Here is a 258,183-nt window from a genome sequence, read left to right as displayed (position 1 = left end):
CGTTTATTTCGAAATACCAATTATTTCCACAGATCAATGATACCATGTTCAGGCTCGTGACAATTGCTCATCTCTAAAGATTCAAGAGATGATTTTGTTGAGGGATGAGTCTGAACATCCGCTCATTCAAAATGCGGCTCGTTCTGTTAAAACGTTCATCCCATTGTCTAGCCACCATTAAATCATATACAATGGAATAGAGGATTACTCCTATTCAAAATTCACTCCTCTAGCAGATCTTCATAGATGAAAGGAATATTCACCCCCTTTTGAGGACAATCCTTTGTCTCTGTTTCAAAGCAGTGAATGTAGAGTTAATCACTATGTACCCGGTGTAACTAAGTTGAAAGTTTTTTCCATCTCGAGATACAAAATTCAGTCACCTTTAAGTGACAATGAAGAGCTTTACCAATTACAATACAAATCTAAGAAATTTTGCATAATAGTTCTACTCTTCTTCTTCAATGTCGGATTCAAACGTGATAATAGTGAAAAAGTGTACAGGAGACATGAACAAGTTCTGTGGTATATCTTTCTCCTGGGGCCATGGATTCCAGCTTCCTTCTTCTTTGAGCTTCTAAATAAATTAAGCAAGTGGGATGTCGAACTCATTGATATCTTTCATAGAGATTTAACCATACTTGAGATCTTTCTTTTCCAGCACACCTCTGCCTTCCTGTAAGATTTTGAAGAAAGCTCTCTCCTTCAACTTGAAGGTAGCAGCCACGTGGATAAAAACATCAACCTTTATGAGTCTCCTCATAAACTAAGTAAGAAGGATCCTAGCTCTACCTTGGAAAACATTATTATTCTTTATTCCTGCATTTCCAAATATAACAGAGGAGGATAAGAGATGAAAGAGTGGACCAAAACATATTGCGCCACTTGTTGCTATAAACAATCTTTCCAGAAATGATATTAACCACACAAAAATTAAAATCAAAGATTATCCCAAACATACAACAAATCTCCCTAGCAAAAGGACAGTGAAAAACATGAGAAACAGTTTCAGCTTGCTGACAAATTGAGCAAGAAATTAATTCATCCAATGGCTTCTTGAATGGCGATTTTTTTGCAATATCAATCTCTAAAGGAAACAATTATATTGGGTACAATTGGTCTAGACTAAAGATTAAGAAAGTGTTCCTTCTAGATAGCAGGTTATATCTTTATTTTATATTTAGTGTCATAATTTTGAAATATTTTTTATCATAATTTTTAAATAACATCTTTATTTTTTATAAAACTTGAACTTCCTCACCTTTGGGATAGTCTTATTTTCTATGAAGGTTTGGTATCCTTCCTTTACTTTCTATCTCTTATTTTCATTTTTCATCCAAAACAGTTTGTCTTGATTAACATTTAAGCATATTATCTTTTTATCTAACTCCTTAATCACTTCATACTTGACATCTGAAAGAAAAGACATGTTTTAAAAATGCTTCCATTTTACATCAATAATCCTAGGTAAAGGCTCCAAGTCATTTTCCTCTTTAAAACCCCCACATCTTCTCAAGTTCTTTTTACCTCATTAAGTTCACCATTTGCATTTATAGGTGGAAAAGCATTCCAAGAGTCTGACTAGAACAATGTTTTCTTACTAGAATGCACTTGACATGACAAACTTGGGAGAAGAAGCACCGAATAGTTATTCATAAAATTCTACATAGATGAACCCCTTGGCAGATCTCTCACGGTTATAAGATCCAATCTAGTTCTTTTGAGTCTAGGTATTTGGCTCATAAGACCTTGGTCATTATCCAAAAGTATTTGAATAAAATTTCTATACCAACTTTACACCTAGATTGATGTTCCTAGTCAAAGGACTATGAATACTACTCATGCATTCTCTTTAAGTGAGCACATGTTATTCCAAGAAACCAAAACAACATTATTTCCATCTATATTTCCCCACCAAATGAAATATCTTAAATACTTCTTAAATGATAGTAGAAAACTCTATGGAGGTAAAAGGGATAAAAGGAATGACATTACATAATTGGGAATAGAGCCAAGAATATTTTTTACCAAAAGAATCCTCTGAGTCAAGGAAAGCCACCTAGATTTCCATGTAGCAATTCTATACATAATTGAATTAAGAATCCTCAACCAATAAGTATCCCTAATCCGCTCTTTAAAAAATGGAACTTCTTAAGACTTACAAGCGATATCAACCATAGAAAAGCATAGATAACACCAAATGGCTCTATTTCCCTCATCTTTTGGCTTAGATTCAATTTATTCATAGATTCTTCATAGTATTCTTGAAGAGATTCCTTGATAACCATATCTTCCTTTAACTATTCCTTTCCAAACATAAGTGAATCATCAACCAAAAAGTTATGAGTTAGGGAAAGTGTTGAGATAATGGGTGTTGCACACATTGCATAATATTGTTATATTTTATTATTTTATTTTATCATGTAATGTTCCACCTAGATGGATGTGCAACATGTAAAGATTTCCATAGAATATTCTTGATGAGTTGTATTGTAACATTGTGAAAATATTTCATGTAATTATTTAATATTGAGAAAAAGAATTAAATGCCCAATATTAAATGTGGGGTCAATAGGTTAGGTAGCACATGGTTTTTAGCACATGATTTATGTAATACCACTTAGTGGTTTTGTGGGACTTGCTACTATATAAGTAGCCACAAGGGTAGTTGTTGGTGTGACAAGAAGAAGAAAAAAAAAAAGGCAAGAGTTGAGCAGGACAAGGCTTGATAGGTTAGCCTAGGGAGCATTTGTGAAGGTTGAAAGCGTGGCATGGGATGTGTGGATTCATGCTCGTTCACATAGTTTGCTCGGTTGTGGCTATGGCCATGAAGGCTTCCATGGTTGTATTGCAATGGCATTTTTGTTGAATAATACATGGTGATGGATGCTTTTGGAGGCTAGGTTTTTTCCTCAATGAGGGTTTCCCAGGGTATATCTTGTGTCACAATTTTTTGGGTATGTTGTCTATTCTCTTGCATGTGGATTTTAATTCCGTATTTATTTCAGATCTATTATGAGTTATGTGGAAACGATTATATTCTTTATTGCCAAGTTTCCTTACAAGTGGTATCAGAGCTATGGTTTTATTGTTTGTAACCCTAGATTGAATCCATGGGAATGCATGAGAGGATGAAAGAAAAGGGAAAGATATATGAATGATTTATTATATATCTAAGGGTTTTGGATTTTCTATTATGATGGGATGTTAAAATATTTGGGCATGTGAAATTGTTGGACAAAAGAGTTTTTTGGATGTTTCATTTAAATGAGGGTTTTGGGGGGTAGCATGCAGAAATGACCTCCTGGGTAAAAATAGACCTCACCATTGGATCCGGGTCGACATTTCCATAAATTTTGATATATAATATGCTCTAGTTTGGCCATGTTCAGAGGAAATGAAAGAGTTTTTTGGTTTCAGCCGATGATGGCTGTCAAATTTAATCTTGTCGAAATTTTTGTCACAAAAAAAAAAAAAATGAAAAATCATAGTGAAAATGGTAAAAAGGCTGTCTTAGTAAAATGACCATAACTTTCTCTTAGAATATCGGATTTCAGAGTTCTTATAGGCATTGAAAAGCTAATTTAGAGCACTACAACATGGTATAGGTTTGGTTCTATGCTTTTGATATTTTGTTAAGTTTTAAGAGACCTAAAGGGAAATGTTATTTATTTTGAGCACAGATTAGGGCATAACTTGGGCATATGGAGTTAGATTTTGGACTTCAAGTAGTCAACAGAAAGCTCTTGGAGAGCTCTATACATTGGTTCAAATTTGGTGCAGGTTTTTCATGATTTATTTGGTGATATATTGATTTTAATAGTTTATAGATATATTTTGACTATGGTAACATTGAGAGTTTATGGCATTGGAGATTTAAGATTTGATGTCATTGTATACTCAAATTTGGTCTCATGATGATATGGTTATCAATGTTTGGTTTTGGATATGTATGATGACTTGTTGGATCTACAAGTTGTGTAGTGTTGTAAGCAATCTATACTTACAGGTTGCATTTATAGCTTGGTTATGGGTTGTCTTTGCCCATTGATCTTTCATTATAGATGTATATTCAAATTGGTGGCTTGGATTTGGGTTGTCTATGCCCTAAGTCACATGATTTGCTGATTTCTTCTTCATGTAGAAGAGATGAGATGTTGTTACCAAGTATAGTCATGGTGGAGGATTGTGGTTGACTATTTTATGTTGATAGGTTGGACACTTTGAGAGCCAAATGCTTAGTTCATGGATGTGATCATGGTGCCATAGATTTTGACATGACATGATTAGTTATACAAGTACATCCTTCATGTTTATTAGCTTGAATTTTCTAATTTAGTTATGGTGGTATATCTTCTTGGTTGAGGATCATGGTTATTTGATTTCTTTTGAGGAGCTCATGATGTGCACTTTGAGTTCTTTGATAGTTTAATGCCTTGGTTGATGCTCATGGTTAGAGGATGGTTTGTTCATCAAACATCATGGATAGCTTAGATACATGGTTTTGTGGGAGCTTGTGACAGTGATGAGATGATAGTGCAAGATTAGTTCCTAGTTTGGTTTGGATCTTCATGTAGGAGATGGATTTTATGATGCCATAGGTGACTTGATACAATAGTTGAGTGAGATTTTTTTGGCATTGATATATTTATTGAGTGTTTGCAGATGCTGGAGGTTTCGTCTTAGATCTTGTTGCTGCAGAAGCATCTTTGACATTTGCATGGTGCACTTGTTATCTTCATGGTGTGTGAAGATGGTTAGATCTCGAGGACTCATGGAGTTCTTGGTTATATTAATGGTGTGTGGAGATGGTTCTTCATGGTATGTGGAGATAGTTTTCTTCGTGGTGTATGGAGATGGTTGCATCTTGAGGACTCACAGGGTTCTTGGTAAAGGTGTGGTTTATGCTTTCATTTGGCATGTCATCCTTGGTATGAGGATGGCTTTCATTATTATGTCGTGGTATACTCTTGATACATTTTTAGAGTTGTGACATGTTATAGTATGTTCATGCGGAGCATGTTATCTCTTTGGTTGAGATGGTTTAGATCGTGTTTTCATGTTTATGCTCTTGAGGCCATGGTTGGAATTGACATTGATCTTGATTTAGTTTCTTGGTATTGAGTACACTGATCATAAGCTGGATACTTCATGATATTTCTATATTGCATTTGGAGTTGGCATGGATTGATTGGTTATAGGTGCTCATGGGTACTTAGAGATGGTGATGATGCTGATTTCTCTTAGATTAGAGAAGTATTTGTTGAAACAGTTGATGGTTTCAGTAGGAAGTCCGAGGGGCAGTCACCTGATATGGACTTGAGAGGAGATTGTTCTTAGATGAGTCTTAGTTGGAGACTTGGGTATCTTAATGAGCATTCTCATTCCTCACTCTTGGTCTACTCGACAATTTGCTACTTGAGAGGTATAGCCCATTGTTTCTCTCAGTTGCATTATATTTATGCTTGTCTTTCATGGATATGGATCTTGAGCTATGGTACATGAGTTAGTTCTAGAGGGTTCTTTTGAGAGATGGTTTAGCATTGGTTATTTTCATTTGCATATGTTATTATGTTGGTTAAGTTTAGGAGATGATTTTATATTGGGCATATTCGTTGGTTTAGGAATGGTTTTATGAGTTTGATCTTCTTGTGAGAAGCTTACACCCATGATTAGTTATATGGTATGGTTTGGGTGTTGTTAAGGCTTCTTGTTGGGGTTTTATAGAGGATATCATACTTGCACAATTTACATCTAGAGGTGTGTGTATAAGGACATGATACAGGTTATGATTTTCATCGTTTCTCTAGTCTTGGTTATCTTTCTAGATGTTCAGTTTTGCTTACATTGGATTTGAGATTGGTTAGATATTGTGATCACTAGTTTATGTTCATGTATGTCATGTGAAAGATGACATGGTTATTACTTTATCTCTTTCCCCTATTGGTTGTGGAGAGCTTGGGAGACTATTTGACACTAGTTATGAGAGTTGTTCTTGTAAAATATTAGTTTATGTATTGTGGATGTCCTTGATACTACATGGATTCACTTCTTTGAGATGTTGTGAGTGGATTGGTTATAGATTTGACATTATCTTTTGCAGTGGGAGCTTCTTGGTATATATGTGATAGGTATTTCTCTTGATGCTTGTGATTGCAGGTTATATATTGGATATGTCAGTGATATGAGATTCACTTGTTATACCTTTGAGGTATGGATAGTTGGATGGGTTTGACACTTGTTGTGGGTGCTATTTCAGCTATGGATATTTTGACAACTACGGATACATGTGATTACCTTTGGATTAGGTTATTTGTGCTTGGAATTTTAGTTGGTATAGAATTTTATGATCTTCTAATTCAACAGGTTAGGCAGCTTTCTCTTTGGATATGTCTAGTGGCAGTGGTATAATAGGAGGTGGCATCATTTATGTTTTAGATGCTGGATACTTTGATTTTATTGCAAGTACCAAGATGGAGCACTTGATGTACTTTGATCCATGATGATGGATGTGCTGGGAGGGATTGTTCCCTTGTTCATTCATGTGGCTATGGGTTGACCCTATGCAATGTATACAACAAGTGGGAGATTGTTGAGATAATGAGTGTTGCATACATTGCATAATATTGTTATATTTTATTATTTTATTTTACCATGTAATCTTCCACCTAGATGGACATGCAACATGTAAAGATTCTCATGGAATATTCTTGATGAGTTGTATTGTAACATTGTGAAAATATTTTATATAATTATTTAATATTGGGAAAAAGAATTAAATGTCCAATATTAAATGTGGGGTCAGTGGGTTAGGTAGCACATAGTTTTTAGCACATGGTTTATGTAATACCACACAGTGGTTAGCACATGGTTTATCTAATACCACATAGTGGTTTTGTGGGACTTTCTACAATATACGTAGCCACAAGAGTAGTTTTTGGTGTGACAAGAAGAAGAAAAAAAAAGGCAAGAGTCGAGCAGGACAAGGCTTGATAGGTTAGCCAAGGGAGCATTTGTGAAGGTTGAAAGCATGACATGGGATGTGTGGATTCATGCTTATTCACATAGTTTGCTCAGTTCTGGCTATGGCCATGAAGGCTTCCATGGTTGTATTGCAATGGTATTTTTGCTGAATAATACATGGTGATGGATGCTTTTGGAGGCTAGGTTTTTCCCTCAATGAGGGTTTCCCAGGGTATATCTTGTGTCACAATTTTGTGGGTATGTTGTCTATTCTCTTGCATGTGGATTTTAATTCCGTGTTTATTTCAGATATATTATGGATCATGTGGAAATGGTTATATTCTTTATTGCCAAGTTTCCTTACAGAAAGGCTAGAGTGTTGAAAAGTAAACCCAACTGAATAAACATAAAAGGAGAGAAGGATTCCCCTTGCCTAACTCCTTGTGAGGAAGAAGAAAATATCAGTTGGGGAGACATTTATGAGGGCTAAGAAATTTCCCCAAATATTGGTGACATAACCCACTTGATCCACTTTTTATGAAAACCAAACCATTCAATAACTGATCTTAAGAATTGTGAGCTCACTCTATCGAAGGAGAGAACCTTGATGGAGTGGAGGACTTACAGGCCACAACAACTCCCTCCATTATTTCTCTACCTAGGAAAAAACCCCTTGTTGCTCCAAAATTATTAGAGGAATAACCTCAAACAATCTAATTGGAATTTCCTTCGTAAAGATTCATTAATTTGTGTTGAAACCACTCTATCAAGGGAGAGCACCTTGATGGAGTAGAGGATTTATGGGCCACAAAAACTCCCTCCATTATTTTCCTACCTAGAAAAAAATCCCCCTTGTTGCTCTGAAATGATTAGAGGAATAACCTCAACCAATCTAATTGGAATTGCCTACATAAAGATTCAATAATTTGTATTAAAATCTTAAAATTACACACACACACACACACACACACACACACACACACACACACACACACACACACACACACACACACACACATGTATGTATATATATGCATATATACATATACATATATAGAAACACACATGCACACACACACACACAAAGTATTTTATTACTTTGAGATAAATATAATTTGATGGAACTAATGAATTTTTAATGAAATGGGAGAAACATTAAATTTTGAACAATTAATAATGAGTTTGTAGTTGTATTGCAATTGATATATGCATATGTGTGTGTACACACACATACAACTCTACAAACATTAAATTCTACATTTCTAGATTGTTTTTTATTGATCTCTAAATACATTTTTATAATTATTAAGACACAATTCTAAATCTAATATATTTAAAAAATATATAGAATTATACGTAGTTCTCAAGTTGTATATCTTAGCTACAACTAAAGTTTTCTTTTCTATCAACATGCTCTTTTGAAATATGACATAATTTTTTTATTAATATTATAAATAAAAAATTATACTCATTTATCTTGTCCTTTTTATTTAGTAAATAAAAAATGATATATTTTAAATTTGAAACGTAAAGAAGACTAATTTCAATATTTTTGTGCTCAAACTATATTTAATTTAATTTTTATATTTATAAATTTAGTTTATAGTTTGATATTGGATAAATTAATTTTAATTTACTTTCTATCATTCGGGGTTAGGGTGATTTTTGAAGAAGGGAATTTTGTTGCATTTCTAGCTCAAAGACTAGGGCTAGTAACAAATAATAAGGCTGAAATGAAAGTACTTCTTTTGGTTTTCCAATGTGCTAGAGTTTGAGGAGTGCATAAGAGGATTTTAAGTTTAGTCACATTAAAGGGGAGACAATAGAGATGCAAACACTTTATTAAAATGGGCAACAAAATTTGTAAATTGTAGTCGGTTGGAATTTGAAACATTTGACTATTGGGATGGCATCTTGAATTTTTATTTTTATTTTGTTTTTTTAATTTATTGTGGCCCTATTTCTAAATCAATTTAATTTATTAAAAGGTTGTGGTGGAGTAGAGGATTGATTTTTACTAAAAAGAATGGTTTAATGATGAAGAATGTCAACATAGATTTGGTAAAAATAAAGGACATTAATTAGATGGAGTTAGGTTGGAAAGGCCAAACGTGTGAGATGGATTTAAACTCTTGCTCAAATGCCCCTCAACTAGTGTCATTTTAGAGATCCATTGGACTCTTGGGAATTTATTCTAGGAAATACATCACCAGAAAGTGAATGCAAACATTGTAACTATGATAATGGTTTTGGTTTGTAATTGAAGGAGTAAAAAAAATGGTGATGTGGGTTATTGAATCCCTTTTTCCAAAGTGTTTAATTGTGGTACTAGATTATCTTTTGGAATGGGTATCTCTAGGGACTAGGTTTGATTACACTAAGCTCTTCATAGACATTGAAGAAGGGCTTGAGGTGAGTTGCAACTCTTTCTTTTTGTGGCTAGCACATTAGAATCAAGAGGCCTATAAGGCTCAAATTGTTGTTGAGTGGGAGAAGCTAAAGAGTGAGATGTTGGAAATTTGGATAGGCTACATAGTATGTAGTTATCATTTATGGTCACATATTATTAGGATTGAGTGACTAGATCTTAAGGATAAAGTTTTGGGTTGAAGACTTAGAAAATTTTCTAAGTATCACATAGTATACTTGTTAGCACATGGATTATTTTGATTGGCATAGTTCACAAAGGACTTTTGGCATGCACACCCTTAGGTCTAGTGAGTACAATATGTTAGAATACTACATGCATATGTGTGAGGTTGTACCATCAATGAAAATATAGATATTCTAATTTTACAATAACAATGTTGACTTGGAAGAACAAGGTAAAGACATGGAATCGAGTATTTTATATTAAGGAAATATTTTGTTTATCAAAAATAATTACTTGATTAATTAGGGATGACATCTTAGATGTTAACTCTAAGGTCAAAATAATTAATTTTGTATTTTTTTGATTTTATAAAGACATGAAGGCTGACAATGTAGATTATTATGTAGTAATAGAGGCATAACGGAAGCATTTTGAATGTGAAGTTAAGTATGTTATTGTGTGATAAGTATGTGATAGTTTGATATGAAAATTCACATATTTTGATAAGATTAGTATGAATATATGATCATTTTTCTGAAGAGAAGAAAAGGAAAAGTTATATATTGAAGATATCAGTAGCAATAAGACGATTTTGTATTGATCTCTTGTATTGAAAAACATTATTAGATATTGCATGTTTTAGTAGTGAGCTCATCTTGCATACATTCTTTTAATGTGATATCAACTCCTAACATGGTTAAGGCTTCTAGAAAGGCCTAGTCCTTGAACAAAGACCAAGATACTATACATATGTAATAGACTCCTAATAGTGCCAATATCTTTCACAAGATACTATTGATTAGTGGATCATTTTGTGGGTATCATCCCCATAAGGGTTCTCCCTTGGCTATGGTTTCTTTAATTAACAAAATATGGCATTATGTGTTGCATTATTTTATGGTTATGTTTACTATTCAAAATAATAAGTTTACTTTCATATGCAAGTTATAAGTTTGTTAATTATATACATATTTGGGAAAAAGTTTGTGAAATACCGATTCACCCCCTACCCTCTAGGTATTTCCTATTTCTAACAAATGGTATCAAATAACAGTTCTTTAGAGATAGCCTAACAACTTGAGCAATCTCTCTATGAATATATAAAACATGTGATAAACTTAAACATAAACCATAAGAAGATAATAATATACAATAACATGTTTTATGTCAACTAGGGAAAAGATTGATTAGAGGGAAATCCCTGGTGGGGATGGTACCCACAAAATGATGTACTAATATATAATTTCTTTATAAGAGGATGGAATTTTTTATGAGTGAATGAAATACATTTTTTATGAGAATTTGAATCCTTATGAGGAGATTTCAACCCTATTAGGAGTTGTGCCAACCTTGTTAGGAGTTGTAGAAAGCATAAAGACCCATTGTCCAAAAAAATTCAGTGGAAAGATTGCTGAACTCACTTTCCAATTGATCTTTATATCATCCTTTATAGAATGATATGAATACAAATGATCTTGGAAACTTACACTCTTTCTTTCTCCTCTTACCATTCCTCTTCTATACCAAATACTTCTCAAATCTCAATACTAGACCTTCTTACTCACATCATATAGCAAATCCGTTAGGTCGCTTACTTGCATTATACTTCACAAAGCATTTCACACAAATCAAATCTTAAAAATAATGAAAAAATCATTCCTTTATAAGAAGTCTTAGATTAAATCATTGAGTTGACCTTTATTCTCTCTTAATTTATAATTACAATAGGACCACATTAAGATAAAACAATACACGTTACATTACATATTTTTATAACTATATAACATTGTCAACTCATAGTCTTCACAAATATTTTATACATGTAACCTATGACTTTGTGCACTAACTAATATCATTGAGAAGATGTCTTCTACCTCTGTCTAACTTTTCTCAACCAGATTCTATCCCTATTAGGAGATATAATCCGAACATCACAAACTTATTCTCAAGATCTCTATTAGTAAATTGTCTTCTATAAATCTTGAATAGCTATTACTAGTCTTTGACTTTCTACATGAACTCTTAACCATAACATTTAGAAAAACTTATAAAATATGACCTTTACTATGTGTGAGTTCATCTTCAATACTTGAATTGTATGGTCTTAATCTCCATCTGCTACTTTATTAGTCTTTAGTATGCTGACATCAATGAAAAATACTTACATGAATGTAACATATGATCACAGAAATAATCTCACAAATACTTCCAACAGTTGTAGGATGATCCCCTATAGAAATATCATCAATATTTATGCTAATAATCTTGCCATTTAGAATTGATGGCAACATAGATGAAAAATATCTATGTTCCAAGAACACCAAGTATATCACTCTATTGTAACTTCTCCACTATTTTAGTCATCTTCTTTTCAAATCCTCTTTATCAATCAAATCAATTACTTACAAAAAAATTCTCCTCCATTTTAATATACTTCCATAAATATTCATCAAACAACTTCTTCCCCAAAATTGGAATATGTTTTGAAAGTACTTCTTCTCCCCCATTGACATCAATGAAAAATACATCAATATGTCAATTTGCTACAAATATATCTCCATCAAGATCAAGTATCCACATATACTATTTGATACCAACTACCAAGAGTCCTTCATGACTTTTCTCAAATAAAGATACTCCCCCATAGAGGAAGCATCAACCATTCGACCTAGATAATTAATTAAGTGCTCTATACAAATGGATTGATGCAATCTATACATCATCTACCCTAAAGTTGGAATGGGTTGAATCAGGATCTTAAACTTACTACTATACATCCAAATTACTAAGTTTACAAGTAAAAAAATCTCATATATTTAACTAAAAAACATAAAATGGTAAACCTAAAACATTATCATCCATGAAAACTTCAACACATAACACAATGATTTGATAAACCATAAACACTTCAATCCAAAGGTAAAAGTGGGGTGGGAATGAAATTGATAAATCTTCACCATAGCAACAAGAAAGTTAACCTGTTAGGGTTACAATGTCTGATAAAATATAAAATATGATCTACCCTATGAGAGGTCTTCCCTATTAAAATATTTAGAGACTATTAGGTCTCATCTTGTTAAAGGATTTCACACTTGCAATGAAGTAAGGACTTTGTTAGAAGGTTTGTAGAGATCTATTAAGTCCACTTTGTTAAGAGATTTACCATGACTCAATAAACACCATAACTAATTTAGTACCTAACCCTTGGTTTTGTCTATAAGCTAGTCTTGGGTGTCTTCTTTTAAATTTCTTTGATATGATCTCCTAATATGATATCTTGATTTAGTCCTTCATTGCCTTGATTTTTTTATGTTTAATCTTCTTTCTAACTTAGTCTTTCCCTTCACATGCACATACACATACTCACACTCATTCATTCATTCATATTAATTCTAGGGTTAGAATTCTCCTTAAGTAGATGTTCTTTGAAAATTCTAGATCTTGATCAATGGTTTATAATTCATCATTGTTTGTCATTTCTATCTAATTTTTGGATTGGTTGAATTCCATACCTAAGGATCACTACCTTCTATAATGACATGTGATCATCTCCTTAGCTAGCTTCACAAATATTAAATGTCATATAGATGTCAGAAAAAATGGTTTACACATGTGTTTGTGTTATTACAAAATCATATGATAGAACTGAATTGCTCAATGCTTGAATGTTCTAACACTCGGTCATGTTGACTCATTTATACTATCACTCAGTTTTTATATACCTTCTTACTTGAAAATCATTAACTTGTCAATGTGCTCAGTTTGAACTATATTGATTGGTGCATACATGTGCTTGGTCTCAGGTCAATGCTCAAAAACCACTATCCTTCTTAGTATGAGCTTTGTATACTCACCCTTTACTAGATGACTTGATCACAATGACGACCATGTAATCTTGCCTAGTAAATGACTAAGTGCTTGGACATTAATAAACAACATAGGCTTAGAGATCAACAATCTCCCTCTTTGACATTAGTAGCAAAAATGCTTTGTCATGAATAATCATTTCCTTCAAAATGAATACTCCCACCAAGACCATAGCTTGGATGCTCATATGATTATATGATATCTTCTAATGCTACTCTCTTCTAGTCTAGTGTCTTTATTAACACTTCAAAAATGGTTCTCTCATGTTTTATTTCACTTCCCCTTTTGATTATTTATTACACAATATATATTCCCCCCTTGTTAGTTTCAGGAATGTCTTCAAGTTGCTAGGGCTAATTTGTGCCTATCAAAGTATTGTTGATGACTTGCCACAATATGGACATAGTCTTTATTCTATCTATCATAAACTTGTTCTAGAATTTAAAATTGAATTTCTAGCTTGACATTTAGATCAATAAAACATGTAATATGTGAAAAATGTGTATCTTTCTTCAAAATTTTCTTGGCAAAAGATACCTCCTACTAAATGATTTCCAAATAATTTAGTAGCTAAAGTTGAATCTGTGTCAACTTATTCCTAATTTCTATGTCTTTATTCATGACCTCAGCTAACCTTTTTCGACCAAATGTCAATTCATTATATGAGGATGAGCTTGAACTTGCATGCTTACCCAATGTAATTACACTTGCTCTTATGTCTGCATGTAGCATTTCTAATGAGCATCTAGAATCAAGTGTAAAGGAATCTGTATCACACAATTCAATATACAATAAAAGAATGGTTTGCAAAATTGTTTCAAGTTGTGTGACCAATGTAGAAAGATCAACTTGTCTATATAAAATTTCCCATGAGACTTTCTCTAACACTTTATGCTTAACTCTTCTTTCAAACCATTATAACAAATTGTTATTGGTCTTGATATCTTCCATCTAAATCTTATCAGCTAAATACACTAGATGATCCAAAATTGGATCCTGATTATTCAAATGTGTAATCTAAAATGAATCTACAAAAATGTCTTTGAAAGTGTGTAATACCTACTTCCTCTTCTTCTCTTTTCTCATCTATTTTTACTTTTCCTTGCAGCTCAAAAAAGTTTGTTGCTCTTGCATTTTCTCAAGTGTCAAGTTATTCAAATCATACATAGGTAATGTTATTACATCATGAAGACTCATTGACTCATCTAACTCTCCTGAATGAGTTACATATTGAGACTATGGGGGTGTATCACTTGGTAGTGATAGTTGCATCTATTTTCCATTGTCACATGATCTTAGTCTTTGATGCTACACTGTTTAGGAATCACCTATTGTATAGGTATCTTAGTTGTGGCATCTATACCCTTTGCACTTGGTAATTGAATAAGAGCTTTAGTGGCCTACTTCTCTTTCTGTGTTGCTTCTTCTACCAAAACTATGTGTGTATCGCTTGCAACATTTTCCTTTGCTTGCAAAGTAGGCATAAAAGTAAGTTGTGTAAACAAAATTAAAGCCTTATTGATGTTATTGACACTTGTATCCTTTGTAACTAATGTCACATCAAAATCATTATTTTTCTTATTGTCAAGCTTTGGATAATCTATAATTTCTAACAAAATTGGGTTAGTTCTAAGCATGATTGGATCTAACATTAAATTTTGAATATCCTCTTCTATTAGTGTATTAAGATTTGATGGAGGGAGTGTTAGTATCATCTTCAATGATGAAAAAATCTCTCTATTCACATTGACTAATTAGTTACTAAATTTTCTTTGTCAGGTTGGCAACTTCTTTCTTGTAGGCATCTTCAAATTCTACTACATCTCTGCCTTCCCTCACTTCCATGGATGGAGAAAGCAATCCAAGTTCTTCTTTCCATATCCAAATTTTATCTTTCCCAACCTCATGAGCTTTATTCTTCAAAATATTTTATGCCATTTCTCTCAACATAAAATTCTTTACAAAATCCTTAAGGGCTATAGACATATGAATCTTCCCTAAATTTGGCATAGCTTGTCCCAATGTTGTCTCACTTATTTATTTCTTGGTGGTCAGTGCCCACTTCCATTTTGCATCAACTCTTTTACACAAACCCATTGGTAATCCATCTCCCAATTCCAAGGGTGTATGTCTAAACTTGATCATCATGTCAGTCATGGCTTCTTGAAGTGTACATTGGTCAACATTATTCAAAGAATCATAATTAATATCTTTGAATCCTATAAAATTCTCTGATTCTCTTAACCTTTTACATACATGATGTACAATCATTGGAGGGAGTGTCTCCACTAATTGAAGTTTTTGAGATTCATTAGACTTGGTCTTTTCATCATCTTCCTCCTCTTTTTTTATGATCATCTTTCTCCTTAGCTTCTCTTGTGTTACCTTCTTTGCTATTCTAGCCACTTTCCTCTTCTTTGATGGACTTCCTTTGACATTCTCAGTAAGGGGGCTGAAATGTCTTCAACATGGTGATATTAACCTTTCCCTTCAACTTCTGAGGTGTCACTACCCCTTGCACATCCTTCTTCAGGTCAACCTTTACCTTATGCTCAATAATAAAAGACATTTTCTTCTTTGTTGATTTAGGCTTTGTAACAACAAGTTCCATTCCTTTGCCTTCCTTGGCCTCCATAGGTTGTCCAAACCTTCTCCTTCATCTTTATTACCACCCTCGACACTCTTCCCTATTCTTTTCTTTTTCTTCTTTGGGTGTGTCAGATTAAGTAGACAACTTAGAAATTACTATTTCATATGTGTCAAATTGCTCGTCACCTGCATCTATCTCTTCAACCAAAAGTGTGTTCACTTCTACAGTGATCTCATTTACATTTTCTTCATAAGGCATCAACCTTACCCATGCTACCCTCGAGAAAGCTACTTGTGCATGAACAAAATCAATATCTACATAAAAACATATTTCATCATAATACTTATCTACTATAAACTTGGGTATCCTCATACTATTTCTCATCTTCATTTTGAACTCTTCAAAATAATTATCCATTATTGCTTCAAAATTTTCTCCCAATCTACTAATTAAATCACTTATCTACTCCATGGCAAGTTACCTCCTATCCAAAGCAATTGTTTCAATAGTAGGAAAATAATTTTGAATGTAGAAAAATATATAAACTAATAAAAATACAAACTTACAAGAGGTATTCTTTTCTTTCCTTATTGCCTCTAAATTCTCTATAGATTGGTGAAGTTGCAACTCGGCAAGGTCATAGGTACAATCTTTCTTCACAATCTTATAGCCCAAATCCAATCCTACACATGGTACACTATTTAACCTACTGGATTGATAAAAATTGTGTGCAATCACATGAAAACAAATTCAACTAACATTTCCTCAATTCCATTAATTGACATTCCTCAACCATTCCACTTTTCTTTGGTCATAATTTCAATTTTTTTCTTTACTGCACACCTTATTCTTTTTTATCAATCCAAGGTAGGGTACCCAATTACCCTACAAATAATGGCCTTGTTTATCTTGATCGACCCACCTTCTAACTATATTTTCATGTCTTGAATGTGGCTAATCACAATATTTATCCATTCAACCTTTAAAAACTTTGGAAAACCTAGGGCATGTGTAAGCCATTTCTTGGCAATGATCTAATGTTCATCCTTCAAGACTCCATCAAAACACATCTTCTCATTAGCTGCCATGATCTCAAAGTCTCCAATTTCTCCTACTTTGTATAGATGATAGGATCTTATATCCTAAATAGTCAATACTTTGGGTGGAATTGACAATAAAGATCCAATATTATCAACAATCTTTTTGAAGTTTATAGAATTTCTAAAATTAGGTTTAGGACTTTGATCATTTCTTACAATTTGTGCATTGCTATCTTTCAAAATTTTGCTTCCAGATGCCAATATGAACTAGGTATTTTTCGTAACAACTCTTTTTGATAATATCATCACTGAATAAACAAGTCAGTGTTGGGAGTAATACTCACTTGTTTGAAAAAATCACTAGCATTTTGCTATGATTCTCTCATACTAGCCACTGAAATAACCTTGATCACCTTAAAATCTCTTGTGAGCTCTTTTGTTGCCTGGTGAATGAAAATGATTGCCTTAATTTGATATATAACTTCAAATTTTCATTTTAGGTCTATAATTAATGCCTTCATATTTGTTTGGTGTATGATAACTAGCTCGGTCTCCATACTTTCTTGATCAAGGTTACCTCACTCAGGCAACACTGATTCATTCGATCAATACATCAACTTCCTTGATCAATTGGTCTATACTACAAATCTTGGTCAATATAGACTATATCATTAATTCCTGGCACTCTATATAGTAAATGATTCTCTTTTTCTTTCCCTTCTTTGAATGCATCTTTACTCATGAAGATATGAACCTTTTATACATCTATGTTAGGAACTAATGTAAAATATGTCATTGAATATAGAGTTCCTACATACCTTCTTTATTTAATAAGAGGTGGTGTGATCACCTGATCCATTAGATTGGGTGATCTTAGCTTTGCCTGCTCCACTACTTCCTATTCTCACTATCTCTATCCATGTCTTCTTTCCCTCAATTTTTTTATTTCCATTACTTGGTGTTGGTGCTTTGGTTTTGCAGTTTCCATTGATATGTCCAACTCCGAGACAACTAAAAGATACTATTTCTCCATTTATTCACTTCTTGCAATTTCCTCTAAAATATGTTCATATTCTCCACAATAGTGATAATTGTGCCACCTATTGTAATTCCAATTATAGGAATTTCCTTTATTGTAATTCCAATTATACGAATTGCCTTTTCTTGATGCATGTGTTTACTTCTTAGGTATCTAGTTTGACTTCTTCTTGAATCTACACTGATGAGCTCTACATCCATATTTCTAATAGTTATAGAAGTTTCCTTTAAATTTGGTGAATGTATCATTTTTCTTTGATCTCCATTAATGTGCATGATGTCCTACCTTCTCTCATTTAGAACAATTACCAGTAGACTTAGGTTTAGAAGTTTGCATACCATTCTTGCCTCTACAAATTTTTCTGTGTGTCCAAGTTTACCACATTGATGACATGTAGTTTTAGCTTTGGATTTAGCATTCCTTATTTCTCCACTCTTTGATGATTCTCCTAATTGAATAGACAAAAGTTCTTGTATCCAAGTCTAGAGGTGCCATTTGTTCTAGGTGATCTCAACAATTATTCAAAATTTTGACATCTTCACTTGCTTTGTTCATTCTTTCCATAAGTTCCTTTTTATTCCTTAAATCACTTTTCAATTTTTCATTCCATGACCTTAGGTTTGTGATCTCCAAGTCCTTTATATTTTCTTCCTGAATGAAAACTATTAGTTAATTTATCATGTACAACTAATTGTTTGTGAGCTTCTGTACTTAAAATGATCTCTCTTCAAGTCTAGTAGTCATATATCTTTTGTCTTCTTCATCCATGAGCTTGTCTTCCATTACTTTTTTCTTTGGATCCATTACTTCACATAGTGTGACTGATTGGATTTTGTGTTCTCTCTTGAGATCTTTTTTTTCTTTGGTTAGGGCACTATTCTTCTCATGTACTTTTACCTTTGCATTTAGAATTTCTTATTTCTCCACTCTTTAATGATTCTCCTACTTGAGTAGATTAAAAGTTCTTATTGTATCCAATTCCAAAGGTCTCATTTGTTCTAGGTGACCTCAATAGTTCTTCAAAGTGTTTAAAAAGTTCACTTGGTTTGTTCATTCTTTCCATAAGTTCATTTGCATGCCTTAACTCACTTCTCAATTTCTCATTTCTTGACCTTAGGTTTGTGATCTCCAAGTTCTTTCTATTTGCTTCCTGATTAGAAACTATCAATTGATTTATCATGTGCAATTAATTGTTTGTGAGCTTCTATACTTCAAATGATCTCTCTTCAAGTCTAATAGCCATATGTCTTTTGTCTTCTTTAGCCATGAGCTTGTCTTCCATTACTTTCTTCTTTTGCTCCATTGCTTCACAAAGTGTGATTGATTGGATTTCTTGTTCTCTCTTAAGATTTTTTGCTTCTTCGATCAAGGTTTTATTCTTCTCCAGTAGCTCTCTCAATGGTTCATTTTCACTACCAATCTTTCCACTATTAAGCAATCCTTCTATGTCAACTTCTTTGTATTATGTGTCATTTTTATGAATAGCTATGTGTTTCCTTCTTTTCAAGGATTTCTTTAACTCTTCTTTTGCTACTTTTGATTGTTGCAATATGAATTGGATTTCAATCATTTGGTTCTCAAAGAATTTTCCCATTTTATACACTTTCATCTCCATTATATGATCATCTCAAGTTCTTAGGCTTTCTAAAAAGAGACCTAAGCTCTGATACCAATTGTTGGAAGGATTAATGGGAAATGAGATATTGAGAGGCAGATGGGGGTGAATCAAGATCTTAAACTTATTACTATAAATATAAATTACTAACTTTATACCTAAAAAATCTCATATCTTTAACTAAAAAGCATAAAATAGTAAGGCCAAAACATAATCATCCATAAAAACTTCAACATATAACATAATAATTTGGTAACCTAGAAACACTTCAATGTGAAGGTAAAACTAGGGTGGGGATGAAATCCACAAATCTTCACTATTGCAATAATAAAGTTAGCCTATTATGGTTACAATGTTTGATCATAAAATATGATCTACCGTATGAGAGGCATGCCTTCTTAAAAAGATTTAGATATTGTTAGGTCTCACCTTGTTAAAGGATTTTACACTTACAATGAAGTAAGGGCTATTTTATGAGGTTTACATAGATCTGTTAAGATCACTCTTTTAAGAGATTTTCCCTAACTCAATTAAATATAATTGACGTAGTACCAGACCCTCATATTTCTCTATAATATTGTCTTAGGTCTCATCTTTCCAATGTCTCTGATCTAATCTTCTTATCTAATATCTTTGTTTAGTCCTTCACTATTTTGATTACCCTCTCTCTAATCTCCTTTATGACTCATTCTTTCTCTCCACATGCACATATAGACATCACACTCATTCATTCACTCATATTGATTCTATGGTTAAAATCCTCCTTAAATAGATGTTCTATGAAAGTTCTAGATCTTGATCGATAATTTACAATTCATCATCTATTGCCATTTCTATCTAATTTTTTGATTGGTTGAATTCCATACCTTGGAATCACTACCTTATGTAATGACATGTGATCATCTCCTTATCTAGCTCTATAAATATTAAATGTCATATAGAAGCAATCTAAAATGGTTTGCATATGTGTTTGTGCCATTACAAACTCATATGACAAAACTGAACTACTTGGCACTTGAATTTTTTGACACTTGGTCATGTTGACTCATTCATACTGTCACTCAACATTTATATACCTTCTTACTTTAAAATCATTAACTTGTCAATGTTATTGGTTCCAACTATGTTTCTTGGTGCATACATGTGCCTAGTCTCAATTGAATACTCAATAATCACTATCCTACTCAATATGGGTTTTGTGTACTTGACCTTTAATAGATGACTCGATCATTGTCTGGATAATAATAGATAACATAGGTTTAGAGATCACCAAAAACTTGTAAATAATCATGTATATGCAAAGCTCTATAGTTGATGAGAAAGTCTTTGGTAATTGAGTATTTTTAGTATAAGATGAGTATAATGAATGCTGAGGAGACAAAGGACATTGATACTGAGTTATTCAAAAGGAGCTCAGTAGAGTTAAGGCAAAGCAATAGAATGAGGTATAGTTATGAATGAGAATCAGAGATAGTGTGTGTTGAGCAACATTGAGTGAGCATAAAAGTCAAGAATGATACAAACTTTAAGGTAAACCATTTTAGAATCAACATGGGCATAACATTTATTAATTGTATCTTTTTTGAAGGAAGTTGTTCTACATTTATAACATGAATCTCCAATCCCTATGAAGCATGGACAACCAATCAGATGAAGAGACAAAAAGGGAAGCATCTAGAAGACTCTTTAGATGTCTTTAAATAGGCAGATCCAAACCATATTTTTAACATAGAAGAGTAATTATCACAAATTGTGGGAAGTGTGCAAAGGAGGCAAAGTATCATGCAAAGGAGTTATGTTTTGGATGTTGCATTCAAGAGAGAGTTATGAAGAATACAGTTAGAGACCTTATAGAGAAATGAAGGATAGAGAAAAGACATATTATATTGGATATTAGATCAAAGATTAAAGAGAGGATATTCATAATAAATAACTATAGTCCATACGGAAGGATCAATTACAGAATCAAGGAAAATCTATTAATAGAGTGGTTTTAACAAACCTTTCTAAATATCCTAATAGACTTCTTACTTAATTGTAAGTGTAAAATCCTTTAACAAGATAAGACCTAACAATCTTAAAAGTCTTTAGCAGGGTAGATCCCTCATAGAGTAGATCATTAGAAGTGATCAAAATTGTAGGCATAACATGTTAATTTTTTTATTATAGTAGTGAATATTTGAGGGTGTCATCCCTACCCTTGTTTTACCTTCACCTTGGAGGGTTCCTAGGTAAACAATTTTTTTTATGGGTTTATGTTATGTGGATGTGATGCTTATTTCAACATTTTATTTTAAGTTATGCACAAACTAGATATGATATGGTTAATATGGCGAATGTAGTAAAGAGATTTGAAGGGTTTTATAGATCCTGATTCTCAACCCACCTTGACTATCTTAGTTTCACAATTTAACTTCTAAAAATTTGTATCAAAGTATTTGGTTCTCTCAAAAGAAGTCTAACAACTTGTGAGTTCAGATCTTGGAGATAGAGGCTTAAAATTTGGGAAAGTTTATTGACAATAAAGTGATTGATATCCAACTCATACTGCAACAACTTGAAGCAGCAAAAGAGGAACTAAGGAAATCCCTAAGAAATTGAAAGGGAATTCCCATTCAATGGAATGACACACTTTATAAATAAGTTGATACACAAGGATTATTTGAAACTAGAAACTCCAATGAAAGTAATGCAACCATTGTAAATCTATTAGAGAAAAATAGTATCTTGAATGAAGAAGTCAGAGGAATGAAAAGAGAACATGAAATCCAGTTAGCAAGGCTATGTGAAGTGACCAAAAAAAGAAGAAAAAGATAAATGGCTATCAAACTTGAAGAAAGGTCATCTAATGTGCATAATCTTAGAAACACTCAGTTAGACATGATAAATCAACTAATGCTTACGAATGGGGATTTGAATAGGAAAGGATGAACAATGAGTTAAGATCTAAGAAAGAGGTTGTGGAGAGGATGAACAAGCCCAATGAAGCATTGAGATACCTTAAGAATTGATAAGATCACCTAGATCATCTGACAACACATTTCAGCTAGGACATACAAAGTAACATTCATCTACCAAAGAAGGAGAATCATCCAAGAGTGAAGAGATAAGGAATTTAAAATTGATAGGAAAACCTAGATGCTATCACTATGGTAAACTTGGACATATAACAAATATTTGCAGAAGAAAGAATGGAATGCAACACTATAAATCTAAGTTTAGTGGTTTTTTTTTAATTGCAAGAAGAAAGGACATGAAATACATTAGTGTAGATTCAACATATGACCCCCTTTGACCCATAAGAATGATTTTAATATGTCCCTAGGGGTCCTAGGACCCCTAGGGACACATGTCTTCATTTAATGGGTCGAAGGGGGTCATAGGTCAACCTATGACCCCCGTTGACTCATATAAATGATTCTAATATGTCCCTATGGGTCCTAGGACCAATAGGGACATATGTCATCATGTAATGGGTTGAAGGGGGTCATAGGTTGGCCTAGGACCCCCTTCGACCCATAAGATTATAATAATATTATATATATATATATATATATATAATATTTATAGATTATAATACTAATAGGATAATATATAATTATATGTTAATAACATAGCTCATAATAATAATGTTAATATGTTATCTTAGTATTATAATTTGTAATATATATATTAATATATTATAATACTAATAAGATTATATATATATATATATATATATATAACATAGATTAATATATTAATATATAGCATATATTAATATTTATTTATATATATATATATATATTATAATACTAATAAGATAATATATTATTACATATTAATAACATATTTATATATATTATATTAATAGATCATAATACTTATATATATATTATATTTATAGATTATAATAAGAATAACATAATATATTATTATATATTAATAGATTATATGTTATATCTTTACATTACGTTATTTTATATATATAATATATTATAATATATTTTTAAATTGTAATATAACTCAAATAATTGATAAGCTATAATGTATAACTCACAAACTCGTTTTTCCTCTAAAATGTATGCAGATTTCAAATTTCCCTCCAAACATGGCTTGGTGGGTCACCAAGCCATATCAGATATCTGATTAGGCTTGGTATTTACCAAACCTACCCAGTCAACCCAAAAGACATGTTTGAGGAGGGTTTTAGTGATACTCAGACTTTGGGTAGCCGTCTGACATTGTTATTTTGATCGAAATTGAATGAAACGATAAGGGTTTTTCAATATCTCTCTTGAGATTCCATCGATATAATTTCTATCAAATTCTGAGTTCGATAAGTATTTATTAGTTAGTTATCAATGAAGATTATTGTAAAGTGTTGATTGACATATTGATTGAAAAATTGGTATAAGTTTCAAACAGTATAACATTTTTAAAATCTAAAAGTTGCATCACATTCTATGCTTTTCCTAGTATAAGGAAAAAAAAAAAATTTGGTCAAATTTTCTATTAGTTAAGGTGGTCAGACATGAGACTCTTTTTTTTCTGAATTTTTTTTGGTAGAAAATTCATATTTAATTATTTATTTGGAATAAAAATACCAAAAAATATGCCTCACATCCGGGCATGAGTCTACTTTTCATATCTATAATTATATTAAAAAAATATTATCATTTTATTTTGATTAAGGTGGTTAGACATACACCTACTTTTTATTTTCGCCCTCAAATTTTCGTAGTACTGCATTAAAATCCAAACTTTTGACCAATCAATTATTTTTTTCTCCTAATAAGGCCTAGTAGTTTAGAAACTAAATTCAATTTCCTACAGATTATTTTTTTACAAATTTTTGATATAAAGTCCATAACCACTTTAAAATTATGTGTCAAGTTGACATAACCCCGATTTGCTGATTTTTCACTACCACTTAAAGCCATAGTTTGGTACACCATGATCTTGCACATACCCTATAGTGCATGCTGTAAAGAATGCTACAAACACTTGGAAGAACATTTATCATCTTCATAAACTAGGTTAATTTTCAATTGAAGTAAAGGATGTTGATGAAGAAGAAGATAAGGAGAAAGATGAGGAGGAAAATGTTGAGGAAGTGACTCATTTTGATAATGAAGAAGATGAAGAGGATCAAGGTGAAGAAGCTACCGAGGAAGATAAGCAAGATGATGAGGAGACTGACCTAGTCAAGAGAGCTATTGTAGTCATTGCCTCACTTCCTCACTCCCTAAGCAAACCATTGACTACATCAAGTATGGAGACAACCTCAACAAGTTTGGTTGTGACTACTACCGATATATCAAATCTCCAATCACTCTTTGCACCAACTTACCTCAGCATATCATTGACAAAAGTGACTTCCACTTCATCAACCAGGTTGTAAACTCCTTCTTCATCTACCATGTTGAGTTCTTCAGTCATCTCCTCTCCAATTTTTACTTCTTCAATTTTGAGTACATCCATGGTAAGCTCTCCAATTTTGTCTACTTTAGTTTTGGATTCTACAACTTTAACTTCATCAATTTTGGATTCTTCAAGAATTTTTGTAAGTATTCCATTAGTTAGTATTATGTCACTTTTTACTGCAAGCTTGAGTATGTCCACTATTTTTTCCATTATGGGTACAAAGGTAATAAGTACAAGGATAGTTGAACCTAAGGTTCAACCAAGTACAAATTTTTTGAAAGGAAACAAGATAGAGGAAGATATAGATTTGGATGAGGAAATAGAAATTCCCAAATGGGATGTCTACAATCTTTCTGCTGACCAAATGCACATATTCGGTGAACTCCTCTAGACAAAGGCCAAATAGTAAAGATTGAGAGAGGAAAGAGATAGAGAATATAAGATATTAGATGATGCCAAGAATATCTTGACCAAGGCAATTGGAATTAGGGTTAATTCTTTCCAACCTATTTTGTTTCAGCTTGGAGAAGCAGTCCACAACTTCAATAAGGACATTGAAGGTCAAGAAAATTTGGTTGAAAAGGATAAAAATGAATTCAATAATAAAGTGCTAGAGCACATTTCTCAACACATAGCCATTCATCAAGTTGAGCTTTCAACAATTTTAGTCAATCTTGAGGCATCCTATTCAAATGTGTCATCACTTTTTGCAAAACTATGTGATGTCATTGAGTATACTAAGGAAGTAAAGGAAAAATTGTCCAAAATTGATATAGATCTTAAAGTAAGTGCTCAAGAACTGCAACTTGACCCTAGTTCAAGCTCTACACATTTCAAGAAGATTAGATTTTTGTCAGACTTACAAGCTGAATTGTTAAGAGAAGAAGCAAGGATTTGTTCAACATTGGTTGATATACAAAATATGATCCTTCTAGTCATGGATGCTATGTAGAAACACATTGTATATCAAAAAACCCTAATCAATGATAATAAATTCTCCATTTCTGATCACATGATTGAACTATTAGGTAAAGTGCAAATTACAATTTAGACATGAAAGGTTTTGCAAGATAACTGGGATAAAACCTAGGCAATCACCCTCAAGGTACACTTTGAATTCTTATCTCATTTTGGTGTCTCTATGTAAATATGTTAGAATAAATCTTTGGCATTACTTTCAAAAAGGGGGAGATGAGAAATGTTACATGTGTATAAGAGAAAAGTTATAGGGAGAGATATGTTATGATATGGGAGAAAAGTTACATTGAAGAAATATCATATCTATATAAGAGAAAAAGTTATATGTACATAATGGATCACATAGTGTGGGGGAGAAATATGCTATGGTGGAGAACTACTCTGTATATACCTTACAAAGATCAATTTTGAAAAATCTCAAAAGTATACTAAGCTAGTATCAGATGGTGATGAATACAAGGTATTCAATTTTGGGCTAATAAGTGTTTTTGTCACTAATGCCAAAGGGGAGATTGTTGACATATCAGTCAAGTTTTTTATTAGTGACACACACTTATTCAAATTCTATACAACTACTGAGCTCATTGAACAATCTACAGTATTTTCCATGTAATTTAATAGCCACAAAGCTCTATAGTTTCCATTGAGTCTTTTGGACTAATTCTAGTGGTTAGTGAGAAAATTTAGTTAGTGTGAAATTCAATAGTTCAAACTGAGCATTTAAATAAATACTAAGTTTATCAGTGGTTACTGAGTTCACAGTTCATGTGATGTTGAGCCTACATTTACCAAGCATTTTAGTATCTACCAAGCTAGCAGTTCAAGTGACACAAAGACAATGTTAACTGAGCTACTTCATAGTAACCAAGTGATTCAGTATTTTCTGAGTTGTAAAATGTCTACCAAGTCACCAATGTAGACTGAGTTCAAGACTAATTGAAAGTGATCAGTATGGACCGAGCTTCTATGTCTACCAAGAGCATGCAGATGCCACATAGTAAAAGTGGATACCATGTATTAGAACCTCACCGAGTCAATCTTTAGAACTTGAGTATATTAATGTGGGCTGACTTTGTAATATTTGTGTTAACTTGTGTCATGGCTAACTCTGTAATTTTGTAAATTGGATTGGTATATATATGTGATGTATTATATCATATCCAAAAAGTATGAAAAAGTAAGTAAGAGCAAGAAAGTGCAAGAATGTGAATGTGTAAGCATATGTATTGTGAATGCAGTAGATAAAGAATTATAAAGGTCATATCAGTACAAGGAGTAGTAGTGAAAAATCTATCACAGAAAGGTGATTAGTACACTAAGGAATCTCTATTAGAAAACTCAGTTGCAAATAAAATATCTACTACTTCATCCTAATAGGTGAACCAATCAAAATCTTCTAACAAGGTAGACCTAATAGTCATTTCTAAATCTCTTTGCCGAGTGCATACTTCATTGTATGTTTGTAAATCCTCTCATAAGGTGGATCTAGCAGTCCTATTTTCTCCTAATAGGGCAGATCATCAAAAGTGACCAATGTAAGCCTTAATAGGACAACTTTATGCTATTGTGCTAAAGTTTGTGGATATCATCCCCACCCTAGTTTTACTTTCTCTTTGGAAGGTTTTTGTGTCACCAAATCTTTGTGTTCAAGTGTTATGAATGGTTTCATGTTTTTAGTTTCTCATGCATGCAATTGGATTAGATGTGATGATTAAATGTTAATTAATTTATTGATTAAGAATTGAAATTGGTAGAAGTTTTAGAAGTTAATGACTCACCCCTCCCCTCTTAGTAACTTAGCATAGTCTTGAATATTTTCAATAGTTAGAACCCCCACGCCGAGGAGTACCAAAACCATAGCAATCAAGGAGTAAATACTCAAAAGCATAAGAAATATCAATAAATCCAACATATAAATTGCAACATCTAATGTAATCATGTAGAAAGAAACATCACGATGAACATACATGTGCATAAATTAACTATCTCAAAAAATAGAAATAACAAAATCAGAAATGAGCATACTACAGATTGGTACATAGAACCATGTGAACATCCTACTCTAGAACTAAACATGGATGAAGGCCAACTCTATACATCAGTACCTTTTAGTAGTATTGATAGCTATGCCTCCCAACCATGTGGAACCCATAGGCCCACTCCTACCATGTTGATGGAGAGAGTGATCCAATCACACAAACAATACAATCATCTATGGCTAACACTCATGCCAAATAGTACAAAGGACTGAAACCAAGATAATGAGATAATGTAATACAATAGGTCCTATTTAGATGATCTATAGGTCTAATATCTAGGGACTCTAGTGGAGATGAGATCACTTGGCCTCATGGAGCCAAAGCTAAACATCGTGTAAAAACTCTCCCTTAGGAGGCCATCACACTATGTCAATGGGAAACCCATATAAACACTCAACCTTAGAAAACTTGTGTAGGAACATACCTTTAGATTAACTTGTATAGGTATTCATTTTTATTATCTTAGTTACATTACACATTAATTCATGTATTTATCACTTATTAGAAATTTATTCACACCAACCTTCTTAAGAACATAACCTAGGGTTATGAAAGAATCCCCTCCACTATTCTACCCTACATACCCATACTCATCACATGATGAGTGCCTATAGGCAATACATCTTCCCAAACCAACCCCAATAAACATAACTCAATTGAAAGTAACCAAGAGTTTGGGTCTCACAAAAACTTGAAAAATGTACACTCACATGCTTATCTGTGGGAACACCAACTACACAAAGATCATAAACAACAAAGGTTGCATGAGAAATAGTAAAATAATCAAGTATAAAATCACTCCACCAAGCACATAGATGAGAGTAGGGATTTGACATGAATCCCAATGCAAGAAGAATTCATCTATGGTTGAATTTGATTCCTTATAGATAATCTGAGTCCATGACCAAAATTAGTGCCAGGAAACACCCAAGAAAATTAGTTCACATGTAAATCATGGCAAAGTAAAAATACCCCAAAATGAACATTGATGAATATAAACAAAACTAAAACCCTAGATATCAAATAAAATTTGGGTTCAAAGTCTGAATGCAAAAATGGTGAACATAAGGGTCCAAAACCCCAATTCCCACACCAAAATGCAATAAATGCTCATACCCACCCAATTGGGTAGAGGTAGTATACAAGAATAAAGGGGAACACTAGTTCTCTAGCTCCTAACATATCAAAACCAAAAATAGACTTTAAAACATAACTAAACACAAAAGTGGAAGAGCCCTACCTCACAGCCAAAAGGGCAAAATAAAAATAAAAATGGTTGTGATAAATTAATTACTCTCCAAAAACTGCCAAAAGTATAAGCAAACTAAGGTATCCCTGAGATGGATCCAATGAGATCAGTCTCATGATTATCCAAAACCAGTAACACTTGCAACGAGAAAAACAAAAAAACCTTCTTAAGAGGATTTTTATATTTTTGCTCTCCATTTTCTAACTTAAAAATGAAAAGTGAGGAATAACTCCCTTGTTTGGATATATATTCACTTTAAAAGTGAAATATCAAAATAGGAAAATAATTGGCTTACTTAAATATATCCTCTTCGACCTAGACAAAATTGGGTAATTTCAACTAAATGAAATTCAGCTATGGTAGAGCTGTGAGTAATTAAAATAACATATCAAATAGAAAAATACCCTCAAAACATTAAATTAAAATATTCCTTAATAATTTCCATGACAAATGTGGATATCTAAATGAGACATAATACTAGTCTCCTATAAAATGCAAATGAATCCAAATTTACTATATCACAAGATGGATTAATTGATAATTAAACAAGATAGGTTACTTAGATAGGGAAGACATTTTCTAGGCATAAATAGTTGAATCACTAACTCCATGTGCTACTATTGAGGATTTAAATCCTACTCACTAAACCACATGATCAAGTGTTATTGCATATAATAATATAGCCAAATCAATAAATGAATTCAATCATGTAATTAACCATTTATTTAATTACATTAAAATAATCTATTTACATCACTCACTCCATCATAAAACATCTCAAAGAAAGAATGAGGTAAATATACAATGCATTGAATCATAGTATCCTAAATCCAATAAGTCCACCATATGATCATAAACATAGTCTATGCTTAAATACAAAATAACTAGATATCATCATAAAGCATCATGTCACATCAATACACATTATCATCTAGATATGATCAAACTAAAAAACATAGTATCAAACATCTATGATACTAGTAATCAAAATATAGTATCTAACCATTAGGTCATCTCGAATGTCATCCAATATGAGTATCAAAATATCTCTCAAATCAAAATATAAGCAAGGTAAAACATGAAAACACAGGAGGCACAACATCATCCCCCACTAGGCATAGGATTACTCCTAGAAGCCTACAAAAAGATAAGGGTGTAAATCTCTCAAGTATGAAGCATCCTCCTAAGTAGTAGAAGTCTCATCATTTGGGTCCTATTTGACCCTTTCCTTCTCTAGATCTTGTCCTCTAAGAGTTAGTCTCTAATATTGAAGGATATGAATAGGATCTAAAGAAAGCTTTCCATTCTCCACCTAAAAATAATCCTAGTCAAGCACATGGGTCATATTAGGAATATACTACCTCAAAACATAAACATGAAAAACATCATGGATGCATGATAGGCTAGTTGACAACACTATTCGATAAGAAACAAAACTGATCCTCTCAAGGATATCAAATGGTATGAAAAAACATGGCCCAAACTTAGAGCCTTTCCCATAATGGATGGGGCTCTTCCATAGATGCACTCTCAAAAAACACTAGGTCACCAACTAAAAAGTGATGATCTAAGCTATCAACATCTACATACTTTTTCTTCCTATCCTAAGAAGTAACCAAATTCTCTCTAATACAAACTTGTTGTTTCATATCCATCTTTGGACCTAAAATTATTGTGTCCTCTAAACAATCCCAACTCAAAGGGGTATGACATGGTCTACCATAAAAGTCCTAAAAATGTGACATGATAAGATAACTATGTTAGCCATTGTTATAAGAAAACTCAAAAAGGTACAAATAGTGCATTGACTTTACTTGCATGTCCATCACATACATGCGAAGCATGTCTTCCATAACCTATTTCACTCTCATTATCTAACCATCGATCTCTCAATGGTATGCTAAACTAAAATTGAGCTACACACCCAAAGCATGCTAGAGAGATGTCTACAGTGATGAAGTATGTTGGAATACTTTAGAATAACTAAGAGGGGGCTGAATTAGTTATCCAAGGTCTAGATGTATAAATAAAACTTTTCATGGCTTAGTGAACCCATAATACATTATTCATCAAGCATGCATCCGTAAGATTATTCAATCACTTAAAACCTTGTAGGTTACTATCAAATCAACTTGTAGAAATGTAAACATGAAACATATAGATTCATCAACACACTTGAGACAATGATTTATGTGGAAACCCAATTTTGGAAAAACCACTAGTAACATGCTACTCTTTTCAGTCTTTTGAAGTGATGTCCTGTGAAAGGTCAGCCCTATTAAAGGTTATAATACACACTAATAAATGTGACCCTATTAAAGGATTTCAATCACCCTATTAGCAATGAGCCTTATTAGAGGACTTTCGACCAATCACTTAGAATGTCACTTGGTTAAAGGAATTACAAATGACTATTAGGTCAACCTTAACCCTAGACTGATACAATTGCTAGAGAGTAATAATAAGGCTTGATCTAATAATAACTTACAACTTCATTTGTAGATTATAGATCACTATTTAGTCCTCTATTCTACTTGGCCTTTATTCATTGCAGGTTTGATAGCTTGTTCACCCTTTAAGTGTTCATACCCTTAACCCTTCTTGCTTAACATGCTAATGCAGTCTCTTCTCTTAGGTCAATTGATGAAGAAAAACCCTTTATTCCTTGTCTTCCTTAGGTTCTCACAAATGAAAACCTTTTCTTCTAAATAGCCATTCCTATAAATAGAAAATTAAGATCTTTTTCCGCTCATTCTCCATTGTCCAATTTAGGGTTAGGATGGATTAGGTACGATACAATGAAACTATCCCACAATCCATATCTTTTCTAGAAACTTCTCCTCAAATCCTCTTTGAATTCACCTAAAAATACTTCACCTTGAATTTTGTGCCACCAGCTCATCAACCTTATCTTCCACCTAGCTCACATAATCCAAGAAAAAAAACTTGTCAGCTCATATCCATCAAATTCATAATCTTTCAAATAATATATTAGCTTAGCATTATCATACTTTTGATACTCGACACACACTGTATTGCTCAGCATCCTCTGTGAAATTACTCAACATGAACTAAAGTTTACTAATGCTTGGCATCAACTAAACTTTACTTAGCCTCCACTATTCTTCTTGAGATACACTAGAATGAACTTTTACTCAGCTCCAATTTTTTTTTTGGTTAGCTTGCACTAATTACGTGTGGCACCTATTATCCACTCAAGCAAGCTTGGAAAACAAACTTTGTGTAACTTGTTCTTCTATACTTTCTTAGTGTAATAAATCTTTGTAATTTTAAGTAGATTATCAGCAAATCATGTCATCATTATCTTAACTAATTGTTGTACTCCTTTACATAATCATAACTCAACCTGTCCTCTAGGTTCTATTGTTACATATTTTGATCAAATCCTCTTCATCAATCAACTAAGTGATAGTACTTAAATCATATAAGTAGTTTTCTTACCAACAAATCACATGTTTGACATCAGTGACAAAATAATGATTAAAACAAACAATCTCCCTCTTAAATAATCTTCTTCTACAACAATCTCTTTTCAATCTATTATCAACAATCTCCCTCTTTGGCATTGATGGCAAACAAAATTGATCAACCAAATGGAAAACACCTTATTCAACCAAACTGACTAGGTTAAAATAGTAAAATAAAAAAAATACCAAAAATAAGATAATTCCTTGTATTGAAATCTCTCCCTTTATCAATAACTTCCATCTTTTGAATAGGTTACAAAACTCTTTCTTATAACTCCCTCTAAGTTCCTTCTTAATCTCCCTTTTCTAATTGTATCTCAATAACTATTGCCACTCCAAGATTCATTTTATATTTCTCCTTCTGATTAGTAAATCTCTCCCTTTTATATTTTCTCCCTCTAGGATCAGTTATATTCATCCTTGATCAGTAAATTTTTTGCTCTTTGACAACAATGCCAAAGACATGTCATCTCTAACATGCAATTTTTTTTTTCAGTTTCTTTATTTTCTCCCTTTGTCACCTTGCTTGTGACTAATTTGAAGTTTCAGTTCTTTGATTACTTTAGGCTACTCCTAAAGTAAGATCAGTTGCATCAATTTGTAACATATGAACATCATCTTGTTTGATGTAGGGCACTCCTCTTGTTACTTAGATAGATTTTGATAGGGGTATCACCCCTAGTTTACCTCTTAGATACTTATGAGCATCCTTAGGTAATGCTTTTGTGAAGATATCAACAATTTTTTGTTTTGTGTTAACATATTCCATCTTCACCTCTTTATCTTGAACTCTCTCTCTCATGTAATGATGCTTGATTGCAATGTGCTTAGTATTTGTGTGCATCATTGGAGTCTTTGATATATTGATAGCACTTGTATTATAAGAATAAAGTATCACTAGTTCTATGATCTTTACCCTCATACCTTTGAGTAGTTGTTTGATCCATACAATGTTTGTACAATTTATAGCAGCAACAATATATTCAACTTCAATAGTAGATTGTGAGGTGCAATTTTGTTTCTTGCTAGTCCATGTAACTAGCCTCTTGCCTAAGAAAAATTCTCCTCCACTGGTGTTATTTCTATCATCAATGTTTCCATCCCAATCAACATTAGTATAGGCTCTTAATTCAAATTTCTCATTTTTCTTGTAGCATAGAACAAATTATTATGTTCCTTTTATATATCTTATCATTCTCTTTACAACATCAAATGATTATCTTTGGGATTAGTAGAGAATCTTGCAAATATCCCTACAAATAATGAAATATTAGGTCTACTATGTACTACATATTGCAATTTACCAATAATAGACTAGTACAATGTTTGATTCACCTCAATTGAATCATCATTCTTTGACAACTTGTCTCCTATCACCATAGGTGTACTTACTAGTTTGGAATCCTCTAATCCAAAATATTTCAATATTTCCTTGACATACTTTGACTGAGTCATGTATATACCATATTTCATCTGATATACTTGCAAACCCACAAAGAATTTGATCTCTCCAAATATAGACATCTCAAATTCTTACTTCATCTAATTTTTAAAATCCTTACATAAAGCATCTTGACCTCCAAATATAATATCATCAACAAAAATTTTAGATAAAAAATACCTTTTCCCATCTCTATCTTTGTGTATAGATTGTTGTTATCATCAGTCCTTTCAAATCTAATCTTCACAAGATAATTATGAAGCATCTCATACCATGTTGTTAGTGCTTGTTTCAAACCATATAGAGCTTTGTGTAATATACATACCATTTTCTTATTGTTAACATCAAAAAATCCTTCTAGTTGTTCTATGTAATCTTCTTCCTCTAATATGTCATTCAAAAATATAGATTTAACATCCATTTGATAAACTTTGAAACCTTTGTTTGTAGAATAAGAAAGGAGAGTTCTTACTCCTTCTAATCTAGCAATAGAAGAAAATATCTCTCCATATCCAATTCCTTCTTCTTGTGCATATCCTTTGCAAACTAATCTTGCTTTTTTACTTGTGACTTCACCATTTTCATCTAGCTTATTTCTAAATACCCACTTGGTGCCAATCACATTTTTGTCCTTTGGTCTAGGAACTGGAGTCCATGTTTTGTTTTTCTCTATTTGTTCAATCTCTTCTTCTATGACTTTACTCTAGTCAACATCTTCTAATGCATCTCTTACTGATTTGGGTTTCTTCCTACTCAACAAACATGTATCATTTCTCAATATTTTTCTTGTCATTGGTCTTGCATCTTTCTCTCCAATAATTTGAGTAGTAGGATGACGTCTCTTAACATATTTGGAAAATCTTGGTTCAACTCTAGTTTCTTCAATTTGTCTTTCAACTCTAGAATCACTATGTGCATCTCTATCAGGTAACTCAACATCTCTTTCATGTACACTAATCTCAAAACTAGAATGTTCTTCCACCTCATTCTATAACTTGACATCTAAATGTAGCTCAGTTCCTCAATGCAACTCAACATTCATGATGTGTGACTCAGTAGTCACTGAAACTTGCTGTTGGCTTGTAGCTTGATTTGTACCATCATCTTCAACAGGCATACCTTCATTAAAATATACAAATGATTTGTATTTTTTTGGTTCTTTCATAGGTTCAACCTCATACACTTCTATATATTCTTTAATATTTACATTTTCACTTTCCACAACTTTATTAGTATTAGTATTCAAATAGTTATAAGCTTTACTTCTTGTTGAATATCTTAGGAATATACCTTCTTCACTTTTTGCATCAAGTTTACCATCCTTGAAGTCCTTAAGAATGTAACATTGGCTTCCAAATACCTTAAAATATTTCACATTAGGTGAGTATCCATACCATAGCCTCATACACTTCTGTATATTCATCAATATTTACATTTTTACTTTCCACAACTTTATTAGTATTAGTATTCAAACACTTATAAGCTTTACTTCTTGTGGAATATCTTAGGAATATACCTACTTCACTTTTTGCATCAATTTTTCCATCCCTAAAGTCCTTAAGAATGTAACATTGTCTTCCAAAAACATTACAAACATCTCACATTAGGTGAGTATCCATACCATAGTTCAAAAGGTGTTGAATGAGTACCCTTTTTGACTTGTACACAGTTCAAGGTGTAGATAGTTGTACTTACAACTTCTCTTTAGTATTTCAAAGAAACATTCTTCTCCATCATGAGTGTTCTAGCACAATCCATTATAGATTTGTTCCTCCTTTTAGAAATTCCATTTTGTGGAGGAGTTCTAAGGGTAGATGTCTATCTTTTGATTCCTCTATCATTACAGAACATCTCATACTCATTTGATGTGAATTCTCGTCCTCTGTTTGATCTGAATAACTTTAGGCTTTTACCTATTTCCTTCTCATCTCTTCCTAAGTACCACTTAAACATTTGAAAAACATCAATTTTTTTTTTTTAGAAACATAAATATCATCATCCTAGAATAGTCATCAAAAAATATTATAATGTACTTATCTCCTTTGTAGCTTTGCACATCAATTGGTCTACACAAGTTAGTATGAAAAATATCTAGTATTCCTTAAAGGTATAAGTTTTACTCTTAAAAATTGACTTTTTCATTTCACCTAATTGACATTGTTTGCACATTACATTATCATGCTTCTTCAACTTAGGAAAACATCTAACTTTTCTCATGTTACTAATACTAACTAGAAATAATTAAAATTAACATGACATGACCTCTTGTGCCATAGTAGTACATAATCAAATTTTACAAAAAGGCAAATAGCATCCTTTACATCAAGATAGAATAGATTACTTCTAGTTTGATCACCTTTTCCAATCAGTTTCCCATCATTGTCATATATCTTAGCAATCTTGTTTTCAAACTTAACCTTGCATCCCAAATTATTCAATTGTGACACACTCAACAAATTATAGTTAAATTCTTCAACATAGCAAGCATTTTCACATAAAATCTTATATGTGATTTTGATAGAACCTTTTCTTTTTATCAAACATGGTGCATCATTACCAAATCTTACACTATTTCCATCATAACAATTCAGGGTAATGAACTTAATTTTGTCTCCAGTCATGTGATGTGAACACCCACTATCAATGATCCATCTATCATTCTTACTAACACAAGACACAAGTGTAGTTTCCTCGTCTTCATCAGATTTATCCTTCATTTACAACACACCAATTCATCATCATGTTCATCAAATTCATCTCTTGTTTCCTCTTCAGTAATGTAGCAAGACTTCTTGCCTTTGTCTTTGTATTCTTTTCTGTCTTAATCTCTTCTACTTTTGCACTTATCACCACCTCTGTAATTCTTCTTCTTTGGACATCTAGCAGCAATATGACCAAAATAATTGCAATTGAAATAAATTATAGTTAATTTACCTTTGAACTTGCCTCTACCTTTGTGGAATCTTCTTGCTATTAGTGCTTCAAGTTGTTCAATAGCCCCCTCATCTATATCACTCTCAGCAGACACATACTTTATCTTTATCTTCTTCTTCTTCTCATCAGGTTCCTTCAATGACATCGTAGCTTTGAAAGTAGATTAAATCTTTTCAAGTTTTTAGTTATCCAAGTTAGATAGCTCAAAAGTAGCGAGTCTACCTACCATACCTTCAAGTGATAGATTATTCCCTAGAATACATCTCAGTTCTTGAATTCTAGAAACTCTAATAGCATATATAGGTAATAGTGTTCTTAAAATATTTCTAAGTATAGTTTCATCTTCTATATTACTAGTACCTCCTTTTATTGCATTAACAACTTCTTTTCTCCATGCAACATATTAAGCAATATTCTCACCTTCTTCCATTCTCATATCATCAAACTTAACTACGAGACTTTACGCTTTGGCTCTTAAAACATTTGCATAATCCTCCATAGATAGTGGTTAGGGCATCCCACATTTTCTTTGCACTCTCAAGACCTTTTATATCACCAAATTTGGCATAAATTAGGGCAGAGGCAATCTTCAACATTGCATAGTTTTGTTCTTTCTTCTTTTTCATATCTTCAGCAATAGGGGCTCCATTAAGATTAACATGCTTAATGGTAATGGTAGATTATGGACGATCTCTAAGTAATCCAAGGGGTAGCTTCATCAAACTTTTCTATGCAAGAAAGTTATCTCTATTAAGCTTAGGTACTTCTCTTTTTGACATCTTGATCTTTGTGCTTCTAATACCTTCAAAGTAGTCCTCTTAAGAAAATGGCTCTAATACCAATTTTTGGAATACTTTAGAATAACTAAGAGTGGGGGTGAATTAGTTATCCAAGGTCTAGATGTATAAATCAAAAATTTTATAGCTTAGTGAACCCATAAAACATTATTCATCATGCATGCATCCATCAAATTATGCAATCACTTAAAAACTTGTTGGCTACTATCAAATCAACTTGTAGAAATGTAAATATCAAACATAGTAGATTCATCAACACACATGACACAACTATTTATGTGGAAACCAAATTTGGGAAAAACCACTAGTAACATGCTACTCTTTTCACTCTTCTAAAGTGATGCCCTATGAAAGGCCAACCCAGTTAAAGGTTACAATACACACTTTTAAATGTAACCCTATTAAAGGATTTTAATCACCCTATTAGGACTAGGCCTTGTTAGAGGACTTTAGACCATTCACTTGGAATGTCACCTAGTTGAAGGATTTACAAATGACTGTTCAATCTACCTTAATCCAAAGGATTTATCCTATATGGATACAATTTTTAGAGAGTAATAGTAAGGCTTGATCTAATAACAACTTAAAACTTTATTTGAAAATTAAAAACCACTATTTAGTCATCCATTTTTCTTGGCCTTCATTCATTATAGCTCTAATAGCTTGTTTACCCTTCAAGCATTCATACTCTTAAGCCTTCTTGCTTAACATGCCAATTCAGTATCTTCTCTTAGGTCACTCGATGAAGCAAAACCATTGACTCCTTGTCTTAGGTTCTCACACATGACAACCTTTTCTTTTGACCAACCATTCCTCTAAATAGAAAATTAAGATCTTTTGTCACTTATTCTCCATCATCCAATTTTAGGTTATGATGGATTAGGTAGGATGCAATGAATCTATCCCACAATCTATATCTCTTCTAGAAACTTCTCCTTGAATCCTCTTTGAATTTTTCTAAAAATAGTTGACCTTGAATTTTGTCCCACTAGCTCATCAACCTTATCTTCCACCTAGCTCACACAATCCAAGAAAACATACTTGTTGGCTCAGATCCATCAAATTCATGATCTTTCAAATAATGCAGCAGCTCAACATTACCATGCTTCTGATGCTCAACACACATTTCATTTCTTGGCATCCACTATTCTACTTGACATACACTAGAATGAACTTTTACTCAGCTTGCATTGACTTCTCTTAGTACCTACTAACCACTCAGTTAAGCTTGGTAGACAAACTTTGTGTAACTTGTTCTTCTATACTTTCTTAGTGCAACCAACCTTTGTAACCTTAAGTAGGTTATCAATACATCATGTCATCACTATCTTAATTAACTCTTATACTCCTTTACATAATCATAACTCAACCTTTCCTCTAGGTTCTATTGTTACATCTTTTGATCAAATCCTCTTCATCAATAATCTAAGTGATAGTACTTAAATCATATAAGCAGTTGTCTTACCAGTAAATAGTATGTTTGACATCAATGACATAACAATGATTGAAATAAACAATCTCCCTCTTTAACAATATTCTTCTACAACAATCTCTTTTCAATATATTATCAACAAAGTAAACATTCAATCTTTATCAAATATAATTCAGTGAGGGATTTCATGCAATTGAACAATGTCTTCCAAGAAAACATGTGCTACAAAATAAGTTGTGTAGGATTCTCTCATGGGCAAAAAAGTGCCACATTGGACAACTTATCCATTATCACCATGATATAATCATGTTTTCATGATGACATAGGCACCCCTATGATAATATAAATGAATATAGTATCCCACTTCCACTCTGGAATGGTATGTGACTAAAAATGGCCTATTAGATGCTAATGTTCTTCCTTCACTCTCTGGCACTCAACAAATCAAGAAAAAAAATCAAGAAAATTGTGCCTCATCCCTACCTAAAAGTACAACTGTGTAAGGTTGGCATGCATATTCTTGATGTTCGGATGTGCAAAATATGGTGCACAATATGCTTCCAAAAAAATCAAGGTACGAAGATCACCAAACATCAATACATAAATATGTCCCAAGTATTGAAATAGTCCACTGGACTCTAGTGAATAACTTGAAAACCTCCCCTAAAGGGTATGTCCAAATTCAATCTTTCTCCTCACCTCTTGATACCATGTGTCATTAGGTAAGACCTCTCAGATATGGCCTCATAAATCCATTCCTAATGATAAAACTAATATCTCATGTCATCTAGCTTTCTCTTTCCACTTGATATAGTGAACCTCAAAATCATATTCACACAAAAAATAAATCCAACAATGATATACTACAAGCTACGATGATTTCTATGCAACTCAAACCTACCCTAGAAGGAAATGTGATGCAGGAGCATCCAGAGGTATAAGGGCAATCCTGTGTCACCCAAAAAAAAATGTACTTAGACTTAGTTTTTGTTTCATGTCTTTACATTTTTGGATACCCATTTGGCTCAAATAAAGGTTCCAACTCTCACAGTTCAACTATTAGTGTGCTAGAAAATCTCAAAAAAATAGGAGCATGCAATTTGGCCATAATTTTGGTGACATAGGAGGTGTAAATTGGCCAAATGAATGTAATTGTGATTTAGAGCATTCCAGAAAAAGAATCAGATCAAAAGGCCCCACGGTTTGAAAGTTATTACAATTTTTCAAGTTTTGGAAACCTCCTAAGAATGCTTCAAAGTTAGGTTAGGGGCATTAAATGACCTTGAAAAGGGCCAAAAAATGGGGGACGAGTGAAGCTTGTCCATAGGGCTATAGAGCGCTTCGAGAGCTTTCCAAAAATGTAAACGATTCATCAATCGGAGCTACGGTTCAAAAGTTATGCCTCCCAAAAGTTTGGTTACCATTTCTGGATTCTTCTAGATTTGCACCGACTTCTAACGCAGCTTCTGGAACCTTCTATTTGGTTGGTGGATGCCTACTAACACTTTCTAGAATGTACTCCTAGTCCTTAACCCTCTGGGGTCTATTTTAGGAGATTTCTGGCATTGTAAAAGGCAGTTCGGAGTGGAGTTTTAGACGAGGTACTGAAAGGAGAAATTATCTCCAGATTTATGCTATTGTAAGCCCTTAGGGCATGTTTTGAAGATTATTTTATTTGTACTATTTGTACTAGCTTATTTTCTCAGTCAATATAATTTTCCCCTTTTCTTTTGTGTCCATTCTTTTCTTGGGTTGTGTCCCCATCAAGGTGGTATCAGAGTTGGTTTTCCTGAGTGTGTAGACAGAACGTTGACTGTGAGGCAGTTTGCACTAGGACTATGTGGTTGTTGATTTGAGTTAAGAAGATGCATCCATGAAGAGAGCATGGTGGAAGGGCCAGAGCTATTAATCCTGAGGAGGTTAGAGCCCTCCAAAGGCAGGTGCAGGCATTGCAAGAGGAGCTTCGTAGAGGAGCAAATGTTGCCGCAGGTGACAACAGTGAGGATGACAATGAAGAAGAGGTAATGGAACCAAAAGAGGAATTTGACGGGGAAGTTCTAAATCATGCAGAGGAAAGGCTTTTTAGGGCCATTAATAAGTTTGGGAAAAGACCCACAATTAAAGTGGGTGTATTTTCAGGAAATCTGAAACCAGATGAGTTGATCGATTGGATCAATGAACTGGAGGAATACTTTGAGTATGAGGATGTCAGGGACCTAGATAGGGTTAAGTTTGCAAAGGCCAAACTGAAAGGCCATGCCAAAATCTGGTGGCAAGAGGTTCAATTGGAAAGAAATAGAAGAGGAAAGGAGAAGATCACAAGATGGGATCGTATGGTGGACAAATTGAAGAAGCAGTTCATTCCTGTGGACTACGAGCTTGATTTGTTTAAGAAGATGCATGGGTTAAAGAAAGCAGGAAGATCAGTCCAAGAATATACAGAGAAATTTTACCGAATCTTGATTAGAGTAGGGCATGCAGAAGAAAATAAGGAGAAGGTTCCTCATTATATCAGTGGGTTGGGACCTAGCATCTAAGAGGAATTAAGTCTGGTAAGAATGACCAGCATTGAAGAGGCATACCAATTTTCCCTACGAGTTGAAGAGAAGCTAAATAAAAGGTTTGAAGGAAGACAAAGAGGGTGTGGTCAAGGAGGAAGGGGAAGCGGTAGGTCATCTGGAGGCCACAATGAAACCCAAAAGAAAAATGAAGATGAGGGTACTAACAGGAACCAGAGGAATGAGGGTTTCAACTGCTCCTGTGACCAAGACTTTGGAAATCAAAGAGGAAGAGGTAGAGGACATGGAAAAGGAAGAGGAGGCTTCCATGGTAGCTATTTCCATTGCAATGAAGAAGGTCATCGTGCCTTTGAATGCCCTCAATGACAAGGAAGGACAGATAGGAGAGCTGAGGGCCAAGCTAGGGTTGCTCATGTGGATGAGGATGCACAATCATCACATTTAGAGGATGCAAAAAGAGGGGAGACCTTGGTAAATGAAAGAGTCCTACTAAGTGGTGAGATTGAACTAGGACAACGGAGGAGTTTGTTCCATACCAGATGCAAGTGTGAGGATAAATATTGTGATGTGATCATTGATGGTGGTAGCACTGATAACTTGGTATCAGAAGAGATGGTCTCTAAGCTGAAGCTCAAGAGGGAGAAACATCCCCAGCCCTATTGGATTACTTTGGTAAAAGATGATCATGAGGTATGTTTAGTAAAATTCAAAATTGGAAGTTACCATGATGAAGTTCTCTGTCATGTTATTTCGATGGATGTTTGCCATCTATTGTTGGGTAGACCATGGCAGTTTGATAGACATGCAGTGCATGATGGACATGCAAACACATACTCTCTAACAAAGGATGGAGTTCGCCACAAATTGAAGCCCATGAAAAAGGAAGGTGAAAAGGTATGTAGCAGTGCTAGGATTTGTCTTGTTGATGGAAGGAAGTTTTTAGATGGCATGAAACATCAGCATATGTGCTATGCTTTGATTCCTAGGAAAGATAAAGAAGGTAGTAGTGAAATACCACTTGAAGTTTTAGATTTACTAGGGGAGTTTGGAGATATTATCTCTAATAATGTTCCAGATGGATTGCCACCAATAAGGTAAATTAGTCATCAGATAGATCTGATTCCAGGAGCTAGTTTGCCTAACAAGGCTGCTCACAGGATGAATCCTACTGAAATAGAGTAGCTAAATAGACAGGTTCAGGAGCTGTTGAGGAAGGGCTTGATTTGAGAGAGCCTAAGTCCATGTACAGTACCTACAGTACTTACACCAAAGAAGGATGGAGAGTGGAGGATGTGTACAAAATTTCGAGCTATAAATAGGATAACCATCAAGTTTCGATTTCCTTTGCCAAGGATGGATGATCTTATGGATTGCTTGAGTGGAGCTCAGTACTTCACAAAGATAGATCTGAAGAGTGGGTATCATCAGATACGGATTCGAGAAGGAGATGAGTGGAAAATAGCCTTCAAGACCAAGGAGGGTCTTTATGAGTGGTTAGTCATGCCCTTTGGATTGACGAACGCCCCAAGCACCTTCATGTGGCTCATGAATGAGGTACTTAAGAAGTTCTTGGGAAAATTTGTTATTGTCTATTTGGATGATATTTTAATTTTTAGCAAGACTTTGGAAGAACATTAACTGCATATGCGTAGTGTCCTTGAAAGGCTAAGGGAAGAGAGACTGTTAATTAATCTGAAGAAGTGTATCTTTGCAAAAAGGGAGTTAGTCTATTTGGGGTTTGTTATATCACCTGAAGGTCTCAAAATGGATCCAGAGAAGGTAAAAGCAATCTAGGAATGGCCTACTCCAAGGTCTGTTACTGAGGTAAGATCATTTCATGGTCTAGTTAGTTTTTACAGGAAGTTTATTAAGAATTTCAGTGGCATATGTGCACCCCTAACTGATACAATAAGAGGGGATAGAAAAGAGTTCAAATGGACTATAGTAGCTGCGAGAAGTTTTGAATTGCTGAAGAAGAAGGTAATAAAATAGCCTGTGTTGGCACTTCTAAATTTTAGAAAGGTTTTTTGGGTAGATTGTGATGCCAGTAGCAGCACTATTGGGGCTGTATTAAGCCAAGAAGGTAAGCCTATTGCATATTTTAGTGAAAAATTGAATGATGCAAAGAAGAAGTATTCTGTTTATGATCAAGAGTTCTATGCAATAGTTCAGGCCTTAAAGAAATGGAGGCATTATTTATTGCCAAAGGAATTTGTTTTGTATACTAATCATCAGGCATTATAGTACCTAAATAGCCAAGGTAAATTGAATCAGAGGCATATGAAGTGGGTAGAGTTCTTGCAGAGTTATACATTTGTGTTGAAGCATAGAAGTGGAAAATCTAACAGGGTTGCAGATGCACTAAGTAGGAGACAGTTGTTGCTTACAGTAATGTAGGTTGAAGTAGTTGGGTTTGATGAACTCAAGAATTTGTACCCCGAGGATCCTGATTTTGCTGAAGCATAGAAAGCTTGTAAAGAACCTGTTGCTGTAGATAGAACCAAGTGGTTAGACTATTTGATTCAGGATGGCATGTTGTTCAAGGGTAGTCAATTGTGCATTCCAAGGAGTTCCATGAGAGAAAATTTGATCAAAGAGAAACATAGTGGAGGGATGGCAGGACATTTTGGTTGAGATAAGACCATTTCCATTCTTAGAGAACATTATTTTTGGCCTCAAATTTCATAGGATGTGAAGAAGTTTGTACAAAGTTGCTAGGTTTGTCAAGTTGCCAAGGGGTTTAGTCACAATACGGGCCTATATCAGCCATTGCCTGTTCCATCAAGGCCATGGGAGGACATAAGTATGGATTTTGTCCTTGGATTGCCAAGGACACAAAGGGGTAATGGCTCAGTATTTGTGGTGCTTGATAGGTTCTCCAAAATGGCACATTTCATTCCATGCCACAAAACTCATGATGTTGTCCATATTGCAGACTTGTTCTTCAGAGAGGTGGTAAGACTACATGGTCTTCCAAGGAGTATAGTTTCTGACAGAGATACTAAATTTGTGGGGTATTTCTGGAGGACATTGTGGAAGAAGTTGAGAACAGACCTAAAATTCAGTTCCATGCATCACCCACAGACTGATGGCCAAATAGAAGTGGTAAACAGAAGTCTAGGCAATTTACTGAGATGTTTAGTTGGGGATAGGCCCAAGGGATGGGATTTGATTCTACCATAGGCAGAGTTTTCTTATAATAACTCTGTAAATAGGAGTACTGGAAAATCACCATTCCAAATTGTATATGGGAGTAGCCCAAGGACTGCACCAGAGCTGAGGAAGATAGAACAAGGGGAGAGGACAAGTGCTGAAGCTAAGGAATTTGCTGAACATATCAAGCGTCTACATGAGGAGGTTCAAGCACACATTACCAAGATGAATCAAGAGTATAAAGCTAGGGCTGATCAAAGGAGAAGATATAAGGAATTCCAAGTAGGAGATTTAGTCATGGTGCACTTACGAAAAGAAAGATTTCTAGCTAGTACTTACAACAAGCTGAAAATGAAAAAATTTGGCCCCTGCAAAATTCTGAAGAAGCATGACTCAGGAAATGCATATGAGGTGGAGCTGCCAGATGGTACTCACATTTCTCCCATTTTCAACATTGCAGATTTAACAGAGTATCATGATGATGGTGCAGATGAGGAGCTGGTGTTAGAGCCATGTCCAATTCCTACTTCTAAGAAGGAGGAGATAGAAGACATTCTAGATCATCGTGTGGGTAGGAGTACCAGAAACAGGCAGTATGAAGAGTATTTGGTCAAATGGAAAGGACGGCCAATCGAGGACTTAACTTGGATTTCAGCAGTTGAGGTTTCCCATTTGGAATTTCCTCTACCATCCATAAAGTGACAGGGTCACTTTTCAATCTACCCTAGGTGTCTGATGCAGGAGAATCCAGAGGTATAAGGGCAATCCTGTGCCACCCAAAAAAAAAATGTACTTAGACTTAGTTTATGTTTCATGTCTTTACATTTTTGGATACCCATTTGGGTCAACTAAAGGTTCCAACTCTCACAGTTCAACTATCAGTGTGCTAGAAAATCCCAAAAAAATAGGAGCATGCAATTTGGCTATCATTTTGGTGACCTAGGAGGTGTAAATTGGCCAGATGAATGTAATTGTGATTTAGAGCATTCCAGAAAAAGAATCAGGTCAAAAGACCCCACGGTTTGAAAGTTATTGCAGTTTTTTGAGTTTTTGAAACCTCCTAAGAATGCTTCGAAGTCAGGTTAGGGGCATTAAATGACCTCAAAAAGGGCTGAAAAATGGGGGATGAGCAAAGCTACCCATAGGGCTATAGAGTGCTTTGAGAGCTTTTCAAAAATGTAAACAGTTTGTCAATCAGAGCTACGGTTCAAAAGTTATGCCTCCTGAAAGTTTGGTTACTATTTCTGGATTCTTCGAGATTTGCACCAACTTCTAACACAGCTTTTGGAACCTTCTATTTGGTTGGTGGATGCCTACTAGCACTTTCTAGAATGTACTCCTAGTCCTTAACCCTCTGGGGTCTATTTAAGGAGATTTCTGGCATTATAAAAGGCAGTTCGGAATGGAGTTTGAGAGGAGGTACTGAAAGGAGAAATTATCTCCAGATTTATGTTATTGTAAGCCCTTAGGGCATGTTTTGAAGATTATTTTCTCTGTATTGTTTGTACTAGCTTATTTTCTCAGTCAATATAATTTTCCCCTTTTTTGTTGTGTCCATTCTGTTCTTGGGTTGTGTCCCGATCAAAATGTCTCAAGTGCACAAGCACATGCTCATATATTTTCTTCTAGAGAAATCATGAGTGGGGTAGTTAAGGTTGTGGTCTTTGAGTTTTCTAGACTCATATGCAATCACATGATCATCCTACATCAAAACTGCACCCATACCCTCCAATGACACATTTGTGCAAACCATACAATTACCTATAGGATTAGGCATAGCAAGGACTAACGCACTGGTCAATCTATCCTTTAGAGCTTCAAGTTTTAACTCACACTAATCTAACCAAACATACTTCTTCCCTTTATGTTGAAGAGAAGTGATAGGTTGAGCCACTAGTGAGAACTCATTCATAAATTTATGATAGTAACCTGCCAATCCCATGAAACTATGAACCTCAGAAACACTAGTGCATGCCAACCAATCCATGATAGCTCATATTTTCTATACATATACTACAATACCATCACCTATGATGATATTCCACAAATACTTCACCTTAGACTAGAAGAACCCATATTTACCCAAGTTGCCATTAAACTGACGGTCTCATAAGCACTGCAATACCTAGCATAAATGGACCTTGTTCTCTTTAATAGTCTAAGAATACATCAATATTCATCTAATAAAACAAGGACACACTAATTGAGGTATGTGTGAAATAATTCATTCATCAAACTCATAAACACTAATGGCGCACTATTTAACCAAAGGGGTACAATTGTAAACTCACAATAACCATATCATGTATGAAAATTTATCCAATGAATGTTGGCCTCATGAATTTGAAGCTGATGGTATTCCAACTTATGATCATTCTTTGAGAACACTCTTTATTTATTCATCAAATCAAATAACTCATTAATTCTCAAAAAGGGGTATTGGTTCTTCATTATCACCTTATCCAATTACCGATAATCAATGCATAAATGAAATGACCCATCTTTCTTCTTCATAAAGATGACTCGTGCATCCCATGGGGATATACTAGGTTGAATATTGCCCTTGGAAAATAATTCCTCCAACTAAAATTTGAGCTGAATTAACTCCTTAGTAGTCAAAAGATAGGGAGATCATGAAATAGGCTATGCTCCATGAATTAGATCAATATGAAAATCAATGCCATGCTCTAGTGACATGCCTAGTATCTCATCAATGAGTACATGAGAATACATACAAAGGAGTGGGTGATCATCCAACATAACCCCATGGCTCTTAGCCTCCTTGAGGTCACTAAAAGAGACTGCAAACATCTGGCATCCATGTTGCACACTCTACTTCAGCTTCTTAGCTAAGATCATCTGAAGTGAGACTTGCCTCTGGACCCATACAAGTTCTACCTAACCACCTCTATCATTGACACATTATACCAACTTATATTCATTATCTATATTCACTTGATAGGTGGCTAATGAGTCCATACCCAACATGATATCATAAGATCCCAACGGTAGGATTCAAAGATAAATTGTGGTCGTGAAGGTGCCCAAGTCCAATACAGAACCACTGACTATGGAATCAATAGTCACCTTGGAACCTATGGCTAACTTAACCTATTGTACTACCACTATCCCACATCCTAAAACAAGGGATGGAGAAATAATAGAATTTGAAGCAGTTGAATCAAATAATAATATAGCAGAAATACCATGCAATGTACCTGTAGCCTTGACTACAGTACCTTGGTGCTTAGCTTGATAATTTTCAACCATCATAAAAACTCTATGGGATCTATCTACGTCACCCACAATAGTTTGAGACATGGTTCCACCTCTTTTAGGTCCTAAAGATTTCTTTAGAGGAAACTTAGTTTATTTATGACTGACATGACCACATGAAAAACATGCTCCTATAAAATTGGAACTAGAACCAGGTCCACCTTGGGGAGCACTAGAATATGGTGCATTCCATCTACTAGAATCTAGTTGATTACTCTAAGATGGATGGATCTACTATGATTTCTGACCTTAACTTTGGTCATGCCCCTTCTCTCCTATGGCACCAGAATCCTATCTATCCTTATGAAGATATTGATAGCATCATCAATCCTAATGACCATGACCAACTTGTGAAGGTGCTGACTGGGATTGGCCTTGCCCTATGAACTATATCTTAGGGGGTGGTACACTCTTCCCTATAGATCATGTACTATGGCTCTAAGAGCCCGATCTAACATTGAACCCCCTAGCCACATTGCTCTCAATGATTCTTGCTTTCTCTATGGTGAGAATTTTTAGTCTCAGATTGGTTTTGACATTTGAGTGTCAACACACTTAACCAAATCTTTAGTTGATTCCGACTATAATATAGAACCTAAGCTACAATGTATGCCAAGTTAGAAAATTCAATAGGTGTCGAGTGAACTTCAGGTGCTGAGCAATCTTTAGGTGCCAAGAAAATTTCAAGCACTAAGCAAAGTATAGATGTCGAGTCACTATAGATGTCGAGTGGAACAAAATTACTATAGGATCCAAGTGAGCCAGTTTTCCTATATGTGTTGAGCATTAGCAACTAGTATGTGCCAAGTAACACAACATCAAAATATGAGTTTGTGCCTTCACAAGCTCAGATGTAAACCATTTTTGAAGCTAACATGAGATGAATCTCGAAGCATCTTGAAGATAAGATCAAATCTTTTGCATTACCTATGCAATCAACATGCAACCAATAAGAAAAATGGAGAAGACATGCAACCAATAGGAAAAGTGCAAGAGTTGAGCAGGAAATGAAGATGTAATATTGATCGTAGATTCATACCTAATCCTAAGTCTTCAAAATCTTTAAAAGGAGGATGAAACCCATTGTATGCATGGATGAGAGAAGTATATGGGTGAACTATAGTGAAATTCAGAGGGGAGTTTAAAAGACTTAGTGAAGAAGAAAGTAGCATGGTAGAATCCACTTATTGAAGAATAGAGTATCAGAATATTGTAGAGTGACACATCAAATCAAGCGAGGATAAAATTAGTAAGAGTAGAACAAGGATTTGGAATAAAAAATTGTAGATTGCAAAGCTATCAGGTCAAAGACTTTCTAATACTCTCTAGAAATTGTATTAGATATGGAAATCCTATGGACTTAGGTTGGCCTAGAAGCCATTTGTAAATCCTTTAACTAGGCCTACTTTTAGTAGGGTATAAAAATCCTTTAATCAAGTCACTTTTAACAGAGTGTAAAGTCTTTAACAGGATAGCCCTTTCATAGGGAAAACCATCAAAAGTGGTCAAATATTGTAACCTTGAATAGTTACACATTTCTATAGTGATATTTTGTGGGTGTCATCCCCACCCCAGTTTTACCTTCTCATTTTGGATGGTTTCTAGGTTACCAAATTTGTGTGTTATCTATTTTCATGCATATCTTTACTTTCATGTTTATTAGATGTATTAGATGCATGTGAATGGTTTCAGTCACAAGGATTTGAAAAGGTTAAAGTTAGTTTATTCTAATTCAACCCCTCTCATGGAATAAAACTTCCCACTAGTTAATTCCAACAATTGGTATCAGAGATTAGTTCTCACATGAAGGGGCCTTACATCTTGGAAAAAAGATCTGGAAATGGAAGTCTACAATCTTGGGAAGATAATAGAAAATCAGGCAATTGATATACAACTTGCTTTACATGCACTGGAGGAAGCTAGAGAGGAACTGAGAAAATTCTTAAAAAGAAGAAGAGAGATTGCCATAGTTGAGAATGATACACAGTACAAGAATATTGACACCTCAAATCAATTTTCAAGTGGAGATTCCAAAGAGTTTGATGCAGCAATAGTAAAATTGATGAAAAAGAATAGAACTCAAGTAGAAGAACTTATGATACTCAGTCTTGAACAGGAATCACAGGCCATAATGCTTTGTGAAGTGACTAAATAGAAGAAAAGAGACATTGAAGACAAGGCTATGCTAGAAGAAGACAAGAGAAACCTTGCTAATAGACTAGAAGAAAAATCAGTTGAGCTAGCAAGAATTTCAAACATGTAGCTAAACACCCTAAGTCAGATAATGAATGCAGAACATAAACTAAATGTCAAGGATATTGAGATCTGTACACTGAAGATGCAAAATGATCAACTAAAAAATGACCTAAAAAGAGAAAAGGAGATTACAGAAAGCTTCAACAAACCTAATGAAGCCATCAAGTACTTTGAGTAGTTACAAAAATCACCACACTAGCACTGAACAAGGAGAGGCTTCCAAGACTGCAGAAGAAAGGAGTAACAAAGGTAAGAACACAAAACATACTTGTCATTTCTATGAAAAAAATGGACATATATCTAATGTATGTAATAGTAAAATTTCCCATCAGCACGACAAACCTAAGAATGCAATTTATTGTTATATGTGCAAAAAGCAAGGACATCAAGCACATAACTGCAAGACTAGGACTATCAAAACACCAAGATTTGAAGGTTAATACTACAATTGCAAGAAGTATGGACATAGAGCTTTTGAATGCAGATCAAAGCCTATGTGGACACCAAATCAGTCAGTAGGAGAAAATCATGGACATTGCTACAACTGGGACTACAACACAAGGTATAGCTATCATTACTGTCAGGAATATGGAAACATTCCTAAAAATTGCATAAGGACACATTTTAGAGGAAACTATAGTAGATGGTTAAGTCAAACCACATGTTTTAGTTGTTTGAAGACTGATCATATTAGCAAGAATTGCCCAACAAGGTCAAAGGCACCCAACTCAAAGAATGACAAAGGTAAAGAAAAGATAGATGTTGAACACATCAAAGGAGCAATGAATAAGACATGGAAGAAGAAAGATGGGCGTAGCACATCAAATGAAGGGATCACTTCACCTAATAGGTCAAGTGATCACACTTCATCAAACTGAGCAAAGAAAAGGCATGAGGAACTAATTTACAAAGCTTTATCATACATGAGTTCCTAAACAAGTAAGTACTGAAAAGATGAGATTAGCATGATCAAAGATGCAAAGTTAAAATTTCAATATTTTACAAGTGTTGCTGAGTTTCCCTTAGATGCCAAGTAAAAATCTAGTCCAAGTCGATTTGATTGTCAAAATAGTGGGAGCCGAATGATTAGTAGGAACTGAGTTGGTAGAGGAAACCAAGTGATGGAAAGGCAATGGAAGCTGAGTAATGCAGTAATACTTTAGAAGCCAAGTGGATAGTTTTATCTACAATAAGCATTAAATGTAGCAAAAATGGGGTATATCATCGCATTTTTTTTATCATTTTTCTTCATTATGAACAATGAGTAGAGATAAGAAAGAGTGTAAAGAAAATCCAAAGTAGAGAATCCAATGTATAAGAAGATTTCAACAACAGTTTATCATGATTCCATCGATTTCAAGGTATTTGTGCCAAGCTACGCAATTTCATGTTTTCTTTGTGTTGAAACCCTAGATTGTGAAAAATGGCATCTAGTTCTAGAAAAGCTTAGGAGAAGGAATCATTTGAAGTTCAATTAGTATCCAAAGAGGTTAGACTACTCAATTTGCATCTAATCCAAGAGTTTGCATATAAGAACAACCCAGTTGGAGCCCTAGCAATCATACCCCCTAAAGTTGTAATGGTTCAGGATGTTAGGAAATTTTATAATTGCAAAGTTGGAGCCATAGGTGACATGGAAATGAGAGAGGCATATGAGAAATTGTGTGAAAATGGAGTTGTGAAGGAAAAATAAGAGATTTTTGACAGAAAGGGTTTAATGCATGCCCTAGAATTTCCTATAGTGTTCAAGACAAAATGGATTAGACTAGTGTTAAGTAAAATGCATGATGGTAGTTTATGGATGGAGGATGGTCCTATCAAAATCACAAAGAGAATTGTTCATAGAGTGATAGGGTACCCAACCCTAGATTAGTCGAAGACCCTTAAGAGTGATTCTAAGGAGACAATTGAGAAAAACACTAGTGCAAAATGGAGTAATAGAGGGATGAAAATTGACACTATCCAAGATCCTCTAGTTGAATTTTCTATTAGGGTCATTGCTCACAAATTCTATCAATCTAGCAGACTCAACAGTGTGCCCTGCATTGTCGTGGATGTGGGATACAAATTGGTGAAGAAAGATCATGCATATGATCTTGCAGAGCTACAACTGCAATAGATCAATAAAAATCTAGTAGCAATCAGGAGAACAAAGGGAGCCCAATGCAAATTTGGTGCCATTTTGATATGTATTTTCTTTTATGTATAGAATGAGTTTCCTTCTTTTGGTAAAATTGCATGGAGAAATGATAGGTCAATCATAGCTCAAGTTAATGAATACATAGAGCAGATGGGATCTAATTTTGAGACCTTGATGACTAGTTATTTTGAAGACTTCAAGAAATCAATGAAGCAAAGACTTAGAATTCTAGTTTCCCTAGTAGAGAAATATGTAAATCAAGTATGTTTTCTAGTAGATATAGACTATACATACATAAAAAATGTCATACCAAGAATGAGATGATTAAGACCTCTTGGGTATGAAATAAACATAGATGAAGCATCAGGAACAATAACTGCACTACTTGCAAAGGAGATAGACAAGGATGCACCACATTTTGGAACCTATGATGCGGTGAGATCCAAAGTGGATATGGAGTTGAAGACTGCTTCCACTTTGAAGAAGAAAGACAAGCTTGTAAAGAAGCTAAAAGCCAAATTTGGGGAAGGTACTGTAGAAGGAGCAGAAGAAGAAGGTGAAGATGCTGAGGGTGATGAAGAAGAGCAAGATTAGTGGCCACTTACCTTAACCCAAGGTATGGGAGAAGATGTAGATGAAGAGGATGATGCTGATCAAGAAGCACCAAAGGCTATGTCAAAGAAGAGAAAACCTCAAAAATATCCAACTACATAGCCCAAGCAAAAGAAGAAGGCCACAAAGCCAAGCCCAACCAAGCCAACAACAAGGGCAGACAACAGGGCTACAACTAAAGTAGAAAAAGAATAGGAGAAGAAAAAGGAAAAATAAGAAGGAGGACCTATAAAACCAAAGAAAAGAAGAAAGTATGTTGCACCTTCTGAATCAGATGAAGAAAGGATAGAGTCTGATGAAAATTAGTTCAGATTGGTAAGTCATTCTACCACATATAAATTGGAAAGAATTTGTAATGCTATTAGAGATAATGTTGATTTATCTAGTCTAAAAACCATTGAATTTAATAAGTTGTCACATGAAAAATAGAACATAGTGGAAGAATCCATCTACACTATGATGGCTAAGTTCAAGACCATCCCACTTGAACTAGATAACTCAATGCCTAACGGGCTAAGCTCATTGGTTGAGAATAAATGGTATTACCATCTGAAAATGGAGAAAGAGATAACAGAGTCTATATTTGCTCATGTAATGCCAGACCTAAATAAAGGTCTAATAAAAAAGGCTAGTAAGAAGCATGGGAGAAAATTTGCAACCAAATACAGAGCCTTCAATATTTTGCAAAACCAAATAGAAGATGTTGTCCGAAAGTCCACACAAATGTGGAAATTAGTATATGGTTTGAAAACTATAAAGGAAGGGTAGGAAGACTCATTTGAGGGTAGAAATGATGAAGAAGAAGAGAATGAGAAAGATGAAGGAGAAAAAGAGATAGTGGAGACAACACATGGTGAAGAGGCAACAACTGAGGAACATAAAACTAAACAGAGTATCCAAGACACCCAACTATCACCACCAAGTCCTCCACACACAACACCTACAAAAATAGTAATAGTACAAGATGTTCCTAACACCTCAGGTTAGAACATTAATCCTTTGACTACAAAGGATCTCAAGAATATCCTTCACCAATCTACATTGCAAGCACAACTTTGTACAAATCTAGTTTTGGTGGATGTTGATGAGTTGTAGAGAGTTGTAGCAAAGATAACAAGGGAGAAAGAAAGCACACAATAACAATCCTCACAACCTCCCACAACCATAGTAGATCAACCCAAAGAGAAAGAAGAACAAGACAAAATTGCTAAGGTTAATTCTACAATAAAAGTGACAATAACTGTTAAGGAGCCAACCAAGGAACAAACTAGACAAGATGTTCCTACTACACAAATCCAAGGTGCACCTCCACAAATTATCATCATTGATCAAGGTAGTAGACAAGAAGAGAAATAAGTAGAGAAAACACCTAAGGAGTAGGAGGCAATAAAAAAATTGGTAAAATTTCCTACCTCGGGGACTCCTAATAAGAAGTCAAGCACTGATGCAGTCCCATTGCAAATTTCAGCGCTAGGCTCAAGCACTACCAAGGTTGTAAGGTTACTTCACTATAGAGACCCTGCACTTGATTAAGAGATAGTCATACCAAGTTATGACTCAAGAACCATGAACTTGCAATAGATAAATGAAGTGCAAGAGGCATTAGAAAGGAGGGGGAGACAAGAGATACTCAGAAATGAGTATAGGTAGAAGCAACCACTGGCAAAAATAAAAGACATATTTCTTGATGCATTTAGCTTGAAAGTACCTGATGAAACACAACCTAGAATGGAGCAATTGTCCAACATTGTGGACCAAGTATAGAATGAGGACCTATAAACTAATGTCAAATTATTAGAATGGTTAGAACATAAGTTTCAGATAAAAGTGAATGACAAAATATCAAGTGAAATAACACTCTCACAAGTTGAATCAGAAAAGAAAATTGAAAAAGTGAAGAAAGCACTTGAGAATGTATTCTCATTGTACACTGAGTTGTGTGATTCCTCATATTTCACATAGGAAACAAGCCAAAGGATATTAAGCTTGGAGCAAAATCTAAATATTTCTAGCACTCAACTACCAAAAGATCCATCTCAGAGTGAGAAGCATTTTGCCGCTATGCTTCACACATAGAAGGAATTAGATGTGTTGATAGAAAAAGAGGCCAATATTAAGGTCAAATTGATGCAAATTAAATCTTCCATAACCCCACATCTAGAAGTACTCCATAAGGAGAAGGCCTATTTAGAAAATGTACTAAAGAAAGATCCTAATCTTTCTACTTTAGAAGGTCTTGTACATCTTGCAGTAGAGACAACAATCCAACACAAGTCATTGGAGATAGCTTTAGATAATTTGGATGCTTCTCTTAAGATGATTATGGATGTAAATAAAACATTTTTGGCAAAATTGTATTCTATTCATCCTTAGGACCCTTTGACATAAGTGTCAAAAAGGAGGAGAAATAATCAGGGGGAAGATATAATGCTTTTGGAGAGATGTAAATAAGAATGATTACATAATACATTCTTTGATGGAAGAAATAAAGAATATCTAAAGGGGGAGATATTCACATCACATTTTAAGGAAGGAATAATGCAAACAGGATGAAAAAACTACAAGAAGATGTGACAGGAAGCAAAAATAGGGTACATAGATATAGATAAGGGCAGATAAGGAAAATCAACATGAGACACATTTAGCACAAAATTTTTGGTGACAAGAATGGAAAAGGCACATCAGCTCAGAAGGAGTTACAAAATTTTGAACAAATTTTTGAAGTCTTGTAGATATGTCGAATAGAATATGTAGTATACTCGTAGAGATCAGATACACAATGTTTAAGCTAAGTTTTTTTGCCACTCATGTCAAAGGGAGACATTGTTAGTCTCGGATTGGTTTTGGAATTTGAGTGTCAACAAACTTAACCAAATCTTTAGTTGATGCCAAGTATAATACAAAAGTCAACCTACAATGTATGCCAAGTCAAAAAATTCAATAGGCGCCAAGTGAAATTTAGGTGCCGAGCAATCTTTAGGTGCCAAGAAAAGTATAGATGTGCAGTCACTATAGATGTTGAGTGGAACAAAATTTCTATAGGAGCTAAGTGAGCCAATTTTCCTATATGTGCCAAGAATTAGCAATGAATATGTGTTGAGTAACACAGAATCAACATATGAGTTTGTGCCTTCACAAACTCAGATCTAAACCATTTTTGGAGCCAACATGGGATGAATCTTGAAGGATCTTGAAGGTAAGATTGAATATTTTGCATTACCCATGCAATCATCATGCAATCAATAAGAAAAATGGAGAAGGCATGGAACCAATAGGAAAAGTGTAAGAGTTGAGCAGGAAATGAAAATTTATTATTGATTGTAGATTCATACCTAATCCTAAGTCTTCAAAATCTTTAAAAGGAGGATGAAACCCATTGTATGTATGGATGAGAGAAGTATATGGTTGAACTATAGTGAAATTGAGAAGGGATTTTAAATGACTTAGTGAACAATAAAGTAGCATTGCAAAATCCAATTATTGAAGAATAGAGTATTAGAATATTGTAGAGTGACACATCAGATCAAGCAAGGATTAGATCAGTAAGAGTAGAACAAGGATTTGGAACCAACAAATTGTAGAGTGAAAAGGTATTAGGTCAAAATACTTTCTAATACTCTCTAGCAATTAGATATGGAAATCCTATGGACTTAGGTTGGCCTAACAACCATTTTTAAATCCTTTAACAGGGTGGCATCCCAAGTGAATGTACTAAAGTCCTTTAACCAAGCATACTTTTAGCAGGGTAGTGAAATCCTTTAACTATGTGACTTTTAATAGAGTGTAAAGTCTTTAACAAGATAGGCATTTCATAGGGAAGACCATTGGAAGTGGTCAAATATTATAACCTTGAATAGTTACACATTGTTGTAGTGATATTTTATGGGTGTCATCCCCACCCCAGTTTTACCTTCTCATTTTGGAGGGTTTCTGGGTTACCAAATTTATGTGTTATCTATTTTCATGCATGTCTTTAATTTCATGTTTATTAGATGTATTAGATGCATGTGAATGGTTTCAGTCACAAGGATTTGAAAAGGTTAAAGTTAGTTTATTTTGATTCACCCACCCCCCCCCCCTCCCTCCCCCACTCTCTCAGAATAAATCTTCCCACTTGTTAATTCCAATAGAGGGCAAGTATCCTAGGCTTTTTAAGATGGAAATACCTAATGATAGAGTCTTTAAGACCCCCAAAAAAAGGTTGCTTGAGGATTAACTCATCATAATGGTAGCTCAAGTACTACCTCAACCCAAAGAACCACCTCTCATATTGATCCACTAACATGTTCCCATGTTTCAGCTCATGGAACTCATCAACATGGGCCTCTTGGTACTATGGAGATCAAAAAATTTCTATGAACCTCTCCTCAAAGATTTCCCAAGTGAGATCCATTTTATTGATCTAGAGCTTCTCGCTCTCCATATCCCACCATACAGATCCATGGTCTCTCAACTATGTAATAGCACAATGGGCCTTCAAGTTATTTTCATAAGCATGCAAGGAAAAGAAATGCCCCATATCCAATAACCATGTCTCCACCTTAATACCACTTCCTAGACCATCAAACAGTAGTGGTTTGGACCTTTGAAGATCTCTCATTATATCTATGTGTGAAAAATATAGACAAATATGCAAACACAGTTCTATGAATCCTTATACTTGAAATCCTTCAAAACAACACCATGAAAGTGCAAGATCTCAAGAATCAACTCATAGCTTCCTATCATCAATGTGCAAAGACCTTCAAAGGTTTGAAGTGGTGGTTCTCATACAAACATTAGCCTTGGTCTTCACAAGTACATCCAATGAATGGAAGATTCAAATGATCGTGAGAATGCAAGATATCTCCAAGTCTCCAAGAAAGCTTCAAAAAATGTCTATCATAACGGTAGCATAAGAAGTCATGATCTTCTCATAAGAATGCTCCAAGTCCTCAAGGAAATCACATGAAAGCTCCAAATAATGGTGATAATAAAATTGCCTCTACCAAAATGAAGGAAGGAGGTCTCCTTATATACCAAAGCCAACAGGCATTCCCAAATTGGAGGGAAAATGAAAATTAAATGAAAAGGTGTGACCCACATAAGAGAATGTGCAATTAGCATTTAATTAAGATGTATGTAGTGTAAAACTCCATAAAAATTATAAGATGAGGGGTATTTTTATTTAATATAAATGTAAAATAATCCCTTTTTTATAAAATAAAGTGTGTGAAATTTATTTAATTATTATTTTTAGAATAATAATGGTTGCACATAAAATTAAGTGAGGAGGGGTTTTATTTAATTAAAAGGGAGACAATTATTTTAATTAAATAATACAAAATAAAAGATGATCCAACCATTTATTTAAAATTAATTAAATAAATTAACTCCAATTTAATCAAGGAAATTGATGTAAAATAATAATGATTAATTAAATTATTTAAATAAATTGAATAATTTAATTTTATCAAAGGAAATGGTGATGTAAATATTGATTCAAGTTTGAGATCAATTATGAAACTGGGGCACATAGTCAAGGTGACCATTTTAGGGTGCATACAATATCCACTCAGATTGAATCCCCATCATCCCAACCGTAGCCTCACCTATGGTATTCTCCACCACCAAGTGGTATGAGAGAGTGCTCACATTTGTGCCCATGCTTTTCTCCACCTTCATGTCTTGACATGTGGGAGTCTCCATGTTGAGATCCCTCTTCTTGGCCATGATCATGTTAGTTTTCCTCAACTTGAGGTCCCAACCAAGCTATAAGATCTTGTCAAATAGGGCCTCAATAAAACCATGGTTTTTATTACCCTATACCCCCCCATCTTCTTGACATTCCTCGTCATGGTGTTCTTCTTCATCTTTATTTTTTCAGTTATTCTTTCGACCACTAGCTCTACATGCAGATGGCATCTCTAAAGGATCAACAAGATAAGTGCTAAAGTCATACCCAAGAAACATAAGTATCATAGTATAACCCAAAATAAGATACTATTATGCATAACCAAAATGTTTTCATAGTGGGAGCATAATAGAGAGATCCCAATGTTGCAACATGGGTTCTCATACCAGATGTAATGACCCAGCCAAAGATCCTTGGAACAAGGATAAATAAAACCCAATACATTTGTTTTTAAGCTACCAAGCATGGATTCAAAAAACATCAACATGCAACCAATAAAAGTATTGCAATGGAAGACATAACCAAACAAATGCAGAAACCAACGATCTCCAAGCATCACTACATACCAAAGAATTTAATAACCAACTATTACATTAAAAAAATAAGAAAAAATTAATCTCTGAACTCTCAAGACCTAGAAAGGGGCACAACCTGATATGGTATCCAAAACACCCTTCGAAACACATTCAACAAGTCCAAAAAATACTATTGTTTTCCTAAGTTGGTTTTCACACAGAAACCATGTGATACTTTTCTAGTATCATGTAATACTTTCCAGTATGATACAATATTGTTCACTACTATCATGTAATACTTTATAAGTATCACATGATACTTCTTACCACTATCGTGTGATACTTTCCAATATCACATGATCTTATTTTCCATTATCATGCAATACTTTACCAATATCGCATGATAGTTCTTTGTATTGTCATACAATACTTTCTAGTATCGCACAATATTTCTCCCTATAGTCGTGTGATACCTTTCCAGTATCACTATTGCTGAACCAATGTCTCCTTGGTTTGCAAGGAAAAGCTGAATGGTTAATTTACAAACAAAATAGAGTTAGAACCTCTACACCAGGGTGTACCAAAACCATAGTAGTTGATGAGTAAATACTCCAAAGCATAAGGAAGATCAATAACTCTAACATCTAAATCATAGCATCTAATGTAATCATGCAAAAAGTAACATCACAGTGAACATACATGTGCATAAATCAACTATCTTAAAATATAGAAATAAAAAAATCACAAGTCATGGATAATTTGATTCCACAACCAATGTTAGTGCCAAGAAACACCCAAAAAAATTGGGTGGCACATAAATCGAGGCAAAGTAAAAAAACCAAAAAACAAATGTTGACAAAAAATTAATGAAACTAAAACCCTAGGTCCAATCAGGTAGAAAAACCACAAATATCAGATAAAATTTGGGTTTGGAGTTTATATGCAAAAATGGCCAGCATAAAAGTCCAAAATTTCCAAACCCCACACCAAAAAGAAACAAATGTTCATACCCAATTGGGTAGAGCTAGTACACATGAATGGAGGAAAACACTAGTTCTCTAACTCCTAACATATCAGTACCAAAAATAGACTCAGAAATGGAACTAAAACACAAAAATGAAAGAGCCATACCTTGGAGACAAAAGGGAAAAAACAACAATTCTCACAATAAAATAATTGCTCCACAAAAATTGCCAAAAGTCTTCACAAACCAAGGTATCCCTAAGTTGGATCCAATGAGATCAAACTCACAATGATTTGATGCCTACAACTCCCGTAATGAGTAAAACAATAATACCTCAAGAGGATTTGAGATATTTTCTCTCCAATTTCTAATTTGAAAATGAGAAGTGAGGAATAACTCCCTTTCTAGGATATATATTCACTTTAAAAGTGAAATATTAAAATAGAAAAATAACAAGCTTACTTAAATAAATCCCTCCTCGACACAAACAAAATTGAATAATTCCAATTAAATGGAATTCAATTATGACGAAGTTGTTGGTAATTAAAATAAGAGATCAAATACTAAAATACCTTTAAAACATTAAATTCTAATATTTCCTAATAATTTCCATGACAAATGTGTATATCTAAATCCAAAAACATAATATTAGTCTTGTCACCAATACAAATGAATCCAGATTCATTAAATCACTATGGGGTTTGATTAAAAATTAAACAAGATAGGTCCCCATATAGGGATGGCATTTGCAGGGCATAAATCGTTGAATTGCTAGCTCCATGTGCCACTATCGGGGATATAAATCCTACACACTAAAGCACATGATCAAGTGCAATTGCATATAATAATATAGCATCAAAGTAATAAATACACTAAATCATGTAGTCAACCATTTATTTAATTATATTATAATAATCTACTTACATCACTCACTACATCATAAAACATCTCAAAACAAGAATGAAGTAAATATACGTAGCATTAAATCGTAGTATCTAGAATCCAACAAGTTCACCATATAATCGTAAACAAAGTATATGTCTGAATACAAAATAACTACATATCATCATAAAGCATCATGTCACATCAATAAGCATCATCATGTAGATATGATCAAAATGAACAACATAGTATCTATTATCTATGATACTGGCAATCAAAATATATTATCCAACTACTAGGTCATCTTGAGTGTCATCCAACATGATTATCAAAATGTATCTCAAATCAAAATATAAAAAGGTATAGAATGCAAACACAGGAGGCACTACATTACACATTCCTTGAATAATTTTTATTTTATTATTTTTGGATATTTTGCATGCAATCTTAGAACATAAATATTCTCTTATATATATAGCATGGCAAAGAGCTCCCTCATTTGTGGACTTATAATAAGGGAAACAATCTAGTAGTTGCTTAGGCTAACTTTGTGCACCTTGAGTTCCTAATTTGTATATTAGAATTTGTTGATTTTTTGGTGAACCTCCATGAGGGAGTGAAGAGCTTAAAAAGGAACCTCCATGAGGGAATGAAGAGCTTAAAAATAACCTTTCAACTTTTTGCATTTACATAGCTCTTTGTAGAAATAGTAGAGTGTGAGATGGTTTAAAAGTGCTATTTTAAAATGTCTACCTGATACCCACCACTAAGAGCCCCCAATAGTTGCTATAGTGTTTTTTGTACAAATAAATCAATTAAGGCTCATTTGACAATGGGAATACAAGCAAAATAGGCATATGTAAATTCTTAAAATTTTGAATTCTTCATTTGGATGCACCAAATTAGAATTGGAATATGAAGTAAAATAGGAATATGTATTCCAATTTTGGCCCAAAAATGAGGTTTTACAATTCCACCCAAATAGGTGTTATTGGAATACGTATTCCTATTCCACTTTTATTTATTTTAGAAAACATAAATTTTGGGGTCCACAAATTCCCCATCAAATATTGGCTAAATGAAACAGAGAATAGGAATACGTAGTCCCATTTTCTATTCCAGAATAGCTATTCCTATTCTCGCAGTCAAATGGGCCCTTAGCAACCAAGAAAACTAAAAAATGATGGTAATTGGGGGTTTGGACATGGCAACAATGCTTCAATTGGCTCGTTTCCCCTAGAGGGCTACCAAAGACATCTCATAAATTAACATAGTACATGAGTTTGGGATGAACCAAATGTGATTTAAGCATTACATAATGTCATGTATTTCTCTTTTTACTTTTTATAGTAATTAGAAATTAGAATTTAAATAATAAATCTAATACTTTTGTTTCAATATTATATCTTTATAATAATTTGAAAAAAAATCTAAATTAATTCTAATACATTAATAGATATTAATTCAAGTGAAATAAAAATATTGAAAAAAAATTATATATTATTAAAAAAAAGTATCTCAATAGGTGTTATACAAATTAGTCTAAATATTGGTTAATCTTTAGATAAATCGATGGTTTACCAAACTTGATTTCTGTTGGGCTCATTTGTGAGCCATTCAACTTCACTAGAAGACCAAGGTCTCATTCATCTAAGCAATTGAATTTGAAAGATAGTAGAATATTTTATATATATTGCATTTAAAGTTATAGATTTTATCTATATTGCATTCATCAATTACATACAAAAATTAGGAAAAAAAAAAATCTAAACTAATATTTATGGGAAAAGTTTCACTAAAAAAACAAGAGGAAGCCTCAAGGAGAAAGATCCTATAAGACTACATCATATCAACCAATTAAATTTGAGAAAAATATTTTCTTTAACATAAATTGATAAATAAATAAATAAATATTACAAATATTTAACTGATCGTAGTTATAACCTAAATCACTAACAGGAAAAATTGAATGCAAAGACAAATGCAATAGTTCACGAGTTCTTTTGTTTATAATACTGTGAAATATGTAAAAACACTTAAAAACTTTCTGTTAGCCTGTAGCATTAAAAGCGTCTTGCACCAACCTTGTTACTTGCTTTAAGATTCATACATTTGAAGGCTTCGTTATGTGTGACTCAAATATTTAAAGACAAAATTCTTGGAAAACAAGCGCACGAATTATTTAACAAAATTTGCTTCTACAACTAACATAATACCATCTATCACGCTTAGGAATATGAGAATAAATCTCGAACAACTATTGTATAGATATAATGTTATTTATTTATACACTCCATAAATAACTATTTTGAATATGCCGATTCTTAACAGTCAGTGGACTGTTACTCTTCATCTACCTTATGACTCTTCATATTTGGCACCTAACAACATCTCTATATATATGTTCGATATTGTCCTTAGTTTATTGAAACACCAAATATAATATATTGCCCTGCTTTCCAATGGCTGGATCCTCTACGGGTGAACCACATTTTATTTATTGTGTTATACATTTTCCTTCGTGTGTTTATTGTATATTCTAGTCTCTGCTCTCAAGGAAAACTAGATCATCGTTGCGCATTGTATTATATTGCTCACATTTTCAGTCAAATTTTGTTTCTACTTTCAGCGTCAATGGAAGACAAGGTAATGTTTAAGAGTTCAGATGGTGTTTTGCTCGAAGTAGAAATGGATTTTATCATGCAATCGCAAACCCTAACCATGATGATAGAGGATACAGGGGGTAAGGATCAGAAGCCCATACAATTGGAAAATATTTCCGCTAAAATTTATGCACTCATTGTCCAATACGGGAAATACTACGTGGAATCCCAAATGACCGATGCGAGCAAAGCACCAATGGATTTGAAGAAATTCGTTAAAGAGTTGGCAGATAATGATAAAGACACTCTCTTCCAGTTAATGAATGTATGTTTGGTTATTTTTGATAGTTCTTGTGGAAAACAAATTGCATTCTGATTTTTTTGTTGCCTTTTCATTTTTTCCCTTACATGATTTATTGAATAATTGTTTTGTGCAGGCAGCTAATTACCTTCACATTCAGAGTCTTCTTGATATATCGTACCAAATTGTGGTTGAGGACATTGTTGCATGTGGTGATCCAGAAGCCATTCGTCATAAATACCACATAAAAAATGAATTTATTGATGAAGAGTATAAATAGATTTCAGAGTTGTGCAATACACTTTGTCTTGTTTGTTAAACGCTTCGAATTCTAAGAGTTTTGGACTTCCAATCTAATCGATAAGATGAACAAATTTCAAGAAGAAATTACTAGAAAAGTTTATCGAATATATTAATTTTGATATATAAAATGAAAAAATACTTTTAAATATATGTTCCTGAATCTAGTTTATTGATTGTATTATACTTTCAAGTTTTAATATAATATAATGTTCGACTGTTATGTAATTTTTTCAGTTTAACATGTTTATATAACTTATACTATGACAATTTAGAATTATTTGTTAAATTTTTGGTATCATCACAGAAAATACAATAAATTTTGAAATATATTTAAAAAGAAATACCTTGTAATATTTTTTTTCCATGCATTTTTAAAATTAAATTAAATTAATTATTTTTTAAAAATTTATTTATCAAGATTTAAGAGGTTGTTAAAAATTAAGTGATTAGTTTTCTTACTCCTTTTCTGTTTGGATGGTTTGATATTTAAAACTTTCAATATTCTTGATATTTAGAACTATGTTTTGTTTTTATTGTTTTTCATTGTTGTTGTATAAGAGATTTATACCATTGGCAAAATAAATAAATAAATACATTTTTTTTAAAAACTATTCTTACATGGTTAATGAACTTGAAGTGGTTATCTAGAGAAATCTTATTTTTCTTATTTTTGACATTTTTGTTATCCTTGCCTACATAATAATGAAAAAATTCAGTCACAATATTATAAGAATGTAATGTACATCCAAGACTTCAAATAGATTAGCTCACTAAAGTAATGAAAAAATTTGGTGAAATTTTCCATTCAATTTATTATAGTATTTACAAGAATTGGTAAATTTAGCTTTAAAATGACAAACAATAGTCTATATTAGAAAATTAAAAAGGACATTAAAAAAATCCCAATTCCTAGTTGATATTGAATTGAAAATTTTGAGGATGAATCTAAAAACTACAAGAGTAGATATGATAGCATTGTCAAGAACTAAATTATTCATTGAGGTAGTTCTTATAAAATGTTACTACATATGCTTTTACTTAAAATTATTCATTTTACTTATTTCCCATTACATTTTACATATAGGTAGAGCAATTTTGAGAGGTTACTTACATTGATCCAATAAGCCAAATAAATTCATCTTAGTAAAATAACGTCATTTATATATTGCATATGGTACAACCATCTTAAAGATATTAATAACTACTGAACCACTGTATTAAAAAAATTCTAAGGAATAAAATTTCGTCTAGATTAACAAAAGAATCTCTTGTATCTTGGCATATATATTAATAGAAACAAAAAAAGAATAATAAAGGTAAATGAGATAGATCCAAATCTATGATAAATTTAAGTCGAGAAATTACAAAAATAAACCAGTTTGAAAAGCTATTAACTAATCATTATGAACTTTTTTATATTACAAAGATATCAGCGTGATCTTCTCTTACTTTCATCTTCACTTATCATGTTAAGTAGATTCAATGCACCCCTTTGACATCAATTAAAACTTAAAGAAAATAGTCATTACAATTTATTAAGATGTGTATTCCTTCATTGTGATCATCACCACTTTTTTTTAATTCATCCAATAAAAATATATTAAATATATATGTTTGGGTATAACCAAACCAACTCCTATAAGTGTCAGGCTCAACATTACACGTACTTCAATTATAACACCATGTTTAAAAACTTACATTTTTAACCTCATTACAATTGAGAAACTTTCAGTGGTAGCATAGTATGTATATAATATCCTAATGCCATGGGTAACTACTCAAACTTGTATGGAGTAACTCATAAACATTTGAAAATTAGATAGAGATATTCCATTGATGAAATGATACAACATTATACCATAGAAGGATAGTGGATCCTAGAGATAATAAAGAAAGAAAATCCAATATAAAACCTAAATAAGAGATGAGGGAAGGACACATTATGCATCTCTAAGGTTCTTCAATTTGTACTATAGATACAAAAGAATGCAAGAAAAGATGTCATCCTATAAAAGGAAAGAAAGTCAACAAAGGGAGATAATGGACTATATGATATATATATAGAAAAATGAAATAGGGCGCTTGCACCCCAAGTGAGGAGACAATAAGCCCTTACATTATCAGCTAACACTATCATAAACCTAGGAGAAATATAAGAAGAATGTAAATGTATAAAGTAATATGATCACAAAAAATATTAAATAAAACTAAAAATAAAACATTAGAAAAAAAATGAGGATCACTAATGAAGGCCTAAACATGTCCAAATGAGGCCCAAAAACTCAAGGAAGCCTATAGATCAGAAACTAATGATTCTGAAAAGTGGCTATAATAGAAAATTAGAATAACGGTTTGAAAGTTATGACCTTCCAAACTTGAGCCAACCAAAACATTCTAGATAAATGTCAAAGGTGTATTTGGCTGACTCTATATGTATTGTTAGGGTCTGTTGACCCTAGCTATGAAGTTCTAGTGTCTAGAACCTTCCTGGGTAGCATAAAATTGCCTATTTTAAAAATTCTTATACATTGTCTAGGACAACTCTAGGTGTTCGTCTGCAGTTTTGTCTTGTAGATTGCTATAATGAAGGTGCCCATGTGGGTTAGCATATTGAATTCTAAATTCTAAAATTTTGCATTTGCAATAATAATAAGAAGCCCATATTTTGTTCTCACAAATTACTATTATTTCTTTGTTTATGTTATCTATTTTCAGTATTAAGAGTAACACCCTTCATCAACTGGTATCAGAGCTAGAGTTCCTATATGCATGGACATATCATGGATTGCGAGGGAGTTGACACCAAGATCGTGTTTTGGGCTAAGTGTGTAGACTAATCAGTGATTATGAGGCATTTTACATTAGGGTTTTAGAAGAAGTGGAAAAATACCTCCATAGAAAGAGCATGGTGGAAGAGTTGTAGGCATTACACCGAAAGGGTTTTAGAGCCCTCTAGAGAAAGATGCAAGAATTGGAAGAAAAAATGCATATGGGAATAAATCTTTCCATAAGGAATGAAAGTGAGAATGAGGATGAAGGAAAAAAAATGCTAAGTTAGAGATAGTTCTCAACCTAGAGGAAGAGAGGCTTTTGAAGGCCATATCCAAGATTAGAAAAAGATTTAAGCTTGAGGTTCTCACATTTTTGGGAAAGCTTAATCCAAAAGAGATAATCAATTAGATCAATGAGTTGGAGGAATATTTTTACTATGAATATATTGAGGATCTTGATAGGATCAATTTTGTAAAGGTGATATTGAAGGCACATGCAAAGATTTGGTGGTAGGAGATTTAGTTGGACCGAAACAGAAGAAATATAAAAATCACCATATGGGATTGGATGATAGCTAAATTGAAGAAACAACTCATTCCTGTAGACTATGAGTTGGATCTGCTAGAGAAAATACAAGTGTTAAAGCTAGGTTAAACATTAAGAAACACCCCTCCAAAAAAAGATATAAATTATTGGCAAATCTCTCAATTTTTTTATTTTAAATATTATTTACATTGGCGATTATTTTAGAATCATAGTTTTTAATTAGAATATATTTGTGAATTTCAATAATAATAAGAAGCTCACTAATCATCATGGAATATTACAAATCAAAATTGAACATGTTTTATCTCATGGAAATTATGACGACAATTACATTATATTTTAAATCAATAGTAAAAAAAATACTGGTAATATATCCCTAAAGTAACTAATAATTGCAATAATTATTGGTGAATTAATTTTGATTTCTGAACAATAATATATAATATTTAGGTGAATCAAATCTAATCATGTATCGAATATTGTGGTGAATCTATGAGTTTATGTTATTTAATCAAATAAAATATAGAGCAATTTCAAACATTTTAGAACTAAATTTAATAAAAATATGCCGATTTAGGCTGCATTAAATCTTAAATTATTAGCAAGATTACTAGCAAACATTTTTTAAAACTCATAAAATTATGAATATTCACCACTAAAAATCACCCTAGTTAAAGCAAGTGGGAAGATCTATTGAAGTTTACTATAAAGTTCTCTAGAGTTCTTATTAGAATAGGTCATGTAGATGATGATAAGGAGAAACTACCTTGTTATTATAATGGGTTAAGGCCAAGAATTCAAGAGGAGATAATTATGGTTTTAATGACCAGTATTGGGAGGCATATCAGTTTTCCATAGGAGTTGAGAGAAGATGACAAAGAAATATGATACCAAGAAGAATAGAAGGGGTCATGGTGGAAGATCTAGTGGATGATCTTATGCAAGCCAAAAAGATGACCATAAGAACAAGGATGAGGCCAATAGTAGTAGTCAGAACCAAAGGGAAAATAATTCCAATCATTTCAATGACTAGAAAAATAGGGATTGAAAAGGAAGAGGGAAAGGGAAAGGATTTGGAAGAGGAGGGTTTCATGGAAAATGTTTTCACTGTAGAGAATAAGGTTGCAAATTATTTAAATGCTCCTAATGAAAAGGAAGGAACGATAGAAGAAACAATGGGTGGGCAAGAGTTGTGCATGTTGAAGGACATGCTAGATCATTATATTCTTATGATGCTAAAAGAGGACAAGTCAATGTTAGAAAAAGGGTCATGTTGAGAAGGAGATTGTTTTGCACAAGCTATAAAATTGAAGATAGGTGTTGTGATGTGATCATTGATGGTGGAAGTAATAAAAATCTAGTGTCAAAAAAGATGGTCATAAAATTGAAGCTAAAGAGGTAGAAATACCTACATCCATATTGTATTACGTGGGTGCAATATGACCACAAGGTCATGATTAGTGATCAATGTTCAATGAAGTTCATGATTGGAATCTAAATTTAGGTCAAGAAATTACAGAAATAAACCAATTTAAAAAGCTATGAACTAATCACTACAATTAATTTAAACTTTTTTTATATTACAAAGATATCAGCATGATCTCCTCTTACCATCATCTTCACTTATCATGCTAAATACATTCAATGCACCCCTTTGACATCAATTAAAACTTAAAGAAAATAGTCATTACAATTTATTAAGATGTGTATTCCTTCATTGTTATCATCACCAACTTCTTTTAATTCATCCAATGAAAACACATTAAATATATATGTTTGGGTATAAAAAAACCAACTCCTATAAGTGTTAGGCTCAATATTGTATGTACTTCAATTATAGCACCATGTTTAAAGACTTAAATATTTAACATCATTATAATTGAGAAACTTTTAGTGGTAGCATAATACGTACATAATATCATATTGCCATGGGTAACTACTAAGATTTGTATGGAGTAACTCATAAAGAGGTGAAGGTTAGATAGAGATATTCCATTGATCAAATGATACAACATTATACCATAAAAGGATAACATGGATCCTAGAGATAACAAAGAAAGAAAATCCAATATAAAATCTAAATAAGAGATGAGGGAAGAAGGACACATTATGCATCTTTAAGGTGTTTCAATTTGTAATATAGATACAAAAGAATGCAATAAAAGATGTCATGCTATAAAAGGGAGTAAAATCAACAAAGGGAGATAATGGACTACATGATATAGATAGAAAAAGAAATAGGGCCCTTGCACCCCCAAGTGAGGAGACAAGGAAAATGACTATTATATAACTCATAAAGTGAGACAATAAGCCCCAAAATTATTAGCTAACAATGTCATAAACCTAGGAGAAATATAACAAGAATGTAAATGTATAAAGTAATATGATCACAAAAAATCTTTAAAAACATTACAAAAAAACATTAGGCTCACTATTGAAGGCCTAAACATGCCTAGATGAGGCTTGAAAACTCAACAAAGCATGTAGATTAGAAGCTCACGATTTTGAAAAGTGGCTAGAATAGCCAATTAGAATAATGGTTTGAATGTTATGACCTACCAAACTTGAGCCAACTAGAAATTCCAAAATAAATGTCAAAGGTGTATTTGGCTGACTCTATATGTATTGTTAAGGTCTGTTGACCCTACATATGAAGTTTGAGTGTCTAGAACCTTCTTGGGCAGCATAAAATTGCCTATTTCAAAAATGCTTGTACATTATCTGGGTCAACTATGGGTGATAGTTTTCATCTTTGTCCTCTAGATTATTATAATGAAGGCACACATGTGGGTTAGCATGTTGTAATTCTAAATTCTACAGTTCTGCATTTGCAACAATAGTAAGGAGCCCATATTTTTTTCTCACAAATTACTATTATTTGTTTGTTTATGTTAACACTCTAGGTTAACATTACTAGTTGATGAAGAGTGTTCACATCAAGACCATGGTTTGGGCTAAGTATGTAGACTAATCACCAATTGTGAGGCATTTTACATTAGGATTTTAGTGGAAGTGTGAAAATGTCTCCACAAAGAGAGCATGGTGGAAGAGTTCTAGGTGTTACACCTTAGGGTTTTAGAGCCCTGTAGAGAAAGATGCAAGAATTGGAAGAAAAAATGTAGAGAGGAATAAATCTTTCCATAAGGAATAAAAGTGAGAACGAGGATGAAGAGAAAAGTATGCTAAGTTAGAGGCAATTCTTAGCACAGAGGAAGAGAGGCTTTTTAAGTCCATATCCAAGATTAGAAAAAGACTTAAGTTTGAGGTTCTCACATTTTTGGGAAAGCTTAACCCAAAAGAGCTAATCAATTAGATCAATTAGTTGGGGGAATATTTTTATTATGAAGATATTGAAGATCTTGATAGGGTCAATTTTGCAAGGGTGATACTAAAGGAACATGAAAAGATCTGGTGGCAGGAGATTTAGTTGGACCAAAATAGAGCAAAGGAAAAAAATCACCATATGGAATCGGATGATAGCTAAATTAAAGAGACAACTCATTCCTATATACTATGAGTTGGATTTGCTAAAGAAAATGCAAGGGTTAAAGACATGGTAAACTTTAAGAAACCTCCCTCTAGAAAAAGATATATATTATTGGTGAATCTTTCATTATTTTGAAAAATGAAGTTATTTTTATCGGCGAATCTCTTATTTTTTAAATTTTAAATATTATTTACATTGGCGATTATTTTGGAACCATAATTTCTGAGTACAAAATATGTGTGAATCTCAATAATAATATGAAGTTTTCCAATCATCATGGAATATTACAAATCAAAATTGAACATGTTTTATCTCATGGAAATTATGAGGATAATTACATTATATTTTAAATCAATAGTGAAAACTAAATATTGGTAATATATCCCTAAAGTAACTAATAATTATGATAATTATTAGTGAATTAATTTTAATTTCTTCAATAATATATAATATTTAGGTGAATCAAATCTAATCATGTATCAAATATTGTGGTGAATCTTTAAGTTTATGCTTTTTAATAAAATAAATTATAGAGCAATTTTAAATATTCTAGAACTAAATTTAATAAAAATATGACAATTTAGGTTGCATCCAATCTAAAATTATTAGCCAAATTACTAGCCGATTTTTTCTAAAATTTGTAAAATTACAAATATTCACCACTAAAAATCACCCTAGTTAAAGGAAGTGGGAAGATCTTTTGAAGTGTTAACTAAAAAGTTATCTTGAGTTCTTATTAGAATAGGTCATGTCGAAGATGATAAAGAGAAAGTAGACTACTATTATAATGGGTTAAGGCCAAGAATTCAAAAGGAGATGATTATGGTTTCGGTGACCAATACTGGGGAGGCATAGATCAGTTTTCCATAAGAGTTGAGGAGAAGATGATAAAGAAATATGATACCATGAAGAATGGGAGGGGTCATCGTGGAGGATCTAGTGGATGATCTTATGGAGGCCAAAATGATGACCATAAGAACAAGGATGAGGTCAACAATAGTAGTTAGATCCAAAGGGAAAATTATTCCAATCATTTCCATGACTAAAAAAATAAGGACTGCAAAGGAAGAGGTAGAGGGAAAGGATCTGGAAGAAGAGGGCTTCATGGAAAATGTTTTCACTATGGAGAAGAAGGGCACAAATAATTTGAATTTTCCCAATGAAAAGGAATGATAGAAGAAATGATGGGTAGGAAAGAGTTGCATATGTTGATGAAGATGCCAGATCATCAAATTCTTAAGATGTTGAAAGAGGAGAAGTCCATGTCAGCAAAAGATCCATATTGAGTTGTGAAAATGAACTTCATCAAAGAAGGAACTTGATTTTCACAAGCTACAAAATTTAAGATGAGTGTTGTGATGTGATCATTGATGGTAGAAGTACTAAAAATATGGTGTTAGAAAAGAAGGCCAAAAAATTGAAGCTAAAGAGGTAGAAATACTCACATCCATATCATATAGTGTGGGTACAAGATGACCACAAGGTCATGATTAGTGATTAGTTCTCAATGAACTTCAAGATTGGAATTTACTAAGATGAGGTGGCATTTGATATCATACCTATGGACATATGTCATATGTTGCTAGGTAGGCCATGGCATTTTGGCAGGTATGTTGTATATGATGGGCATGAAAATACCTTCACTTTGACAAAGAGTGGAATGAAGCCATTGAAGGATACATATGAAAAGATATGTAGTGTTTCTAGAATCTATTTTTTGATGAAAATAATCTCTTAGAGAGTATGTGCCATGAGTGTATGTGTTTTCCAATAATTCCAAAATATGACAAAGAAGAAGTAGAGGAAATACCTATAGAAGTTGTAGATTTATTGGAAGAATATCTAGGTATTATATCTCATAATGTGCCTGATGGATTACCACTGGTAAGGAATATTAGTCACCAAATGGAGTTGATTCTAGGAGCTAGCTTTCCAAATAAGGTAACACACATAATGACACCAGTAGAAAGTGGAGAGTTGAATAGACAAGTGCATGAGTTTTTGAAGAAGGGGCTAATTTGGTAGAGTTTGAGTCCATGTGCTATACTAGCAATATTAGCACCAAATAAGAATAGAGAATGAAGGATGTACACAAACTCTCACACTATCAACAAGATCACAATCAAGTACAGATTTCTATTTCCAAGGATGGATGATATTATGGGTTGTTTGAGGGGAGTTGTGTATTTTACAAATATATATATGAAGAGTGGGTACCATCAAATTTGCATAAGAGAAGAAGAGTGGAAGATTGCCTTCTAGACAAGGGAAGGGTTCTATGCATCATTAGTAATGCCTTTTGGGCTAACCAATGCACCAAGAATTTTCATGAGGCTCATGAATGAGGTACTAAAGGAGTTTCTTGATAAGTTTGTCCTTGTTTACCTAGATGATCTATATTGATCTTTACTAAGACATTGGAGGAGTATTTTATGCATATTCAAAAGGTGTTTGATATTTTGAGGGAATAAATGTTGATAAACCTAAAGAAATAAAATTTTGTGAAGAAGGAGTTGGTGTTTGGGATTTTTAGTCTCACTAGAAGGTGTGAAAATAGACTCAGAGAAAGTGAAGACTATCCTTGAATGGCCTACTCCAAAGAGTGCTACAAGGGTAAGATATTTTCATGGACTCACTACTTTATAAAGAAAGTTCTTGAGAGGTTTTAGTAATATTTGTGGACCATTGGCTAAAACAATGGGAGGGGATATGAAAGAAATAAAGTAGAATGTCATTACCTATACCAAAGAAGATAGGAGAGGATGTCATCATAAACTTTATTCTTGGATTACCAAGGACTCAATGAGGTCATGATTCTATATTTGTGGTGGTTGATATTTTTTCAAAGATGACACATGTCATTCCCTGCAAGAAGAGTAGCGATGGTGTTCATGTTGTAGAGTTATTTTTCAAAGAAGTGGTGAGAAGACATGGTTTTCCAAAGAGTATAGTTTTAGATCAAGATACTAAATTTGTTTGATATTTATGGAATAAATTATGAAAGAAATTTAAGAGAGATTTGAGGTTTAGTTCATCACATCATCCATAAATTGATGGTCAGATAGAATTTATAAATCACAATTTGGGAAACTTGTTGAGATGTTTCGTTGGTGATAAACAAAAATGATGTGATCTGATTTTACCATAGATAAATTTTTTGGTAAATCACCATTCTAGATTGTATATGGGAGTAGTCCCAAAAATGCTTCTGAATTGAGGTAGTTGGATAAAAGAGAAATAATTAGTGCTGAAGTAGAAGAATTTGTTGAAAATTTGAACAATATCCATAAGGAGGTGAGGAAGCACATTATTAAGATGAATCCACAATATAAAGCTAAGGAGAATTTTATGATGTTTAAGAAATTCCATATTGGAGATGAAGTCATAGTTCCTTTGAGAGAGGAGTGTTTTCTAGTGGGTATATATAATAAGTTGAACATGAAGAATTTTGGACTGTGTAAGATGGTCAAAAGGCATGATTCTAGAAATACCTATGAAGTTTAGTTGCATGTTGAATTGAATATTTCACTAGTATTCAACATTTTGGATTTGACAAAGTATTATGAAGGAGGTGATGGAGATGATATTGTAGAAGCATAGTGGAGTAATCTAGCAACTAGTTCAACTATAAAGGAGATTATTTGGATACTTGATAGTCGTATTGGAAAAAGTACAAGGAATAAAACTTATGAACAATACATGGTCAAATGGAAATGAAAACAATAGATGATTCATCATGGCTAGCAAGGGAGGAGGTTGACCATCTCAATACCAAGTGGTTTTCATCCAAATACCTATGATGTAAAGGGGTCACTTCTCAAATTACCCACATGTCTAATGTAGGAACATCCTAGGTGTAAAAGAAATCTTGTAGCACTCAAAAAAATTTCCTTTGTATTTCTTGAATAAGGGTTGCCTTAGTGCAAAGTTATTGTTTCTACAAGTTTATTATTTAGTAAGTCAATCATACGAGCTTAGAAAATCCTAATTTCAGAGGTGGATGTTTATCTTAGATATATCATCTTACCAATTGAGGCTTGATACCATATCATGAGTATTCATGGATTTTGACCAGATTTTTGTGTGCAATTTTGGTATCAAAAAATTAGGCTCAACGTTGAAGGCCTAAACATGCTCAGATGAGGCCGAAAAACTTGATGAACGGGAACTTTTGCATGTCCAAGCCTGAAGATCAAAAGTCAAGGATTATGAAAAGTGGTTATAATAGAAAATTAGAATAAAAGTTCAAAGTTATGACCTTCCAAAGATAGGCCAACAAAAACTTCCAAAATAAATGCCAAAGGTATATTTGGCCAACTCTATATGTATTGTTATGGTCTATTAGCCCTAGCTATGAAGTTTAAGTGTCTAGAACCTTCCTAGGTAGCATAAAATAGCCTATTTAAGAAATGCCCATACATTGTCAAAGACAACTCTAGGTGATAGTTCACAATTTGGTCTTGAGGATTACTATAATAATGCAGGCACCCATGTGGGCTAGCATATTCTAATTCTTAATTCTATAATTCTGCAATATTAAGACACCCATATTTTATTCTAGCAAATTCTTATTATTTTTGTGTTTATGTTATGTGTTTAAGGTATTAATGGGAGCACCCTTCATCACTCTTCTAGGTCTTTTAATCATCTTCTTCCTTTTATTGTCAGATGAAGCAATCTTAATATTAATATTTATCCTTTGATTTTCTTTCTCATGTAGCTAGCAATGTAGTGATTGTTGCACTTACATCATCAATGCCAATCTCATAATGATATCGTTTAAGCCATGCTAATCGAGTGGCTTAAGTTACTATATATATATATATATATATATATATATATATATATATATATATATATATATATATATATATATATATATATATATATATATATATATATATATATATATATATATATATATATATATATAGAGAGAGAGAGAGAGAGAGAGAGAGAGAGAGAGAGAGAGAGAGAGAGAGATAGATAGATAGATAGAGAGAGAGAGAGAGAGAGAGAGAGAGAGAGAGAGAGAGAGAGAGAGAGAGAGAGAATTTCTATCCACTAGGAAACACACATCATTGTAGTACTTTTCTACCCAAAATTTAGGAATCCTTGTTGTACTTCTCATATTCTTATTAAACTCATCAAAATATCTATCTAATACATTTTCAAAATTGTCTCCCAATTTTGCTATGTATTCCCTTTCTTTTCCTAGTATTAGGTTTTGCTTGCTACAGTACAACATTACCAATAGTACAAAAATAACTTTGAACATAAAAGAGGATGCACATTGAGCTCTTCACCTTCTTGATTAATTGAAGATTTTTAGCCAATTTCAACCATTGGAGCTCGACAATATCATATTCATGGTCTTTCATAATAGTCTTCCAAGCTTGGTCTACTACCATAAATGGCACATTGTTCAGTCAACTTAACTATTAAAATTTATGTGTAATACCTCTTACAAATAAATCTATCAATGGATGTGTAGTAATTTAAATTGTATTTCCATGAACATTCCACCTGACCTTTGTATTTTCCTTAATAGGTTATTTCTCTGGCATCTCATGGTATTTTTCTTGTCAAATGTGGGATACCCTATGACTTTGTGTATAATATTCTTTTGTGATTTTCACCAGCCCATTTTGCAACCATAACTCCATATCATGACATTGACTCAATACTATATTAATCCATTCTTTTAAAATTTCTTTAAAAATCTAGATAGTGTATTAACCCTTTCTTCTCCACAATCTTCAATTCATCTTTCAAAATTCCTTTATCACACATTTTTTGATATGCCATTCAAGTCTCAGTGTTTCCAACTTCACTAATCTTACACATATAGCATCTTCATACATCATGTATCATGATAAACCTAGGTTCTATTGATGATAACGAACATATTCAATCTCCTTTCATAGAAATGTTAGGAATAATTAAATATTTTGGTAGAGGACAAGTGTCACTCTTCACCAATTCAACATTACTAATCTGTTTTCCTTGACTCTTAGTTGTTTATGGTTATCCAAATCACAAGAATTCACTTATGGTTTGATATTATGTTCCTAAGTAACTCATCTCTTCTAAAAATCAATGTTCAATCATGCTTCACCAACAAATTTATTCAAAATTGCCTTCAAAATCACTTCATAGCTCACTCAAATCACTAATTCTCTAAAAATATGAATGAAAGGTGTATAAAATGCTTTCAACATTTCACTATATACCTTCATTTGTTTAAATTAGGGCACTCATAAATTATGTATATTATTTTAGGTGGAGTTCATCTATCTCAATTATTATTACACCTTTGTTAACTCTGTCTCCACTAGAAAATATTTTTAAATATTGTTTAACTTAGCCAATACATTAGCTCAATCATTGTAGGCATTCAATTTATATTGCAATTCCTGGTTAATATAAATAGTGTTACTAATGCTAGGGACTAACTATGTAGTTGATTTCATTGCTCCATTATTTTCCACAAGTTTGTCATAATTCATCAAGTATCTTATGCAAATATGAACTTTAGAACATTTTTGTTAGGAACTAATTTATTAATATGATTTTTAATATGCCCTTCCTTACATACCTTTCTTGATCAAGTTGAGGTAGTGTCATCACCTTCTCCTTTGCATAGGGTGAGCTCTACTTGATATGTTCCATTGTTTCCAACTTCTAACTTTTTCTTCTAGGTTTAATTCATCTCCTTCTTCTTTTTTTCAACATCCACTTTTCCTTTTCCTTTGAGGTGTTCATTGTCTTGTGCTAGTGCTCGAGTCCTCCATTTCTTGCCTACATGTCCAACTTTGTGACAACAACCAGAAACTAAGCCTTCATTCAAACATTTCTTGTAATTAACTCTAAAGTGTGTGCTTATGCCATTGTCTAGAATGTGACCATATTCTCCACAATAATGACAATTGTAAGAGTTAATTTTATTTGGTATATTAACCAGTCTTTTGGGCATCCAACTAGATTTTTCTTTTGATCTTCATTTATGTTCTTTATGTCCATAGTTTTGACAACTATGACAATATCCCTCAAATCTAGGTACAATAGGTATATTGCTAACATTCTACCTACATTCATGTTCTTGGTGACCTTATTTTTTATAATTAACATAGCTACCAGTAATTTTAGGCTTAGGATTTTCTTATGAATCTTGTTTTTGCATATGTTTGTTGTGTGTCCAATTTTTCCATAGTGATATCATGTAGGTTTCCCTTTTGGTTTTGTATTCCTTTTCTCTCCACGCCTTGATGCTTCTCATTCTTTAGTAGATGAGTAGTGCTTGATATGTCCTAGTCCATAGGTATCACTAGGTTTTTTTGGTGATCTCATTAGTTCTTCAAAGTATATTATAGCTTGACTAGGTTTATACATCCTTTCCAAGAGTTCATTCTTAAATGTTAACCTACTCCTTATTTGGTCACTTTATGATCTCAAATTTGCAATCTCTATGTGCTTTCTATTTAGTTACTGATTTTCATGTAGTAGTTGATTCATCATCTCCAACCAAGTGTTTGTAAGATTTTACACATTATATGACATTTCTCCAATTCTAATAGCTATTTGTCTTTTGTCTTCTTCTCTGACAACCTATTCTTCTTCACCTTTCTTTTTTAGCTCAATAACATCATATATCCTTACTGATTGGATTTCATGATTTCTTTTTCAATCTTTTGACTTCTTCATTTAGAATTTTGTTTTTCTCTAATAGGTTTTCTATTGCTACACCACTTTCACTATAATTTCCATTGTCAAATAGTTCTTTGGCATCTACTCCTTTTCCTTAAGAATTTCCCTTAATCCTCTCTTGTTGTTTCAAGATGTTGTAATATCATTTTGATGCCAATCATTTGATTCTTAATAGTCTCTCTAAATTTGTAAGCCTTCTCCAAGATCTCAACCCTCAAGTTGTTAAAATTCTTCTAAAAGAAAAAATCTATGATACCAATTATTGAAGGCTTATTGGAAAAGTGAGATATTTAAGGTAAATAAAAAAATAATTGTATTCACCACTTCATGCATGTCATATATAGATCATGAATAACATAACCTTAGACTTGTAGTTTTGAAATAAATTTAACAATTTATCACATCCATAAACATAAAATTAAGCACATAACACAAAAGATTTTGGCTACCTAGAAACCCTCCAAGGTAAAGGTAAAAATGGAATGTGAATAACACCAAAAAATCTTCACTACTATACTAAAAACACTTTCCTATTAGGGATAAAAAGGATCTAACCTTTGAGGGGTCTTCCCTTTTAAGAGATTTAAAAGATTGTTAAGTCTACATTGATTAAAGGATTTCAAACATATAATGTAGTAAGAAATCTATTAAGATATTTACTTAGGCCTATTAGGACCACTCTGTTAAGAAATTTACCCTAATTCACTTGTCAAAATGTATCAATAACTAATCCTTCAATATGCACTCACAATGCTGATTATGGATCTTCTCTTTTCATTCTTTGATCAAATCTCCTATTTGATATATAATTTCTCTTTTCTTCACTCCTTCAATATGTTGCTATATTTTGTTACTTCTAAACATTTCTTGTAGCCTCCAATATACAATCCCTTCACATAAGAAATCATATCTCTTTGTATCACATCAAATAGGGTTATAATATATCATTAAATAGGCATTTGTAGAGTTTTCTAGAATATTAACAACAATCTAGATGGTTCCCTTTTTGCCTCTTAATTTGATTGGCTAACTCTCCTTCATAAGGACCAGTGATTGACATCAAAACATATAACAAACTCTATTACCAACTATGCAATCATTAAATGTTATTTACATGTCATCTCAAGATGATTTACCTTAAATTTTGTGTCATTCTAGATATTCTTGTTCAAAGTGTGTTTCTCAACACTTACTATATCATACACTTAGTCATAACTATTATTCTTTCTCATTCTCAGTGATAACTAGCTTGAATCCTTCTGTATCACTCGATATCAACTCATTGATTATTTTTTACTTGACACTCACTAAACTTGACATACATAGGGATACTTAGTGACAATAGATTTACCAATTCATATAGAACTTGACATATACAAGATTATTTATATGTCTAAATAAATAAATAACTCAGCCTATATATGTTAGAAATGCTTTAGAATAACTGAGAGGGGGAGGGAGGTGAATTAGTTATTCAAGGTCCAGATGTCCTATTAAAACTTTTCACTAAGTGTAGTGAACTCATTCAACCATTCATTCATCCATGCTTTAACTTATCTAATCAGCAAGTTACTATAAATCTACATGCAAGCATAACACACAAGAAATCAACACATGACATAGTGATTTACATGGAAACCCAATTTGGGAAAAACCACCAGTAACATGCTACTCAATTCTCACTCTTTTGAAGTGATTCCCTGTGAAAGGCCTACCATGTTAAAGGCTTAAAAAGTACTATTAAATGTGACCTTGTTAGAGGATTTAGCCACCCTGTTAGAATTGGGCTTGGTTAAAGGACTTTAGAACATTCACTTGGAATGCCACCCTAGTAAAGGATTTACAAATGGCTGTTAGTCCAACCTAAGTCCATAAGATTTTTAGATCTAATAAAATTGCTAGAGAGTATTAGAAAATCTTGACCTAACTACAACATACAACTTATCTTGTAGATCTCAGATCACTTCTCAGCTCATAACCTTGCCTAGCCTTCAATTACTGCAACTCTTGATAGCTTGCCCTTCTTTCAAGCTTTGTCTCCTTGAGTCTCCATAGTCAATGTACCAGTGCAATCATCTCTTCATGACCACTCATAGTAGCAGATGCTCTGTGCTCTTTCTTCTCCTAGATGTTTCCTCCTTGACAGCCTTCTAATCACTTTGCACATTTGGCTCTCCTGCATCAATAGTATCAGCAGCTCTTTACTTCTTCGTCTATGACTTCTTAAATAGAAGTCTTGGAGTACCTTTTCCAACTTTATTCTACCATTTTATAAATTTGCATGGATTAGGTAGGATTCATTGCATCTAAACCATATTCTATTTCCTCTAGAAACTTCTTGAATAATCCTTTACAATTCACCAAAAAACAACTTACATAGGATTCTGTGCCACCAACTCATCATCCTTATCTTCCAACTCATTCACAAAATTCAATGTAACCACTATGTCAGCTTAAATTTGGTGAATGTTCATCTTTTGAAGTAATGCAATAGCTTGGCACTATTGAAATATTAGTACTTGACACATACTATGTTACTCGGCATCAACTGTGTTTTTCATGATGCTTGGCACCTGAAGATCACTCGGCACCAACTAAATTTTTTTTGATGCTCGGCTCCTGATCTTCACTCGGTACACACTAGAATTTCTTTTTTCTTGACTTCTGCTACATATTTTCTCGGCTTCAACTAACTTGCTCAACACCCACTAAAGATCTTAGTTTAAGCTTGGTAGTCAACCTTGTTACAACTTCTTTGTCCAATGTTTCTAAGTGTGACCACCCTCTGTATCTCTAAGTATGTCATCAATACATTACTTAACCATTATCTTAACTGAACCTTTCACTTCATTACAACATCATAACTCAACCTTTTCCTTAGGTGCTCTTGTTACATCTTATTGATAAAATCCTCTTCATCAATCAACTAAGTGATAGTACTCGGATCTTATAAGCAAATATCATCCCTACAAATAGTAGGTTTGACATCAATGAAAAAACAATGATTGAAAACATTCTTTTACAACAATGACCTTTTCAATCAAATTTCTAACAATCTCCCTCTTTGGCATTGATGGCAAACCAAACTGATCAACCATCAGACTAAACTATTCAACCACAAGCTTACTAGGCTAGAATTGTAAGTCAAATGCCAAAAATTAAATTGTAATATCACATCTCCTTCTACTATTCTAATTGTTTTATTTTAGCTTCTCCCTCTTTGTTGCCTCCCTATTTTTTCTTTGTCTTTCTCCCTTTTTATTTCTCATCTTCTCTTTTTCTGATCAACATCTAAAATCTCCCTCTATCTTTATTTGATCAGTTTTCTACTATCTCTTATTCTTTTATTATTCTTTATCTTCAATAGTTGTTGATCAGTTGTCTACTTCTCCCTCTTTGACAACAATGCCAAAGACATATTAGCATCTTTAATATGCAAGTGTAACTTTTACAGGTTTATTCAATGTCTCCCTCTGTCATCTTTCTTGTGACAGATTTGAAATTTTATCACTTCTACTACTTTATGTATGGATCCCAAAGTGAACATCCTCTACATCAATGTATAAATCTTCAACATTCAGCTTATTTGATGTAGGGCATACTTTCTTTTTTGTTTTAAGTAGCATTAGCTAGGGGTATCACCCCTAGCTTACCTGAAAGATACTCAAAAGCATCTTTTGGTAGTGCTTTTGTGAAGATATCAGCAATCTATTGCTTTGAGCTAACATATTCCATCTTCACTTGTTTGTCTTCCACCAGCTCTCTTACATAGTGATACTTTCTTGCAATATGCTTAGTTTTAGCATGCATTACTTGATTCTTTGATATATTGATAGCACTTGTATTATCACAATAAAGTATCACATGCTCAATTACCTCTTCCTTCATACCTTGTAGCTAGTGTTTGATCCATACAATATTGGTGTAGTTTATAGCAATTGCCACATATTTAGCTTTAGTAGTAGATTGTGAGGTGCAACTTTTCTTTTTTCTGGTCCATGTAATCAACCTTTTTCCTAAGAAAGTGCTCCTCCACTAGTGCTTTTTCTATCATCAATGTTACCACCCCAATCTGCATCTGTGTAGGCTTTTAGTTCAAACTTCTCATTCCTTTTGTAGTATAAACCAAAGTCATTAGTTCCTTTCAGGTACCTCAATATTCTTTTCACTACCATTAAGTGACTTTCTCTTGGATTTGTAGAAAATCTGGTAACCATTCCAATAGCTACTGTAATGTTTGGTCTACTATGTACAACATATTGCATCTTTCCAATCATAGACCTATATAATGTCTAATTTACTTCAAAAAACTCATCATTCTTGGATAGCTTATGGCCTGTTGCCATTGGTGTGCTTTTTTTTTTTCTGAGTCTTCTAGCCAAAATTTTTTGAGTACTTCCTTGATGTATTTGGATTGGGTTAAAAATATGCCATGCTTTAACTAATGTACTTGTAATTCAAAAAAGAATTTGATTTCTCCAAATATTGATATTTCAAATTCATGCTTCATTTGATTAGCAAAATATTTGCATAAAACATTTTTTCCTCCAAATATTATATCATCAAATAATACTTCTGATATCAAAATATCTTTACCTTCTTCATCTTTCATGTACAAGTTGTTGTTGTAATTTTTTCTTTCAAATCCTATCTTAACAAGTTATTTATGCAACCTCTCATACCAAGGTCTAGGTGCTTGCTTCAATCCATAAAGTTATTTGTGTAGCTTGCAGACCATGTCCTTCTCATCAACAAATCCCTCTAGTTTTTCTATGTAAACTTCCTCTTTAGTATACCATTCATAAAAGTAGACTTCACATCCATCTAGTAGACTTTGAAACCTTTATATGCAGCATATGCAAATAATTTTCTTACTCCTTCCATTCTTGCAATAGGGGCAAATTTCTCTCCATAATCTAGTCCTTCTTCTTGTGCATAGCCTTTGCAAACTAGTCTAGCTGTGTTTCTTTTTATCTCACCATTCTCATCAAATTTGTTTCTAAACACCCATTTTGTACCAATCACATTCTTATTAGCTAGTCTAGGAACTAGAGACCATGTTTTGTTCTTTTCAATTTGATCTATCTCTTCTTCCATGGCTTTATACAAGTCATCATCTTGTAGTGCATCTTTCACTATTTTGGGTTCAACCTTGCTTAGTAGAAATGATTCATTCCTAAGCCTATTCTTTATCATCGGTCTGGCATTCTTGTCACCAATGATTTAATCTATAGAGTGATGTCTTCTTACATACTTGGCTAATCTAGGTTCGGTCCTTCTTTTCATGTTTGATCCTTTAGCTTCAAAGTCATTTCATTCTTCTTCATCTGGCATTTCATCATTCCTTTCTTGCATACTTTTTTCAGAATTAGAATGCGCAGTTTCTACATTATGCAGCTCGGCATTCTTAGGTTGAGACTCAACAAATACTGAAGTTTGTTGCTGATTCCCACCTTGATTTATAGAATTGTCTTCAACTATCATTCCGTCATAGAAGTATACAAAGGATATATAATCCTCTATTTTCTTCAATTCATCAACTTGAACTTCTACATGCTCATCAAAATTAACATTTGCACTCTCCACAACTTTGTTAGTGTTAGTATTCAAACACTTATATGCTTTACTTCTAGTGGAGTATCCAAAGAATATGCCTTCATCACTTTTTGCATCAAACTTTCCATTTCTTGTATCTTTTAGAATATAGTATTTACAACCAAATAATTTGAAATGTTTAACATTAGGTGAATGACCATACTATAATTCAAAAGGTTTTTCATTTGTACCTTTCTTGCCTTGAACTCTATTCAGTGTGTAGACTGTAGTACTTATAGCTTCTCTCTAGTACTTTAGTGCAACATTTTTCTCTATCATCAAGGTTTTACCACAGTCAATCATTGACCTATTCCTCTTTTTAGCAATACCATTCTGTGGTGGAGTTCTTGGTGCTGATGTTTTCCTTTTGATACCTTTGTCATTGAAAAATATTTCAAACTCTATTGATGTGAAATCGCCTCTTCTGTCTGACCTTAGGAATTTGAGGTTGTTTCCTATTTCCTTCTCAATTCTAGCGAAATACCACTTAAACATTTGGAATGCATCAAATTTTTTCTTTAAGAACATAGTAGTCATCATCCTAGAAAAATCATCTACAAATAGCATTATGTATATGTCTCCTAAGTAGCTTTGCACTTCTATTGGGCCACATAAGTGTATATGGACTAACTCTAGTACTTCATTGGAAGTGTATTTTTTTCTTTTGAAATTAGACTTAGTCATCTTCCCTAGTTGACATTGTTTACACATTGTGTTTTCAAGTTTCTTCAACTTGAGCAATCCTCTGACTTTCTTTTTCTTTCTGATGCTAATTAGATTATCAAAGTTAATATGAAACAACCTTTTATGCCAAAACCACACATCATCAAGTCTAACAACAAGATGTGTTGCATCTTCCACAACTAGGTAAAACAGGTTACTCCTAGTTTTTTCACCTTTTCCTATCGGCTTTACATAAGTTTCATAGATCTTGGTAGTTTTGTTTCCAAATTCATCTTTGCAACCTACATTACCTAACTATGATATGCTCAACAAGTTGTAGTTCAATCCTTCAACATAGTATGCATTATCACATGAATTTTTTTCTATAAGTTTAATAGAGCCTTTTCCTTTGATTTTACATGGGGCATCATTACCAAATTTAACACTATTTCCATCATACTGAGTAAAGGTAATGAACATACTTTTGTCTCATGTCATGTGATGTAAGCATCCACTGTCTATGATCCACTTGTCATTTTAGTTCACACAGGTAACCAATGTTGTTGCTATATCTTCATCTATATCTTCATCTTTGTCTAATTCATCCTTCATGGCTACATAGCCTACTTCGTCATCATTTCCATCACAGTCTTCTTCAACAATGTAGCATCTCTTGCCTTTCTCTTTGTAATCTTTGTTGTCATCTTCTCTTTTGTTCCTGTACATGTTTCCTTCTTTTTAGTTCTTCTTCTATGGACATCTTGCAGCTATATGACCTACTTCATTGTAATTGAAACATATGATAGGTAGCTTACCTTTGAATTTGCCTTTGCCTCTATGGAATCTCCTAGCTAGTAGTGCTTCTAACTATTCCACATCTTTCTCATCTATGTTGTTATCACTAGATGCATCTTTTCCTTTTCTTCCTTTCTTTCTTGATGTGTCCTCCTCAATCTATTTTATTGTCATCTTGGCCTTGAAAGTAGATTCAAGGTTCTCAGGTCTATAGTTGTCAAAATTAGATAGCTCAAATGCAGTAAAGTCTTCCCACTATTCTTTCAAAGGTTAGTGTGTCCCTTGTACACACCTCAGCTCTTGGATGGATGAAAGTCTAATAGCATAGATAAGAAGTAGAGTTCTTAAGAATTTTTTGATAGCTATTTCTTCTTCCAACTATCCACCTAGACTTCTTATTGCACTCACCACTTCTTTCATTCTTGTAGCGCACTGAGCAACATTTTCACCTTCTTCCATCTTCATGTCATCAAACATTCCTCTTAGAATTTCTCTCTTTTTTCTTTGGACATTCTAATCTCCTCCATAAATTTTTGATAAGGTTTTCCACATATTGAATGCAGTGTGACAATCTTTGATCTCATCATATTCTGCATAGCTAAGTGTAGATGCAATCTCCAACATTGCTTGGTTATGCTCCTTCTTTTTTTTCAAATCATTTGCAATAAGATGTCGTATTGGAGTTACATGTTCTATTCCAATTGAATTTTTTGCATAATCACCTATTGATCTAAGGTGCAATTTCATCAAACTCTACCATGCATCAAAGTTGTCTTTGTTGAGCTTGGGAACTTCTCTCTTGGACATCTTGATCGTTTTGCTTCTAGTACCTTGAAACTAAATTAGCAAATGGCTCTAATACCAATTGTTATGAATGCTTTAGAATTGAGGGGGGGGGGGGGGGGGGGGGGGGGTGGGTGTGAATCAGTTATTCAAGGTCCAGATGTCCTATTCAAACTTTTCACTAAGTGTAGTGAACTTATTCAACCATTCATGCATCCATGCTTTAACTTATCTAATCAACAATCAACAAGTTATTGTAAATAAACATGCAAGCATAACACACAAGAAATCAACACATGACACAATGATTTACGTGGAAACCCAAATTGGGAAAAACCACTAGTAACATGCTACTCAATTCTCACTCTTCTGAAGTGATGCCCTGTTAAAGGCTTACAACACACTATTGAATGTGACCTTGTTAGAGGATTTAGACACCCTGTTAGAAGTGACCCCAGTTAAAGGACTTTAGAACATTAACTTGGAATGCCACCCTTTTAAATGATTTACAAATGGCTATTAGGCCAACCTAATTCCATAGGATTTTAAGATCTAATACAATTCCTAGAGAGTATTACAAAATCTTGACTTGAATACAACATACAAGTTATCTTGTAGATCTTAGATCACTTCTCAGCTCATACCCTTGCCTGACCTTCAATTACTGCAACTTTTGACAACTTGCCCTTCTTTCAAGCTTTGTCTATTTGAGTCTTCACACTCAATGTACTAGTGCAATCATCTCTTCATGACCACTTGTAGAAGCAGAGCCTCTGTGCTCTTCCTTCTACTAGATGTTTCCTCCTTGACACCCTTCTAATCACTCTGTAGATTTGGCTCTCCTGCAACAATAGTATCAGTAGCTCTTTTCTTCTTGGTTTATGACTTCTTAAATAGAAGTCTTGGAGTACCTTTTCCTACTTGATTCTACCATTTTTCAATTTGCATGGATTAGGTAGGATTCATTGCATCTAACCCATATTCTATTTCCTCTAGAAACTTCTTGAATAATCCTTTAGAATTCACCCAAAAATGGTTTACATAGGTTTATGTGCCACCAACTCATCATCCTTATCTTCCAAATCATTCACAAAATTCAATGTAACCATTACGTCAGCTTAGATTTGGCGAATCTTCATCTTTTGAAATAATATAGCAACTTGACACTATTGAAATACTAGTGCTCAACACATACTATGTTACTCGACATCAACTGTGTTTTTCTTGATGCTCGACATCTAATCTTCACTCAGCACATGAAGATCATTCGAAACACACTAGAAATTTATGTTACTTGACTTCTACTGAAAATTTTCTCGGCTTCAACTATCTTGCTTGGCACCCACTAAAGATCTTAGTTTAAGCTTTGCAGTCAACCTTGTTACAACTTCTTCCTCCAATATTTCTATGTGTGACCACCCTTTGTATCTTTAAGTATGTCATCAATACATTACTTAACCATTGTCTTAACTAATTCTTGCACTTCATTACAACATCATAACTCAACCTTTCCCTTAGGTGCTCTTATTACATCTTGTTGATCAAATCCTCGTCATCAATCAAGTAAGTGATAGTACTTGGATCTTATAATAAAATATCATCTCTAAAAATAGAAAGGTTGACATCAATGACAAAAAAATGATTCAAAACATTCTTTTACAATGATCTCCCTCTTTGATCTTCAATAACAATGAGCTTTTCAATCAGATTTCCAACAATATAGAGTGAATTGATCATAGTGATGACCTAGCAACTCTTCCTTCTACATGAATAAGTTTTTGACACTAATAGACAAGAAAACTAAAGAGATCAACAAGTATATCCTTAAAGTTTCTCATTTTTATGATTTGACTCTATGTAGGTTGCAGGTGGATAGCTAGCTATGAATCTAGTGCATGTACTCCAATAATAAACCCTACACCTTAGGGGCCATATCTTGGATAAGGTTAGGGTCTGATAGGGTCTCAATGATGAGCTCCCTTCCACCTTAGAGAATGCTTGTAGATATAGGACATCTTCTCCAATTTATTTGTTGTCTTTTAGGAGAAATCCTTGTCATAGGGGAGGAGGATGTATTGCTATCCTAATGACTTGATTTGAGACTTACTATGAGATACTATATTTTTTCTTATGCTTTATAATAGTGGTAAGAGGTTTACTTTACATGATCTATTTTGAGATTCATTTCTTGTAATTTTTTTTATATATGGATTATAGGTTATATGGAGTTCTAGCCCAATTAACCCATCTGATACTTGTACTAGTATTTGATATTATTATCACATGATTATTTATACATGTGCATGTTGGAATGGTTGGTGATTTAGGTTTGGGCAATAAGAGGTACTAAAAGAATCTATATTATTTATTAATCTATATATTGAACCATGATCTATATAGGAACACTAAGCCTATAACTACTATAGGTAACTCAACTAGCCAAAGTGGGAACTTAAGGATTTTATTCTTGTTTAATTTATAGATGCTTTGTTTGTGTCTTTATTGTGGCGTTCACATTATTATTGAAATTCTAAACATATGTCATCTAAGTACATATGGGTTCACACATATATAACAAAATATATATATATATATACATATGTATATATGTATATGTATATATGTATATATATACATATGTACATATATATATAGATATATATATATATGTATATATATGTACACATATGTACATATATATATATATATATAGATATATATATATGTATATATATGTATATATATATGTACATATATATATATATGTATGTATATGTATATATAATATATATGTATATTTATGTATATATATGTACATATATATATATATGTATGTATATGTATATATAATATATATGTATATTTATGTATATATGTATGTATATACATACATACATACATACATACATACATACATATATATATATATATATATATATATACATACATACATACATACATACATACATACATACATACATACATATATGTACACACACACACACACACACATATATATATACATACATACATACATACATACATACATATATATATATATATATATATATATATATATATATATATATATATATATATATGTATATGTATATTTATATGTATATGTATATGTATATGTATATGTATATGTATATGTATATGAATATGTATATGTATATGTACACACACACACACACACACATATGAATGCTATCTTTGGATGTGAATTTATCTCTTGCATTATTGAATTAAAATATTTTAAGCTAAAGAGTACAAGAGGAAATAAATTTAAAAATTAATTAATTAATTTTTGGTAAGACATTTGAACTCTAATCCTTGCACATTTTGAATTCAACCACAACCACCTCACCCACATAAGTCTTCATTAATCCTTAAAAGGAATATAATTTTGAACTCATAACTTAGGAAGATCTTAGAGAAGTTTAAAAATAGAAAAAAGGATATGATATTGGAACCCATGACCATTGAAGTGAGATTGTAGGACTCAACCAATAAACTATAAGGAATATTTCAAATTTAACATCCTTGACCACCTTGATAACTAATAACAAGTTGGATATATTAAACAGTTTCCAAAAATACAAACAAATCAGTGAATTTATTAATTAAAACTTTAGTTGGACCATAGGTTGTAATGGATGAAATTATTAAAATGACACTTGATTACTATAAAATAGGTTTTCCTACCAAGAAAGATGTACCAAAAAATTAAAGCAAAATTTGTAGTAAAAAATAATGGAATTAAACATGCATAAGGACGATCCCAAACACTCTAGAAGAATAGAGGTAAACTAGACCTATTAGAAGCCATTGGAGGAAAGTAGGTTTAAGGATTCCACAAAAAAATTATCTACTACTTACTTTAAGAAAATAAGTTGTCTATTATCTCTTCCTTTTCATGTTAAATTGGCTATATAAATTTGTAAAGAAAAGAGGAATGAATCTTTTTATCTCTTCTTTGATTATTTTCTCACTTCTCTAGTATTTGTGAAATTCCATTTCTATTTATGTTTATCCCTATCTCTTATTTCACTTTAGATTATCTTGGGTTTATGAATGGGCTTCTAGAAGTTAGATCTCTTTCAATAGGAGAACACTAGGATCTTGGTATGAATATTCAACCAAGGTGTTCAGAAGAAATGCTCATGTGCTCAATTCTTTTAGGAATTCGATTCATAACATTCCTTATATATTTTGAGTCTTTTGGAATATTTGCATAGGTATACTAAAAGAATGAATAATTTTACCAAATGTATTTGCAATGTCACTATATACACCCTCTTGTAATCCTTCTACTAGCATATCTAAAAAAATGTTTCATTCTACTTTATAAATATAAAACTCTACTTAATGTATGCATTGAAACTATAAATATGCCATTCTATTAAACCAATGCATTGTGACAACAAAATCATGACCTTTCTATAGAAATATGCAGTGATGTAGGATGTATTCACAAAAAGTAAACAAAATATATATTATATTTAACAAATTTTTTTCCTACTTGATTGATATTATTGCCATGATTTCAATCCCCCTATATTTTTCAAATATCTAGGAGTAGTGTTGACTTAATTTGATGTCATATTTATCTCTAGATTTCTACTAAGGAACTTCTCCTCTTATCTATCCCTTTGTGTGCACTTAGGTGGGCATTCAAAATAAATATAATGCATTCATTCATAGTAGGTGATAAGAAAGGGAGAGTAAGTCTATGAATTTCCTAGATGAGAGGGAAGCTATTTTAAAACCCTACTACTTTGATAAAGTGTTCATGGTGAAGACAAGATGCATTCAAAAAGATCACATTTATATTTAGAAAAAAGAGACAGTAGCATTTCTAGTTTAGCAATCTATTAATCACATTTGTTCCATATTGATGGATGAATGTCTAAAAAACCCTTCGTGTCTTCAAGTTAAGGGCATAACCAAATATCACATTCATTGAATATCTTTTATGAGGGAGCTATACCTCTCAATTCAGCGAAAGATTATCAATAAAATGATAATCTATCCAATTGTTAGTGCATTTTGTTCTTCTTTTAAAATATATTGAGTCATTGTTTACATTTCTATTTGAAGGACAAAACTATTTACTAACATATTCTTAGGAAAACTCATCCTTTAAAGAGGGAAAAGGTTTTCACAAAAGTAAAATGACCCATAATAGAAAAGGGAATAATTATAATGACATGATGAATAGAAAATACAAATCATAGAAAATTTCTTAGAATGACAACAAAGGGACTATTCAATAGTCTAGTGCTCCCCCTTCCAGAAGCTATAGTAGAAATACGTGGTGTTTTTCTTGCAAACAATAAGTACACTATCCAATATGTTGTCATTAAACCCAAACTAGAAGATACAGATTACTAAGATCATATATTTACAACTTTAAAACAACATCAAGAATTTTTTCATTGGAAGTTGTTGAGAACATAGGTTTATTTTACAGAATAAAGTAATTTATATTTTATTTTATTTCTATGGAATAGAGGCTAGTGGAAAAGGTGATAAGTGGTGAGTAGAATTGGCTTCAAGGGCAAAATTATCCACAAACCTTGTGGTGGAAAGTTGTAAGATAAATCTAAAACCCTTCTCAATGGATTTAAACCTTTAGGTTACTCCTTTAGAATCTTATGGTGTAGTTTTTGGAATGGATTGGTTGGGTACACATTTATCCATTATCGATTATTGATAAAAGGAGATTCTTTCTAAGGATTACTTAGCAAGGGAAGGAAAAATTGTAAGGATACAAAGATCAATTACACTATGGATGATATTAGTGATGTTTTTGAAATGAAGCATGAGGAAAGGATGTCAACTCTTTTTAGTTAAATTTATTGACTTTGAGAAGGTGAGGGGAAAAAATTACTCAACTATAGATTACTAGAATAATTTACAAACATGTATTCCATGAAGAAATTCTAGTGATGCCACCATGAAAGGGATATTGATTTTTGCATTAACTTATTTCCAATAGAAAATCATATCTCTAAATAATATTATCGTATGACCACTCAAGAATTGAGCTAATTTAGACTTCAATTGGGAGAACTTTTTGAAAGGACTTTATTTAGCCCAGTGTGTCCCATTAGAGAGCATCGATAATATTTGTTAAGAAGGAGGATGATGTTATGATGTGTAGCCTAATTAGACTCAGAGGTTTATTTGGCATAGTTTCTTCCTAAATGATTTCTATGAGGGTTTGGAGGCAACACCTCCAAGATAGGGTCAAGGAGTAGTGTCCCTATGGAGTCTTGGGGCAATGCCCCTACAGGGGTTTTTGGAGGCAATGCCCTCGAAGCCAAAAATGACCTTATATTGTAAATAGCTTCAACTACTATTTATCTATTAGATGACTTATTCTAGTCCTAATTTTATAAGTGGAAAAAGGCTTGTGTACAATGGCTCGACGTTATAAATTTCATAATGTTTGGTAATATTGTAGCTTCATGAAATGGTATTGAGCTATAAGGGATTGCAATTTTTAATCACTGAATAATAGTAATATTATACTTATTTTTGGTGGATGTAGCCCAAGGATTGGGTGAACCACGTTAAATCTTTATATCTTGTGTTCTCTTATGTGTGACCTATTATTTTTTCATATTGGTTATATTTGCATGTAATTGTTACTTGTGTCTATGGTTAGTCCTAACAAGTGGTATTAGAGCTAGACTATCATCATATGCTTTTAGCTATTCTCTACAAGAAGGTCTCAAAGTTGAGTGGGAGTCTCATGAATGAATGGGAGAAATGGTAGAAAATGGTAAAATGAAGGTTGACAATTTTAATGGGTAGAACTTTTAGTTATGGAAAATGCAAATGGAGGACTATCTTTATTAGAAGGATTTGTGGAAGCCATTGGAAGGAAAAGTGAAGAAATATGGAGCTATGAAAAAGGAGGACTAGTAGATTCTTGATAGAAAGGAACTTGGAAGCATTCATTTATGCCTGGCACCATCAGTGACATTTCACATTACAAAATCAAAGATAATAGAGGATTTGATGCAAATCCTAGCAATGGTATATGAAAAACCCTAAGCTTTAAATAATGTATTTCTCATGAAGCATTTATTTAATAGGAAAATTGCAAATGGTGGATCTATTGGAGATGATTTAAATGAGTTTAATATGGTTACTAGTTAGTTATCTTTTGTGAATATTGATTTTGTGTTCTCTCTAAAAGATTGAATAGCTTGATAATGGTTGTGAGTAATTTTGTATTTGGATATAATACCCTAGAATATGATAATATGATTAGTGCTATTCTAAGTGAGGAAAATCATAGGAAAGCCTCAAGTGTATCTACATAAGGAATTTTTTTGAATACACAAAGTAGAGGGAGAATGACTAAGAGAGGAAGTAATGCTAGAAACCATGGAGAATCAAGAGAAAAATCAAAGGGGAAGAGGTCCAATCTAGAGGACCTAGAGAATATTGGTATTGTGGGAAACCATGGCATAAGATGAAATATTTTGGGACTCAAAAGAACAATGAAGGAGACAAACAAGATGGAAAAAAGGAGGAAAATGTGGTAAGTAACAAATCCAAAGAGTTTTCCTTTCTTCCTTCTTTACAAAGTGTTGATGGTTCTTGGGTTTTAGATTCTAGGACTTTATTTCATCCTACATCCCAAGGAGTTAATTTTATTAATTATGTCCAAGGGGATTTTGGGCTTGTTTATTTGGGGGATAATGAACCCTACTAGATTGTTGGAAAGGGAAAAGTTAAGATTAAGTTGCATAATGAGAATCATTGGCTACTACATGAGGTAAGATATGTTCCGACATTAAGTAGCAACTTAGTTTCAGTAGGAAAAATTAACAATGAGGGTTGTGGTTACTTTTAATTATAAAAATAGGAAGGTTTCAAAAGGTTCCCTTGTAGTGGAAATGTATGTGAAGGTAGGAACCTTATATCTTTGTATAGGTCATATTGATCCTTCTACTTTGATTGTTTCAGAGCAAAATGAATGTTCAGGAACAATTGTATTAGTTGAGCAGGAAGAACAAATGATTATTGTGGATTCTAATACAACACTATGATACAACAAAGTTGGGCACATGAGTGAGAAATGTATGAAAATAATTCATCGAAATAAATTTTAACCAGGTCTAAAATGTGTTAATATAGATTTTAGTGAAAGTTGTGTGTATGGAAAATATAGAAGAGTGAGTTTTGTGAAGCATGGGAAAAAAGAAGAAGATGTGAGAAATTATATCTTGTGCATATAGATGTATAGGGACTAGCTCAAGTGTCTTCCCTTGGTGGATCTCATTATTATGTTACATTTATTGATGGTGCAACTAGAAAAGTATGGTTTTATTTCCTTAGAAATAAATCTAATGTATTTCAAACTTTTAAGAAATGGAAATGCTTGGTTGAAAATGAGACTGGTAAAAGATTAAATTGTTTCATATTTGATAATGGTAGTGAGTATTATAGAAAATTATTTGAAGATTATTTATGGACACTAATGGTATTTGTAGAGAAAAAATTGTTCCAAGGACTCCACAAAAAAGTGGAGTGGTTGGTCACATGAATAGGACAATAATGGAGTGTGCAAAGAGCATGAGATTCTATGTTGGGCTAGCCTTAGAAATGTGGGTGGAAGTTGTTAATGATATTATATATTTGATTAATAGAGGTCCCTCTACTCCTTTGGGCTGTGGTATTCTAGAGGAAGCATGGACTAGTAAGAAAGTGAGTTATTCTTTTCTTAAAACCTTTGGTTGTCAAGAATTTGTAGATATAGATTCTAAAAATAAAACCAAGATGGAAGCTAAGTCAAAGAAATGTTCATTTGTTGTACATGGAATTGACGAATTACATTATAGGCTTTGGGATTTTGAAAATCATAAAAATGTACGAAGCAAGGATGTCATATTCAATGAGAAAGTGTTTTACAAAGATTTGTTGGAGTAGCATAAGAAGAAAGAAAATCATTACGTAGTGTTGGATGATATTCCAAAAGATAATGTTTCAGTAGTTCCTCATGATTTGCAACAACCACAAAAATAAAGACAACACAGGCAAATGAATGTAAAGATGGTTAAAAAGGGAAAGTAGACCTTTGAAAAGATTTTATCCTTCTTTGTATTCTATTTTACTTATTGATGTTAGTGAACCTAAATGTTATATGAAGTTGTGTAGGTGGATCCAAAGATTCAGTGGGAGTCTATAATGAAAGAGTAAATGGACTCTTTACTAAAAATTAAGACATGGGATTTATGTAAGTTGTGTCTAGGTAAATAGGATTTATAGAATAAATGGGTTTATAGGCTAAAGGAAGAGGGTGGAGGTAAGAAAACATTCAATGCTAGGTTAGTAGTAGAAGGATTTGCACAAAAAGAGGGCATTGATTTTGATGAGATATTCTCTCATGTTGTTAAAATGAATTCTATTTGCATTGTTTTGAGTATTATAGCTACTAAATATTTGCATTTGGAGCATCTTGATGTTAAAACAACCTTTCTTCATGGTGGTTTGGATAAAGAGATATATATGGTACAACCACAAGAATTTTGGGTCAAAGGTAAGGAGAACTTAGTGTACAAATTGTGGAAAAGTTTATATGGTTTGAAGCAAGAACCTCAACAATGGTATCTAAAATTTGAGAATTTGATGCATGATCATGGATTTAGTAGGTGTCATTTAGATCATTGTGTTTATTTTAAGATCTTGGATGATGATAACTATACAATTTTTTTATGTTTATATGTTTATGATACGACTGTACCTGGGTTTAACATGGATCACATTAAGGGGTTAAAAGAAAACTTAGCATATTTATTTTCTATGAAGGATTTGGGGATAGTAAAATAAATTCTTGATATGTAGATTTGTAGAGATAGAAAGAACTAAAAATTGACATTGTCTCAGGTTGATTATATTGAGGAGGTGTTGCAACAATTCTCTATGGAGAATGACAAAGCTATCAATACTCTTTTACCTAGTCATTTGAAGTTGTCTAAGGAGATGTGTCCAAAGATACAAGAAGAGGAGGATAAGATGTCCAAGGTACCCTATGCCTTAGTTATCAGAATCTTGATGTATTATATGGTATGTACTATGCCAGATATTGCACATGCAGTTGGAGTTGTTAGTAGGTATATGAGTCATCTAGGGCTTTAGCATTGGAATGTAGTTAAATGAATTCTCAGATATTTGAGAGGAACATCTAGTAAGTTTTTGCATTTTGGGGCCTCTACTTATGATTTTTAGGGATATTTTGACTCAAATTTGGTAGGGGATTTTGATAGTAGAGGAAGTACTATAAATTATGTATTTATTGTTGATGGGACAACAACGAGTTGGATTTCTCGGTTATAGGAGGTTATTTTTTTATCCACAATAGAGGTAGAGTATATTTTTGCTACAGAGGCCTATTCAAGGAGATGATGTGGCTCAGTTCTCCATGGAAGAATTGGGACACCCATAGAGGGATTTTTTTTTTTTTTACAGATAGTGAGAGTTTCATTCATCTTGCAAATAATTCTACTCTAGATTCAAAGGCAAAACACATATAATTGTAGTACCATTTCATTTATTTAGTTATAGATGATGGAGAATTAAACCTCGAGAAGATACATATAGATGATAATCTAGCAGATATGTTTGCCATGGCATTAAAAGAAGAAGTTAAAATCCTCTTCAAATTTGGTTGGTCATCTAGATTGAATAAGATAAAATAATAGTAGAGGGTATGTGCAAGATCATGGTCAACCAAACTATGCTCTGAAGTGACAATAAAAAAAAGCAAATCAGGTTTATGTCAACTTGATGTACACTTTTATACTTGTTATAATATTTTTATCGATAAGTTGAGAGAATAGAATCTCTAGGAAATTGAATTTAGTTCCTCAACTACTAGGCCTTATATGAAAAAAATAAAAACTAATTGGTCAAAAATTTTAATTTTAATGCAATAATACAAAAATTTTAGGACAAAATAAAGAAGTAGACACATGTCTAACTACCTTAAACAAAACCAAATGATAATATTTTAAATAATATTGTAGATATAAGAAGTAGACTCATGCTTGAATGTGACACATATTTTTGGGTCTTATTATTCTAAATAAATAATTAATTATGAATTTTTTACTATAGTATTTTTGAAATAAAACAACTCTCATGTTTGACCACCTTAACTAATTCAAAACTTTGCAAATTTTTTTTTTTTCCCCTTATAGTAGAAGAAGCATAGAATGTGATGCATCTTATGGATTTCAAAAATATTGTACCATTTGAAAGTCATAGTTGTTTTTCAAGTAGTGTGCCAATCAACACTTTATACATAACTCCATTAGAAAATAAGTAATAATTAATTATTAAACTCATAATTTGACAAAACTCACATTTATGGAAAGATAAGAACATTCTTAAGAAATCCTTTCTTTTTCATCAAATTTTGGCAAAAAGAGAGAGACAAAAATAGGCTAAAAACACATTTTCAAGACATTTTAAAAGTTGACCATATAGGGTTGGTATCAAAATATATGGTAGGCCTTATAAAGGTATTAATTATTTTCTTTTAGTATTAGGATGGGTGTGAAAAAAGTTGTAATAGATTTTAAAATACTTTGAGGCATTATAGAACTACATATTTTTCAAATCACCACTTTTTTGGCACACCATGATCCAACACATACCCTAGAGTTTAGGGTGCTTTGATATTCCATTGAGAGCTATAGGTTTAGGGGTGCTATGATTAGTACCCAAGTGGGAGGTTATTATTACAAAGTTTTATTAGTCTCCAAGTGGGAGATTGTTTTGATGTGAAGCCTAATCAAACTCAAAGGTTTATTTGGCACAATTTCTCCCCTAATTATTTCTATGGGGGTTTGGGTAGTGCCCCTATGGGGTCCTAATGAACTACCCCAAGTGCACTCTTTTCCTAGTATAGGGTAAGGTCGAGGGGCAATGCCCACGTGGAATTTTTTGGGGGCAGTGCCCTTGAAGCCAAAAATGACTTTATATTGTAAAAGACTTCAACTACTATTTTCGATTGGATGACTTATTCTAGCCCTAATTTTGTAAGTGGCAAAAATCTTAGATAAAATGCCTTAGCATTAGGGATTGCATAATGTATGGTGATATTATATAGCTTCTTGCAATGATATTGAGTTGTTAGGGATTGTGGATTGTAATCACTAGATGATAATAATATTGGACTTGCTATTGGTGGACATAGCCCAAGGATTGGCTAAACCAAACTAAATCTTTGTGTCTTGTGTTCTCTTCTATGTGATCTATTATTTTCTAATACTGGTTATATTTGCATGTGGTTATTATTTCTATTTGTGGTTAATCCTAACAGATGAGTCACTAAGGCTTTTCTTTGGTTACACACAATTGAACAAGGTCACCATTAAGAAGTGGTATTCACTACCTATAATTGAATATTTATTTGACCAGATGAAAGGAGATAAAATATTTTCAAAAATTGAGTTAAAATTAGGTTACTATCAACTTAGTATATATAAATTAGATACCAATGGTAAAAAATTTACACCTGATATTGTTAATATAAAATTTTAGTAGTACCATTTAGACTAAAAAAATGCATCTTTGATGTTTACGTGCTTGATTAAAGGAGTCTTTCTGATATACTTAGACACATATTTCTATTGGAAGTATAAATTGGACATCAAGATACTAAGAGGGATGGGGGGGACTGAATTACAATTTTAATCACTTGTACCTATCACACATTCACCAACTATCAAGTATGCATGTAGAACTTATAAAAGTAAACTTGATGTAACTTGTAGATCTAATCTATCACATGCATGAAAATTAAACACATAACACAATATTTGGTTACCCAAAAATACTCCAAGGTGAATGTAAAAATAGGGTGGGAATGACACACAAAAATGTTTACTACTATATTAATAAAGCTAACATATTAGGGTTTCAATGTTTAACAATAATTGTTAGAGTTTTAGCTGATTCTACAACACCCCAAGGATCAAATGAAAGAGAAAGATACCTTCCATAGAGATTGGCAACACAATTGGATGAACATGCAAGAATTATATTATTGATAATGGACTTGATTGATATCTAATGAATTGATTTAAAATATACATAATAAGCCTCCTTATATAGGAGAGGCAATAAGAGGGAAAGATAAGAAAAAGATAAGATATCACCTAAACAAGGTGGAATAAAATGTCCAACTATGACCACCTAGAGTGGAATTCTCATAAACCATGTTCTTAATTAAGGTGAAAGCTCCTAAGTGTCTCAATGATAAACTACTATGTAATAAATTATCCTAAGTAATCTTAAGTAAGTCTAATTAGTGCATATTTAATTACATAAACAACCTCCTTAAGTACAAATTACATAAACAACCTCCTTAAGTACAATGCAGGGGAATGCATTTAAGTTAATAATCCAAGATGGATCCTGGCTACCAGGCCATTTTAGGTACCTATGTACAATACAAAAATCAATACATGACATTAAATCACTCATTAAGCAAAGAAAGAGACAAAACCTCATGGGAAAAACCCTCGTCCAAAAAGAGAGATGAAAACACACAATGCATGGATGGATGGAGTACTCAAGACTGCCCAAGAAATACACACATCATGTATATAAAAAATATGATCCCCCCATATGAAGGCACTAAGGAGGCATGATATCCCCCCATAATGAATCTCCAATGTAAATGAAAAGTACATGCACACAAAAGATAATCCAATTCCTACAAAACACATGTCTCCCCTTAGGAAAATGTTGAAAAAAGATTGTTGAACTAAAGAAGATTGATGAAACCTATCATGGAATAATTATTATTTTTTAAATGGTGTCAAACCTGTTACTTGTTGCTGAGACAATTTTTTACTTTGGTCTGAATGCTATTATTTGATTGATTCATGAAGAGGATCTCAAAAGAAAGGATAGAAAGAGAGCCTAAAGAAAGGCTGAGTTATATGTTGTATAAAAGGAGCACTAAGACCAAACAAGACATTGATGATATAGTGTATTATTTATCTATTTAAGGCTATAATGAAAGGATGCTTTTGAAAATACTTGAAGAAGACTAATCAGTAAAAAGATGTGTCTACCAAGTTTGGTTGAGTAAATAGTGGAAGCCAAGAAAGTTAGTGTAGACCAAGCAAAAAAATAGTTGAAGTTGAGTAGTAAATTTAGTATGTGGTGAGAAAAGAGAAATCTAATTGGTACCAAGTGAAGAAATTTTAGAATGTATCAAGCACTAGTAAAGACTTGGTGTATGTTGAGCAACCCAATGTTGGTTGAACATCGAAAGGCAGTGTTTTTTGAGAAAACAAAGTGTTATTGCCGAGTGATAGTAAATTGTGTTAGAACATATAATTGATGAATTTGAGCTAGAAAAGTTGATTTTATGAATTGTGTGAAGCATGTGGAAGATAACTATGATGAGTTTGTGGAATAAAATTCAAGATAAACTATTTCGAGACAAATTCAAAGAGGATTGTAGAGGAAGTTTCTAGAAGGGGATAAAATGGAAAGATAAACTTAGAATCAATGAATCTAACATAACCCTAGACTGATTGATTGTGGTTAACCAAAAAAATATTTAAATTCTCTATATAAGTAGATAGGGAGCCAAAAGAAACTATGTCATGTGTGAGAACCTAAGAAAGACATGAAGACTAGGGTATAGCTTCATATGGTGGTTCAATAGAAAAGTTTGCAATTGGCATACTAAGCAAGAAGGCTTAAGAATATGAAGCCTTGAAGGGTGAACAAGCTATCAGAGATGAAGATGATGAATGCCAAGCATAATGGAGGACTGAATGTGAGATCTATAATCTACAAGTGAGTTGTATTTATTATCAGATCAGGTCCTAATGTTACTCTATGTTGGTGTAAATATGTATTTACTATTTACACTTACTTAACTTTACTTAGGTTAATAGATTATATTATTATATTGCATTATTCTATTATTTTATTTTGTGAGACACTTAGGAGTTTGTGCACCTTTTTGAGTTGTCATTTTGACAACACAAAAGTACACAAATCTATTTTAGCACATGGTGTCTACAACACTAATTTGCATGTTAGACCCTTGTAGGCTTATCCTCTCATCATCACACTTACTTCTATACTTAATGGAGGATAACCCATATCTATTGGACATGTGCCTGGTTATATGAATTATCATGATGTTGATTCTGAGGCATTCTAGATCCATCTCAGAGGCCTTTATATACAAGCACTCTTAGTGTAGTCTTAAGGCATATTGAATTGAATACAGTGCTATTCTGATCATACTCCTTTCTAGTCTACAGTCATGCTTGTGTTTGAGTTCATAGTTCTTGGGTAATTTTTCCCTAAGGAAAATTCTTACATGGTATTAGAGCTGGGAGATTTTCTCTTCACATAGTCATTTGAGACCCTTGTTGCTTCAGTACCTTGGCCCAAATTTGGAATACTACATAAATTGGGAGTGTTTAGAGCTAGATTTGACCTCACCATTGTGTCTAGAATGTTAATTCAATGGAATTTGACTATAAATTTGGCTACCTTAGCCCAAAGTTGACTATGAGGCAATTTTTTTTTGCAAATCAGCACTTGGAGGCCCTGATTTGCAACACATGTATGATCTTTTTTTAGATTCGCAATTTTAATTTGGATCTATTAATTTCTTTGTAATTTCCAAGTCTACATTTTAAAAAAAAAAAATTGCCCAGTTAGGCTCTCAAAGAATTTTTTTTTGCAGAACTAAGCAGTCACATCCCGGCTTTGCAGTGTGGCATATTTTATTTGGCACAAGGAGAATATTTCTTAATCAGACAGGCTTCATCTATTTAATCAGCATCAAACTAAACATATTAGGTAGTTTGTACCACAAATCTTTGTCACATAGAATCTGACAAATTTCCCATAAACATACTGGCAAGCACTACCCAACTAGGGGCTCCATCAACTAGTGTCTTGTATTTTGTTTATGGCCAAGGCCACAACACTTTTAAACACTCATAGGAGTGTTACCCCACACAACGTGGGATTAAACACCCACATTTTTATCCTCTATACTAGGATTCTAATGCTCAAGAAATGCTTCCCAGCACCCAGTGGTGATTTGAGTTTTTTGGCCCATGTTTAGATTCTGGCGCCACTTCAATCTTTACGTCTCTCAACAATCTGCAGTCATTTATTCTCTGCCAACCATTTGATAGTTTCCAATGACCACTGCTACACTTCTTGGCACATCTAAAAACCTTTTCCATCATCAAAAATTCATGCTTACCATTTCTCATGTCATGTTGCCTCAACTTTCATGTCCACACAACAATCAAAGAGTCATCCACATGCCCTGCCTACTCGACTGCACATCATCAACAATGACTACCAGCTTGGTAACATGTATCATCCTATAAGACACAACATGTAGTTCACACATCAAACACTATACACTATTTTGACACATAGGTAGACACTTGGTGACCATATTAGAGTCATGCATTCATACTTCTGCCAGTCCTTATACAGTTAATGATTGACATGTCAACAACCACTTGGATGGACATGTCAACATCCAACTTGGCATTCCATATGCCACATTAGTTGCTAAGTCACCAGCCACATGAGCAAGACCATATAGTCATAATAACATGTGTCACATTCATATAGTATAGGATTGTCTAGTCACCTACCAGATCACCCCAAGTGGATTTTTCACTGACATCAGCATTTACAAGGTTAAATTTGATGGTTGTCTAACTCTCAAAAGTAGTCTTTTGATTGAGTGAAATGGGGGGGGTGCTATGTTCTTGTGTGTCTCTTGTGTTTTCTTTTCATCTCTGCATCATGGGTTTAGCTAAATGTCCTCTTCTAACTTCACATAATTATTCTACATGGAAATATATTGTATGGAGTAGATTAATTGAAAAAGGTTACAGTCTTTATTTTGATGGTACAATTACCAAACCTATTGATGCTAAAGAACTCATTGATTGGAAACAACAAGACCAATAGGCTTTAGGAGCTATCATGAATTGTGTACATAGAGATCTCTTCTTTCACATTGCCAGTTATTTAGAATCTAAACCAGCTTGGGATTAACTTGAATCATTGTATTTGGATGAGGAAAAGGGATTTTAGATTGAGGACAATCTACATCTCTTGGATCCAAAAAACTTTGACACAATTCAAGATTACATCAACAAATCCAATGAGTATAGGGCACTACTTAAAGATTGTGGAAATCCCATGAAGGATGACAAGTTGATTCATCACATCCTAGAGAGGCTACCTTCGGAGTATGCTTCCTTTGTTTTTTAGTTTCAATACTCATAGGTTAACCATGGAAACTACTTACCAGAAGCCTACATTTGATGCTTTTGCAAAGATGTTGATTGTTGAACAATCTCACCTAATGGATTTAGGACTTCTCATGACATCAAAGACCAAAGCATTGGTGGCTAGTGATGAGAACCAATCAAGTCAAGGAGGGAAAAGCAACAACAAAAAGAAGTAGTGGAAGTAGAAATCACAATCTAAGACACAACGATCCTCCTTAGAGCAAGGCAATTCTTCTCCCAACAAGAAGGGAAGTAATGAAAAGAAGGAAAAACTTTTTTGTGCATATTGCAAAAAGCCAAATCATGATGAGCATCATTACAAGACTAAAAGAATCGATGAGTTGGAAAACCTACTCAAGAAGAACAAAATTCAAGTGCCAGTTAATTCCAAGGATTCAAATCCAATCTCTTCAAAGGGAAAAGGGCAAGCACTTATGGAAAATTCAAGTTCTTCTTCAGAATAGATGCTGGACTTAGGTGCCTTCTATCATATGGGCTCTTTAAAGGGAGACTTCTCTTCATTAAAACAATCACAGGTACTACACATCTTCATGGGAGATGATACCAAAATAGAAGTTAAAGGGAAAAGACATGTGGAAATGGACAATGGGGAATTCAAAGATGTTCTCTACATTCCAAACCTTAGCTCCAATCTCCTCTTAGTTTACCAAATCACTCACCTCAAAGATGGTCACAAAGTTTAGTTCCTTCCAGATTCAGTGATGGTGCATAGTCTTAGAGATGGTTTAGTGGTTGTAGTGGGGAAAGTCAATGATGAAAAGATTTTTTATTCCTTCTCCCATTTGGGCCTAAGCCTTCTTCTCAAGCCTTGTTGACTCACTCTAATTCACAAATCAACCTATGGCTTGAGCAGTTTGGTCATCTTGCCTACCACCATCTTTAGCAACTTTTCTCAAAATGCATGGTCAAAGGTCTACCTAACATCAACTTTTCTAAGGGCGGGTGTTCATCATGTTCACTAGATATGTATCTTGAAGAGAAGTATGATAAAGGGAAATCTTCAAGAGCTCCAATTGTTCTGCAGTTGGTTCACATGATTTTAGTAGGTCCTTTTCTAGTGACTTCAGTTAGCCAAGGCCGCTACATCCTTACTTTTGTTGATGACTTTTCATGATTCACATGGGTCTACTTCATTCATCATAAGCATGAAGTGGTTGGTAAGCTTCAAGACTTCAAGAGTAATGTTGAACACAAATCAAGGAAATCCATCAAGATACTATGGATGGACAATGAGAACATAAGACTTAAGGACTTTTGCAAACTTGAGGGGATTGATATTCAGAATCAACCAACATTCAGTCCACATAAGATAGATGTTGCAGCTATAAGGATTAGGACTCTCAAATCCATGGCAAGTTGCATGATTAAAGCCAAGTCTCTTAATCCACACTTGAAGTTAAAGCCATTAATAGTGCCACTCACACACTTAACAGGTCTCCTCATAATGCCCTAGATATGAAGACTCCTTTTGAGGCATGGTGTAGTAGAGAACCAACTGTGGATCACTTCAAAGTCTTTGGTTCTCCAACATGGGCAAACCTATCTTCAAGGGGATGCAAGGCACCAACACCTAAGCCTTGTATTCTCATAGGATATGAAGACAATGTGAAGGCTTATAGACTTATGGATCTAGAGACTCACGAGATCTTGGTGGAGAAGGATGTACAATTTGAGAAAAGTTCACCCAACTTATTCTTGAATCCTCTCCGCTAGTGACACTAGTGATAGTGCTTCAATAGATTCAGACATGTAGGGTTCTATCGATAGTTGCAATGAGAGGTCAGGACATCAGTATAGTCCACGTGCATACACTACCATAGTGAAAGGTCTAGCACAGTAGGGTACACTTTGTCTTTCAGCTCCAGCTTCAGTAGATGACTACATGGCAGACATTGTAGGTTTGTTTGTGGAGTCACACATTGTAGACTTGGGAGATAGCCTTGATGATTTGCATCTTCTCTTTGATGAAGATGATACTTCTATAGTTTTTGTGAGGGTTCACTATGACCCTCATATCCATTCTCTACATGATCAATCTTTACAGGTCAGTGTGATTGTGGATCCTTATGAACAGTAGTTGTCAGAGGTCTCTTTATCAGTTGAGGAGATAGATGGTTCATTGGAATAGGTTCAACAAACATCCTTGCCAAATCTACATTTGTTCATTTCAACATAGTTGGAAGGGGCAAAAATTAGTATTAGCATAGTGATACTTGAGTAGGTTTGAGGACTAGCATACATCTTCAAGATTGTACCTTTTCCATTATTTCTTCCAATGGGAAGGAACATCATCCAGAATTCATGGACCAGCTTCTTCTTTGGAGTAGTCATCATTGGTCAACATTTTTCATTAGGGTGAGGGGACTACCTTGTCTCTCTTCTTCTTCTTTCTTATGGGGGGGAATTTTTCTTCTTACAAGGTCTTGTTCTTCTCATTTTTTTACTTTTGTATGTACTGGATGTATGTTGTAATGGGGGGTCTTGATTACTCCATCCATTCATGCATCCTATTTTCATCTCTCTTTTTGGGGGAGGGTTTCTCCCATGAGGTTTTCCCTCTTTCTCCACTTTATGAGAGATTTCATTTCATTATGTACATGGGTACTATTGTGAGGTTCTCACATCATCGCCCCAAAAATTTGGGGACCTTTTTTTTTTAATCACCTTGGAAAATTTTTGAGTTGCCCAATTTTTTTTTATTTGATTAAGTCTTGGACACCTTCAGGGCCAGTGGGGAGAGGGTTAGATTTATTTTCACCCAATTTCAACTTGATTTTCTAGAACAACCAATTTCATCCTTAAGTCAGACAAAATTTCAAAGAGCAACACTTGGTAGGATAAAATTGTAAATTTTGTACATAGATGATTTTTTTGAAATTTTGGATGTAATTGCATAACCCTGGATAATTTTCAAAAAAAAGAAATTTTGTTACATTTGAGTTTTTTTGGAAAATCTTGAATTTCTTTGGTGAGAAAAAAATTTATTTTGTGAAGATGAAATCAAATTGCAAAATTGACTTTAGACTCTAGAAATGATTTTATTTTTATTGAATTGCAAAAAATTGCCTTGAAAATTTTTAAGTCTTTAATGAAATTAGTGATTTAATATTGAAAAAATGGCTTTTGGCTAGCCATAATCTGATTTTTATAACATATTAATTGCTAAATCATCATTAAATGGAAACATTTAGCATCTCCAAGGCATTATTTACTTTCTTTTTGCAATTTTGGTCTAATTGATAATTTAAAAAAGTAAATTTCATCTTGGAAAAGTTAATTTTGGGCTAAGCATTTAATTGAGGGCCAGTTTTGTATTCTAATTAATTTATTTTTTGCTCCCAGGGTCCCATTCAGCCAGCTAGGAAGGAGAGGCAAGTGGGGTATAAGAGGAAGCTCTTCCCCCTTATTGCTTCATTCCTCACTCCTTCTCTTTGGTGCTTGGGTGATTTTTGGCCAAAAGCAGATTTTCTCTTCTTTGAGTGATTTCCCTAAGGCAAATTGGCATCTTATTTGGATGATTTTTTAAGCTAGGGAAGATTGGCATTATTGTTGGTAAATTTCTTCATGATAGAGATCTCTATGTTTGGTGATTTTCCATGATTGAGGGCAGATCTGCACCATTGGCGATTCTCCATGATTAAAGAAAAATTTCCCATCATAGGCAATTTTCTCTAATGTAGATCATACTTCCTATTCTTGGTAATTTTTTTTGGTAGATTAATTGTTATTCAAGTCTAATTTTTTATTTGCTAGAGGGATGCAATTTTTTTTCCTCATGCCCTAGCTGATTTTGGAGGTCTGATTTTATATCTTCTAAGGGCTATTATTTTTGTGCTAATTTGGGCAATTTTATTTGGAGGAAGAAACAAATGATAAAGTCTGATTTTGGGCAAATGGTGGACAATTCCAAGAGCACTAAATTCTAATTTTTTTAGCTGAGGCCTCGAGATTTGCAAGGGATTTGAAATTCTCAAATCTAATCCTAAATTCCAAAAGAAGACCTAACCATTGGTAAAGGTAACTTCAAATCATTTAGAGTTGAAAGGGGTCCTTAAGCTAATTTCTTTCTTTTGTTCTTGTCTAGATATTGTTTCCCAAATCATTTAGAGTTGAAAAGGGTCCTTAAGCTAATTTCTCTCTTTTGTTCTTGTCTAAATATTTTTTATCTTGGTTCTTCTTGCATTCATCATCCCACCATAGGTTGATGTTTGGAGATTGATAAGTGTAGAATCCATGATAGGACATTTGAAGAGGTAGAAAAATGCTAGACCACCCTAGATATTGGAGAGAGAGAGAGATATAAGTGTAGTCCATCCTAAGGCAAAGGCAAGGCAAAAATAAGTGGTAGTCCCACCCCTAGATTAAAGATTGAAGATTGATAAGTGTAGTGATAGGGCATTTGGCAAGGTAGAAATAAGTGTAGAACCCATTGATATAAAGAAGGTTGGAAATCAATAAGGGTAGTCCATATCACTTAGAACAAAGGGGCAGCAATAAGTGTTTAGGATGGTAGATGTTAGTGCAAGCAAGAACCCTAAGGGAACAAACACTAAGAAAGAAAAAGAGGATATGATGCCCAAAATAACTTTCTTCTCAAAAATGAGGCAAATGACTGATACCAATGTCGGAAAAGTAAATATGCTATAGATAAAGGAGAGACTAAAGGAAGGAGAACCCCCCTTGGAAAAGAAGATATACAAGAGTGGAATTGTACATGCAACAACTTTTCCTCCCACATTCCCCTGTATAGAATTGGTTGTGGAATGTGGATCTAGGTTTGATCTGATCAATAAATCCATCATATTTAATGAAGGGAAGAGAGTGTTGGCCAATATTGGTGGAAAAGTGATCAAAGAAGCATCTAACATCCCCCAGTTTAAGAACATGATAATGGTGATGATGGATCAGGTAGCCAAATTATTTCAGGATAACTAGGAGGCTTATTTCACACATCTAAAGTAGGATTGGAAACATGAGGGAAATAAAGGCATAACCAGGTAATTAAAGCTTACAGTGGTGGACTTCAAATTAGAATATGGTGATCTCATTATGCTTCTTAGCCGGATAATGGGCCTAGCTCAAGGTATGCAATTCAAAAATTGGATGTACTTCTTTATTGATGAAACTGAAAAAGGAAAAAAAAGATTTGATTAGGCTAGGATCATAAGCAAGAACCTAGAGTTGCAACTTAGAACTATACAAAAAGAAAATAAATTCTACATGGGATCCTATCTATTTAACCTAATTGCTAGATTGTATAAGAGTCTAGGACTTAAGGCCTTAGGAGAAGTTGGCAGTGGACCGGGGCAATATTTGGTGCATGAATGCTATCCATAGCTTCATTTGCACAATGACAAGGACTATAAGATGTTTTGTGATGTCTTCACAATGAAGATAGTAAGGGTATTACAAGGGACACCTACTAAGAGATTCTCATAGGAAGTAGAAGTGAAGATAAAGAAATATGGGAGTTGATTCATTCAATTTCCACAATTTACCTAGATTAGAGTAGCAAGAAGTATAGTTTTTCCCAAGAGGCTTCCAAAATACCCACCTAACAAGGTAATTTTGATGAAATTGGTTAGACAACTTGAGCAATATGATAGAATAATGAGAAATAATGGTAAAACAGGAATTACCTTCTCATTCAGAATTGGCAATGATAATTGCCCCAATTAGGTCACCTTTGCAGCTGCAAAAAAGGAATCAAAATGATATCATCTAGGATGGTATAGAGCAAGGCAAGGATTCTATCCTTATGGTCTTATCAAGTTATCTCATGGAAATGTATTTAAACTTGTTCCCACTAAAGAATACTTTTGGGCCAATGCCAAGGATGACTTTCATGTGAGAAAGTTAGCTTTGTCAAGATTGTTGGTGAACATGATGAGAGATCAAATGGAGAGGCCTTGAGGATGATGGAAATGTGTTAAGAGAAGATTATACTATAGTAGAAGGAATGAAGTTGAATCCAGTAGAGTAGGATGATCATTAAGATCCTTCTTTTGAGGTAGTTACAAGAATAGTATATTTTCACACTAAGTCATGGTATAATGAAAGGTTAAAGAAGGTAAAAAGTCAAAGGATTCCCCTTACTTATGAGAAGATGAAGCCAAAAGAAGGTCCAATAGAATCATTTAGATAGAAGGGTGAAGGAAGTAGCTAGCAACAGGAAATAGTTAGAAGCAAGAAAAGGGCTTTGGAGGTTGAGAAGAGAAAAGAAAATCTAGAACCTCCAGCTAAGAGACAACATGCAGCACCATCAAGGGTAAGCATAAGTAAAGCTAGAAGCCAAGAGGTCAATTCAGGTCATAAAGGGGATGCAGTAGAGCTGAGCTCTGATTTAGAATCAAGTGGTTATAGTGAGAGCATTGAGTACTCTCCTCTCTCAAAAATCCTACAAGGAGATGACCTGGTAGCTACTAGTGAAGAAGGAGATGGGCAGATTGACATTGAGGCAATAAGTTAGGCACCTGAGGTCATTGGTGATACTTTGTTAGTCAAACTAAATATGAATTTGTGAGATGCACCACACCACTATGTTAAGGAAAATGCTTATGCCAAGAGGCAAGGTAGTAATTTCCCAAACAACTAAAGACATCTAAGGATTAATAGAAAAGAGTGATAGCAAGAACCAAAAAAAAATGGAAAAAATGGTGGCAAAGGTAACTAGGAGCAACAATGATGGTCACCGAAAGGTTTAGATCGCTATACCAATAGTCAACAAGGTAGTGGATGAGATTATAGACTAGGAATATGAGATAATGAAACACAACTTGGGAAGAAACACATATGATATGGAATGTGAAGAGATCCAGGAGGGTATAGCTTCAATCAGAGAAAGGTTGAGGAAGGAAAATGAAAGGATCATAAAGTTGGAGGCTGAGAACAAATATTGGAGAGATTGCCAACCTATCCAACAGTTGCACTAGGCAGCCCTTCCTCAATATAGTAGGAGCAACCTAGAAGAGATATCAGCTCAACTACATTAAGTTAGGTATTGAATCAATGATGCAATCCAAGATGGGTGAAATTTCTTGCCTTCCTTCATCTTGAAATTCTGGTCATTGGTGACTATTAGAAACAAGTTCAAAATATTTGAAGAGGAGTGGAAGGATTTCCTTCTAGTCAAGGATTTGGCTATTCCTAGGCTATAGGTGTTCATTAGGCTTCTAGAGGTATATTTGGAGAGGGCCAAGTTGGTTGATGAGAGAGGATTGATTATGGTTAAATCTTGGTTTGTCACCTTGAATAACAGATTGAGAACACTCAAAGAGATAAAAAATGTAGTTGCATAGCACAACCCAAGCATTGACACTTCCATTTCAACCATGATGGGTGACAGTGGGGTGGCACTTGATTTTGAAGACATCAGAGAAGAATACATTGATGAGACAAGACTTGGATAAAATTAGAGGAGTTAGGAAAGGTTTCTATCAAGAAGAAATGTTTGGGCACCCTTTCCTCCCTTAATTCCTTTATCAAATTTTCACAAGAGTATGAGAAGGACCATGAGAAGACACTACAAGCAGCATGTAGCATGATGAAATTGACTGAGCTCAAAACAAAGCATACACCCTATCCTCCCATGGAAGAAGTCAACAAAAGGCTAGCTAAGTTCATTGCCTTAGCTAAAAGAATGAAAAAAAAAGGAAGAGTTATATTAGAATATCATTTGGTGTAATCCCAAGTGGCAATTTCTCTTTCTTCTAGGATAAGACAAGTCTAATTCTGATTGGCCACCATTTTGGTGTCTTCTCATTGGTTGCTAGTTTTCCAATTTTTTCATTGGTCCATTGATGAGGTGGCATCTTCTCATTACCCAATGGGATGACAACCCTAATTAGGGTTTCTAGGATTCAATCTAGATCATTGATTTTGTCTCTTTATCTCTATCGTGAGTTGTACATTTTGGCCTCTATTTAAGGCAATTTGCCCTTATTTGTAAAGGTCAGAGAAAATTTTTGCGAAGATAATGACAAACTTTGTTATTTCTTTCTCATTGTTGTGACTTGCATGTTGATTAAGAGCCTTTTGTATTATTTCATGGTTTCTACTTCCAAATAGTTAGAGTAAAATTTCCTTTCAAGTTGTTACAGTTGGTTGCATTTCAAGTTGTTAAGAAAGAGTAAAGTAGATGGATAGTTGCATGATAGCATTAGTAGATGTTTGATAAGGATCAATACTAGGCCACTAGCATCCTAGTGGCTGGTTGGGAAACATTGTGTGGTAAAACAATTTATTTTTCCTTTGAAACATTGCATCTATGCAGGTGGAGCTACTAGTTAACTTTCATCAGATTTGATCCTAGTCCATTTTCTAGTCTTCCATTCATAGGAGTAGGAGTAGAATAGCAAGTACTTTAGGAGATAAAATTTTGCAGAGGAAAGTTAGAAAGGCATAAGTCATAAGAACCATTGACCCTTCATCACCATTAGTTTCCCCACCAACATCATCTAGCATTCACACCGAATTACCATCTCCATCATCCCACCAAAGTCCAAGTCATCCTCAACAATTAGCTCAAGGCCACCTACATGATTACCATCAAATCACATCGATATACTAAGTGAGTAGCCATAGGTGTAAGGAACATTGGATTTATTCTCATTTCCCATGAGCATTAACTTTTCAAGAGAGAAATTGTGTGTTTTATACTCCGTATAAGATGTTCAATTGCTAATATGTTATATGGTATAAAAACTGACATCAATAGATACATAACATGGCCTAGTAGTTGGGACCCATCTTGCATTTCATCCTAATTTTCATAAGCTTAAGGGAATTCCCCTAAATTGTATTTAATAGGGGTTGTTGGTGTAAATACCTATTTATTATTTACACTTACTTAAGTTTACTTAGGTTAATGCAATATTTTATTATTTTATATTGTGAGACACTTAGGTGTTTGCACACCTTTTTGAGTTTTCATGTTGACAACATAGAAGTACACAACTCTATTTTAGCACATGGTGTCTACAACACTAATTTGTACACATTTTATTCAAGAATTGAGGTCTACTCCCAGTAGTAATATGATCCTTGAAGGGCTACTCAATAGACTCACTGCTTTTGAACTTTCAAATTTTGATAATTTCAAATCTAAGAATGTTAAATCTACTTTCAAAACTAAGATGACACTAAAAGTTCCTAAAGATAAGAAAAAGAAAATGGTCAACCCTATTGCTAGTGATAGCAATACAGATGATGAAGACCTAGAAGAACTAGAAGCACTAGTGACTAGGAAATTTCAAAAAGGAAAAGGAATATACAAAGGTAAGTTACCCATCATATGCTTTAATTGTGATGAGGTTGGTTGTATTGTAGAAAGATGTCCTAAGAAGTCGAACAAAAAGAATGAAGACAAATTCAGAGGTAGGAAATATGACAGTAATGAAGGCTACAAGGACATGGGAAAGAAGGATTGTTACATTGTTGAAAAAGTGTCCAATGATGAATATAAGGATCATGATGATGAAGTTTTCTATGTTTTTATGAAGGATAATTCTAATGAAGATGAGGCAACTAGATTGGTATCTTATGTGAACAAAAGTGACCGATGGATCATTAATAGTGGATGTTCACATCACATGACTAGAGATAAAAGTAAGTTCATGACCCTTGAGTATTACAATGCAAATAGTGTTAGATTTGGTAATGATGCACCCTATCTGATAAAAGGAAAATGATCAATAAGATTGATAGATAAGATCTTGTGTGACAATGCTTAATATGTGGAAGGACTTAACTATAATCTGTTGAGTGTGTCACAATTGAATTTTTTTGTTGCAAAGTTGAATTTGATAATATAAAGGATAAGATCTATAACACTAATGGAAAACTAACTAGAATTGGACACTAGACAAGAAGTAATCTACTTTGTTTTGACATGAATGATGCTACTTGTATTGTTATAAAATTTGATGATGTGTGGTGATGACATAAAAGGTTATGTCATATAAATTTTGACAATTCAGTCAGTCTTAGTAACATGAAAAGAGTTAGACATTTTCCAATACTAAATAAACCTGATAATGTGATTTCACAAAAGTGTTAGTTAGGTAATATGATAAAGTCTAGTTTAAAAAGTAAGGCTCATACTAATTTATGTGGACCAATTGAGTTGCAAAGCTACAAATGTGACAAGTACATTATCCTATTTGTTGATTATTACTCTAGAATGATGACAATAATGTTTTAAAAGAAAAATATGATGCATTTCAAATGTTTAAGTGGTATCTAGCAAGAGTTGAAAAAGAAACTAGTAAAATATTGAAATGCCTAAGTTCTGATAGAGGTGAAGAGTTTACATCAAATGAGTTTGAAAACTTGTGTAATGATAGAGAAATTAAGAGACAAATTTTTGTGCCTAGGACCCCTCCACAAAATGGGTTTGTTGAAGTGAGGGACAAATCTTTAATGGATTGTGCTAGAACACTGATGATGGAGAAGAATGTTGCTTTGAAATAATGGAGAGAAGTTGTCATTATAGCTATATGTATCTTGAACTAAGTATAAATCAAGAAAGGTACAAATTACATACCTTTTGAATTATGGTATCGATATGCACCCAATGACAAATATTTTAAGGTATTTGGAACCAACTGTTACATTCTTAAGGACTACAAAAATGGTAAACCTGATGCTAGAGTGAAGAAGGTATATTCCTAGGTTATTCCACAAGCAATAAAGCTTATATTGCTTAAACACTAACACTAAAAAAAGTTGTGGAAAGTGCAAATGTAAAGTTTGTTGAATATAGAGAAGTTCATGAAGATGAACCAAATATGGAACCTAAAAATTATAGAACCTTTATGTAATACTATGAATTCGTGTTTGCTGAAGTTGATGATATTGCAAACCAAGTTGCTAAGAAACAAGAATAATTGACTATTGAGTTACAATCAGGGGTTGATTTGCAATTAGAATTTGAGGTACATTTTGATACTAAGATTAGTTTACATGAAAGGAATGTAGAGTTACCTGATAGAAAAGTTCATAGTGAATCTAAATTTGAACTTCATGAAAGAACCCTTATAGAAAGGAGAACTGAGCTAAGGTTGTCAAAGTATGTTATAAGGCATCACCCTACTAGACAAATAATTGGAGATAAAGAAGATAGAAAAATGATAATGAATAAATGTTACATGTTTATTAAGCATGCATGAGGCCAAGTCAGTGAAGGATGCATTAGAAAATGAAGATTCCAATCAAGTCATGAAAGAAGAAATTGATCAGATTGAGAAGAACAAAACTTGGACATTAGTACCAAGACTAGAGAATAAGAATGTTATTAGAACGAAGTGGGTGTAGAGAAACAAATTGGATCAGAATGGTGAATTTATAAGGAATAATGCAAGATTGAAGGGAATTGAGTATGAAAAGACATTTTCCCTACTTGCAAGATTGGTAAGAGTAAGGACTCTCCTTTCTTACTCTTATTACAAAGGATTTAAAGTTTATCAAATGGATGTCAAGTTCACATTTCTGAATGTTATAATAGAAAAGGAGTTTTACATAGAAGAACCTGAAGGATTTTTTTATCCAAACAATAAGAACATGGTGTGTAGATTATACAAAGAATTATATGGTTTGAAGGAAGCTCCTAGAGAATGGTGTGACAGATTACATAACTATCTTGTTAAGATTGGTTTTGAGAAAATTGATGACAACAATATGTACTTGAAGATAAAAGGAGGTAAATGAAACTTACTAGCTGAAATATTTGTTGATGATATCATATTTGGAGGAAAAAATGCATCATGTTAGACATTTGAAAATGAAAAGATGTAAGGGTTTGAGATGTCTATGTTTGGAGAAATTAAATTCTTTGTTGGATTTCAAGTGTAATAGATGAAATATGGTATTTACATCACTCATTATAAGTATCTGAAGGAAATCTTGAAAACTTTTGGTATGGAGGATTCAAAACTAGTTAGTACTCCTATGGTGACATGAGACAAACTATCCAAAATGGATGATTCTATTGAAGTAAATCAAACATTATGTTGGTCTCAGATTGGTTTTGAAAATTGAGTGTCAACACACTTAAGAAAATTCTAAGGTTGATTCCAAGTAGAATATGTAGACACCTAAAAATCCTTTAGAAAATAAAGTATTTTTATTTTCTGAAAAAATTCTGATGACATCATCATTTATTAATTAATTAATTATTTAATTAATTAATTAATTTTTATGCCATTAAATCCTTTTATCTTAATTAAAAATATTTAATTAAGGAATCCCTCCCAAAAATGTTTAAATCTTATTTAAACATTATTTCCTTATTTATTAATTATTTAATTAATAAATTGACCAAAAATCCTAAAATAAATAAAAAAATTATTTTTTGCCCAAAACTTGGCCAATTTCCTTATGACCAATAACCTCTTCCAAAATCTTCTAATCCTTCTTTAATTTCGATTAAAGGCTAATCTCATCATTTCCTACCCCTGACCCCAACTCAAAATATTTAATTAAGATTAAATATTAATCCTCATGTTTATTAAAAAAGTTTTAATAAATATCTCCTCAACCCAAACCCTTGAAATAAATAAAATTTTATTTATTTCCTAAAAATCTAATTTATCCTCACCCTAAGAAGTTCTAGACTCTTCTAGAAAGTCTTCATCCTCATCCTAGGAAATTCTAGACTATTCTAGAAAGTCTTTATCCTCATCCAAAATCTAGACTCTTCTAGAAGATGTCTTTAAACCTAATCCTAATCCCCTCCTAACCTTGTCACATTCCCTAAACATGGGTTAAGACTTACTAACCCAAGCCAAAGTTAACAAATATCTCTTCCTTCACCCACCCTCATTAAATGCCATCCACTTGCCTATCCCTAAGCTAATCCTAAACCATCCTAATCCATCCTCTAATCATTTGCACAAGCCTAAGCAAGCTTAAAACCTTCCTAATCAGGTCCAAGTCGAATTTTCTCTCATCACCCTCAAAATATCTCAACCATAAAACTTTATGAAGTCCACTAGGTCATAAATGACTCTTACAAGCCCTTTTATTGCTCTTACAAGTCATTATGAGGGTCTTTATGAAGATTTTATCTCTTGAGCCTCCTTTGTTGACTCATCCTTGCCCTTTCCTCCATCCTCTCACCATGTGACATGTGTCACTCCCTGATTGGTTGTAAGGAAGCACAATCCATGTGCTCTCCTCTCATGCAATCTGAGCCCTCCATAAGCTTTTTCCCATCCTTGCATCCTAGCCCTTGATCCCTCAAGCCCTTTGCCTATTTAAGGAATCCTCTCTCAAGCCATTTCAACACAATCCATGAAGTAAAGTTATAATGCTATTTTGAGAGCCAAATCCATACTAAAGCCATCTATCCACACCAAAAATCCACAATCATCCATTGAAGCCTTTGGAGGCATATTGAGCATACATCCTATCTATTTAGACAAAGCTACTCAACAAGAGAGCTTCTTATTGAGAGAGCCCATTAATGGCTCATATTCTCAATTAAGAGCTCATCTTAGTCTATCTTGAAGTTTATGAATTTTTTTTTAGTTTGTAGAAGCTTTATTTAAATTTGGTTTCTATTAGCATACTAACATTTCTCATATACATTTTGGCACGCCCGGTGGGACCCCGCATGGGTCATCTTCATTAGCTTTTTTAGTCAAGTTTTGTATGTTATTTGCTGATTTTGGCTAATTTTTCTTGTTTTTGTGATTGGTAGGATTGTATAAATTTGTTTTGTAGGTCCACATGAGCATGAAGAAGACAAAGGAACTCATAGTATATCTCATAGTGTTTGCAGATTTTTCAAGCTTATAGGTGGACAAAGCACTTGGAATTCTTCTTCCTCTTCTTGTCTATATTCTTCTTATTTCATCTACTTTTTCTTCTTCTTCTTGTGGGAGATCTTGGCCCTTTTTTTTTTAAGGAAGCAAAATCATACACACTTCTTTTTAGTGCTTAAAATGAACCCCCAAATCATACTTAAATCCATTGAAAAATTACAAATTTGCAAAAAAGAAAAAATCTTTTAACAAGTGAAACTAAACCAATCTAATCATTTGCATCCTTGCAACATCAAGGTTTTAGATGCATTCATGCAAAATTAGGAACACTTCATTTTTGAGAATTTAAAAAGAACTTCAAGTTTTCATTTCAAAAGGTTCAAAATCAACACTAAGTGCACACTAAAGTTCCTTTAAAAAATCTCATGAAAATTAAGAGTCCTAAATGGTTGCCAAAAATTGTCCTAAAAGCTTTGTTATTTGTTCCAAACAAATGTCTTATTTCAAAATCTTGAATGTTTCTTAGGTTTTTCATGCATCAAAACAATCTAGGAATATCATTTTTGGGCTTAAAACATGCAAACTAGAACACAAAATCTTGAATGAAAACCAAAGTCCAAAGAGTCATTTTCACTTTTGAGTCCAAAACAATCTTTAATGATCTAAGGTTAAAACAAAGAACTTCAAAGTTCTTAAAACGACACACAAAATCTCAATCTTGAAAGCTCAAAGGAAAAAACTTGAATGTTTAATCACTTGTCTTTGAATGCATGTTGCTAAAATCACTCTTGAGTGCCATGGATTAAAATCAAAGTTTGTTTTATGAATGCATGATTAAAATAAAAAATCCAATCTTGAATGCCAAGGATCAATTAACCATTGCAATATCAAACACTTCATTTGGGCACTAAAATTGAACAACTATTGACGTGGAGGGCCTCCGGGCGCGCGCTTGGCAATCAAGTTTCACACATCTTTGTTTTGGGCTTAAAATAAACTCACACTCAATCTTGAATGCCTAAACAATCAATGAACATTGCATGGTTTGGACGCAGTTTCAATGACGCTCGCATTTCTTATGTTGACGATCTCTCGACTTTCATTATGCTGACGATGCTGTCAAATTGGAATGAACATTGTATGCCATAATCACAAGTGTCTTCAATCATAGCTTAAAAAATCTAAATCATCAATTGGAATAAACGCATGTCTTTTAAAGCCCAAGATCATGTATGTGGTCTTGTTTTATGCTTTTTAGGAGGCCTGCTTGGGGATTTTATCACCCCTTGGGACGACCTCAACTCCAGCATTCCGGCGGAGTATAAAGATCGGGAGGTGAATCCAAAGACACCTCTCTTGGAATCAAGATTTTGTCACTCAAGCTAAGCCTCAAGGAACTTTATACCCTTGAGAAGTGAAAGAGGAGAAGTGGGTTACTGCTCCTCTCGGCTGTGTGACATCTTTTTGGTTTCATCTACGGATTTGGGCCTCACGTACCTTGCATATATCGAGGACTCCCTAGCTATAACAAATTTCATCCTTGTAGAAAGCTTCCTAGGATGTTGGTGTGTTTGACGTGCTTGCTGAAAACTTTTGTCTGCTTGTTTGTTCATAGCTTTTGAATGAATGTTTGCCAATTTTTGTCGAAATCCCAAAAAAGCAGAAATCTCCCAACTCAAGGCTTACTTAGCGTAGTCACTGCCTTATCAAAAAATCATCCAAGCTCCCCCGTTGCAACTGAATCTATCTAGTTCCTTGCTTTAAAACAATCCCAAATCCAAAGTCCATCCAAATCATCCCCCCAGCCAGCTAGCAACCCAATCCAAAATCACCCAAGCCTTTAAAGAGTTGTTGTCACTTTGCTAGATTTTTCTATCCAATCAATCCTACCAATCAACCAATCTCACCAAGGTTATCCCTTTGACAGAGCATTGTCTAGGGTAATCCAGCTTTGTCACTTGTATCCCTCATCACCTTGAGCTAAAGGTTGGGATCCACAAGTGGTCAATCTCGTGTCATGCCATAGGATCACTAGTCTATTCTTAGGTTGACACAATCTCCACCAATCCAGCGCATAGGAAAGCAAAACTCTCACTTTTTGAAAGCATGCCCTTGAAGTCTTCCATCCATAGGAAAGCCAAAAATCTCTAGCCAATCCTCCTTAGGTCTATCATGCAACTTTGACTCTCCCTAGGAAATCTTTCATCAGCCAATCCAAAATCTATGCTTAACCCAAATCCAACCATGAGCTTCCGTGTTCATCCATACGCAAGACCCCATCCCCATCAAACTCATCATCAAAGCATGAAGTACCAATCCTATCATGATGTGTTTGGTCGCATTGTCCTTGCTCCCACCACCTCCTATTCCAATGATGATGAAAATCTTGTTGACTATGACGGGTATATTGAAAGCCTTAGAAACATTCCCCCAAGCATCCCCCAAAATCCAAGAGTTATTCCAAACTATCTAGTCATGCCATCTGATGTTCCAGCTTCCCCTCCATCACCCCATCAACCAAGCTTCCAATCTTCCACCCCCATCACACTAGCTATTCCTATCAATCCACCTCCACCTTTGACACACGAGTCTCCAAGGAATCTCCTAGAGGAAATACAAGAAAAGTCACCTCCAACAGTCGATAAGCCATGTCATCTAATCCAACCATGTGAAGTAGTCAGTGATGAAGCTTCCCCATCTATAATATCACCTCCATCTCCCATAGCTATCATCCCCATACCATCCATCAAATTTCTTAAAATCCTTCCACTTCCCGCAAGCGTCAAAATCCCACCACCTATCAAATCCCTCCAAATCCTATCCACATCGCCTCCAAGAATTTCCCAAATCTCTCATAATGACCCTTATGCATCCATCTTCTACTCACCCATCTCCACTACTGAATCTCCCATCTATCCATCTGCTGCCTTTGAAGAATCCATCCCTTCACCTCCTATCGCACCATCTACTCCAAACCAATCCTATCAAGATCTTGCCCAAAAGCATGTTGACATCCCCCAAAGCATAATTGAAGATATCATTGTACCATGTCTTCCATCCATAGTGCAGTCACCATCTCCTCCATCTCCAAAACCTCGAGCCATATCTCCTCCAGTACAAGATATCTTGTCATCCCACCAACTACATCAAGATCCTATCCTTCCATCTCCCCCGCTCCATGCTTCCATCTTACCACCTATCCAAGCTATTCCACCATCTATAATCTACCCTCTTGGTTCACTTACATTCATCCACGGTGGCCCTCTCTCAGCAGAAGAATTAAGAATAGTATCTCCCCATTGCAATACACCTAATAAATCACTTCTACCATTTTTTGCAAGCAAAAAGTTTCCTCAGCTTGTTCAAATGCTCAATCAATGGCATTATCAAGGTCAAGGTTTAGGACCACAAGAGCAAGGAATCAGAGAACCTATTATTGCACAAAAAAATCTAGGATTTCATGGTCTTGGATATGTATCCAAAGGCTCACCATCTAAAGGTGTTGGTACACCACACCCCCAAACCAAGCCTATCTCCAAGCCCACCATGCCAGCCTCCCGTCACTCCTTCAAGAAATCTTATGTCATCCCCCCTCCACCATCTTTGCAACCCAAAACAACCTACCATATCCCTCCTTCATCCGCTAAATCCATTTTGGGTCCCTATGTCCCAAAATCTACCATCCTCCATCCTCCTATCAGCCATCATAAAAATCCTATTCCATTCATTTCTATGCAAGATCAACAAAGGCACATATCAGGGCACATCATCCATCATCATCCCCCTAAATGCTCTTTCATATCCTCTCCATCTCACAAAGCTTCTCCTAACCATCTTCCCAAAGCTTACCACAGCAATGTGAATGCCAACTTCAAAATCCATAAAGCTAAAAATCCACATCCTAGGCAATCATATGTCTATTCTAAAAGACATACTCAAAAAAGGAAAAATCCAATCAAAGAATGCAAAACAATGCAAAAGCCTATGAAAAGAAAATCCAAAACCATGTGGATCCCCAAGAAAAAAGTTGAAACCCAATGCATAATGGCATCCACCATTGTTAATCCCCCATCTAGTGACTCATGTCCCCCATCTCCTAACTCCATCTTGGGTGCCTATATCCCCAAGCACACTTCCACAAATCCTCCATCATGCTCGCATCTACCATCTATCCCCCATATGCTCTTTTCACACCCGTCCCAACATGTGCCAATGTTGCTCTTGCAAGCATCCCCATCTCATGCTCCTTTCCAGAATTTTCATCCCTCCATCTCCTACCATCAATCCCATCTAATCCGATCTATTGCATAAATCACACATCCAGTGTACCAACAGCTAGCAACAAAATTGAACATTCCAACAGCTAGTGAAAAATCCCAAAAAAGCCAAAATAGCTGAAGAAAGCCAAAATCATTCCAGCTAAGTCCAAAGTCAAAAAGTCAAAAAAGAAAAGAAAAATAAAGCGTCCACTGGTGAAAACTTGGCAATTCAAGCGCCTTGGACAAGTACCATGATGAAAACTTGGCAAACAAGCATCATGTGTAATCTCACCATCCCCAGCTTGGCCTATCACCCTCATGCTTTTGGTCATCTCTTGACATCCAAATCCATCTTCCAATCTATCCACATATCCTCCACCCTCCATCTTCCATCTCACACCATCCACTTATCTCCTGCAGCTTCAGCCAACCATCCCAGCTATCATCCATCTCCCTAGCCCCTTCAGCTTTTTCCATCCTAGCTTCAATCCTATCACATCCATCATAAGACCTCCTTCTGCATGTTATCTTCTGATTGGGGGCACTATATTCCTTGGAGATCTTGTCTTGTCCATCCTCCCTTGTCATTGGTATCTAGCTCTAGGCTATCCTCATGCAAACCCAATGTCATCTCTTTATATCCATCATAATCCTAGCTATCTACCATCCTATCCAGCCATCTCATCCTACTCCTCTAGCTATCCTTGGTCACAAAATCTCTCATCATCATTGGATGCATCCTGCCAAATCCATATCTTTCGCTATCACCCCACCCTTAGCTTTCACATCTTGCACAACATCGGACCATCTCGCTATCCTATCATCCTAAGCTTTTTCTTGCCTGTAACTATCTTGGTCCGTTAGCTTGTACAATATCTTGATTAGCTCACTTGTAAATATCTTGGTCTGTCAGCTTTTACATCCTCTTTAGCTTAGTACCATTGTATCTATCCAACGTTCATGTCAGTTCATCCTTGATCAGCATCTTGCACCCATCGCACATCTTGGTTAGCTATTCCAATGCATCCTTTAGCTAGATTTCCTATCACCAAAGTGTTATCTTTCTTAGTTTAGCTTGCCAGACACATCACTCATCCAAATCCACTAGCTTAGGTGCTCTCTAATAGGTCCTTGCAGGATATAGCTTTCCTCATGTCTGATCTTGGTCCGTTAGTACCTTGTCCTACCCATCTCGTTGGCAAACAGTTCTCTTTTGGATTTTTACTTTCTTTTGATTTGGACTCTTCCCTGTTGGGTCTTGAAATATCTTTTCCAAGCAATCTCCTTGTTCCCTCCTCAAGGTTGCCACGATCTTCCATATCATGGTATACTGTGAATGGGGCAATCAGAGCGTAAGGTCTTGATCATGTCTTTTGCTTGTTTTCTTTTTTGCTTGTGGGTTACCCAGTGTCGTTTCCACACTGCTTCCTCTAGGATTCATGTGTGATACTGGGGCAATCCTTGCGTGTTTGTTTTTAGTCAGTTTGTCAGTCCTCTGGACAATTGGTGAAAAGGCCTTGATGTTCTTGGTAACCTTGGCAATTAACCAACAGTCCTATAGCAAATCTAGTGCTCAACTACATGGTGGTACTTCTCTTTGAAGTATCCCCCCCGCTCAAAAAGCTTCAATGGTTTTCCTTCATCTCCATTATCCCCCATGCATATCCAGCATCTGTCTCTCTTACCCTAGCTTATGCATCAGTATCTCTTTGAATCACTCCTCACCTTTAGCTTTAGGGATCCACAATCCTAGTCTTAGTGATCCACCAATCCAAATCAATCCACCAAGCCTCATCTTTCGAGATCCACAATCCTAGTCCTAGGGATCTCCGAAACCCATCTTCCGCCAATCTGACTCTTTGAAATCCTATTGCATCAGCTTTTTTAATCCCCTCATCCATCTCCCCATCCTAGATTCCTTTTATAGCACTCCGCTCCTTCATCCTCTGCAATCCCTGAGATCTTAAGCTTGCTTCATCTTGTGCCTCCGATTCTCCCTTTATCATTCTCCCGTAGTGAGAGTTTGAGCTAACCAAACCTCTTCTCTTAAGAAAATTTGAGTCTTCTTGCTCATCCCGGATTCTTGTACTTTTCAAGAAGTCGTTGAGCCTCGCTTTCTCTCTCCACCGCCTTCTTGAGGGGGCATCTCACAGTCCATTCTCTCCTCTTCTGCTCTAGCCTTGGGCATCTTATTTTCTTATCTTTGATGCCATGCCACTTGCGGCATCACATCAAAGAGGGGCAAAATGTAGACACCTAAAAATCCTTTAGAAAATAAAGTATTTTTATTTTCTGAAAAAATTCTGATGACATCATCATTTATTAATTAATTAATTATTTAATTAATTAATTAATTTTTATGCCATTAAATCCTTTTATCTTAATTAAAAATATTTAATTAAGGAATCCCTCCCAAAAATGTTTAAATCTTATTTAAACATTATTTCCTTATTTATTAATTATTTAATTAATAAATTGACCAAAAATCCTAAAATAAATAAAAAAATTATTTTTTGCCCAAAACTTGGCCAATTTCCTTATGACCAATAACCTCTTCCAAAATCTTCTAATCCTTCTTTAATTTCGATTAAAGGCTAATCTCATCATTTCCTACCCCTGACCCCAACTCAAAATATTTAATTAAGATTAAATATTAATCCTCATGTTTATTAAAAAAGTTTTAATAAATATCTCCTCAACCCAAACCCTTGAAATAAATAAAATTTTATTTATTTCCTAAAAATCTAATTTATCCTCACCCTAAGAAGTTCTAGACTCTTCTAGAAAGTCTTCATCCTCATCCTAGGAAATTCTAGACTATTCTAGAAAGTCTTTATCCTCATCCAAAATCTAGACTCTTCTAGAAGATGTCTTTAAACCTAATCCTAATCCCCTCCTAACCTTGTCACATTCCCTAAACATGGGTTAAGACTTACTAACCCAAGCCAAAGTTAACAAATATCTCTTCCTTCACCCACCCTCATTAAATGCCATCCACTTGCCTATCCCTAAGCTAATCCTAAACCATCCTAATCCATCCTCTAATCATTTGCACAAGCCTAAGCAAGCTTAAAACCTTCCTAATCAGGTCCAAGTCGAATTTTCTCTCATCACCCTCAAAATATCTCAACCATAAAACTTTATGAAGTCCACTAGGTCATAAATGACTCTTACAAGCCCTTTTATTGCTCTTACAAATCATTATGAGGGTCTTTATGAAGATTTTATCTCTTGAGCCTCCTTTGTTGACTCATCCTTGCCCTTTCCTCCATCCTCTCACCATGTGACATGTGTCACTCCCTGATTGGTTGTAAGGAAGCACAATCCATGTGCTCTCCTCTCATGCAATCTGAGCCCTCCATAAGCTTTTTCCCATCCTTGCATCCTAGCCCTTGATCCCTCAAGCCCTTTGCCTATTTAAGGAATCCTCTCTCAAGCCATTTCAACACAATCCATGAAGTAAAGTTATAATGCTATTTTGAGAGCCAAATCCATACTAAAGCCATCTATCCACACCAAAAATCCACAATCATCCATTGAAGCCTTTGGAGGCATATTGAGCATACATCCTATCTATTTAGACAAAGCTACTCAACAAGAGAGCTTCTTATTGAGAGAGCCCATTAATGGCTCATATTCTCAATTAAGAGCTCATCTTAGTCTATCTTGAAGTTTATGAATTTTTTTTTAGTTTGTAGAAGCTTTATTTAAATTTGGTTTCTATTAGCATACTAACATTTCTCATATACAGAATATAGATGCTAAGCTATAGTATGTGTCGAGCCAGAAGTTCAACAAGTGCTGAGTTATTCAAGTGCCAAGCAAGTATCAAGTGTCGAGTGACAATTGAGGCTAATTGATAATAGATGTTGAGCTAGTATATATCCTAAGAAAAGAATAGGTGTCAAGCGAGATAGAGTTACTATAGGAGTCGAGCAAGACAAAATGCTATATGTGTCAAGCATTAGTAATCAATAAGTGTTGAGTAACATAGAATTAGTATATGAGTTTGTGCCTTCACAAACTTAGATGTAAACCATTTTTGAGCTGACTTGAGATGAATCTCAAAGGATCTAAAAGATAAGATTGAATCTATTACATTTCTTATGCAACCAATTAGAAAAATGAAGAAAGCATGCAACTAATTAGGAAATATGGAAATAATTGAGTGACAAAGATGGATGAATCTCGATTGTAGATTCATACCTAACCCTAAGTCTCGAAGCCTTTATAAGGAGGTTGAAACCCCATAATTTAGTGAGAGGAAGAGAGTAAGTAGTCATGCGGGAATGCATGAAAGAATGCTAGTGAAGTTTTGAAGGAAGCAAAAGGGGTGTAAGGACTTATAGGAAGAGTAGCACTATAGAATCAAGTTGATCAGAATAGAGTATCAACACTATGAATAGAGTTATATTAGATTAGGAAGGATCAAATCAAATTGGAGAAAACAAGAATCTAGAATCAACAAATGAAGATTGTAAGTCATCAGGTCAAGACATTCTACTATACTTTCTAACCATTGTATTAGGAGAATGAAAATCATATGATAATAGGTTGGTTTAGCAACCTTATTGTAGATCCTTAATAGCATTGTAAATCCTTTAACAAGGTGATATTCCAATTTAATGTTTGTAAATCCTTTAACCAATTCACTTTTGATAAGGTGTAAAGCCTTTAACAGGGTAGGCCTTTCATAGGGAAAACCATTGATAGTGGTCAAACTTTGTAACCTTAACCAGTTACACATTATTGTAGTGATAATTTATGGGTGTCATCCCCACCACAATTCTACCTTCTTATTTTGGAGGGCTTCTGGGTGACCAAATCTTATGTTATCTATTTTCATGCATGTCTTCACTTTCATGTTTATTAGAGATGTTAGATGCATGTGATTAATTTCAGTTAAAAGGTTTTAAAGGTTAAAGTTTGTTACTTTTGATTCACCCCCATCTTAGAAGTAAAACTTCCCACTTGTAAATTCCAACAATTAGTATCAAAGCTAAGTTCTCACAAGGAGAAGCCTTACAAATTGGAGGAAAAGATCTAGAAATGGAAGTCTACAAACTTGGGAAGATCATAGAGAACCCAAAAATTGAGATACATCTCATTCTACATTCTTTGAAAGAAGCCAAGGAAGAATTGAGGAAATCCTTAAAGAGAAGAAGAGAGATTGCTATAGTTGAGAATGATACACAATACATGGAGATTGATACCGCAAAAGTGTTTTCAAATGGAGATTTCAAGGAATTTGATGCAGCAATAGCAAACATGATGGAGAATAATAGAGCTCAAGTAGAAGAGATCAAAACTCTCAAGCTTGAACAAGAATCACAAGCCATGATGCTTTGTGAAGTGACTGAATAGAAGAAAAGAGCCATTGAAGATAAGGCTATGATAGCAAAAGACAAGAGAAACCTTGACAATAAGTTGGAGGAAGAGTCAATTGAGCTTGTAAGAATTTCTAACATGTAGCTAGACACCCTAAGCTAGATGATGAATGCACATCATGAACTGAATGTCAAGGACATTGAGATCTCCACATTGAAGAATCAAAATGAATAATTGCAAAATGACCTGACAAGAGAGAAGGATATTGTAGAGAGCTTCAACAAGCCCAACGAAGCCATCAAGTAATTTGAATAGCTTATAAAATCACCAAGAGCTAGTAATGACACTTCAAGACAAGGATACACCAGCATTGAGAAAGGAGAGTCATCCAACACTGTAGAAGAAAGAAGTGAAAAGGTAAGAACACTAAACCAAATTGTCATTTTTATGGTAAAAAAGGACATACATCTAATATGTGTAGGAGTAGCAATGCCCATTAGCATGACAAACCTAAGAACATGGGTCACTATTACAAGTGCAACAAGCAAGGACATCAAGCACATGACTGCAGGACTAGAACTATTAGGACACCAAGATTTGAAGGTCACTAATACAATGGCAAGAAGTATGGACATAGATCTTTTGAGTGTAGATCAAAGCCTATGTGGACACCTAATCAACTAGCAAGGGTAAATAATTATGGACATCACTACAATTGGGACTACAAAACCAGGCATATATGTCACTACTGTTAAGAATATGAACACATCCATGAAAATTGCATAAGAACACATTTCTGTGGAAACTATAGTATATGGTTGAGCAAAACTATGTGCTTCATTTGTTTGAAGACTGGTCATATCAACAAAAATTGTCCAACAATGTCAAAGGTACCCAACTTAGAGTTCAACAAAGGAAAAGGAAAGGTAGATGTTGAACACATCAGAGGAGAAATGAATAAAGCATGGAAGAAGAAAGATGGAGACAACACATCCAATGAAGGGATCACTTCACCTAAAAGGTCAAGTGGTCACACTCCATCCAACTAAGAAAAAAAAGGTATGTGGGACTGATATTTAATGTTTTATCATACATCAATTCCAAGACAAGTAAGTACTGAAAAAGATAGATCAGCATGAATCGAGATGCAAAGTTAAAACTTCAAATTGTCACAAGTGTTGTTGAGTTGCCTTTAGATGCTGAGTAAATATCTAGTGCATGTTGAGTTGTCTACCAAAGTTAGTAGAAGCCAAGTGGTTTGATGTAGCCAAGTTGGTAGTGAATGCCAAGTGAAAGGAAAAACCAATGAAAGCTGAGTGGATAGTTGTAAACACACTAAGAATTAAATGTTATGAAATAAGGGTATATGATCATATTTTGAATCATTTTTCACCATTGTGAACAAAAGAGAAAAGATGAGAAGAGTGTTGAATGATTTCCAAGTAGAGTTTGAAGCATTTGAGCAGATTTCAATAGAGATTTGACACTGTTTCATCAATTTCAAGTCATTTATACTTGTGTCAAGCTACATAGTTTCAAAATTTCTTTGTGTTGAAACCCTAGATTGAACAAATGGCCTTCGATTCTAGGAAATCTCAAGAGAAAGAGTTGTTTGAAGTTCAGTTAGTTTCAAATAAAGTAAGCAACCTAATTTTTGACCTATCCCTAAAGTTTCCTACAAGAAAGATCTAGTTGAAACCCTATCCATAATTCCTCCTAAGGTAGTAATGGTGCAATATGTTAGGAGATGCTATAACTACAAGATAGGAGCCATTAGAGACATGAAAATTAGGGAAGCATATGATAGATTGTGTGAGAATAGAGTCTTGAAGGAAGAATATCAAATTGTTGAGAAGAGGGGCTTAACACATGCCCTAGAGTTCCCTACTATTTTAAAGACCAAATGGATCAGAATATTGTTGAGTAGGATTCATGATGGCAGTTTGTGGTTAGAAGATGGGCTAGTTAAGCTATCAAAAAGGATTGTTCATAGGGTAATGGGGTATCCAACCCTAGATCGGCCTAAAACCCTAAGGAGTGACTCCAAAGAATTTATTGAGAATAATACTAGATCCAAGTGGAACAAGAGAGGCATGACCATAGATACTATTAAGGATCCTCTTGTTGATTTTTCTATTAGAGTCATATCCCACAAGTCTTACCAATCTAGTCGACTCAATAGTGTTCCATGCATTGCAGTAGATGTTTGCTACAAACTTGTTAAAAAGGATCATACCTATGATCTAGCTGAATTGTAACTATAGCAAATCAATGAAAATATGGGAGCTATAAGAAGAACAAAGGGAGTCCAATGTAAATTTGGTGCAGTTTTGATATGTATATTCTTCTATGTATAGAATGAATTCCAATCTTTTGGAAAGGTTCGCTAGAAGATAAACAGGTCCATAGTAGCCCAAGTGAATGAATATATTAAACAAATGGGGGCAAATTTTGAGACATTAATGGCTAGATATTTTGATGATTACAAGAATTCAATGAAACAGAGACTTAGGATTCTAGTCTCACTTGTGGAGAAGCACACAAATGATATTTTCTTTCTTGTTGACATTGATTACACTTACATTCAAGTAGCGAGACCAAGGGTAAGATGGCTTAGAACACTTGCGTATGAGATAAATATTGATGAATCATATGCAAAAATAACAACATTGTTGGCTGGAAGTAGATAAGAGTGTCCAACATTTTGACACATATGATATGGTGAGATCTAAAGTAAATATGGAGTTAAAGACTGCTTCTACACTAAAGAAAAAGGATAAATTAGTAAAGATGCTCAAGGCCAAATTTGGAGAAGGCACAATAGAGGAAAAGGAAGAAGAAGAAGAAGAAGAGGAGGAGGAGGAGGAGGAACAAGGGCAAGGACCACTAGCATTGACACAAGGCATGGGTGAAGATCCTAAAGAAAAAGAAGGTGTTGAGCAAGAAGAGGAAGCACCTAAGGTAGAGTCCAAAAAGAGGAAAGAAAAAAAGCATCCTACTATACAACCTAAAGGCAAGAAGAAGACAACCAAGCGAAGCCCATCAAAACCCACAACAAGTGTAGGTACAAGGGCTACAACTAAGGTGGCCAAAGAACAAGAGAAGAAGAAAGCCACATACTAGGAAGTGCTAGTGTAGAAAAAGAGGAGAAAATATGTGGCACCTCCAAAAATAGATGAGGAGAGGACAAAGTTAGATGAAAAAAAAAAATTCAGAGTGGTAAGTCACACCACAAAATTAGATTTAGAAAATATTTTTGACAATAAAAGAGATAATGCAGACTTGTTAGGGCTAAAAGGCATTGATTTTAAGCTAACAAGAGAAGAGAAAAATATACTGGAAGAGTCATTTTACATTATGATGGCCAAGTTCAAGAATACTCCACTTGAACTAGAGAATACTATGCCTAAGGAGTTGGATTCAATTATAGAAAATAAATGGCATTATTGCCTAAATATGGAGAAGGAAATAAGAGAGTCAACATTGGATTGTGTAGTGCCTAACCTCACAAAAGGTCAAATAAGAAAGGCAAGTAAGAAACATGGGAGAAAATTCACACCCAAATAAAAATCCTTTAGCATATTGAAAAATAAAATAGATGTTGTGAAAAAGCCCACACAAATGTGGAATTGATTTATGGGCTAACTATAATGAAAGAAGGACAAGAAGGTCATTTGAGGGAAGGAATAATGATGAGGAAGAAGAGAAAAATGAAATGGAGGAAGAAGGAGAGAAAGAAAAGGAATAAGATACAATGGAGAAGGAAACACAAAAAGGTGATATGGTAGTAGCTGAGGAGTAGCAACAGAAATAGAGTGTGCAAGATACAAAACTACCACCACCTAGTCCTCCACATGCAACACCTACATCTATAGAGACAATAATTGTGAAGGATGTTCCTAACACCTTTGGTCAAAAAATCAACCCACTACCTGTAGAGGATCTTAGAAAGATCCTTCACTAGACTACTTGGCAAGCACAATTGTGTACCAATCCAATCTTGGTGAGTGTAGAGGAACTATAGAAGGTAGTAGCTGAGATAACCAAGGAGAAGGTGAATTTGCAAGAACCACCTTGACAAACTCCAACAGCTACAAGTGGACAACCACAAGAGCAAGCTACACAAGATACATTTGCTAAGGTTGATTCCATAGTCATAGTAACTTCAACTTTTGAGGAGCAAGCAAAGGAGCAAACATGATAGGAGAATACCTATGATCCTATAGCACAAAATCAAGGTGCACATCCTTTGATCACTATAATTGATCAAGGGAAAATTGAAGAAGACAAGGAAGAGGAGAGCCCTAAGGAGAAGGAACAAGAGACAATACAAACATTGGTTAATTTGCCTACTATAGGGACTCCCACCGAGACAATGCAACAACTAAGCACTAATACAATAACATTGCAAATATCAGCCCTAGGCTTGAGCTCTACCATGGTAGGAAGGGTATTTCATTATGGAGACCATACACTTGATGAGGAGATATTCATACCAAGCTATTACTATAAAACAATAAACATAGAGTAGATCAATGAAGTGCAAGAGGCACTAAAGAAGAAGAAGAAGCAAGAGATACTCAGGAATGAGTATAGGCAAAGGCAAGCACTGATAGAAATCAAAGACATATTTCTTGATGCATTAAACTCTTAAGTACCTAATGAGACAAATCCCATCATGGAGAAACTATCCAACATAGTGGACCAGGCATAGAATGAAGACCTAGATACCAATGCTAAATTTCTTGAATGGTCTCAAAATAAATTCAAGATGAAGGTAAATAAGAAAATATCTAGTTAAATAGCACTTTCTCAAGTAGAACTAGCTAAAAAGGTTGAAAAGGTGAAAGTAGTACTTGAGAACACATTCTCATTATAATCCAAATTGTGTGATTCCTCATACTTTACATAAGAGACTAGCTAGAGGATATTGATCTTGGAAAGGAACCTAAAAGTATATAACTTGTAGCTACCAAAGGATCTAGCTCAAAGTGAGAAACATTTTGCTACTACACTTCACACACAAAAGGAATTAGTTGTACTCATAGAAAATGAGGCTAACACCAAGGCAAGGTTGATACAGATATAGACTACAATAACCCCTCAAATGGAAGTTTTGAATAAAGAAATGGCCTATGTAGAGAATGTCTTGAAAAAAGATCCCACTCTTTCTACATTGGAAGGCCTAGTACATCTTGTAGTAGAGACAACCATCCAACTTAAGGCACTAAAAATTGCATTAGACAATTTGGATGCTACTTTGAAGATCATTATGGAGTTAAATAAATCTTTTTTGGCTAAGTATTCAATTCATTCATAGCACCCTTTGACATAAGTGTCAAAAAGGGGGAGATTTAATAAATTGGGGTAGATACCCAAGGGAGATAATAACCTAAAGGATATAAACCTAAAATGGGGAAATAAAAAATACCAAAACGGGGAGATAATAAAATTTTAAGTTTTGAGGAGAAATAAGGAGATAAAACCAAAAGGATAAAAAAACTGCAAGGGAAGATGTGTGAAAGGAGGAGCAGAAACAGAGTAGACTAGGGAAGTAATGATGAGGCAAAGATAAAGAGTGTCAGAATAATCAACATGAGACAAATTTAGCATAAGGGATTTTGGATATAGAAATGGCACATCAACTCAAGAGAAGTTAAAATTTTTTGAGTTATATAGCCCTCTAAAAAAAATTGAATAGGTTTTTGAAGTTTTGGACATATGTTGAACATGATGTGTATTATACTCATAGAGATCAGATTCATAATGTTTAGATAAGTCTTTTTGACACTCATGTCAAAGGGGGAGATTCTTAGTCTTAGATTGGTTTTGACAATTGAGTGTCAACACACTTAAGAAAATTCTAAGGTTAATGTTGAGTATAATATAGATGTTGAGCTACAATATGTGTCAAGCTAGAAGTTCAATAGGTGTTGAGTTGTTCAAGTGTCGAGTGACAATTGATGTTGAGTGAAAATTGATGTTGAGTGATAATAGATGTTGAGCCAATATGTGTGCCTATCAAAGAATAGGTTTCAGGTGAGATAGAGTTACTATAGGAGCCGAGCAAGATAGAATTCTATATGTGTCAAGCATTAGTAATCAATAAATGTTGAGTAACGCAAAATCAGCATATGAGTTTGTGCCTTCAAAAACTTAGATGTAATTTTTTTTTGAATTGACTCAAGATGACTCTTGAAGGATCTAAAAGATAAGATTGAATCTATTACATTTCCTATGCAACCAATCAAAAAAATGAATAAAGCATGCAACCAATTAGGAAATATGGAAAGAATTGAGTGGCAAAGATGGATGAATCTTGATCATAGATTCATACCTAACCCTAAGTCTCAAAGCCTTTATAACGAGGTTGAAACCCCATAATTTAGTGAGAGAAAGAGAGTAATATGTCATGTGGGAATGCATGAAAGAATGCTAGTGAATTTTTGAAGGAATAAAAAGGGGTGTAAGGACTTAGAGGAAGAGTAGCACTAAAAAATCAAGTTGATCAGAATAGAGTATTAGCACTACAAACAAAGCTTTATCAGATTAGGAAGGATCATATCGAATTGGATAGAACAAGGATCTAGAATCAATAACTGAAGATTGTAAGTCATTAGGTCAAGACATTCTACTATACTTTCTAACTATTGTATTAGGAGAATGAAAATTCTATTATGATAGTTTGGTTTACCAGCCATATTGTAGATCCTTAACAGGGTTGTAAATCCATTAATAGGGTGACATTCCAAACAAATATTTGTAACTCTTTTAACTAGGTCAATTTAATAGGGTGTAAAGCCTTTAACAAGGTATGCCTTTCATAGGGTATACCATTGATGGTGGTCAAACTTTGTAACCTTAACTAGTTACATATAGCTACAGTGATAATTAATGGGTGTCATCCCCACCCAAATTTTACCTTCTCATTTTGGAGGGTTTCTGGATGACCAAATCTTGTGTTATCTATTTTAATGCATGTCTTTACTTTAATATTTATTAGAGGTGTTAGATCCATGTGATTAATTTTAGTTAAAAGGTTTTAGATGTTAAAGTTTGTTACTTATGATTCACCCCCCCTCTCAAAAGTAAAACTTCCCACTTGTAAATTCCAACACATTATACATGTCTATGATTCACAAATTGCAATATGTAGTTCATAAAAGACATGATATTACACTAGTTTTTGGGATTGGTGCAAGACATTTTGGAAATCCTAAGGAGAATCATTTAATAGTTTTTAAATGGATTATGAGATACTTGAAAGGAATAGAAGACTATGGTCTATACTACAAGAAAGATGACAAGTTTTAATTGAGAGCCTCTAAAGATGTTGATTGGGTTGGAAACGTTGATGATGCAAAAAGTGTAAGTGGTAGAGAATTTTTCATAGGAAAATGATTTGTTACTTGGACTAGCAAGAAGAAAAATTATATTTCACAATTCACAGTTGAAGTTGAATATGTGGTTGTTGCAGTGAATTGCACAAATGTGGTACGGATCAAATAGTTACTCAAATGAATGAAGGAAGAAATCATTGAACCTATGGTACTTTATTGTGAGAATAAAAGTTCTATAAAAATATCTAAGAACTCTATGATGCATACAAAGATAAAACACATTGCAATCAAGTATCATTACTTGAGAGTATTGGTTCAAGAGAAAGGAGTGAGAATGAAATATGTGAATACAAAAGAACATATAGCTGATATATTCACAAAGGCTTTACCTAAGGATGCACATGAATATCTTAGAGGTAAACTAGCTGTGATACCCTTATCCAAAGCTACTTAAGAAGAAAGAGTAGTTCCCTACATCAACTATGTTGAATGACACATTTTACAACTTGATGTAGTACATCTTACTTTAGGACCTTCCTAAAGTAAAGGGGCTGAAACATGTAGATTTATAGTCACATGTAAGGTGACAAAGGAAGAACCTTAATTGATTATATTTGCATGTAAAAATGTCAAGTCTTTGGCATTATTGTTAAAGAGGGAGATATCAGAATGAGGGAGATATCAGAATGAGGGAGATATCAGAGAAATCAGGGAGATGTTAGAAAGATTAGAGAAAGAAGGAGATATTTTTTTAAAGAGGGACGAGACCAAATGAGGGAGAAATCTAAGATTGCAGCTTGTAGACGATGGAACACATATGGATAGAGGGATATATTTCAATGTATTAATTTTCTTGTTTTTATTGTTGTTGGTATTAGTTTACCATCAATGCCAAAGAGGGAGATTGTTGAAAAGAGATTGTTCAATTGAAGAATATTGATGAAACCTGTCATGGAACAATCATTATTTTGTCACTAATGTCATACTTTCTACTTATTGGTGAGAAAATTTGTTACTTTAGTCTGAATGCTATCGATTGATAAAGAGGATTAGAAAAGAAAGGATAATACAAGAACCTAGAGAAAGGTTGAGATATATGGTGTATAAATGAAGCACTAAGACCAAGAAAGATATTAATGATATATTGTATTATTTTTCTATTTAAGGCTATAATGAGAGGATATTTGTGAAAATAGTTGAAGAAGGATAAGTAAAGAAATGTGTCCTCTAAGTCTGGCTGAGTAAATAGTGGAAGCCAAACAAGCCAATATAGGCTGTGTAGAAAATTAGTTGAAGCCAAGCAATAAGTTTAGTATGTGCCAAGAAAAAAGGAATCTAGTTGGATCTGAGTGAATAAAGTTTGATATCTATTGAGAATTATTAAAGACTTAGTGTATGACAAGTAGCCTAGTGTTGCCCACTCATTAGAAGATTTTATTTGCTAAGAAAAAATAGTGTTATTTCTGAGTGAAACTAAAATGTGTTAGATAGAATATTTGAGAAATATGAGCTAACAAAGTTGATTTCTTGAATTTTGTGAAGCATGTGGAAGATAACTATGATGAGTTGGTGGCATAGAATTCAAGATAACCCATTTTGAGACCAATTCAAAGAGGATTGTAGAGGAAGTTTCTAGAAGGGGATAAAATGGAAACATGGGTATATCAAATAAATCTAACCTAACCCTAGAATGAACAATTGTAGTTAAGTGGAAAAAGATCTAAACTCTCTATATAAGGAGATAGCAGGCCAAAAGAAAATATATCATAATTTACAAAAACCTAAGAAAGAGAAGAAGTCTATGGTATTTTCTTGTATGATGGCCAAAGGGAAGAGTTTGCAATTGGCATACTAAGAAAGAAGGCTTAAAAGGGTGAAGGATTGAAGGGTGAACAAGATATCAAAGAGGAAGAGGATGAATACCAAGTAGAATGGAGGACTAAATGTGATATTTGTAATCTAAAAGTTAGTTGTATTTATTATTAGATCAAGTCATGTTGTTACTCTCTAATAATTGTATTAGTCTGAATATATCCTTTGGACCAAGTTTGACCTAATAGTCATTAGTAAATTCATTAACATGGTGACATTCTAATGGAATGTTCTAGAGTACTCTAACAAGGCTCACTCCTAATAGGGTGATTGAAATCCTTTAACCCAGACACATTTAATAGTGTGCATTGTAACCTTTAACATGGTTGGCTCCTCATAGGGCTTACTTTGGAAGAACAAAAATTGATAGCATTTTAACTAGTGGTTTTTCCCAAATTGGGTTTCCACATAAAATCCTTGTGTCAAAATGTGTGATTGATTTTTTGGTGTTGCATGTTTACATTTCTGCAAAGTGCTTTTGACCTAGGATAACAATATGCAAATATTTAAGATATTGAATGATCAATGGATGCATAAGTTGGAGTACTAAAAAGTTTTATTTGCACATTTGGACCTTGGATAACTAATCCACAATTCCTCTCACTTATTGTTATTATTCCAACAATAAATACATCATATGATGAAGAAGCCACTCCATGTAAAAAGTGAGGAAGATGGAAGAAGGTCTCCATGTATGCATCCCTAAAACTAAATATATGTCTTCAATCTCAAAGATTCTCCAGCAAAATCATGTTGACCTGTGAGATGTGAAAAATAAGATAACATGAAGAGTTGGAAAATTCAATCTCTAAAGAATGTGAAATAGTATCTCCAAGAGAAACCCCCTCAAACATATTAATCAAATCCGTATTATGAGACTCATTTGAAAGAGCATCCAAGAATTCATTCCACCCTACAAGATGCGTAGCACAAAGATAATCCTATTGAATAGTATAACCCATGTATAAAGAATTAGGAGGTGGAGAAGTACGAAGCTCAACACTTATCTCAAAATCAAAATGATTCAAGTGTCCAATGTTCTCATCACATGGATAATTCACCCTTGATTAAGGGCTTGATACATCATGGATATCATCATCATTATAAAAAAATATGCAAAAGAATACAAGTGTGATGTATGATCAGCAACTCCTATAGCTATGACATCTCTAGTCTCCATGTCACTAATGTAGACATAATCATGAGACAACTCAATAGTTATTCCTTGTGCCCCATGACTAATTTGATAAATGGAAAGGATATAATAAGTGTTCAAGGATGGTAAACAAAGAACATCATTAAATGTACAATCTCCCTTAGGAATATAGCCTTTCCCAAAAACCTTCATATATGTATTATTACCCATTAATATAGGTGCAGAAGTAAGAGGATCAATATTTAAAAAAAAACATATCCATATAAGATAACATATGATGTGATCTACCTACATCAAGAAGTCATTTACCTTTCTTAGGATGTGTCAATGCAATGAGTCCTTTTCCTTTCCCTTTGAATGATGATGTAGATGTAGAACCTACTTGACATGTATAAGAATTAGTAGACACTGATGAGGGAAACTAGATATTTATCTTTTGAAGAATTTGAGTGATCTTATCAATCTTCTTATGGAAACATTTATGCTCATCATGTCCTAGATTTTTATAATAAGCATATTTATCTCCCTTTCTTCTAGATTATTTCTCTCCTAAAGAGGACTTGGATTCAATATTATTTTCTTAAGGAGTGTCATCACTTTTTTCATGTTTCTTAGGATCCTCATGTTTCCTGTTCCCCCTTCCTTCAAGAGCCTTTGGAGAAGAGTCATTTGCAACCAATGCTTGATACTTGGAAGGCTTCAATTGACCCATGTGTTCAAAATTTTCTTGTTTCCTTGTGAGCTAAGATGCAAATTCATCAAGAGAAGGAATTTTGTATGCACTGCCAAGAGCATCCATAGTAGCATATAATGCGGAAACAAAGATTAAATATTTAGGACCTAGCTTGGAAAGAATAGAGAATATCAATTTCTTATCATCTTTAGTAACACCACAATTAGAAAGATCTAATATAATAAAATTAAACTTAGAGAAAAAGTCCTAAATATTTTCAAAATCACATAGACTTAGACCTATAATGTCATTCTCTAATTTGAATTTTCTCATTCTATCAAGTTTACCAAAGATCCCTTCTAATATTGTCCAGGTATCATGAGGATGTGTGTATGATGAAATATGGTATAGAAAATCATGAGAGATGGTAGATCTAAGAGAGCCAAGAGCTTTATCACTTTGATAAAACCATTTCCTTTTTTCTACAACACCTATAGATGGTTCTAGATCTTGTCCAAGAATCATTTTAAGCAATCCAATACTCATCAACTGATTAGGGACTGCTTGTTTCCATTCATGATATTTATAGGGAGTGAATAATGGAACTTTTGAAAAATCCATAATGAACCCAAGGAATGACTAAAATCAACTCATAACTCCTTCAAATTACATATTCAATTAATAAAATTGAAACCCAAGTATTCACCAAGTACAAATATAGCAAAAAAAAGACCTATTTCTAAAAGTGATACCTCCACTCCAAATCACTGAAAAATGATTTCAGATCTGGAAACTTTAAGATAAAAAATAATGTATTAAAAAAAAAATTACACCTGAAAATATTATTGGACATGCCCAAAGAAAGCCTTGAATGTTGAAAAAATTGGGATTTGTGATTTTTAGAAACATTTAGAAAAAAAGATCCAAAATTACCTACACCACTATGTAGATTGTTAAATTCTACCCAGAAATAAAAAATAATTGCTCAAACAAAGGAGTCTGAATGAGGGATATATTGCTATTTGAAAATTGCCTCTGAAATTATATTTTCTGAATCACCACTGCCACACCTTTAAAAATCAAATGGCCATAGATTTGGCCTCAATTGTCTGATTTGGATTAAAAAAATTCAATTTAGGTATTTTGGACCTCCTCTATGATGCCAACCTTTGATTTGTATCAGAGAGCTATAATTTTCTCCTACAATAGAAGGTCACAAAAAAAAATCTTGAAATCTCCTCCAAATTGTGATGTCTAAATATACAAATGCTACACCAATAATGAGTCAAGCTAAGATAGAACTTCTTGAGAAGAGGTCTTCACACCATGATAGCTCTAATACCATGTTAGAGTTTTAGGCCACTATACAACACCCACGAGATCAAATGAAAGATGAAGATAACTTCCACAAGGGATTGGAAAGATAATTGCATGAAGATACAATAATTCTATTAATGATAATGGACTTGATTGACATCCAATAGATTGGTTCAAAATGTATATAATAGGTCTCCTTATATAGGATAGGAGAAAAGAGACAAGGATAAGGATAATATAAGATATCACCTATAGAAAGTGGAATTACATCTCCACCAAATGTGGATCATCCTCCATTATTCAATGAAGTATGTGTGATGATGAAGATTATAATGTAATAAGTACACTAATGGTGGATTGGGAAAACAACTATGAGCACATTGAGTGGAATTCTCCTCCACCATGGTTTTGATTAAGGTACAAACTCCTGAGTATCTCAATGAAAAACTATTATGTAATGCATTATCATAAGTAATCTTAAGTAAGTGTAATTAGTGAATATTTAATTATACACCAACATATATGATCTACACTATGCAGAGTCTTCCTTGTTAAAATATTTTTAGGCTATTAGGTCTCTGTTAGGATTAAACCAAAAATATAAATAACAATTACATGCAAATATAATCAATAACAAAAAATAATAGATCACACCAAAAAGAACACAAGACACCAGATTTAACATGGTTCACCCAATCCCTGGGCTACATCCACCAAATAGCAAGTCTGACATTATTATGATCTAGTGATTATAACTTGATTACAATCTGTAACACCTTACAGCTCAATACCACTACAAGAACCAATTTTGCATCAAAACTATGAAACAAACCTAACCCTAAGCTCTTTTATACAAGTATTTTTATCACTTTAGGGTTATAATTAATAATTACATGTCTACCCAATATCCCAATAAAATAGGGCCCAAAATTTTTTTTTGGGTCGATGCCCCAAGCCCCATAGAATTTATGAAGTATGTATAGTACTTTCCTGATCAATCACCACAATCTAACAATCTCCCACTTGGGGACTAATCAAACTCCACACTAAACAAAAATCTCCCACTTAGAGATGCATCTTGTAGCTATGTTTCTACTCCATGAGGCTCCCACTAGATCAAACCACCCTAGACTCTGCTATTGTTTTATTAATGTTTAGTTTAGAAGACCAACCAAAGTTGAAGAGGAGTTTAGATTCTCCCTTGTTGCTAAATTTGTCAAGATATCTACTAGATTGTCATTTGTATGTATCTTCTATAGCTTTAATTGTCCATCCTCCAAAACTAACTGAATGAAATGGTACAACAATTGTATGTGTTTGGTTTTTGAATGTAGAGCCAAATTCTTTGCAAGATGAATGGCACTTTGACTATCTGTAAACAAATAATTATCCTTCTAAGGGTGTTCAAATTCTTCCAAGAAGAACTAAATCCATATCATCTCCTTGGCTGCCTCTATAGTAGCTACATACTATGCCTCTGTAGTGGATAAAGCATTAACCTCTTGTAACCTAGAAATCTAGCTCATGGCTGCCCCACCAACAGTAAAGACATAACCTATAGTACTCCGCCTAGTATTAATATCCCCTACCAAATTTGAATTAACATAGCCCTATAAATTAGTAGTAGAGCCCCCAAAGTGTAAACCCTTATTAGATGTTTCTCTCAAATATTTGAGAATCCATTTGATAGCATTCCAATGTTCAATTCTTGGATGACTCATATACCTGCTAATGATTCTTACTGCATGTGCAATATCTGGCCTAGTACATAGCATAGCATACATCAAGCTTCCTATAGCTAAAGCATAGGGTACCTTGGAAATGTTATCCTCCTCTTCCTATGTCTTAGGACACATCTCCTTAGTCAGCTTCAAATGATTAGGTAAAGGTGTGCTAACAGCTTTAGCATTCTCCATAGAGAAACATTGCAACACCTTCTCTACATAATCGGCCTGAGATAGAGTCAATGATCTATTCTTCCTATCTCTACAAATCTTCATACCAAGATTTTTTTTTGCTACTCCCAAATCCTTCATAGCAAATGCATGTGCTAATTGGTGTTTCAACCCCTTAATGTGATCCATATTAGACCCATCTACAAGCATATCATCAACATATAAACATAAAATAATGTAGCTATCATCATCCAACCTCTTAAAATAAACACAATGATTTGAATTAGACCTATTATATCCATGCTCATGCATAAAACTATCAAGTTTTAGATACCATTGCCAAGGCGCTTGCTTCAAGCCATATAAACTTTTATTCAATTTGCACTCTAAGTTCTCCTTACCTTTGACTGCAAATCCCTATGGTTGAGCCATATATATCTCTTCATCCAAATCACCATGAAGGAAGATTGTTTTAACATCAAGCTACTCTAAATGAAAATCTTTAGTAGCCACAAGATTTAAAATAGTATGGATAGAAGTCATCTTAACAATAGGAGAAAATATATCATCAAAATCAATGCCCTTTTTCTATGCAAATCCTTTCACAACTAACCTAGCTTTAAATATTTTCTTACCTCCTTACTCTTCTTTAAACCTATAAACCCACTTATTTTGTAAAGCTCTATTACCTTTAGAAAACTTGCATAAATCCCATGTCTTATTCTTCAACAAAGGGTCCATTTCGTCTTTCATTTTAGACTCCCACTGAATCTTAGTATCCACCTACATAGCTTCATCATAACATTTAGGTTCACCAGCATCAATAAGTAAAATTGAATACAAAGTGAGAGAGAATCTTTTTTGAGGTCTAATTTTTGTTGTTGACCATCTAACATTCACCATTGTGTGTGGTATTTTTTTTTGTGGTTATTGCACATCATGAGGAATGGTTGGAACATCAATTTTTGGAGTATCATCCAACACTACATAATCATCTTCTTTCTTCTCATGTTGCTGCAATAGATCTTTGTACAACACTTTCTCATTGAATATGACATCCTTGCTTCTTAAAATTTTATGATTTTCAAAATCCCAAAGCCTATAACTAAATTCATTAATGACATATCCAACAAATAAACATTTCTTTGACTTAGCTTCTAGCTTGGTTCTATTTTCAGAATCTATCTGATCAAATGCTTCACAACCAAAGGTTTTGAGAAAATAATAATTCACCTTCTTACCAGTCCATGCTTCCTCTAGAATACTATAGTCCAAAGGAGTAGAGGGACCTCTATTGATCAAATATACAAGACTATTGATAGCCTCTACCCACATGTGTAAGGGTAACCCAACATGCAACCTCATGCTCCTTGCATGCTCTAGTATAGTCCTATTCATGCATTTAGCCACTCCATTTTCATGTGGAGTCCTTGGAACAATTTTCTATTTACAAATACCATTCTAGTGGAGCAATAATCTTCAAATTCACAACTACAATACTCACCACCATTATCAGATGTGAGACATTTTAATTTCTTATGAGTCTCATTTTCAACAAAGCATTTTCATTTCTTAGAAGTTTGAAATACATCAGATTTCTATCTAAGGAAATAAACCCATAATTTTTTAGTTGTGTCATCAATAAATGTACATAATAATGAGAGCCACCAAGGGGAGATACCTGAGCCGGTCCCGTACATCTATATGCATAAGATCTAATTTCTCCTTTTTTTTTTCCTTCCCAGTCTTTACAAAAATCACTATCTTTTGTTTTCCATACATGCAACTTTCACAGAAGTCCATATTAACACATTTTAGACCCGTTAAAACTTTCTTTAAATGAAGTATTTTCATACTTTTCTCACTCATGTGCCCAAGTCCATTGTGCCACAATGTTGTATCAGAATCTACAAAAACTATTTGTTCTCCCACATCAACTGAAACAATTGTTCTTGAACATTCATTTTTCTCTAAAACAATTAAAGTAGAAGGAACAATATGACCTGTACAAACATATAAGGTGCCTACTTTCACACCTTTTGCTACTACAAGGGAACCTTTTGAAATCTTCCAAGTTTTATCATTAAAAGTAACTACACAACCCTCATCACTAAGTTACCCTATTGAAATTAAATTCCTACTCAGACTTGGAACATGTCTTACCTCATGTAGTAGCCAATGATTCCCATTCTACAACTTAATCTTAATTTTTCCCTTTCCAACAATCTAACAAGGTTCATTATCCCTCAAATAAATAAGCCTAAAATCCCCTTGGACATAATCAATGAAATAACCTCTATGAGGTGTAGCATGAAATGAGGCACAAGAATCTAAAACCCATGAATCATCAACACTTTCTAAAACCACATTTGCCTCCTTGTCTCCATCTAGTTTATCTCCATTTTTCTTTCAATTCTGCCAATCTTTATTTTTATGACCTTGTTTCCCATGGTACAAGCAGTCATTCAGTCCTCATGATTGAGGCCTCCTCCCTTTTGGCTTTCCTCTTGATTTCCTATGATTTCCAAAATTACTTCCTCTCTCATTCATTATGTTTGCATTCAAAGCACTTCCTAATGTAGATCCACTTGAGGATTTCCTACAAGTTTCTTCACTCAAAATAACATCGATCACCTCATCATATTTTAGGGTACTAGATCTAGGAATAGAATTACTCACAACCATTACCAAGCCATTCTAGCTTTCGAGCAAAGAACACAAAACCAAGAGAGCCCTAATTTCCTCCTCAAAATTGATACCCATAGAAGATAACTAACTAGTAATAGTATTAAACTCATTTAAATGATCTACAATAGATCCACCTTCTGTCACTTTCATATTAAATAAATGCTTCATGAGAAATACCTTATTTGAAGCAGAGGGGTTTTCATACAATGTTCATCAACTCTTCTATTTTCTTCACTTTTGTAATATTAAATGCCATCGATGGTGCCAAGCATATTCGAATGCTTCCAAGTGCCTTTCTATCCAAAAGATCCCATTCATCATTTGACATAGATCCCTAATTCTTTTCTTTGCCTTCTAATAGCTTCCATAAATCCTTCTGATAAAGATAGTCTTCCATTTGCATCTTCCATAATTGGAAGTTCTACCCATTAAACTTGTCAACCCTCATCTTACCCTCATCTGTCATTTCTCTCACTCAACCATGAGACTCCCACTCAACTATGAGGCTTTCCTATAGAGGATAACTGAAAAACAACTAGGCTCTGATACCACTTGTTAGGGTTAAACCATAGATAGAAATAATAATTATATGCAAATATAACCAATAATAAAAAATAATAGATCACATAGAAAAGAACACAGGACACCAAGATTTAACGTGGTTCACCCAATCCCTGGGCTATGTCCACCAAAAAACAAGTCTGACATTATTATGATCTAGTGATTATAACCTGACTACAATTCATAACCCCTTACAGCTCAATATTACTACAAGAACCAATTTTGTATCACAACTATGAAAAAATACTAACCCTAAGCTCTTTTATACAAGTATTCTTACTACTTTAGCATTATAATTAACAATTACATGTCAGCCCAAAATTGCAATAAAATAGGGCCCAAAAAAAGATTTTGGGGCGATGTCCCGAGCTCCAAAAAAATTATGAAGTATGTAGAATACATTCCTAATCAATCACCACAATCTAACAATTTCACCCTGATGGAGGATTTTACACTTACAATTATTGGTATAAATAAGTATTTATTTATTACACTTTATTCAAGTTTACTTAGGTTAATGCATTATTTTATTATTATGCATTGTTTTATTATTTCTTAGGTGAGATACTCAGGAGTTTGCATACTCTTATGAGTTGTCATGTTGACAACATTGGAGTTTTCATAATTAACTAAGTTGTCATGTAGACAACATAGTTATTCACACTCCTAATTTAGCACATGGGATCTACAACATAATTTTGTGTGCTACACCTTTGTAGGCTTATACTCTCATCATCGTATTTACTCTTATGCTTAATGGAGGATAACCCATATCTAGTGGACATGTGTCTGGTCGTATGAATTTTCATCTTGTTGATTCCTATGCATGCTAGAGGCATTCTAGAGGCCTTTATATATAGGCACTCCTAGTGTACTTTCATATATTGAATGAATATTATATCATCATTGCAACCATACTCTTTTGGTCTACTATTGTGCTTGTGCTTGAGTTCCTTGGTCTTGGGTGAATTTTTCCCTAAGGAAAATTCTTGCATGGTATTAGAGCTTGAGGAGATTCTCTTCACATAGCCATTTCAGATCATTCTTGCTTTAGCACCTTGACCAAAATTTAGAGAATCCGCAAAAAATTGGGAGCATCTAGAGCTAGAAAAGACCTTGCCATTGCATCCAAAATGTTGATTCGGTGAAAATTGGCTATAAATTCACCTATGCTGGGCCAAAGTTGATTTTGTGGGAATTTATTTTCAAACTAGCACCCGAAGGCCTGATTTGCAAATTGGGTATGGTCATTTATTTGATCTATGAATTTTTAGATCTGAGATTTTAGTCTCTGCAATTATTTTTTGAATTTTTGGGTTTTTTTGATTTTTTTTTTAGCCCTATAGGGCCCATAGAGAATTCTTTTGCAGGAACCAAGTAGTGACACCTTGGCCTCTACAAAGAATATTCACACAATATTCTTTAAGTTTGGTGGTTTAGTCCACATTTGGTAGGCACATCAATAGTTTTGGCTGAACAAACTCATCGACCACACACAATTCTTGCAAGCAACCCTAATCAGAGGGTACACTAAATTCCCACCAATGATCAACCATCATTCATAACCCAACCAGCTTCATTTTCATTTCAACTACACTGGAAGTCATTTAAACATTGTTGGATGCATTGTTACAAAGAATGTGGGACTAAAATTTTGTTTCCATGACGACTTTTCAATTTGCGGCAACTGCCAAATTCTCCAGCATAGGTGATCTTTACTATCTCTAGTAAACTACAACCTCTATTTCCATGACTACCTTTGGCACTGATCTTTTAGTCTTTTAGCCACTGGTAATCTTTCTCAAGCTCAATAATTTTTTTGATTGTCGCTTCATGTGCAGACCCATAATCAACCTCTTTTTCCTACGTGGCAATCACCCAACTAGTTCACGTAGACCCACATCAACAATGATAAGTCTAGCCAACTATCAATCTGTCACCCTCCACATGGAATAGAAAATTGTTTACCCACGTCAGCAAGTCCACATGGCAATTCATCACTACCTAATCAGCAATGCCTCATTTTCCATGTCACTACCCACATTTTTATCTATACAAGTAAAACAAGTAGCTAAATCAACTTCTACATACACCATGTATATAGCCTAACACATTTGATTTTTTCATGCAGTCCATACAATCCACACAAGACATGTTGCTAATGTCATCTAAGGGTAGATTTTTTTCTTGCATTAGTAGTTCACTATCCCAAAATTTATAGTTATATGACTATTATCTAGAGGCAAAATAGAACTACTGTGATGCTCATATGATCATCAAATTTAACCTCATCTTCTATTGATTGAACCCCTCTCCGGATTGATTTTGATTTTGCAATCTAACTTTGGGAGGCCATTTCTTAGTCATCCAGACTCCAAATTAGGTGTCATCTTTTTTATTTTGGCTAGAATTTCCTAAACTTTTTAGTGGTGTAGTTATTTTTCTAGTTTTGGTATATGGATTTGTTAGAAATTGTGTCTTTTGGCGATTGTTCCTATCCAATCCTACATTTTGCAACTTCAAATGCTCTATACGGGCTCATCTGGACTCGAAAATAGGTTCCATTTTTTTTGAAAGTGTGTTATATTTTGTTTACTTCCCAGATCTACAATCATATTGTAGGGTTGTGTGGACAAAAGTATCACTTTTAGAATTAGGTTCTTTTCTGCTTTATATTGCTTTGATATATCTTCAGAATTGTTGTATATCTAAGATACATTGTAACGTTCTAATTTTGAACTTTATAAGGAGGTTGCAAAAAGGAAAAATTAGAAGTCTACTAAGGCCAAAATTAGCAAGTGACCATTGTAAACGCACTAAATATAAAGTGCCAAAAGCATCTTTTTTGGGGGGGTTTCTTGATTGAGTGAAAAGGGGGGTGTTTCTTGGTGTTGTGTTCCTCTTTTCCTATTGTTTTCTTTCATTTTTTGCATTATGGGAAATTTAAAGTCTCCAAAATTAACTCCACATAACTATGCTACATGGTCAATTAAAAAGTGGTATAATTTAATTCATAATGGAGTTTCTCAATATGTAGATGGTACCCTTCCTAAACCAACAAGTGATCAAGTATCTACAAGTGACATTTCTCCTTCTAGGTGATATATGTTTAAAGAGTTGAAGACAAGATCATCTATTAGCTCCAGAAGTCTCGTACATCCAAGGAAGCTTGGGATACCCTCAAAAACCTATATGGTAAAGTCTCTAAGGAGGAAATTTACAAAATTGAATATGAGCTTGTTTCCTTAGATCCAAAGGCATTTTATTCCATACAGGACTTTATCATAAAGGTGAATAAATTAAGAACGAAGCTTGATGATTGTGGGAGTCCTATTAAAGATGAAAAGTTAATCTATCTCATTCATAATAAGCTACCATCTAAGTACTCTACATCTTTTTCTTCTTATAACACCTCAAAGAATACATTAGGGTTTTCCTACCAAAAAGTCTCTTTTCATCACTATGCTAGACTATTGGATGAAGAAGAAAAGAGGTTGGAATCAATGGAATTCTCAAGTCATCCAAGTCTAAGGCATTTGTGGCCAATAATGAGGGTTCTCAAACTTCAAATAAAGGGAAGGACAAGAAGAAGAAGTGGAATAATAACACACAAGAGGATATAAAAATGGAAACACCACAATCAAATCAACAAGGCAAGTATTCCTCGAATTCAAACAAGAAGGGGGAAGATAATAAGGAGAATAAAAAGTGTTCTTATTGCAAGAAGTTGCCAGGCCATGATGAATTTAAGTGTTATCATAAGAAGATTGATGAGTTAATGAACATCATAAAGAAACATAATGTTCCACTACCTAATAGTTATAAGGAGAAAGGATCTTCATCTTCATATTCAAAGGGCAAAGGGTAAGCACTCATGGAAAACTTAAGTTCTTCATCAGAATGGATTCTTGACTCAGGTACCTCATATCATATGGGTTCTTCAAAGGATATTTTTGTTCATTGAAGTAGTATAAGTTACCATGCATCTTTGTAGGAGATGGTACAAAAATGAAAGTTGAAGGGAAAGGAAATGTGGAAATAGAAAATGGAGAGTTCAAGGATGTTCTCTATGTTCCTAACCTAAGTTCTAATCTCCTCTCAATTTACCAAATCACTCACCTTAGATATGGCAATAAAGTTGAGTTCCTTCTTGACTTAGTAAAGGTCTGTAGTTTAAAAGATGATTCATTGGTTGCAGTGGGGAAAGTTAATCATGACACAAGGTTGTATTCTTTCTCCCACTTTGTGCCCAAGTCTCCTTCACAAGCCTTGCTGATTCAATCTCATCCACAAATCAAATTATGGCATGAGTGGTTTGGTCATCTTTCCTTCTACTATCTTCAACAACTTTTCTCTAACAATATGGTCAAAGGTCTACCTACAATCAACTTTTCCAAAGGTGAATGTTCAACATGTTCAGTGGATATGCATCTAGAGGAGAACTTAAATAAAAAGAAGTCTTCAAGAGCATCAAATGTTCTTTAGTTGGTTCACATGGTACTAGTAGGTCCTTTTGTAGTGACATCAGTCAACCAAGGTTGCTACATACTTACTTTCATTGATGACTTTTCACATTACACATGGGTCTACTTTCTTCATCATAAGAATGAAGTGTTCAATAACTTTCTAGCCTTCAAGACTCACATTGAATATAAATCAAGGAAAGCCATCAATTTTATAAGCATGGACAATGAAGGAAGATATGTGAACACAATACTTAAAGACCTTTGGAAACTTGAGGGTATTAATCTTTAGAATCCACCAGCATTTAGTCTATAAAAGAAAGATGTTGCAGCACTAAGGATACAAACTCTTAAGTCAATGGAAAGTTGCATAATACAAGCCAAATCTCTAGATCCATCACTTGGAACTTAAATAATTAGTAGTGCCAATCACATACTTAACAAGTCTCCTCATAATGCCTTAGAAGGAAAAACACATTTTGAGGAATGGTGTGGTAGAAAACTAGTTGTGAAACACTTCGATGTCTTTGGTTGTCTAGCATGGGCAAACATATCTTCCAAGGGATGTAAGTAATCACCACATAGGCCTTGTACTTTCATTGGATATGAAGACTATGTTAAGGCATATAAACTTATGGATCCTAAGACACATGAGATTTTCATAGAGAGGAATGCACACTTTGAGGAAAGTTCACCCAGCATATCCTCTACTCCTCTCTACACTTCATATAATGTGGAAACTAATAGTGACACCAGTGATAGTGCTTCAAAAGATTTAGATATGTGGGGTTCTATTGATAGATGTAGTGAGAGGTCATGACATCAACATATTCCACATGAATATATTGCCATAGCGATAGGTCCAACATAGTAGGGTACACCTAGTCTTCTAGCTCCAGCATTAGAGGATGACTACATAGTAGATATTTTAGGTTTGGTTGTAGAGTCATACATAGCACACTTGGGAGACATCATTGATGATATACATCTTCTCTTTGATGAGGTAGATCCTTCTTTAGTTGTTGCGAGGGCTCACTCTGACCCTCATGTCCATTCTCTACATGATCAATCTTCATAGGTTGATATGATTGTGGATCCTTATGTACAACAATTGTAAGAGGTTTCTTTATCAGTTGAGGAGATAGTCAATTCTTTGCGACAATTTCTACATCCATCCTTGCTAGATCCAACATTATTCTTTTCAAGAGCATTGGAAGGGGTGACAGTCAGTATTGACACAGTGATAGTTGAGAAAGATTCAGAGGCATCATTGATCATTAGGATTAATTCTACAGGAAGCATCTCATATGTGCCTATGATATTGTTTCTTCCAAAGGGGAGGAACATTATTCAGTATTCCTTGATTAGCTTCTACATTAGAAGAGCTATCACTGATTGACACTCTTCATTTGGGGGGTGGGGGAGGGAGCCTACCTTGTCTCACTTCTTCTTCTCTCTTGTGGGGGGGCCTTTTCCTCTTTTTGGATTGTGTTCTTCTCATATTTCTCTATTGTATATACTTGATTTATATCATAATGGGGGGGTCTTGATTACTCCATCCATCCATGCATGTAGTTTTTTTTAACTCTCTTTTTTCAGTGATGTTTTTCCCATGAGGTTTTCTCTCTTTCTCCACTTTATGAGAGATTGCACTTCATTATGTACATGGGTACCTAATATCACCTAGTAGTCATGACCCATCATGCATTTCATTCTAGTTTTCATAAGCTTAAGTACATTCCCCTAAGTTGCACTTGAGGGGGGGTGTTGGTGTAAATAAGTATTTACATATTACATGTCACTTAAGTTTACTTAGGTTAGTTCATTATTTTATTATTTCTTCAGTGAGACACTTCGGAGTTTTCATAATTAATAGATTTTTCATGTAGAAAACATAGTTATTCACACTCTTAATTTAGCACATGTTGTCTACAACATAATTTTGGATGCTACACCTTTGTAGGCTTATCCTCTCATCATCACACTTACTCATATATTTAATAAAGGATAACCCATATCTAGTGGACATGTTCCTGGTTGTATGACTTATCATGTTGTTAATTCCTATATATATTGAATGAGTATTATATCATCATTATGATCATACTCTTTTGGTCTACTATTGTGCTTGTGCTTGAGCTCCTTAGTCTTGGGTGAATTTTTCTCTAAGGAAAATTCTTACAACAATAAAGTAAGCACTTTGTTAGGAGATTTACATAGATCTATTAAGATCAATCTATTAAAAGATTTACCCTAATTCAATTAATTAGAATTGATTCAATACCTAACCCTTAGTTTTCTTTGTAAGATAATTTGGGTCTCCTCTTTGCCAATTGATCCTCTCTCTAATCTTTTAAAGATTTTCTACCCCTTCATTGCTCCAACAAGATCACTTTCTCTATTGAGAAATAAAAGAACACTTTTGCTTGATTTTTTTCTAATCTTGATCCTTCACTTCATCATATGCATATTAATCCTCTCTTTGCATTGTCTATCACACTAAATCTAGGTTAGGATATTCTCTATTTAAAGAGTATCATAAAGATTTGTCTAGATGCTTCCTTATGTTTCCTTTGAACATTTGAATCATTCATCGCAAAACATAGGGAACTATGATACATGACATAAAATGTGTAACCTCTTTTGTAAAAACCTCTAATAACATTAAATGTTCTTTCCCTATCAACTTGAAATGGTTTACCTCAAAGTTTGTATCATTCCTTACTTGTATGTAAACTATGTGTTGTGCAACACTTACTCTTTCTGATACTCAACATGTTTTTGATGCTTGGTCTCTACTGTACTCATCACCTTTTGTGGAACTCAACATCAATATGATTGAAATACTTGGTAGGTATTGAATTTAGTTAGCATTGAAAGAACTCGATGAGAAAAATATTACTTTTCTCCTATAGAGTTTGGTGTGTGTGTGTGTGTATGTGTGTATCAATGAATTGGCCTATGTAAAGTAGCTTGGTCATAGTGATGACCATCTGACTCTATCTTATATATGACTAAGTATTTGACACTAATATTCAACAATAGTTAGAGACACCAACAATATTCCCCTTTGACATTAGTTGCAAAAATACTTTATCGTGATTATATCATTAAAAATAATATGATACTAGCACTTCCCCTATGCCTATGATGCAGTAACTTTAACTTATGCCAAATAAATAAAAAATAAAAATTGAATATATGAATACTTTTTTGAAAACAATTATGCAATTGTATATTGTCTTTGGTGTTACACAAAATGTCAAGCCTTATTGATCAATTCAATGATTTTTGAGCTCACTCAAGCATTGAAGGTATTTTCCTTTATATGTTGAGCATTCCAGTTATAACCAAGTTATGCGTTAGTTCTTACCAACCTTACTCAGACATTGAAGGAAGATCTTGTGTTAGCTGAGTTCACTTATTTAATAAAGGAAAGTTGGCATGGATCTTGATTTGATCAAGTTCACTTAGTTACCAAAGAAAATTTGGCTCAAAATAAATATTGACCAAGTTGGGTAAGTTAACAAAGAGTTTATATGAGTTGATTGAGTACTCAATTCTATGTTAGCCAACTGATAGCATATTAAAATTGATTGATTTATTGGTAAACACTCTCTGATTTAAGGGATGAAAATTGTTTGTTCCAAAGTATATTTAAGCTAACTTGAGAAATTTATTCATATAAGTCTAAGGTCAAATTTAGGATTGAATTACAAGAAAAATGGGATTCAAGAAGATGAATTAAGGAAGAAAATTGGAAAGATGTCAAAGTATCCAAGTTGATTGATCTACAAAGAACATTTTCATCAAGGAGGATCAAGTAAGAAAGCAATAATAGAGATCTGAAATCAATAGAGATAGTTGCATCTACAAGTAGGTCAAGTCCTTTTTACTCTCTAGTAATTGTAGTAGTGAATTAAATCTCCTGATAGAGTTAGGCTAACAATTGTTTTCCAAATCCTCTGACAAGGTGCAATTTCTAGATTGAAGTGTCTAAATACCTTTAACAAGGCAACTTCTAATAGGGTGAATTGAATCCTTTAAGAGGGTCACACCTAACATTTTTTTTTGTAACCTTTAACTAGGTTGGCTCCTAAGAGGGCTCACTTTAGAAGATTAAAAACAATAACTAGTTGCGTTTGGTGGTTTTTTGGAAATGGGTTTCTATGTTAAATTTTGATGTCTCATGTTTTCATGTTATTTACTTTATGTTTATGAAACTAAGTTAATTAAGATTAATCACATTTAATATATTAAGATCTACATGTTCAAAGGTAACTAAGTTATATCAAGTTATTAGCTTTATATTTTACTGACATCTTAAAGTGACTTTTGGATTTGTTTTAGCAATGAACAATAGCCTCCTTCCCTCTTAGTTGCTCTTCAATTTTCAACAATTGGTATTAGAGAATTTGGTGCTTTCTGATAAGGTTTCAAGGACCTATGCTAAATATAAGAATGTCTTGCAGAAGGGACATTCCTAAGCCAAATAGACATAACTTTCAAGCATTGAAGGAATTCATGAAGCTACATTTGGAAAAACCATCGAAGACACATACATGAAATATCTAGATTAAAAATGTGTGGCACCTACTAGACCTTTTTTTGTGGATCAAACTATTGAAAAGAAGAATCATAGCATAATACTGATTGACTTTGCCTCTACTCTCAATTATGTTGAATTTGATGAAGTTAAAGATTAAGCTATTGTTCATGAAATGTGGAACAAGCTGAAATATATCTATGAAGCATATGACAATTTGAGTAGAGTTAAGTTATAAATTGTAAGAGGTCAATTTGATCTGATGAAGATGAGAGAAGACAAAAACATTACACAACACAGTGAAAGAATCAAAGAAAGTGTAAGTGCAATCAGAGCCTTAGGAGGGAAAATAGATGATCTTATAGTAATCAGCATGGTACTAAGAACTCTTCTTCTTATTTAAGAAATTAGAATGAAATTTATTTAAGAGATGAGATGTGATCCTAAAAATGATATAACTTTGGATGCACTTGTGAGAAGGTTGTCAGTCTTTGAGTTAGATAATTTTGGTAATTAAGTTCCTAAAACTAGTAGCATTGAGTCTGCATTTCAAGATAAACTATCACTCAAAAAGAAAGGTGGAAAATATAAAAGGAAAGTTTCTGATGGTGAAGATGAATATAATTATGATGATCACCTTCAAGTCATTAAAGCCCTTCTTCTAGGAAGATTCCCTAAAGGAAAAGGAAAATAGAAAGGAAAAATACCTCTATTTTATTTTTCTTGTGAAGAAGTTGGTCACATTGTTGAAAGGTGTCCAAACAAAGAAGGCAATGAAGAAAACAAGCAAGAAAGATTTAAAAAGCTACAAAGACTACAAGGATAAAGGTAATAAATCTTTTTACATGGCTAAAGATTTTGATAGTAGTGATGAAGATGAAATGGTTTACATTTCAATAAAAGATGAATCATATGATGAAAATGATAAGATGACCCTCATTTCTCATATTAGCAAAAATGACACATGGATTATTGATAGTGGTTGTTCTCACCATAGGACTTGTGATAAATCTAAATTTGAGCACTTGGAACACTATGATGGTGGGAGTGTTAGATTTAGAAATGATGAACCTTATTTTGTGAAAGAAAAAGGTTACATTACATTGGCTGATGAACTCGGGTGTGACAATGCTTATTGGTTTGTAGGACTAAAATATAATCTACTTAGTGTGGCACAATTGAATGATATTAGATCCATGGTAGAATTCATGAATGGCAAGGCCAAGTTGCTATATAGGAAAGAAAATCTAGCTAGGATCCAGAATCAAACCAAAGGTAATCTATTCTACCTAGATCTAATTAAAAGTTCATGTTTCTAATATCAAGTATAGGAACATTGGTTATGGCATAAAAGGTTATGTCATGTGAATTTTGATAACCTAGTCAAATATAAGAAAGAACAGAAGATGGGAAAGACAAGTTTCAAAAGCAAGAATTATCATTTTGAAGAAGTGTTGGGGTTGGCTCATACAAATCTTTGTGGAACCATTGGCATAGAAAGCTACTATGGAGATAATTACTTTATTTTCTTTGTTGATAATTATTCTAGGATGATAATAGTTATGTACCTAACAAGATAAATCTAAAGCATTTCAAAAATCCAAGTGGTATTTGGCTAGAGTAGAGAAAGAAACAAGAAAGAAATTAAAGTGCCTAAGGTTAGATAGAGAAGGATAATTCATATCAAATGGATTCAATAAATTATGCAATGAAATTTTGATTGACACATTGAATAAAGAGATTGATCAGTTTGAAAGGAACAAAACTTGGACTCTTCTTCCTAGACCTAAGGATAAAAATGTAATTGACAGAAAATGGGTATTCAAAAACAAGTTGAATGAGAATGGAGAAGTTTCAAGAAACACAACAAGGTAGTTGGAAAAGGTTATTCTCAAGAAGAAGGTATTGATTATGGAGAGAATTTTTCTCCTATTGCAAGACTAGAAGGTGTTAGAAAACTACATGCTTATGCTACTCATAAAGGATTCAAATTTTATTAGATGGATATAAAGTTAGGTTTCTTGAATGTAATCCTAGAAGAAGTCTACATTGAGAAACCTAAAGGTTTCATAGATCCTAGCAAAAGGGATATAGTATGAAAGATTGCGCACTCATCTGGTAAAGATTTTTTTTCAATGGATAAATGACAACAACAACCTATACATAAAGGAAGTACTAGATAAGAAGGTAGTGCTAGAAAAAATCTTTGTAGATGATACATTATTCACTAGGCATGATGATTTATGCAAATCTTATTCTGAGGAAATGAGTAAGGAATTTGAAATGTCAATGTTTGGAGAGATTAAATTCTTTGTTGGCTTGCAAATTCAACTAAAGAAATATGGTATCTAAATTACTCAATCAAAGTACATCTAAGAGATATTGAAGAAATTTGGAATGGAAGAATCTGAACCAGTTGGAACACCTATGTCTACTAGACATAAGCTTTTCAAAAATGATGATTCCAAGGACATAGATCAGACTACATACTAATCAATGATTGGAAAACTTCCATATGTGGTACACACAACACCTAATATTGCATTAGGATTTGGTATGGTCGAAAGATTCTCTACTGATCCAAAGCAAAACCATATAATGGAAATAAAAAGAATTATGAGGTATCTAAAAGGTACTAAAGATTATGGTTTGTGGTATAAGGAGGAAACTTGGAATTGGAATACTTTACTAATGTTGATTGGGCAAGTTGTATTGAAGACAAGAAAAACATTAGTGCTGGAGCACTATTTCTTGGAAAGAGGCTAGTTTCTTGGACAAGTAGGTTCACATAATTGCATCTCTAAGTTTAGAATAGAAGAAGAATATGGTGCAATAGTAGTTAATTGTTCCAATGGGTATGTGCAGGATCATGGTCAACCAAACTATGCTCTTAATTTGTAATGAAAAATTAGCAAATGAGGACTATGTCAACTTGACGTGAAATTTTCTACTTGTTATAAACTTTATATCAAAAACTTGAGACAAATGACTCTCTAGGAAATTGAATTTAGTTTCTCAAATACTAGGTGTTATCTAAAAAAAGAAAAAAAAGATTAGTCAAAATTTTGACTTTTAATACAATAGTACAAATAATTCAAGACAAAAATAAGAAGTAGACATATGTCTGACCACAAAAATCAAAATCAAATGATAACATTTCTAAATAATATTATAGATAGAAGAAGTAGACTTGTTCCTAGACATGACACGTATTTTTGTGTATTTTATTCTAAAAAATAATTAATTATTAATTTTCTACTTTATTATTTTTGGAATAAAAATAATATCGTGTTTGACCACCCTAACTAATTCAAATTTCTATAAAAAAAATTCTTTTTTTTTTTCCTTATAGTAGAAGAAGCATAGAATGCAATGCATCTTTTGGATTTCAAAAATGTTGTACCATTTCAATGTTATAGTTATTTTTCAAGTAGTGTGTCAATCAACACTTTATATGTAACTCCATTAGAAAATAAGTCATAATTACTCACTAAACTCATAATTTTACAAAAGTTACATTTATGGAAAGATAAGAACATTCTTAAGAAATCCTTTTCATTTGATCAAACTCTGGTGAAAAGAATGTTGTCAGCTACATGTTTGAAGTAAAAAACACAAAAAAATAGGCCTAAAACACATTGTCAGGACATTTTTTAAGTTGACCATATAGAGTTGGTATAAAAAGATATAGTAGGCCTTATAAAGGTATTAATTGTTTTTGTTTAGTATCAGGATGGGTGGGAAAAAAATTGGAATAGATTTTGAAATGCTTTGAGGCATTTCAAGACTACATATTTTTTAGGTTGCCACTTTTTGGCACACCATAATCCTGCACATACTCCAACATAATTTGGTTCAAGTGATTGGAAGGTATGAAGGAAGAAATCAAAGATCCAATAGTTATCTTCTGTTATAACACCAATGCAATTAACATTTTTAAGAATCCTATGATGCATACTAGGATTAAGTACATTGTAATACATTATGATTTTCTATGAGAATCAGTGCAAGAAAAGGAGGTTAGATTGGAATATGTGAATACAAAGGAACAAATTGTAGACATATTCACCAAGCCATTACCTAAGGATGTATTTTTGTATCTAAGAGATAACCTAGGGATAATTTCTCTATCTAAAGCTCACTAATAAGAATTTAGTGATGCATCAACCAAGAACTTTCAGGATTAGACAAGTTTATGTAGTATTGTCAGAGAAGATTGCATATGAATCAATACATTAGGCACATGAAAAACACATCGATTGTTGTCTTTGGCATGAGATTTCAAAGAGGGAGGTTTTTGAAAATAATTATGAAATTATATGTTGTCTTTTATGTTACATAAAATGTCAAGCCTTACCAAGAAAGTTAGTGATTGCTGATCTCACTCAAAATTTGAAGATAGTTTCCTATGTATGCTGATTTTTCCACTTATAACCAAGTTCTAAGTTAGTTCTTATCAATCTTTCTCAGATGTCAAAGGAAGATCCTATGTTAAATGAGTTCACTCAGTTAATAAAGGAAAGTTAGCATGGATCCTAACTTGACCAAGTTTACTTGATTACAAAAGAAAAGTCAGTTTAGAATCAGTATTGACAGATTTGGGTCAATTAACAAAGAGTTTCTCTGAGTTGATTGAGTACTCAATTCTATGTTAACTAACAAAAAACATATTGAGTTTCATTTATTTATTGGTTCATGCTAAATGACTTAAGGGATGGAATTTTTTTTTTTCAAAAATATATTCAAGCCAACTTGAAAAATTTATTCATATAGGTATAAGGTCAAGTTGAGAATTGAATTGTAAGAAGCATAGGATTCAAGAAGATGAATTAAGGAACTAAATTGGAAGGATATCAGAGTATCTAAATTGACCAAGCTACAAAGAACATTCTAATCAAGCAGGATCAAGTAATAAAGAAAGAATAGAGATCTCAAATTAGTAAAGATAGTTGCATTAGGAATCAAGTCAAGTCATTGTTAATCTTTAGTAATTATAGTAGTGAATCAAATCTCCTAACAAAGCTAGCCTAACATCTATTTTCCAAATCCTCTAACAAGGTGGAATTTCTAGAGTGACGTGTCTGAATACCTCTAACAAGGCCACTCCTAATAGGGTTAATTAAATCCTTTAATAGGGTCACACCTAACAGCATCTTTCATAACCTTTAACTAGGTTGGCGCCTAAGAGGGCTCAATTTAGAAGAGTGAAAAATAGTAACTAGTTGCAATTAGTGGTTTCCCCAAATTTAGTTTCCACATTAAATCTTGGTGTCTTATGTGCTCATGTTAGTTTCTTTATGTTTCTACAACTAAATTAAGTAAGCTTAATCACATTTAATATCTTAAGATCTACATGTTCAATACTAATTGAGTGATAGTAAGATATTCAGTGTTAACCGAGTTATAATAGAATATTTAGTGTTAACTAAGTTACAACAAGTTATTGGTTTTATATTGTATTGAAATCTTATTAGGGACTTGTGGATTTATTTTAGTGATAACTGATTCACCCCTCCCCTCTTAGTTAGTCCTTTCTATTTCTAACATACTAGTATATATGACTCTAAGTAGTTTGATATCACAATGTCATACCCTCTTTACCTACTAAACTTTTGAACTTCATATCTCATTTCCTCCTTTATTAATATCAATGTTGCATGAAAATCATCCACCCTTTTTTTGTCACTTATGTCATTATCACAAGGTTTTAATGGGCGGAAGTAAACCATATTTTTCAATGATTTTTTTATGAACTTGAGTGATTGTGGAAAGTGCATGATCTCAGGTGGTTCTTGTTACCTCCAAAATGTGGTTTTGTAATTGTAATCTTGCTACTAAATAGATTAAACTACTAGCCACTAAAATATTATGATCTTTTTTTATAAGATCCTATGTTTATTGCATTTTCTGTTGCATCATCTCTAAATGAGGTATTATGTTGGATTGCATAGAGATCGATTTGGATCTCATGATGTTGTCAACTGCCTAAAGCTTAGCCAATCTACCTCGAGCATCCAATAGTTTATTGTAATGTTCATTACTAGATTCTATCAATTGAGAAATAATGTTTTTGGATCTTTACATCTAATCTTAAATCTATTGAATTTGTGCCTGAACATCACTTTTGATTCCTACCACATCTAACAAAATAATGTACAAATGGTGTACACTTTGTATAAGATCTTTTATATTATGTACACATTCTTGTGATTAAATTTTTTTCTTGATAATTTTTGTAGAAAAATTATCCACAGCCTTATTCTCAAATCTTCTCATTGACTAATACGTTAATTTCTCATTGGATTCAATATCTCTTGAATTTATTTTTTCAACAATATTTTAAAGCTAGGTAAACATTGGGGTTTCCTCATTAAAATTTTGAATATCAAAATATTCAACCAATATATCTTTCATATCATATAGCACCTTCTTTTGTTAATTCTCTCTCCTTAGCTCATCTTGCTTCCTTTTCTTAGCTAAAATATCTTATAAAAAAATTATTTTCTCTAATGTGAGATTTACCAAATCTAATTCTGACATCTAAATTACTTCATCAAGACTAACTTCAATATTTGGTGAGTTTTCTTTTATTGACATTCCTTTACTGAGTGAAGGAGTGTTGTTGCTCGACACTATTTTGGAAGTTGGTGAGGATGTTTCACCACTCGATCATGTTATTGTAATGGTACATGAGAAAAAAATATGTGCACTTGACTCAACTTTACTCACCTCTTTATTTACCTCATTGTGAGGCACTGGCACAATTTGACTCTCTACACCTATGTCCTTTATCCTTTTCTCTTCCTCTTTCACTTTAATAGTCTTCATGAGCCTTGCTTGCTCAACATGTGGAGTGTAAGTGGTGTTGGCATGTATTTGTTACATGTTTCCTTGTGGACTCGACACACATGAGATTTTTCCATTACTATGATCATCTTTGGTTGTCAGTGTCTCAATTCCTTTCTCTATATATATTATCTTGGTAGATAACTCAAAAATTCTTTTCCAAAGAAATTCATGTTGTTGTACTAAAACGTCAATATTATTTTTTATAATTATAAAAATTATGAATTTGGGAACAAATCGGTTCCTATACTTATCCAAAAATGTTATCTTGTACTCATCTGATAACTTAGGAATGACCTTCGTCATTGTACCTACCCTTATATCTTGTTCTACTATTATGGCCTACTTCTATCTTTGGTCTAGCCTACTATATAAATATTTCAAAATTTTCTTCTTAATTTCTACAACAGATAGATGATAATTGGCCATCACATCTACTATGGAAAACTCAACCTTTGATATCTATTCATCATCCAGAGTTTTACATTTACATCCCTAAAACATGACAACCCTACAAAGCTTTGATGGTTAGCACATATCTCATCAATCATTTTTTCTCTCCTTTGTATGATGGCTGGTGTGTCTAATTCTACATTCTGTACCCCTTTGGAATCCCTTGTTGATTTCTTAATCAACCTTCTCCTTTTTAGTTGACTCACAAGGGATCAATATTTTTCATGTTCTATTATGGAGCTACTCAACCTAGTAGTTTTTACTACTCTTTTCTTTACAATAGGCTTGGCACTCATTGTTGTTCTTCTGGTCCTTGGTTTGGTTATTGGTGGAGGAGAGAGGGGTTTCACTTGTGGCTTCTTTATAGTTTATTTTGCCTTTTTATCTAGGTGGAGTGGCAACAACTAGGGCTTTACCCTTATCTCCTTCTTCTTCCTCTTCCTCATCTTTGATATCATGTTCTTCATCTTCTCTAAGACCCTGTGTGAGTTGTAAGGTTTTCTTGCCTGCTCCCTAAGTACCTTACTATTCTTCTAGGTCTTCAATCATTATTTTCCTTTTCTCCTCTTTATAAGCTATCTTAATATTTATAGTTATTCTATCCTTAGCTTCTTTGTATTTTTGAAAAGGTTAAGCCTTATTGACTATTTCTTCCTTCAATAATGCAATAATGTTTTCATTTACCAAATAACTATCAATTTCATAATCAAATACTTGTAACCAAGCCTTCCTTGACTTTACTACATGTACAAACATATTGTTTGTATCTACAAGAAAATGTACATCATTGTAATACCATTTTACCAACTCTTGAGGTATTCTCATCCTCATCTTTATTCTTTACTTGAACTTGTCAAAATATATATTCACAACATTCTCAAAATTTTCTCTCAATTGAGTAATGTATTCACTTATTTGTCTTGTCACTAGATTATTTTGTTCCCAAACAATATCACCAATACTAGGAAAATATTTTTGCATGTAAAATAAAATACACATAATGAGGGATCCAAAGTTACACATTGAATTATTTGTCTTCCTGACAAATGCCATATTTTCTAGCAATTACAATCTTTGAAACTCGGCAAGATCATATTCATGATATTTCATTACTATCTTCCATGACTGATCCACTACCATACAAGAAATAGATTTTAGTCTATTTGACTATTAAAATTTGTGAGTAATAACCCTTACTGCAAATTCAATCAATGGATCAGAAATGTTTGTAATGGACAATCCTTGCCCTTTCCACTTGACACTTGTGTTTACCTCAATTTCCTCCCAACTCATGCATCGCATTATTTTATTCTTATATAGCATTGAATAGCCTATAACCTTGTTAATTATTTTCTTCATAATCTCAATGGGTCCATTCTATAATCAAAACATTGAGTTATATATTTTGGTCAATACAACTTTAATACATTCAATCTTGTATTTTTTTGGGAATTCTAGGGCATGATTTAACCCTTTCCTTTCAACAATTTTAAACTCATCCTTAAAAATCCCTTCATTGTGTCATTTCTCATATGGTGCATGTATTTCATAATCTCCTGCTTCTCCAAACTTACATATGTAGTAACACCTTACATCATGAATCATAATAACCTTGGGAAGTATCGAGGATAGCACACCCATTGAGACACCTTTTATTGTAATTTCTAGAATGTCATGAAACTTGGGTGGAGGACAAGTGCCACTCTTAACCAATTGAATGTAACTAAATGCTTGGCTCTTTCTTATGGTTCATGATGCTTCCATTACTTTGTCAAAGTTTTGAACTTCTTTTGTTCACTGGATAACTCAACACCTTCCAAATCTCAACTTGGTCAAGCTTTTGTTCCTAGATTCACTCTAAATCACCTTTTAATCTCTTTTTTTGATTACTCAGATTGCCAATTTCATGGTGCAGTTGAAATCTATGTGCAAGGTATGAAATAATGTCTTCAAATATCAATATATACCTTCATTTGATCAATTTAGGGTATCCATTAATGTTGTATACTTGGGTAGGTGGAAGCTAGCTATTTCAATCTTCATTATATACAAGTTGGTCTATTCCATCTAACTTGGCCTATACACTAGTTTTCTTCTTAAGTACTCATTCCATATTATAATACTCAATCAATATAGACAATTCTACTGATATTCGACACTGACTGTATAACTAGTCCTTTTGTAGTATGAACTTTGGCACATTTTATATTAGGAATTGAGGTATGATATATCAATTAAATATATACTCCCATGCATACTTATCTTTCTCAATTTGAGACAACATGATCACCTTCTCCATTGGATTAGGTGACCTCAACTCCATTTTCTCCACTATTTCCATCTTCTGCCTTTTTCTTCCATGTTCAATTCATCTCTTTTTTCACTTTCTTGATGTCTACTTTACCTTTTCCTTTGTTATTATTGTAATTTTCTTGTAGTACTTAAGTCCTAAAAGTCGTACTTAAATGTCCAAATTTGTGAGACTTCAAACATGCATTATTAGGTGCATAATTTTTCCTTTTCTTTATCCAATAGGTTTTTGTCTTTCATCTACATTCATATGCTCTATGTCTATACTTCTAATAGTTATACCAATATCCTTCAAATCTAGGTGTATTTGATGAATTCTTCATTATTGACCTACACTCATGTATTTAATGTCCTTGTTTCTTGTAGAAAAAATAATGACCAATAAATTTGGGTTTAGGATTTTGCATTCCATGTTTACTTGTGTAGATGTTTGCAATATGACCAAGTTTTCCATACTAATAGAATGTTAATTTTTCTCTAGGGTTTGTATTTTTCAATTCTCCACTTTTAAATGATTCTCCTTGCTCAATACATGAATGCCCTACACCATCAGTACTCCCACATGACTTCATAAGTTCTTCAAAGTATTTCACTTCTTTATTTGGGTTTTTGAATCTTTCCATAACTTGTTTCTCCTTTTTCAATTCATTTTTTAGTATGTCCTTCTATGATATGAGATTTTCTATTTCCACCTCCTTTTGGTTTAGTTTCTAATTTGCAAGCATCAGTTGATTCATTATGTCCAGATGAGTGTTTGTCAGCTTTTGAACATCTAATATCCTTTCTTCAAGTCTAGTTTCCATTTCCCTTTTGTTTTCGTCAACCATGGCCTTGTCTCCATTAGTGTTCTTCTTTTTCTTGATCACTTAACATAGCCTTAGCCATTGAATTTTATTTTCCATTTTCAGTCCTCTAATTTCTTCATTTAGGAGTTTTTTCTCTTCAAGTAAGCCTATAGATGCTTTGTCATTTGGATTGATCTCTTTAAATATTCCTTCAATTTCAACTTCTTCATAAGAAATTTTCTTGTCTTGGATAGCCAATTCCTTTCTTCTTTTTAGGGATTTCTTTAAGTCTTGTCATAATTTCTCAAGTTGTACTTTTCACTTGTACTTTTCACACATGCAAAACTTGTAAAAGGAAAATTACTATCACATGAATGAAAATTAAACACATAACACAATATTTGGTTACCCATAAACCCTCCAAGGTGAAGGCAAAATTGGGGTCGGGATAACACCCAAAAATCTTCACTACTACAATGATAAAGTTAACCTATTAGGGTTATAATGTTTCACCATAATATATGATCTATCCTATTAAAATATTTTGAGACTGTTAGGTCTCACCCTCTTAGAGGATTTTATGCTTAAAATAAAGTAAATAATATGTTAGGAGATTTAGATAGATCTATTAAGGCCACTTTTTTAAGAGATTTACCCTGATTCAATTAACTGGAAATAATTGAGTACCTAACCCTTGGTTTTCTCTGCAAGCTAATTTTGGGTCTCCTCTTTGAAAATTGATCCTCTCTCTGATAGGATTAAGCTTTGTTTCCCCTTCACTACTTTGACTATATCTCTTTCTCTATTAAGAAATAACAAAACACTTATACTTGATTTTTCTCTGACCTTAATCCTTTATTTCATCATATGCATATTATTACTCTCTTTGCATTGTCTATCACACTTCATACAAGTTAGGATCTTCTCTACACAAAGAGTTTTCTTCTTCATATGATTTATTCATCATAGAACATAGAGATTTTTGATCCATGTTATAAAAAAAGTAAGCTCTTCTATAACAACCTCTAAAAATATTAAATGTTCTTTCCATTTTGTATGTAAATGGTTTACCTCAAAGTTTGTATCATTCCTGAATTATATGTGAACTCTTTGTTCCTTGGCACTTACTATTTCTGATACTTGGCATGTTGTTAATGCTTAGTCTCTACTACACTCAACAGGTTCTATATAACTTAGCATTAATATTCTTAAACTACTTAGTAGGCATTGAACTCAACTTCAATTGAAAATACTCGAAGACCTAAATATTACTTGGGTCCTATAGAGATTAGTATATAAATTTCTATATACAATTCTATCAATTATTTGACCTATGCAAAGTAGCTTAGTGCAATGAAGACTGTCTAACTCTGCCTTGTATATGACTAAGTGTTTGACACAAATAGACAACAATAGTTAGAGATATCAATATTTTCATAGTATTCTTGAATGAAATACTTATGTATTCTAATATCATTGAACCACATAAGATACATTTAAAGGAGGTCCTCTAGTGTCTTAGAGAAAACCAACCCTATGTAAATTTGGAGAAGTTTGGGTTCATCCAAATATAGCTTAAATACGTACAAAATATTATCTTTGGAAAATAAATTTATGTAGATCTGATTAAGATACAAGAAATAATTGACTAGCCTACCACTACAAATGTTTATGAAGTAAGAGTTTTTATGGATTTTGTTGGGTATTACCAAAGATTTGTAATGGGGTTTTGTAAAATTTCTCAAAGAATTATATTTCTCCAAAAAAAAGAGAATAAATTCATTTTTTTAGAGTGGTATGATGTAGTATTTCAATATCTTAACAAATGATTAACTAGTGCCATAATTCTTCCAGTGCTTGATGCTTTAAGAAAAAAATTAGTTTATACTAATTATTCTTTCAAATGTATAGGTGCATTTATTATGTAGGAAGGAAGAGTGATTGTGTTTGACTTGAGAGAATGAAATAATTATGAACTTAAAAACCATACTCATAATTTAAACCTAGCAATAGTAGTACATTCTTTGATAAGATGGAGACATGGTGTCATTGGTTATGAATTTGAGCTACATAGAAATCACATGAATCTTCAATACATCTTAACTCAACCTAATCTCAATACAAGGAAATGAAGATGGATGGAATTCTTATAGGAATATGATTTTAATGTAGAGTAGATCCAAGGGAAAGAAAATAGAGTAGAATATTCCATTAGTAAGAAAATATGCAAATTCTCTTCTCTTAATCTCAATATTTATATACAAGGCCATATTCTTCATGGATTGCATTTTGATAGGTTGTATTGGGAAGTCAAGATAGTAATTTATTCTAATGTTAAAGTAAAAGGGAAGTTTTTGAGTGAACATTTGGAGCAAGATAGGATTTTAAGGTGTCAAGGAAGGATATATGTTGCCAAGGGACTTAGGGTGGTTCATCCTATTAGAGACACATAAAGAACCTTACTTAACCCACCTAGGAGTTAAGAAAGTTCATGGATATTTATGATAACTATATTTCTAATTTTTCTTAGAAAGAGGTATAGATAACTTTCTAGCAAGATGCTTACAATGTAAAAGAATGAGAGCCCAACAAAAAAATCTAACAATTCTCCTAAAATCTCACATTATAACTAGATGGAAATGAGAAATTATCCAAATAGATTTTGCAATCAGACTTCCCTTGACACCTGAGATACATGACACTACAATGGTAATTTTGTAAAAGATAATAAAGGTAACACATTTTACTCCTATTCCATATTCTTATATAGCCCATGTAGTAGGAAAAATTTTCTTGAACAATATATTTCATCATTATGCCATACTTATGAACATTATCATAGACATAGACCCATTTTTTACTTCATAACTCTGGATATCACTTCACAAATCTTGGTATATGAAATTGACCTTGAATTTTCCCATCACCCAAAAATATATGGACAAATAGAAAGGGTGAATCAAGTCCTGGAGGATATGATTTGAATACATGTAATGGAATACTAGATCCATTGGGAGGACTATTTGATATTATAGTTTGATTGATATGACACATTTTTTAACACTATATAGTCATCCCTTTTGTAATCCTCTGAGTTGGGAATTTATTGAGGAAAGAATGAGTCTTGGGAAAAATATTCTATAGAACATCAAGAGATAGGTACATAGGATCAAGGAACACAATGTGACAATATAGGTTAAGGAGAAGAAAATGGAGATGCCCACATAATTGATAATTAATTTATAAAATTGGAAAAAAAAAATTCTTGAGAGTGAGGCCCAAAAGGAGTCTAATCATAAATTGGAAGGGATCTAAATTTATTCCATGGTTTTTTTGGACCATTGAAGATCTTGAAGACAATTGGACATGTTTCTTACTGACTCACCTATCCACTAAGAATCTATCATATACATCATGTTTTTCATATATATAATTAGAAAATATATCCTTGATGTTTCTCATTTCTTGTATTAGCATTATGTATACATAACAAATGGGAAGCTCTCTTTGGAGCCAATATATGTGCTCAAGTAGAGAACCCTACACCTTAGGGGTCATAATGTGGAGAAGGTCAAGGTCTAAGTATTCCCCAATAATGAGTGATCTACCACATGGGAGGATTCTAGTAAATATAGGATATCTTATCCAATTTTATTTTCTTCTTTTAGGAGAAATCCTTGTCTTAGGAGAGGAGGATGTAGTTCCAACCTAGAAACATGATTTGAGACTTACTATGAGATGCTAGATTTGTTCTTGTAATTTATGATAGTTCTAGGAGCTTTGATATTACTCTACATGATTTTTTTTGAGATATATTTATTATAATGTTTTCATAAAGGGATTATGGACTTTGTAGATTTCTAGACCTATTAACCCATCTTATACTTGTACTACTTTTTAGTATGATTATCATTATATTATTTGTAGATATGCATCTTGGCTTGGTCGATGATGCAAATATATGTAGGAATAGGTATTAAAATCATCTATATTATTTATTGATTTAGAGATAGAACCATGATTCATATAGAAACTCCGAGTCTAGAAGTCCTTTAGAGGAGTTAGCTACCCAAAGTGGAAAATTGGATATTTTATTCTTGTTTAGTTTAATGATTATTTATTAGTGTCTTTAATTTGATAATAATTTTATGATTCAAAGCCTAAATATATGTTAATATATATTTATTTGAGTATATATGAGTGTGCCCACACACACACACACACATGTATATATATGTATATGTATGCATGTAATTATTTGGATGTGGAGTTATCTTTTGCATAATTAAATTGAAATATTTTAAACTAAAGAGTAAAGGAAGAAATTAATAAAATATACAAAAGAAATTAAAAATATTTAAGAGATTTGAACTTTGAACCTTCCACCTCTTGAATTTATCCATAATCTAAACTCACCCTCATAGCTATTTTTGAATTCTTAAAAGGAACATGATTTTGAACTCGTAACTTAGAAAGATCTTATATAAGGCTAAGAATAGAAAAATGGAAATGATATTTGAAACCATGACCCATAAATTGATATGGTCACAATAAAAAAAGACACCACAATTTGTATTTATTAAATAAAATTAGGGTGTTCTTGACAAGAAATACATATCAAAAATTTAAATCCCAAATTATAGTCAAAATCACTAGAATTAAACCTGTATTAGGATGATACCATGAAATATAAAAGAAATGAGGGAAGCTAGACCTACTAGAAGCCACATGAGATAAGAAGGCTTATGGATTACACAAAATCTTCATAAACTACTTATCTTAGGAAATGGAACAAGCTCTAATGTCCTCCTTTACATGATAAATTGGCTACTATGAGATTTTGTGGGTGTTTATTTATATCCACATATCTTATTTTAATTTTTATTGTCTTGGGTTGGGGAATAGGTTTCTAGGAATTGAATTACTTTGACTAGGGTCACATTTGGGTCTTAGACTAGAGATTCAACCAAGTAGCATTAAAAAGCACTCATGTTCTCAAAAATTCAAGGAATTCAATTCATAACATCCCTCATTCTTTTTGAGTATTTTGGAATTTTTTCACATGTATACTATATGAATGTGCAGTTATACCTGTAAGAAATGATAATGTTGAGCAAGGAACGAGAAACAATCCAAGTAAGTTAAGTGTGAAACAATGTTACCATAAGATAAGCAACTCCAAGAGTATACACCAAGATGGTTCAACAATGGAGACAAGGATTTATAAGTGGAAAGCAAAGAAAACCCCTTGTGAGTATTATGAATGAAGGAAAATGCCTAGAGAAGAGAGAGAGAGTGTGTTGGAGCAAAAGTAGCTCAATACAATAACATCAAGTGCTTAGAGTGGTGTTGTAGTTGTGAAGAAAGAAGGAGGAGCATCTCTTATATAGAGATGAGAGAGGAGTTGCATTTGTAACTCCCATTTCTATGAATGCCACATTCATAATAGGTGTGTGCAAAGTGTCACAATCCTCTTAAGGAGGATAAACTAAATAAACAAGAGTTGTCCTTACATGTGGAATAAGGACAAACAATGACATGTCCTCCACATGTGTACAAGTGGACAAACTACATGTAGGGACCCTTGGAATATCCCAATTAAAATATATATCCAAGGAAAGATTAACCTTTCTAACAAAACCAAATATATGCACAATCATGTATACACCATATTGTCAGACTTTTGATAGCCTACCCAAATAAATGTGTCATTTAAAGAACAAATATGAACCTTTGCTTAATTTATGCATTAAAATAATAAATGCACTATTCTACTAAATATACACATCATTTTAATAAATAAATGCATTTCTACAACAAAATAAGAGCTCTAATGTATAGATATATAGTTCTATTGGATGCATGTGCACAATTGACAAAAGCATAGTTATATTGAAAAAATATGGTTTTTTTGCTTAATTTATGCACAATTATAATAGAAGAACACTAGTAGAAGTGACATACTCAAGTATAAATAACATATGCACACATTTTTAGTGTTTGGTAAAATTTCTTGTTGTTTTGGATGTTTCATTACACTCTATGGTTGATCCAACTACAATTTTACTCTTTTTTATTGCATTGAAATCAAGGGTATGTTGTTCTTTCTATGTTGTGCTATTACTTTGATTTTAAGGCATTATTTTTTTTTGGGTGGGGTACAAACCCTAGGTGAGTGATTCACCATAAGTATTAGGGCCTAGAAGTGGAAGCCATGGATCCTATTCTTGGAGACTAGAGCTTTATGCAAGTTGGTTCCACTTGTACATTAGTAAAAGGGTAATAACATAATAATAAAGTGAACTTATGGGTTGATTTTTGTTTTCACACTAAACAAGAAAAATTTGGAAGTATTTTTGGAGTACCCAAAGTAGGGACATACTGAATATACTATAGGTCTATAGCTTAGAGGGTTGATACCAACATTACTAGACAATGCCTATCCCACTGGGAGCACTCATGGAAAATATCTTCTATATGGTAGGGTGGCCTTAAGCCTAGGGTGTGGATCCCACTATATAGAAAGGTATAATGACACTTACTTAGATGTGGTTACAACCCCTCACTCTTGTATTTTCCCTTGGTGGAATTTTTATCTTTAGTCTTTCACCTTGGCTATACTTTCGTTTCATTTCTTCTAGGATCATGCCTTAGTTCTAGCTTATGCCTAATTGGATCATGTTTTTTCCTCCTATCTTGGGGGCAGTTCTTTAGGGTCCACATGTTTGGGTTAATTTTTTTAAATCCTTATGTATGGTTCTATAATAGATGAAGATAATCACACTATTATTTCTCTTAGGGATACTATGTCTATTTTTAAAATTATCCATTTCATCATGAAATACACTTGAATTGTCAACCAAGGGAAGTAGGACTTGAAATGGGTCAGCACAGTATGTGCTCTAAGTTCCTTCAAGAGTCTTAAGACCTATGCTATAGGAAAGTAAAATGCATAAAAGGAATTTATATTATCAATACAAAAAAGTAAATCATGCTTGGAATAATAATGGATAACTGCAAAAAACTTTGAAAAAGGAATTCTAAACTAGTTAACAATTCAGACATCCACCATGATCATTTTCCACAAGTGTTGTGGGAACTTTCACAATAACAATGCTAGAGGACTAATATAGTAAATCTACCTTAAAATAGGAAATTACCAGGAATGAATCTACTCTACCTAAATCTATTCCACCTCCCAAGTGGGACCCCTTGGTTGGCTTCAACTAACTAAGAACACAACAAGTATTCCAAAATAACTCTCTCATTAAAATTCTTCTTTGATTACATGACTGAATAAAAAAATAACTTATGAATCTTAAACTAGTATTGTTTATTTTTATTACTTTCTCCTCTCCTATCCAAGATGATCCCTCTTCATTATATATAGAGGATTGGATACTTATTACAAACATAATGTACAGGCTGAGAACAAACATCTCCAAAAAAGAAGGTAAAAAGTCAACCATGACATAGAACATTGATTAATCAATAGAATAACAGCTTGCAAGCAATATAGCAAGTCAAGTCTTCCTAGTTTTTCTAGAACAATAACTCTCCTTGCAGATGCGACTTATCAATCAAACCTAACATATGCTTCTTTTTCCATGAAACATCCAAAACACATATGCATGAAAACATTCCTACTATTAATCAAATATTAGAACATAGCTTTAAAATATTTATATGAAATATTGCATTCTATGTATAATATTAAGCATAGTATGTCATAGCCACTATCCATAGGTTCAATAAATTCTAGCCATAGCTGGCATAAGTTCACAAGATATTTAAAACATGTGTTGGAAATTTTTTTCACAAGGCTCAAAGAGTGAGTTCAAACTATATAAAAACTATATCAAATTTGAGACATTAATATGCCTCATCATCTACCCCCCACTATGCAAATTCTTATCCTTAAGCATTGTACTTCTTTGACATGGCTTTGAAATCACCCATTGTAGTCTTCCCATACTTCCCACTTACAAAAATGTAGAAATTTCCTCTAGTGCATCTCTAATGTTCACCAAAATGTTCTTCAACCAAAGGGTCCAATATAGTAACATTGTTTTCATATAGAGGCTAAATAAGGGTAGAAAGTTGAAAAGTTAATGGCATCCATAACTCTTTTCTAGTTTTTCTTCCCAATTTGATCTCTAAGCCTTGCAATTTCTCTTTGCTATGTGAAGTTTGGACGTGTCTGGTATGTTAGAATTTCTTTAGAATAACTAAGAGGGAGGGGTGAATCAGTTATACAAGGTCCAAATGTCCTATTCAAACTTTTCACTAAGTGTAGTGAACCCATTCAACCATTCATTCATCCAAGCTTTAACTTATCTAATCAGCAAGTTACTATAAATCAACATCCAAGTATAATATATAAGAAATCAACACATGACACAGAGATTTATGTGGAAACCCAATTTGGGAAAAACCACTAGTAACATGCTACTCAATTCTTACCCTTTTGAAGTGATGCCTTGTGAAAGGCCCGCCCTATTAAAGGCTTAAAACACACTGTTAAATGTGACCTTGTTAGAGGATTTATTCACCCTATTAGAAGTGGGTCTGGTTAAAGGACTCTAGAACATTCACTTTGAATGTCACCCTATTAAAGGATTTACAAATGGTTGTTAGTCCAACCTAAGTCCATAGGATTTTTAGATCTAATACAATTGCTAGAGAGTATTAGAAAATCTTGACTTGACTACAACATACAACTTATCTTGCAGATTTTAGATCACTTCTCAGCTCATACCCTTGCCTAGCCTTCAATCTCTGCAACTATTGATAGCTTGCCCTCCTTTCAAGCTTTGTCTCCTTAAGTCTCCATACTCAATGTACTAGTGCAATAATCTCTTCATGAACACTCGCAGAAGTAGAGCATCTATGCTCTTCCTTCTCGTAGATGTCTCCTCCTTGACACCCTTTCAACCACTTTTGTAGACTTGGCTCTTTTGCAGCAATAGTATTAGTAGCTCTTTGCTTCTTGGACTATGACTTCTTAAATAGAAGTCTTGGAGTACCATTTCCTACTCGATTCTTTAATTTTTCAATTTCAATTCACATGGATTAGGTAAGATTCATTCCATCTAACCCATATTTTGTTTCCTTTAGAAAGTTCTTGAATAATCCTTTAGAATTTGCCCCAAAATGGTTTACGTAGGATTTTGTACCAACAACTCATCATCTTTATCTACCAACTCATTCACAAAATTCAATGTAACCACTATGGTGGCTTAGATTTGGCAAATCTTCATCTTTTGAAATAATGCAGCAGCTTGGCACTATTGAAATAGTAGTGCTCAACACATACTATGTTACTTAGCATGAATTATGTTTTTCCTGATGCTTGACACTTGAAGATCACTCAGCACCAACTAAAAGTTTTCTAATGCTTGGCAACTAATCTTTACTCAACACATGAAGATCACTTGGCATAGACTAGAAATGTTTGTTACTTGGCTTCTACTAAAATTTTTCTCAGCTTCAGCTAACTTCCTCGACATCCACTTATAATCTTAGTTTGAGCTTTGCAGTTAACCTTGTTACAACTTCTTCCTCCAATGTTTCCAAGTGTGACCAACCTCTGTATCTTTGATTATGTCATCAATACATTACTTAACCATTGTCTTAACTTATCCTTACAATTCATTAAAACACCATAACTCAACATTTCCCTTAGGTGCTCTTGTTACATCTTGTTGATCAAATACTCTTCATCAATCAACTAAGTGATAGTACTTGGATCTTATAAGAAAATATCATCCCTAAAAATAGTATGTTTGACATCAATGAAAAAATAATGATTGAAAACATTCTTTTAAAACAATCTCCCTCTTTGGCATTGATGGCAAACCAAACTGATCAACCATCATACTAAAACTATTCAACCACAAGCTTACTAGGTTAGAACAGTAAGTCAAATACCAAAAAGTAAATTGTAACATCACATCTCTTTCTACTATTCTAATTACTTCATTTGAGCTTCTCCCTCTTTGCTAAAGTATCCTTGTTCTTTGTCTTTCTCCCTTTGTATTACTCATCATCTGCTATTCTAATCGACCTCTAAAATCTCCCTCTATCTTTAATTGATCAATTTTAAACACCTTCAATAGTTGTTGATCAGTTGCTAACTTCTCCTCTTTGACAAAAATGCCAAAGACATATCAGCATCTTAATATATATATGTAGCTCTTATAGGTTCATTTAATTTCTCCCTATGCCACCTTGCTTGTGACTGATTTGGAGTTTTAGCACTTCTACTACTTTAGGCATGGATCCCAAAATAAACAACCTTTGCATCAATGTATAAAATCTTCAACATTTAGCTTATTTGATGTAGCACATACTCACTTTTTTGTTCAAGTAGCCTTAGCTAGGGGTATCACCCCTAACTTACCTCTAAGATACTTAGAAGCATCTTTTGGTAGTGCCTTTGTGAAGATATCAACAATCTATTCCTTTGAGCTAACATATTCAATCTTCACTTTTTTGTCTTCCACCAGCTTTCATACATAGTGATACTTGATTGTGCATGCTTATTTTTAGTATGCATTACTAGATTCTTTGATATGTTAATAGAACTTCTATTATCACAATAAAGTATCATAGGTTCAATTGCCTCTTCCTTCATACCTTGTAGAAAATGTTTGATCCATACAATATTGGTGCAGTTTATAGCAACTACCACATATTCAGCTTCAGTAGTAGACTGTGAGGTGCAACTTTGTTTTTTGCTGGTCCATGAAATCAACTTTTTTCCTAAGAAAAGTGCTCCTCCACTAGTGCTTTTTCTATCATCAATGTTACCTCCCCAATGTGCATCAGTGTAAGCTTTCAATTCAAACTTCTCAATCCACTTGTAGTATAAACCAAAGTCATCAGTTCCTTTTAAGTATCTCAATATTCTCTTCACTACCATTAAGTGATTTTCTCTTGGGTTTTTAGAAAATCTTGCTACTATTCCAATAGAAAATGCAATGTCTAGTCTACTATGTACAACATATTGTAGCTTTCCAATCATTGACCTATACAATATCTGATTTACTTTAGCAAACTCATCATTCTTGGATAGTTTATGGCCTATTTCCATTGGTGTGCTAACTAGTTTTGAGTCTTCTAGTCCAAATTTTTTGAGTACTTCTTTGATGTATTTGGATTGGATCACAAATATGCCATACTTTAACTGATATACTTGTAATCCAACAAAGAATTTGATTTCTCCAAATGTTGACATCTCAAATTCATGCTTCATTTGATTAGCAAAATCTTTGCATAAAATATCTTTTCCTCCAAATATTATATCATCAACAAAGATTTCTAATATCAAAATGTCTCTACCTTCTTCAACTTTGATGTACAAGTTAATTTTGTCATCTATTCTTTCAAATCCTATTTTCACAAGATATTTGTGCAACCTCTCATACCATGCTCTAAGTGCTTTCTTCAATCCATAAAGTGCTTTGTGTAGCTTGCAGACCATGTCCTTGTTCTTCTCATCAAAAAATCCCTCTGGTTGTTCTATGTAGACTTCCTCTTCTAGTATACCATTTAGAAAAGCAGACTTCACATCCATTTGGTAAACTTTGAAACCTTTATATGTAGCATCTACAAGTAATGTTCTTACTCCTTCCATTCTTACAATAGGAGAAAATGTCTCTCCATAATCTAGTCATTCTTCCTATGCATAGCCTTTGCAAACTAATCTATCTTTTTTTCTTGTTATCTCACCATTCTCATCAAGTTTATTTATAAAAACCCATTTTGTACCAATCACATTCTTATCAGCTGGTCTAGGAACTAGAGACCATTTTTTTTTTTTCTCAATCTGATATATCTCTTCTTTCATGGCTTTATACCAGTCATCATCTTGTAATGCATCTTTTACTATTTTGGGTTCAACCTTGCTCAGTGGACATGATTCATTCCTGAGCCTATTCCTTTTCATTGGCCTTGTGTCCTTGTCACCAATGATTTGATCTATAGGGTGATGTCTTCTTACATACTTGGCCTATCTGGGTTCAATCCTTCTTTCCATGTTTGACCCTTTAGCTTCAGATTCATTTCATTCTTCTTCATTTGGCATTTCATCATTCCTTTCATGCATACTATTTTTAGAATCAGAATGTGCATTTTCTATATTCTACAACTTAGGTTCTGAATGTAGCTCAACCTTCACAGGTTGAGACTGAGCAGATACTTAAGTTTGTTGCTAATTCCCAACTTGATTTGCAGCATTGTCTTCAACTATCATTCCTTCATAGAAGTATACAAAAGATCTATAATCCTCTATTTTTTTTGACTCATAAACTTGAACTTCTGCACGCTCATCAAAATTTACATTTTCACTCTCCACAACATTGTTAGTGTTAGTATTCAAACACTTATATCCCTTACTTCTAGTGGAGTATCCAAGGAATATGTTGTCATCACTTTTTGCATCAAACTTGCAATTTCTAGTATCTTTTAGAATATAGCATTTACAACCAAATACTTTGAAATGTTTAACATTAGGTGAATGACCATACCATAATTAAAAAGGTGTTGCACTTGTACCTTTCTTGACTTGAACTCTATTTAGTGTGTAGACTATAGTACTTACAGCTTCTCTCCAATACTTTAGTGCAACATTTTTCTCCATCATCAATGTTCTAGCATAGTCAATCACTGACCTATTCCTCCTTTCAGCTGTATCATTCTATGGTGGAGTTTTTGTTGTTGATGTTTGTCTTTTGATACCTTTGTCATTGCAAAATATTTCAAACTCTCTTGATGTGAACTCACCTCCTCTGTCTGACCTTAGGCATTTCAAGTTGTTTCTTGTTTCCTTCTCAACTCTAGCCAAATACCACTTAACAATTTGGAATGCATCAGATTTTTTCTTTAAGAACATTGTAGTCATCATTCTGGAATAGTCATCTAGAAATAGCATTATGTATCTGTCTCCTAGGTAACTTTACACTTCAATTGGGCCACATAAGTTTGTATAGAATAACTCTAGTACTTCTTTGGAAGTGTGTGTTTTTCTTTTTAAAACTAGACTTAGTCATCTTTCCTAGTTGACATTGTTTGCACATTGTGTTTTCAGGTTTCTTCAACTTGGGCAACCCTTTGACTTTCTTATTCTTGCTAATACTAATCAAATTATCAAAGTTAACATGACACAACCTTTTATGCCACAACCACACATCATCAAGTCTAACAAAAATGCATGTTGCATCTTCCATATCTAGGTAAAATAGATTACTCCTAGTTTGTTCACCTTTTCCTATCTGATTTCCATTAGTGTCATAGATCTTGGGAGTTTTGTTTCAAAATTCAACTTTGCAACCTACATTGCCTAACTATGATACACTCAACAAGTTATAGTTCAATCCTTTGACATAGTATGCATTATCACATGAAATTTTTTGTGTAAGTTTGATAGATTTTTTTGCTTTGATTTGACATGGAGCATCATTACCAAATCTAACACTATTTCCATCATACTGAGTAAAGGTAATGAACTTACGTTAATCTCTTGTCATGTGATGTGAGCATCCATTGTCTATGATCCAATTGTCATTCCTATTCACACAGGTAACCAATGTTGTTGCTTCATCTTCATCTTTATCTAATTCATCTTGCATGGCTACATAGACTACTTCATCATCATCCTCATCAGAGTCTTCTTCAACAATGTAGCATCTCTTGCCTTTCTCCTTGTAATCTTTTCTATCATCTTCTCTTTTGTTTCTGATCTTGTTTCCTTCTTTGTAGTTCTTCTTCTGTGAACATCTTACAGCTATATGACCTACTTCATTGCAATTGAAACATATGATAGGGAGCTTACCTTTGAATTTTCCTTTACCTCTATGGAATCTCCTAGCTAGTAGTGCTTCTAACCATTCCACATCTTCTCCATCTATGATGCTATCACTGGATGCATGTTTTCCCTTTCTTCTTCTCTTTCTTGATGTGTCCTCCTCAGTATCTTTTATTGTCATATTTGCCTTGAAAGTAGATTCAAGGTTCTCAGGTCTATAGTTTTCAAAATTGGATAGCTCAAATATAGTGAGTTTTCCAACTATTCCTTTAAAGGTTAGTGTGTTCCCTTGTACACACCTTAGCTCTTGAATGGCTGAAACTCTTAGAGCATAGATAGGGAGCAGAATTCTTAAGTATTTGCTGATAGTTGTTTCTTCTTCCAATTGTCCACCTAGACTTCTTATTGCCCTCACCAATTCTTTCATTCTTGAAGTGTACTAAGCAACATTTTCATTTTCCTCCATCTTCATGTCATCAAACTTTCCTCTTAGACTTTCTCTCTTTACTCTCTGGACATTCTAATCTCCTCCATAGATTTCTTATAAGATTTTCCACATTTTGAATATAGTGTCATAGTCGTTGATGTCATCATATTTGGCATAGCTGAATGTAGAGGCAATCTCTAACATTTCTTGGTTATGCTCCTTCTTTTTATTCAAATCATCTGTAGTAAGGGGTCCTGCTAGAGTTACATGTTCTATTCCAATTGAGGTTTGTGCATAGTCACCTATTGATCCAAGGTGCAATTTCATTAGACTCTGCCATGCAGCAAAGTTGTCCTTGTTGAGCCTGGGAACTTCTCTCTAGGACATCTTGATCCTTGTACTTCTAGTACCTTGAAACTAAATTAGCAGATGACCCTAATACCAATTTTTAGAATTGCTTTAGAATAATTGAGAGGGAGAGTGAGTCAATTATACAAGGTCCAAATGTCCTATTCAAACTTTTCACTAAGTGTAGTTAACCCATTCAACCATTAATTCATCCATGCTTTAACTTATCTAATCAACAAGTTACTGTAAATCAACATGCAAGTATAACACGTAAGAAATCAACACATGACATAGAGATTTACATAGAAACCTAATTTGGGAAAAACCACCAATAACATGCTACTCAATTCTCATGCTTTTGAAGTGATGCCTTGTGAAAGGCCTGACCTATTAAAGGCTTAAAACACACTGTTGAATGTGACCTTGTCAAAGGATTTATCTACCCTATTAGAAGTGGGCCTAGTTAAAGGACTTTAGAAAATTCACTTGGAATTTCACCCTGCTAAAGGATTTACAAATGGCTATTAGGTCAACCTAAGTCCATAGGATTTTTAGATCTAATACAATTGCTAGAGATTATTAGAAAATCTTGACCTAACTACAACATACAACTTATCTTGTAGATTTTAGATCACTTCTCAGCTCATACCCTTGTCTGGCCTTCAATCTATGTAACTCTTGATAGCTTGCTCTCCTTTCAAGCTTTGTCTCCTTGACTCTCCATACTCAATGTCCTAGTGCAATCATCTCTTCATGACCATTCATAGAAGTAGAGCCTCTGTGCTCTTCCTTCTCCTAGATGTCTCCTCCTTAACACCCTTTCAACCACTTTTGCATACTTGGCTCTTTTGCAGCAACAATATCAGTAGATTTTTACTTCTTGTTCTATGACTTCTTAAATAGAAGTCTTGGAGTACCATTTCCCACTTGATTCTTTTATTTTTTAATTTCAATTCACATAGATTAGGTAGGATTCATTGCACCTAACCCATATTTTGTTTCCTCTAGAAAGTTCTTAAATAATCCTTTAGAATTTTCCCAAAAATGGTTTACGTAGGATTCTGTGCCAACAACTCATCATCCTTATCCTTTAACTCATTCACAAAATTCAATGTAACCACTATGTTGGCTTAGATTTGGTGAATTTTCATCTTTTGAAATAATGCAGTAGCTCAGCACTACTAAAATACTGGTGCTCAGCACATACTGTATTTTTCTTATGCTCAACACCTGAAGATCACTTAGCACCAATTGAAATTTTTTTGATGCTCGACACTTGATCTTTACTCAGCACATAAAGATCACTCGAAACACACTAGAAATGTCTATTACTCAACTTCTACTAAAAGTTTTCTTAGCTTCAACTAACTTGCTCGACATCCACTTATGATCTTAGTTTGAGCTTTGCAGTCGACCTTGTTACAACTTCTTTCTCCAATGTTTCTAAGTGTGACCAACCTTTGTATCTTTGAGTATGTCATCAATACATCACTTAACCATTGCCTTAACTAATCCTTGCACTTCATTACAACATCATAACTCATCCTTTCCCTTAGGTGCTCTTGTTACGTCTTGTTGATCAAATCCTCATCATCATTCAACTAAGTGATAGTACTTGGATCTTATAAAAAAATATCATCCCTATAAATAGCAGGTTTGACATCAATGACAAAAAAATGATTGAAAACATTCTTTTACAACAATCTCTCTCTTTGATCTTCAACAACAATGAGCTTTTGATTTACACATTTCTTGATTCTTTTGTGATGTCTCATTAATAGGTCATTTGCATGTGTTTCCACATTTTGAGGTTCTAATTTCATAGGAGAATCATCTGACATATTTTCAACTATTGATTCTATGTGATACTTTGAAAATGGGACTTTTTGAATTTTTAATGGAAACTAGGGATACTCAACCTAACATACAAGGGCTTCTATGCACAAGAATCTATTTAGAGTTGACCTTTTTTTTGCTTGCTTTGGTTTAGGCATGACAGGAGTAATTGCAGGAATAGACATTTTTCTTTTTGTTACTTTAACAGAGGGGATTTGGGCTTTCTTTACCAACCTTGTGCTTGCCTCTATCTCTAGAAGAGCTCAGTATAACATCCTCTAAAATAGGCTCAACAAGCTTATTAGGAGAGGGTCCTTTTTCCATTTCAACCACATTTTGACTCAACTCTACAACTTCTTCCTCATTTCCTAAATTTTATGAAACAAGGTTGGTTTGTGGCTGCAAGGTTTTAAATTCAACAAATTCAGACCATGACATAGGGCAAGAATCCCTAAGAGACCTCTCAACTAAAATTTTGATGAGGGCATGATGAGAGACATAATTTGCATTTCCTTTTTGAGTTTCTTCAGTAGTAATACACAATATATTATAAAGGAAATTGGAGACATTATTTTGAATATTATGCCTTATGCAACTAAGTAGCTTAAAATGATGAGCATGCAAGTTTGAAAACCTACCTTCATACGTCAAATACTTGATAATGTGGATTGCCAATTCTGGATATGAAGTTGGAAGAGAAAATCTTTTACACCCTTGCTTTGTAATGTCCAGTTTAGGGTCACCTGGCTAAGTGAACTTTGTCTATGAGGACCTTGCATCATGTTCATTTGGATAATGCTCCCCTACTATTGGTAATCCCATGACTTCTACTATCCACTCCTCAGTAGCAATCACTATTAGTCACCATACTTTAGCTTCCCCTTCATCAAATGTAGTAAAAAAATTTATTGCCACTTCTTCATTATACTCGGTTAATTGTAAGAAATAGCCAAGCCATCCACAAACATGAAATTGCTGGACTACTTCAACATCCATAAGTAAAATATTATGAACAACCGACTCATACCTCTTTAACTTTCCTTCCATCTCAAAATGTCTAGCTTTGATTTTCTCTACTCTCACCAATTTTTCCCCTTTTACCTCTACAAATTCCCTCTTCTTGGAATTTCAAATTGATCTTTCTGAGAAATGCCATTACCATTTCCTTTAACAGGACTTTGTTGTGTTTGGAATTTAAAATAATGATGCATTAGTTATGAAGGACATCAAGGTTTAATATAAAGGTGTTTTTACAATAACTTTTAGTCCATTCAATCATGTCACACATAGGTGATCTTTTTCTAAAATTGCAATGAAAAGGTACAATAGATAAAAAAATATTTCAAAATTAATGAAAAATATTAGATTACCTCCAAAGTACAACCTATAATGTGGACATGACTTGGATAACGTGGACATAACATTTGGAAATTAATACACTTTCTCAGTCCCCACTAAAATTTGACAAGTCTCCATGCTTTAAAATTTTGGCTGTTAAATGTGACCCAGTTAAGAGATTTCAATTACCCTATTAAAAGTGAGCCTTGTTAGAGGACTTTAAGTCATTCACTCAGAATGCCACCCTGTTAATGGATTTTCCAATGATTATTAAGTCAACATTTCTCCAAAGGATTTAACCTAATCTAATACAATTGTTAGAGAGTAATAGTAGAGTTTGATCTGATACAACTTACAACCTTACTTGTAGATTATAGATCACTATTCAGTTCTCAAATCTACTTGGCTTCCTATCTTTGTAGTTCTGATAGCTTGTTCACCCTTTAAGCATTCCTCCTTCTCTAGCCTTCTTGCTTAGCTCACCATTGCAGACTTCTTCACTTAGGTCACTTGATGAAGAAAACCCTTCTTCCTTCACCTTGTAAGATTTTTGCATCGAAAAACTCTCTAGCCTCTCAACCTTTGCTTCATGACTAGGCATCCCTAGATATAGAGAATTAGAACTCTTTTTCCTACTCAATATCCATCTCAAAAATTAGGGTTTTCGATGGATTAGGTACGATATAATGTATCTACCCCATACCTTGTCTTCTTTAGAAACTACTCCTAGAATCCATTTTAATTTTCCTCCAAAATGGTTTACATAAGATTCTATGCCCCTAGCTCATCAATCTTATCTTCCTCCTAATTTACAAATTCCATGAAAATAAACTTGTTTGCTTTTATTTGGTGAATCTTTGATCTTTTTTACAATGTACTAGCTCAACATTATCAATTTACTGATGCTAGGCACATACAGTGTTACTTGAAATCTACTATAAAATCACTTGATATCAACTAGATTTTATTGGTGCTCAACACATACTAAAAATCACTTGACTTCAACTACCTTTCTCGTCACCTACTAACTTTCTCAACATCCACTAGTTTACTTGGCATCCACTAGAAACTGCTTTCAGTCAGTTCCAATTGATTTTTTTTCTTAGCAACTTCTATCAATTTTTTCAAGCTTAACAAATGAACTTTTTCCAACCTTATTCTTCTAAACTTTCTAAGTGTAGCCAATCATTTTGTAACCTCAAGTAGATTATCAATACATTATGTTATCAATTTCTTAACTTATTCTTGCACTTCAATACATAATCATAACTCAACTTTTCCTCTAGTTACTTTCATTACATCTTGTTGATTAAATCCTCTTCATCAATCAACTAAGTGATAGTGCTTGAAACATATAAGTAATTGTCTTACTAGCATATGCAGGTCTGACATTAGTAACAAAATAATGATTGAAAACACATAGTTTTCTTTCACCAATTTTCTATGCAAGTGATATTTTCATTCATATATCAAAAATCTCCCTCTTTGGCATTGATGGAAAACCAAACTAATCAACCAATCAAACAAATGATAAACTAATAACTAGGTTAAAACAATAAGGAAATACCAAAAGGAAAGCTTGTGAATAAAACTTCTCCCTCGATTAGGAACTACCTCTTAGGTTACAAAATATAACATTCTCTTCTTCCAAGGATAAATAGAATATCATAATATCTTCCTCTCTTTTTTTCTATTTTCTCCCTCTTTCTTTTAGTCTTCTGATCTTTCGATGATGAACTCTTCCTTCTCCCTTGATTATATACTTTGATAATTTCCCTCTTGATTAGTATGTACTTGATCAATTTCTTGTATATTCTCCCACTTTGACAATAATGCCAAAGACATACACTCAACACTTGGCATCTTTGATTTATGCAAATATAAGCTTTTGCAAGTTCTTAAATTTTCTCCCTCTATCACCTTGCTTGCGACTGATTTGAAATTCCAATTATGTGATTACTTTAGGCAATTTCCTAAAGTAAGATCCACTGCATCAATTTGTATGAAATAAGTGTTAGTTTATTTGATGCAAGGCACTCCCTCTATCTTTTACGTAGCGTTTGATAGGGGTATCACCCCTAGTTTACCTCTCAAATACTCATAAGCATCCTTAGGTAATGCCTTCATGAAGATATCAGCAATTTTCTCATTTGTGTTGATATATTCCATCTTCACCTCTTTTTCTTGAACCAACTCTCTTACATAGTGATACTTTATTGCAATGTGTTTTGTCTTTGTATGCATTATAGGATTCTTTGATATATTTATAGCACTTGTATTATCACAATAAAGTATTACTGGTTCAATGATCTCTTCCTTCATTCCTTTTAATAACTATTTGATCCATACAATGTTTTCACAATTGATAGCAATAGAAACATACTCTACTTCAGTAGTGGATTGAAAAGTACAGCTCTGCTTCTTGCTTGTCCATGTAACAAGTCTTCTACCTAAGAAAAATGCTCCTCCACTAGTGCTCTTTTTGTCATCAATATTTCCAGCCCAATCAACATTAGTGTAGTCTTTTAGCTCAAACTTTTCATTCTTCTTATAGTATAAGCCATACTCTTTTGTTCTTTTCAAGTATCTCATTATCCTTTTCACTGTCATCAAGTGGTTCTCTCTAGGGTTAATAGAGAATCTAGCAACTATCTCCATAGCTAATGCAATATAAGGTCTATTGTGTGCTACATATTGCAATTTGCCAATCATGGATCTATATAATGTTTGATTGATCTCAGTTGATTCATCATTCTTTGATAGCTTGAGTGTTGATACCATAGGTGTACTTACTAGTTTTGAGTCCTCAAGTCTAAAAGTTTACAATATCTCCTTGATATATTTTGATTGAGTAATATATACACCATATTTCATTTGATATACTTGTAGTCCCACAAAGAATTTGATCTCACCAAACATTGACATCTCAAACTCTTGCTTCATTTGATTTGCAAAATCTTTACACAAAGCATCTTGTCCTCCAAATATAATGTAATCAAAAAATATTTTAGAAATATGTATACCATTTTCTTTGTCTATTTATATGTACAAATTGATGTTATCATCTATTCTTTCAAATCCAATCTTAACAAGATAAGTATGAAGTCTTTTATACCATGCTCTTGGTGTTTGTTTCAATCCATACAGGGCTTTTTGCAGTCTACATATTATATTCTTATTATTTTTATCCACTAATCCTTTTGGTTGTTCTATGTAGACCTCCTCTTCTAATATTCCATTCAGAAATGTAGACTTGAGATCCATTTGGTAAACTTTGAAACCTTTGTAAGCATCACAAGCAAGTAGAATTCTTACTCCTTCCATTCTTGCAATAGGGGCAAATGTTTCACCACAGTCAATTACTTCTTCTTGTGCATACCCTTTGCAAACTATTCTTGCTTTATTTCTTGTTACTTCACCATTCTCATCTAGCTTGTTCCTGAATACCCATTTTGTGCCATTCACATTCATGTCCTTTAGTCTAGGAATTACACTCCAAGTTTTGTTCTTTTCTATCTATTGAATTTCTTCTTCAGTAGCCTTGTACCAATCATCATCTTCCAATGCATATTTCACTATATTAGGTTCCTTCATGCTCAACAAACATGATTCACTTCTTAAAATATTTCTTTTCATTGGCCTTGCATCTTTGTCTCCAATGATTTGATCTACAGGATGGTCTCTTTTGACATATTTGGATAGTCTAGGAAAAGTTCTTGTGGCTGCATTCTATCTCTTAGCTTCAGTATTAGTATGTACATATCTATTAGGTATTTTAAAATCTTTTTCATGTGTGCCAATCTCATAGTTGGATTTTGTGATCTCCTCATTCTACAACTTGGTATCTAAAAGCAACCCGACATTCATAGGATGTGACTTAGTAGTTGTTGAAACTTTCTTTTGCTTTGCTACATGATTTGTACTACCTTCTTCAATAGGAATTACTTCATAGTAGTATGCAAATTTCTTGTAGTCTTTTGGTTCTTTTGTAGGTTCAACTTTATGTGCTTCTGTAAACTTATCAAATTCACATTTGCACTTTCCACAATTTTGTTAGTGTTATTAATTGAACACTTGTGCAGTTCTAACATCTTTGAAAATATAGAATTTTCTTCTAAATACCTTAAAATATTTTACATTAGGTGGATGATCATACCATAGTTCAAAAGGTATTGAGCGAGTACCTCTCTTTACTTGTACATGGTTCAAAGTGTATATTGTAGTACTTATAACTTCTCTCCAGTATTTTAGGGCAACATTTTTCTCCATCATGAGTGTTCTAGCATCATCCATTATAGATCTATTTCTTATTTCAATCATTCCATTTTGTGGGGGAGTACTTGGTGCTAATGTTTGTCTCTTAATTCCTCTATCATTATAGAACACTTCAAATTCATGTGAAGTGAACTCACCTCCTCTACTTGATCTCAAGCATTTCAAGCTCTTACATGTTTCTTTCTCAACTCTTGCCAAGTACCATTTAAACATTTGAAAAATATCTAATTTTTGTCTTAGAAACATAACAATCATCATCCTAGATTAATCATCAATAAGCAACATTATATACGGGTATGTGCAGGATCATGGTGTGCCAAAAAGTGGTGATCTGAAAAATATGTAGTTCTAAAATGCCTCAAAGAATTTCAAAATCTATTCCAACTTTTTTCCCACCCATCCTAATACTAAATGAAAAAAATTAATACCTATATAATTCCTACTATATCTTTTGATACCAACCTTATATGGTCATCTTTAAAACATCCCGAAAATGTGTTTTTGGCATGTTCTTATGTGTTTTGTACTTCAAGCATGTAGCTGATGACTTTTTTTAAACCAAAATTTGATGTAATGAAAATGGTTTCTTAAGAATGTTCTTAACTTTTCATAAATGTAAGTTTTGTCAAATTACAAGTTCAGTAAGTAATTATTACTTATTTTCTAATGGAGTTAGCTACAAAGTGTTGATTGACATACTAGTTGAAAAATAGCTATAACTTTCAAACCATATAAGATTTGTGAAATCCAAAAGATGCGTCACATTCTATGCTTCGACTAGTATAAGAAAAAAGAAAGAAAAACTTAATTTTGATTTTTTTTTTAACTAGTTAAGGTGGTCAAACATGGGAGTTTTTTAATTCTAAAAATAGTATAGTAGAAAATTCATAATTAATTATTTATTTGGAATAGAAATTGCTAAAAATATGCGTCACATCTAGGGATGAGTCTACTTTTTATATCTAAAATTATATTTAAAAATATTATCATTTGATTTTTATTAAGGTGGTCAGACATACACATACTTTTTATTTTCACCCTAAAAATTTTGTAGTACTGCCTTAAAATCTAAACTTTTGATCGATCAAATAAACTTTTCTCCAGATAAGGCCTTGTATTTTAGAAACTAGATTCAATTTCCTACAGATTATTTTCTTACAAATTTTTGATATAAAGTCCAAAACCACTTTAAAATTATGTGTCAAGTTGACATAACCCTAATTTGTTGGTTTTTCACTGCCACTTAAGGCCATAGTTTGGTACACCATGATCTTGCACATACCCAGACATGTCTCCTTTGTAGCTTTGCACTTCAATAGGTCCACACAAATCAATATGAAAAATTTCAAATATTTCGTTAGAGGTATAAGATTTACTTTTAAAGCTTGATTTTGTCATCTTGCCTAGCTGACATTGTTTACACATTATGTTTTCTAGTTTTTTCAACTTAGGCAAACCTTTAACTCTTTTCATGTTACTTATAATAATCAGATTATCAAAGTTAACATGACATAATTTCTTGTGCCAAAGCCATACATGATCAAATTTTGCAATAAGACAAGTAGTATCTTCTATATCCAAATAGAACAAATTACTCCTACTTTTATCACCTTTTCCAATTAGATTTCCATTTGTATCATATATCTTGGTTGATTTGTTTTCAAACTCAACTTTGCACCCTAAATTATTCAATTGTGACACACTTAACAAGTTATAGTTCAATCCTTCAACATAATAGGCATTGTCACATGATATCTTGTCTATAAGCTTAATAGACCCTTTTCCTTTTATTGAACATGGTGCATCATTACCAAATCTCACAATATTTCCATAATAAAAAGTTAAGGTAATGAACTTACTTTTGTCTCCAATCATGTGATGTGAGCATCCATTATCTATCATCCATTTATCACTCTTGTTCACAAAATTCATAAGTGCAGTAGCTTCATCCTCATTTGATTCATCCTTCATTACAACATATACTACTTCATCGTCATTTCCATCAAAGTTGTTTTCATCAACAATGTAACATGACTTCTTGCCTTTATCTCTGTAGTCTCTTCCATCATCTTCTCTTCTATTTTAGTACTTGTTCCCTTATCTGAAGTTCTTCTATGTACATCTTGCTAAATTATGACCAACTTCATTGTAATTGAAACAAATGATATGTAGCTTACCTTTGAACTTATCTTTTCCTTTGTGAAATCTTCTAGCCAGTAATGCTTCTAATTTTTCAATGTCTTTCTCATCTATACTGTTGTCACTGGATGAATACTTTATCTTTCTTTTCTTCTTCTTTACCTTTACCTCCTCATAATTCTTCAGTAACAATTTGGCTTTGAAAGATGATTCAATACTCTCTAGTCTATAGTTGTCAAAATTAGATAACTCAAATGCAATGAGTCTACCCACTATACCTTCAAGGGTTAGATCATTTCCTAGTATACATCTTAACTTTTGAATTATAGATACTTTAATGGCATACACAAGAAATAGTGTTCTTAAGACTTTACTTATCATAGTTTCATCATCTATTTTACTAGTTGCACCTTTTATAGCACTAACAACCTCTTTTATTCTAGCAACATATTGAGCAATTTTTTCACCTTCTTCCACTCTCATGTCATCAAACTTATACCTTTGAGGCTCTCTGACTTAGCTCTTTGAGCATTTTTGTCTACTCTATAGATGGTGTTTAGGGAATCCCACATCTGTTTTGCATTTTTGAGGTCTTTGATATTATCAAACTCAGTATAGCTTAGGCCAGAGGCAATCTCCAATATCACCTAATTGTGCTCTTTCCTTTTCTTCAAATCTTCAGCAGTTAGTGTTCTTGCTAGATCAACATGATCTGTTATAATGAAAGTTTGTGCATAGTCTCCAAGTCCTCCAAGGTGTAGCTTCATTAAGCTTTTCCAAACAAGAAAGCTATCTCTGTTCAGCTTAGGTAACTCTCTCTTTGACATCTTGATCTTTATGTTTTTAGTACCTTGAAACTAATCCTCTTAAGCAACTACTTTCTGATACCAATTGGTAGAATTATTTAGAATAACTAGGGGGGGGGGGGTGTGAATCAGTTATTCAAAGTCTAGATGTCGAAATAAAACTTTTACAATTTAGTGAACCCATAAAACTTTATTAACTATGCATGCATTCATTGTGTGTAAACCAAAACTAATATGTTATCGTTAGTCTAACATGCAGAAATGTCTACCATAAAACACAACACATCCATCAGTACACTTGACACAATGATTTAACATGGAAACCCAATTTGGGAAAAACCACCAGTAACATGCTACTCCTTTCTCACTCTTCTAAAGTGATACCCTATTAAAGGTTACAACACACACTATTAAATGTAACCCAGTTAAGGGATTTCAATCACCTTATTAAAAGTGAGCCTTGTTAGAGGACTTTAGGTCATTCACTTTGAATACCACCCTATTAAAGGATTTTCCAATGACTATTAAGTCAACCTTGCCCCAAAGGATTTACCCTAATCTGATACAATTGTTAGAGAGTAATAGTAGAGTTTGATTCGATAGAACTTACAACCTTTCTTGCAGATTATAGATCACTATTCAGTCCTCAACTCTACTTGGCTTCCTATCTTTATAGTCTAACAACTTGTTCATGCTTCAAGCATTCATCCTTTTCTAACCTTCTTTCTTAGCTTTCCATTATAGACTTCTTCACTTAGGTCACTTGATGAAGAAAACCCTTCTTCCTTCATCTTGTTAGATATTTACATCCAAAAGCTCTCTGACCTCTCAACATTTCCTTCATGACTAGGAATCCCTAGATATAGAGAATTAGAAATCCTTTTTCCAACTCAATATCCATCTATAAAATTAGAGTTTTTGATGGATTAGGTAGGATAGAATGTATCTACCCCATATCTTATCTTCTTTAGAAACTTCTCCTAGAATCCATTTGAATTTGCCTCCAAAATAGTTTACATAAGATTTTGTGCCTCTAGCTCATGAATCTTATCTTCCTCTTGATTTAAAAGTTCCAAGAAAATAAACTTGTTAGCTTTTATTTGGTGAATTTTTAATCTTTTTCTTAATGTAGTAGCTCAACATTATCAATTTACTGATGCCTGGCACATACTATATTACTTGACATCTACTGTAAAATCACTCAACTTCAACTACCTTGCTTGACACCTACTAACTTGCTCAGCATCCTCTAGTTACTCAACATCCACTAGAAATTGCTCTCACTCGGCTCCAATTGATTATTTTTCTCGGTTTGCACTAAATTTTCTTGGCACCTTCTAGCAACTTGGTCAAGTTTAACAAATGAAAATTTTCCAACCTTATTCTTCTAAACTTTCTAAGTGTAGCTAATCATTTTGTAACCTTAAGTAGATTATTAATACATTATGTTATCATTCTCTTAGCTGATTCATGCACTTCAATACATAATCATAACTCAACCTTTCTTATAGGTACTTTTGTTACATCTTGATGATCAAATCCTTTTCATCAATCAACTAAGTGATAGTGCTTGAAACATATAAGTAATTTTCTTACCAACATATGTACATTTGACATTAGTGACAAAACAATGATTGAAAACACAGTCTTCTTTCAACAATTTTCTAGTCAAGTGATCTTTTCAATCATATATCAACATAAACTACATAGGATCAATGGTTGTTAGTTGCACTGCTCCATTGTTGAATACATATTTAATTTCATAAGGCCCTAACCACCAAGCCTGCAACTTCCCTTGAATCTCTTTGGAGCAAGAATTGTATAGGAGAGCCCAATCTCTTACTTTGAATTTCTTTACTATAGATATGTGTGTCATGCAATTTCTTTCATTGTTGTTGAATAAGTTTTGTTCTTTCCAAAGCTATCTTTCTTATTTCATCCAATGAATTCAAGTGGAGAAGCCTCTCTTCTTGTGCTATAGGAAGAGTGATGTTCAATTCCAAAGTAGTGTGTAGTGTTTTATTCTCAAATTCAATAGGCAACATTACTACTTTACCAAAGACAAGTTCAAATGGAGTGAATCCAGTTGTTGTCTTCCATATGGTCCTATATGCCCAAACACCTTCAATTAATCTGTTGGTCCAATCCTTCTTGTGTTTGTTCACTATCTTAGTTAGAATGGCTTTAATTTCTCTATAAGTGACCTCTTCTTATCCATTTTCTTGAGGGTGATAGGGATTGGATTTACAGTGCCTTTTGTTGTATTGTTTCATAACCTCAATGATTAGGTTTGATGTGAATTAGGCTCGTTGATCCGCAAAAATTTCTCTGGGGACTCCATAATGGATGAATATTTCTTCATATAGGAATTTGGTTACTTTCTTATCTCTTTCATTTTTCATTGTTCTAACATCTACCCATTTGGTTACATAATCCATATATACTAAGATGTCAAATTTTCCACTTGATAGTGGGTCAATTGGACCTATGAAGTCCATACCCCATTTTTCAAAAGGTGTTACTACAATCTGTGGATTGAGTGGCATCTTATTAATTTTGGTTGGTCAACCCATCCTCTAGCATTTGTCACAGTTGTTGTATAATTCATTGTGTCCTTATGTAAGGTTGGCCAATAATATCTAGTTTTAAGTACTTTCAATGATGTTCTTTTTCCTACAAAATGGCCTCTACATGTTTCATCATGACAAGCATGTATTATATCATATATCTCATCTTCTCTAACACATCACCTCATAACCTAATCTAGTCCAACATAGAAGAGATTGTTATCTATCCAAGAATAATGAAAAATTTTCTCTACCAACTTCTTCCTTTCTTTGTGAGAGAAGTGTTGTGGCATTCTATTTGCAACAGGATAATTAGCCATGTCTACATACCATGGTGTATGAGTTTCTTTATGGAACAAGTGTTCATCTAGAAAGGCATCTTCAATTGGAGTTGAATCTTCATCAATAATGTTCAATCTAGACAAATAATCAGCAACCATGTTGGATTTGCCTAGCTTATCAATAATGGTAATATCAAATTGCTATAACAACAAGAGCCATCTTGCCAATCTACCAGTTATAGATATTTTTTTCATTAGGTACCTTATAGCTGAGTGATCAGTATGAACAAAAATAGGATATATGATCACATAATGTCTAAATTTGTTCAATGCATAGACTACAGCTAGAAGTTCTTTTTCAGTTACTATGTAATTTAGTTTAGGTCCATGAAGGCTTTTACTAATATAGTAGATGGCATTCTTAAGATTAGTAAGTTTTTTTCCTAATACAACTCCTATAGCATAATCTAATGCATCAGTATGGATATAAAATGGAATTAACCAATTAGGTCCCTTTAAAATTGGTGCCGTAGGGAGGAGTTTCTTAAGCTGTAGGAAGGCCTCATTACATTTGGTTGTCCAAATGAATTTAGCTTCCTTCGTCAATATTGTATACAAAAGACTATCTATTTTACTAAAATCTTTTATGAAATGTCTATAATACCTACCATGACCTAAAAAAGATCTTACATCTTTTGGTTTTGTAGTTATCGATAGTCTTAGAATTACCTCTATCTTAGCCAGATCTACTTGTATTCCTCCAGATGATATGAAATGACCAAGCACTACTCCTTCCTACATGAGCATGAAACATTTCTCACTATTAAGGGATATATTAAGTTCTTTTCATTTGACAAGAACCTCTTAAAGATTCATCAAGGCTTCTTCAAAGGTGACTCCAAATGTTGTGAAATCATCCATATATATTTCCATAAAATCATGCAATATATCAGCAAAGATGTTGATCATGACTCATTCAAATGTTGTAGGGGTATTACACAGGCCAAATGGTAAGACATAATATGCAAAAGTACCCCATGGGCATATAAATGTGGTTTTATCTTGATCTCTAGGAGCTAGGTAAATGCACCAAGTTGTGTTCCCAAAAAGATGACACCCTTTTTTCTAGTTTTAGAAAGCATGTATGCACTATAGCATGCATGAGCTATGGCTTGGGATACCCAAGCCATAGCGCATACACGCTATAGGGAATATGGACTATAGCTCGTATGCATTTTTTAAAAGAATTTTTTTTTTATAAATGGGTTGCAAACCCACAACCCATTCATTTTTACTTCATTTTGCAAGTTCTCCTCATAGCTTGTATGCAAATTGAGGAAATTGAAGATTTTCTCCACCCACCTCCTCCAAATGCCTCCTCATCATCAAAGTTTAAGATTGTGATCACACCGTATGTTGTCTACCCTTGTTTTTGCATTGTTTTATGTGTTTTTGTATTTTTTTGTAGGTTTTTTCAAATTTTCTCAAAATTTGTTTATTTATTTAGATTGCAATTGGTTTCTTATTAGGAAATGTGAATGATGAACCAAAAAATCCCCAACAAGATCAAAACCAAAACCATCAACAAGATCCAAACAAAAACCCTCAACGAGATGAGAATTGAAACCCTCCATAACAAGAACAAGAAATTCCACAACCTGCACCAATTGGAAGACCTCCTCCTAGCATAAAAGACAACATAATAAATGAAATAGAAAGAGGGAAAAATGAATTACAAGCATTCATTGGTAGGTTGAAAACTTGTGGCAATCCAATGAGAGCACAATTATAATCATCCCTTGAGTCCATTATGACCCATGTATCTTCTATTAGTGGTCAGTTAGATATTTGGCATGTTAAGAGGGAGGAACAAAAAAGATATTATGCAAACAAATTATCATAACAAGATGTAAAAAAAATAGATATACTAAAAGGTAGTGTTTGTGCATTGTTTAGAAAGCTTGGTGAACAAAATACTATTAGAGAGGCAACTAAATGGTTCCCCATCCATTGGTGCACACACGATGGTATTAGAAATAATTTTTGGGATAGATGGTGGATGGTCTTTGATGCCCCTCCTTAGATTAATCACGAGGTCCCAATGTATTTCTTAAGGAAATTGTACTATGAATTTGTCCTTAGGGAGATCCCCAATTATTTTGATATATTAGAATCTCAAGGTAGATGTGGGGGTCATCATTTGAGAGGTTGGGGGTACATCATGACACTAACATAGTTAGGGCACCTGTTGTCAAGCCATAGAATGAGCATGTGATTATTCCTTTAGTTGTGAAGGAACATTTAGAGGTCAACACTCTAGGGACTACTAATGCTTTAACATAGACCCTCATTCATTTCACAAGTCCATTAGTTAAGGAGGAGCCTTCTATGCATTGTGGGCATATGTGCACATCATGCAGATCCTTATGCACTTTTGGCAGTCATGCTGGAGATAGTATGGATGATGGGCTAGTCACTAATCAGTTCCTAAATGAGACATTTGGCATTGACACATGGGTAAATTAAAATTATAATAAACTAATTTAATCATATTTCATATGTATAGTGAATGACTAATTAATTAGCATGTATTGACATTGTTCAAAATTTAGGGTCATAGTGTTGGCGGCCCTAGTAGTGATCCCCTAGCCCCATTTTTTGTCTCATCGATGAGTCTAGAGGTATGTATCAATTTAATCATTTAAATTAATACATATATTTATTAAGTAATCATATGAAGGACTGACAAAAAAATTTATGCATATGCATCAGTTCTCTACTGGACCATCGACATTCACTGGGGACTCCAAGAGTAGGTGTAATATGAGCTTTGTAGAGGTACATTTGTTTCATGCTAATTTAATTCATTTGATTATATTTGTTCCATGTTTCATGTTACATGTAACATGTACTATATGACATGTAGCTCTTGACATTTGAGAATCCTCCTCATCTTCGGCAGTCCATTGATTGTGGAGTGGCTATAACTATGGCTAGTTTAGAGCCATTGACTAAGTTATGAAAGAATTTTCTTGGTTTTAGTTGTTGTTTATAATAGTTAGCATTGAAATTCCTAATGTTATTTGTAAGTGATTATATTGATTGAATTATTGTAGGGTCTATTGGCGCTCAAAATTGCATTTCTATTTTGAGCGTCTATTTCAAATTTTGAGTCAAATCAAGCCTCATAAATGAGATTGTACCTGGCTATCAGTCTAAGGCCCCTAAGATGTTTAATGTTTCTAACACCTTCCATTCAGCCTATCCATCTATTCCATGGAGTTCAATTTCCATTTTGAGCTAGTTCATGAAGTCCCGTTTTGAGCAATTGTCATTTCTACATTTTACCCTAAGTGTCAAACAGCAATAAGAGGTTATGTTTGCAAGTGAATATCTCACACCCAGAAATGTGTCATGACCTGCCACTTTGGGAGTGTCTAGTTTCCATACTAAGAACATATGTTTCAGATTTCAAGTCATTTTGAATCCATTTGACTAGGTTTTGAATCCCTCAAAGTTGGTCAATTATTGTTTTCATGCTTTTGCAATTAATTCTGAATTTTGGGAAGCCTTGTTTGACATGCTATAACTTTTGATCAGTTGACCAAAATGCTAAAATTCCTTTTGTGTTGCATTATAGATGTCAGAGAATTGTTATGTTTCAAGTTTCACCTCATGGCAAATCTGTTTGATTAGTTTTCAAATGTGATTCCAAATGCAATTTCTAAAGTTTTACTGGTGTCAGCATTTGCAGATTGATAAGAACCTCTTTTGTGATATCATAACTCAAAATTTAGTGCCAGTTTTTAGAACCTCGTCAAGTGTTTGGATTAGTTTTTTAAAGCCACCCAATAGGCCCTATTAGCAGAAAGTCAAAATTTGCAGATAAGTGATAAAATGAGTTTTAATGATGTTTCAGTGATGGATTTTGATTCAAATCAATGTCAAATGTTCTATGAATTAGTTTGGCATTTCAGTCATTTTAAAACAAATTTTTTTTAGCCAAACCCACTTTGGGGCCTGACTAAATGATATTAGAATAATAATTATCTTTTCGTAAATACTCTCAAAGGTTGTGATCCTATCAACAAGCACAGTTTTTGTATCCTTGATAAGAATCTCATTTGCATTTGGATCATATGGGTACCTATTTTGATGAAAAGAGTATAAAAATGTAAGCCCAAAAGGGGGTGTATTAGAGGAAGTAGAAGCCAAAAAGCATATAAGGTAACTAGCAAAGTCATAGGCCCAAGAAGGAGCTCCATGTGAAAGTGAATGGGCATGAATTTAGAGAATGTGCTATTATCAATCCTTTTGCTTCTCCACAAGGATTTAGTAAATGTAGTGTTAAAGTTTTTTTGACTCTCAAATTGCTATAACACTTTTGGCAGTTTTAAGCATTGAGAGAATAGATTTATCAACCAAAAGATTGTCAATTATGTTGCCTTAGAGATATTTATGGTACTCTTAGTAGTATTATTTCCCTTCTATAGAGTTGCTCAATTCCAAGTTACTAGCAATTATGATGCATTGATGACTTTCAAGGCCTCAGTTGACACAAATCATAGAATTGCCTCTTAGAAAGGCAATGATCCCTGCAATGGAAAATGGTTTGATGTGCATTGTGAAAATAAGAAGTCATCTCACATGAAGAAAGCATGTTGAAGGAAGATTATGTAGGTCAAGGGGAAATACCATGCAAATGGAAAGGCAAGCAAAATCTGCACAACATAATAGAGGAAGGTAGCATGAACAAGTGTCCCACACTGAAGGAAGAAACTGTAAGGGTCATCTACAACTTTCTAAAAGGAGATACCCACATTTTTTAAGCAGGGTCAGCCGTGAAGAGGCAATGATGTATTGAAGAGGTGGGGTGTTCTAATAAATGAAGTTGTGCAAATAGTGAACATGATTACCACAATAGTCGAGTTTCTACTTGGGGTAGAATACTCATTATCTCATCTACATGTGACCAATGGCTTTATAGACACAAAGATGTTAACAACAAACAAACTATACTCTGCGATTCCCATTTTTGAAGATATTTTTTCTTTCGTTGATCTTCTTTCTTCAAATTGTGCCTCATTATTCCCCAATTTTCTATCAAATGACAAAGTTACACTGCAAATGGTGGATGGAAATCAAAAATACTTTTATTTAGGGGTGAAAATAAGGTGAGAGAATTTCATTACAGAGGAGTGAAGCAAAAAAAATTGGAATGCAAATATTCCATGACTATTTTAAATGATAAATGCATGCTTGATCCTTGTGAAAATGAAAGTAAAGATGGGGAGATGCTTTTATAGGTTTAAAGATGTATAGAACAGACGTCAAGGAATGAGCAGTGGAGTAAAAGCTTAAAGCCATTATCCCACATTCTTTGTGGGAGCTCTTTTTCATATTTTTAAATACACTTGCACACCCAAACTTAAATTTCTTGGACTCCAATGGCTTTTGGAAGTTTGTGTTGCATGTAGAGCTCGATGTTGTCAGCTAGTGGGTCATCCATGTCTAATTTTGAACAAATGCGCAAAAATGATGATGTGGCATCAAAAACTCCCAATGCATAGGATCATGCCATGTGTCTTGATCATGTGGCTGGCACTTCCTTGCTTGGGGAAGTTTCCTGGAAGATAAAAAGTGCAAAATTATAGGATGCCGCCATGTGGCATGGGTCTTGGTTGGTGATGAGGTGGCATAGATGAACAGATCAACATTGAAACACAGGATCATGACACATGTCACGATTTGAAGGTCAATGCATGCCCACTTGATGAAGATGCATGTTAGATAACAAATGTGAGATTGTGGGCTGCTGACACATGTCAGTGGGCCTCGTTTGGTTAATGGAGATTTGACCCCAGATTTAGAGGAAAATCAAAAAAATAATAAAAAATATTATTTTTTATTATTTCTCAGAATGCATGTCAGGTTTTAAAAAATTTCAAAAGGGCATTTCTTTTCCAAATTTTGAACTTTAGATCATTTCAAATATTTTGAAATTTAAAATTTTTAAGGATGTAGACCTGATAGTTATAATAGAGGGATATTTTTCAAACTAGCTTTCAGGAGGTTCCTAATAAGATAAATATGCAATGTTATATATCATCATAATCGACAAAAACTAAATTTTTTGAATATGAGGTTTTTTTTGCACAAGAAGTAGTTTTTTTGAGCTATAAGTGGTTTTCTCTTAGATTCCTATCTTGCAACAAATTTCAGGTATCAAAGTTCAATTTTGTTTTTTAGCATGGAAATGACTTGAATGTGAGCAAAAGGTAGTGAAAAAGTAGTTAAGGTCAAAATTTGTCACCCATATTCAATAAAAACTCAAAATGTCACCAGCATTTACTGAGGTAGATCAAATATTTTGGATGCATAAAGGATTTCATCATTAAATAGAGGATATTTTCAAATCAGTTACAGAGTAATGATGAAACCAAATCAGATCAAGATGGAAGAAGGAAGATAAAGGTTATTTAGTTGCAAGGGATTGAATTCCAAGTGGACACATGTCAAGCATAGATCAGATCCATAAATTCATCTTTCTTTCCTATATCTTTCTGTCTTTCTTTCATTATAAGGGTTCCAATTTTTGGAAGAAAAAACCACTCACTACTATGATACCAGGTCTTTGTTCTAGTTTTTGATGTGTTCTCATGACTATGACACCATTCTTTCAGCATAATTCTCTTGTATGAACAACATTAGGAAGGATAATACAAATAGTTCAGATCTGTTAGGTGTTTTCATGCTTTCATTTCATGCATTTGATTGTATTGTTTCAAGGAAATGAATACAAAGGAGCAAGAATTTCATTAGTTTCATTCTGATTCTCATCTCCAGTCTCAGTGAATTTTCAATGTTTTATGATCTTTGAACAAATAGATTAGCCTTAAGCATGTATGTTGTTTTATTATTTCTTATGACTCAAGGAGTTATGTAAATGCTTCAAATCAACAGGGTTGAAAGTTTATTGAGAATGATATCATGTAAGAATGAGATTTAGATTGAACATGGATGTCTATTTACAAGGTGAATGGATAGATCATATATCTAAAGATACAAATATGTATTAGATATTTGTATGTGTGTGATTGATTCATGGAATTGCCCAATAGATAAGCCACTGATCAATTATAGGATCACTTGGTCATGTTGCTGCATATTAGGGTTTTGTTGAATTCAACATTTTTTAAATCAATTATTTCAGTTTTTTCATGTTTTGTAGTGGGCTGAAAAGAATTAACCCTCACTCAACCTATGAGATTCATAGATCTGCATTTAGCTACTATATATTTGTGTCATTTCATGAGTTATTAGGAGATATAAGGGGTTGCATATGCTATTATTAGGTTCAGATTTATGTTTTAAATGCACTGGTACTATACATCAAAACCTCAAGGTTAACTCGCCTAGGTCTTGTAGAGCCTGAAGTGAAGAAGGATCAAGCCTTATAGTTGGCCCAAGACTGCAGTTAGGTGCATTCATCATAGGAATTTTCTAGCCTTAGATGCATTTGTCTAGTTTCTTGGTTGTTTGTAAAACTATTAAATCAGGAGCCAACAGGGTCTTGTTATAGTTGATTGTCTATGAGCCTTTGAGATGGACTTGTAGAGTGACTACTTGATGGCAGTAAGAAAATAATTAATTTTTGTGTGTACATATATTTGATTTCAATGTATAATAATTATTGATTCATATCTACTTTGTTTGTATCAGCTAAATTTAGAGAAGAGCCTCAACAAAAGGATGAGCAAGCATGTAAGGAAGACCCCATCATTCTCATCATCTCCCTCTAGACGATGACCAAAGACCTCTAGAGATTTTTTTCCTTCCCCTAGTGGGAAGGAGATGATATAGTTGATAGACACACATCTATAGGCATTAGTGGACATATATATTGTATTTTATGTCTTTGGACATATTTGATATATATTTGATGTATATATGAAATTTTATTTTTGATGTACAATATATATTTGATGCATGACATTATTAGACTTATGACATTATTGGTTAATATATGATATGTTTGTTCATGTACGACATAATTGGTTATCATAATATATTATGTGTTTGTTAATGTATGACATTATTGCTTATCATTTTATGTTATATGTTTTTTCATGTATGACATTATTGGTTATCATAATATATTATATGTTCGTTCATGTATGACATTATTGGTTATCATAATATATTATGAGGTTGCATGAGCACTTGTACCCACACCCTTGATACTCATACCCAAGTACGAGGTACATGTATCCCAAGTACCAAGTACTTGGTGGAGAGAATCATAGCTAATGACCTTGATAGAGATTTCTAATTTTATTTTTCAATTTTCAGTTTGTGTATCAGCTCGTTGTTTATCAAGCTTAATTCAATACCTAATCAGTTTGAAACTTTGATAGAATATTGATTAACAATAAACTTTAACACTATTCAAGCATAATTTTATCATTTCCAACATGTCATTGTCATATAATTTATGATCTTGTTCATGTTTAAATTTTTCCTTCTCTATTATTTGTTTATCAAGCTTAATTCAATACCTAATCAATTTGAAACTTTGATACAATATTGATCAACAATAAAATTTATCAGTGTTAAAGCCTAAAATTTATCATTTGCAAAATTTCATTGTCATATGATTTATGATCTTCTTGTTCATGTTTAAAGTCTACCTTCTATGTTATGCATCTAAACATTTATCATAAATTATTATTACAAACATATAACAAATCTGAAACTTAAAACAATACATTACATTTGCAAACTTTATCACTATTCTTGATTTGAAAAATCATTGTGATGATTCATAAATTTAGGTTTTCTATAAATATAAAAATATAATTAAAAATAAATTTTGACATTACCCAAGTACCCTCCTCCCCTATTATAAAAAGTAGTTGTACCCATACCCTAAGTATTGCAAGTACCCTCGTCCCTATGCAACCTTGTATATTATATGTGGATCTTGGTGTTTTCTCTACACCTATGTGGTCTATAGAATCTCTTGCTACTTAGAACATCCCCTGACCTTTCCCAACCTCCTCACTAGGTTAACTGATCCAAACTTGCAGCATCACTCTCTTACTCTTCTAGGAACACTATCTCTCCAAAGGTTTTATAGGTGAACTAGGGTACCACAACGCTCCTTGGTCTAACCAAGGTTTTCATGATGTCCTAAGGTGTTATTGGAACACATGTACTATGCTTGAATGGATAACAACAATGGGTTTGTACATGATTTCAAGATTTCTTCACAAAAGGGCTACAAGGAGAGCCCCTAATTAGGCCTCCACCTAGATTTCTAATGCCAATAGCTCCTTTCTCTTAGAGTTTCAACATGTCTAGACTTAAGAAAAATTTATACATAGGACCATGCTCAAGGATTTTTAGGGTCTCATGGTTCCCACAAGTCATACAACAAAAATAGCAAAATTGGGGGTTTGGTAGGGTTTTCTTGGTTTCCTATTATCCCCACTTTTATGAAACCTTGCACACTTCATCAAGACTCCACATTCTAGAACCTCCTCATACCCCTCTTCAATCCCTCATAAGGAGAAGTCTTCATTTTTCAAGCTTTGCTCTCAAGAGCTCTTTCTTTGTTGACAATCCCTAGTTGGGCATTGCCTAGCTCACCTAGGGCTTGGTCAAAGAATTATTTGCACTCATTTTCAGGGCCCTTTCTTGCATAATGTAATACATTATGGTCTAAAACCTTGAAATCTAGAATACCATGAAATTTCCATAGTGGAGGCAAGACTTACAACCCTTTCATGGTATACAACTCCAAAACTAGTACCAGACAAGTATCTTTGAAGAAATTTACAAAAACTTTCAAAACTTGGTTAGAAACTATAAATAATGCATCAAAAATGGAAAAATAATAATAAGACAACTACAAAATACAGCATAATGATAATAGCCATCCAATTTTCCTCCAAACAAGATTAAAAACTAGTAAAATCTATGCTAAAATAGTCACAATCTGTTGCATACATTCCAACAGTATGGATTCTTACAAGAAATGAGTTGCCAACCCTTGATTAGGGTTCCTCCAAGAATACATAGGTTTCTTCTCAGGTTAGAGATAGGTTTTAGGGCTTTTTCAAAGCTTCTTTACAAAGTAGGTCTTTTAGCAACAATTGGAAAGAGTTGCACAACAACTTTTTAAAATTGCAAGCAATTTTGGGACAATTTTTATTGCTCGGGTACTCTTATTTTGACTCACATTTCAAGACCATTCTATGCCTTCCCAAAATATCCTTGGGAGTAAAAATTTCACTATATTTATTGACCTAAGAATCCCCAAACTCATAATAACATCCCTTCCATAGGATGGCAGATTTACATAACATTGCATTGTTCATGCACTTTGGTCTTCTAAACAAGTAGTCCACCTTGAAAGGTTCTTTTAATGCACACCCATGCCTAAAATTCAATAAAAATTTATAAATCAACCTTCCCCAAAAAAAGATCTAAGAAGGATACCAACCCAAAGTCAAGGTACCATTCTCAATAGATACCAGAGAGGAAACTTTAAGACCTATCCCAGCTTGGACACACAAGCATGAGCTAAATGCCCTTACTATATTCACATACTTCTTCAGAGAATTTCATCACACCAAAAATGATATGGTGGGAGCTTTGAAAGGGTACTCTTGCACCACCTTCCAAGAGATTCTTCAACATCCTATGAGTGAAAACAATCTTCCCACATCCTATGACTGTATTTTCTTTGCAACAACATGTAATTTGTTGATTTTTGGACAACTCTTCACTAGGGGAAGTGGTTATGTTTCAAACCCATGAAATGACTATTAAGACAAGCAATAATATTATTAACATCTTCCACTAACTCCATTTAGTGATAACATGCAACTATATATAGTGTAATGACCCTCAAAATACTTATTGAGTCAACTTATTAACAAAAACAACAAAAAAAGGAAAATCATTAGGACTAAGGCAATTTGGGTTTAAAGGTGACCTCAATTTCCTTGATCTTAAAAACAAGGATTACCTTATTTCCATAGAAAAATAACATGTTCAAAATGATGTGTACGATCACCCCTTTACCTTCTATCATAAGTCTCTATCATTGGATGAGATGACATATCCAGTTGCAACTTTGTATTGGCAAAAACTACAAGTTTCAACATCACCCGAGATGGCATCACAAAATCAAAATAGAGTAAGATCACCAAAAAGTGAGAGAGGTTATTGTAGATCTCTACAATATGGTCCTATATCACCTAGAATAGAATCCATACCTTGCACAAGCTTTGAGATATGACCTGTCAGAAGACCACTGCCCTATGGCATTTAGTGACCCTTAGGGACTTTTCACTTCAGTATGCTTGAGAATGTTTGAGTGTTCAATGAGATAGGATGAGCCTGGAGCTAGGATTTACCTAGCTACCTAGAGCTAATGGAATAGATAGTTTGATGCCATGAAAAATGTTGAGGGAGATTTGGTAGTTGGCAACTTTGTACTAGCCAACACTACGAGTTTCAGCATTACCTGAGATAGCATTGCAAAATCAAAATAGAGTAAGATCTCCAAAAGGTGAGAGATATTATTGTAGGTCTACATAACACAATACCATACCACCTAGAATTGCATCTATACCTCATAAGAGCTCTGAGATATACCCCATAAAAGTTCACTTCCCTATGGCATTTAGTGACCCTTAGGGATATTTCAGTTTAGCGTGCTTGAGAATGTTCAAGTGCTCAATGAGATGGGAAAAGCTTGGGGCTAGGGTTTACCTAGCATTTGCACAAGCTCTGAGATATGCCCTATCAAAAATCACTACCCTATGGCATTTGGTGACCTTAGGGACATTTCAGTTTGGTGTGCCTGAGAATGTTCAAGTGCTCAACAGGATAGGATGAGGTTGAGGCTACAGTTTACCCAACCACTTGGAGCTAATGGGATAGATAGTTCAATCCCATGATGAATGGTGAAGGATATTTTTTTGAAGTTGATGAAAGCCAACTTCAAAGATGCCCAAGACCACTTGCATGTGAAAACCTATCAAAGAGAAGCCAAGGAGAGAAGAGCATGGAGCAAGTGTAAAACCCTAAACAAACAAAAGAGATCACAAAATATTGAAACACAAGAGAAAATGTATTTACAATATGCAAGAAGTGATGATGTGAAAATACAATGAGGGATCTTGAATATAAAGAGCTCAAGGAATCTTCTAGAACAAGCTAGAAGATGCTAGGAGATAAGTCTGAGAACTAAGCATACATCCACATAAGGTGAAAATTCCTCAAACAATGTGAGAGGATAAGTATGACTTAGGAGAGAACAAACTCTCATATTGTCAACAACTTATAACAAACTCCTAGACTACAACTAATAAATAAAATGCATTTACCTAAGTAAGCTTAAGTAAATAGAATAAATAATTAGTAATTAATTAATTACTTAATCTAACACCTCCCCTTAAGTGCAACTTAGGGAAATGCCTTAATCTCACAAAACTAAGATGAAATGCAGAATGGGTCCTGGCAACAAGGCTATGTTAGGTACCCATGTACAATGCAACAAAATGCAACCTCTGTAAACGGGGAAAGAGAGAAAACCAGGTGGTAAAAACTCTCCCCCAAAAAGAGGTAACCTAGTGACAAACTAAAGAAGTCTCCAACTAGGGAAATGTTCCCTAAAATAGGAACAAGGAGTGATCATGAAGAAGCATCACTGAAGCATGTAGAAGCCACAAAATCTACCAAACTGCTGATCTAAAGAACCTCCATGGAAGAAGATGGCATGAACTAAGTGTGTCTATATGGTAGATGATCCATCTCACCGAAATGCATAGGTAGCCGGCCACTGCAATTGCCTTGTACATAAGATCAACCACTGAATACATAGTTCACACTATTGAACCATCAAACCATAGATGCATTAGAACAACAACATAACCCTCCCTTAATGTAGATGGGGTGTGATGAGAGGCAACTAAGAAGGTGGGCCAAAGTCTCTTGCAGATGAACCAAGAATGATGAGAGAGGAAGAGATACAAATACCTGTAAAGACACGGTCAAATTGACTCTGCATGGGCTAATTTCATGGAAGGGACACTAACTTGACAAAGGGAGAAGCCTAAAAATAGTAAACAACTATCCCCTCCATGCTGCTTTATGAAAATAGTGCATGTACAATTGACTCAAAATAATGTTCATGATCACCGAAATGCAAAAGTGGCAATTTATCTCAGTGCAATGCAAAAAAGTGCTTCAAAATGATAGCTATAATGATAAAAACCAAAAACAAGCTAGAATAAAACAAATTATAGCCTAAAAAAAAGGAAACCATGCCAAGAAAATGATCCTCGGGCCTAAACCACTCAAGATATCCACCATATAGAAAAAATGCTAAAAATATGATAGAAAGAGCATTTGCCAAAAGCTAAGAAAGAGGACCACATTTTTGAAAAGGTGACAGAACCAGCTTTCCAAAAATATAAAGTTTCAAAAAACTGACATGGGATGCAAAAGATATGCATGCCAGAGTCAAAAATAGAACTTCAAACTTTAACTACAAAAATGGGCAACAAAAATGCATCAAAACTTAAAAATACCTACACCAATGTCTCTGTCTCAAAATTAGCTTTTCGGTGCTTCTTTCGGATCAGAAAAATACCTCCATATGCTCAAGTTATGGCAAAAAAACCAACAATAGGTCCAAAATGACCTAGGAGGAGAGTGCAAGGTGGTATGATGATGCAGTGCTGATGTCGACATTTTATTGGAAAAAAATTGATGGCCCATGAGCTATCGTAGCAAAAAGAGACCACATGGCAAGTTGTTGATGTGGCAGGGGCCACATGGCAAAATGCCATGTGGCAGCCCTGGCATGTGTCACACTAATGGTAGTGACTGTGTTGAGCTATCAGAGTAGATAGACAGCTAGACCAGTGGCTACAGAGGTGGCAGAATCTAAGGAGATAGCAGGAAGGAGCTACAAAGACTAGTGGAGGTGCAGGAAACACTGGCAAAGGTGGCAAGAATTGGAAGCACCACTGGAGATCTGAATAACACCACCGGTGGAGATGCTTAGGCAGAGCTTGGCATTGTAAAGGCAAAGTTGCCAATGAGAGAAAAATGTAGGCAAAGCACGAGTGGCCTTACAATGGCTATTGGGTGGTGCCATGGCAACATGCTATGTGTTGCCCTTTTTTTTTTCTAAAGTGCCTGCATTTGTACGATCCATACGGAGAGCCTTAAAACCAAAAAAAATTGCCTCCTGGAGCTTTGTCTCCAAAATTGAAAAGCTTTATATGAATCTTGACTAAAAATGGCATTCGAATCCAATGGTGGTGTCCACTTGCGCTGAAAGTGCTTCAAAAATTCATTGATCTCCTGATTTGAAGAAAAACTGCACAAACAAACTAGGGTTTGTGACTCCAAATCACGGCTTCAAAAATCCTTCAATGAAGCAGCAGAAGGGACTCTCTGATACCATGTTAGAGTTGACGAAAGCCAACTCAAAATATTCCCAAGATAACCTACATGCAAAAACCTGTCAAAGAGAAGCCAAGGAGAGAAGAGCATGGAGCAAGGGTAAAACCCTAAACAGATATGAGAGACCACAAAATATTGAAACACAAGAGAAAATGTATTTACAATATGCAAGAAGTGATGATGTGAAAATAAAATGAGGGAGCCCAAATATAAAGAGCTCAAGGAATCTTCTAGAACAAGCTAGAAGATGCTAGGAGATAAGTGTGACAACTAAGCTTACATCCACATAAGGTGGAAATTCCTCGAATAATGTGAGAGGATAAGTATGACTTAGGAGAGAACAAACTCTTGTATTGTCAACAACTTATAACAAACTCCTAGACTTCAACTAATTAATTAATGCATTTACCTAAGTAAGATTAAGTAAATAGAATAAATAATTAGTAATTAATTAATTATTTACTCTAACAGATTTGGTAGCTGGCAACTTTGTACTAGACACACTACAAGTTTCAGCATCACCCGAGATGGCATCGCAAAATCAAAGTGGAGTAAACTCTCCATAAACTAAGAAAGGTTATTGTAGGTCTTTGCAACATGGTGCTACAATACCTAGAATGGTATTCATAGCTCGCACGAGCTCTAAGATATGCCCCATAAAAGATTGCTACCCTATGGCATTTAGTGACCCTTAGGGATGTTTTGGTTCAACATGCCCAAGAATTTTTGAGCACTTAATGCGATGGGATGAGCTTGGGGCTAGGGTTTACCTAGCCACTGAAAGGTAATAGAATAGATAGTTTGATGTCATGATGAACGGTGAGGAAGATTTGGCAGTTGGCAACTTTGTAGTAACCAACACTACAAGTTTCAACATCATCAAAGATGACATCATAAAATCAAAATGAAGTAATATCTCTAAAAACTAAGAGAGGTTATTATAGGTCTCTACAACATGGTCCTATAACATCTAGAATCACATCCATACCTTGCACGAGCTCCAAGATATGCCTCATAAATGATCACTACCCTATGGCATTTAGTGACCCTTAGGGACATTTCAGTTCAGCGTGTCTAAGAGTGTTCAAGAACTCAATAAGATAGGAAAAGCTTGGGGCTAGGGTTTACCTTGCCACCTAGAGCTAACAAAATAGATAGTTCAATCCCATAATGAATGGTGAGGTAGATTTGGTAGTTGGCAACTTTGTACTAGCCAACACTACGAGTTTCAACATCACCCAAGATGGCATCGCAAAATAGAAATGGAGTAAGATCTCAAAAAATTGAGAGACATTATTGTACATCTCCACAACATGGCCCTATAGCACATCAAATAACATCCATACCTCGTATGAACTCCAAGATATACCCTATCAAAGATTACTGCCCTATACAATTTAGTGACCCTTAGGGATGTTTCACTTTAGCATGCTCAAGAATGTTTGAGTACTCAAAAGCATGGGACAAGCTTAGGGATAGGGTTTACCTAGTCACTTAAAGCTAATAAAATAGATAGGTTGATAACATAATGAATAGTGAGAGAGATTTGGCAGTTAGCAACTTTGTACTAGCAAACACTAAGAATTTTAGCATCACCCGAGATGGAATCACAAAATAAAAAGGGAGTAAGATCTCAAGAAATTGAGAGAGGTTATTGTATGTCTCCACAACATGTTCCTATAGCACCTAATATTGAATCCATACCTCACATGAGCTTTGAGATATGCCCCACCAAAGATCATTTCCCTATGGCATTTAGTGACCCTTAGGGATGTTTCAGTTCAGCGTGCTCGAGAATGTTCAAGCACTTAGTGGGATAGGATGAGCTTGGGACTAGGGTTTACCTAGCCACCCAAAGCTAATGAAATAGATAGTTTGATCCCACAATGAACGGTGAGGGATATTTGGCAATTGGTAACTTTGTACTGGTCAACACTATGAGTTTCAACATCACTCGAGATGGCATTAAAAAAATCAAAATGGAGTAAAATCTTCAAAAATTAATAGAAGTTATTATAGGTCTTTGCAACACAGTCCTATAGCACCTAGAATCACATCCATACCTTGCACAAGCTCTAAGATATGCTCTATCAAAAATCATTGCCCTATGGCATTTAGTGACCCTTATGGACATTTTAGTTTGGCATGCTTGAGAATGTTTGAACACTCAAAAGGATGCGACGAGCTTGGGGCTATAGTTTACCTGACCACCCAAAGCTAATAGAATAGATAGTTTGATCTCAAAATAAATGGTTAGGGAGATTTGATAGTTGGGAACTTTGTACTAGCCAACACTATGAGTTTCAACATGACCTAATATGGCATCATAAAATCAAAATGTAGTAAGATCTCCAAAAAGTGAGAGAAGTTATTGTAGGTCTCTACAACACAATCTTATAGGACTTGGAATTGCATCCATACCTCATATGAGCTCCAAGATATGTCTTGTCAAAGATTGTTGCCCTATGGCTTTTAGTGACCCATAGGGATGTTATAGTTCAGCATGCCCAAGAATGTTCAAGTGCTCAATGGGATGGGACAAGCTTGTGGCTAGTTCTTACCTGGCTACCTGGAGCTAATGGAATAGACAGTTTGATCCCATGAGAAATTGTGAGAGAGATATGAACAAGATATGTATGCATAGGCCAGTTTGTGCAAGATATGAGCAAAATTTGCTAATTAGGCCAAATTGAGTCATTTTAAGTTTTTGGTCAAGATAGCCTAGGATTAGGTGTTTTAATTTATTTTTTAATAGTTTGAAATCTTTTCTAAGTCGTAGAAGTGACATCCAGTGAACTTTGCATTAGTTCCACTTTTTGTGCAAAATTGAAAAATTCGTAAAAGTTTCTTAAAAATGAAAATTTGATTGGAAACCTTCTAACTTTCAAAAACAATGTTTCCCATGGTCATATACCCAAGCATAGATAGTTACAACTTCCCAAACTTCAAATTGTAAAAGTTGCTCAAGCAACTTTTTGAGCAACATTGCAACTTTGCATTTACAAGACTTGGTATGATAGGATACTTGAGTTAGGTATGATCCCTCAAAGTTCTCATTGAAATATATGCATGATCTTAATAGAACAAAAAAAATCTCATTGCCACCTTTAAATTGAGACTTTAGCTTAAATGGAGATTGTTAGTTCCCAAACATGTCCCAGTAAAGGAGATGATTGGTTTACAAAGCAACCAGTAGGAAATAGGGTCATGGAAATGAATTCAATTCTTTGGAAGGTTTAGAAACACTAAAATAACTTATTTCAAAATTCTCAACCCTTCAGCAATTCCCAAACTCCTATCATTCACAAATCAACATGCTATAAGAGGTCAAATCCTTCATGGTACTTGGACTAGGGCTTGATTGGAAAAATCACAAAACATATCCTCTAGTATTGAAACCCTATAATATTTAAAATGACCCTACTAACTACCATTTCTCAAGTGGGCATGAAATTTCAACCAAGAAAATTATAGTTAGAGGTCCATTTTTGCTGTGTGCACAAAAATGTTGTCCTAAAAACCTAGTTTCACTAAAATTACAATAACTTGAGTTAGAAAAAACATAGAATGATGAGACTAGAAGAAAAATAAATTTGATTCAAAAATATATCTCAAAAGTTCATCACATCTAGTATAAAATTATATACATTTTGTGCAGCATGCAAACAACAGTAGAATGACTCAAAAATTGAATTTATTTATTTGCAACTTCTTCCAATCCATATATTAATGCCCTCCAAACCTCACAAATGAGGTATATATATGTCCTATATATATTATAATGGTTAGAACCAATAGTTTAATAGTTATAACCCTTTTCCCACTAAGTTGCAAATTTGAGCAACTTTTACAACTTTCAACAATGCAACTTTGCACAACAAGCACAATTTTTACATTTTTCACTTGATTCCACTTCTAGGACTTGGAAAGGTTCCAACATACCTAAAACCAACTAAAAAAACTCACTCCTAGGATCTCTATACCAAAAAAATTAAAAATCTCAAATTTTTCTAATGAGAAACTTTTGCTTATAAATTGCATAAAGTGCCTTAAGCATACAAAATGGTGTCTTTCTTTGACAACCATGGACTTCTCATCCAAGAGTTGTTTATTCTAGCCTAAGTAGGTAAAAAAAACATGAAAACCAAAATGTAAACTAAGTTGCAACCACCTATCAGTTTATCAATTTCAAATTTTGTATAACACCTAAATTGGAGGTTGATGCTTTTTGCTATTAGTATGATGACAACTCTACCATGGTCATCTATCACTCCATTAAATTATAAGAAATCTCATGATGTATTTGAAGAGGCCCTTTGATACCTTTGTATGTCTCTATGAACTTTGTAAAAACCACTAGATTGGGATAGTATCTAAGGTCATGGAGGGAACATTGCATCTACTAATCCTATTTATCATTATGATGGTGTAATTTAGCATGTATATCTTCAAACTATTATGAATTTTAGACTTGATGATCCCCTTGGTTGTATCAATTGCATCATATGAATAATCCACACCATTTTTCCCACCAACTAGTCTCAAAGCTCTAATTAGAGACTTCTACATTTGTGAAATTCTTGCTCATATGAATAAAGATCTCACAAAGTATATAAATATACCTCAAATGATTAGTAAAACTATCTCAACTTGCTCTATTTTAAAAAAATCATTGTTTAAAAAATCTCTATTTAAAAAATCATTACTCTATTTCTTAGTGCTTTTTTGGATTTGGTCTTGTAATAAAAAATCTCCATATGGTCAAATTCAAAAATATTAAGAAACCATCAATATTGATTGTGGAAATTTCATGTATTTTTTAAATATTTATTTTCTCTTCTATGACCAAGGAGTTTGGAATGCAAAGAAGTGGGTAGCAAACTTTCGCATTTTGGATAACATTCATTACTATTTGTGAAGGAAGGTATCATATTGAACACACTTGTATGATTATAAATAAATTTGCTAATAGTTTAACCTCTCATCATTACATATTTAATTCATTTAAGTTTATCAATGACTTCTAGAAAAAAGTGAAGAAAATGTTATGCATATGAGATCCTAAAACTTATCATCCATTAACCACATAATCTTAAAAGTGAAAAATGTATGTTTTGATATGGGCCTATGTAATGCATCCATAGATTTCATGAAAATTTGTGCCAATATTATTTTTTAATCATGTAAGTCATTTTTGATGATATGATAACCTATCATATCTCACTCTTTATAGTGGTTAGAAAGTACACCTATTGTATCTTGAATTGCATCCTTGAATATTATTTTCCAAAAAATATCATGCAAGGGAGATTTAAACCTAAGGCATGCAACTATGATTGCATCCACCATTTCTTTTCAATATAGAGACCTAGAAAAATTATATGGTATACTAGAATTAAATAATATATATATTATCATATGTAATTATGCATACTAATGTAGGGAACAGTTAGAGGATGCAGATGATTGGTGCAAAGTCTACTACCTTAATCCACCAAAACCTTCTTAAGTGCCTAGTAGCACCCAACCCTCTGCAAGATGCCAAGCAAGATTTCCAGACTTATCCAATGCTATCCTTTATATCTTCAAGTGGACTCCACTTCTCCAAGGTCTTACCCTCTCCCTAGGGTTATTAGAAAACTTGGGCCAAAATAAGGCTTTAGGGACACTAGCCCTCAAATAGGCCAAATAGGGAAAATTAGGCAAAATGCTTTCATGGGTTCACTAAAAGAATTTTTTTGTCATAATTAGTCCTATCCCACTGGAATTCATCCAATTTTAGGGTTCCCACACCACCACTTGATCTATTTCCCAAATCTAGGCCTAGAAATCCTAGTAGGTTTGTTTTTAGTTTTCCAAGGTTAACTCCCAAACTCCCCAAACAATGTGGCAAACAAAACACCTTTTTAGATTCCCTTTTCTAGACTCTTGAATATTCCAAAGACTCATGATCTGATTCTACTCCAACATACCCAAACACCAACTAGGTTCATAGTCCTAATAGGCCTAATTAGGATGGCTTTCCAAGGCAAGTGTCAAGAGATGGGGTCATAGAATCAACACAAACACTTAGGACTCTTACTCACCATGCCAAAAATCCATTCCACCCCTCACCTAGTTCATTATAGAGGGTTTGAGAGTTTTACACCAATTTCTCTTCAAAACTAGGCTAAACACATGATGATGTTCAGCCTAGGGCCTGCAAGCAAAAATAGTAAACCAACTTTTCTACCCTTGAAACTCTACCATATGTAAGAATACACCTTAACTTGCTTCCCACCAAATGGCATTAAGATCTCACCATTGGATTGCAAGTTAGAGGGCCATAAGTGCAATCTAGTTAGTTTATAGGCTTACCTAGGTAGCCCTAAGTAAAATGGCAATATCTTACACAAATGAATAGATCAAAACAACAAACCAAATGCAAATGAAATATACTTCAAATACCTATCCAACCATATCAAATTTTCACATGTGCCAATCTGTACATGTCCATACAACAACAAAACACAAGAAAAATGGCAGAAAATTAGATTTTTATTTCTTCAAAAGACATCAAATCCGAACAACCATCACCCACTAAGGCTTGTACAATCATCTCATAAATATATGCTTCCATTCCGATAGTTATAACCACATTTCAAATGGTGGTTGTAACACCAATATACCTAAAACTTAACCCAAGGACCCTAAGGACCTTTATAACCTTCTAAGAAACATAAAAATCCTTTTTGTCTTTAAAAATCACTGATATTGCTCATTTTTGACCCCATGGTTCAATTTGGCACTCTGGGTTATAATGGAACCTAGAGTCCAATTGACCTTACATCTTGGGTCTTATTACATCATTTTGCTACCTTTTTCCTAATTTAAAACTAAGATGACACATATCTATTTTCCTTGGTGCCCTGCACCAATGATCATCCAATTGGAAAAGTTTGGAGTGCTTTGGTGCATGAAAATACATTAAATTTGATGCCATAGGTATAGCAGTGGGAGATCTGCCTAAAGGAGACCATGGTTTTATATAAAAAAAATTAAAATTAATCATCATAAACATGGTGTAGGATCAACTAACAGGTCTTGGAAGTGATTTCTTGGTCAGATTTGAAGAGGCCCTAGTTTTTTGCCCTTGTTTGGTGAGGGTTTCATAAAAAGCACATATAGAGAGTTGATGTGTTTAATAAAATTGAAAAAAACTCACTTTAGGATCATATTAAGATACTTTACCAAATTTTATGGTTTGGGGATAACTACTCCATATAGTTCCTTTGTAAATGGAGGGGTTTTTATGCCTAAAAAGTGGCTCATAGTGTAACAATAGAAACTTGGTCCAAAACAACCATACCTCATCTTTTGATATGTTATAGAGAAGCCAAATGGGTATCTTAATATTGAATTTTTTTCCTTTATTTTATGGAAAAATGTGGAGAAAATGCAAGAGGACAACATTTGAGGGCTAATTGGGGCTTGTAGGCCTAGTAGGCTTGGATTATTGGTTTGCCTTAGAGACAGGCTCTTGGTATTTGGAAAAATGGTTATTTGGGGTGTATTAGAGTATTAAAAACCATTATATTACTAAGAAGTCTTTGGATAAGTCATTTACCTGATTTGGGAAACTTAAGCCTTAAGGTTGCATTCAGAAACCTTTGGGAAAACACATTGTTCGAAATATTTTCTCATAGAACTTGCAAGGGCCCATATTTCTTTGCATCACTTTACCTAAAAATTTCTATAAAAAATAAATGTAATCATACCCTAAAGACTTGATTGCAACTGTAGAAGAGATACAATATGTAATTGGGTCCTAGAGCTACATTACAAGTTGTGAGTTCAATACATGTTGATATGTAGTCAAGTCTCAAATACTTAACTATGATTGTGTTAAGAGGATTATATGCAATTAGATATTCAAGACTAGATTTTAGGTATGCAAGAATTAACCCAATGACATATGAAGATACTTAAAGATCTTGTAATCAATTCCGAGAGACTTGATTACAATGTGTGCCTATCAACATAGAAGGATGACTTATTGGTTGGGTCTTAAGGCTTGTCAAACACTTAGGCATGAAAAAACTTGCAATAAAGTTTGTGAGACCCAATTGATTTTTTTTAATGCATGTAACTTATGACTTGTAATTTATGTCAAGGACCTTGACTACATATGAGAACTAAGACAAACTATTCACATGTCGAGATTCAAATATCGACCTATACACTAGTAACTATGAGGATAATGCAAGGGCATTCAAAGACATAAAAAATGGGCCTAAGTGATTCAAGTGGTAGAGTACTAACAAGGTAAATTGGGAGAGTAAAACCTACAAGAATAACCTAACAAGGTTTGACATCCCAAACAAGGCTCAAGACCCCACACTTGCACCTTGATAACAAATATTGCTTAGTACAAGAAACCTACACCAGACATGGAACCAAGAACTTAGGCTCAAGAAATAATGTGCTTATACTAGAGTAGGCATATCGACTAGAATTGAAGACCCCAAACTAAGAAAAGGACATAGTTCCTTCATTAACCTCTTGGATTCCTAGTAGCCCAAGGAATGAGACTTAGGTCTGCAACTTGTACACTTAGAATGAAAAGAAAATATTGAAACCAAGATTACTTCCTATTTATAATGTACTATTATATTCCAAAGTGGAGATATCCCATTAGCAAGAAAATTTTCAAAACTCGTGGGAACAACATTTAGACACAAGGGCTAATTGGGCCACATTTACAAAGGAGGTACCATTTAAACACATGAGAAAAATTGGAGATGTTGAGGAATGGTCCAAATACATTGATTATCAAGTTATAGACCATAATATGGGGTTTTGAGGCCTTAAAATGTTGGGACAACAAGTTTGTGTATTGATCCATACAAGGTATATGCATCTAGGGCATCATATTTCTTCCTTCTCCTTGAATCTTATCACCTAAAACCAAAATCATCTTTTAAAGTTCATTTAAAGTACAAGGATTCCACCAAAGGCCATAATTTTCCTATGGTGGAATCTCACATTATATCTTGATTTCAATCAAAACCCTTGAATTTTGGGTTGTCAACACTAAAATAGGAATAACTTGAGTTCTACAACATTTTAAGACCTCAAACCAATTAAATTAGTAAGGTGATTCAAATATCTATCCAACTATACCAAGCATAGATACCAAGGCATCTATACATGAGTATACTATGCAAAAAAACATCCTAGAATGTAGAAAATAAGGTCAAATCTCAATATACTTTGTTATTTAAGATGAAACAATATGTGCATTGTTCAATTAACTTGCTTCATATGTTCTTTACTTTTTTCTATCCTTGCCTATATAATTCAAACTTCTACTACATGCAAAATACTTTCTAACACTTCCAACTTGTTAAATGGGTTATCCCTTAGCAATTCCATGGTAGGGACCCTTCCCTAAGCTAGAGACTTATCACTTAAGTTTCTCATTGCCCTATCATATAGTATGCCTTGAATTTTAGTCCAATTAGTGAATCTTCCAAATACATTGTGACTTCCTACACCCTAGCTATCACATCTAGGTCTAATGATCATTATTGATGCAGAGCACATAGCCTACTTTTGTCACTTGGTTCTTAAACTTCTACGGGTACCTAAACCCACTTCAGGATGATGTCTTGGTTATTAGCCTTTTCCAAATGATGAACTTTACTTATCCAAGTTGACTCAACACTCTCCTAAGGTCCTTCCCTTTTCCTAGGGCTCTTAGCAAACTTGGACCAAAATATGGCTTTAGGGACACTTGCTCTCAACTAGGCCAATTAAGGAAAAACAAGTAAAAAGGTTTCAAGACTTCAAACTTATACTTTATTCATCATTTCTAAGACTAAACCACTAGTATTCATGCACTTTAAAGGCCCCAAAACCTTCAAAGTATCATATCCCTAACTTGGACCTGGAAATCCTAGTAGGTCAAAATTATGTTTTCCTTGGCAAAATTTCAAAATTTCCAAAGGAAAAGGCCAACTTATCACCTTTTTGATTACCTTTTACCTAGTTCTTGAAGACTCCAAATGATCAAGGGCTAACTCCATTCCAACATACCCAAACTTTACTTTAGTCCATAAAAACTTTCAACATCCACATCTGATTTGCATAATTTACTAGGAAATCATTTAATTTATACTTAATTGTAACACAAATACATCTATATCAAGTTTTTCTCAATGAAATTTTGTAGGATTTCCCCTACTTATCCACAAATAGTACAAGGAAAAAGAATATTCTTACATCATTTGGTGCTCTTTTGTAGGTGTCACAGATGTCATTCGACAAATTTTACTTTATATTCTTTAATAATTTTATGTGTAAGATATACTTACTCTATGGTTGGTGTGCATTTTCATCTCTATTATCATTTATTGTATTCATTTTATGAGGTAGATAATTCATTCACTTTGAAATGATATTTATGATGATCCCATTTGAAAGGGTTGTCATACCACATGACAAATTCTAATTCTTCAGTTATGTTTTAGAATTTTCAAATTGTTGCTTCTTTAGGCTTATCAATGAATTCTCAATTATCTTCAAATTAAAATATTACAAAAATGTAAAAAATGTTAGATTTTTAAGATAGCTATCAACTTTAAACAACATGATAAAATGGCACTAGCTTTTTACATAGAATTACCCATCTCAAATGAAAACAACAAATAAGTTCTACCCAAAAAAAAAGCACATGAACTATCTAAAAAAATTGTAACATAATACATACTATTTAGATGAAACCATGAATGATATATCTAATGTACCTAGATTGATATGCACATCATCATCAACTTTAACATAGAAATCAACATCCCATTTAGTGAGTGTTGTAGAGAAGTAGATCTTGGTCTTTGCTGAGAGTTGATGGTAACCTTCAACATGTTTGAGTTTAAGGAATTCATTATGCTCTGCATCTTCTTCTTCAATTGCATGATCCAAAATGCCACCTACTATAGTATTGTGGCCAATCACAAACCTTATCACTATCCCCTTCTCCTCCTCCAACTTCTTCACCTTTGCCCTTGTCATTATCATTTCCCATTTTCTATTTTATTCATGGGCTTCAAACAAGACATAGTAATACTCAAATTTAAAAACTTACAATTGTTACAAGTGTTTTATTTGAGTATAGTTGTTGACCTTGTGGCATCCAAGTGTGTCAGAGAAAATCACATTGTTTTCTACTAGTAAAAGTAGTATTGATTCCCACCACAACAAATGCTTTTTTGGTAGAAGATTTATTTTCTTTCTCCACTCCATTCATCTTCATTCCGCTTGCAACTCTTGCTGCTCCTAATTCCATTTCTAGTAAATATATTGTTTTGTCTAATGACCTACATCACTCATGCCCCTTTATATTCTTCAAATGAATCTTAAAACTATCCATTACAATACCACTTATCCCAATAGATTCAACTAATTTAAACTTCTCATACATTTATGTATATCTTAGACGATGAAACATCAAAATTTAATCTAGCATTATAAGATGGGTTTTATAAGTTTATGATTCAAAAATAAATTTGTTTTGGAGTTTATCTTAAATAATTAGGTGTGACAAAACAAATAAAAGATACAAGCATGTTAGTCATAATATCATTATTGGTAACAATGTTCCAAATGCAAAGAATTATTTGTTTGAGCTTCTAGCAATGATCAAGTGGCTTACTAAATGGATTGATGAGTCTTGGAAAATTCTCCTATTATATCCTTGCTTTCACTAGTTTCAAGTTTCTGATTACATGCACACAATCATGACCTTACATCACAAAGCATTCACATTTTAACAATTCTCATGTACTTTCATTACATCTTGATCTAAACAAAAAATTCTAAACTTTAACTTATTCAAATGACTAATCTAAAAATGGGTCCTATTAAAGAATCTAATATGTATCGAGATTCTAAACAAATAAAAACATAAAATCTAGATTTAAACTTATCTCATCACTTACACATAATAACAATACCCACCTTGTCATCTTTCTCTCTTACTCTCTCCCTATTCAATCTAATGAACCAACTAGATTTGCTCTACATTTTAATGTCTCAAGTATTACCTCATGGTATGACTCGCAAACTTCCCAAAGAATCTTATTATGTAGTTTTCTACCATATTTTATCAAGTGGACATTTAATGCAACAACAAGGTTTGAATAATGAAGAATATTCCTCTCTATTTTTTGATCGTTGAATAACCACAAGTTAGGGTTCTTTATAGAATATCATCTAAACCATGTGTCGATTACAACCACCGCACTAATATGGTACTCTAAACCTTCACCATCTATAACCGAGTGATCCAATTTTTGTTTGGCTTAGACACAATGACACAAAAAATAATCTGTCCCTTCTTCATTGTCTTTAGGTGCAATAACAACAAAAAGATGGCCTAAAGTGGCAAATGTGCAAAATGTGGTCATTAATTCAAAAAATACTTAGGTAAAAGTTCTAAAGTTACATATTGAAATTACAAAGATATATATATATCTATATATATATATATATATATATATATATATATATATATATATATATTAACAGGTTGCACTAGATCAGACAAGTGGTCAAAGTCAATAGATGAATGCATCTCTATCATTTCCAATGCTTGTGGGGGATGATAGGTGTCAATTGGGTCCAAAACTTGTATATCCCATTTGTCTAAAAATTCAGTTGACTCACAATAATCCCAATTTTCCTCTACACATGATGAACAATAGCATGCCATTTTTTGTGTGTGGATACTCCATGAACCTGCATTAGATCTTCTAAAAGAATGCAACTCACTTGATCCTATTAGTGTGCAACAATCCTCATATGGTGCAATGTTATTATTATCTATCAACCAAAAAAATCTATGAACCATAGACTCACCTTCCTTACCTGGACCCACTATACCATTACACCACTGGACGATGGATTTTACATTTATCAATATTGCTCCATCTTTGTACTTTAGTTCTTCATGAGCTAAGGCTCTTTTGATGCATGCACCTGCACCATTGTGCTCTCCTTTTCCATGACCATCCTCTATGAAATTCCACATATATTGAATTCTACACAACCTGTGCATTTGGTTCAACCAATAGAACATCTATGCATTCTTGAATTGAGATGTGTAATTTTTTGACTCATACACTGGAATCTTTTCAATGACTAAATCACATCTTTTACCCTGTTTCCCATTTTTTAGATCATATGTCACTGTATTAAATTTTTTGTAATCTACTATTTCATTTCCAATTACATGTGTACTATCCATATGTTCACAAGTTGATAAAAGTTGCAAAGAACTACAAAATAAGCATGTACATCCAAGCATGATATCTTGTAAAATTGTTGGCTATCTCCTATTTCACATAAAATGTTGGATATGAATTCCCTTGAAGATCTTGGTGGTTCATTCATGTCACGATCCTACAAAACAAACTTAGAATGCAAAAATGTACATATATGCCTAAAAACATTAAAATGGTTAGAAAATTCAATATGTATCCTACAACAAGAAGTTATGTGTGTGTGATTTATCTTCACATAATAAGGTTTACCCATCTCAATTTTTTTTTGAATTATTCAAATTTGAGGATACATACCAATAAAATTTTGCAAAATTCAATATGTATCCTACAACAAAAAGTTATGTGTGTGTGATTTATCTTCACATAATAAGGTTTACCCATCTCAAAAAAAAATTGACTTATTCAAATTTGAGGATGCATAACAATAGATTTTGCAAAAAAATTCAATATTCAATATGTATCCTACAACAACAAGTTATGTGTGTGTGATTTATCTTCACATAATAAGGTTTACCCATCTCAAAAAAACTTTGACTTATTCAAATTTGAGGATATATACCAATAAATTTTGCAAAAAAAGTCTCTGAGTTGAGTCCAAAAAATGTTTCACATCTTGTGATATTACTATCTTTGGTGCGTGATTTAGAACCCACTTTGTCATAAGCACTCATTAGATTCTTTACAATGCTTTTTTTCATTTGAATCGTCCATTGTTCTTAGCCCAAGAATCTTCATGATAGGCCTAACTTTCCAATTCTTCATCATTTCAAAAAATAATTGACATTGACCTATAATATTTAATTCTTCAAACAATAATCTCCACATACAATTAACTTTTCTTTGACAATTACACTTGCTAATCTTGTCAGGCATTGATTTCAAAATGTTAGTATCAATATCAATCAAATATTTTGGTCTTCTAAAATGAAATCTACAAGGTGTTATAATCTCTTCCATTCCCTCAACCTTTTGAACATCATTATAAGGTTGAGTGTTTTGCGTATCTTGAATTGAAGATGATGTGCCTTGGGCAATAAGATGCAAAAGATGGAATATCACCTACTTGATATGTTGATGTTGTGCCTTCAACATGACATGATGGAGTGTGTACATTATTAGATCTACAAATTAGTGTCTCTTCAACATGAGAGGATGATATGACTCCAACATTGGAAAATAGTGTAGCTTCACAATTCAATTGTCTTCTTGAGCATAATAGTCTCATTCATTCTCTTTGTCTTTCCAATTCTTTCTCTTTGTTTCTTTTTATCAGCGGTTATTGTTCCTCTTCGAAAGTCAATTCTTCATTATTGCTTTGCAATTTTCTTTGTTCATGTAGTAGTTTTATTTTATCTCTTTTAATTGTCAAATTTGCCTCCCTCTCTTCCTTTGTTTGAGTTTTTAGTTTCTTCCTTGGCATGATGATGATTTCTATATGTCAAGTTATTCGAATATTTGAATTACTTACAATTTGTAAATTACAAATCATTCAAATACATATAAAAATTACAATTATTTTAATAAATACACAATATATATCAAACAACTTGCCAAATTTATAACCATTTCCAAATAACAATTCATTCAAACATACAAATTTTAATGAATTCACTATAGAAAAGGTTAGTGCAATCCTTTTTAAATATTGTTTGTTAATATACAGAGACAAATTCTATTATAATTTGACATGTTGTTTAATATATAGTGAATTCATTAAAATTTATAACCATTTCCAAATAACAATTCATTCTATAAAAAAGGTTAGTGCAATCCTTTTTAAATATTGTTTGTTGATATACAGAGACAAATTCTATTATAATTTCAAATGTTGTTTAATATATAGTGAATTCATTAAAATTTATAACCATTTCCAAATAACAATTCATTCAAACATACAAATTTTAATGAATTCACTATCTATTAAACAACATGTCAAATTATAATAGAATTTTTCTCTGTATATCAACAAACAATATTTAAAAAGGATTGCACTAACCTTTTCTATAGAAAGAACATTCAAAAAGCATTCAAATACCATATCCAATGATTGAATTTGGTGTTTGCTAGCTTCAAAAAGTCTTCAAATAGTTTTTGCTAACATCTAACAACAGACAAAAAATAGAATATGGATCAGCAGGGACCCAAACTTGCTTTATGACATTTTTTAGTGATTTTACATAGTGTGTACACATTATAGCATGTACGCACTATAGAGCATGTACACACTACAGTGTGTACGCACAATGTGAAAACAAATATCTCTCTAGCCCATCATCCCCCATCCCCTACTCTCTCTCTCTCCCTACTCTCTCTCCTCTCCCATCCCCTACTCTCTCTCACTCTCTCTCCTTTGCCATCCCCTACTCTCTCTCTCTCTCTTGTTCTCCCTCTCCTACTCCTCTCCCATCACTTACTCTATCTCACTCTCTCTCTCTCCCATCCCCTACTCTCTCACTCTCTCTCCTCTCACATCCCCTACTCTCTCTCGCTCTCTCTCTCCTCTCCCATACCCTACTTTCTCTCTTGCTCTCTCTCCTCTTCCATCCCCTACTCTCTCGCTCTCCCTCTCCAACTACCTACTATTTCTCTCTCTCCCTACTCTTTCTCCTCTCCCATCCCCTACTCTCTCTCCTCTCCCATACCCTACTCTCTCTCACTCTCTCCCTAGTCTCCCTCTCCTCTCCCATCCCCTACTCTCTCTCACTCTATCTCCTCTCCCATCCCCTACTCTCTCGCTCTCCCTCTCCTACTCCTTCTCCCACCACCTACTCTCTCTCTCATGCTCTCTCTCCCATCCCCTAATCTTTCTCACTCTCTCTCCTCTCCCATCCCCTAATCTCTCTCCCACTCTCTCTCCTCTCCTATCCCCTACTCTCTCGCTCTCCCTCTCCTACTCCCTCTCTCACTACCTACTCTCTCTCCCATACCCTAATCTCTCTCTTGAGCTACTCTCTCTCCCCTCTCTCCCATCCCCTACTCTCTCTCTCTCTCACTCACACACTCTCATCCTCCTCTCTCTCTTTCGCTCTCCCTCTCCTACTACCTACTCTCTCTCTCTCTCTCTCTCTCTCTCTCTCTCTCTCTCTCTCTCACCACTCTCCCTCCCTCTCCCATCCCCTACTCTCTTTTTCACACACACTCTCATCTCCCCTCTCTCTCCTCTCCCATCCCCTACTCTCTAGATCTCTCATGCACACTCTCATCCCCCCCTCTCTCCCTCTCCCACTCCCTCTCCTACCACCTACTATCTCTTTGTCACTCTCTCTACCTCTCTACTCTCTCTCCAATCCCCTACTCTCACACTCTCTCTCTCTCTCTCCCCCATTCCCTACTTTCACTTTCTCTTTCCCATCTTGTACTCTCTTTTCCACCCCTACTCTCTTCCACACTCTCACACTCTCTCCCATCCCCTATTCTCTCTCTCTCTCTCCCACTCCCTCTCCCACCACCTACTCTCTCTCCCATCCCCCACTCTCTCTCTCTCTCCCCACTCTCCCATCCTATACTCTCTCTCTTTCACACACCCACACACTCCCATCCCCCCTCTCTCTCCTCTCTCATCCCCTACTCTCCAGATCTTTCACACACACTCCCATTCCCCCTATGTCTCCCTCTCCCACTCCCTCTCCCACCACCTACTATCTCTCTCTCTCTCTCTCTCACTCTCTCCCTCTCTAATATCTCTCTCGCATCCCTTACTCTCACTCTCTCTCCCATCTCCTACTCTCTCTCTACCACCCTACTCTCTCTCACACACTTTCCCATCCCCTAATCTCTCTCTCTCTTACACACACTCCCAGCCCCCTTCTCTCTCCCTCTCTCACTCCCTCTCCCATGACCTACTCTCTCTCCCCTCTCTCATCCTCTACTCTCTCTCTGCCACCCCTACTCTCTCTTACACTCTCACACTCTCTCCCATCCCCTACTCTCTCTCTCTCTTACACACACTCCCAACCCCCTTCTCTCTTCCTCTCTCACTCCCTCTCCCACAACCTACTCTCTCTCCCCTCTCTCATCCTCTACTCTCTCTCTGCCACCCTTACTCTCTCTTAACTCTCACACTCTCTCCCATCCCCGACTCTCTCTCTTACACACACTCTCATCTGCCCTTTCTCTCTCTCCCTCTCCCACTTCCTCTCTCACTGCCTACTCTCTCTCTCTTTTATACACACACCCATCCCCCTCTCTTTCTCTCTCTCCTCTCCCATCCTATACTCTCTCTCACTCACTCTCCCTCTGCCACTCCCTCTCCCACAGCCTATTCTCTCTCTAACTCTCTCTCTCACTCCCTCCCTCTCTACTCTCTCTCTGCCACCCCCTACTCTCTCACACATTCTCACACTCTCTCCCATCCCCTACTCTCTCTCTTACACACATTCCCATCCCCCTCCCTCTCCCACTGCCTACTCTCTCTCCCATCTCCTACTCTCTCTCTTTTACACACACACACACTCCCATCCCCCTCTCTCTCCTCTCCCATCCCATACTCTCTCTCCTATCTCCCATACCCTACTCTCTCTCACTTGCACACTCTCATCCTCCTCCTCTCTCTCTCTCTCTCTCTCTCTCTCTCTCTCTCTCTCCCCCCTCCCCCTCCCCCTCCCACTCCCTCTCCCACTACCTACTCTCTCTCCTATCCCCTACTCTTACTCTCTCCCATCCCCTACTCTCTCTCTATCACTCCTACTCTCTCTCTTGTACTCTCTCCCATCCCCTACTCTCACTCTCTCTCTCCCATATTATACTCTCTCTACCACCCCTTACTCTCTCTCCCCCATCCCCTACTCTCTCTCTTACACACACTCCCATCCCCCCACTCACTCTCTCTCCCACTCCCTCTATCACCACCTACTCTCTCTCACTCTCTCTCCCATCTCCTACTCTCTCTCTCCCCTTTCCCATTCCCTACTCTCTCTCTCTTTCACAAACACACACTGTCATCCCCCCTCTCTCTCCCCCATCCCCTACTCTATAGATCTCTCACACACACTCCCATCCCCCCTCTCTCTCCCACAACCTACTCTCTCTCACTCTCACTCTATCTCCCTCTCTACTCTCTCTCCCCCATCCCCTACTCTCTCTACCACCCCTATTCTCTCTTACACTCTCTCTCATGCCCTACTCTCTTACACACATGTTGATCCCCCCTCTCTCTCTCCTTCTCCCACTCCCTCTCCCACTAAGTACTCTCTCTCTCTCTCTCTCTCTCTCTTTCTCTCTCTCTCCCATCTCCTATCCCCTACTCTCTCTCTCTCTCTCTTTTACAAACACACACACATTCCCATCCCCCCCCTCTCTCTCTCCTATCCCATACCCTACTCTCTCTCTCACTCACACACACTCCCATCCTCCTCTCTCTCTTGCTCTCCCTCTCCATCTCCCACCAACTACTCTTTCTCTCTCCCCCATCCCCTACTCTCAATCTATCTCTCCCATCTTGTACTCTCTCTTTGCCACCCCTACTCTCTCTCTCTCTCTCACTTCCTCTCTCTCCCCTCTCCCATCCACTACTTTCTCTCTCTACCACCCCCACTCTCTCCCATGCCCTACTATCTCTCTCACACACACCCATTCTCCTCTCTCTCCCTCTCTAGCTCCCTCTCCCATTGCCTACTCTCTCTTTGCCATCCCCTACTCTCAATCTCTTGCTCTCATCCTGTACTCTCTCTGCCACCCCTACTCTCTCTCCCATCTCCCATCCCCTACTCTCTCTCTCTCTCACACACACACATCCCCCCCCTCTCTCTCTCTCACTCACTCTACCTCTCTCCTTCCCTCTCTATGCACTATTTAGGTCTCAATAGTATGCGCACACTAAAGCATGCATGCACTATTAAGATTTAAATTTAAAAAGCTTTAAATAGCACATGCATGCTATACCGTACATGTGCTATAGGGTGCACACACTATTCAAAGCTTTATATTCTACCAAGCCTAACATTTGGTTTTTCCTTAGGGATTAGACCCAAAGGTTTGGAGATTCTAAACTAGTCTAAGATGTGTTTTGTTGCAAACATACAAAAAATGATTGATTTTTCTTGTGTACTCTCCTTCAAGTTTTGTCATGGTTGAGCATCGATAAAATTAGGTTACATGACATTATAGTTCTCTGTATTAGCTATATAACCATATAATTTATTTTTTATTTGAACTATTTCAGGCCTTTCAACTATAATTTCTTTTGAATATATGTCCATTTTTTGTCAAAAACCAACATGTACTAATTGGGTTGTAGATTTTAGCTCATTCATTGAATTTTGCAACAACTTAGTTTTTTAGAAACTAGACTCCATTCTACACACTTTGAAAAAAAAAGTTTTGATTTTAGATTAGTTTTCAATCATTTCTAGGGGGAGCACATAGATATTTCACATTTTTGGGATGTGTCTAATTAAAAAATTTATTAAAAAATTACACATTATAAAATTACTTGAAAAATATGGGATAAACTACATAGTGTTCAGTAACTTTTGACTAGAGCAATTAAAGAATTTCAAAAAAAAAGTTAAAATTTTAGAGAGGCCACACTTTGTACTATATTATATTTTTTTGGAATGAATAGTACCACTTTCTATGGCCCCCTTTCTTGAGGACCTAAAACTAAACCATTTTGAAAAAAAATTAGTAGTTTAGAAACTAGATTCAAAGGACTACTACTTTTTTCTATCATATTTTAAAATTTTGAGCATACCTATCTTCAAATTCTTGTTGAAGTTCAAAATTTTTCGATTTTAAAAAAAAGGTGTCTAATTATACCCCACTTTTGGTACCACAACTTGGTGCACTTACCTAGCTATACTTATCTGATAATAACCACTATACCCATCTAGAAAATAAAAAATATTTCATACCAACTAGAGTGTCCAAAACTTGATCAATGTAGGGTAAAGAGAAGTAATACTTTTTGGTTTCCTTATTCAATTCTATGTAATCTACACAAATTCACCATTTCCCTCCCTTTTAGGCACTGTGACCAAAGGTGACACCCATCTACTATCAGATATAGGATATATAAAACTAGCATCAAGTAACTTTTGCAATTTAGTTTTAACTATTTCTCTGAGAGTTTGATTAATCCTTCACTAGGGTTGATGAAGTGGTAGGCAACCTTCATTGATGTATATTCTATGAGTGCATAATGTAGGACTTAAACCTTTAATATCTCCATAGTCCCATACAAAAGCCTTTTCATGTTTTGAAAGAAGCTCTGTTAACTATTTCATCTATGTGGAAGGCAATTTGGGATTGACATGGAGATTATGACCTTTTGACAACTCAACAGTAGATGTGAGGTCAACTATAGCAGCTTTAGAGATTGGACTTGTATCTAGTTCACATGATAAAAGTTGATGAATAATATCTTGTTCCTTGGCTAGAGAACAATTCTCATTATATTCCTCATATGTAGTTAATTCCAACATAGAACTGTCAGATACATCTTTTTCTACCACACAAGTATTATTAAAAATACTCTGAATTATTGAATCCTCTTCCTATAGCTTTAGGAAAGATTGTCTATGTAGCATCATAAGTTGTGCTCTAGAGTTTAACTCTTCTTCTCCATCCCCTAAATCTAGCTCTACAAATGTATTTAAATTTAGCTGTGGTTGTGTTGTAGGATATACATCAAATTTATTTGTTGCATGTCCATTAGATATGGCCATATTCCATGACCTACAACTTATATTTTCATCTATTGTAGCTAGCCATGATTTTCATAAAATGATAGGGTAACCAAATAAATTGACTTTTGGGAACAGAATCATGAAATCTGTAGGGTACTCTAGAGAGTCTAGGGTTACTACTATGTCTTCTATCATCCTATCAGGAGTGACAGTAGAACTATCTACAAGTTGCAAAATTGTTCAAATAGCACTTAACCCTTCTATATTTTTCATTTCCATCATATCCTTAGCCATAATATTTGCAGTAGCACCAAGATCAATTAAAGAATTTTTAATAAACTGACCATTTATAATAACATTCATAACTGGACTACCTAGATCAAAGTATTTAGGAATAATCAATTTACCTAACATAATGTCAACCAATTGTCCTACAACATTGACTATAGTTGGGTCCTTTTTTTTCCCTCCTAGGATTTTTCAAACAACCTTTCTATAATGGCTTTTGCATAAATAGGAACATCTTTAATAGCTTGGAATAAGGGAATTTGGACATGCATGTTCTTTAACTGATCAATGATGTCAAAAGATTATTCCTCTATTTGTGTTGGTTTACTTTATATGAGTTTCTCTGGAAAAGAAGGTTCAATAGATGTTTGAGTTTGAGTTGAATTAGTTACATTAGTTGGGTCAACCACTTGTGGCTAAGAAATTATAGGTTCTAATGCTACACAAGTATCTGGTATTTCAGTTATGAGAGGTGATTTAGGCACCCATAGAGTTAGTACCAGATCTCAAATGTATATCTACAACATTTAGAGTATAAGCAAGATATTGTTGAACATCAGCAAATACATAGGTTGTTGTGGCTGCTAGATTTTTGGATTTGTTTGAGGTTGTGTAGGTAACTTAGTTTTCTTTTGAGGTCTAGAACTTGCAAGTGGTGGCATTAGTGTAGGTTTTTGGACTAGAGGTGGTAATTGTGGATTACCAATATTTTGGTTAGGCCATTGCTAAGGTCCTCTCCATTGGTGGGTAAAAGCACAAACCTGTGTCACCTTTTATAAAGGAGAAGTGATATCAGAATTTAAAGTCTTCAACTTTAATGAAATAAAAGTGGCATTTGTGCTTAGAATTTGAAGATGATGTAAACTAATGAAATGTGTAAAATTGGATGAAGTTTATGTCTATAATTTTTTTTAAAAAAATTGAGTGAAAATTTTATTTATTTTTGAATTTTTAAAGTGTATTTTCTAATTTTTTAAAAATACTAAAAATATAGAGTTTTTTTCCCGTCAAACAAATATATGCAAATGTTCATATTTTTGTTTGATTTTGGAGTATGTTAGAGTTAACATGTATACCTGGTGCACTAAAAAAGAAAAATTGAAATTCGGCTAATATTTTTGAAGTTATAACTGGTCAAAGTCAAAGTTATCAAAAATAGACAATTTTTTTCTCCCGTCAAACTTTTTCCATCAAATCTACATATTTTTAAAAAAAAATTACATATTCTTGAAGAAGACTCTCTCCTCTAGTGCACCATAAAAAAAAAAATTAATTTTTTAACATGATTTACTATTTTTTTCTTATTTTTGAATAGACATCTTCCTGAATCTTAAGATACCTACTTGTAATATTTTCAAATTATAACATATTATTCATAATCAAAACTTTAAAAAAATTATACAATCATAATTGTGACTCTGAGAACTACGAAAGTATTTTTTTAGTTTTTAAAAATACTTCAATTTAGTAGGTCAAATTGGCCTTCAAAGTGAGATGTTTACAGAAGTTTTGATTTTTGCTTGTTTGGCTGCCACATAGGTTGCCTTATAGACTATTTCGGCCGAAACCCCCAGTCGGCTTGAGAAATTGCTAGCAGTTAGTGTGATGTTTCGATATTAAAAAATATTGTTTTATCTTTTTTAAAAAATTAAACATACAAGGACAACGAAAATTGGAAGAAGATTTGTAAAAAACAATTAATTTTGAAGCAATTTTCAACAACTATTTTGCGGATTTAATCAATATTGCAAAGGATCGAATATTTTGAAGGTGATTTTTTTCTCTTCTAATTATTCTTATTTTTATGTATTATATATTGAACCATTAGCTGATATTTAGTAAAATTTTAGTGCCTGCCCCTAGTTCGCATTTTGTTATCATTGCTGAACTCTTTTAAGAGCTAGTTTTATGTTGATGGTTAGCAACATTGTTTTGAGACTATCAGATATTGTGCTATGGATTCAGTTAATACATGATGAGATTACTTGGTACTTTAAATTTCATGTATGTATGATATTAATGATGATTAGTAAGATGATTTATCACATGTGTTTTCTTATGGATACTTACCCCATACTTGCATGTGTATGGTGTGCATGTTTGCTTTACGTGTTTATTTTTGTATGGTGTGTCTGATGTGGTTAAGGAAGGGAGTCATAGTCACCTGCTAGTCGGGATCTACACGATGCAACACTTCCTGCCATTGCCTATTTAGTTTAGTATATATTGTGCTTGTACATGCATAGTTTTTATGCAGGTTGCAGGTACCGGGTATCGACTTCCTTGAATTGCCAGGATGAGCGTACCCTATCATATTATCTCAATGATAAGAGAAGGGAGATAAATTCTCAAGTCCAATCCCAACCCTTTAAGCCATTTGTTCTAATTGAAAAATTAGGACAAGTATCTGAGTTGAGTACCCTCTGAATGCGTCAAAGTAGTAGTGACTTTTAGTGAAAACTAGAGCATATACTTTGCATACATCATCTCAAGTCCACGCTCTTGGATTGACATTTAATGAAAATCAGTGTAGTATTTTGGTGGTAAGGGATGTCCAACCCTACAACTAAAAGGGTGTTATATTGATTAGAGACCTATCACTCTATGTATAAGTCTGTTTTTTATTTTTATTGGACCATCCTCCAACCATAAACTTCCATCATGTATTTTGGTAAGCACTAGCCTGATCCATTCAATTTTGAAAAGTGTAGGGAATTCTAAGGCACATATCAAACCCTTCTTTTCAACAATCTGGTACTCTTCCTTTAAAACTCCATTTTCACACAATTTCTCATAAGGTTCCCTCATCTCAATGTCTCCTATGGGCCCAGTTTTATAGATGTAACATCTTCTAACATCTTGAACCATAACTACCTTAGGGGGTATGATAAATAGGGTTCCAACTAGCTCATTTTTATATGCCACTTTAGGGATTGGATGAAAATTTGGTTGTTTTACTTCATTGGACATTAGTTGAACCTCAAACAACTCTTTCTCCTATGTTTTCCTAGAGCTAGAAGTTGTTTGTGTGATCTAGGGTTTGTACACAAAGAAAATGTGAAACTTTGTAACTCAGCACAAATATAAATACCTCAAAGTTGATGAAACTATGTTAAATCTCTATTAAAATCCACTCTAATGATAGATTCTCTACTTTGGAGTCATTTTGTGCTCTTCTTCATCTTTGCTCTTCGTTCGCGATCAACAAAAAAGATTCAAAATGCGATAATATACCCTATTTTCATACTATTTGATGCTTAGCACATTTACAGCTATCCACTTAGCTTCTTAAGGATTTTTGTATTAATCAGCTTTTATTGTCTTTTCACCATTTGACATCCACTGAAGTATCCCTCACTTGGCTTTAACTAAATTTTCTTCTTCACTCAGCTTCTACTACCAACTTGGCTTGTATTAGAATTATATTTGACATATGAGAGCAACTCGACAACACTTTATGAAATTTTGACTTTTCATCTCTAATCATGTTGATCTCTTCTTTTTAGTACTTTCTTATTTAGGAACTAATGTATGACAAAGCTTTGTAAATCAGTCCCTCATGTCTTCTTGTTGCTTAGTTTGATGAAGTGAGACCACTTGACCTTTTAGGTGAAGTGATCCCTTCATTTGGTGTACTACTCCCATCTTTCTTCTTCCATGTCTTAATCATTTCTTCGCTGATGTGTTCAACAACTACCTTCTCTTTACCTTTATTTTTCTTTGAATTAGGTGCCTTTGACCTTGTTGAAAAATTCTTGCTGATATGACTAGTCTTCAAACAACTAAAATATGTGGTTTAACTCAACCATCCGCTATAATTTCCACTGAATTGTGTTCTTATGTAATTTTCAAGAATGTCTCCATATTCCTGATAGTAATGATAGCTATACCTGGTATTGTAGTCCCAATTGCAGTGATGTCAATGGTTATTTCCTCTTGCTAGCTGATTAGGAGTCCACATAGGTTTTGATCTGCATTCAAAAGCTTTATGTCCATACTTCTTGCAATTGTAGTAGTGTCCTTCAAATCTTGGTGTTTTGATAATCCTAGTCCTATAGTTATGTGCTTGATGTCCTTGCTTTGTGCACTTATTAAAATGACTCACATTCTTAAGTTTGTCATGCTGATGAGAATGCTTGCTCCTACATACATTAGAGATATGTCCTTTTTCACCACAAAAATGACAAGTAGGTTTAGTGTTCTTACCTTTGTTACTCCTTTCTTCTCCACTCTTGGATGACTCTCCTTGCTTAGTGCTAGTGTATCCTAGCCCTAAAGTATCATTTCTAGCCCTTGGTGATTTTAGTAGCTACTCAAAGTACTTGATAGCCTCATTGGGTTTGTTGAAGCTCTTTACAATCTCCTTCTCTCTTTTTAGGTCATTTTGCGGTTGTTCATTTTGTATCTTTAGTGTAGAGATCTCAATATCCTTGACATTCTATTCATGGTGTGCATTCATCATCTAACTTAGTGTGTCTAGCTGCATGTTTGAAATTATTGCAAGCTCAATTGACTTTTCTTCTAGTCTATTGGTAAGGTTTCTCTTGTCTTCTTCTAGCACAACCTTATCTTCAATGGCTCTTTTCTTCTATTCAGTCACCTCACAAAGCATCTTGGCTTGTGATTCTTGTTCAATCTTGAGTGTCTTGATTTCTTCTACTTGGGCTCTATTTTTCTCCATAAGGTCTACTATTTTTGGATCAAACTTTTTGGAATATCCATTTGTAAATAATTTTGAGGTGTCAATCTCCTTGTATTGTGTATCATTCTCAGCTATGGCAATCTCTCTTCTTCTCTTCACTGATTTTCTCAGTTCTTGCTAGGCTTCTTCCAAAGTGTGTAGAACAAGTTGTATATCAATTGCCTAATTCTCTATGATCTTCCCAAGTTTTTACACTTCCATTTATAGATCTTATCTCCAAGTTGTAAGGCTTCTCCTTGTGAGAACTTGGCTCTAATACCAATTGTTGAAATTTACAAGTAGGCAGATTTACTTCTGAGGGGGGGTAAATTAGAAGTAACTAATTTTAAGCTTTTCAAAACCTTTTAGCTCAAATCATTCACATGCATCTAATTCATCTAATAAAAATAAAAGTAAGGACATGCATGAAAATAAATAACACAAGATTTTGGTAACCCAAAAACCCTCCAAAATGAGAAGGTAAAATTGGGGTGGGGATGACACCCATGAAATATCAGTGTAGCAATATGTAACTATTTAAGGTTACAAAGTTTGACCACTTCCAATGGTCTACCCTATGAAAGGCCTATCCTATTAAAGACTTTTACACCCTATTAAAAGCAACCTGGTTAAAGGATTTACAAACAATTACTTGGAATGTTACCCTATTAAAGGATTTAGCACCTTGTTTAAAGGCTTAAAAAATGGCTATTAAACCAACCTGTCATCATAGGATTTTCATTCCTAATATAATTTCTAGAGAGTATTAGAAATTCTTGATCTAATGACTTGTAATCCTTAATTGGTAATTCCAGATCTTCATTCTACTCTATCTATTTTGATCCTTACTTGATCTGATATGACTCTCTTCAAAATTTTGATACTCTGTTCTTGATCAATTGAATTCTACAGTGTTGTTCTTCTCTTTCTAAGTCTTTACACCCTTCTGAGCTTCACTATAATTTACCCATACACTTCTCACATGCACACATACAATGGGGTTTCATATTCCTTTTAAAGGCTTCAAAGATTTAGAGTTAGATATGAATCTATGATCAATATTCACTCTTCATTTCCCACTCAATTCTTTCACTTTTCCTTTTGGTTGCATGCCTTCTCCTTTTTTCTTATTGGTTGCATGCTAATTACATAGGTAATGCAAAAGATTCAATATTATCTTCAAGATCCTTCAAGATTCATCATAAGTTGGCTCAAAAATGGTTTACATCTGAGTTTGTAAAGGCACAAACTCATATGTTGATTATGTGTTACTTGACACTTACTAATTGTTGATTCTTGGCACATATAGGAATTTTGTCTCACTTGGATCCTATCACAATTCTATTTTTCTTGGCATCTATACTTTTCTTGGCACCTATAGTGACTCGACATCACTTATCGCTCGGCACTTGAACTTCACTTGGCAGCTGAACTTCGCTCAACACTTATTGAATTCTTTGGCTTGACACACATTATAGCTCATCTTTTGTATTATACTTTGAATCAACTAAGAATTGTTTAAGTGTGTTGACACTCAATTGTCAAAAATAATCTGAGACCAATAACCATCAAATGAGTCTCCTTAGGATTTGTAGATAGTCTTGCAAGAATCCTAATAGATAATGCAATGTGTGGTTTGCTATGCACTACATATTGCAATTTTACAATCATAGACCTATACAATGTTTGATTCACATCAGCTGAATCATCATTCTTTAACAACTTTTTTCTTGTCACCATAGGTGTGCTAATTGGATTGGAATCTTCCAATCTAAAAGTTTTCAATATTTCCTTCACATACATAGACTGAGTGATTTATATACCATATTTTGTCTAATAAACTTGCAAACCAACAAAGAACTTGATTTTTCCGAACGTGGACATCTCAAATTCTTTCTACATTTCATTTTAAAATGCTTTACATAATGTATCTTAACCTCCAAATATGATATCATCCATAAAAATTTCAGCTAGTAAAATACATTTACATCCTTCTATCTTCAAGTATAGATTTTTGTTATGACCAACCTTCTCAAAACCAATCTTCACAAGATAATTGTGAATCCTTTCATACCATGCTCTTAGGGATTGCTTTAAAACATATAAATCTTTGTGTAGTCTACATATCCCATTATTATTTTTAGCATCAATAAATCCTTTTGGTTGTTCTATATAAACCTCTTCGTCTAATATATCATTTAGAAATGTTGACTTCACATCCATTTGATAAACTTTGAAACCTTTGTATGTAGAGTAGGCAAGGAGAGTTATTACTCCTTCCAATCTTGCAATAGGGGAAAATATTTCTCCATGGACAATTCCTTCTTCTTATGCATTCCCTTTGTAAACTAATCTAGCCTTATTTCTTGTGACTTCACCATTTTTCATCTAACTTGTTTTTGTACACCCATTTGGGTCCAATCACATTCTTGTCCTCAGGTTTAGGAACTAGAGTCTATATCTTGTTCTTCTCAATCTAAAATACTTCTTTATCTTGTAATTCAACATCTCTTTTACATACACTTATGTTATAATCAAAATTTCCCTCAACTTTTGTCAACAACTTGGCTCTTCATTGTAACTCAGTTCCTAAATGCAACTCAACATTCATTGTATGTTACTTGGCAGTCACTGAAACTTGTAGTTGATTTACAACTTGGTTTAGAACATCTTCATTAGTAGGGATGCCTTCAAAAAAACATACAAATTTATACTCTTTAGGTTCCTTCATAGGTTCAACTTCATGTACCTTTGTATATTCACCAAACTTCCATTTGCACTTTCCATAACTTTGTCAGTGTTAGTATTTAAACACTTATAAGCCTTACTTCTTGTAGAATACCCAAGGAACATACCTTCTTCACTTTTAGCATATATTTTTTCATTCTTGAAATCCTTAAGAATGTAGCACTTGCTTCCAAATACCTTAAAATATTTTACATTGGGTATAATTCAAAAGGCATTGAATGAGTACCTTTCTTGACTTGTACATGGTTCAAGGTATAGACAGTTGTACTTACTATTGACATTAAGGTCAATTTCTCTATCAATGACACAAAATTTAGTCAAATGCCTACATTTCTACCAAGATCTACATTTTCTACCAATATTATCATTCATTCAACTATGTTAACCAAGTGTCTCAGTTGCTACTAAACTAAAGAGATAGTTTGCAGTTCATGCCAAGCTACCCAACATATATTGAGCATTAGTGATTGTTTGTAGTATAGCCTGAGTGTAGCAGTGTCTAGCAAGATATCTAGTAGATGTGATGAAGACTCCAGTGTTAACCAAGCTCTATATTATCTACTAATCTCATAGGATTAACAAAGTCAATCTAGTGTTGACCGAGTCATGCAGTGTCAACCAAGTAATTCAGCAAGGATTGAGTTTCTCAGTGTTTACTGAGTCACACAATGCTTAATAAGTCCATGCTACTTGAAGAGTGATTAGTATGGACTGAGCTTAAACTTCAATTGAGTGCCTGAGTTTTTTGAGGGTTGATAGTGTTCAACATGTATCAAAAATTCTCCAAATTTGTCTTCAAAGACTAAGTTATAATAATTCGACTAACTTTGTGAATTATGATGAATTTGGTATTGTAGTCCACTCCAAGAGGTAATGAATTGGATTTGTATACACGTAATTTCTTGTATCATATCCAAATATGTATGTGAAGAGTATTATGATGTGCATAAGTGTGAATTGAAGAAGGCTACAACAATTATAAGGCACAACAAAGATTTATCTATCATAGTTAGGGAATCATTGCAATACAAGGAATCTCATTCAAAAAATTACAATTGCAAATCAAGAGATTAGTCATTGACTCATCCTAATAGGTGCATCAGTCAAATCCTTTAATAGGGTGGACTTCACATTATTTTAATAAATCTCTTAAGCGATTTCATACTTCATTGTATGTTTGTAAATCCTTTAAAAAGGTGGACCTCACAATCCTTATTACTCCTAATAGGGAAAATCACCAAAAGTGGTCAATTGTAAGCATTAATAGATTAACTTTATACTGTAGTACTAAAGCTTGTGGGTATCATCTCCACCCCAATTTGACTTTTAAGGTTTTTGGATCACCATGTCTTGTGTAAAAGTGTTATGAATGTTTTATTTATTTCATTCTTTCATGCATGCCATTAGATCAAAATACTATATGAAGGATTAATTGGTGAACTATGATAAATTTTTATTGGTTCTTGATTCACCCCTCCCCTCTTAATAACCTATCCTACCTTATATTTCAAACAATTAGTATCAGAGCTACTGGTTCTCACAGAAGAAGTTTGATAGCTTGAGATAAGATTAGAGGCCATGGAGGTATACAAGATAAATAAGGCTATTGAGAATAAAAAATTGGGTCTAGAATTGGCCATTGGACAACTCAAGAAAGAAAAGGAGCAACTCTCATAATCATTGAAAACAAGGAAAGATCTTGTAGTATAAATGCATGACAATCTCTACAATAATAGTACAATTGAAGACTTATGTAATAAAAGAAGTTTAAATTAAGTTGATGCAACAATCAAAGACCTATTGGAGAAAAATTCCAATCTTCAAGAACAAATTAGAAAGTTAAAAAGAGAACAATAAATCCAATCAGTCAGATTATGTGAAGTCATCGAAGAAAAAGACAAAGCCAAAGAAGTCATAGAAGAGAAGGATGATTAAATTCAACAACTATCCCTTCAAAAAGTAGACTTTATTGATCAAATAAGTGATGCAAATCAAGAGTGTATCAATCTAAGGACCAAGAATTAAAGACTACAGAATAATATCACAATTTAAAAGAAAAACCAATGAAAGATTGATGAAATCTTAGGAAAGAATGAATCAATTAAATGAGAAAAGTTAGTATAGACATAAAGGAAAATTTAGATTAGGATATATAGAAGAAGGTGAATCATCTTAGCAAGGACTTTGAAAGAAAGAAGCCCTACTTGAATCCTTGTGTTAAGATATGTCATACATCAAACAAATGCTAGAGAAATGGTAAATAAAAGTTTAATAGAAAGTGTCGCATTTGCAAAAAGCATGGTCATAGAGAAAGTGAATGCATAGACAAACCTAAGTTTGAAGGAAAGTGTTACAATTGCAAGAAACAAGGACACAAATCTTCATAGTAAAAAACCAAGAAGTGGAACCCAACAGAACAAATTGTGAAAGCAATATTTGGATGAGATTACAACACATGGTGTAGATATCACTACTATGGTGAATTTGGATACATTGGAGAAAACTATGTGAAATATCACATGAGAAAAAGTGATACTACAAAGAGATTTTTTATTTTTACAGAATGTGGTCATCTTGCCAACAACTTTGTGAACATAGGAAAAATTGAGGATTCAAAGAAAGCCAAAGCTAGCAATATTAGAAAATAAATGAGGTAGCAATGGGTACCAAAATCTCCAAAGAATATAAGCCAAAATCATGAAGTGAATGAAACCCAAGTCAATGAGTTGGGTGACATAATCATTTCAACCTAGTTCCATATAGAGCTCACTAGAACTATGATTCAGAAGAAGTCATCTAACATCAATTCTAGCTAGCAAAAAGAAAGATCCCTATTAGCATTAAAGATAGTGATGTAGTGAAAGGTAGGAGAATCCCCAAAGGAGATATCCAAAACACCTAGAAAATAACTACACAATAATAAAACAACAATAATGTAAGATCTGATTCCAAATCACAATTCTTTACTCATAGATGTAATTGATTACATGCAATATGCTTGACTATAAGGCCTTCTTAGTTATGGCCAAATACAATAGCAATTATAAAAATAGTTCTACAAGATCCAACTAGATACACTTACAAACTCAATTCTAGCTAGTCTAGATCCACAATTGGATAAGAACACCAAGAAGAATCTACACTTGTACCCTCAAGTCCACCAAGCAATCTTCTAGTTCCTAAGCTGGAGCCCTAGCTCTTCAAAATTTGCATCTATACTTCATCCCCTTCTCCAAGATGGAATGAATAACTACTACCTAAAGATTCCAATAAACCCCTTACTTATATCCAACTAAGCCATAAGTCAGCCCAATTCTTTACAAACTAAATTAAATCCTTTACATTAAATATAAGTCAAACCACAAGTTAGGTATGACACTAAATTAAACACCGAAACATAAATTAAATAACAAAACTTGGCTCATAGACAACTCAGCATGAATAGAAACAAAACCAATATTGGCACTTAGCACATACAAGAACACTTGACATACACTAAGAAAACTCAACACCAATAGGTGCTACAGTAACTTGGCATCCACTAGATGCTACAGTAACTTGACATCCACTAGGAGCTATAGTAACTTGGCATCCAATAGATGCTATAGTAGCTTGGCATTCACTAAATGTTATAGTAACTTAGTGTTCATTATAGCTATAGTAACTCAACATTCACTAGAGCTATAGTAACTCGACATGCACTAAAGCTACAGTAACTCAAAATACACTAACCAGCTCGATAGCAACAAAAAAATTGGAAATGATTAGCATTCAAATCCAACATACGAGATTGTAAAAAAGCCTTGGATGCTCATGCATTAGACACCCTAGGTTCCAAAAGATGTTCTAGTAACTAGAAGAACATCTTTTGGGATTTAGCACATAAATCCCAAACTAGTTCTTTACATACATATCCTCTGAATCTTCAATTTGTACACTCTTTCCTTTCTTCTTCATATGCTTCTTCACATCCATCTTAATTGTGCTATAGGCATATTTTCCACTCTGATCTCCAATCTTCTCATAATCTTCCAACTGAACTCAATTACCAATACTCAAATTCCTCCTACCGAGCTCTTCATTCTGTAAAGGAATCAGAGAAAACTTCCTGCCACCTTTCTTAATAGTAAACACATTCTTGACAGAATAATGCACAACCCTGCAATCATACTACCAAGGTCTACTAAGAAACACGTGACAATTGTTCATGTCCACAATATCACACAATACTTGATCCTTATATTGCCCAATCTGGAAATCAACAAGGAATTGTTCCCTCACTTCCAAGGCATGTTCAACTTTTAGCTTGCCAATCCTATAAGGGTAAGGATGTCTCACTCTCTTCAAACCAAGTTTCTAAACCATCTCCTTAGCAATAAGGTTATCATACTACCAACATCCATAATCACCATGTAGACTTTACCATTAGACTTAAAACAAGTCCTGAACAAACTAGTCCTCTTACAAGATTCCAATGCCCTCTCACCAACTAGTACTTGTCAATCCAAAAAAACTTTCTCCTTGCTTAGGCTAACTATACTGGACTACAACCTCATTCATAATAGTAGTTGTCCTACTAATCAAAAATTCAAAAGATCTATTCCCTTCTTTACCACATCTTAAACAATTACCTCAAAACCCACCTCCACCTATCTTGCTTCTTTTATCAATAGGTTTTGGTTCACTTTCAGCACTCAGTTTAGCTTGTGCCAAGTTATCTTGCTTCTCTTTCCCTCTAGCATTACCTCAACTTTTCCTTTTAAACTTATCCTCTACCTTCAGGGTATACTAATTAGCATCCCTAGTTGAAGAAATATTTATTATACCAACCTAATCCTAAAGATTGAATCTCAAACCTTTAATGTATTGAGCTACTTTTTCCTTTGACAATTCTATATGACCAGACTAAATAGCCAACTTGTAGAACTCCTCAGTATAATCTTTCATAGTCATATCCTTCTATTTTAGATTCTATAATCTTTTAAACAATTCAAGTTCATAATTAGTAGGAATGAACTTAGCCTTCAACTTAGTCACCATCAACCTCCATCTAGATATCTTTATTTCACCTTCCCCTTCTCAATCTCTTTGTGATTCTTTCCACCAAAGTACAGCATGTCCTTTCAACTTAGTTTGTGCCAAGCTCACTTTGAGTGGATCTTTAATATCCTCAAGCTCAAAGTAGTCTTCTAATTCACCAATCCAATCAATCAGGTCTTCAAGAGTCAAAGTACCTAAGAAATTTGAAACCTCCATCTTATGCTTTAGCTTCAACTAAGATTTAGGTCTAGAAAATTGACCAACCCTAGTTCTAATATGTCTTTCCACATGATTACTTCTATCTTTGCCACTAGATCCAATAGCTTCAATTTCTTCAAAAACTTCTACATAACTACCTTTAGCACTGACATGCCTAGGTACACCACTTAAAGCACATACAATTTCAGCAATCATGTCACTCTTCATCAATGCAATCTCAAATCTAAACTCTACTCTTATATTCTTTGAGATCTTTTCTTCTAACTGATTTGAGAAATTTTTGTTGAAAATTTTCCTATTTTGAAAACCCTACCAAGAAATGGCATCTTTGAGAAGAAAAGTGAAGAAAGGATAAAAAATGTTGGTTCATGGAAAGGATTGTAAGGCTCCCACATTCAAGATATGTTTAGTAATTGTAGAGACATTGGACCCTAGTGGAGTGCAATCACAAATTCTGCCCCAAGGTACTTCATGTCCACAATATCCATTCATTCTATTCAAGAACTTGCGACCATGTAAATGAATGAATAATTTAATGAGTTATGTGTGGATAAATTTCTCAAACCTAAGCATAATCATTTAGAAATAAAGGGCTAAATACATATTATTCATATGTCAAAGGAATTTGAAGTCAAATGGATCATATTTATTCTAAGAAAAATTCAGAATGTATACTTATGGCTAGATCACCATATCCTAATAACAAAGAAGATGATACATAAAATCACTAGATTTCCAATTTTGAACAAAGCTAAGACCAACTCTTTAGGTTGACTTGCCAAGTCACCTCTCCCTAGGTCGACTCACTAAGTCACCCTGCCAACTTGCCTCAATGAGTTAACTATTTATCTCTACTCACCAAGTCGGCTCACCAATATTAAATATTTCTTAGTGAGTGGGATAAACTGACAAATAATATTCTTGCTTAGTAGGATGAAAGAGGCATGGGGCCTAGTGGCATAACAAACATGGAGTTGAAGTTTGGAATCTATGTGATTTCTCACTAGATATACAACTCTAGCAAGTTGAAGAGTGTGCCATGTGAGTTTGTTGATCTACCATACAAGGTGGTGAAAAATAACTTGTCTTTTGACCATGCTAAGTTGTTATTGATACAACTCAAAAATAATATGGAAAGCATCATATTGTCAAAGGACAACCTGTGTAAGTTCAATTCTCTTTTGACATGTCTATTTTTCTTTGTTCAAAAGTTTCTCCATTCAAAAGGATCTATTGTATGGAGAAAATATGTTTCAATTTTATATCAAATCAATGAGTACATAGCAAAAATGGGTGAGAATTTCAGTAGCATCATGGATAATTACTTTGAGTCATTCATGGAAAAGATGTAGAGTAGATTTAGGATACCCAGGTTTCTTGTAGAAGATTATGAGAAAGATATATGTTTCATGGTTGATTGTGAAAAAGTATATGTTCAAATATCCAAACCTAGAGTGGCATGGGTTAAGCCTCTAGACTATGAGGTTAACATTGATGAAACTAAGGATGTCATTGAAGGTCTACTAAATGAGTATGTGGATCCTAAAGCCACCTATTTTGAAACCTATGATGAAGCCAAGGCAAGAATTGAGCTTGAGATTAGGCTACCTCAAGTAGTAATAAGAGGAAGAAAGAGGATAGAAAAGATAATCAAGAATGAAAAATCATCAACTTCTCCTCTTGTGATTACCAAGGGAAAAAGAGATGATGTAGAAGATGAAGAGGATGAAGCATAAGAAACATAATCTAAGGAAGAACCTCCCAAGAAGAAGGAGAAGGTTATTATAACTAGACCTTCTAAGTCCTCCCTTGTAATATTTAGAAGAAGATCAACAAAATCCAAGAAGAAGTTGAATTTAGGTGAAGATGAAGCTGAATCGGTTATCTTTAAAAGGTATGCATCTACACTTACAAAAAAATTGAAAAAAATGGAAGAAGGATCTAGCATGGCATGTTTTAAGTCTCTTAAGTATGAGACTAGGAATGAAGAAGAGAAAAAGTAGATAGAAGATACTCTTTTGACAAAATTGGGAAAATGGAAATACTCTCATTATGAGCTTTCACAACAAATTTCAGATGAACTTTTGAATGCAGTTAAACATAGATTGTAAAATGCAATGAAGACTATGAGCTACATATGTGAACAAACCTTGAGATATCTTATGTTGAGTCTCAATGCGAAAGAGGTGAAGGAATTCTTGAAGCAGAATGCAAAGAAACTCACTCTCAAATTCTATACATGTATGATATTGGTTAAGGATATTGAGTCTATAGTACAATTTACTTCTTCCACATGGAAGAATATCTATGGGTTGCACAAACCCAGTGAGTTTGTGGTGCATGTTGATGACAAGGATGTTGAAGATGAGGATGCAAAAGAAGAAGTAGAAATAAAGGATGATGAAATAGATGATGTTGTCCTTGATGATGAGGAGGAATCACAGGAAGCCACTTAGGAAAGTCTTCTAGAAATACAAAGCATTGAGGAAACTGATGCAAAAAAGATTGCAACATTGGTCATGACTTCAATTCCTCACTCTTTGAGAAAAGCCTTAGTGTAATTGAGCTCAAAGAAGGCTCCTCCTAAGTTGGTTGTGGTTACCACTACTACACAAAACACCCAACCAATCTTTGGATCTATACTACCGAGTATATCATTGATTGAAGTGCCCAGTACTTCATCTACTAAGCAGCAAGTTCCTCCATCATTAGGCTTGACCAAAATAAAACAAGGTATTCCTTTTGTTAAGGTATTCCATCTATTTCTACAGTTGTTTCTACTATGATTGTATCCATAGCAAGGGCATTGAAAGTTGAGAATCAATCTCAATCAAGCACTAAAGTTCTAAATAAGGGTAAAGAAATTTTTTCTACCATTCTAAAGGTTGAGGGTAAAGAATAAGATAATGTAATGGACCTAGATCAGGAAATTGTTATTCCAAATTGGGATATATCTATCCTCACTCCTAATCAAATGGATACCTTAGGTAAACTATTGAAGAAAAAAGGTTAGGGAAGAGAAGAAGAAGAAGAAGAAGAAGAAAAATCAAGTCCTTGATGACATAAAGAGAATTTTTTGATGCTTTGAGTATGGAGATTGATAGAAAACACATTATTGTGGATCAATTAGTTGAAATTGTCCATAAATATAATGAAGATTTGAATATACAAGAAAAAATGTTGCAAAGACCTGAAAGAAAGTTTGAAAACAAAGTGTTGGAGCAAGTTGCACTGAAGATTTCAGTAGATCAAGTAGAATTATCTAAAATTCTTGCTTCTCTAGAAACATCTGTTAGTAATTTTGTTTCATGATTTGCTAACTAAGTGACACATCCATCTTTACAAACGAAATCATGATAAATTGTCCAAGATAGATGATTATATAAAGGTGAGTGCACATCAACTGTCACTTGATCTGATGTATAGTTGTAGAAATTTCAAAAGGATCACATATTTGACAAATCTATAGGAGGAAATATGGAGGGAAGAAGCTAGAATTAGGGCCACACTTGAAAAAATATAGGGCATGATTCTTCCAAACATGGATGGATTGCAAAAACATATTTCACATGCAAAAAGTCTCATCCATGATAATAACTTATCCATAGTTGACCACATGATGGAATTATTAGCAGAAGTTTAGATAGACTTGCATGGAAGTAAGGTATTACAGAATAATTGGGACAAGAATATTGTACTAATTTTGAAGGTACATTCTGATTTCTTGTCACATTTTGGTATAAATTTGTAGATATTATACACCTTTGGCATTTATGTCAAAATGGAGGAGAAGTAAATATATTAAGATTATCTATCTAAGAGGGAGAATACTAAACTCTAGATATATATATATAGTATTATGCAGATACATGTACAAATAAGTAGAAAATATCTTTACAAATGTAATTTTGAAAAATTAGAAAAAACAAAGTATGTTACCAAGCTATAATAGCTGGAAGTCAAAACTGAGTTAAAGAAATAGTATGGTGATAAAGAAAGTTTTCACTTAAAATTTGGAGTACTCAGATTTTTGATATGATGTGCTTTTGTCACTAATGCAAAAGGGGGAGATTGTTGACATTAAGGTCAATTTATCTATCAGTGACTCAACACTTAGTCAAATGGTAACATTGCTACCAAGCTCTACAATTTATAGCAAGCTTATCATTCATCCAATAGTGTTAACCAAATCTATCAATTACTACTAAGATAAATAGTCAGTTTGTAGTTCATGCCAAGCTACAAAACATCTATTGAGCATCAATGATAGTTTGTAGTATAGCCCAAGTATAGTAGTGTCTCCAAAGCTATCCAATGGATGTGATTAAGACTCCAATATTAACCAAGCTCTATAGTGTTAAACAAGCTATACAGTATCTACTGAGCTTGTAAGGTTAATGAATTAAATCTCGTATTGACTGAGTCATGCAATTTCAACAAAGTGATTCAATAGCTATTGAGTTTCTCAGTGTTCATCGAGTCACATAGTGCTGACTAAGTTTGAGCTACTTGAAGAGTGATCAATATGAACTAAGCTTCAACTTCAATTGAATGTTATAGTTTTCCAAGCATTGATGGTGCTTTTTGTGTATTAGAACATCACCAAGTTTGTTTTTAGAACCTAAATTAAAATAGTTGAGATGACTTTGTGAATTATGATGAATATGGTATTGTTTTCAACTTAGAAAGGTAATGAATTGGATTAGTATATGTGTAATATATTTTATCGTATCCAAATATGCATATGAAGAGTATTATGATGTGCAGAAGTATGAATTAAAGAAGGCTATAAGTAGTATAAGGGAAAATAGAGATTTATCTATCATAGTTGATCGATCATTTTAATACAAGGAATCTCATTTAGCAAATCAAAATTATAGGTCAAGAGATGAGTCACTAGTTCATCGTAACAAGTGCATCAGTGAAATCCTTTAACAAGATAGACTTAACAATCTTTTGATAAATCTATTAATAGAGTACATACTTCATTGTATGTTTTTAAATCCTTTAACAAGGTGGACCTCATAGTCCTTATTTCTCCTAAAAGGGAAAACAACCAAAACTGGTCAATTGTAAGCCTTAATAGATTAACTTTGTATTGCAGTACTAAATATTGTGGGTATCATCCCCACCCCAGTTTTGCTTTCTATTTGGCAAGTTTTTGAGTCACAATATCATGTGTAAAAGTGTTATGAATGTTTTGTGCTATCATTTCTTCATGCATGCAATTAGATTAGAATAATATATAAAGGATTAATTAGTGAAGTAAGATAAAGTTTTATTAGTTCCTGATTCACCCCTCCTCTATCAGTAACCTAACCTACCTTATATTTCCAACACTTATAACCTCTCTCCAATATTTCAAAGCAACACTCTTCTCCATCATGAGTTTCCTAGCACTATCCATTATACATCTATTCCTCCTTTGATGTAGGAGCATCCAGTGGTATAAGGGCAATCCTGTATCAACCAAAAATATGCTTAGTGTTAGTTTCTATTTAAAGTGTTTTCATTTATGGATACCCATTTAGATCAAATAAAGATTTCAACTCTCATATTTCCACTATTTCTTTTCAAGGTTAGAGTTTTAGAGCAGCTTGGGATATGTGCCAATGTAGAAAATAGGTTATTTTGTAATTGAGCCATAATTATGATGAGTTAGAGGGTGTAAGTTTGAGGGATTATTATACTTTTAATTTCAAGCAATCCATAAAAAGAATTAGGTCAAAAGGATTTACAGTTTGAAAGTTATTATAGTTTTAAGTTGCCTAGAGACCTCCTAAGAGTGCTTCAAAGTCAAATTTGAGGCACTAAATGACCTCATATGGGTCCAAAAATGGACGATGAGAAAATCTAGTCCATAGGGCTATAGAGAATTTGGAGAGATTTCCAAAAATGTAAACAATTCATCAATCAGAGTTCTAGATCAAAAGTTATGCCTCTCAAAAGTTGGACTACCATTTATGGATTCTTTCGATTTTACACCAACTTCTAATGTGTTTTCTAGAACCTTTTTATTTTGGAGGTGGATTCAAAATTTCATATTCTAAAATATATTCCTAACCCTAAACCTAATTTGGTTTACTTAAGGTCATTTCTGGCATTGTAAAGGTAGTTTTTGGTGGAGTTTGGGAGAAGGTTTTGTGAGAAGGTTTTTCTCTAGAATTAGATAACATTGTAAGCCCATAGGGCATGTCATGGAGTTTATTTTTGTTGTACTAAATGTACTAGTATATCATTTTTTATAATAATATTCCCCTTTCCTATTGTGTTCATTTTTTTCTTAGATTGTGTCCCCATCAAGTGGTATTAGAGAAGGTTTTCCTAAGTGTGTAGACAGAGTGCCAACTATGAGGCAGTTTTAACTAGGACTATGTGGTTATGAATTTTGATACAAGAAGATTCCTCCATGAAGGGAGCATGGTGGAAGGGTTAGAGTTGTTACTTCTGAGGTTAGAGCCCTCCAGAGACAAGTCTAGGCATTACAGGAGGAGATCCATAGAGGGATGAATGTTGTTGTTGTTGGAGTTGAGGAAAGCCAACTCCGAAGACGCCAAGATCACCTGCATGCGAAACCTGCCAAAGAGAAGCCATAGAAGGGGAGGAGCATGGAGCACGGGCAAACCCTAAATGGACATGAGAGCCAAAAATGCAAACACAATAAGAAATGTATTTACAATAAGAAAATGGCTTTCACAATGTTAAAATACAATGAGGAGAGCTCGAATATAAAGAGCTCATGGAAGCTTGTAGAACAAGCTAGAAGATAAGTGTGACAACTAGAAGGGAACAAACTCCCGTGTTGTCACAACATGCATTAAATACGAAATATTAAATAAATGCATGACCTAAGTAAACTTAAGCAATAGAATAAATAATTAAATATTAATTATTTACTCTAACACCCCCCCTTAAGTGCAACTTAGGGAAATGCCTTAAGCTCACAAAGCTAAGATGAAATGCATAATGGGTCTCGGCAACGAGGCCATTTTAGGTACCCAAGTACAATGCAAGAAGAATGCAACCTCTGTAAGCGAGGAAAGAGAGAAAACCACATGGGAAAAACCCTCCCCCAAAAAGAGGTAAGAACCCAGTGAAGAGCTGAAGAAGTCTCCAACTAGGGAAATTGTCCCCTAAAACAGGAACAATGAGTGATCATGAAGAAGCAGCATCACTGAAGCATGAAGAGCCGCAAATCTGTCAAACTACTGATCTGAAGAAACCTCCATGGAAGAAGAAGGCACGAGCCGAGCATGTCTATATGGTAGATGATCCATCTCACCGAAATGCATAGGTAGCCAGCCACTGCAATCGCCTTGTATGTAGGATCAACCACTGAATACATAGTTCACACTATCGAACCATCAAACCACAGATGCATTAGAACATAGCATAATCCCCCCTTAATGCAGACGGGGTGTGATGACAGGCAACTGAGAAGGTGAGCCAAAATCTTTTGCAAACGAACCAAGAACGAGGAGAGAGGAAAAGAAGTACAGACACCGATAAAGACATGGTCTAACTGACTCTGCATGGGCTAATGTCATGGAAGGGACACTCACTTGACAAAGGGAGAATGCCTAAAATAGCAAACAAATAATCCCCCCCATGGTGCTTTATGAAATAGTGCAAGTAAACCTGACTCAAAACAACGTTCATGACTCCCAGAATACAAAAGTGACAGTTTATCTCAGTGCGAAATAGAAAAGTGCTTCAAAAGGATAGCTACAATGATCAAAACTGAAAAAGAGCTGAACCAAAAGAAAGTACAGCCGAAAAGAAAGCAAACCATGCCAGGAAAATGATCCTCGGGCCTAAAACACTCAAAATATCCACCATAGAGCAAAAATGCCAAAACTATGATAGAAAGAGAAGAAGCCAAAAGTGAGGAAAAAAGATGACAGTTCTGAAAAGTGCACAGAACCAGCTTTCCAGAAATATAAAGTTTTCCAAAAACAGACATGGGATGCAAAAGATATGCATGCCGGAGTCAAAAATAGGACTTTGGACTTTAACAGAAAAACCGAGCAATAAAAATGCATCAAAACCTAAAAAATCCTACACCAAAATCTCTGTCTCGGAACCAGCTTTCTGGCGCTTCTTTCGGATCGGAAAAATACCTCCGTATGCAAGAGTTATGGCCAAAAAACCACAAGTAGGTCCAAAAGAGAACTTGAAGGAGAGTGCAAGCAAGGATGATGACATAGGATGATGTCAGCAGATCCTGAGATTTAAATTGACAGCTCGTCAGCCATCGCAGCAAAAAAAGAGTGCCACATGGCAGTGCTGACGTGGCAGGGGTGACGTGGCGGGTCCACGTGGCAAGGTGCCACGTGGTGCCCATGCCACGTGTCACCCCCGCAGGTGCTGAGTCAGCAAACCCTGCAGATGTGGCGCAGAGCGGGCAGAGGCGGCAGAACCGGCAGAGGTGGCCGTAGGGGCAGCGAAGCCAGGAGGAGCCGCCGGCGGAGGGCAGCGGACGGGCGGCGGGCTGGAGAGGCGCCACCGGTGGAGGGCGGCGGCCAAGAGGCGGCCGGGCAGCGGCGGAGCGTGAGTGGCGCTGCCTGCTGCGGCCGCTGCGGGCGGCGCGCAGGTGGCGCGGTGGCGGCCCCGCGGTGGCGGCCGAAATATATATTTTTTAAAAAATTTTACGCCCTGCGTCCGTACGATCCGTACGACAGCGACCCTGGAAGCCTCAAAAAATTGCCAAAATTGCCCTGTCTCCAAAAACGAAAAGCTTTATATGAATCTTGACTGCAAATGGCCTTCTGGATCCAATGGTGATGTCCGTTTGGGCTGAAAGTGCTCTGAAAATATGCTGACCCCCTGATTTGAAGAAAAAATGCACAAACAAACTAGGGTTTGTGACTTCAAATCACGGCTTCAAAATTTCTTCAATGAAGCAGCAACAGGAAGGCTCTGATACCATGTTGGAGTTGAGGAAAGCCAACTCCGAAGACGCCAAGATCACCTGCATGCGAAACCTGTCAAAGAGAAGCCATAGAAGGGGAGGAGCATGGAGCACGGGCAAACCCTAAACGGACATGAGAGCCAAAAATGCAAACACAATAAGAAATGTATTTACAATAAGAAAATGGCTTTCACAATGTTAAAATACAATGAGGAGAGCTCGAATATAAAGAGCTCATGGAAGCTTGTAGAACAAGCTGGAAGATAAGTGTGACAACTAGAAGGGAAAAAACTCCCGTGTTGTCACAACATGCATTAAATATGAAATATTAAATAAATGCATGACCTAAGTAAACTTAAGCAATAGAATAAATAATTAAATATTAATTATTTACTCTAACAGTTGTAGGTGATGAAAGTGAGTAAGAAAATGAAGAAGAAGGAAATATTGGGTAGGAAGGGGAAGGAGATGGAGAATTCCTAAACTAGGTAGAGGAGAGGCTTTTTAGGGCCATTTCCAAGCTTGGAAAAAGACCTAAAATGGATGTCGACATGTTTTTGAGAAATCTAAACCCTAATGAGTTGATTGACTAAATCAATGAGATAGAGGAATATTTTGAGTATGAGGATATCAAGGAACCTAATAGGGTTAAGTTTGAAAAAGAAAAAATGAAAGGCCATTCCAAAATCTAGTGGCAAGAGATTCAGTTGGAAAAAAATAGAAGAGGAAAGGAGAAAATCACAAGATGGGATGCATGGTGGATGAACTAAAGAAGTAGATCATTCATGTTGATTACTAGCTTGATTTGTTCAAGAAGACGAAAGAGTTAGAGTAAGCGAGAAAATATTTCTAGTAATACACAGAGGAATTTTATCAAGTCCTTATTAGGGCAGGGCATGCAGAAGAAAACAAGGAGATGGTAGCCCATTACCTTAGTGGGTTAAGACCTAGCATTTAGGAGGAGTTAAGTCTAGTTAGAATGACTAGCATTGAAGAAGCATACCAATTTTCCTTGTGAGTTGAGGAGAAGCTAAACAAAAATTTTGATGCAAGGTAAAGAGGGAAAAGTCAAGGAGGAAGGGGTGGTGGAAGGTCATTTGAAGGCCAAAATGAGAACCGAAAGAAAAATGAAGATGTAAGTACTAGCCAAAATCAAAGGAATGAGGGTTTCAACCACTCTCATGATCAAAACTTTGGGGATTAGAGAGGAAGAGGTAGAGGATGTGGAAAAGGTTCAATAAGAGGAGACTTCTATGGTACATATTTTCATTTTAATGAAGAAGATCATGCCTTCGAATGCCCTCAACACCAAGGAAGGATAGATAGAAGAGTTGATGGTCAAGAAAGGGTTCCTCATGTGGATGATGATGCATAGTCATCACATTCAAAGGATGCAAAAAGGGGAGAGGTTTTAGTTAATGAAAGGGTCTTATTAAGTGGTGTGACTAAACTTGGACAAAGAAGGAGTTTGTTTCATACCAAGTAGAAGTGTGAGGGTAAATGTTGTGATGTGATTGTTGATGGTGGAAGCACTAACAACTTGGTGTTAAAGGAGATGGTCTCAAAGATAAAGATCAAGAGGGACAAACATCCTCAACCTAATCAAATTGCTTGGGTGCAAGATGATCATGAGGTCTTGGTTAGTGAGAAATGTTTGGTAAAGTTCAAGATTGGGAGTTAGCATGATGAGGATCTCTATGACATCATTCTAATGGATGTCTGCCATTTATTATTGGGAAGGTCATTGTAGTTCGACAGGCATGATATACATGATGGTCATGCAAAAACATACTCTCTAACAAAGTATGGAGTTTTCCAAAAATTGAAGCCCTTCATAAAGGAGGGTGAAAAGGTATGCAGTAGTGTTAGAGTATGTCTTGTTGATGGAAGAAAGTTTTTGGATGGCATGAAACATCAACATATATGTTATGTTTTAATTCCTAGAAAAGATAAGGAAGGTAGTAGTGAAGTTCCACCTAAAGTTTCAGGTCTATTAAGTGAGTATGGAGATGTCATCTCTAATAATGTTCAAGAAGGGTTGCTACCAATGAGGAAAATCATTCATCAAATAGATTTAATCCTTGGAGCTATTTTTCCTAACAAGGCTTCTCATAGTATGACTCTTAATAAGATTGAGGATCTAAATAGACAAGTTTAGGAGCTATTGAGGAAAGGTTTGATTCGAGATAACCTTACTTCATGTGTAGTACCTACAATACTAGCACAAAAGAATGATGGAGAGTGGAGAATGTGTTCAAACTCTTAGGCCATAAATAGAATAACCATCAAGTATCAATTTCCTTTTCCAAGAATGGATGATCTTATGGACTATTTGAGTGGAGCTCACTACTTCATAAAGATAGATCTCAAGAGGGGTTGTCACCAGATATGGATATGAGAGAGATATGAGTAGAAGACTATAGTCAAGATCAAGGATGGTCTATATGAGTGGTTAGTCATGCCCTTTGGACTAACCAATGTGCCAAGCACCTTCATGTAGCTTATGAATGAGGTACTAAACAAATTTTTAGGAAAATTTGTTAGTGTCTATCCAGATGATATTTTGATTTTTATTAAGTCTTTGGATGAACATTTATTGCAAATTTTTAGTGTCCTTGAAAGGTTGAGGGAAGAGAAATTTTTGATTAGTTTGAAGAAGTCAAGCTTTGTCAAAAGGGGGTTAGTCTATTTTAGGTTTTTTGTATTAGTTGAAGGTCTCAAAATGGACCCAGAGAAGGAGAAGGTCATCTTGGAATGGCCTACTCCAAGGTCTGCAACTGATGTGAGGCCATTTCATGGTCTATCTAGTTTTTATAGGAAGTTCATTAGGAATTTTAGTACTATATGTACACCCCTAATTGAAACAATGAGGGGGGATAAAAAAGAGTTCAAGTGGAGTATAGGAGCTACAAGAGTTTTTGAATTGTTGAAGAAGAAGGTGATAGAGCAACCTATATTATTCAACAAAGTATTCTAGGTGGATTGCAAAGCTCGTGGATGTGTAATTGGGGTTGTGTTGAGCCAAGAAGGTAAACCTATTGCCCATTTTAGTGAAAAATTGAATGATGCAAAGAAGAAGTATTTTGTTTATGATCAGGAGTTCTATGTAATAGTTTAGGCCTTAAAGAAATGGAGTCATTATTTGTTGCTAGTTGAATTTTTTTTGTATATTGATCATCAAGCATTGCAGTACCTAAATAGCCAAGGTAAATTTAATCAGAGACATTTTAAATGGGTAGAGTTCATGCAAAGCTATACATTTGCATTAAAAAATAGAAGTGGAAGGTCTAATAGGGTTGCAAATGCATTAAGAAGGACATAGTTTTTCTTGATAGTAATGCAAGTTGAAATGGTTCGGTTTGATGAACTCACAAATCTATATCCTGAGGATCTTGACTTTGCAGAGGCTTGGAAGGCTTGTAGAGAACCTGTTACTCTAGATAGGTCCATGTGGCTTGATTACATGATTCAGGATAATATGTTGTTCAAGGGAAGTCAATTATGTATTCCAAAGAGTTCCATGAGGGAGAACATGATCAAGGAGAAGCATAGTGGAGGAATGGTAGGACACTTTGGTCTAGATAAGAACATTTCCATTATTAGAGAGCATTATTTTTTGGTCTCAATTATCATAGGATGTGAAGAAAATAGTGTAGAGTTGTAAAGTATGTCAAATAGCCAAAGGATTTAGTCAAAATAGTGGACTCTATCAGCCATTACTTGTTCCATCAAAGCCTTGGTAGGACATAAGTATGGATTTTTTTCTTGGATTGCCAAGGACACAAAAGGGTAATGACTCATTAGTTGTAGTGGTTGATAGGTTCTCTAAGATGGCACATTTCATTCCATGCCACAAGACTCATGATATAGTGCATATTGCAGATTTTTTTTTCAAAGAGGTGGTGAGGCTACATGGTCTCCCAAAAAGTATTATTTCTAACAGAGATACTAAATTTGTGGGGTATTTCTAGAGGACTTCGTGGAAGAAGTTGAAGATAGAATTGAAGTTCAGTTATGCACATCATCCACAGATTGATGGATAAACAAAAGTAGTGAATATAAGGCTAGGTAATTTTTTGAGGTGTTTAGTAGGAGATAAACCCAAGGGATGGGATTTGATTCTAACACAAGTAGAATTTTCTTACAATAATTCTATAAATAGGAGTATTGGTATATCACCATTCCAAATTATGTATGGGAGTAGTCCAAGGACTACACCATAGCTAAGAAAGATGGAGCAAGGGGAGAGGACAAGTGCTGAGGTAGAAGACTTTGCTAAACATGTTAAGAACCTACATGAGGAGGTACGAGCACATATTACCAAGATGAACCTATAGTATAGGGCTAGGGTAGATCAAAAGAGGATACATAAGGAGTTCCAAGTTGGAGATCAGGTTATAGTATATTTCTTCATCTTCAAATAAAGATTCCAACTCTCATAGTTCCACTATTAGTTTTGTTGGCTAGGGTTTTTAAGCACCTTGGGATATGTGCTAATGTAGAAAATAGGGTATTTTAAAATTGATCCATAATTATGATCAGTTAGATGGTTTAAATTGGAGGAATGATTATACTCATAATTTAAAGCACCCCAAAAAAAATTAGATCAAAAGGCTTTATGGTTTGAAAGTTATTGTAGTTTTAAGTTGCCTAGAGACCTCCTAAGGGTGCTTCAAAGACAGATTTGAGGCACTAAATGACCTCGTATAGGCCCAAAAAATGGGGGACAAGCAAAGCTGGTCAATAGGGCTATAGAACACTTGGAAAGTTTTCTAAAATATAAGAAATTCATCAATTAGATTCTTGGATCAAAAGTTATGCCTCCCAAAAGTTGGACTACCATTTTTGAATTCTTCTAATTTTACACATACCATGGTCTATCACTCACATAATAGAAGGTTTGAGTAGCCATTGCAATTCTACTATATTCACTGAAAAACTTAGCTTTAGCTCCATAAAATACCTTAAAATTGAAATTTAGGGCTTGTGCAACTTTGTGCTTCACAAACTTCTCTTTGCACTTCAATTCACTATCAAATCACTCTTTATTTTTCTCAAGACACTTCACATAAACAAATGGTAAATAAAATTTTGTTTGTGATCTGTAAATCATTTCAACTTGCACTACACATTAAATACATATATACCACAAATTCAATTACTATCTTTGTTTACCACTAAGTTTTTTTTCTTGAATTCTTTCTCATGGAGATCATATCTAGACTTGCACACTTGATCATATATGTCTCTCTATGTGCTTTAACTTATGTTAATTGTACGACTTCCAACTCTCTCTCTCTCTAACATCAATTTTGACCAAGTGATGCACTACCTCTTCTAAAATAGCTTAATTTAGGTAGGATGAAACATAAACAATCTGTGACTTTAATGTCTTATTAGGTGCATCAAAATATTGTTCCTTCAAAACTATATAAGATATTTCTAGATCCTTAGCTATCAAAAATGATTCTTTGAATTCATCATCATGTTTCTTAATTTATTCCTTCTGACTATTATCACTACCATTATCATTCCTTCTATCATGTTTGTTGTTGTTCCTTTTGGAATTAGGGTTCTTATTAAGGTTCCTTCTATCCATTTTTGTAATATCTCATTGTGTGTTCAAAGTTATTACATAATTAACATACAATTATATTTCTTCTCTAATTTGTTCCATTATGATTGTTAGGTGCTCTACAATTTCTTGCAATGTATCTAGGATTGTTACATTTGTAACAGACAAATTGGTTCTTTTCTCCATTAGATTTCTCTCCATCATTGGATCTATTTTAAGATATACCTCTTCCATTACCCACTGGGTTAGTATTCCTAAACATTCGACCATTTCATTATAACCATAAAACTTAGGTTTTTTACATTATACTAATTTATGGCCATTACCATGATAGTTATAATAATAGAAATGAGTAATTGGTTTAAAAAAATTACCTATGCAATCTCTTTTCATATGTCCAACTTCATAGCATATGAAGCATCTACCTCTAAACTCATGTCTTACTTCCTTAGGTGGTTCATCTTGCTTACGTTTATCAAATTGCTCTATTTTCTTAGGTTCATCATGTTCCACTAAAAAATCAATTAATTCAACTTCCTTTGATACTTTAGTGGATGTGCTTGATTCCACCTTACTAAGATCAAATTCCCTAGGGGATTCAATAATTACATCTAGTTTTTTTTTTTTTTTTTTTTTTTTCCAAATTTCTTGGTTGATTTCTCTCCAATTGGATATCCAAGTCTTGTTTGGTCATAAGAAGTTCTCTAGTGTTCATCTATCTTCTCACTATTGGAATAAAGATTTTCTAACTACTATTTAGCTTGTGTCAATTTTCCTTTCACAATAATATTGTACTTTTCTAATCCTACATGCACAATCTTCATACTATCTAGTTCAAATGTAACTTGATTTAACTAGGATCTAAGGTTTGCATTCTCATTTTTTAGTCCAGGTTCAATCTTTCCACCATTTTTCTTCAGACTTAAGTTCAATAAATTTTAGTTCATGTTTCAAAATCTCATTTTCTTTCTAGATATTTCCTACTTCATCATTGTCGCTAGTCTGGGGAATTGATTCCTTGCCAAATTTTGGATCATCAATCTTTTCTTTTAGTTTACTAATGAAAACTTTTGCATCTTCATATGTATCTTCCATGTTATCTCTTTCTTCAGTAAGAAGGTCAATCTGCTCAAGAGCTTCTTCGAGGATTTTCTTCAACCATTCCATATCTATAGGGATTTTACTCAAGTTGTTAAAATTCTTCAAAGTAACTCAGCTCTAATACCAATTTTTAGAAATGGATAATACTGAGAGGGGGGTGAATCAATATTCTACAAACTTTTTCCCACAACTGAATATTGTTAATTACTTTATAACTTTCATATTAAAGTAAACCAATAATGTTGAATAGTAAAATAAACATACACATAAAGAACTCATAACACCATTATTTTTTAACTAGGAAAACTGTGGCCAAGTGAAAACCTCGGTGGGGATGATACCCACTAGATGATTCACTAAACAATAGGATTGTGTTAAGGATATTGACCCTATTAGGAATCTATGAAGTACATATAGTGTCTTGATTCCTTGTTAGAGGACTAGACATTGTGAGAAGCCTAAATCCTATTAGGAGTTGTTAAATCAAATATAATATATGCAAGAAGATCCCACTACCCTAACATGCAATAATACAATTTAGTTCTTCACAAGAATAGATATACATACAATACCTTCTCTCTGTTGTATTTTGCACTTGCTCTGATTCTACATTAGATTTATTTTACATATCATTTCATCAACTTCACATCAATCGCATGTATCACATAGATCATACATATGTCACACACTTATCTTCTCCTAGGGGTAATAGAAAAGAAACTGATAAGCCTATTAAAACTAAGAAGCCTAAGGGTGATAGGATGGACCAAGTTTTGAATCTTCTTAAGAATTTGAACCCACCAGTGAATAATGAAAATAAGCACAATTTTGGTGAGATGCCTCAATTCAATAATAATTATAATAAGAAGACCAAATTGTAGAAATATCCCTATAACAAACAATGGAAGGATGGAAAGCCCATTCCTAACCCTACCCAAGGCATAAAGGATAAAAGTACACCAGACCCACTACAAAGAAATTTTGTAAATAGTATGGAGGACATGCCTTGGTGCATTATTTTACATTCTCCTCACTTTCTATACTATTGTGTTGTTGCATAATAATTTTATGCAAATCAAAAAACCCATCCCAAGGAAGGTGAGGAAGAAAAGAACCATGAAGATGTGGCATGCAATATGATTAATTTATGTGACAATGGTGAAGAATTTGATTTAGAAGAGTATAATATTGATGTTAGTAATTAGAGAAATATCTATCAACCACATAATCAACAAGTATTTTCATATGATGAAGATCAAAATGATGATAGTGTTGGGACTCAAAATTGCATCCCCAATTTGAGTTCCATTTTAAACTTTTGAGTCATTTTGAGCCCGTATAAGTGTATTTAATACATGTGTACCTAGTAGTTCTTTTGAGGCCTAAAGGTGTTTTATGTTTCTAACACTTTTCATTCAGCATATCCATGTATTACTTGAATATAAATTTCAATTCTGAGTCATTCTGTGAAGTTTCATTTTGAATAATGTTCAAATCTACATTTTTGTCGAAGTGTCAAACAATGACAAGAAGCCTAGTTTGTATTTGAATATCTCATACCTAGTAATTTTCAATAACTCACTACTTTGGGATTGTTTAGTGAACATATCAAAGAGCCTATGTTTCATTTTTTGATTTATTTCAATATTTTTCAACTAGGTTTTGAATCCCTCAAAGTTGGTTGTTTACTATTTTCATGCTGATGTAAATTGTTCAAAATTATAGGA

General features: G+C 33.9%; 1 protein-coding gene across 1 annotated transcript; it reads left to right on the top strand.

Annotated features, from left to right (window-relative positions):
- The first annotated feature begins 64,096 nt into the window (after window positions 1–64,096).
- Window positions 64,097–249,423, top strand: LOC149546789 (SKP1-like protein 7). The gene is made up of 3 exons (XM_089794055.1): window positions 64,097–64,390; window positions 64,503–64,636; window positions 249,258–249,423. Exons 1-3 carry the CDS (start codon window positions 64,097–64,099, stop codon window positions 249,421–249,423), a joined length of 594 nt encoding a protein of 197 aa, XP_089650181.1.
- Window positions 249,424–258,183: the final 8,760 nt, after the last annotated feature.

Source organism: Cupressus sempervirens, chromosome 7 (genome assembly GCF_028749045.1).
Source record: "Cupressus sempervirens isolate cs-2001-9-10 chromosome 7, ASM2874904v1, whole genome shotgun sequence".
NCBI classification, from domain to species: Eukaryota; Viridiplantae; Streptophyta; class Pinopsida; order Cupressales; family Cupressaceae; genus Cupressus; species Cupressus sempervirens.
This window is presented reverse-complemented; position numbering and strand designations above follow the sequence as displayed.

What these genes read in the sequence shown, in the direction of transcription:
- LOC149546789 (XM_089794055.1), top strand. Translation starts at nt 64,097, where the DNA reads ATGGAAGACAAGGTAATGTTTAAGAGTTCAGATGGTGTTTTGCTCGAA. An exon ending in CTCTCTTCCAGTTAATGAAT is followed by an intron (nt 64,391 to 64,502) that starts GTATGTTTGGTT and finishes TGTTTTGTGCAG; the next exon opens with GCAGCTAATTACCTTCACAT. An exon ending in AATGAATTTATTGATGAAGA is followed by an intron (nt 64,637 to 249,257) that starts GTATAAATAGAT and finishes CAAACCCTGCAG; the next exon opens with ATGTGGCGCAGAGCGGGCAG.